General features: G+C 42.1%; 19 protein-coding genes across 27 annotated transcripts; 9 read left to right on the forward strand and 10 right to left on the reverse strand.

Moving 5' to 3' along the window:
• Window positions 1-3,821: 3,821 nt before the first annotated feature.
• pdzk1 (PDZ domain containing 1) lies at window positions 3,822-10,598 on the forward strand. Its single transcript, XM_041950340.1, has 7 exons — window positions 3,822-4,049; window positions 4,547-4,760; window positions 8,097-8,429; window positions 8,538-8,734; window positions 8,839-9,063; window positions 9,140-9,463; window positions 10,554-10,598. Exons 1-7 carry the CDS (start codon window positions 3,843-3,845, stop codon window positions 10,596-10,598), a joined length of 1,545 nt encoding a protein of 514 aa, XP_041806274.1. The 5' UTR covers window positions 3,822-3,842.
• Window positions 10,536-17,894, reverse strand: si:ch73-390b10.2 (Golgi pH regulator). The gene is made up of 14 exons (XM_041950339.1): window positions 17,665-17,894; window positions 16,248-16,307; window positions 15,959-16,062; window positions 15,773-15,879; window positions 15,546-15,647; window positions 15,280-15,400; window positions 15,065-15,145; window positions 14,868-14,977; window positions 14,654-14,742; window positions 12,783-12,875; window positions 12,524-12,619; window positions 12,125-12,214; window positions 11,954-12,019; window positions 10,536-11,868 (listed from the first exon to the last, which is right to left on the reverse strand). Exons 1-14 carry the CDS (start codon window positions 17,704-17,706, stop codon window positions 11,662-11,664), a joined length of 1,368 nt encoding a protein of 455 aa, XP_041806273.1. The 5' UTR covers window positions 17,707-17,894; the 3' UTR covers window positions 10,536-11,661.
• Window positions 17,895-19,088: 1,194 nt separating this feature from the next.
• Window positions 19,089-29,031, forward strand: zgc:113337 (uncharacterized protein LOC503741 homolog). The gene is made up of 7 exons (XM_041951311.1): window positions 19,089-19,153; window positions 19,748-19,813; window positions 19,951-20,271; window positions 21,495-21,824; window positions 24,876-25,160; window positions 26,040-26,141; window positions 27,432-29,031. The coding sequence occupies exons 2-7, from the start codon at window positions 19,756-19,758 to the stop codon at window positions 27,437-27,439; spliced, it is 1,104 nt and encodes a 367-aa protein (XP_041807245.1). The 5' UTR covers window positions 19,089-19,153; window positions 19,748-19,755; the 3' UTR covers window positions 27,440-29,031.
• A 3,069-nt stretch (window positions 29,032-32,100) lies between these two features.
• Window positions 32,101-37,249, reverse strand: si:ch211-214p13.8 (B- and T-lymphocyte attenuator). The gene is made up of 6 exons (XM_041951152.1): window positions 37,154-37,249; window positions 35,580-35,915; window positions 35,452-35,490; window positions 35,238-35,366; window positions 35,120-35,151; window positions 32,101-32,764 (listed from the first exon to the last, which is right to left on the reverse strand). The coding sequence occupies exons 1-6, from the start codon at window positions 37,239-37,241 to the stop codon at window positions 32,480-32,482; spliced, it is 909 nt and encodes a 302-aa protein (XP_041807086.1). The 5' UTR covers window positions 37,242-37,249; the 3' UTR covers window positions 32,101-32,479.
• A 1,612-nt stretch (window positions 37,250-38,861) lies between these two features.
• On the forward strand, window positions 38,862-42,261 carry si:ch211-214p13.7. The gene is made up of 4 exons (XM_041951522.1): window positions 38,862-39,001; window positions 39,663-39,682; window positions 39,794-39,834; window positions 40,209-42,261. Exons 1-4 carry the CDS (start codon window positions 38,982-38,984, stop codon window positions 40,389-40,391), a joined length of 264 nt encoding a protein of 87 aa, XP_041807456.1. The 5' UTR covers window positions 38,862-38,981; the 3' UTR covers window positions 40,392-42,261.
• A 129-nt stretch (window positions 42,262-42,390) lies between these two features.
• Window positions 42,391-48,174, reverse strand: si:ch211-214p13.9 (cell surface glycoprotein CD200 receptor 1). Of its 2 annotated transcripts, XM_041951520.1 has the most exons (7): window positions 47,789-48,172; window positions 46,431-46,490; window positions 45,312-45,617; window positions 44,251-44,520; window positions 44,005-44,101; window positions 43,863-43,905; window positions 42,391-43,764 (listed from the first exon to the last, which is right to left on the reverse strand). In XM_041951520.1, exons 1-7 carry the CDS (start codon window positions 47,856-47,858, stop codon window positions 43,675-43,677), a joined length of 936 nt encoding a protein of 311 aa, XP_041807454.1. In that variant the 5' UTR covers window positions 47,859-48,172; the 3' UTR covers window positions 42,391-43,674. The 2 variants fall into 2 exon arrangements, with proteins under 2 accessions (XP_041807454.1, XP_041807455.1); XM_041951521.1 differs by lacking the exon at window positions 46,431-46,490 and having other exon boundaries at window positions 47,789-48,174.
• Window positions 48,175-50,358: 2,184 nt separating this feature from the next.
• Window positions 50,359-57,727, forward strand: cfap91 (cilia and flagella associated protein 91). The gene is made up of 17 exons (XM_041950181.1): window positions 50,359-50,974; window positions 51,061-51,137; window positions 51,765-51,922; window positions 52,152-52,232; window positions 52,422-52,478; window positions 52,578-52,756; window positions 52,940-53,117; window positions 53,700-53,857; window positions 54,492-54,668; window positions 54,787-54,920; window positions 55,001-55,114; window positions 55,197-55,268; window positions 55,406-55,552; window positions 55,633-55,854; window positions 55,951-56,099; window positions 56,196-56,287; window positions 56,551-57,727. Exons 1-17 carry the CDS (start codon window positions 50,887-50,889, stop codon window positions 56,718-56,720), a joined length of 2,253 nt encoding a protein of 750 aa, XP_041806115.1. The 5' UTR covers window positions 50,359-50,886; the 3' UTR covers window positions 56,721-57,727.
• Window positions 57,728-57,789: 62 nt separating this feature from the next.
• nr1i2 (nuclear receptor subfamily 1, group I, member 2) lies at window positions 57,790-65,347 on the forward strand. Of its 3 annotated transcripts, none has more exons than XM_041950184.1 (9): window positions 57,790-58,075; window positions 58,788-58,978; window positions 60,648-60,778; window positions 60,997-61,169; window positions 61,262-61,518; window positions 61,612-61,757; window positions 63,719-63,832; window positions 64,003-64,108; window positions 64,622-65,347. In XM_041950184.1, exons 2-9 carry the CDS (start codon window positions 58,794-58,796, stop codon window positions 64,836-64,838), a joined length of 1,329 nt encoding a protein of 442 aa, XP_041806118.1. In that variant the 5' UTR covers window positions 57,790-58,075; window positions 58,788-58,793; the 3' UTR covers window positions 64,839-65,347. The 3 variants fall into 3 exon arrangements, with proteins under 3 accessions (XP_041806118.1, XP_041806117.1, XP_041806116.1); XM_041950183.1 differs by having other exon boundaries at window positions 57,790-58,064; window positions 63,716-63,832; window positions 64,622-65,346; XM_041950182.1 differs by having other exon boundaries at window positions 57,791-58,075; window positions 63,716-63,832; window positions 64,622-65,344.
• A 2,000-nt stretch (window positions 65,348-67,347) lies between these two features.
• On the reverse strand, window positions 67,348-96,912 carry gsk3ba (glycogen synthase kinase 3 beta, genome duplicate a). 2 transcript variants are annotated; one of them, XM_041950316.1, is made up of 11 exons: window positions 95,961-96,912; window positions 86,953-87,146; window positions 80,223-80,306; window positions 74,142-74,252; window positions 72,581-72,711; window positions 71,708-71,814; window positions 71,372-71,469; window positions 71,135-71,242; window positions 69,781-69,967; window positions 69,401-69,499; window positions 67,348-69,265 (listed from the first exon to the last, which is right to left on the reverse strand). In XM_041950316.1, the coding sequence occupies exons 1-11, from the start codon at window positions 96,046-96,048 to the stop codon at window positions 69,195-69,197; spliced, it is 1,278 nt and encodes a 425-aa protein (XP_041806250.1). In that variant the 5' UTR covers window positions 96,049-96,912; the 3' UTR covers window positions 67,348-69,194. The 2 variants fall into 2 exon arrangements, with proteins under 2 accessions (XP_041806250.1, XP_041806251.1); XM_041950317.1 differs by having other exon boundaries at window positions 71,147-71,242; window positions 95,961-96,911.
• Window positions 96,913-98,112: 1,200 nt separating this feature from the next.
• Window positions 98,113-112,253, reverse strand: gpr156 (G protein-coupled receptor 156). The gene is made up of 10 exons (XM_041950378.1): window positions 112,086-112,253; window positions 109,464-109,616; window positions 105,583-105,710; window positions 105,337-105,472; window positions 105,142-105,252; window positions 104,452-104,577; window positions 104,131-104,226; window positions 103,165-103,401; window positions 102,293-102,451; window positions 98,113-101,487 (listed from the first exon to the last, which is right to left on the reverse strand). The coding sequence occupies exons 2-10, from the start codon at window positions 109,578-109,580 to the stop codon at window positions 100,111-100,113; spliced, it is 2,487 nt and encodes an 828-aa protein (XP_041806312.1). The 5' UTR covers window positions 109,581-109,616; window positions 112,086-112,253; the 3' UTR covers window positions 98,113-100,110.
• Window positions 105,971-107,644, reverse strand: LOC121615809 (nuclear factor 7, brain-like). Its single transcript, XM_041950252.1, has one exon. The coding sequence runs from the start codon at window positions 107,642-107,644 to the stop codon at window positions 105,971-105,973; it is 1,674 nt and encodes a 557-aa protein (XP_041806186.1).
• A 6,195-nt stretch (window positions 112,254-118,448) lies between the features above and the next one.
• On the reverse strand, window positions 118,449-127,468 carry LOC121616231 (leucine-rich repeat-containing protein 58-like). The gene is made up of 4 exons (XM_041950937.1): window positions 126,772-127,468; window positions 121,229-121,357; window positions 120,793-121,070; window positions 118,449-120,243 (listed from the first exon to the last, which is right to left on the reverse strand). Exons 1-4 carry the CDS (start codon window positions 127,227-127,229, stop codon window positions 120,050-120,052), a joined length of 1,059 nt encoding a protein of 352 aa, XP_041806871.1. The 5' UTR covers window positions 127,230-127,468; the 3' UTR covers window positions 118,449-120,049.
• A 2,361-nt stretch (window positions 127,469-129,829) lies between these two features.
• On the reverse strand, window positions 129,830-152,013 carry LOC121616444 (follistatin-related protein 1-like). The gene is made up of 11 exons (XM_041951210.1): window positions 151,145-152,013; window positions 150,953-151,009; window positions 137,027-137,128; window positions 136,770-136,899; window positions 135,258-135,290; window positions 134,746-134,876; window positions 133,721-133,839; window positions 133,211-133,323; window positions 132,154-132,264; window positions 131,941-132,035; window positions 129,830-130,083 (listed from the first exon to the last, which is right to left on the reverse strand). The coding sequence occupies exons 1-11, from the start codon at window positions 151,145-151,147 to the stop codon at window positions 130,042-130,044; spliced, it is 936 nt and encodes a 311-aa protein (XP_041807144.1). The 5' UTR covers window positions 151,148-152,013; the 3' UTR covers window positions 129,830-130,041.
• Window positions 152,014-157,792: 5,779 nt separating this feature from the next.
• On the forward strand, window positions 157,793-162,573 carry LOC121616394. 3 transcript variants are annotated; one of them, XM_041951138.1, is made up of 6 exons: window positions 157,794-157,932; window positions 159,775-159,885; window positions 159,980-160,312; window positions 160,413-160,503; window positions 161,944-162,021; window positions 162,119-162,573. In XM_041951138.1, exons 2-6 carry the CDS (start codon window positions 159,810-159,812, stop codon window positions 162,243-162,245), a joined length of 705 nt encoding a protein of 234 aa, XP_041807072.1. In that variant the 5' UTR covers window positions 157,794-157,932; window positions 159,775-159,809; the 3' UTR covers window positions 162,246-162,573. The 3 variants fall into 3 exon arrangements, with proteins under 3 accessions (XP_041807074.1, XP_041807072.1, XP_041807073.1); XM_041951139.1 differs by having other exon boundaries at window positions 157,799-157,932; window positions 161,958-162,021; XM_041951140.1 differs by lacking the exons at window positions 161,944-162,021; window positions 162,119-162,573 and adding an exon at window positions 161,566-161,898 and having other exon boundaries at window positions 157,793-157,932.
• Window positions 162,574-163,352: 779 nt separating this feature from the next.
• Window positions 163,353-182,683, forward strand: LOC121616630. Of its 2 annotated transcripts, XR_006007313.1 has the most exons (6): window positions 163,353-163,463; window positions 163,558-163,890; window positions 163,991-164,081; window positions 166,260-166,347; window positions 166,471-166,856; window positions 181,866-182,683. XR_006007313.1 is itself a non-coding variant. In XM_041951481.1 (5 exons), the coding sequence occupies exons 1-5, from the start codon at window positions 163,388-163,390 to the stop codon at window positions 166,555-166,557; spliced, it is 675 nt and encodes a 224-aa protein (XP_041807415.1). In that variant the 5' UTR covers window positions 163,353-163,387; the 3' UTR covers window positions 166,558-167,709. The 2 variants fall into 2 exon arrangements, 1 of the variants encoding a protein (XP_041807415.1); XM_041951481.1 differs by lacking the exon at window positions 181,866-182,683 and having other exon boundaries at window positions 166,471-167,709.
• Window positions 175,457-181,867, forward strand: LOC121616629 (nectin-1-like). Its single transcript, XM_041951480.1, has 7 exons — window positions 175,457-175,557; window positions 176,095-176,436; window positions 176,584-176,886; window positions 178,693-179,025; window positions 179,126-179,216; window positions 181,296-181,369; window positions 181,500-181,867. The coding sequence occupies exons 1-6, from the start codon at window positions 175,485-175,487 to the stop codon at window positions 181,336-181,338; spliced, it is 1,185 nt and encodes a 394-aa protein (XP_041807414.1). The 5' UTR covers window positions 175,457-175,484; the 3' UTR covers window positions 181,339-181,369; window positions 181,500-181,867.
• Window positions 182,684-190,427: 7,744 nt separating the features above from the next.
• si:ch211-214p13.3 (nectin-1) lies at window positions 190,428-220,806 on the forward strand. 2 transcript variants are annotated; one of them, XR_006007294.1, is made up of 11 exons: window positions 190,428-190,528; window positions 191,398-191,739; window positions 191,877-192,179; window positions 194,064-194,157; window positions 203,680-203,831; window positions 204,954-205,056; window positions 205,189-205,276; window positions 205,612-205,704; window positions 217,023-217,135; window positions 217,348-217,471; window positions 219,481-220,806. XR_006007294.1 is itself a non-coding variant. In XM_041950844.1 (8 exons), exons 1-8 carry the CDS (start codon window positions 190,456-190,458, stop codon window positions 205,621-205,623), a joined length of 1,167 nt encoding a protein of 388 aa, XP_041806778.1. In that variant the 5' UTR covers window positions 190,428-190,455; the 3' UTR covers window positions 205,624-209,334. The 2 variants fall into 2 exon arrangements, 1 of the variants encoding a protein (XP_041806778.1); XM_041950844.1 differs by lacking the exons at window positions 217,023-217,135; window positions 217,348-217,471; window positions 219,481-220,806 and having other exon boundaries at window positions 205,612-209,334.
• On the reverse strand, window positions 211,272-214,011 carry LOC121616170. Its single transcript, XM_041950845.1, has 6 exons — window positions 213,817-214,011; window positions 213,490-213,576; window positions 212,670-212,975; window positions 212,141-212,261; window positions 211,995-212,025; window positions 211,272-211,764 (listed from the first exon to the last, which is right to left on the reverse strand). The coding sequence occupies exons 2-6, from the start codon at window positions 213,569-213,571 to the stop codon at window positions 211,654-211,656; spliced, it is 651 nt and encodes a 216-aa protein (XP_041806779.1). The 5' UTR covers window positions 213,572-213,576; window positions 213,817-214,011; the 3' UTR covers window positions 211,272-211,653.
• LOC121616168 (gap junction alpha-8 protein-like) lies at window positions 219,483-220,766 on the reverse strand. The gene has a single exon (XM_041950843.1). It carries the CDS (start codon window positions 220,764-220,766, stop codon window positions 219,483-219,485), a length of 1,284 nt encoding a protein of 427 aa, XP_041806777.1.
• Window positions 220,807-245,817: the final 25,011 nt, after the last annotated feature.

Genomic DNA, 245,817 nt, shown 5'->3' on the forward strand with positions numbered 1-245,817 from the left:
TCCAGGATGCTCTGTTGGAGAACGTACAGAACTGACAACAGTAGATGGCAGCAACGTGTTTGGCAAAGCACTCCGACTCTCACCGCAACAGACTGGCGTCTTCCAGTCTTCAAATGGTCTTGCTTGGTTATGTCCCCACAGTCCACAGCAGTTACATAATTAGAAAGCAAGGACAGTATCTGATTCCTTTTAATTGCATTCAGAGTACAATCATGATACAGAGCCACTCCACAAACAAGTCTTGCTGTAGACATCAGCCGAGTAATTAATTAACTTTTACAGTTTGCAGATTTGTTTTGCTTGGCTTTGGTGGAGTTTTTGTCACCTTTGTCCCGTCCCGTGATAGCGGTATCAGAACAATCTTTTTATAACCGCATGACTCGCCCATAGTTACCAGTCACAGCAACCATAAACCAAAAAAACTAAACCACAGCTCAGCTTACCCCAAACCTTATCAACCGTGTTGATATTTCGTCCAAGGGTGTAACTTTGGTCTCAGCATTGTCCAGAGTGAAGAAGGGACTGAGGGGGCTGTTAAAAGTTGAAAGGGGGTCACTTTCTTTCTTAAAACATAATTTATTGATTTAACCATGCAGCAGCCAGAGAAGAGGTAAATAACAACAACCCTGTTGCTTTCAGAATCAATTTCAAGATATTATTGATTGCTCACAAAGCACTGAGAGGCCTCACCCCAAATTATTCATTAGATCTCTGATTGCCCTGTGTCCCAAGACCCTTGGATGTGTCGTTCCTTGTAGTTCCGAGGTCGAGATTGATACGTAAAAGTGGTAGAGCCTTTGGAGTCAGGGCTCCTAGACTGTGGAATGACCTAGCTGAGCAGGTCACAGCTGCAAACGGTTTTAAAAACCCACTTTTTATATTGTGTTTAGTTACTGCAAGAAGGCAGTGGGGTGAAACTTTAACCTGCGATGACATGAAGGTGCAAAGAAAATTTAAGAATCACCGACTCAGTGAACTCTTATAATGTTTATCATATGGTGGCATTTGCACAAAATGTACCAATCACATGCCTTCTACTTCAGTCAGGAGGAACAGGTTGTTAGCTATGAAGAATATAAAGAATTATTACTGCAAAAAGCAACAATGTGTTTGCAAATAAGGAGAGAGAAGAATGCTGGCACTCATCAATTTATTTTCTAAACACAGCTTAATTTGTAACATACGCAGTACAGTACAATGGGAAAAGATGAGATATCGTTTGCATAAGTGCACAAGAGGTCACAGTGATAATTGTTTGCTTTAAAAGAAAGCAATCAAATGCTAAAACCAATAATTAAAATCCACAATTAAACTGAACATTTTTTGAAAATTCATTATGTAAGTCTTTTTCATGTTCTGATGTAAATATATTATTTCCTTTTCGATGTTAACACTGACAAATGAGAAGCCTCTACTGTTGAAATAAAATAAATAAAATACAAAATTAATTTAGGAAATGAAATCTAGATTAAATTAAATTTTTAATTACAATTAAAGATTGAATACGATAAAAAAAAGGATAATATATTCAGTAAAATATCACTCTTTATATCTTTAACTATCATTACAGAAACAATCATTTTATCATCTTAAAAATCACTATAATTTTGTATACCAAACCCATCCAGGATCATGATAGCGATGATGATCTGTCAAAATAATTGCAGTATGATTGCTATTTTATTGTGACATTAATTGTTTTTGTTTATGTGCTGTAAATACTGCACATTGTCCCCAAGGGATAATAAAGATCTAATGAAGTGAATAGAAAGATTAAGTATAACCCAGTACAATTGAGTAGAACCATAACCTACGGCCTCCTAAGTGGCCATAAAACACTGAACACTAAATCAGCTAAACTCTAAACCTCAACACCTTCATGAACGTTCTCTTTTTTGATATATAACATTTCCAATCTTACAAAAGTTGCGTTTGATTGTTTGTAAGTTGTCTGCTTGTACACGAGTACGTTTAATTCCATGTTAAGACAGTTGTATGCAGCATGCTAATTGGTACAACAGAAACATCCAGCAGTTCCTGTTTTCAGGTAGCTTAAAGCAATGTGATATCGGCAAGAAATTTAACTGTACATAGTCTGTTTTGTTCCAGAAATATCAGATACAGCAGTAAGATGAATGTAAATTAGCATGTATGTAGCATATTTCCCTCGATGTAGTGCTGACTCTGATGTACACACAGTAATATAATAATTCCTGACACTGCTGATTTCCTCCTGCATCATGTACCTTTGACCACCAAACAGATGACTACGTCTTGGCTTCATCTTCCTTGACGCTGTTAAATAACTCAGCCTTTAGGCTCACCTTTGGCCTGTCATGCATCCTTCAGGGAGAAGGGGAGGAGGAGGAGGAGGAAGGAGGGAGGAGGACAGGTTGAAGATAGAATAGATAATAGTGAAGCAGTGACAGGTGAGCTCCTCCTTTGGACTGGGACACTGAGCAGAGACGAGCTGGTGAGTTTAATTTAACTGTAGTTTTAACTGAGATGTATGATCACATAGCATATATTTTTGGCAATCTGTTTTGCTTTCAGATTGCTTAAATTATCTCCAGTGTCAGTGGTTCCTAACCGAGGGGTCGAGAACTCTCGCAAGGGGCTGTGAGTTAAATCTGAAGGATTGTGACATGATGAACCAGGAACCAGGAATTTTTCTTTTTTTAATTACCTCTAATCTTTGCAGATTTTCTTGTTAGCTTGTGGTGTGTTCTTGTCATTCAGAGTCTTGTAATTCTGATACTGGATGTAATCTCTGAATCTCTGTGCGGCAAAGCGCTGCAACGATGCACCCAACCAAGTTTCCAAAGATACAAAGATGCTCAGTATGGCTGAATTTGGGGGAAATATGGAAAAAATTGTGGAAAGGGTATGCACTCTCATTACTTTTTTTTTTTTTTTTTTCACTGTATTCACTGTACTTGATCACCGAGTAAAGATGGTGTACTCTACCATCCTCGCTTGTGAACGACTGAGCCTTTCCAGGATGCTCCTTTCATACCCAATCATGATACTATCACCTGTTACCAATCAACCTGTTTACCTGTGGAATGATCCAAACAGGTGTTTTTGGAGCATTCCACAACATTCTTTTGTTGCTGGCATCAAATTCAGAATAAGCAGATACTTACAGAAATCAAAGAAGTTGATTAGGTTATCATGCACAGGGACAACACTGGAAGAGCTGTAGGACACAACAAGACATTCAGAATCCAACATATAATGTCAGTCAGACGGCACGCACCTGCCAACACGCACACATCCTTCATGACCTTCCCGTGTGGACGTAACAGTCTAATGAGAGGGTTACAGTGGCATTCAAAGTCCAGGCTGTCGTCACCACAGTCAGCTGTACCTGCTTTTAACCATTAACTGCCCCTAGAGCACCAGCATGGAAGATTAACTTTTAATGTGAAGATACGAGCACTGCTATGGCTCCTTCAAGTCCAGGGTTATCTGTTATTAAATAACTATGTTTAAAGGGAGGTTTAAAGGTTAAAAATAAATCCAATAACTGCAGCAACTCCTTTACATTAACAAATTGAATATAACACTTGGTCTGTGTCTCTTTTTTATCTTTGGATATCAGAGCCTTGTGATAGGCGTCTCTAGTCTGCATCACATATGTTAGGAGAATTTTCTGCATCATTACATTACTTTAGCAATGGATATGGACTATTTTAGTTATACTTGGAGAAAAATGCATTGACTATAGACATGAAATTGTGTTCACTTCTATTACAAACGCCCTAGGACCACATTTCATTAAGGTCATTTTGAGATAGAATTTGTGTTAATGTTATCAAGCCTCTTGTCCACTGCAGGACATGGCCGGGCACAACACGAGGGTGATTTCACTGACCAAGAAGCCGGGTCAGACCTTTGGCTTCTACTTGAGAATGGAGCATGGTGAGGAGGGTCACCTGATCCGCTGCCTGGAAATGGGAGGTCCAGCTGAACTGGCTGGCATGAAAGATGGAGATCGCATCTTGCGGGTCAATGGAACATTTGTTGATGAGCTGCCCCATTCTGAGGTGATGTGGAAACACTGCAGTGCTTTAATCAAATCAATAGCAACTCCTGGACTGATATGGAGCCCCGGGAATGACTAAATGTACTGTAGTAAAAGGTTATCAAACAAGTTGATAATATAACTCAATACATTAATAAATAACTCTGTTGGTTAAATAAAGAATTAAATTGAGTTCAACAGGAAATATAAAGCAGTTCCTGGCACACATTTAATCATTTATATATTCAATATTATCCCCATGCAACCTTTCCCCATTTTAAATTTCTGACTGTAAATATATAAAACATTTATTTATCATCTAATTGTAGTGAAAGAATAAGTATAACGCTCTTTCTTTCTTGTTACACTTGTTAAATATCCAACTAGCAGTATTATGTAATGGTGCATCATGCGTTGTGTTATATTTTTGACTTGTCTGATAACTTCTTACCACAGTTTGTCAGTTTTGGTAGTCTGGTGGCAACCCTCTGCTTTGTGCTGTGTGCTCCCCCGGCACAGGTGGTGGACATCGTGAGAAACAGCGGCGCTTCCGTCACGTTCCACATCATGGATGAAGCTTCCTACAAACAAGACAAAGCACAGGGAGCAAACCTGTCCGGCCCTCAGAGCAAACCAGTAGCCAACGGCGTGACCAAAGAAGTTCCAAAACCCAAACTCTGCTACCTGGTTAAGTCCGGCGCAAGCTATGGGTTTTCCCTCTGCTCAGTCAAAGGTGAGCCGAGCATGCAGGAATCGCAATTTAGGAAAACTCATAAAAAACACAAATAAGCACAAATAACAACATACAAATAAACCTGTTTAATGCATCTACCTGGTGAAGCTAAAAATAAAAGAACATTGAATGCTGAGATTTATAAACTTAAATTTACTGAACTTGAAGCATAAAAATATTTTCCATCACTTTCTAATACGGCATCCTTTATAAAGGATTTATAGATAACTACTGGGTTGATTAATGGCTAAACATTTTCCATTTTTTTTATAGATCAGCAACAAGTCGTTAGTAACATTAACTTTAGGTTTGCCAGATTGTGAAAATCTCTCATTAGTTAGTTTATATCCTCCTCCAGAATTAAACTTTCTTTGTCTTAATACATTTATGCCTTTAACTCATCAGGAAGAGTTTTGCTGACCTCCGACAGTTCAAATCCTGCTGCAGTGATGTACAATGATTCTGTGGTCATGTAGGTTTTAACTGATGAATTTGGTATATTCAACATTAATGTTTCCTTGATTTTGTGGTAATTATTTAAGTAAAATTCAAATAAAAATGTCTTGAACAAAACCAACGTATTTTGGATTAATCAAATATAGGCTTTCTGTTTATGCAATTCTAAACTGAGAGAAAATTGAATGAATCCAACTTAATTGAATCTGTCAACTTTTAATTGAAAAGCACTTCCTGTTAACCGCGCTTTTTGAATTCGGCAGGCAAAACATGCAGATGGGGAGTTACCCTCCTCCACTTTACTCATCTATGTTATCTGGTTAACTGTGGTAAGTAAACTTATTTTGTCTGTACTGGGATGGTGAAGTCAATACATATCTATGGTGCATGCTGAATTATAATACAACATGAGCAGAGCATAGAAACCCCGAGAGAGAGAAACTCAGCAGCAGAAAGCTGGCTTCTGTTAGCTAGCTATGTTAACTATGTTAATATAGGTTAGTATTGTGATAGTGTTTCGCTTCCAAAATGGAAACGTTCGTATTGCTGATAAAAGCACAAGCTTTTACTTTGAAAGATGTCGGTTAGTATTTCCGATATGGTGTTGCCCATGTTGCGTTTGTGTCATTCATATGCATGTACTTATTAAATCCTGCCGATAATCATGTTGGGGTTTGTGTTGCGATCAGACACTTATCGCGCTAAGTATAGTGAGCTTTTATTTCCAAACGCTACTTGCTGCACTTCCGTTTGTGTTGGACCGTTTACCACGCAGGTAACGTTATCACTTATCTCTGTTCTTTCGCTGTTTTGTCATAAACGTTAAGTTACCTCGAAAACCCATTAAGTCAGTGTTACGTTTTAGATCTTCAATTTTATTAAGGTTTACTGTTACTTTTAATTCTTAATCTCCCGCCAGCCGCGAGAATCGAATCAGGTCGGCGAGCTAACATGACGGTTGCGTCAAATTCTTCTGACAATATGTGAGGAGCAATGTGGTACCATTCGTTTTCTGTCCAGCATATGCAGGGTTGATAGTTTAAAAGTTTAGCGAACTTCGTGTGGTGGGTGTGTGTGTGTGTGTGTGTGGTGGGGGTGGGGTAGGGGGCGCGTCAGGACATGCTGCAAGCATTAAACCTGATGTGATCTGTTTGTTTGTTCTACCTTTGCATAAAACTCAGTAAACATTTAGTCAATCACTTATTATATTATAGTAATTATGTGTTCAAGTGTACATCAATTAGGTTTTGCAATTCATTTAAAATATGAAATATTTAAAAAGCTTTAAATAAAGTTAAATTAACAAGGTTTGTTTTTGGAGAAACTCTCACATCTAGAATTTAGGCCATAATTGTTTAAAATTTAATTTCTTGCTAGACTGGATGTCATCAGTGTACATATATGTTGACAATAAAGGGATGCAAATACTGATATACCAACCAGCCCTACAATACACCATATGCATGTGATTGATACATGAATGGTTTTTATTTTATCTGCAATTAAACAGAAAGGCACATTTTGTAATTAACATGACTGCGTTTCTCTTATGTGCCCCCAGATGAGATGGCAGTGTAAAACCTGTGGATACAGAGCAATGACAAGAGGTGATCTTCTGACCCATTAGGGGCTACAGCACAGGACATTGTCGGTATGTCGGCATCGGTACCTTGTCTTGTCCATGATGGGACAGTGTAGCCATGCCCTAACGTTTCTTAGTTCTTCTCGACAGGTACTCTGGCAACTGTACTCATTTTTGTTTTCACAAGATAGTGTTCAAGGTCAGCATTTGTAAAAGTTTGCAATGAAATGCTATAACTTTTATAATAAAAAATGTTAATTTTGGCAAGCATTTAATGTGTGTTCTGTTAATTTCTGAGTTTTATTTCCTCTGTATGGTACCCACTGTAATCTCACCCTAAAATGTAGATCATGAGATAAACACAATATATCTAAGTAAGAATAATATTTCGATTTAATTAAATCCACTGAGTAAATTCAAATAAATTAACTGATTAAGATATATCATTATTACTCAATTACATGGTACTTGTATGTAGAATTAAATTATGTTTTATTAGTACTTTTTGCTAATTTAGACATTTCTCTTTTTGATATATACTCAATATACTCAAATTAAATGGTTAACTCCAAAGGGTCTCATTTAATTAAAATTTACTCAATTACAAATCTGATTATGTTTAATTAATAATATTGCGTGCAATCTGTTGCCTCAATTTTATTGAGTAAATATGGTATATCTTTCTTAACAGTGTACAGGTGTACTCCAGGACCTTGTGACATCAGTAGTGGGTGTGGTTACAGGTGCAGAGGCAGTGAAGCACAGCTTTACATCGTTAAGTTAATCAACTACTCCGCCGATTTAGCATTGTGCTCAAAACAGCGGACTCATCTCGTTCTTTTTTAATTACACACATTCTCACTTGTCAAACCCTGGTGCTTACATTACATTACATTACATACCACAATGCAATTCGACTGCCAACACATCACTGGGAGATTCTAATGTGTTGCACTAGTAGCGGCTAATGTAGCCCCGAGCTGTTAGCATCAAGAAGAGATGAGGAGTAGGCTACAGTGGTTTGGTAAGATCACTTCTTTCCTGCTCCACAACCCAGATTTTTAACCAGACCCCGACGACGCCGACTTAATTGACACAGCCAAAGGCATTTACACAACCTGGCAACCAAAAGATGTTCTTATTACTGACTGATGATGCTTTATAAAGGATGCATTATTATAAAGTAGTACTATATATATATTTAGCACACTGAAGAGAACAGTCTCTGCATTCTCAGCCAAATTATGTCTATCTTTGAAGATTTCTGCTTATTTTCTTCCTTTTATAACATCCTCTAGGTCAGAAGGGCTTGTTCATGAAACAGGTGATCCCAGGAGGCGTGGCAGACAGGGGCGGGGTCAGAGTCAATGACCGCGTGCTGGAGATCAACGGGGAGAACATAGAGGGCTCCACTCATGATGAAGTAGTGGCCAAGACCTCGCAGGCTGGCAGCAGCATAATGTTCCTGTTGGTTGATAAGGAAACCGACGAGTACTACCAGAACAAGGGTACTGGGATCGGCGCATGGTTAGCTACAACCAAGTACCTCCCACTCAAGCCTCGCATCATCGACATGACCAAAGGACCTGATGGCTATGGCTTCCTGCTCAAGGAGAAGGTCAAGCAAACAGGCAAGGCAATAATGAACATGTTATTCTTATTACAAATAACTGGTGTTTAAAGCAGATTAAACCCCGGAGAAGGAGTCTGTGTTTTGACGGTGTGCTCATTAACTGCAGGCCACTTCATCAGGGATGTAGACAGAGGCAGCCCAGCAGAAAGAGCAGGTGTGAAGGAAATGGACAGAGTGGTGGCTGTCGACGGCAAGGAGGTGGACAGTTGCAGCCATGAGCAGGTGGTGGACAGGATCAGGCAGAGTGGCAACAAATGCTGCCTCCTAGTGGTGGACAAAGAAACGGACCAAATGTATAAGCAGGTGAGCCAATGTGCCGCTGTCCAGTAGTGTAGAGTGGATGAAGAAATGGCTATACTCTTAATTTACGACTGTAATGTATAATGCGACTGTTGTGTCCTTCACAGGGGAAACTGTCTCCTATCATTTTCTATGACGATAAGAAAGATTCCAACTCACCACCCAGTTACACAGAGGCCATCAATTTACCTGCTCCTGTCCGACCATCCACACCTGTTCAGGAGAGAGAGGAGGAGCTCATGCCTAAACTGTGTAAGATGGAGAAGACCTCAGCGGGCTTTGGCTTTCACCTGAACGGCATCCAGGGGGTGTTTGGACAGTGCATCAAGCAGGTAAGGATGACTAGCAATGCCTGCCATCTAATCACTACTGTTTCAAATCAAGGGGGTAAGACACACTTTGTTTCAGGTGGTGAAGGGTGGAGCAGCTGACAGGGCGGGTCTGGAGGACAACGACGTTTTGGTGGAGGTGAATGGAGTAAATGTGGAGAAGAGAAGCCACGAGGATGTGGTGGAAATGATCAGCAGCAGCGGCAGCTTTCTGGAGTTGCTTGTGGCTAAAAAGAGCGTCTATGACAAGCTCACAGCTCAAGGAGTGACCATCACACGCAAGCTCCTCAAGGAGATGTCTTATGTTGAGGTCCACTCTGCGGACACTCCGGAGACCAAGATGGAGGAGAAACATCAGGAGGAGGCCAGACCCGAAACCCCCACTGAGCCAGCGAGAGAGAGGGTGAGTGCTCCTTTTGAACGTTCGCCAGTAACATTTAAAGGATAACTTTCGTTTTTTACAACCTGGACCTTATTTGTAGCATTAAATACGCCTATTTACTCACCCAGACAACTTTGGTGGCATTTGGAGTCATTTTGAAGAAATTAGCCCAAGAGGAGCGGCGCTTATATCTGTATAATGCGAGTACTCGAGGCATCGCTTTGGTTCACACTGAAATATCTCAACAGCAGTCGGATGGATTGTGATGACATTTTGTACAAAGATTCATGGTCCCCAAACAATGAATCTGAATGATGTTGGTGATCCCTTGAATTTTCCTCTAGCGCCACCATGAGGCTGGCATTTGGTGGCTTTGAGTGAAATATCAACACCTGTTGGATGGATTGCTGTAGCGACATTTATGTCCTTCTCAGGATGCATTGGAACAACTTTGTTGATCCCAAGTTGTTCAGCGCCATCAACAGGCCATGATTTTAATTTGTTAACCCCAGCTGTACCAGAGGCGGTTCAGAAAGGAGACGATGCACGCAAAGAGCCATTTCCTGTATCTGCGGGCGTCGCCACTGACCCGCCCCTTTCTGAGCCACTCCCAACGGGAGGCGTGAATTTGAGCACAGATTAAGATTAAGCTATCAGATAAAAACACAGGAAAATCTCGTGTTTTTGTTTTTCACAACCCCATCTGCTTTCGTCCACCAACACAACGCTCACACTTCCAACATTTCTGACCACGCCCACCATGTCATCCCATTGGCACACCTTGTATCAGGTCATAATCTGATATAGAAAACAAACACTTAACAAACACAATAAGCTAAGATGGTGAACATCGACATTATATCTGAAAAACATCAGTATCTTAGCACTGTCAAATTAGCATTTAGCTTTAAGTGCTGCTGTGCTGTCTCACAGAACCACTAGCATGGCTGTAGACTTGTTCATTGATGGCCATGTACTTGCTGCAGCTTTTCTAAGGGCCAGAATCAGTGCATGTGTCACGTCATTCACCGTTTATCTTTTCATCTAAAAGGTGACATACAAAAATCGTTCAATGTCTTAAATAACAGTGATTTTATTTTCTGTCTTCTAGACCTCATCATCTTCATCTGAAGACAGTATCGATGAGAGGCTCTAAGAAGCCACCTGAAGAGCCGCTTCTACTTCTAATCTACTGTTGATCCATTTTTTTTTTTAACAATCAGATCTAAGGGATTCACACATCCAACTAATATTACAGGAGACAAAGAGATGGAGGGGAAAAAAACAAAACAAAACAAGGACAGTAAAGACTGTTGAAATTCACTGTCAATGTCACAATCATAGGAGAATATTTTCATGTATAAAAGGGCTGAGAATAAAACATGCTCCTAAATATGTTTGTCTTCTTTTGGTGCAAAGAGTAGATCTACTCGTAAGTGAGCCTGTGCAATGATCAGAGTAATGTCTTTCCCAAACCTGAGATGACCAATGTTACCAAGATAACTACAGCCAACAGAAGTTAAGCTAACACTATTAATGTTGCCAATAAATACACAGTTCATGTTTTTTCTCTATGAAAAGTCTGCTGCCTTTATTTAATGTTCTAATAATTAAAATGTGTTGTTTCCACTTATGAAATATGTGAATGATATTTTCCATTAACAAATAAATGAACACATACTATGTGAATTAAGCTTACTTTATGGGTATTTGTTTTTGTTCCCAATTCAATGACAGATTTTGTTGAAAATAACAGGTGCTCCAGGACGGACATCATCAGCGATGGCGTGATCTTTCCTTTATATAGTCCATTTTACACTTCGGTGAAAGCGAAGCAGGGATGTGTTGTGAATCGTACAGCTCCAGTGTGTTGAGACAAAAGCAAGTAAGGATGGTGTTGGCCAAAAAATAGAAAATTTAAGAGCACAGAGAAGAGAGTGTTTGCATTTGTGAGTAAACCTAAATCCTAATAGTACTGTTTGTTACGTAAATACTTTAATTCAAGAGAGTCCACTTTCAAAGTTGTTTTCTCATGTGCCCCAATAGTTCCCCATCACTTGCATCCAACAATTAGTCATTCCTGATTCAGGAACAGGCAGTCCATATAATTATGTCTCATATAAAAAAAAAAAAATTGACTTCTGGATATCCGTAAGTTCCAGATTCAAATTCACCCCAGGGCTCAAGAGTCACATCCAGGTGGGAAGAGATGTAGGAAATCACAGCGCCATGTGTTTCTCTGGTGCCTGCTTGTGGGCGAGATACAGGAACAGGATGCTGGAAAGGGCGCTGACCAGGAAGATGACGTCAAACCAGCGGTGGTAGAAGTTGAACTGCAGCTCTCCCAGAACTTCTGTCACAATGGAGCGATACTCCAGCGGCATGCTCATACGCATCAGCAGCACAGATGATACAAAATACATCCCCTGACACACACAGAGAGAGAAAGTTTTTGCTTTATCTGTCGTTTGTAGGCTGTTTTATAAGACAACTATAAAGCAGCACACTCACCATGATCTGAGCGAGGACAAGCACGATGACATTGGAGGACTTGCTGCTTGATATTGCATAGAAAAACTAAAAATGAAGAAGCATTCAATCTTTGGTTAAACCGACAAACCATTCAAAAAAACACATCTCTGATCTATGACCATTTCAACATGTGTCATGTGGCAGTTTTACCTTAGTGAGGGTGATGAGTAAGCCACGAATGGATGTAACGATGATTATTCCCACCAAGATGAAAGAGATGTGTTGGGACCAAAACTTTACCTGAGAAAGAGAGCAAAAGCATATGAAACGCAATGAAAAGAGTACGGACTGAGGATCCCAACTCTCAATCTGCAGTCATTATTTATTCATTTACATTAAAACGTAATGTCGTCTCCTGTGAGTGTGAGCTATGAGAACTCAATCAAATAATTGTCCACGTGGGAAAAGATCAAAAGCAATCACGAGCAGGTTCACTGCTGAGAAAGCAGGCAGAGAGATGATAATGGGCCGGGAATAATCTTTACAGGAGACGACATGACATGTGGCTATTTCTGCAGGTGTGTGCATGGGCATGCGTGTGTGTCTTACATCAAACTGGATGCCGAGGTAGTTCACTGTAATTTCAATGCCCCTTGTCACTGGATCCGTCTTTCCAACTCGATCAAACACAATGTTTATAGTGGCCTGTGATAGAAAGAAGAGGTATTTTTAAAATAAAGCAAAGAACTTTTTTTAAAGTATATCACACAACAATATGTGATTATGTAACTGGGCCATAGCACTAACAGTATCTATGGGTCAGTGTTAGGGAAAGACACAATGCCAGAAGAGGACTGTGACTTCTCACCATGAAGATTTTCCAAACACAATAGATGGAAAAGAAGTAGCCCAGGAAGTTGAAGTATTTCCCCTGGAATGTCTTTGAGTACTCAATTCGCTCCTAAGATAAGGAAAGGTGGTGGTAAATAATTAGCAAAACATTTACTGCATGTAGGCAAAAGAGGTAACTTGACTGTAGTGTGTGTCTGTTAGGCAGTGTTTGAGTCTGGTGATCCAGGTGTCAGAAACTCCTGATTTCACTTACATACTGTCATCGGGCACAGATTTGGGTGAAAACATAGATCTAAATGATCCAGGTAGCTGAGAAAGGACATTTTTATGTGATCTGCATGAAGCATGCGATTAGCCAAGAGCTACAGCATGAGGCAAGACAGCATGTTATCAAAAATTTATAAACACTATAGAGACTGTTTTATTTTATTTTATGAGGTTATGTGAGGTAATACTGCATATGCTGGTATATACTGTCAATAAACCTTATCTAAATTATAGTTGGGAAAATTCATGTACATGTACATATAAACAGAATTTGATAAGTCTCATGTTGCAGTTGTTTGAATGTAGACATATGCATGGAAGATTCTGTGTTTAGGTATTAGATTAGTATTAGAACCACAGAGTGCTAGCTCAGTTTAGGCGGGTTTGGTGTGGTGGCAACTTAACCATAACAACTTCATAAACAGGTCTAAATCTAAAGGCAGCTGTAAGGTCGGAATCTGGAGAAATTGCTCAACATCACTCACCTCTGTCAGAAAGTGAGGAATTAAGTGGACACATGTCAGTTACGTGCCCTTCACGTCCCCTCCATGATGTATACTTTTACTCTTTGACTAGCTCAGGCATCCTTCAGCAGCAATGACCAAACAGCCTGCTGTAATAATCAACTTTTGCGGTGGGGGCAAACACACACTGACATGATGGGAAACACAAACAGGCATCCAGGTGATGAAGCTCCAAACTGATAACATTCGGCAAGTGAGCATTTATTTGGCAGATGTGCCTTTGCTGAAAGATAATCAGGAGGGACAGACAGTCCTTGATAGTTAAAGAGACCTCAGCTTAGCCTTCAAGGAGTCATAAATTGCTATCACCTAATCAAATGAAGATATAAACAAATGTTAATATACACTTAAACCTACAATAAACAGTTGTGAGCACAGCACTGTCTTCGTCTTTCAAGCTGATGTAGTGAGATCGTTGGCAGTTAGTTTCCTATTTACACACACAGCAGTTACGGAGCAACATCAGCATTCATTCGGAGTTATATTTGTGTCCACTTGACAAAGTCAACCATTCACACTCTTTTAGCTCTGCTTTGGTCTCTACCGACTCTTGAGGGACACATGTGGCTCCTCAGCTGCTAAATGCTCCACTACGGTCACCAGCTAGTTGCTAACTGTGCCTGTCTGCGCAGGTAGTGTACAGTGGGTTTTTAGAACTTCTCTGGAGACAGCTGCCTGATGGGTCCTAAAACGACCTATGAGAGCAGTGAGAGTGAATCGAAACAGTGAAGTAGCAACCAGGCCATGACCTGAAACTCACTACAGCCGGGGAGAGCTGCATATTCAGGTGATAATCACTATGAGCTTTCTGTTTGGTTTTGGAAGGTAAAGCTAAATGGAGTAGTTAGAACAGGCTACACTTAACTAGCCAGAAGATTAGTGTTGCGAACTTGCCGATTACTGATTTCTCATAAATAAACTAAGCTGTCAACATCATAAGCTAAGAATGTTTACTTCTCCCCACTTCATTCAAGATTATAGCCTGCATGCTCCTCAAAGTTTTTGTTTTTAATTCACTCAGTCTTTTCAAGTCTCTCCATAGTTAAGTAGAACATGTGGGCGTGTGTGTGTGCTTATGTGCATGCACGTGTGTTACCTTGGTGGCTTGCAGGTCCACAGTCTCAAGAAAGAGCTGTCGACTCAGCTCCTCTAGAGCGTCGACTTCCTGCTGGATCAGAGAGAGGTCTGGAGGACAGAAGTCAAGGCTGACATCTACCACAAATACTGCAGATGATTAGTACACATTTGTCCGGAAACAGCTAAAAATGACGCCCTTTCAAAGTCGTACTCAATATAAGTATGAAGGATACTTTCGCTGCCTGTTTGTGTGGACGTCACACTCTTGATCATTCCCCAGAATCCTGTCTGCTTGTTCTGGTCTTCCCCGCGCTGATACATCTGCCTCCGTGTCATGGCAATTCTACACACACAGAACAAATTATAGTGGCCCAATAATTTGTTTAATTCCTTTTGTTAAAAACAAAATAAATCCTTTTTTGTTTCTCACCGTTTCTTCTTGCTGACAATCATGTCCATAGTCTGGAGCAGCCGTCTCTCCAGAGCAAGAATGTCACTGTCTGTTACATTTCTGTCAGAAATAGCAAAGCAGGAAGCGTCACAGCAATGGTAGCACATGTCACGCAAACAAGGACGCGATTCAAGAACATACTTTCTGATGCAGGCGCAGATTACCAGGCTGCGTGACACGACTGCTGAGCTTACCTGAGGAAATAGGACATGTACGTGTAGGGACAGTTGACCGCACCAAACCCGGACAACAGAGCCATGAGCGTGACTCCGATCACTCCAACACGACTGATTAGCTGCTCAATGGACAGGATGCCTGAACAAAAGACGACAACAGACTGAAAACGGCCACATCATTGTTTCTGTGGCCTTTCAATACCTCTTTGCAGATAAAGAACCCTCACAGAAAAAAGGCCTCCACAGTCATAAACTAGGCATGAAGCATAACGATGCAAAAATACCATGTTTTGGACTCAGGATGGGGAATGGGTCTCCCAACTTCCAGAAGAAATACATGAAGGTAAACCACACCATGCAAGCGAAGAGAAGCCTCTGTCTCTGCACTACACACAAACACAAACAACACAACAGCTTTCTGTGACACGATGTGTGAAATAACATCTGTCAAGCAGCATCATCAATTTGAAGTTACAGTGTTTTATTTTCAGGACTCGGCTAATGCACTCACACAGGCGTATGTTGCTGACAACAAAGTAACCGATGTAGAAAGGCACCACAAAGATTAGAACCAGTAATATCACGTACAGATTCAGCTTCCAGTGGAAATACCTGGAACTGTGGCAAAGACAGGAGGGTTAAAATTCTTCATCTGCAGTAAGTAACAGCAGTTATAGTCCACAGAAAATGTACTTACCTACTACTTAAGGCACCCAGAATCTCAAAGATGATGAGCTCAAACATGGTACATGAAAAAGCAAATGTGACAGAGAAAACCACCTGGACAATATACTGTCGCACCTGTCGACAAACACAAAAACAGTGAAGACTGTTAGCACAGGTGACTTCCAGGGATTGATGTAGGGTTACAGCATTATTTGCGATGACTTGTTTTTCTGATTGAATCATTATTTCGTCTGGGCCAGTAGTCACCACATCCATCTGAGTGGTCATTCATAATTAAATGCTTCGCAATAACACCGTACCTCATAATCTTTGAACAGCTGCCGCATAAAGAACAGCCAGCCAAATCCAAAGAACAGCACCTGTGTTGGATTAAATGGGCATTATTTGGAGGAAGAAGAGAAGCCTCAAGGGTATGAATGAAGATTTGCAGTTTTTACCACAAACATTTTCATAGGAGACATTTTGACAGGTTACAGTCAGAAAACCACAGGTGTATATAATAAAATGAATGAATATATAGCAGCATCAGTGTTTAAGTCCTGGTGTTATTCATGCTAGCTCACTGTCACGGCTCACTGGCACACTTGAATACAAGAAAAGCATCACTTATGTTATTAATAAGCACCAGTGTTTTTCCTACTGTGCCAACTTCAAATGTTTGGTGTGAAAAAGGCCTGTTGGTTACACACATTTCTCAGTGCTGACATGTTTTTAAAAAACCCTTCACACACACTTCTCTTTACCAACTTGCAGCTCAGCACAACAGTTAATCCCACATCTAAAATACACCAATGAGTACTCTGAACATATCCCAGCATTATTCCATTCTGCCATTAGGAAAAAGAGCGTTACAACAGTTATCACCATTTTTGCATGATTCAACATTACCTCTGCACTGTATGGAATATGCTACCATATGGACATGTATCAGAAATGCTGCAATTAATAGGTAGGTGTTTTTTTGTTTTGTTTGTTTGTTTGTTTGTTGGTAGTTTTGCTTTTTGTGTCTGTAAACCTGTTTAAATACATTGCATTCATGTACATGATAGCTACAAAGCTACCAAATGAACAGTGATGCTAGTAGACCCCTATATTCAATTTAGCCGCACATTCTCATCCACAGCACACCTACAGTATGTCCATTCTTGAAATCCACTAGAAATCAGTCTGGTTGGCTCTTTTTGACGTGTGTTTATTCACGTGTAGAGCTAAATATAATAGAAAACTGCTGTTTCGTGCATAAACGAAATCATTACTAAATTGTATGTAAACATGTGCTGAATGAACTGCAAACACAGAGTTGCTGGTGGTTGAGTTTGAGTAAAAAAACAACAACATGGATTTTGGAAGGTGCGGTCAATTATTACATTTTGTGTCAAGGCAATACGAAGTAATTCACAGTTTAATTCACATATACACGGCTTTTGTGCCGACTGTGTGAAGAGTTTTTGAAAAAAATGGCCTCATTATTGAGGAATGGGTGTAATCAACTGTCAGAATGGTAACGTGTTTCAATACGTCTTCTGCCCTTTCAGCTTCGATAGAAGACGTATTAAAACTTCGACAGGACGCACAAGAACAGGAAAGCTGTAGGTCTCTGAACTGCGTAGGTAACATTTAGTATACCGTTAGCTTACAATATGCTCTGGAAATCCTCTTTCAGTGAAAAAATACACGTTACAATTTGTACAACTTTACCAACTCATCATTAGCTACCTGCGAGGTGAACATGATGACTGAGTCCACCAGAAACGACATGATGGTGTCTGTAAAACAGCCTTTAGTCCGCAAAAAACCGACTGCACAGATGTAGCAGGGCGGCGGACAGTTTCAATTCATGCTGATATGGAAAAACAATCAGGCTTTAAATGTTTGTTATGTTCCTAATGAGCTCATTTTAGGCGCAGTTGTTGTTCAGCTGTCAAGTTTCAACGGTTTCCCATGTAGGTGCGTCACCAAGATGAGTCCGACAAACACACTTCCGTCGCAAAAGAGTGATGTCACGTCTCACAAAAATACAAAAGTAAATCACAATATTCATAGGTTTCAAAATATTGTGGAACATCAATCAATTTTTTTTTAATTCATAGTAAATCGTGAACTTGGTTACTTTATTTAACGCTATGACGATCTTTATGGCGTCGTGGTAGTTATCATGTTTACCAGCAGAGGGCGACATGCAACTGCTGTCGTTGCTGCTGCTACTTGTCACCACCACCAAGAACAGCACTGCTACCACTGTCACTACTTGTACTGCTACAGCTACTACTTTTTGACTTTTACTTTCATGTCATAAAATGTAAAGTAGCTGTATTTATGGAAAAAGTACTCTTCAGACAAGTGTAATGCCATTTTACTGAGAAACACTCTGATGCTTTGATATACAGTTGCACTGCAGTGGGGATACAGGGAGACATGTCACCCAACAATTCCATTTAGCTCTTGGAGAGGACCCTACATGTTTTATAGTTTGGAGGTTTTGAGTCATTCTGTGTGTCCTCTGTGTTAATGCTTTATCACTAATTTCACTGAAATGTTACTACAAAAACATTTGTCTAGTATTCTGATATGCATTTTTTGTTTCACACATTTCTTGATTTTATTAGAGAGTGATATATGTTTTTCCTCTAGACAATCAAAGCAAAGCTAAAAATGAGAGCTGTGAGGCTCAGTGCTTTGAATTAACAATTTTAACCAACTTAAAACTTAAACTTAAAACTGAAACTTAATTTCCTCCTGTGGTGTATATTTCACTTCATACTGCAGCATGAGTATTACGTATTACTAACCTTTGCAAATGATGTGCAGGGGAAGGACGAGAAGGCTGCATCCACAGAAGAACAGCAGCTTTTAAGAGAGCAGAAACAGAAATCGTGGAATCAAAGTGCTGGCTGAAATCTGCCAGATAGTAATACACACCAATTGACACTAGATGGCGCTATATGTGCAGCCCTGTGCTGCGGCTGTGCCTGCGCTCCAGACCTCATCCACATGCTGTCAAGTGCGGTTTGGCGCTGCCGGCGGCTGGTGTTCATTGTGCTGGTGCTGCGCAGAACAGAAAACACTCGGATGAGTGAAAATAGTTTCTCGCTCGTTCTGGAGTGATGTTTCAAAGGACTGCTGGGGCATAAGGACGGGCGAGATGCTGCAGAGGTAGAACACCCTCAGCTGTTGGCTTTTAACTTGTGCATTAGGACAAGTATAGGTGAGTGTCTCAGTCTCGTGGATGTGTAATTTATATTATAGAAAAGAGGGAATACAAAATATATGACAAAAAATTTAAGACCTCTTGATTAACCACAGGCCTTGAGTAACATTTTCTGCTTTAATCCCAAGCTGTTACATGTATCATTGCTGTAAATCTTTGGCGTGTAGTTGGCTTGAATAACTTTATTATTATATTTTTTTTTTCTGAAGTTCACTGAAAGTATTAGTATTTGACTTGAATTCAATCTAGACACTGTTTAGTCAGTGATGTGGGAGAAAACATCGGTTCAGATGTTTTGATGCTCTCTGATAACTTAGAGACCTACTGATATTTGATCTGTAGATCTTTGCACAGTAGCACTGGAGGAAATTATGCATTGCATTCCCCTGTATAGTTGAAATGTGTTGGACAGCATCTAACGGGAGCTGAACTGGCTCCGGGAGTCAAGATGAATTACCTTTACGTCTGTGTCACAGTTGGATCTGAGGTTGAATTATAGGAGAGCTGGAGTTTGTGTTGGGCTGACTATGATAACTTGACAATTTTTCCACATCTCAGTACCGCTCTTCCTCCTCCCTGTTAAATGAGCAGTGAAGAAGATGATGAGGAAAAGTCTGCAGGTGTGTTTACTCCTACTGATGGTGGCGAGACTGCAGGGTGAGTGTGCTGTGTAGACAGATGGAAAATCTCAAATCAAGAACTCACACCAAATTATAATGTGTGTTTTTGTTTGTTTGTTTGTTTGTTTGTTTGTTTGTTTGTTTGTTTGTTTTAACATTGGCTGGATGTTTCAGGAAGGGTAACAGCACCAGAGCGTTTGGAAGCTCCGGTGCAGAAGCCCTTCACGCTGACTTGCAGTGTTTCGAGGGAGCGAGGTGAGTCTCTGAGGCAGGTGCGTTGGCTAGATGTCCAGAACCAGACCCTGCTGACCTACCAGCCCGGACAAAAAGACAGCGTGAGCGGACAGCAGCACGTGGAGCTCGCCCCCTCCCCAAAGGACACCTCGGCCATCACCATCCGCAGGGTGGGCTTCCGTGACGAAGGATGCTACACCTGCATCTTTGATATGCATCCGTCCGGTTCGAAGCAGGGACAGACCTGCCTCACCGTTACCGGTGAGTAAGGCCATTAAGAACAGCAGCTTTGATCCCATGAGACACGTTTTTAACAATTTAGACCCCGAGACTCCATAGCACCGCTCTGGTCAGCGTCATGCAGTGTGATGTACACATATATTCAGTTTTAATGGACAGTGACCCCTCATTTCCTGTCATCTTTCTACTGCTGACTCTCACAAAGGCATAAGATTTAAAGATATAGTAAATTCATATTTGCTCTACAGCCTTATAAACTGATTTTTGATGTAAACATTCACCTGTAAGAACACATCTATCTGGACAAAGGGATTGCCACGTCCTGTAATGACACGCTGGCCTGCGAGAGAGCTAGAAGGCAGCAGGAGAGCAAAAACAACAAAGATGTGGGTATCTGACATGATGTTGAACCCTGGCAGGAGAGATTTAGGCGAGAAATGAGTTTTTTATCCAGGAAGGGACCCCGCTGTTGTGACACAGCGGTGGGAGAAGCCTCCACTTCAGACCATGGCTTCATATTGCATTAGCACAAAGTTGGCAGAAGGGGAAGAACAGAGAAAAACAGCCATTATTCTGCTAACCTTAGAGCCACACCAGTTAAATGGCCTAAATGACCTGCTTTTGCTGGTTCATGCATTTGAAGCGGTTCCGTTAAACCAACTTTAAATGAGCTGAATCTGTTTTATTACTGTTAGTATTTGATTTTATTGTCATAATTGCCGCCGATTATGCATTTGCAGCCATTTTTCCAAAAGTTTGTTGACGCCTCTCTAGTTCTTTCTATCTTCTGCTCGTAATTACGGTTTCAACAAAATGTGGTGAATATAACTGATCTTGGATGCCTGCCCCTTGCCCCCGCCCGTTAGGACTAAACAAAACCATTTCTCCAGTAGACTCCAGGGACAGCTACTCCTCCCTGCAACCTGAATATTAATCTGCTGTGGGGATTTACTGAAAATATGCGAGCACAGACGTCCGTAACCTCTGAACACTAGTTGAAGAGCCTGTTGAGGCTCAGCCAGTCATGTTAATAAAGAGCTGTGGAGCAGTGGGAGAAGGAAGGGCTTACGTTTCTAACCAGAAACAGCTGTTGCAGATTCCAGTGACTGGTTTCTGTTTGGGTGCTTCATATTTCTGAATATTAGTATTGCCTTGTTTTTCACCCTCTCTCCCTTCCTTTTCTTTTTCTTATCTTTTCTACTTGTTGTTCTTTCACCGGACGGTGGGCCCCTTTTTCCTCCCAGCGCAAGTCACTGTCGACAGCAACAAGACGGCAGTGGGCGGCAAGAGGGCCTCCCTCTCGTGCTCGTACGGCTTGCCTGAGAAGGTGCAGCAGATCACATGGACACACACCTCTGTGCAAGGACACGCCACGGAGGTGGCCTCCTTTGCAAAGCGCAGTGACCCCATGATAGAGCCACCGTACCAGGGGAGAGTCTGGCTAAGCGCCTCCCTGTCCGACAGCCAGCTCACCATCCAGCCTGTCGCCATCCAGGACGAGGGCTGCTACACCTGCCTGTACGCCACACATCCTGAAGGGCAGAAGAGCTCCACGGTTTGCCTCTCCACCTATGGTAAACATCTTTTTTTTCCCAACCAGCCATTATTGCTGAGTATTTTATGCTACATTGTAGTATGGCCCACACAGAAACAAAACGGGTGAGGAAGATGTGAGCTCCACCTGGGAGGAGGAGGTTACTGGACAATATATATATACATTTGTGTTTACTTGAGCATCATGAGGCCATTAGGCTGGACTAAAGGATGAGTTAATATTTTTTCAAGACTACACACTTACAGCACAATACAATACAATACTCCTATGCCCAACGGTATGCTGTAAGCGTTACTCATCAGTGTAATCATTCCTCCTGTTCATACTTGCTGTAAAGGTTTTTCTGACGGTGTTTTCTGGTGTTTTGTGCATGTGAACTCCCAGGACATGTCCCCCTGCCATGGATCAGTAAGGAAACACTCTGTGGAAACAGAAAGAGAGAACGAAAAAGACTGCATCTTAGGAAGACCCACACCTGATTTGGCTAACTCAGACTACTAAAGAATAATTTTAGTGTTAGTTTTTGAGTTATCCTTTAATGAAGTGTTGTGTACCCTAGGTGAAATGTCCAGGAGGAGAGTCTTAGTCTGGAGACCATGAATGTCTGGACCAGATTACACACCAAATTTCATCCATCAAACTGACATATTTAACGCCAGACCAAAGCTTTGAACTAGCAGACTGACCCATGCTTCCATCCCAAGAGCCAGGCTGCAAAAATTGCAAAAAAGATCCGACAGTCAGGGCAGAGAAATGTGTAGTATCTGTTGCCAATTCTGTTGTTCTGTTGCTACGGTTTCGTATTTCCTTTTGAAAAATAAGTATGAGTTGATCAGATGCACGTTTCTACAGGTCTGTGTCTGTTAGTGAAAATGTGGTACAGTAGATGTGGGAGCTGGGAAGACTGGAATAATGAAGGTTATCCAGGTACCCCTGGGATTTAGACAGGAATGTTGAGCTTTTCTTCCTGATTGTAGCTGCTGCATGTTTTCATGATACAGCAAAGGCCGAGCTGCCGGCCGGTTTGTGAACACGCGAACACAGAGCAGTGTGTCCATGTAAAGAATGGAGCGTTCGAAAGAATGATGGAGGCAGGGAGTGAGGTCCTGATGCATGACTGTGTCAGTGTTTGCAGCAGACAGTGATTCTCTCTGTGCTTTGTCCCGCTCTCTTTTTGCTCATTTGCTTTGCCGCTTTTCTCCCGCTCCCTTTCTCTCACACTTATCTCAACCAACAGATGTGCTTTTGTTTGAAATCGAACTGTACAGTACAGTAGGTGTTTCGAGCAGTGAGGCACAATTAGCATTCATGTTTTTTTTCTTGCTGTTTTTTGCTGCCCCCCCATCCCGCTCTGGATGATGTGATGCCCCCTCCGTTACTCCCACTCTTACACTCAGTGATAGCTAAAGCACAAGAATGATGTCACAACATGATTAAAAAAAAAAAAAAAACGTCATAAAAAATTCTTAAAAATCAAATCACAAACAATAAAAAATAATAACAATGTATAAAATGACAAAGCAAAAGCAGCCGTTTATAGTGATGAACCTACACAATCTGCAGCTCCCCTCAGCTTTACACAGCATTATAGTGAGTGTCAGCTCATCGTTTAGCTGTCCGGCCCCACAGCTGGTTTGGTTCACTCTCATAGCATCGTTTTGGACCACAGCAGTCAGCGTCTGTCAGTGAAAAAACAATTAAAGCACACTGTGTGCTAGCCATGCAGCACCAACCAGTAGGCAGACACTGTTAGCAACTAGCTGGTGAACGTAGTGGCCCATGTAGCAGCTAGACAGCCTGATATTTCCCTCAGAAGTTGGTGGAGACCATAAATGGAGCAAACAGAAAGCAATCACTGGACTTGTGTTCATCAGGTGGACACAAACACGACTCCACATGAATGATAATGTTGCCCTCTGTCTGCTGGATGTGTAAATAAGCAGCTGTTTGCTAAGTTTGCCGTGTCAGCGTCGTGTTTCCACTGCACCAAGTCGTCCAAGAATCACTTGTTGCTGGTTAAAGTATAAATAGGTCATGCAACAGTGTGAAAGTACTCCTTTTCAACTAAAAGTCCTGCATTCAAACTGTAACTTGAGGTACATATAATCAAGAAGTATCAAAAGTGAAACTACTCATCATGCAGAAAAAATGTAGTGTCTTTCTGTGCTGTTCTGTTATAAAAATGCATTTTATTTTATGAGCTCATCATGTAAACTAACAACAACAGCAAGTGCAAATTAAATCATTTCTTTGGTGGGAGTTGCTTTGTTTAATGCCTTTGTTCATGTATTTTAAAAGCATTATCTATTTGAAGTTAACATTCACAGTAACATTTGTTTGACATTAACGTTAAATTGCGTTCCAGAGTAAAAATAAAAGTTGTTAATACCTTCACATTTATATGACCTTTATATTACATCACTGTAGAACGTGGTGTTAGAAATCTGGCATAAAGCTGTGAGCATGCTGCAGGGAAACTGTGGGCATTACAAAACAAGTTTTTCCTGTTGTGGTTTTGACGCAACCCAAAATCTGATCCAATCCAGACCGATAGTGGGTGAAGTTCACCACCTCGAACGCCGAGAAGACGCTCAAACTATGAGGGCCAAATATCTGTGGCTAAACGTGTTCTCGCCAACAAAAACGTTCTCGCTTCCAGTGTATTACATTCCTCACTCAGCCCCGAGAACAGACAATTGAAAACAGCCAGAGATTTACTTATGGATCTTAAGTGTGCAGGAATTCACATACCTTAGCTGATCCAAAGGCTTCAAGGTCATTCCCAGGTACCGTCGGCACAATTTACCCAAAGATGCTTTGAAAATACACAAACACAATCTGAATTTTGGACAGTTTTTGGATTAAAATGCTTCATGTGCCTGTCTTCCCACAGCGTACTGTTCATATGGGATAGTTTCCAGCGCTTGTGCATTTGACACACAGCACAAGAGGACAAGAGAAGAAGAAAGAATTAATTAATAACCTGTCCCAAATACAAGCCTGTATGTGTGTAAATATGTTCCAGTACTTTGTGAAGTTCCTTCTAGCTTTTTCTGTTTATGCCTCCCAGTGCTGCCCAAACCTCAGGTGAGCTACAAGACTACCTCTCCAGGTGTGATCGAAGCCAACTGCACCTCAGTGTCGCGCCCCCCAGCAGAGATCGTGTGGAACGTGGAGAGGGATAACCGCACCATGGGCCCCCCTGTGACGACACAGCTCCCGCAGGGCGACGGGACCACCCTGGTCATCAGCACGCTGACTGTCCAATCAGGGCTGCTGAAAGACGTGTCCGTCAAATGCTTGGTGCACCACAAAGGGCTCGAGTCACCAATTGCTGTATCCATGAACACGAAAAGTGAGTGGGTGTCAGTTAACTCCTCTTTTTTTTCACATTTTTCATATTTTTTAATGCCTGGCATGCACCGGAAGTATTTCATGTCGTCATTACTTAAGATGTTTTTGTAGCGAGCAAGGCTAACACGAAGAAAAGTAAGGAAAGCAGCAGAGATCAGTGGAGACTAAACTTTTAAGGATGCTGGATCAAAAATCAGCTCTCAGTAACTTAAATTTAACTGAGCAACATTTCAGTCTGAGATCTTCCGGCAATGTCAAACAAACATCACAAAGTGTAGAGCGTGATATATTACATTTTACTCAATCTGTGTCATGTATGAGATTCAATATGTTCTTGTGTGATATTTATATATATTATTTGCATAGAGGCATGTACTGCATAATCCATTTTTGCTCTGATTGGCCCAGTCTGAGAACCACATGGGTGATGTTTATATCTGTGTTGCACGTTCATTTAACAATGTCAGTTGAAGATGTCTGTTAGACCAGCATGTTGAAGCAGATTTCCTGGGAGCCATCAGGACAGTGGAGCATTTCCTGTTTAACACATTTTGTTTCAGTGAAACAAAAATTCTGTACTAGTTTGAATGCAGTTGCTGATGGTCAGTATGTGAATGTGCTTGTGTGTGTGTGTGATCATCATGGCTTCAGTTTGCTGATGATCTCTGGCTGACCTTCGTTTCATGGGTCAGGAGTGCACACATTGGAGAAATCAGACTGTAACACTATGAAGTAAAATCTAATCAGCGACGGTACATAAAAGAGAAGCAGTGTCCAGGCTAAAACCCAGACGCAAATATTTAATCCTGGCCTCTGCGAGGGCAGGACTTGCACACTGCAGTTTATTGTTTTTAAACGTGTCTGTCTTCCTCCGTCTCAGTTGGGACGGCTCTCACCATCCTGATCTCAGTCACTACCGTGGCAGCCCTGTTGGTCATGTCCCTCTGCTTCTGCCTCTGGAAGTGTTTCTTGCGCAAAGAAGGTGAGTGTGGCTCACCGTATATTTTCACGTTTGTCAGTGCCAAGGTTCATGTCAAGACTTGAGAATTAAGCGTCATACTCCTGCCCACCTGATGCCTGCACACCCTTCAGACCATTTAGACACAGATGTACAGACGCAGAGTGGGGAGAGAATTCTCCATTTCTGAAATGTGGTGAATCTATGTTGAAATCAGTGGAACAGCTCTTACAGAGTCCTTATTGTTGGCCCCCGCCCACACCTCCCTCACCTACATTCATAGACAAGGAGGAGGAGAACAAGGGAGAAATTTAATAAACTGTACCTCAACCGCTCCTTTTGCAAATGTGAAATGAGTGCCCGCCAACTGATATCCAAAGAACGTGAACATTTCCCACTTCGTTTTTTGCTGCCTGCACTCCGTCTGCACTTTATCCGCATGTTTGAAGCGTAGCGCTAGCGGTGCGTCGTGTATTGCACAGAATGAGGATGAGAGCTCAAGACGTGACACCTGAGACAGGATCTGGAGTGATGAGGTCTGGTGCACACAGCCATTATTATTAGTTTTTAGGATTTTTTTTATTATGTTTATTAGGTCGTTTTCAATCATGTTTCCTGTGATGACTTTATGTATATTTACATCTGCTGTAGCAGTATGATATTAGCTGGACACAAGCCATGCTCAGAACCTGCACATTCAATGAGAGCTATTAGCTATAAGACAATTTACAATAAATGTCTTCTTTCTTGCTTTAATGTTACAATGCAAATGTTAGTTACAAATAATAAGACTGAAGATAAAGTTATGTCTGCCCAGTATTACTTAAACATATTGCTTTCACAGTAGCTACAGTACTGCTACTCTCTCATTATTAAAGGAAGTGATGCTCCTCTCACCGAGACACTCTGCTCTCTTCCCATTCGCTCCTCACGTGTGAGGTCTGCAGCTGGACCCTTCTCTCACTGCCTCTTCTGACTCTGAAGAACTGCTCCTAATTAAACCCTATACACTATATAAGTGTGTGACCAGACCTGATGACTCCAGACCATGTATCTTACAAGCTCAGACAGTGTATCTGTCAAAGTCCAGAGACTTCTTTATAACCCTATAGGTGAAACACCATGTTTGCTTTCACCAGTAAGTATGTAGCTCCTCGATGTGCAGCTCGGCTTCAGGTTTGTCGTGCTGTCATAGCTGCATCAAGTCAGAATTTAAACTTTTTCATTACGAGAAAACGCTGACCCTTTTAAAAATGTTAGAATGCTTTCTTCCACTTTGTGTCATCCTCTCTCTCTTGTTGCATGTCTTTTCAGCTGATTAATCTTCCAGATGAGACCAGGAGCTGAAAAAAAGAGGCAGAATTGTTTCCCTGCATCATCATCATCCTGGTACAAAGGGAAGATGTTCTGACACACCTCAATAGGATGTCAAAAACAATCCTATGTATGAGCGCGGACTGTACGACGACATTCACCTCTGCTCTTCTGCCTCTGCACATAATCTCCAGACTGTCCTCACAGGGAGTGAACAAGAACTGTAATTGATTGAGACGATGGCCACACATTCCACAACACGCAGCAGAGTCACTGTACGGCAAATTAAAGTACAGTGACTTTTCTGTTACAGCACATTGCATGTCTTAAAAGTACTCTCCTCTGTTTATCCCTCTATTTTTCCTGGTCCTTCAAGGATACATCTAGAGATGTTCTATTTTTCTTAATCAACCAATCCCATGAAAAGCCTCAGCCACGATGAATAGATTTCAGCTATTTCAGCTTCGTGTGCGTAGCTGAGACCTGATACATCTTATTTCTCTGTGCCATGGAGCACCATTGTTGTCCTGTATTTTATTTGAAGCCAATCCCATATACACTGTCCCGCCTCCATAAATATTCACAAGCACACCAAAGGTGTATTAATCCGCTGCTGAAAATAGTCCCCAACAAACTTCTGTTTGGGCAACATTTGCTAAAACCTACAGTGCCCAGCTGGTTTAGGAAATTATTTAGCCTTTTGAATGATGATGAAATTATTTACATGGGATTTTTTGACAATGGGAAAAAATATAGAATATCATCAGCTTTATCCTTTAAATAAGGAAGTAAGGAGCTGGGTGGGGTCAAGGATATTCTTCATTAGTTCGACTACAAGGGCTGCATACTTATGCCTTGTTTGTGTAATATCTATTGCAAACTTTTCTACATGTTTCTGATTGAGTGTGTTGTGTGTGTGTGAAATAGAGAGTGTGTGTGTGTGCATGTGCATATAGGTTGATAGGTTCCATGCTCAGATAGCTTGAGTCAGTTCCCTTAGGAAGCAACGCTGAAACCTTTCTGGTGCCCCCGAGAGGAATGTGTGTGTTGCTGCCTGTCTGCGTGGCAGAGTCAGGTGAGTTCATGTGAGGATGAGTGATCAGGTTAGACTGTGGTTTGATTGTGGTTTAATGTCCAGAGGAGCCTTTGAGTGTTTTTGAAAACTCCGTGCCTGCTCAGTTCTACATTCCTCTGGATCAAAGTGCCTACAATATAAGGCTAGGAGGGTTTTGGCATATATCATGTTTACATGTGTCCAGGAGCATTTAAACACTCAAGATTCATGCTGAAATAATCAACAAAATGACATGCAGGTTGTCAGATGTCAAGCTTAGTGCTTCAATCTGGAAAATCTAGTTCCTCACCATTAAGGAGAGTTATAATAGGCAGCATTCCTCTGTCTGCAAAGTTTCACTACATGCATACGACACTTATTACGAGCTCAGAGCTTCAGTAGAATAACTCTGAAATGTGTTTTCAGAACAGTTTCTTAAATGAATGCAAATGTAGCATAGCATCCAGCCCAGAACAGAGCAACTGTAGTCCCGTGAAAGACGTAGAATATGAAACGATGCATTTTGACCAACTATGTAAGGTTGATTTATTAAACAACAACAAACAGAAAAATAAAAATGCTAAAAATATCTGAGTTTCTGAATCTTCATCAATTTGAAATCTTTCAGTGCCACATTTTCAGCTTTTGCAGCTCAGATTTTTACATCTCAGAAAAAAAAAACACATGAAATTCCTTTCTGGTGTGCCAAACCTGGCTTCCAGATGCTCATTTTTATGTCCTTTTTCATCTCAAGCCAGGCGGGATATGTTGGACCTCACAGAGCAGAAAAAGCACCAACATGTTGTGCGCACACACTCACACACAAGCCGGCAGTCCATGCAAATTCTGTTGTGCTGTATTCATAAGCTCTGGGATAACATACAGTATTTATTAGTTCTGTTAGATGTTTGTGTATTTAATTCAGCACATATACACACATATATGTGTGAGTGTGTGTACGGGATATATAACATCATATAATAACATCACATTACACTTGGAATTTATATCAGGCAGCTTGGTTGAAGGATGTGTAGCTACAACAGGCAATGACCTCCATCAGCTACCAATATAATTTCCTTGATTATTGAAAATAAAACATCCACTCAGTGGTATTTTAAAAAATATTTCTCAGATTTCTGGCATTTGAAAAACATCATCTTAAATTCTTACTGCTTTCAGACATCTGTATTTGTGCAGATTAGTACATTTTGGAGCAAGACCACATGCATTTAGCGCTGCTGCGCACCGTGTCAGAAGGGTTTTAAGCTGCAATGTGCTGTAGACTCAGGCCACACACTCATACCTGTCTCATATTGCGCATCTTTCAAAGTCTCTTTGTGTGTGTTGTGAGACAGTGTGTGTCTGCGTGTGCATGTGCGTTGCATGTTACATTCCACAGTGAGGCAGTTTGAGCTCTATTCCCTACAGACTGAAAGCTGAAACCATTTTCCTTCCCCACAAGGCTATGCATGTGTTATTGCATTTCACAGTCAGATGAGTTCATGTATGTGAGGAAGAGTGTAGGTCGGGCTGTGGTGAGGTATCGAGAGGGGATGCGTTAGTGGTTTTGTCTGTTTATATTATAAGACCTGCTCAAAAATGACCATGAAAGTTATTGTTACTTGTGCAGAGCCCCTCTGCTCCTACAAAGTGTCCTTGAACAAAACCCTAAAACGCTGCCTGCTCATCTGAATCAACGTGCCTTAAATATGTTAAAGCTATTTCATTTCATTGTTGTTGGTTAATTAGAATTAAAGCAGTTAAATATAAATTCCCTCTGTTTATTAAAAATACCTCTCAGGTTCTTGCATTTGAGTGTGTCCTCAATCCCACCTCACCCACTTCTGCTACTTTTTAACAATCCTCCTGACCGTGTCTGTAGTTTTAAGGGAGGTTTTGGATCAGGACCACAAGCATTCATCACTCCTCCCCACATTGTCAGATGATTTTTAAGTCGCAGTGCTGCAGAGTCCACACACTGATGTCAGGCTCGATCTAATCAGGCCTGTGTCAAACACTGCCCTCGCACAAGCCTCCACGCTCTCCAGCTCTCTACGGCATAAACCAGGCCTTTGTTCACCAGAGAAAAAACACAATTACTAGTGTGTGTGTATGTGTGTGTGTTGTAGGGACAGGGGCAAGAAGATCAGAATTTGTGTGTGAGCTATAACTACCAGACACCGTTTTTTGAGACCAGAAATTCCCACTCAGAGCCAGAAAAGAGGTTCATGATGTTCAGGACTCACGTAAAGCGTGAAGACCTGAACTCTCCGCCTTCCTCTCCTGCGCATGCATTCCAGTGAGAACACTGTAAGAAATGTGACAGCCAGGTCACATTATTCAGGAGCATTTCTTGACATTTCTCAGTGAACGGACCTTTTGTGAGCATCTGTGCTTTGGATCAGAGTGTCAGGATTCACAGGATTTGCTCCACTGGACATCAGAAAAAGAAAATTGAATTATCAGCATGTTTGCCAGGACAGCGTGCTGTGCGTATTCACCATGAGGAGCAGTGATGAATGATTTGTGTTCTTAGGGGTCAAATAACGTGAGCAGGGCCACATGGGAGCTTTTCTGATTCGATTTTTTCCGCAGATTTAAACCAAACAAATTCAGGAAAATCAGTCTGATGTATTACAAAAGTAGTTATTTGACTTGAGAGCTACACACTTGAAACTTCTACCTCTAAAAAACTCTTTAAAAAATCTTAAAAGTCATAATATTAAAAAACCAAAAACATTGTGCTATCTCAGGAATTGTACATTTACTGATGGTTTCACTGAGTACAAGTTCCTCCTTCACTTGATTAGATACAGTCATCTCTGTGGTTCCCAACATAAGGGTTGGGACCCTCTGAAGGGTCCCATGATAAATCTGAAGGGGTCACAAAATTATGAAATGAAATTAAAATAAGATTTCTTCACATGACTATTTTTACTTAAATGTTGCTTTTCCACCTTTCTACCTCTTAAAACCCTTCAAATTCAACAATCCGAGAGGGAAAATGAATGTCTGCAGTAAGGCCTTATCTTGTGGCGAGGGGACACAGGTAAATACTGATCTGTTTGAAGAGGTCGCAAGCCAAAAAGGTTGGGGACCACAAACCCATAGCCTACTGTCAATAAGATGGTTTTGACAAATTCTGTGTTTCTCTCATCCTCTCCAGGCTTTGTTCCTGTTAAGTGCTCCTCTTTGTTGTATGTTATTTAACTTGATGAATGTGTAACCACCATATGATAACACCACTGCCCGCACTGCAATATCTTAGTATGTAAACCGTAAACCAGAAGCGGGGCATCTGCTCTAACACATATGAGTCAGTGTTAGAAATCTTTCAATCCGCCTCCCCTAACTTCCTGCACCTTTACAATAAACCACACTGTTGTGGTTGAGGGGCCAGATACTGCGTTTCGGAAAACACTGAGGTCCGTATGTGGGACAGAAAATGCAAGAGATAAAATAGCACACTCATGAATATGTTTCCTCATAACGTCATGTCTCAGTTTTTCTTCTCTCACAAAGAACTAGAGGATGAGCTGTGCGCATGCATAACCTTTCAAAGAACGAAACGCTTTTGTTTGTTTTTTTTACAAGATATAGATCCTTCCCAGGCTTCACCCTTTAAACTACCAAATCAAACAAAAGAAGAAGTATTCAGTGAGTAAGTCTACATAGTTGTTGGCTTTTTTTAATACAAACCACTAAAGCTTTGGCCAGCAAAGTTAAATAAGTAAAAAAAAAAAATTCTTCCAAGTCATGTAAATGCACACTGGAGGAGAAAAACAGCTAGAAAAATAAACAAGAAATTAATAATAAAAAGCAGCATTGCCTGGAACAAACCCGAGAGTGAGAACATTAAAGGTGACTGCTGTGCATCTGTATTACCACAAGCCTCCTGTGTCCCCTCTTCAGCGGTGTGGTTGATCACTTAACCTTTGCTTCTGTTCCGTGACACAACCCCTTTTCCGCTTGCGTTTTCGCCTGCACCTGTTTAGGTAACGTTGATGGCAGCATATTCTGAATTCTGAAAAATATCTTCATTTTGCGTAGTCTCAGTGTGCCGCTCTCTGGCCGGTGTCCCAGCCTGCCGGTGGTTGATGACAGCATAAACTGCACGGTCTGACCCTTGACTCTCATCTACTGTGTTTGCCGCAGCGGCCTGGTTTCCACTGGTCATCGGGGAAGGTTGCGATGGTGGCGTGGGGAGGGTTTGAAGGAAAAAAGTCGAAGTAATATTCCTCATAGGGAGGTCAGGTATACTGTGAGTGGATATCTCCTATGAAGCCCAAAAAACAGAACAGGGTTAAGTAAGTCAATAATGATCATCTGCATTAAAGGAATACTTCAATGTTTTGGAGAATTTGCTGATTTGTTTTCTTGCCAAGAGTTAGATGAAGGTCGATGTCTATAAGATAAATATGAAGCTGCCAGCAGGCTGTTAGCATAGCTTGGCAACAAGACTGGAAACAGGGGCTAGCCTTGCTCTGTTCTGCAGTTGCGTATACCAGCACCTCTGATGTTCCATAACTAACCTCTCAATGATAAATAATAAGAAGAAATTCCTGCATGCCTCAGGGCTTTAGTGACTCAACACTGATACAACACAGATCAGGCCATATAGTAAAATCAAACTGCTTGCAAACTTTAAAGCTGCAGAAGGCATCAACTGAATATACACAATGCAAAAAGGTTCGAACAGCAGCAGAGGTTTCACAGGTTGCCCTGTAAAACCTCATGCCCAAGACCCCGGTTCCTCTCGCTGTGACTCGTCTTCTCAAAGAAAGACCTGGCAGAGGCTTCAGAAGCAGCTGCAACGCCGTCTAACAGCAGGATGAGAGGCTAATGCAACACACACAGCCAGCCATCAAAAGTTAATCCCCTCTGTTTGCCATCATGCCTCTTTGCCCCTCGTCGATACGAGCTCATGGCGTGTGGAGCCATGTTCACGCATGTTTTTTACTATATGTTGTTGGAGGGAAAGGAGGTATTGGAAATTTACCACAAGTTACAGGGTTGTGACCACAGGGCACTGCGTTGATGTTGTTTCACATCATAGTCGACTGTTTTCACTACTGTTATTTAATGTTAACATTTTCTCATATCCATTACATCTGTGCAATTAGAGTTACATATTTTTCTATTGTGTAATGGTACAAAACACTGTGTTTATTATGTGTGTCTGACTCATGTGCTATTCAATATGACAGTAGTATTTTTATGGCAATACTCTATACACGCATGTAGACAATAAAATAAAAACTCTTGTATATAATCTACATATATAGTTGACTTTTATTTTGTATCCTTTTTAATGCTTTTTTTATCATTCTGTCTTTTATTACTTGCTGTTTGTAACAATTTAATTTCCCTGGTGTGGGATTCATAAAGTTTTTTCTAATCTTATCTGTTTTTAGGCTTTCACTGTCTGACAGGACTTGAATGCGCCTCTGCATTTGTAGAACAGGTCCCGCTCTCTGAAATGACCTGCGATTGGTCAAAGTCTCCAGGCAAATGCTTGATCTTCTAAAGCCTATAAACAGAGCCAAGAGGAGGTGAAGGACTTTGCTTTCCTTTCAGATCATTTGAATTACAACATGCTGAAAGGTCATCCCCAGTGACACCAAAAAAAAAAAAAAACTGCCTTCGACAGCTTTAACTAACACACACACAAAACATATTCAGCCATTTATAGCATTTTTACAATAATTCATAGATGTCAGACATATATATATTTTTAAATCCATTGTTATATTTCATGTTTATACTGTGCTATCTTACACATGTACCTACTACAAGTACTGTGACCTCTCATAGACTGAAGTCAGGAATCACAGTCACTTGCTGGGGGTCATAGTAACATGGCTGTGCTCACTGCGTGCACTGTTCCACTGTTTGCAGTGGAGTGTGGGTAGATAACAGTTGAAGCGTTTCTGTTTCCCAAAAGACTTTTCCAGAGCATCTATTAGTTGTGACACATCATTCCTTTTCTCAAACCATGGCCACAACAACTAAGAAAGGAGAAGGAGAAAGTTTTCTGGAAATGACCTGTGTGTTTATAGCAGGAAGGCTGAGGTGCTTGAGATAAGAGGTTTCCTCATCGGCCCGAACATCTCTTACTGTTGTTCAGAGCTCATGTTGTCTGAGCTACCTTTGTCATTCAGTAAACTAATGTTTCGTTTGTTTTTTTTTTTCATACAGAGAAACAACAGGGCCGTCGTGATATCTCTTGCACCAAGAAAACCATGAATAAAAAATGTCTAACAACCTCATAAACTATTTTGAGAAAATCTCGCACAAAACATGAAAGGCGCGCTCGTGTATCAGTGTTTGGTTTGTCCACTCTGAGCTACGGTAGAAACATGGAGGAACACTCCTTCTCAACCTGGTCACAACAAGGTTTCAGAAAATATATCCATGTAATTTTTTTGTCTGGGTTAAACAAATGAGCTATAACTTGTTAATTATTGAGCTTTAGAGATGCTAAGCTAAGCTAATTGGCTGCTCATATTTATCGTACACACAAGAGTGATATCAGCCATCTCACCTCTCAACTCTCAGCGAGAAAGCGAGTAAGTTTAATTTGCAAAATGTTGGCGTATTCCTTCGAGGTAGCAACACTGCATCACATTACCTCTTCCTTCGTGCGGTGGAGGTTCAGGAGTCCTGTGAAGAAGACATAAAACAAACGCTCTAAATCTAGAAATGTCACCACAGTTATTCAGGCTGTGAATCAATGTTAATGTTCTTACGTCTCCAGCCCCAAGTGTTCAGGAGGGTTAACACTGTCAGCGTGGCAACCAGAAGAGCGATGCTGAGACAGATGGAGATGTAGGGCAGCCAGGGCACACCTTCATCACCAGCAACAGGTGGTAACTCATCTACAAAAACAGAAGCACCATATTAGTAGTCCCTGTCTGTATCCATTCAGATTAACTATATGACGGAACAAATACAGGTTCTTACCTGCACCATTGTCTGAGTTTTGCACCCCCTGGTTCAGGTCTGTATTGTTGGTAAGAATATAGGAAAAACATTTGAAGTAAGCCATCTTACATCCACATTTTGCCAGTGACAGAGAAAAAACCTCCTACCTGAAACTGAGATGTTGATGGTGTGACTGACCACCTCATATCCGTGTCCTTTTACAAAGCATCTGTACAGGCCGCCGTCATACACGGAAATCCGTTTGAAAGTCAAAAATGAGATCAGTTCATCTGTAGCATGCATGTCATTCTGGTTTATTTCTACATTCTCCATAAAATTAATCCGTTCACATTTGTTTGTGTCGAGCTCTTTACACCAGGTGACATTCAGTGATTCTCCGCAGTGTTTGACGGGACACCTGAGTGTCAGACGCTGTCGAGGGGCAGTTTTCCACATCGTGCCTCTTTGGACCATCAGCCCAACTTCACATGAAGGAGACAACTCTAAAACAAAACAAAACAAAAAAAACAAGTAATCACTCATCCTTAGTCTTGTCTTGAAACAATTCACATCAGATCAAACAGCTTTGTTGTGTAGAAGCTGTTCATGATTTCAGGAATTAATACAAGATGTGCAGTGCAGTGTCTCTCAATACTACAGTAAAACCTGACAACTACATCTGCAATGTTTTATTCTTTAATGCAAGAAATGTAGCTACATTTTCAAAATATGTTGAAACTATTTAAGAAAAACTGCACAATTTGTACAACTAAAAAATTGTTAATGATTTCATCACAATATCAACACTGGCATCCCATTTTAACATTTTTCCCTCTTTTGTTCCTGTCATGTAAGTCGATCTGAAACACAGAGTTGTTACCTCCTTATCCCCAAGCGTGCTGTTTCTTCCCTTGTAATTATGAAAGTACCCAAAACGTACAGTATTGATACACTATAAATTAACTGTAAATTAGGGGCTATAATCTTAAGTGTTGTTGTTTTCTCTTGTCCAATTAATGACTCCAATCTATTCCAAATGCTCCCTCATGCTCTTATTTTAGAGTTTAAATCATAGTTTTTGTGGTGTAAGTAGAATACAGCTCTGCCCAGTAAAATGTTTTCATGTCGTTATTTCTACCTTGAATTTTTCATGTTATTGTTTTCTTTGGAACACTTGCAGTCTACAAATTACAGTGCTAATAATAAATAAAATACTTACTGGCTTTAAATTAAGGGAAAAGAAGGGAGTAACAATCAGCATTTAGGAGGCACCTAGAACTAAAATACACTGTGATGCTTCTTCAATTATACAGCCATAATCATAATAATATAATTATATTATATAATATTTTATTATTATTATTATTATAAATAACGTATTAAATAATTACAGGGCACATACTAGGAGGCTTAGCCTGTTGGGGTGAACAACAGAACATTTTATTTTACATCTTTAATTGTATAGTTTCCATGTTACGTCCTGATCATCGTTTACCGTTACTACAAACCATTACCTTGGAAAATTGACTGGTCATGGGTTGAATTGATAGCTCATCACACTTGTCTTTATACTCTATGACATGCAATAAACCTTATAAAGCTTATTTGTATAATATAATACAAATACATATATATATATAACTTTGTTGGAAACCGGGTTGTAGTTAACGACTCTATTCAAAATCTCCCGTCATGCTGTATTGAAAGTCATGTCACAAGATAACAGAGTGTTCCGGCTTACCTTGACCTCTTCCATAGTCGCAGGCGATTGTAAAACAGTAAAATATGAGCAGGGAGGTGTACGGCAGTCTATCCATTAGGCTTGACATGTTTATCACCTGAGACCTTACAGATTATCTAAAACTGTAGCTACTGCATGGGCTCATTTAACTTGTGAGAAGCTCACCACTTCCTGACCTCCTACGTACATTTGAAGACCGGCCTGCATATGTGTGTATTTCATGCTGTCGTGACATAACACAGTTCACAATGTGCAACCGTGTGAAAATTACATATTGTGTCATTGTCTTTGTAGTTTGATTGTGTAATACACCTCTCATTTACACAGCGCATCCTCAATGCAAAATCTGAGACTAGTTGTAAAGGTTATGAAGTGGGCTTGTCACTGCAGGGGACTGGGGAAAAAAACTTTTGCAAGCAGCCCAGCAGGAAGTTATGACATCCTGGCTTCAAAGTCAGACTGAGGCCTCGGGTGTGTATCATTCCAGTGAAAAGCAGATTAAATCCACTGTAACATAAAAAGTAACAGACAGGCTTCATGCATGCTTGTGAACAGCTTAGTCAGCAGTGAACGCTAGAGGCCGCCTGAATGTTCTCATCATCTTTATGAAATAATAAGACCCTTGCTTGCTTCTCTTATCCAATCTGTGCAAATATCTGCAGCTGCTGCAGATGAAGAAATGGCCATAAAGTCTGCCAGAGTGCAATCACAAGCAGTTGCTGTGGCTTGGGTAAACAATTTTCAACACAAGACTGTTTCTAAAAGGACTAAGTACGTGACTTGTTTTCATCACAGTTGTGGATGACTGGTGGACGTGGCTGTACTTCATCATCGCGTGTATTTTCACCAGACATGTATTGACACTGACACTGTTCATAGCACAAGTGTTTTTTATTTCTAGTTTGTTTCAATGCAACCAGTAGATGGAGAAAGATGAAAGTCAGTGGTACATGGCTGCTCAAACAGCGCCCTCCAGTGTATAACACAGTACTGTGTACTGCACATGATGGTTAAATTCTAACCATGAATGAATATACAGTGTAAGTTTTGTAAAACCCATTCTCAGATATTGGTTTTTGGACGGCCAAATCTTTTCAACATGTTCAGTGGATCATGTTCATTTGGGCAGATTTTTCTGTATTGTGCATGTAAATATATGCCCATAAAGGTCAACCTCTACTCTTGACAACTTTTGAAAGTAAACTGGACTTTCTGCTGACCATTAAAAAAGCCTGGTGACCGCCTCATATTCCTCGTCTAGAAAGTTTCCGCAAGCAGGCAAATGAGACAACACAGCAACAAGAGCAAACATTACAGTTAATGCCAGCTTGCCTCACCTTGATGTGTGTGTGTGTGTGTGTGTGTGTGTGTGTGCATGTGTGCAGTGTTAGAAACCAGATCACGCACAGGAAATCAAAATAACACACAAACAGGTCATTGTGCTCTCTCTCACTCTCTCCCTCTGTCTGTCTCTTTCTCTCTCTCTCTCTCTCTCTCTCTCTCTCTCTCCCTCTCTCTCTCTCACTCACTCTCTCCCTCTGTCTGTCTGTCTGTCTCTCTCTCTCTGTGTCTGTCTCTCTCTCTCACACACACACACACACACACACTCTCTCCCTCTGTCTGTCTTTCTCTCTCAGTCTCTCTCACTCTCTCTGTCTCTCTCTCTCTCTGCTGTGGCCTGTGTGCACCCAGACACAGCCGGAAAGAGATCAGTGAGATCAGTATTTACCACAGAGTGAAGCTCGGGGTTGGTCTGAAGCAACCAGGCGCTGGCTCCTGCCACCTGCTCAGATACACAGTGTGAACATCCAGATTCTGTGGGAACATCATGGGAAACTGCACTGCAGGGTAAGTGATCATCTTTGGTTTGACATGGAGGGCACGCTCCCATGCAACAAAGCTGTTTTTTGGGCATGTGATAATTATACTTTGCAACTGCTGCATGTATAGAAAACCTCTTTGAAAAAAGATGGATTGAATTAGAAAAATAATGTGTGCAAAAAGACAATATGAGAAAGCTAGAAACAGTTGTTTAAATGAACTGTTACATTTTGGCCCTGTGGTAACAGCTTCTGCATTTACAAGAGAAAGGAAATACTGGAAGCTAAGAAAAGCCTCAGATTTCAGCCAGCATCAACAACAGGTCAAACATCGCTATGCAGTACAGTTTGTATTTGTTATATCATGAGAGATGTTGACCTGGGAGCATGCAAAGTTCCACGTCCTGTGCTCTTGGTCACTGACATAGACAGCTGGACGTGGACAGATGAGGGTTGTAGTCATATGCAAAGTGTTTCCTGTTACACCACAGATACGCTGTCATCTTTTGAGCTGTCAAGGAAACACTGCTGTGTGGTAAAACCTACACCTCTAAAAAGCTGTTGCAGATATTATTATCATACAATGTTTTTTGGCATTGTGTGATATGATGTTCCGTGTTTAGTGTGATGTATATCTGGATGATTGTGTCCTTTTCAAGGTCTCATCATTTCAATTTGTTCTGCTTTAGGATAACGAAGAAAAGGAAAGGTAAAACTACATTTCCAGTAGTACTTATAGTATTTATTATAGTATTCATATAGCATAAGAAAACTTTGTACAGTTTTGCTAGATTTTATATATTTACATATTGTCTTTCAGGGGATTCTGCACCAGATGATAAAAGCAACACAGATAATAAGGTACTCTGCCCACATCAACGTTGGGTCTGTTCTCTTTTTGTGGTGCATAAATCTTCATCGTTATCAGTTCCAGCTTTCCACAGGACATGGCTGTGTGTCTGTGCCTTTATGATAGCCCAGTTAGAGGTGCTGCCTCATTAGATTTGCATACATCTGAGCATTAGTGTGTGGCCTGTTGTAAAAGAAAGTGTGAGGCTATTTATTTCTTCCACAGGAAGGCATAACCACAAGCCCTATCGAGAAATTGGCGTAGTTGCCGTAGCACTGAATGAAAAGTAGAATATCTGTAGCATATGTTCAGGATGGAGGATTGCCATCTCACTCTGTGTGTTTCCCAGGCTGGGGATTAATACTCTTATCTTATCTCATGCCAGCCTAAGGAGGATGTAACGTATGCCTCCATTGACCACAGCACTGCCAAAAAGTCAAGAAGAACCAGAGCGACCACTGACGATGATTGTGACTATGCAACAGTTAATATCCCAGCAGCACTTCAACCTGAGTCTGAGACCTCATCTAAAGACGAACGTGAAGACGATTATGTACTCATGGGGTAAAACGCAACAAGAGAGGAAGTCCATTCAGGCTGTGGGAAGATCATCATCACAAAGGCCAGAAAGTCACATTTCATAATGGTTTGGAACAACTCGTTTGCAGGTGAACTGAAAGGTTTCCTGTCGAACCGTTAATCAAATCTTGTTCTTCAGTGAAGAAACTGTGACAAAATGAAGCAAAAAAATCATCCACAGTCAGCAGCTGGTTGTGGAAACGCCAAGCCCCACGCACACAACTGTGGTGTACCTCCCTCAGGAGGACAAACTTTTATCACATTTGAGCTTCTTACAAGGGAAACGCCACCTCAGGAGGAGAATCTGCAGCTCTGGAGTCCTGAAACTTTTAGCTCATTATCTGGAAACCATTAGTCTAACTGGAATTTTGGTCTATCTTTAGAGTCTTAGTAGAAGAATAATCGTAACTCCAAAACGGCAAATCCAGCAGCTCCTGCCATGCACCACTCTGGTTACAAAGTGACCTGAATGACAGAATTTTAAAGTGAAAGTGAACTTGTTCTGTGCCCCAAATTCATCCTCCAGGTTCAAAGCAGGGTTTTTAGCATGCAGCGTGTTCACGCTGGAAAAGTGACAAAATGACGTTTACGCAGAGCACAGTACACAGACGACACAGTCGATCTTTGAGTGTGCTGTTGATGGACACTATTCTCCCGCAATGCAATTCAAAAAGGAAACAGAGGATCAGCTCATAGCTACGCTAAAGAAATTTTCATCAGTTATGGATGGTGGTGAAACAGTTCCAAATACGTATTAAATTGTTGGAGCATTTTGCTTTCTCTTTGTGAGGTTTAACTGACTCTACAGCGTTCCAAAATCGCAGTTTGATTTACATTTGTGTCATCCTCTGCTTTCCCGATACTAATACAGCATACTTTGATGACTAGTCTGAGGTACATACAACACAGACTATGGATAAAGTGTGATATTTGCACCCATCTTTGGTGTTTGGGCTTGAAGAATGTTTGTAACTCATGCAAGAAGGCTTATATGTTTTGAACACCTCCAAAACAGCGAACCCCGTCGCTTCTGTTATTTACAGAATGGCCTGATAAGCTGAGGATCTTAAAGCCACGTTGTGTTGAATATCTTTATAATTCTGATGAAACGTTCTGTTTGTGGAGAAATTAGCCTTTAAAAATTGGTGCATTCAGTGTGTTGCTTTCACTGTCAGTGGGTGCGTGGGTTTGTTCCACCATGAAAGGAAAAGAACAGCTCTGTGACCCTGTAAACACAACGTGACTTGCCTTTGACTCGTGATATGGTTTTCTACCACAGATGAATGATCTTTATCTACAGTCAGTGGAAACAGAAGCAAATCTTTGCTCCACCTTAAACCAAAGTTACAGATGTCGAAACGTCACTCCAGGTTAAGCCTCAGCCAGCCTTTGCTCATGTTTATATGTCCAAACTTAAAACCTAACTCATTGTTCACATGATGAAATGGCAATATTGTGTATGTGCAATTTTTTTGCAATTGCCAAAATACGATGGAAGGATGTAATGTCTGCAACACGTACCTTAATCTGCAATTCAGAGGTTTTTTCTCATTTTGCAACTCTGTGATCCTGAGAATTGCTGCAACCACCCTCAAGTCTTAAATAGAAATTCAAGATATCTTAAATAGATATTTAAGACTTGAGAATTATCAATATTTAAGAGTTGAGAATTTATATTCTTTATATTTTGTACATGTAAGCAGGAAATGTGCACATTTTTGTCCATGCCTGTGTCTACAGAGTTATTTATATGTTTGACTGGATGCAAATGAAATTGTAGAGGAATGCAGTTTACTGTATGTTACCTTTGTTTCCCTGTGTGGTTTATTGGTCTTTTTTATTGATTAAAAGTTTACAAACTACCACTTCTTCATTAGTCTGTTGGATTAACCAGCTGCATCACTGAAAATGTTTCGAACCTTCGGTAAGGTTCTCTGTTGGAGAAGAAATCATGTTGCATGCGTTCACCAGAAACAGACTAAGGGGACTCCAAATGTGTCACATTCTGTGGACAGAAATAGCCTGTATTTGTGTGGTTTCCCCTTCTCTGTTTAACTAAGTAATCAGTGTGAGGGTTAGACAGTCATAGTCGCTGCAGTCTATGATTTAATAGCAGAACTGTAACAGAAAGTCTAGACTCTGGTTTTAATGGGCTGTTTTTGTCCCCAATCACTTACACTGTAATAGGAAGGTAATTTAGTTTAAACAGGAGGAGTTATAACAGCATGTGAGCACCTCAATGATGTTTTAAGACACTTGAAAAAACCTTTCAGCAGCTATACATGTAAGTGCATATAACTAGCATTACTGAGACATCTTAGCAGGGACTGGTCATACAGTGAATGATCACGATGGAGGCGCATGTTCTGATCTCCACCAGTAGATGGCAGAGCAGTCCCTCCGTCCAGTTTCCATTTCTTCTCCCTGTAGCGGGTTTCTTTAGCAATGGGTTTACACTCACTATGAGAGTACTGAACCAAATTCCAACACTCACCATTTATTCTGATGGTGCAGTGCTGATGATCGGTACCTTTCCGCTGCACATCTACATGTAAAAGTCATCTCGACACTTCATCTATTTGTATATTAAGAGAACGATGCGCAGTGAAAAAATCCTTTTCACCCTTGGTGTCAAACTACTGATTCATACTCAGCAGTGGAAAATTCAAATTCATTCTTGTTCTTGTGCACCGTTTTTACTGTTCCTTTTAATTTAGGTATAATGAGATCCATGTGTTCAGATGTATTTTTAATACACACAATCACACGCTTGCACAAAGAATTATTATCTTGAAGCAATTTTGTCCCTGATTTACACCTGTGTTATCTCTTTGAGGTGAGCACCTCTTACAGTTAATCTATAAATATGTATAGGAATAATAATAAAAACCACCATCATTATATAATTGCAGCCCATGTTTTTCACACCAACATCAAAGTCTTTAGTTCTGTAGTCTTGGTGTGCTGCACCCGGCTGAAGAAGGCATTCTTTCCATTTCAGCAGCTCATTGCACTTGTAGTTATTAATAATCTTCTGCATCAGACTCACACACACAAAGAGAGTAGTGGGTTGCATGTGTGGTGCATAGGAGCCAGTGCATGACATTAGGTACATCCCCTGTTCCATCAGTCAAAAGTTTAGAGCAGGATTCGACTGAGAGGCTTCCCTCTCTTATCGGAAGTCTTTCACTCTCATCTCTCTTTACTACTTCACCAGTTCTCAGTTTCATAGCTTTCACGTTCTCACAAAAAGTGTGTGATGCATGCACATTTTAAGTGAACAGATCTACAGATGAGTTATAGATGGAGTTCACACGTTGAACATAGCTGGCGTAGGGCTCCACTTCCTCCACATCCTCCCTCTGAAAAACAAAACAGAGAGGTGTCGCAAACAGAACTCAACAATGCACAATAAAACACACAGAAGCACGAGCTGCAGAGTTACAGATGGATTATTTACCGGTGCAGATTTAGATGGCGAGGTGGCAGAGTGCTGGTATCGCCTGACAAAAGGTGGATACACAAAGCCGCTCAGTGACTCAACACAAAAGATGGCAAGTTGTCATTTTGGAATAAATTTTTCATCAAATGAAAATTCTTACCTCAATGTCATTAGTTTCTTTTGTGCAAGAAATACAAATCCTGCCAAAAACACAACAATTACCATGACAACAGGGATGTACAACCACAGAAGAAAACCTGCAGTGAGAGAGACAAGATTGAGGGTTTGTTAGTAAAGTGCTGGACATCAATACATCTGCTTACAAAGTAAGAATTACAACAGTAAAATAAAACACCAAACACTGAAAATACATAAAAGGATGCTATCCATCCTGCAGAAGCCTGACCTTTTTCAGGTTTTGGCTCCAAAACCTTTTTCTCATCCCAGGACGGGTGGCTGACAGCGCAGCTCAGGTTTTGTGTATCCATCCCTTCAGGGAGCTCCAGACGACTTTCCACAGTAACAAATCCATGTGGTTGAAAATACATTTTCACAGACGGTTGGTTTCCCATATAACTCCAGCTGATGTTGGCGGCAGGTTTTCCTCTTTCAGCTTTGCACACTGCCTCCATCTTGTCGCCACGACGCTCTAACCAGGAAGATGTGCTGGGAGGAACTGAGCCAGGGAAGACAAAACAGGAGACTTGCTAAATACTTAATTCTTAAAAAGTAAAACCAAACCACAAAAAATCGTTTGCTCTTGCCTCATAGTACCGAACAATACAGATACAGTAGTTTTACTTTGTAATAATGTCACTATTTATTACATTGAGGGTAAAATAGCTCCAGATGAAAACTGCATTACCCAGAGTAAAAGAACATTGTGTCAGTGTTTCATCTGTATCTATTCTGTAGTAATCATTAAATATTAATTGGTTATCACTCAATCACAGATAGATAGATAGATAGATAGATAGATAGATAGATAGATAGATAGATAGATAGATAGATAGATAGATAGATAGATAGATAGATAGATAGATAGATAGATAGATAGATAGATAGATAGATAGATAGATAGATAGATAGATAGACCATGCATGTAGGCCAGGCCACAGAGGAATAGTTATGGGACTGTGGTTCGAGCGCCACATTAGGAGGAGTTGGAGTCAGTGTAAATGAGTGTGATTTTTCTTCCCAGAACCTACCAGATCACCTATACTATATACATACACCTATATGGTATTGACTGCTGGTAATTATTCATGTGTTTTTTAGTTGAAGTGAAAGAGGAACTGGACCTATCCAGCCCAGACAAGGATGTCTTTTTCCCACAGGGGAAACCAACGGTAAATAAAATCTGCAATAACAGATGTCACTAGAGGTAAGCAGAATTTAGAATCAAGTTAATCTTATGGACTACATGGTTTTTGAAATCATTTATGCCAGCGAGAAGGAAAGTCCTACCTGTGATATCCACGTTGATCTCATAATTTTCGATTCCTCCTTTGTAAACCGACTCACACTTGTATATCCCCACGTCACCATGTGAGAAGTTCGGGATGTGCAGGTACGACTGAGCCCTGGAATTGTTCAGGAGCGACTTGTCATCGTTGCAGAAGTCTACACTCTGACCATCGTTGCTAAACGATATCTTACAATCTTTGCTCTTCAATTTTATATTCCAGATAACAAATATCGTCTCATTCCACGTTTTATCGCTGCAGATCAGGTCAGCATCACTCCCCAAGTTGAAAGCTGAATGTCTGACAACTGGAAAAAAGAAAGGGAGAGCTGCATTATTTCTACATGGTGGTGCTATGATTTTGCTAATTAAAAGTTTTGGGTTTAGGTAAAAAACCATACAGACAGCACACATGTGCATCTGCATGGGACAGGGACAAAAAAAACATTGAAACACATGAACAACACGTAACACAGTCTTAAAGCATGAAGCATGACACAGCATAAAACTGTTCTAAGACAACTGATGCAGCTCTTTTATGTTCATTACTAACAACAACAATATCCCATATATATGTCAGATCTATGAGGAAACATCCTCTGCACTTATTCTAGATTAAACATTTGATCTGTCAGACATCCGTCTAAAGCAATAATGATTAAATTTTATTTGAAATAAACTGAAACCATATAAATTGTGATCTTTCAAAATAAAAGTTAACTAAGAACAAAGATGCAAGGCTAACAAAATCAAAAGATGTATCAGAGCTGCTGAATGAAAAAAGCTTTGCAGTGTTATTTTAAAATGGGAAAACATTCGGCATAGACCCTTAAAATTTCAATATTTATATATTTCATATAATATTTCATAACTGCATTTTAAAATAGACTAAAACTAATGACTAAACTCTTTCTTTTTTTCAGAAACAAGTTTCAAAACATTTATTTTATTCTTTCAATTCATTTCAAATAAAATATGCTTTGAATATGGATTTATAAGGAAAGGAGGGATAGAAATGTGCACAGCATTGTCATGTTCAACTTCCTGCGCCCTCACTTGTCTTACTTAATACTATTTTATCTCAATTTTTCCAAAAGAGAAGAAGAAGGAGATTTGTTTACCATAATCTCGCAGAGGCCGAGGAGAAGTGTTGGAGTTCACAGTGGTGCTTTGATTAGTTCCTGAGAGAGATGTGAGCAGTTAGTGGTTTAATCAGCAGAGCAACAATCAGTGTGGTTTATTCATCAGTTAGTTTAGTTAGTTAGTTAAAGTGAAGCAAGGATATGAGGACATGACCAGCTGCAGCAGGTCAATCATGGACAGATGTGACAGAATCACCACCAGTCGTTAAGCTAACTTCTTTCTTTTTGCACTACCATATACATTTGCACTACTACATTCTCTTAATGTGTCATTGTTTAGATTCTACAGTTTTTATTTATTTCTTCTTAGTATGTGTCTTGTCTCAGAGGTTGAGAGTAACGCAATTTTGATTCTCTGTTTGTCTTGTACATACGGCAGAATTGACAATAAAGCTGACTTTGACTTTGACTTTGACTTTGAAACTCCACTATCTGTTGTCAAATTAGCTGGAGGTAGCAAATCACTTACAGTATAATGTTAACGTATAAAACAGGCAAATGCTACTGTCAAAATCGCCCCCATTTACTTGTCCGCTACTTAGAAGAAACTTGTGACATAGCACTGCTGTTTCAAATTAATTCATTGGAAAATTCTCAGTTCACCGGGCCGATGTTTACTGCGGAGTGTTATCAGGGTTTGAGGCTTGTTTAGCTCAGACAGATGTAAGACCACACCACGCATGAGGTGGGGTGACAAAACCACAGTCGTGTCTGTCTTTCTCTCACCTTTCAAGACCCTACAGCACAGAAAACCTGCATCATAGCGCAACCCTGATCTGAAATCATGATTTCCACTGCAGAGGCAAGCGGCAGCGTTGTTCTCTCAGAAAATATAACCTTTTCATACATCAGCTATGGAACATTTTCCTCCCATGTCAGTTTCTGCATTACCCCACCTCCGTGTATGTTCTTCCGCTGACTGTCTACAATGAGTCACACCTCGACAATCTCAGACTGGCTAACCAGTTAGATTTACAGTTCACCAGCGTCCCACAGTCACAGGTTAGGCAGTGATGAAATATTACTGTGGCTGCAAGACATTTCAATTACATTGCACACCAAAGGCAATACATTCACTCAACTTATTTAGCATGAAGTACCACAAATGACATTTTTAGTATAAAAGTATACGTATAAAAACAACTATTAATTTATAGTTGTAGTAACACAGTGTTGCTTAGTATCTATGAGCATGTAACTCCTTACGAAGTCATTTTTGTGGAGGTTTTGTGCACCTCTTAAAAAAAACATGTTTTTATCTACAAGCTGTATCTTACCGTGGCAAAAATCATTCAGTACTAAAACCACATGTGAGTAAAATGTGTTAAAGTTCATACCTGGATCCTGGCTCCATGCTTCAGACAACAAGACCATAAACACGCCATAAATCCACATCATGTCTCTCATTTCCAGTTGTCGTCAGGTTCCTCTGTAAGCTGGCTACCACAGTGCCCTCACACCAGCAAGAAAAACATCAAGTCTACACTCAACTAAACCCTCAGTCCTGAACACTGCCTACAGCAACATCGAACTGACTGAGTGGTTTCACCTGAGCTATCATGGCATTTATAGTTCCCCAAGTTCACTTTCTCTATCTGTGCCCAATAAGCTCAGGGTTCGAGTAAAGCAGCTTCTCCGCCACATCCAGACAAACTGAAGATCCTTGACACCCCTCATGGTAAAGAAATAGAGGGCATGTGACTAACAAATCCCTCCCTTCTTCTTTCTCTTCCCCCTCTCCAAACCGCTTTCCAGCCAAACATCTGCCTTTTTCTGCCACACAGGATGACGTCTGATAAGTCAAAACAACCGTTTCCTTTCTTGCTAGTCACGTGATCGCTCTCTTTCAAGACAGTATGTATGAACACTCCAAGCTGGGCAGCATAAAGCACACACATTAGAAACATTCACAATATGTCTCTGTATAATATCATTCATAAAATCCAGCATGGCTTCGGCTGTCAGATGGCCTTTCTCTATATGAATGCCTTGCTACCTGGGGTATCCCTAGCTAAAACAAGTGCAGTGCAATACAACAGGCCTCAATAAATCTTACCACCTCTAAGGTTACAAAGTTCAGGTCTGTGGTGAAACTGGACAGATATTTAGTGTATCCTCATTGATATAAATGTTGTGTACAACATATCAAAAATACTGCCTACTATGTGACACCATCACCAACACAGCCTCCAAACTTACCTAACATTTGAATCACCACCTCTCTAAAATGTTTTTATCAAAAGACAAACATTATGGTGGCGGGATTTATTGCAAGTTGTTGTAATAGACTGCATTAGTTTGGGCTAGGTTCTAGATAATAGACGGGTCACTAAGGTATAGATTTCAGAAGACATCTTTCTTGCTGAGTGGGCATAATTTGGCCCACTAAGTGGCTGATTGTGATCTCATATACGCCGGTATCAGAACATCTCAAGTAATACAATGCAGCGCTGCTACATGCACCGTTTATGAAGTGGTAGCGTGGGCGCAGACGTTATTACTGACTCAAGCCCCAGTTTGCAGGTCTGAGATTAATTGATGACAAAACATTTTGGTGGTGTGGTTATGACCTGCAAGCTCTATGCAGAGTTTGTGGTTGACAAGCACATCTTGCAATGAGACATCTCATTATTTACTGTCCCATATAAGATCAGAGAGGGCGGGTGAAAAAAAAAAAGTCAGCCTTTTCTTTTCTTGAGTGCATTCTCAGTCTGCTTATGTACGTCACAGAAAAACTGTGAAAACGAACACTCAGTGCAGATGTACAACTTGTGATAGGTACATAAGATCTGTACCGCTGAACACTGTCCTCGTTTTAGGATTTCAAAAACAGCACTGGCACTAATGTGAGGAAGTAATATTTGCAGTAATCTAGGTTGCAGGCACAAGGCCGTTCTTCTTTTTCTGAGCTCTAATATTAGACAAAGTTTATTCAACATATAGCAGCAGAAGTTCAGGTGACTATGAGTTGGCACACTTAGCAGAAAGGAACTAGCTTTTCCACTTGCAATTGCAAAACCTTCCAGCTGTGAAGTAATGTTGCTCAGCTGTGTTCCTCAAATCCAAAATAAGTCTAAAGAAAAAAAAATATAAAAGCTGATAGGTTGGGGATTTTAAGGAGGAGGGAAATAGTCTGTGACACATTGTGTGTGTGTGTGTGTGTGTGTGTGTGTGTGTGTGTGTGTGTGTGTGTGTGTGTGTGTGTGTGTGCACTGTTTCCTTTTGATAACAATAGCTTCCTGTTGATGTCAAAATCAGCCTTTTGGCTACCCAAAAATGTGTTCTGAGGGGTAAAGAAAAAAGTGTAACAATGCATGACATGGGTTCAAAAAGTGACATTTGTACACAGTGGTACCCATGTGATTATTTTGCAATTCAAACGAGCACCTGATTAGTCCTTCAGTAAAAGCATGATTTCTGTTTAGTTAAACGGAGAAACACATAAAACACATGCTAACCTACACATTTCAGAATTTGCATGTAGTTGTATGTAGTTCATGAAGGCTGGAGTACTGTACTAAAATAAAATGTTGAGACTTTTACATGGACATGCGTTTTATTGAGCTGGGGCTCTAAAAAGTAAGGCAAGGGGGAGGGGGAAAGGGGAAGGAACCATCCGTGGGAAGAACCGCTGGTTCCGGAAGTGTATTTACCCGACTGTAAAGTGTCATTTGTGTTTTTTCTTCTCCCAACCACCATAAAACACGGCAGTCTCGTGCGTATTATAACGCTGTTATATGTTTATAGTGATTAGCTTAAATATTTTCCTCTTTGTTTTTGAGAAACAGTGTTTTTTTTTTCCCCGCCAGTTTGATACGGGGAATGGCTTTTAATACTACAATACCCATGAGCCTCAGCAACAGTTGCTATGGGGAATAAGTCAGGAAGTCAGTTGGTGACACGAATGAATGCTGTCGCAAAAAAAGAAAAGACAAGAGTAAAAGAAGAAAGCGTCTTGTTGCTACGGAATGTTTACATTTGCGGAGCCGGAAGATGAGTGCTTTGTATCAGCTGATGAATGCGATGATGAAGTTTCTATGAAACAATTTTATCTTCTGCTTGTGTTTAGCGGTGCGCGCGACTGAATTGTAAACTCAGAGATTGGATGATTGTTACCGAAATGATCTTTGGGAGCAGTAACTGACTTCTCCACTTGCACTGCTCGATAGACAGGCGTGTCCTTTTGACTTTGTACCACATATTTTCTAACGCAGCTGCCCATTTTGTGTAGAATTTCATGTCCATACAGCCTAAGATGCTCCGACTGTCATTCGCCCGCTCTACAGGAAGTGACAGGAGTGGACGCCTGAAATAGTCCCTCCCACTTTCAAACGTTCCGTTTACCGTCTCCATGGTTACATTGTTAAATGCATCAGGTCATTGATACCGCTGTCTGCGAGATAATTCAATTTCAATTTCATTGAAAATAAGCAAAATGAGCATATCTGTCACTCGTACTATTCCTAAGAAAAACGGTGCTGATAAAGCTGTTAGGCGGGAACGGGTTTATGACTACTTGTATGGTAAGTAAACTAAATGAAACGCTAGCTGCCGCGAGCTAGCGTTACCATTTGAAAACTTGCTAGCTCACTTGGTTGTTTTGCTACAGATCCAGTTTACACTGTGTCATCGGAGGTAGACCATGCCAGGTCCAGCCTCAAGGCCTATGTGTCCAAGGACCGAGTAGTAAGTTGTGTCCATATTTGTCTGACAGCAAATTGTTGTTTGTGTTGCTAACATTAAAGAGGTTATATCATCAGATAACGTTAGCTAATCAATAATTAGGTCCCGCCCCAGCAAAGTGTTGTATCTCTTTAATTAAGAAATACACTACCTGTATAAACCATACCTAACTTAGTAAAAGTATTAACTTATGTCAAGGCAACAGTCATTTTGTCACTCTTAAACACAAGACGTTTTATGTTGGGTTAAACTGTAATGTTAAGACCACAGGTTTTAATTTGTTATGGTTTTGTTGCTTATGGCTCCCAAGAATGCACACACATGTTAAAAATGGCAAGGTCTTCTGGTGTTTGACCCATTTTTAAGGTGACAAATACATTTATTAGATGGTGGCATGTATAGCAAGCTCTAAGTCTGCATAACTTTAAGTTAAATTAACATATTTTCTTTGGCTCAAGTCATAATTTACCTGTTTATCTGTTTACCTCTCCTCCACTTGGCACAAGTTGCTCCCTGTAGTTGCCTATGGTGGAACTATGACCCATGACTGCTACTGTTTACACATAGAACAAAGAAACTAACTGAATGTGAAATGCACTCCCTGACGTCATTTCCCTCTGCCATCATCAGAGGAGAGTGCCAGTGTTTGGGTCCATGTTCAGTACCCTGTACCACTACCCACAGTATACTCTTCAACTGGACCCTGCAGACCCAGTACCAGCCTTTATTGATCATCGCTGGCGAGGACAAACGGAACAGCGCAAAGAAGCGCTACAGCAACTGGCTGGGTAACAGACACCATTTTAATGAGCAGCAGCAGTTACTGAGCTGTATTAATTAAAGCTTAACTCTGTTACTCATTGCAAGTATAAACTATGGTCCTTTATATATATATATATATATATATATATATATATATATATATATATATATATATATATATATATATATATATATATATATATATATATATATATATCAGTTTGTGGTTGTGATTCTTGGTTATATTCTTGGCAGGGTTATTCCAAATGCTCAGTCATGGTCGAAAAGGGACAAGTGCCATGTGACCGGAGCTGATCGTTGGAAATACTTTAAACGGTTTGATTAGCAAGCATACACTCTGAAGCTTTAAATATGGTGGTATACAATCCTACTAATATCACTGTGCAGCACTCACCTCCACCTGATACTTTGACAGTTTATGAAAGATAACTGCCTTACTACCCCAGCTTCTACACTAAATATTGACATAGTCTCTGACATGGTGTTTCATTCTGTTTCCTTTAGTCCTCTCATTCCCTTTGCACAGCAGGTTCCCCCGGTTGTGATTTTTGCCTTGCCAAAGTAAGTTCAACAGGTTCCTAACAGGTCTTTATTTGCCACCCATTTCTGTTGTGTATTTTTTGCTGGTTGAGGGTACATCCTATCTTTATGTCTCCTCAGAGAAGATTTTACATCCAGTGGTGGAAACAATGCTGAGCAACAGCCAACCCACGTCACTGTGGGGGTCCAGACAGACTACAGGGAAAGTGAAACACAGACAGACCCTTACAGCCCTGAGTATGTGGTACAACCTGGGACAACTCCCTCAGAGCTCCTGCAACTGGCAGCTTTGACTTGGGGTACATGATCACTGTTCAGACCTTCACCAGTTAAAGAGATCAAAGTTTAACTGTCCTGTTAAAACCATACATCTCTAGCCTTTCTACTGGTGTTCTCAGCTGAATATTCTTTGTCTTTCATAACCTCACTAATGTGTCTCACCACCTTACATTTAAGCCCTCTTTGATAACAATTCCCCTCAGGTCGTGGCCTGCCAGCAGGCCTGGCAGAAGTGGAAATGATACAGCGGGAACGTGCCAAACGAGCTTGGGAGGCCACCCTTCCTCCACTGGATGACCTTAGTCAGCTGGACAAGAGGAGACGAATGATGGAAGAGATGGAGGCCAAAGAGTGGGCTTTCAGAGAGGGAGAAATCCAAAAGTAAGTAGTGCTGCACCTCTGCTGCTTTTAATTAACCAAGTGGATTGCTGTCTTTTTTCATACTACTGCTGGGGGACACCAAAATTGTCAATCTTCGAATTGTACACAAACTAGCTTTAAAGTAACTTTAATAAATATTGTTTATTTTTTACAATGGATCAAAGTACTATCTGTAAATGTGAGAGAGAATTATCATCTGACACTGCAGTTCCCCTCAGCTCTACAAAGCTATTGAGCATCTTTCAGTTCACTGTTTGGTTTTCCGGGTGCAACATTACTGTTTTAGTTCACTCTCACTGCTCCCATCAGTTTAGTTAAATGCGCACTCACTGTTATTGTGGTCATAGCATGTTTCCACTGCCCCCCGGTGGAAATGAGATTAAGCACATTAAGCAGTGAATACATGCTGACACATGGGTTCAAATAAAAATTGTCTATTGTAAAGTTTCTGTTCTGTCAAAATGCAACAACCATATACTACTTAGGGCTAATATATGTCAAACGAAGATTATATATATATAAATATATATATTTATTTACCATAAAAAAACCTACCCTACTGTTTCTGTGGGTGGTGGCCAGGTTGCAAGAGGCTCGTCTTGCTGTGCTGAAGGACCTCTTGAGGCGGAGAGATGAAGCCCAGAAAGAAGTCACGAGTGAGAGACTGAACCAGATATATTCCAAGCACCAAAACGACAAGGACACCAAGCTACACAAGATTCACAGTGACTACATCAGGTGTAAGACAACTGCTGCCTCTGCATAATTCAAGATTCAAGATTTATTTATTGTCATTGAGCATGACATGTCAATGAAATTTGCATTGCAACCCCCATGTTAGAAACAAGATAATAAGAAAGAAAGATTCTAAAATAAAATTAAGATACTAGAATAAAATAAACCAACATGCAATTAAAAATATACCAGAAATGAAAATATACTAAGACAATAGAAATATACTAAACAATAAACATAAAATATACCAGTGACATGTACCAACAGAATAAAATATACCAGTGAAATGAACCGACAGCAGCTGAAATATACTAAAATGTATATAAACAGTAAACAATAAAATATACCAATGAAATGTACCAATATACTTAAATGTATATAATTTACACTTAAATGTGTATACTTAAATGTTAAGTACACAGAAGGTGCAGGTGGAGGTGGAGGTGAAGGTGTAAAAGTGCAGTGTGCAGTGGCTCATAGTTCTCACAGTCCAAAAACGTAAACACGGGAGCTACGAGCCGCTGCGTCTGCACGAGCCACCATCTTGAGTGGACATAATATTTGGATCATAAATGTATTAAGGCTTTGTTTCACTCCTTCCATTCTTTCTCTTCTTCTTCATTGTTTTTTTGTCTAAAGCGCTGAGAAAACTGGAAGCTAAGAGGAGAAATTTGGATGGGATGCTAGAGCGACCTACCGTTGTCAGAGACTATACAGGTTCTAAGACATGTCCCCCTGGGACCCGCAGGAGCACATTCACCAACAGGAACACCCATAACAATGAGTTAAAAAGCCACTACTTAGACACATATGAAGGTATGAATCTAAATGCTTTTGGATCAACATAATGTAGCGTGTATTTCAATAATAACACCTCAGAGACAAGAACATCCCTTTATTGTTGAGGTAACATTTAACTTTTTGTCTGTTGTAGGCTTGATAAAGCTAGAGGCAGGAATCTCTGCCTCAGTCCTCAAGCCACAAGTGGAAGGGCCCAAAGTCAGCATTATCAAGGATGTGATCAAACCCCCTGTGAGCAGTGCGGTAAAACTGATGGAGAAATACAAGGTAAGGCAGAGAGAAATATGTTCATTAAGCATATCACTTAAGTTCTACATACACATGGATTACCAATTGTGGCTCGACAGGCCCTGAGGAAGGAGGAGAATGAGCAAGTGACAGAGAAGCCTTTGCGTTTTCTTGTCAAGAAGGAGAAGGCTGTTCCTCGTCCTGTCACTCCCAGAGTGGAGGAGCCACCAGAGGTCAGTTAATGTCTCTGACTCTAATAGACACCGACCTTGTTCATCTTAGATGCTGTTTTTTAATGTATATGTCACTTAATAGGGGGATGAGGAGACAGAGCTTGCAGTCATCTACTTGCAGAAACTACTGCGAGGAAGAAGTGTCCAATATGAGGTCTGAACATTTCTACATGCGTGTGTGTGTTTGCATGTGTGTGTTCACCTGCATGTCTGTGACTTTTTTATGTCTGAGTTTGCACAGAAATGGTGCATGTGGTTCAAGTTTTAAGGGCACTTCTATTTCATGCACAGATGTTTAAGGGCAAGGAGAATCGTCTGGAGCTCATCCAGGAACTGAGGACTGTACACGCCCTGCAGAGGGAGGAGCAGGAGCTACAGAACGCTGAGAAAGAGCTTATAATGTCCCTGAAAAAACAGAGAGACAACCATAGACACGAGGTCAAACCCAAAGACATCTTTATTTACAAAATTGTACCAACTCGAAACAGTCTCATTACACCTTGTTTCTCTCCACCCAGACCTCTCAAGAGGAAGCGTCTCAGGCCAAAGTGGTAGGCGTAGAACTTGAACAGCTGTTTGATACCTTGTCCAAAGAGCTGATTCATCTTCAGGAAGAGCGCAGGATCCATGCCTTTACACTACTGGCGGAGAGAGACCGTCGCCTACGAGAGGCTGAGGAGAGTGGAAGGAGACAGGTGGAGGAGCGCAGACGCAGAGAGGAAGATGAGATCTTCAGAAAAGTACGTACATGTGTACATTTTCAGCTATAAATGTGCAAAGGAGTTATGTGTAAGAATAAGAGTGTGTCTGTTTGTGTCCTTAACACTGTGTCACAGGTAGTGCAGGTTCACCAGGAAACTGTAGATTTGTATTTGGAGGACATTATCCTTGGGACCTGGGAGCAAACAGCTGACCAGCAGGCCAGAGAGGAGGTCCGCAGGAGGGCAAAGGAGGTCAACGACATTGCTTATGCCATGGAGGAAAGGTAATGGATACCTCAGCATATCTGCGGACGCTTTATATACAGAGATTCAAACCCAAGCATAATAAACAAAAGTCATTTCTATGTTTGTGTGAGTAGCCGGAACAATCTTCAGTCGGAGGAGATTGTGTCAGAGTTGGTGTACAGTTTCCTCATACCAGAGGTCGAGAAGATCAGGGTCAGACAAAGAGGTTTGGGATATTTTTCTGTTTACACTAATATTCACGCATTATTACCATAGAATGTAATGTCAGAATTACTAAAAATGATCAGTTGACAGCATTCTTGTTAATCATAGCAACAATTAAAAACATATGAAAGGCACCACACATTTTAAAAGTAGAGATAAATGCCCTTTCTAAACAAAACCAAATAAAATATAACAATTGAATGATGATGTTAAAGGCAGATGCTTTGCTCACCCGTCTAACCTTGAGCTTTCTCTCTCTCCCAGTGCACCAGAGGCAGCAGAGACACTTGCAGGCAGCTCAGAGTATAATTCAGGGGACTGCAGAGCATTCTGGGGTCCTTCCTAGTACCCTAAAGCCTCCAACTGAGACTCAAGGAGATGAGTCAAGTGGAGCAGGAACAGAAGGAAGCAGAGCAGCCCCCCATTCAAATTGAGCAGAGGACTAAAACTATGAAAAATGTACTGAGATGCAGTATAAGTTTCATAATCATCATTGTGGGGTTATGGGTTCATTAAAGAGTACATACCAGCTGGGCTGCTAAGTGGGGGTATGGAGGATTCAGTTTTAGGGTTATTCATTGTGAGAGAGAAGTCTCTCTTATTTTAAGTGGTGCAGTTCACATTTTTTAAAACGTTAAACCCAGTATCACTTTTGTCAAGTGTAATGATGTTTTGCAGGTCTAAAACAATTGAACTCCATTGAATTGTGAAGAATATTTAACTTCATAAAACCTCTGTATGTTTTCATGAGAGTTCAAGCATGAGGAAATGTGTCCCAGGTATTTTTTTGACTTTGGAAGCGAGTTTCTCTTTAATTAACTTCAATACTGTACAGTGGAATGACTTCAGATTTGACATGGTCATAGAGTCATTCTGAACAAGATTCATTGGGATTTTCTGCAGACTTCTTAAGAAAAAGTCTTGGAAGTCAGATATTTAGGGATGTTATATGCATTATGCCACATTTTGACAAAAACCTACAGTGAAATTAGTGCAAATTTCAGATGGTCACAGTCAGAGTCTTTCTGAACAAGATTTCACTGAAAATTTCAGCAAACCTCGCAAACAGTGTTTACATGTTTGTGTGAATTACAATGTGAAGGCTATGTACAGTAGAGATTCCCTCATATTTGTGTGTTTTTAGTTAATATTTGAATTTACATTTGAAGAAGACGTACTTGATGTGTAAAATATCGTTTCATCATGTGTTTGAAATGTGAGAGCTCATTGCAGCTTCAGTCTACTACTCGCTCTACATCCTTTTTGGCCACTTCCAGCACCTGTACCTCAGGTATGAACAGACGCGCTGGTTGTTACAGACGACGCTTCGCTTGACCGCAGCGAACTTCCTACTGATCAGATCAACTGGCACACAAATGCACCAAATTACTACAGGACACCAGAGATTTTACAGGAAGCTATGTGCACCCAGCGGCGGTGGATGCAGCAGCTGTTTATCAGTCTCACTTTTTTTTTTTTTTTTTTTTTTTTTTACTTTTACTCGACACACCTGTTGGCGACGAGCCCGTCCCGCGGGCCACAGCCATGCAGGTCTACCTGCGGCAAGGAGCCCGGTGTCAAACATCGAACAGCACGACCTGCAGGAGGAGCGACTGCAGTACTGGTTCTCACCTGTCGAGTGTTCAGTGAATCTAAAATCCACCGAGGACACCGCTGCGAGGCCGAGCCTTGCGCGCTGCAGACAGCTGTGCGGACATCTGGAATCTGGAGAGCGAGCTGGATGATCTCTGATTGATTTCAACTCGACCTTTAACCAGGTGAACAAGAGGTTGGTAAAGTAGGTTTTTTCAGATTATCTTAATGTTGGCAGAGAGTCTCATACATGTTTTGAACTTTGAATTATGTCAACCTGGTGTGTCACAAAGTGACTGCTGCCTGCCGAGTCCAAGGCGAGAGGAGAGGAGGTGCGAAACATTGCTTTTTTCAAGCGATTTATTGTCAGTCGACCTGTTTCTCCAGTCGTCACATGGCTGTCCAAGCGAAAGCAAGGTGCTACTGGTGGTACTTGTGCTTGGTTTAAATATACTCAACGCCACACTGGGTTAATACAGCACATGAAACACATGATGACTGTGGTTTAACAATGTCGTGCAGTGTAGAAGATTCATGATTTGAGGTCTGTTGAGATGCATTCAACAAGCTTTACTAGCTTGAAAATTTGAAACAATATTATAATAATGCTAAATGATGAAAGGAAACCTGTATAAACCCATTTATGTCATGTATCTACACCTGGTTTCAGTGTTGGATAAAAGCCTGGCAATAACAAGGACAACAGAGTGATAGCATCAGGCAAAAAAAATAAGTGAGCCCCTGGAAGGGTGCACCCCTCCCTGTACTAAGCAAGAGCCCCACAGCTCAGTATTGTAGATCACATGTCTGCTGTGAATCAGTTGTGATGTGGTCAAAAAAACAAAAACAAAACTTGAATTAAATCAGTACGACGTTGGTGATGTCGGGATCATCGAATCATCCCTCAGGTGAGAATGAGCGACAAGGCCGCTGGAGCGCAGACCATCAGGGAGGCGCTCACACAGCCACACGAAGAGGATGAGGACGAGGAAGGAAAGGTGACAGAAGACGAGCCCAGAGCCTGCGGTGTGTGCGGAGATCTGGCCAAAGGTTACCACTTCAATGCTTTGACCTGCGAAGGCTGCAAGAGCTTCTTCAGGTGAGGCTGTTTCAGTCTGCAGCATTTCCCTCGTCCGGTTGTTGATGCCCCAGTCTGTGCTCCTGCTTCCTGGTGGTGACATTAACTCTAACAACCAAAGTGAACATCTGTCCATAAGAGAGAGGCAACAAACTACTTCTCTCTCTTCTCTATAAACTCACCTGCGCTCATTATCAAGGCTGAGTTGCAGTTTTCTCAGTGGCTGAAGCACATTAAGAGTAATTGAATTAATCAGTTAAACTGAGTTCATGCAGCTCAAAAAGAAGAAATAAATTATTTTGATTATGAAGCTCAAAGCAATCAGATGCTGTTAGCTTTGAAGCTGCATGTGGACAATGCACAGAGTACTGACGCCATGCAAAATCAGAAAAAAAGAGCTGGAAGGTGGAGGAGTGATTATTCACATGCTAACGTGTTCGGTTTAGGTTCAACATGACTCTGCCTGTTGCTGTGTCTGTCCCTCACTGATAGGCTGTGGAACCAGCAATGAAATTGGACCAATCAAAGCTGAAGTGAAAGAAAAAAGGTTCTGGGGAAGGTGAACTCATGTGTGATGCTTTCTGTGGTCTTATTTCAGTCATGAGTGAATGCATCTTTGCCCACATAGACTTTCACACAGTGACCTAGTAGAAGATATTACTAATTTGTACCCTGTTAGTAACAGTCAAATGCTTAAAATGTAAGTTGTGATGCTTTTGTACAGTAAAGACAATCAACAGAAAATTAATCAACAGATTTCAATAATTGACTTGATGATTAATTTTTAAAGTAAGCTGTCCTCTTTCCCTGCTGGGATGTCCTCACATGTCCTCCGTCTCTTCCTGTGTGATCAGTCACGAACCAAACCGCCACGATTACACATCAACCCTGCATGAGCGGACTGTTGTCCTTCTCTGATGTCTGGTTCAGGAGCAAAAGTTGTTCCCCCTATAATCTGCACACATTTCAATTCTGTGAGAAAGCAACAAGAAATGCATATTCTCAGAGACAGATATGACAACATTTGAAGATGTTAGAATGGAGGACTGGAGGACTGATCCAAACACAAGCTGAGAGATGTTCAGCCACCACTGTGTGGCCAGATGATAGCCGTTACAGCATAGCTAATGTGTTAGCAAACAATTGCCAACTTCTATATGCAGCAGACGCACTGGAGTGGTGCTTCTGCCAAATATTCAGTTTGCCTTTAGCTTGTTTAGGTCTCCTCCAACTCCTCAGAAGAAGTACATCAGCATCAGTGTTATACTGTACTTATTTGAATCAGTGATTTATTATTGCAGCTTTAAATATCTATTTATTGAGTAATTGCCTTAATTAATGACTAATTCAATACTTAATACCTCATTGTAAATTTAGCAGTATTTTGCTCTATTTAATGTTATTAAATTAGCAAGAAGAACAGAGAAATGGTCCTCTGCATCCTGGAGGTTGCACCATCCCATGTCTGCTCAGTTTGCTTTACATAGGATTACTATGGGCCATGCATGCACCTGCCAAACTATTAAATACTTATACTCATTAGTGTTGCCACCAAATTTGTCATCGACTTGCACTGTAGGTACCTATGACGTCAGACTCTGATGCAATATGTGTTGTCATGCATGTGGTTTCTAACTTCAGACTGATGTTTGTTTGCTGTCACTAAGTGGATTTTTAAAATTGAATTTAGACGTGCCATAAAGAGGTCAGCGCAGCTCCGCTGTCTGTTCCTGAATGAGTGCAGTATAACCAAAAACAACCGACGGTCATGTCAAGCGTGCCGCTTCCGTAAATGCCAGGCCATAGGCATGCGCAGAGAAAGTGAGTTGCATCCAGACACAACGAATGGTCCCTCATTATTCTAACATAGACCTTTATTTGGGATTTTATAATGTATATTTTTTCATAAAAGTGAGAAGTTTGTGATGTGAGGAGCTCATCATGCAATTGCTGGAGTTCCGGTCATATAATATTAATTCAGTGGTGTTTTTAAATCAGTGTTTTTCTGGTTACCTGCAGGTATTTTTGTGTCTTTGTAGTGGTCATGTCTGAGAAGGAGGTACTGGAGAGGAGGTTCCACATCAAGAAGAAGAGGAAGGTGCACAACGCACCGCTGCAGCTCTCATCCCAACAAGAGGAAGCCATTCAGGAGCTTCTCTGGGGCCACCGCAGCACATTTGACTCAGCATTTTACTGCTTCAGTGGTTTTAGGGTGTGTGAATGAGTACAAGCATGTTGTCATCATCATTGTTTTAACTTATCTGACTGGTTTTTTTTTTTTTTTTTTTTTTTTTTTTTTAACAGCCTATGGACAGAAACGTTCTTCCTGTGGGTGAACACAACCAGTCTGCGAGCGAGTCCTCGTGCACCTGCTCCCTCTCCTCTTCCTCCTCCTCGTCCTCCCCCTGCAGTCACTGCGGCTCCTTTGAAAAACAGGAGAGCCAAGAGGGCGGGCAGGTCAGACAAAGCAGCGTTTACTCCGCTCTCCCACACATGACTGACCTCATAACTTTCATGATCCAGGACATCATTAGTTTCTCCAAAAGTCTTCAGGGCTTCCGGTAAATATGTGCCCCAACGCATATTCAAATATGTCTCAGTGGGTGTTTTTTACTCGTTCACCGTTAACAATGTGTCACACCGGTCCCTTACAGGTCTTTCACTATGGGAGACCAAATCGCTCTGTTGAAGGGAGCCACATTTGAAGTTATGCAGATCCGCTTCAACATGGTGTTCAACACAAGAAAATGCATGTGGGAATGCGGCCATATTACATACTGCATAGATGACGCTGTACGAGGTGAGACTACTTATGCAAACAAAGGCCAAAGCGTGCTAGTATATTTTCACAGGGGTAGGCTTGACCTGTTTCAGTGTGAAAATGTAGAGATGAGTACTTACACATCACAAATTTAACATTTGCACAGATACAGATTTGCATTACATAATACTCTTTTAAAAATATCTACTAAACTTTCAGGGAAGATCACGTATATTGTGTTTGCGTGAATGACTTACAAGTCATATAGACACCTGCATGGATTGTTTGTTCACATGGTGAACGTACTAGCAAACAGTTACCCGTTAACACACGTAGCACACACTGAGCAACATTCACTTGAAGTTGTGTTTTTGGCCACCTAATAAGTTTAAGTTAAATATTGACCCTCCTTTTAGCTCTGTTTTTGGGCTCCACCAACTCTTAAGGCAAATATATGACTCCTTTGCTGCCAAATGCTCCATTAGCTAGTTGCAAACAGTGTCTGTCTATTTTGATGGTGTGTAGTGGGTTTATCAGAGCTTTTTTGCTAGGAACTACAAAAATGAGAGCCGAAGGACTGAACCATAACGGTGCAGTTGGACAGTTGTTAGATGCTAAAATGCTCCATAAGTGTGCAGGAAGCTGCAGAGTCTGGTGATAATTCTCTGAGTTTTTCACTACAAGAAACTAATTTGACATACAAGTAGTAGAGAGGTATGTACTGTATGTGAGAAATCTAGGTTGCGGTTGAAAGCAAAGGCAGTCAGGTACATGTACGGCACATCAGGTACCTCTGATTGACAAGTTTTTTAACCCGATGAAGGTGCAAATGTGGAGTAGTTAGTTTCTTATCTCACTCACGTTGGTTTCCAGTAGCCTTGCACCTTTAACGTTTGTACAAAGTTTCAAAGTACTACCATGAACATACATATCATGTTCAGGATGTGTTTATAGACAACTGCTCTTATTTGCGAGCAATGTTAGAAAATGTGTGTGCGCTTCTTATCTCATGTTCTCAGAGGTGTCACGTGGCTTCTGGAGGAACGTTCACCAGAATGTTGTCAAACTGGTGTCGTCTGCTGCTTTTGTAAAGATCAAGGGACATGCAGCTGGCATTCCAGCTTTGAGCTTTGTACTCACTGCCTCTGACTGCCTGTGACCTAATTCAGGCCACGCAGAGTATTATCTGATTGGCCGGCTGGTGTCTGTTAAAAATTCATATTAGGACACTTCACTCAGCAAGGAATATTAAACTAGGTGTAACCACGGCGACAATGTTTATTCGTCATGCTGCATTAGCACTGAACTCAATGGTCAAAATAAGCTAACCATGGGATAACCTGACAACAAACTAAAAAAATAATGTATATGAAAGTTTGAAAAGGATTAAACATAATTCCTATTCAAAGAAAAGCCTGCTGAGGCTGCAGACTGTTAAAACATATACAGGGTTTTGGCACAAAAAGCTGGAAAAAGAAAACCTTACTGTTAAAAATGACGTTTTATGGCTGTCATGGTAAAAATGTAGCATGATGTGTATTTTCAACAACAACAAAGTCATCCCAGGAAGGCTTTTTTTCACTCACCAGCTAATTCAAATTGATTATGCTTTGGTGTTTTTTAAGTTGATGAAACTCAATGAAACATTTCCACAATTTCACAATAAAAGCCTTGCAGGGTAGCCCCCTGCCCCCAAGGGATTTGTACACATCAAAGTATGTTTTCAGCTCTTGGGGAGCACTACTACTGCATACATATGTGAAAAAAAGTTGTAGAAATTCTTTTATACTTGTCTGCTGCGAGCATAACACACCTGAATCTCTGACCAACTGTTTGAGTCGCATTGTGGGTAATATAGGCGCCGTGTTTTGACAAGGAAGAAGAATACGTGGAATGAAAAGGATGATATCTGTGGTCCTGCTGCATCAATCATTGTTTTCCTGGTCTTACCAGCTCCAGTATATCATCATCATCTTCTGTCCACCTGTGTTTCGTAGCAGGTTTCCAGCCGCTCCTCCTGGAGCCTCTGCTCAAATTTCACCACACACTGCGCAGACTGGGCCTGCAGGAGGAAGAGTATGTTCTCATGCAAGCCTTGTCCCTGTTCTCTCCAGGTAGCAGCAGGTCTTCATCAGTTCCTCGCTAATCAAACATTTATCAACCCTGTAAATATTTAAACCCTACAAACAGTGTGTATTTGTATCCAGCCAACTAGTAAAATGTATTTTCAGAAGTTCCCAGTTTGCTTTGGATCAGTAGGTATTCGTTTTGTTTGATCGATCAGATCGTCCGGGTGTGCAGCAGCATGCAGCTGTTGACAAGCTTCATGAAAACGTGGCGCTGATGCTAAAAACCTGGATTGACTGCAAGAGAACAGGACCAGAAAAACAGTGAGTGAAATGCACCATTATTATGTCACAGGATCATCACTGCAACTGACCAATCACGTTGTTTTGATGTCATAGCTTTGCCACCTGGACCAGAAAAATACACACATGGGAGAAGTTAATGTGGTGGTTAACATTATGAGAGGGTCTATTTGAACCAAAACCATGATCTTTTCCTGAACCTAACAAGTAGTTTTGTTGCATGAATGTAACCAAACTGTGACAGAAAACTGAAAATTAAAAAAGAGAAACTAAAGGAACAGAAAAAAACAATTGAACTAAATCTAAAAATAATATGTCAACAATAAGTTCCACACAGGACATGACCCCCAGTCTCCATGGTGAAAGAACTGAAGTTGGCCCGCTCATCCACCAGGACCCGCTCCTGCTATGGACTTTGCCACTTTTTGCTCAGTTGCAATGGTGGTCCAGGAACATGTTAATTAGATAAACCATCAAGTGTCCCCTCTCACAGATTGAAAGATCGAACCTCCTTTGTTTCCTCTGTGCCTGCAGCTTGCTGTACCCCAAAGTGATGGCCTGTCTCACTGAGATGAGAACAATGACCGAGGAGTACAGCAAGCAGGTTCTGCAGATCCAGGACATCCAGCCTAATGTCATCTCTTCTCTCATAATGGAGATGGTCAGCAAAAAAACCCTTCAAATACTGACACCGACTGGACGTGAGCAGCTCACGCTGTCTGGGTCCACCTCTGTCAGGACCCCAAACTGAACACCAGCTGAAAATGATCAGTGATTTAAAGCAAAGTTTCATCTGTTTGTTGCACAAATGTGTCAGTACTGAAGAATGCATTTCTGTCATGCAACAGTCTTAAGCATAGATTGCACAAGCACGGCTGAAATGTAAATCATCTGCTCTGTGCACACTACCTGCAAGCCAAAGAAGCCCATAAGGCAGCGTTTGTTTTGTTAACTGGTTGCAGGGTGAGTGGATTATGGGTTTTTAACCCTTTATGCACACTTTCATTAAGTCTGCACTTCTGCAGACGGTGTGTTTTAATAAACAAACAGTAAACACAAATTTTCCCATAGAACTGGTTACATTTGTGTATGTTTACTCCTGGTTTTTATTTTTACGTTTACCTGTTTACCTGAATTTTTGTATATTATCCTTTTGTTTATTAAAATAACGGTAAACAAACATGGAAGGGCCGACTCGTACTCACACATGCGCTGTCATTTCCTGTTTGTATGAAATGAGAAAGTATCCTGATAGCAGTGGCAGTGCCAGTCTGTCAGCCCGCCAGACAGACATATCTCCTCAACTATTGGACGAATTGTCGTGACATTTTGTACAAACATTTCTGATCCTCAGACAATGAATCCTACTGACTTGCTCTAGCGCCACCATGAGGATGGCATTTGTTGTTTTGATCAAAATGTCTCAACAATTGTTGGATAGATCCCTTAACTACTGACATACTCATCAGCCTCACATGTACTTTGTGTTTAGTGCTAATTAGCAAATGATAGCATGCTAACATGTGCTAATTAGCAAATGTTAGCACGCTAACATGTGCTAATTAGCAAATGTTAGCACGCTAACATGCTAAACGATGCTGGTGAACATGGTAAACAGACACCTGCTAAACATCGGCATGCTAACATAAGCATTTCACTTAAACCGGCAGTCTTGACTGTAGACTCTTGTTACATATAAATATATTTAATGTAAACATTTGGAAGAATCACACTCAAACACAATCAAGTGTGAACATTGGGTGGTGTTTATGCTGGAGCCATCATCTTTTTCACGTTGCACAGGCAGCAGGACTTTTCTTTATTCAACTTATCTCACTTTTTCCAAAAATCTGATGCCGTCCGCTTTGCTTTCCAAAGTCGAAAACGTTTTTGCAGAGGCGATGTGAGGGGACAGCAGCACACTGACGGAAAGAAGACGGAGCAGACACCGTGCTTGATCATTTCCAGGCTATCCTACTCTTTATTTAATGCAAATTACAGTACCAGGGAACTATTCCTCAGAGCACGCAGAGGGAATATTTACAGAGGTGCACATTTAGCATACCTTCACAGAACAAAACAAACAAACAAAAACAAATGAAATAAAAATTTCAGTCACAAACAGAGGCATTCAAGTAGTAGTACTGTTATACAGGATGTTTTTTGTAGTATTTTCTATGATTTTTCTTTTCTTTAACCCCAGTTAAACCCAGTTAGCACACCAAACTAGTACATACACTAGTGTAATATGTCACACTAGTGTATACACTTGCTTGCCTTCTTTTTTGGTAACCTTTGTGGTGTTTTTATTGAACTGGAGTTAGGGGTAGGGTGAGGTGGTCAGACTGTCTGGTGGTAGCAACACGTTCATGAATGCTAAATTACAGCAAGCAGGAGACAGGAGAGAGGCTACATGACTCGACCCCTTAGGTGCTACTGAATTCCCCCCCGAGTATGCAGACAGGGAGGAGAACAAGCAGGAGGACAGCGAAACAACAAAATATCCAGAGAGAGAAGAAGAGAGACAGAACACACCGACTGCCTCTGAGGATGGCTCATCACAACTACATCTTAGTTTGGCTTTGGTAACAGAACCAACACTGTGAGTAATACAGAAACCGTACTGTATTGTATATATACAGCATATGAGGCCTTTTTAACCCCTGCTGCCGTCCCACCACCACCACCAACACCCACTTCATGCCCCGGAGTCCGTGCCAGGACTGTGGTATACATGTTTGTGCGTGTGCATGTGTGTGTGTGTGTGTGTGTCCGAGATAAAACATCTAAAATAAACACTTGTCTACTGTATCTTCAGTTAAGGAAAATATCCTTACAATTAACAATGTCTGTATATTACATTAAGTGTGCAATGAGAAAGGGAAAGAGGTGCGAGAGGGGGGGGGGGGGGGCTGAAGATCAAGTGGAAGAGTGTGAACGTGTGTGTGTGTGTGTGTGTGTGTGTGTGAGCGTGTTGCAGGATAGCAGGACATTCAACAGCACCAAAGGGAGAGTCACAATATCAGGAGGGGGAGGTGGGGGGTGATGGCGGGGGGGCTGGGTGAGGAGGGCTGGGGGGGGGGGCAAGGCGAAGGTGTATGAAAGCAAAGGCACTCCAAACTATAGTTACACTATACATGACTAGTTCTTGTTACAATAATACAGCTGTCATCTACTGTACTGTACAGGTAAGATTGAACATATGGCTGGATAAAGCTGATCATCATCATCATCATCTACAATATCCATAAACAACATCAGTTCTGCCCTGATTCTGTTTTTTTTTTTTTTTATCTTTTTCATTTCTTTCCCTACCCTTTGTCATCTTTGTTTTTGCTCATAAACAGTACATGGGTCTGCATATATACATACCTTGAACACAACATGGAAAAAATAATCAACGTAACAACATAAAAAACAACATACAAGTCATACGAGTCAGAATTTTGGTGAGGAGCATTTATACTGTATATACACATTCTGCTTTTTCTTCTCTTTTTCTTTTTTTTTAAACTTTAAAATGTAGTGAGTATTCTCTGTAAATAAGACGCTTCGACAGACTGTACCGAGTGGCTCTATGTGCTGCAGGCGGAGGAGGAACGAACGCTAGTCAGTGGTCACAACGCATGAGGCGGTCCGCGGTGAGCCAGACACCACCGGCCGGGACTTCTCGAGGAGTCGAGGGCAGAGAAGGGTTGAGAAACATGTTGAATTCTCCACGGGGACAGAGAGAGAAAGGGCTCGACAGGGGGGGGGGTTGTTTGTCTGGACACTGCACTGCCACGGGAACGCTGTTACAGACAGGGTCGGTACAAAGACAGGGAATAGAGCAATGCCCTAAAATCCATCTACAGCCTTAATACAGACGACACAGGAGAACAGGGAAGTGACTGCTGGAATCTAACCACACTCCAGCAAAACAAAACCAAAAAAAAGACACCACCTTACCTAAATCTATTGTCTTTAGGCAGCAGCAAATATTGCCACTGCTCTGCCAGATATGAGCTCACCATAAATGATTTCTGAACCATTGTAGTTAATATACATAATATCTATATATACTTTTTATACATAAGGAAAAGTAATATATAAACTGTGTATGTATGCATGTTTGTTTTGTATTGTATGTATATATTATACAAGCACACAGGACCGGATACATGTCACATCCATCGCACATGGCAATCCAAAAACATCTGCCCAGGAGTACAAAACAAACCAAAAATTAAAAACAAGGTCGAGTAAAACAGCTTGCTAACCATTTAAAAACAACCCCAGGCAAAGAAACAAAACACAACCTGTCCAAACGTTAGCCCCGCAGGTGGACCGCTCCGTTCCACATACATCATGATCATCATGCATCCATGTGTGTGAGGATGTGCGTGTGTGTGTGTGTGTTTATGAGTGTGTGTGTGTGTGTGTGTGTGTGTATACCCGTGCGTGAGCCTCATGCCTTGTCTGCAGAAGTGGAGGTGAGAAGTGAGAGGGTGGGGTGAACCCCGGGTGATCCTAACCATACTCAGGCCATGCACTACAGGAGGAACCGAAGGGGAGGGGCGGGGGAGGGGGTGTCGGCCAGGGGACGCAGGGGTCGGAGGTCGAAGGATGAGGTTGCGGATAAATGGGACAATGTGGAGGTGGACAGAGGAAGGAGGCCAGGTAGGGAGAGGAGGGCCAAAGGGAACAGCTTAGGACTTTTTCTACAGATTGTCCTCTTACAAACATTAGCAGGCTAGCATTGTGTATACATGTACAGTGTACTTTTATCAATAGTACAGTCGACAACACCTCTGGCCCTGCGCCTCGCTTCCCCCGCTGAAAGGGCACGGAGAGATGTCTTTGACGGAGGATGGAGGAGAGTTCAAACAGCTGAATGAGGGGCCAGTCAGGGATAAAAGAGGCAGATTGGGGATGCTTGGTTTGTGGTCGTGGCATGGGGCTGTTGGCTAGCTGTTGAACCCGGACTGCGTCAGCATCGCTCCACTGCTGTCAGGGTGGAGAGCAGGGCACAGCAGAGCAGAGCTGAGCGGAGCTCACCCCCTGGCCGGGGCAATGGAGGGGCCGTGGGCTGGGGCTGAGGCCGGGGCAGGGCGGGTGGTCTGTGGGCTCAGGAGGTGGAGTTGGAGGCCGAGGCAGAGGCGGTGGTGGTGCTGGGACCTCGCTCTGTGCTGCTGCCATCTATGGATGTGAAGAGGAGATGGTCATTTACTGTAAAAGGCAGTTAAAATCTACAGAACTTATAATATATTGACAACCAGCACTAGCTTTGAGCTACACAAATGAAGTGTCTGTCGGAGGAAGCGTGGCTCTAACCTGTGGTGGCAGAGGCGTTGGTTGGGGTAGAGGCGGCGGCCTGACTGCGGGCGTGTGCAGGGATGAGTATGGAGGCCAAAGAGGGATTACTGGATAACTCTGAAAGAAAAAGAGCAAGTTCTCAGGTCGTGTTTTTACAGTTTCCTCCGACTCCTGGATGGGCAGCAGGCAGAGATTACAATACACGTCAGCCACAAACGGAAACTTCCCACAGGTGACATGCACCATTAACCGAGGCAAGAATTCCAAAAAATCTAAATCTAGCATGAGAACACGTTCATAGAAAAAAGGCTGAATCTTTTTTCGCGATTATATTTGCAATCCAAACTCTGAGCACACGCTAACGCTTTCTGCTTAGAGTGACGCTCATGCCTGCTTACCCTGGGTGGTGAAATTGAAGAGCGAGGGCTTCTCTCTCCCGTTGGGCAGTTTGACGTTGGGGTCGCGCAGCTCGTCAAAGAAGGAGTGCGCGCAGGCCTCTAGAGGGGTGAGGCGGGCCGTGGGCGTGTACTCCAGCAGGCGAGAGCACAGGGCGATGGCCTCCGGAGGCGTGCGCGGCCGGAACACCTGAACAGCAATTAGACACAAAGAACGGACGTCAGCAGTCATCACATGATGTCAACTCTCCAGTGTTGTCAAATGATAGAAGACATTCCAGTCGTTAAAACACACACACATAATGAACTTCTGTCCTCCAAACTGATTTTATGAAACCTACTGTACTCTGTCAAATGGAAGTGTTTGTATGTAGAGGTATGAGTCAATGAAAGTGAATGTATTTGATTGCTACAACACAGCTGTAGTAGTGGTGATTGGATGCAGTTGCAGAGACCGACCACAGCAGGGCGCCAGAGAGGCCAGCAGAGGACATGCTGCTGCCTGCTGATTGGATGACTCTGTCCAATGCAAGAGCTACAGGTGGGACTCCAGAGGGGAGGCCAGGAAGAATGTCCCTTTACTATTTCCCACCTGTTTCATTTTCACTACGACTTCAAACATGTACATAAATAGTTCAAGTCAGGTTGAGCATACTGACAGACGAGGCAGAGAAGAGGACTGACTGAGCAGGGTGGACTCCTCAGTCAGTTTGACGCTGTGCTGTAATTGACATGGCACAGGTTCAACATAGTCAACCAACCCTAAAAACATGTTCAGCCAGCCAAAAGCATTGGCGAAAATAAATGCAATGTATTTATTCTTAGCTGCATTTAAACTCTGATATGTAAAAAAAAAAAAAAAAAAAAAAAAAGAATCGGAGCACATGTAACGTTAGGTTGACACACATTTTTAGTTTAAGAAGTGGGATTTGACAAGACTTCATGTATCCACAGGCAGCCAACTCAGCACCAACAGCCTGAATGTGACAGTTGCTACCTTCGCTTTATCAAGGCTGTTGAAGAAGGAGCAAAATCACATTTGACAAGAAAACAAAGCAGCCATGTTGCATGGATAAACACTGCTCAGATTAATTGATGGCACATTCAGAATGCTTCATGTGCAACCGGACAAAGAAAACTCAACTCAAGAGGGGAGCTTTATGACAAATGTGTAAGCCTGTAGCCTTTCATTGAATTGGTAATGCTTCATGGGCTGTAAAAAAGGCTCAGAGCAGGTGAGGGGCTGTTAAGGCCTCATGCAGCTCTGATGGGCAGGTGTGATGAGGTTGGATGGCTGTGGCAAGAGACAAGAGATAATGTAGGGGTGGATCTTAGAGAAGTAAAAAAGCTCTTGTACCTGTTGACTCACCTTAGTCCAAGGGTGTGCCTTAATCTGGGGAAATTTGAACTCGGTGTAGTTGGGGTTCATCTCACGGATCTGCTCTCGGGTTGGGGTGCCGAGAACCTGGGAAGAACAGGGGCGAAAGAACAGGACACGACGTTACGTCTTAAACTTGAATTCCTGTTCATTTTTAAGGCCCCTCAGTATCGAATATGAAGACTTTCACACCTTGTGGGTCACCCAGGGCATTACCTTGATAATTTCAACCAGCTGATCCACTCCGCTGTCGCCGGGGAAGATTGGTTGTCCTAGCAACAGCTCTGCCAGCACGCAGCCGGCTGACCACACATCTAAAGTAAAAGGCAGGTCAGAAAAAAGTCAGACACAAGTAAAAGGGGGGCAGAGATGACCATAATCCACTGGACTCATGCTACAAATGCACAGCCTGGATGAGCAGCAGTACGTGTTAATCTTTCCAATCCAATAAATCATCAGTAACACGTAATAAAACCATTTAGGTGCTGAGGTTAAGCTTTGAAGTGCATATTAAGGGTTAACTGATGACATTAACAGCTGCAGCCAGCCTACCTATGCTGGAGGTGTAGTCAGTCGCACCAAAGATGAGCTCGGGGGCTCGATAGTAGCGAGAGCAGATGTAGGACACATTAGGCTCTCCGCGGACCAGCTGCTTAGCACTGCACACAAAATAAAAGCACATCATTGTTATCTTCGCCACACTCTGCGGCATTTTGGCCAAAAAGAAGCAAAATGTGAACCTGAAAGGAAGCATTTCCACAAGTGAGTACTGGGTAAAATAAAAATAAATTACTGCCCACTACCACTTCACGGAAATCTAAAGGAACATTTAAACTCTTCAGACGAACACATTAGAGCATCCACAAATCTCAAGGCTTAAGGGCTAAACTCTTTGAAGATAGTTCAGCATTTCGGGAAACATGCATCTTCGCCTCCTTGCCGAGTGTTAGAAGAGAAGATCGATACCACCCTCATGTGTGCTCTGGACTTGAAGCTACAGGCAAGAGATGATTAGCTTAGCTTAACATGCTGGAAACTGAGGGAAACAGCTAACCTGGCTCTATCCAAAGCTAAACAAAGTCACCTCTCAGCACCTCCAAAGCTCACTAATTAACATGTTGTTGGGGGGGTCTGGGTGCAGTGAGTCTCTGCAGACTCAAGGAAGACAAAAGATACTTAATCCTAAATTAATTAGTGGGCTTTAAGTGCTGGTAGGCAGATTTTGTTACCTTCAGACAAAGCCCAGTTAGCCTTTTCCCCTGTTTCCAGATCTTATGCTAAGCTAAGCTAACCAGCTGTTGGCTGTAGCTTCATATTCTCTGCAGGAAGAGTGAATAAGTGTTATTTCCCAAAAAGTCCAAACTATTCCCAAGTGCAGGGGACAAAATGGACCACCGTCGTCAAAACTTCATAAAACTGTCTCACCTGCCAAAGTCGCAGAGCTTGAGCACGGCGGTCTCCGGATCCAGCAGCAGATTCTGGGGCTTGATGTCCCGATGACAGATCCCAAACGAGTGGATGTAGGCCAGGCTCCTGAACAGCTGGTACATGTACAACTACATGCAGAAACACACACACACAGATTAAGACTATACAAACAGCAAGCTCAGCATCCACTACAGGGGCTAAGTCTGGAAACAGCCACTTCAGAATCAATTTCAACCCAACCAAGTATCAACAGACTCCTGAACTTTGTTAACAAGACCTCTTACAGATAAAGTGAAAGATGTTTCTGAAACTGTTTCGCCCCTCAGATTCAATCAGAAACTGTTGATTTTAGTGGATGGTGAATAGGGATTTAAATATATAAAGATTGATTCTTTTGTTGTTAATGCACCGTGCGTTTAGCTATCATTTGTCTCTTCTAGAACACACAGAATTTATAAAACATCTTTACATAATTCAGTTACTCCTCTATGCATCTCAACCAAGGTACGGATTTTCTTGTGAGGTGACAAAAATTGCGTCTTTGTCTTCTTACATTGAGGCAACGTGCGCAACGTCTTCTCATCCCACATTTCCTGTGTTAATGAATATTCATATCTGTGCTGTAGTTAAAAAGGTGACTGTGAGTGCTTCTGCTCCGTGGGAATAATTAACTGTAGGTGTTTTTTTCAATTATATCACTGAGATAGGAAAATCATTTCGACTGAGGAGACGGGCCATGTCCAATGAGTTTTTTGCCGTCGCAAATTATTCTCACACTTGTCTCACAAATGTGTCACAGCCAAGAAATAACTTGAAAAGTAACAACTGATCTGATGCAGAGAAACAAAACGGACAAGTTTCACACAGTGTGGAGCAGAGAAATCACATCAGAGGCAGAGATGGGTAATATACAGTGCTGTGAAAATATCTGGTCACACCTTCGCTCAAATGATGATACGGTGGCATTCTTTATCTGAGATCTGTACAATATCTTTTCTTACAGTAAAGCAACAAGAATCTGCTTATTTTTACAAAGTTGGTGAAACTCAGACCGTTTGAGCAGAAATCGGTACATCCTCATGTACCCACAAGCAGTGCTGCTAATGAGTGGATGAGCCTGGGGACATAATGTCAATTTAATTGAAGTTGAACCATGTGAACAGAGGTCAATGCACTGAGAAGAGTTTTCCACTTTTGCTTTTTTTAGGAAATAAAAGCAGATAGCAGGTCTCACCGGGTCCAGGATGAGAATAAATAATAACCGGTCGAGTACTCGCAGCATTTTATCTCAAACACCATTTTTAAAAATCTGTTTTTTGGTCATTGTGCTTTGACACATCAACACGGATTTACAGATGAAAGCATGCAACAAATGCGCTGCAGTTGCATGCAAAAGTGATGTGCAAAAACAGCCAATGCTCATGTTTTCTGAATCTGAATACACATTATGTGGGAGTTTGATCAAAAAACGGTCTTTCTTGGGTCTCTTGTGTTAATGAAGTGGAGCTTCTTGCCACAGTGGTTACAAACACAGACGCACACATACACACTTTCATACCTTGACGTAAACCATGGGCAGAGTCTGTTTGGCTCGGCTGTAGTGTCTGGCCACTCTGTAGACGGTCTCAGGAACGTAATCCAGAACCAAATTCAGATACACTTCATCTTTCTGTTGGAGAGAAGCAAAAACAAGAAATTCAAAGTCACACATGCACAAACATAAATCAGGAGAGCAGTTAAAATATAAATATTATAAATTGCAGAGTGTGACCAGAAAATCGCTGCAATCCCTAACAATAAAAACAGGCACACATCCATGCACATGCCAGCTTCCCAATATGTCAATATGTACGTGGTATGTCTTCCACTCAGAGGCTGTTTGTGAGCTGATGAAACTAATGTGTCCTCACAGTCTAACTGGGGATCCATTGTACAGGATCCCCTGAGGGCAGGAAATACACAACCGTGCGTCATAGCGGCCTGTGCTCCAACAGCGGCCGCAGACAATGATATCATTTCCTCATTTCCTGGTTGGACGAGGCCTGTGCTGGAGGGCGGGCTTGTGCGCGTTCTGCTCTGGAGCCCGCACCGTCCCTGAAAGGATGCTGTATCTGAGGCTTCTCCACCCAATTATTCTAGGACTTCCTTTGATTCTTACCAGAGTTAGCAAGCACTGAGTCATCGGGTGTTTCTTGTGAATCCATTGTTTGAGGCCTAAAAGTCAAGACTGCGAATCACACTCATAGCTTGTAACTCATAACTCACACGCCCGTCTGTCCCTGGTGGTTTGTTAGGGGGAACGGTCGAGCCATCAGAAGACGCACTTTGGCCTGCTTAAGAGGCTGGGTGATGGGACAGCAGCAGGTTGGATCTATAGACAATAGTTTTTTGGGCTAATCTAATCACTATTTGATCACCGGAATAAGTGCTTTTATACATTTACCTCATCAGCATTCAAAGGATAAGTACGGCATTGTTATAGGTTTGATCTTCTGCCCCTAGATCCCATCAAGTGACCAAAACCAACAATGGCTTAAACCAACTCTCAGTATTGTCTGACCTCCCTGCTCAGTGTGTAGTACTTTTTACATAGTTTCATAAAAAAGGCTAAAACAGCTGAGCACTGTAGATTTGCATTTGTTGGGCACTATTTTGAGCGGTGGATGAATACATGTTTGGTGTGCTGATGATGCTGTTCATATTGAAGAAACATGTCGCCCACTGAACAACAATGGAGGCCTATGGCACATAGTATCAAGATTTTGATACACAAGCAGAACTTGTAAATCTGTTACCAATAAGAAAATATAAAATATTGACAGCTTTATCCATGAAGGAGTTAAATGTTACCTACACAACTGTCCTAAAACAGCTCACCTGCACTACTTCATTGGGGCTTTTCACACAAATTTTCCCATAATTGTTCTGTTGAAGCGATTTTTAATCCAGTCATTAACGGTTTACTGTAGACCCAACATGACGAATCTGTCTGCCATCCCTGGTTCAAGCTGATGGCAACCCATCCCTTTTGTATAACCGCACTATTACCAGATAATTGGCTTTGAGTCATACTGGCACATAAAAAACATATCTGGACCGCAATGTGCTTCGTGCTCACTAAATGTTTGAGAGGATAGCACTAGAGAGTTGGACAGCACCAGCGGCTCATGTAATAGCTTCAGTGACCAGTGCTGTTGGCCACTGTCCAACCATCAAACGCACGCCTGTGAGACATGCTGCCTGCGGGTGATACAGCAGGGCTTCCAACTTAAATCAGCTAAATTATTCTCTCCCTCCTGTCTCGTCTGGGAGCGAGCATCCATGTCCTCTTGTCTCCTCTCCCCCGTCTGTTAGCGGTGCTAACGGTCTGCCCAGCAGTGGACAGAGCTGCGGGTCTGCAAAGTGAGCTGGTGCTGTGTGAAGAGCTCCCAGACAGACTGCGTGGTACACTTCTGTCAGCTCAATGCCCTGCTTCGTACTGACGGCTCTCTCTGACTCAATTAGACACATATATGGCGATTGAGTGAAATACAGGGCCGAGAGGACCGGGAGACGGGCTAGCACAAACGGGTGCAGATATCAGTGACGATGAGCAGCTCTCAGACATCATTTACACACTAGTCTGTCACGGGTATCGCCCTCCCCTCCTAACTCCCATTGATAACATTTGTGACGACTAGAAGGCCCACTCCGCCTCCTGGTAGCGCCACCAAAGCTATATTTAGCCTAGCAACAGCGATGACTCACTTCCTGCCTCACAAAGCCACTTCCTTGGCTTGTTCCCAGATGGTTAGCTGGGGGAGGGAGAGGGAGGGGGATCTGATTGGCTCCTTGCTCACTCCCGGCTAAATAATTCAGCCTCTAATTTGCTAAGAAAATGGCTTGTACCTGAACAACTGGCTCAGCAATCTATCAATCACCAGGCTACAGTGTCCAGTGGGAGGGGAGTGATGGGACCTGAACAGTATGTAATAGGCAGTGTGCATGTCAGTTTCCATAACTGTAGCTTATATTAGCATGTGGATTTGTGCTTCCTGGTCACATGTGAGTACACTCAATCCTACTTGACACAATACATGAGTCAGCACTTGACATTAATGCATACATAAATCCATATGATTAGAGAAACATGCACAACAGTCAGCATTGATGAACCTGTGAAATCCAGGAACACAGACGCATGTGCGTGTGGGTTGGAAAAATGGTCACTAGAAAGCTACACCGGGATAGCGAGGGGCAGGTTAACCTGCTAATGGGCCCTGGGACAAAAATAAGCTGTGATGCCACCCAACCACTTTTGTCCCTACCCAGTCGTCTTCAAGTGACCATCATGTGAAGTGCAACAAGCAGACTATACATGGAAGCTTCAGTATGTTTGCCTAGAGCTACAGAAACCGACCAGTGCAACTAATCTGGAATACTATTCTGCCCCAGGCAGGATATGGTGGAGGATCTTTGAGTAAATCCTGATTCCAAAAAAGATGAGAAACTGTGTAAACCGTAAATAAACACAGAATGCAATCATTTGCAGTTTCCCATAGTAATAGTAATATCCTTTAACAAAATGGGGAACCTTGCCCCATGAACACGCTGGTGATGAACCTTTAGGGTTTGGGGTCCTGGGGCAGCTGTCCACTATCCAGTCTAAATACGAGGGTTCAGTGGAGCAATCACGAAAATACAGAAAATTGTCAGTTTTGCTCAAAGGCTGACCAAAAACAGCTGAGCCACCTCCTTCCTCAACTCAAAGTTGGACTACCAACTGTGCAAAGTGTGTAACTGCCTCAGGGCACCCAAGTGTGTCAGTAAGTTGCACAGATTGTTTTTATAGAAATCTGCAACAGTAAGGTGCAATGCCTGCATTATTACCTGATTCTCTGGCCCTGTGTCAAAGTCTAGTCTTAAAAGCTTTTATTTTGTGTTGTTGCATTTCTAAATAAAGGTATATTTAATCAAATTGCCATGCTATTCAGTCAGCAAATAATTAAGCGTCCAATTGTAGTCTGTTGTGTGCACAGGACTTGATGAGAGTCCCCAACAACACTTTTTTGTTGCAGGATAATGCTGCCATGCCTCCCACTGGTTTATGTCAATGTAAGAAATGTGTCACACCTTGAGAATAAACTACATTTTTGTGTCTGTGAAGTCACAACTGGGGAAAGAGAAGCCTGTAGCTCCACATCGTGCTGGCAGGAATGTTGATGTTTTGTATGTTTGCATGTCAAAGACTCAGGTGAAGTTCCTGAAAGCAATTGTGTGCCTTTGTGTATACACACAGCTGAGGGCAACTGCGTGTCAGCTGAACGTCTTACACGCATTATCTGCGCGTCTGCATATTTTGAAGAGGTAAAAGTCAAACCGCTATTTGCCTACCTGCCTACGCTGTTTGGACCAGAGGCCGTCTGTTTGAACAGTATTATACAAGTGGTTAAAGGGTAAAAGCAAAAGCACACTGTGTGTGTCAAGCACGCCACATGCCAGCAGTTGCATAAGATGACCTGTGCGCATGCAGATGGTTACAGCTGCAGCAGCAGTCTTAGCCTGGCTCACAGCGGCGGCCAGCACGAACCCTCACACCAGGACACCAGCAGCCCCTCCACACACCTGACCTGACCTAATCTCATCTCTGACTCACCCTCTCGCTTTTCTTTTCTCTCATCAATCTATCAACTTGTCTGCAACTCTCCATCCATCCACTAACCGACCTATCCAGGTGACATTTGCCTACTTCACTAGCCCCTCTCACTCCAGCTCCATGGGTGGTCAATCCCCATACCAACAACATGGTGCCAGTCACCATAATTAGCCTGGAGTGAGACAGTGAGGCAGAAGAGGAAGAGGGGGGTAGAAATGGATACATGAAAGGGAACGCGGGTGGGGGTGGGGGTGGGAGGGGTTAAAAAGGTGTAAATGTGAAAGCAATGAAAGATACAAACAAAAAGGTGGGGGCTATCAAAATAACGAAACCCTGTGATTAAAAATCAAGCTGGCGGAGTGTGGAGTCGGTGGTGCTGTGACAAGTGTGTCAGTATACCAAGAATTAGCTGTGATTCCCGGAGGTCAGCGAGCACATGGCGTGAGGCGAGAGGTGGCAACCAGGTGGAGCTTACAGCAGGGAGGGGGTCTATAATTAACCGATACCCCTACCCAGCTTCTCAGTGGTCCTTCCTCCCACCCGCTCTCACCATCACCTCTCCCCTATAATCCCCCACAGCTTTGCTTGGCCTCGGTGAGTGTGCAGCATGGAAGCATTCCTCGCTGCAGTGTCATGGGTGCCCAGCAGCACGTGTGCCAGATTCATGTGCATCTATATTTGACACACGCAGCTCTGCCTGTTTGTCAGCTAGTTAAATGACATAGTCCAGCCTCGTAGTCTCCAGCACCCCCCCCCCCAACAGTCGACAGAGACAGACAGCGAGGCCGGGCACATTCGGAGACAGGGACTTCCCTGCCACAGTGTACTGTACCTTCTGTACTAAAGAATATACTGAAGGCCCAGCAGGCCAGGAGGAAGACATATGATGGGAGACAGCACGGCTGACAGGTTCAGAAGGCAACACAATCAACATAAAAACTGACACTATATCTATGGTGATTATTAATAGTCATTACACTAGGTCTTGAACTTGGGAGAAAGCTAAATTATTTTACCCCTCTGACTGAAGCCAAGTGCTCAATCACATTTAAACACACTGCAAGCCCAGGGAACCTTTAATGTGCTCTTGAAGATGAACAAGCCGGTGCTCAGAAGAAATATTCTTCAAGCACTCGCAGGCAGAGCAAAGAGAGGTAGGCCTGCCTCTTTTGAATTTAACGGCTATTTAAACAGGCGAAACGTGTGCCAAAAGAATGGATTCATTGGTTAGACGTGACAATACACAGAGGAGAGGACAATGGCCTCCACCCCACTTTTTACTCTGAGCCAACTCAACCCAGGTATTTGATTGGATGGTATGAGCTATATCACTATGTCACTCTAAAAAGTCTCCTCCTGTCCATGTGTGGAAGTGTAATCGAAGTGTGTGTGGATGAGCGAATGAGAGGCGAACTGCGAGGCGCTTTGGATAAAACTGTCATAGACATATATGATTGATTATGTGAATATACAGTGAGAACAATTTGTGATTTGGAAATATATTTTGATTTCATCTCAAAAACACAAGAATTTCTAGATCTCTGCAGTCTGTAAGCAAATCAAGCCCACACAGCGCAGCTACTTAAAGGCTCGGCCTGAACAAATGAATAACATTAGGAAGTGATCACATGCGTACAATAGTTTTTTTTCTTGGCTGAACCTTCCATAATGTCTTGCTTTGTGCTTCTATCAAGGACAAGTTGGTCAACAGTTACCTTGCATACCTTGCAGCAGAGAAAAGAAACGTATTATAATAGAAACACATGATTTCTGTATGTATTCTCTGGCCCGTCCTTGAATATGGTTAAGGAACTGTGGAATAATATGTTAAATACAGTATTTTGAGGGCAAAAGGAATAGTATGTGTTGTTGTGTCTTTGCGTTCTCATATGGACAAGGACTCTTTTTACAGTGCTTGTGTGGACTGAATAGTTTTTCAAGAACAAAGGAGAAAAAAATGCACATGTGGACCGGCCCAAAAAGCAGCACATTCAGCCAACTGACCTTGTCTCCGCTGGAGTAGAAGAAGTAGCGCAGGCGGACTATGTTGCAGTGGTCCAGCTTCCTCATGATCTGCAGCTCACGGTTCTAAACAAAACAAAGACACGGACGACACATTTAAGTTTCACATTGCGTTTATGTATCATGCTCATGGTTCAAGCATTGGGTCTATGGACCTATGGGAGGCCTTGAAAGCACAAAACAGTTTACACAAGTGCTGGGTGAATGTCGATGAAGTTGTAAGTCACTAGCATGATTCACCAGTCATACTTGCTCTATAGCCATACAGAACAGTGCCTAAAACAACTTAAAACCTCTGTGTCTTATGACAGAAAACACGTTTGCCACCAATCACCTCGACAGACAATCATCTTGTTGTCGGCCACATCACTGTCACAAGCTCGATGTGCCAGCTTGTCGGGAATCAACATTTGAGGAAATTGGATGTGGTAGCAGCAAAAGAATGCTAATAAATGGAAAAAACTGACATTCATTCCTTCACAGAAGGACAAATCCCACGGGCTAAAACGTGACGACACAGTTAAGTATACTGTGTTGCATGTTGCCTGTTCATCAGAGGCAACAACAAATACAGAAAAAAGGCCCACAGAAAGCAAAATGAGACGGCAACTCAGACATACAGCAGAAAATGCGAGGATCATCTTGGGCCTGCAGGGTGACGAGCTGCAGGCTTTCATAAGGTCGCAAGAACAAAATGAGCCTGAGTAGAGCACTCAGTCTACTGTATATTCACATGCAGTGTGTCAGTGCACGAAATGGTTTGTGCATATGGATGTTCTCAGGGGTGGGCAGGAGCTCAAGCATTACATAAAGCTTTAACGGCTCCATTATAGTTTAGATTTTCTCCCCTACTCCATTCCTCCCTCCCTCCCTCCCTCCCTCCTCCTCTTTATCAGAATGCTTTGTGTTGACCGGATCTAAAGTGCTTGTGTAACTTTCCAAGAGTGCGGCCTCCACTCTAGAAAGTGGACGAAGAATCCAGAAAACCGTCTCGCCTCTTCTGCGCCAACAGCTCGACCTGGGACAGCGTGCGGGTTTCTGGGTGGAAAAGGTTTGATGGGGCTCTTGCGGGACATGCGATTAACTGGCAGCAGAGCAGGCAGCGGTCTGGTGCCCCGTCTGACCCACATTTTAAGTAAACACAGGCTTCAGGTTTGGTGTAAAAGAATAGCACGGAGTCAGCCCTGTACTGGTTAAAGTGGGTTCAACAAGGGATCTTGGTGCAAAGGGAGACTAGCTCATGAACTGCTTTGACTGGCGAAGTGAGAAGCCAATGAGAAGCCGGCTGAACGATCAGCTAACCCAGCCCGAGAGTGACAGGGAAGTGTGGAATGTGGACGGAAAACTCAGAGACAAACTCCTGCTGCTTTTGTTCTTGTGTACAGAAATGAATAATTAGATCCAGCACAAATCCTCCAGTGTCTGAACAAATAAAAGCAACTGGAAGCCGAAAATGGAAATCATAATTTGATATCGGCTGTTGATCTGGAGCACAGATCCAGCTTTGAGTCCAGGAGGAAAACAGTTTGAGAATCAGTGTTATATGACGGGTTACGTGGTGTCGCAACTAACAGTTATTCCATTACTGATTAATCTTACGCTTTTATTGCTGAGCTAATTTAGAACTAAAATGATTTAGCAAACAGACTGTCTTTGAGTTTTAGATTGTTCTTCAAAAAAGAAACTAAAAGACATTTGAGGACATCACCCTGGATTTTAGGAACATTTCTACCATTATCTGGCATTTCGAAGACGAAACGCTTAAATGGACGAAATAGTCACTAGATTAACAGATAATGAAATGACTCTTGCAGCACTGAAACAAATAAATGTCAGTAAATAAAGAAAAGAGTTCCCAGAGTCCAGGTGATTTCCTCATTTTGCTTGTTCAGTTCACTATCACGGCAGATTAAGAAAGCAAGCCAACTAACCAGCTCGCCGATCGTCTGAATGTGATTGACGAGACGGTGAAGAACGGCGCTGGCGGGCTGACTGATTGGGTGACTAATGAGAGCTGCTGTTATGTGGGTCAGGACCACGCTGGCTGGCGCAGGGAGATACGCTGCTGTCCTTCCACAATTTTCTGCCACTTTATGCGGATTTAATCACCCTCTCATTCATTTTTGAACAGAGCAGAGTGAGCTGTCTGTCCGCTAAACAAGACCTCGTCATGCAGCAGCAGCAGCGTGGTGGAGCTCAACAGCCTGGTATAGACAATTCCCCCAGTCTAATTCACTTACAGGCAAACACAAACGGTTCCCATAGTCCTCCCCCTGTTTTTCCAACCTTTACACAAGTACTACCAACACACACACACACCCCACATCATACAGTGACATCATAGCGTGTGGGTCACAGACCAGCCATCGAACCATCGTGCACTGCAGGCAACGCCCTCGTCTTCTTGCAGTGGCTTAGTGGGAGTGTTGTGTGTGTGTGTGTGTGTGTTGTTATGTGTGAGAAAGATGGTACCATATGGAGGAGGAGCAGACAGGCTGTTCAGTAAAGCCCTGCCCAGCTCCAGTTATACTGCAGTGCTTCCTGCTGACCTGTCATCCTCCAGTGTGTCAGCAGCCCGGCCAGCAGAGACAGAGAGAGACAGATGGAGGGGAAGAGACAGACAGACAGACAGACAGAGAGAATACCTCAGCTGAAGGCTGCTAGAAGCGCTACACCTTCGCCGCGCTGATGCATACTGTCAGACAAAACCACATCCAGTTTCTAAAAAGATTAAGAGCATCGACAATCGCATACCACCCACACAAAGACACACACACACACTGCTTTGCTTTTCTGCTTAGGTAACCGCTTATGGATTATATTGAATGTGGGCTCAAACGTAAAACGATAAGGCCAGCGTTATTCTATATTCTTTTATTTTCACCGCCACTAAATCCAAGAAAAACACGGAGCCAACAACGTGTTAAACCCTGGCCACACCAGAAAAAAACACCACATGTGTGATTCTAGAGGCTTGGTAATGTAGCAGCTTCCCACCCCAGCAAACAGCTGACAGGCTAGCCTGCCATGCTAGCGCTAGTCGGTCAGCTTCGTTTGATTTTCTCTGTACTGGATGTGACTCCCCTCTGGCATTTTGCTCTCAGGATTGTACGCTATTTCATTCAATTATGAGTTAATGATGAGGGGGAAAAGCTCCCCGAGCTCTCCAGCATACGTTATCAGTGCATTTCTTGGGAACTATGTTCAGCGGCGGCTTAATACACATTTGGGTCTCCAGTATTTGGAGCAACAGGACAGTGTATGGAAATGTCCATCTTCATCATGATGAGACAACAAGGCAATGTACCTCACTGACGTGTTTTTAATTGTTTTTGGACAACAGCATGACAAAGAGGACGACGCTTCTTCAGGCTTCGACTCCACTGACAATACTCGTTAACTTAGATTAACTTAAATTAACTGGTGCTTTCAATCGTTTCATTGGATTTGCAGACAATAAGGAAAATATAGAAAATCACCAGACTTGGCCCTTAACAACGTTGAGTAAGCGCCAGTACCACCAGACATGCTCTCACTCTGTGTGTGTGTGAGCATTGGTTTTAATGCAAGCATCCAATTTCCAATAGGCTGATACGTGATCCCTCTGATGGGAGTGGAGGAGGGCCTATCCCATAATGCACCAGGAGCCGATTGTGAGCCCACCAAGACTGTCTCACACATTCATCAGCTGCACACTCGCACAGAGCCTATTCACGTGATCACCCTGTTTGACTTGTGTACGCGTGAGAGATAGCGAGGAAACGCTCGCACATGTCGGACTAGCGTGGTTCTGCTCATCCAGGCTCACGTCACAGACGAACACCAAATCAGACAGAAACAAAAAAAAAAAAAGCAGAAGCGTAGAGAAAAGGCTTTTGAAGAGGAGAGGGAGGAAGAAGAAAATAGAACGCAGGTGTTTGGGGATGTTTGCATGTGTGGGGGTTCACACACACACACACACACAGACATACACACACACACTTTACGGCACGTGCTTGGCAGTCATGTGAGGAGTCTTAGCGCTCATTTGCTTCATTTTTCGTAACAAGCTGTTCGCAAGGAAGGACAGGCCGGGCAAGGAGAGGCGGTGGGACAGAAAGGAGAGACAGACGGCTGAGGTAGAGGGTCTGCTATAAAGAGGAACACAAAGGAAGAAAACAGCAAGTGTGATCTTCAGCTGGCCACTGTTTAAACACGCAACCTGCTGTCATGCTAACCGCAACAACTACTAACAACGGGCTAACAGGAAGCGCAGGATATGACTTCATCGCGGCCAGCACAGTCACAAAGCACGTCCCGAACACACACTGTGTGTTTTGCGACAGATGGTCGACCCCCACACACACGTGAGGTGACATCATTCATCTTGTCTGCTTTCAGATAGCGAAGGACTAGCACCTGCTGGGAAACTGTGCTGAACCTCCGAAAGGTTAAACCTAGGACGCTGAGCTGCTGAAGTATTCAGCTGAACCGGTCAGCTCAGCGCAACAGTCCCGGGGCGGAATCGCTACCGGCAAACACATCTGACTGAACTTTGACTAAACTTCAGCGACTCTCACAGGAGACGGAGCCGGGGGTTGGCACTCCAGGAGACAAAAGGAGACACCTAGGCTTGTCCTGCCACCACTCTTCTCGTCCTCTCGGGCTAACACGCCCTGACTCTCCTGAAAGGGACAAAGCAGACGCCGAGCCGCGTAATACCAACGCCGCATACCACAGCGTTGATGTCCTGAGCTAGCTTGCCTGTCCCTAAACAGCACTGATGAGGCGTTACTGTCAGCATAATACAGGCTTGATACGTACAAGACACAGAACGTGCCCCGAAGCTCTTTTGAAGGAATAGTTCGACATTTTCGAAGACACACCTGTTCACTTTCTTGCTGAGAGTTACACGAGAAGTCTCTCTCATGTGTAGGGTAAATATTAGGCTACCGCCTGCACCCAGTTAGCTTAGTTTAGCTTAGCTTATCTTAGCTTAGCGCATAGACTGGAAAAGCGGCGGTTTTAAGGGGAGATTTGTCCCACAGTAGCACTGCAACATGTCGTTTCTACGCTTCATGTCAGGGTCAAACAAACAAGATATGAGATGTTATAAATGACTGAGCTGCAGAGGTGCTGCTGGGTGGATTTTTTCTCGCTTGGACAGACTTTGTGCTAAATGAAGCTGTAATAGCTTCATGCTTACCACACAGATATGAGCAGTGGTATCAGTCCCCTCATCTATCTCTCAGCAAGGAAGCAAAAAGCCTATGTCTCAAACTGTCTTTTAAGGGGCCTCTTACCGATGTCCAGGCTCCTCTATTAAATTACAAGATGTTTAAATGAGCCGAGATCTCGTGTAGAATAGAGTTGGGGTGTGTGTGTGTGCGTGTTTTCCAGCGCACATGTGGAAAACATTAAAGTCACACACTGGATTGCATCATCTTAGCTGTGCACATGTGCCAGGGCATGTGTGATTTGGACACGACAAATTAAAGTGAAAATCTTTGCTTTTGTCTACACCAGGTGTCTCCCTGAAAGCCTCACGGGACAAACTCTGACTGACACACTGTCGCTTCAAGTAGAAACTGGTGTGTCGGTATCAGAAAGGGAAAATCCGTTAGGAACTGGCTAGTGTATGTTATATTTAGACAGGAATATCTCAAAAGAGAAGAGAAAAAAATCAGTCAGTGACCGAGGCAATACTAAATATAATACAAAAAACCCTGCGGTAAATCTTACCTTTATCAACGCTGTAATGTTCAATGTTGAACTGCTCTAGTGAGGTGTTGATTCAACTTTATGGCCATTTTGGAGGCTTCAGTTTGTGGTGGTGCTGAATTATATTGTATTCTACTTCGAGGTGTTGCTAATAATTTCTCTATCCCATTTATATCAATGGCATTAGGCCTACCTGCTTCATATATCCCTAATTAAGGTAGGACTTATTGATGGCTGTTGTATTAGACTAGTTTAAGGCAGGTGTACCTAATAAATGTAATGTATATGTCCATAAGGTATATGGTATTACCCAAGACCAATAATATGACACACAGTGCGCCCACAACCCTCAACTCTGACAACTATGAACTTAATGAGAATCTTAACAGCTGTCCTGCAGGCTTAGCAGTCTCAGCTCTTTGATCTGTGAGCCGTGAGCTAGCAGCAAGGACGCTGCTTGCCCCCCCCCCAACAAGCCTTCACTCAAATCTATTCAAAGCACAGGAGGAGGATTCCAGCAGAGCTTTGCTTGGAAGGAAATATGACATTTCCACGGTGGCAACTGAACTAAACTTGACAGACGGCTGAGTATCAATAGGTTCGAGTTTGTTTGTGGAATAAAAAGACCTCCCCACCGCTAAACCCAACACTCACACACACACACACACTTCCTGTAAGAAAATACACACATGAAAGCAAGGATGTGTCAACTGCTGAACACTAAGATGTCTTGCCTTTGCTTTCACTTGTTTCGCAGCTTCGCTGATCTCACTGTTCTTGTGAAAGATCGCTCCATTCATGTCCCTTTCACGGTTACTCAGTCACATTCATTAATGCAACAAATTTCTACTTTGGTTACATTGTTAGGACAAAAGGATGACTAGGAGAAAAGAGAATGAGGGCACGTTCGTGTGCATCTTCATCTTTAACACATGCTGCTTTACTCTATCTTTTAGTTGACATGTGAGACAGCTAAATAAGACGGAATATATGTCATGTGTGAGCGTCTTACCTTAAATCTCTTGTCTTGCAGGACCTTCTTGATGGCCACCAGCTCTCCGGAGTCGCAGAGCTTGGCCTGGTAGACGACACCGAAAGAGCCGTTGCCGATGACCTTCGTGTCCGTGTAGCTCACCTCCTGTGGCCGGTCGGGGCCTTGGCCTGGGGTGGCCACGACTGTTGTCACCTTGCTGCCATCTTTGTCCCCTAAAGAGAGTCGCAGAGAGAGGAGAGAAATGCAAACTTTCAGGACACATTCAGCACGGGACAGCAAAGAGTATGGGGGAGAGAACAATCTGACTTGGCAGTCAAAGTAATGTGAAGCATTACGACTGTCAAACCATAGTGAAAAATGTCCACCATAATTTCAACAATGGCATTTTCAAATTGCTTGTAGCGTCCAAACCAAGAGGCCAAAATCCAAAGATAACTAATTTATAATTATATATAAAAGAGAAAAGTGTTGAGAGGTGGGAACAAGTAAATGTTTTGCCTTATAATTGACTGAATCAGTTATCTACTGCACTAATACGCCTGTACCATGGCAGACTTGTCATACAGGACAGGAGCAACTAAAGACTGGGAAAGTTGTGGAACACCCCAAAAACACCTGTTTGGATCATTCCACAGGTAAGCAGGTTGATTGGTAACAGGTGATAGTATCATGATTGGGTATGAAAGGAGCATCCTGGAAAGGCTCAGTCGTTCACAAGTGAGGATGGAGTGAGGTTCACCACTTTGTGAACACATGATTATGTAAAGGATGTTACTGCATGGGCTCAGGAACGCTTTGTAAAACTGTCAGTGCTCTGAAAACTGCTGTTTTCAAGTGTCCCTGTAAGCCATGACAGTGTGACAGTGAGCCAGCATGCACAGTACCGGGACCCTGAAACTGAAGCAGCTAAATGGAATCCAACCATCATTAATTTTATCACTTACACCTATGCTCATCTCTCCAGCTAGTCACCGTCTCATATTCAGACTGGGGCATCTCAGGGCATGGCAGCCTCCTTGCTAGAGAAATATTTTTGTGATTGACAAGTTGCAGGTTTGAATGTCTGCTGATTTCTTGGCTGAGAGAAACAGAACAATGTGGCCTCCTCCTTTAGCTACAGCCAGTCTAACCACCCATTTGTTCCAGCAGCAAATCCTCGTGGCTGTGGCCGCGCTGATCAGCTTGTTGTGCTTATGTCTACTTTGAGCGGTAGGACATTAGTATGAAATACTACTTACTCAGCTGTTATCTTGATAGGCATAGACAGAACTTGACCTCTGCACTCCCTGTTAAAATGCTAGAGATCTTTATTTTCATATCAGGACGCACCTGGCTTTTTAACTATACAATGTAGCTTTGTTCTTTTTATCTGATTAATAACTGATTGATCAAAGTAATCATCACACATTAATCAATTATCAAAACAGTCATTAGCAGCAGCCTGGTGCTTCTATCTGAATCAATGGCCTACCTTTCTGAGACTATCCCCAATGGATAGACTCATCACCTTGCACACACTCACCATCCACAGTGTGCAGACAGACCTGTACAACACCTAAGAATATAATTAATGAAAAATCAGAAGCCAGTAAGACCCTGTATCAGATGCTAATGCTTTTTTGATCGGAATTTGCTTTTGCACGCCCCTCCTCCCCTTTATCCCTTCCTCCCCTCTGGTCAGTAACTGGGTTCTCTCCCTCTGTCTCAAACTGCCTCCCCCTCCTCGACAGAAGCGTCAAAGGGTCAAAATTCACATTAGCTGGCAGTTAAAGGACAACCAGGCGAGAGTGTGCGTCGCATGCCGCAAATGTGAGCCCCTCCTCCTCACTTCCAATCTCTGACAGACTCTCCAATTAACTTCCACCCAGCCTGTGGGACTAAATCCTACCAACTACCACTCTCGCCTCAAAATCTGCTCACTACTCTCATTTGAATATTCCTCTTGAACACAAACTGCAGCAGAAGACGGCTGCACATGAGCCAAAAGTCCCACACGACTAAAAGAATCAAAACATCTTCGTTGAATCTACATCTGATTTTAGGTGAGTTGCTGAGACAGTTTTAACACATTTGTCACCAGCTCACAGCGGGTACAAAATCATGTTGATGGGCGGATTAGCGCTGCCTAATGAGCGTGACGGTTCCACATCTAGTGTCATTTAATAGAAACTTCACTGCCGCTGTGTCCACATGAGGAGGAAGTGAAGATCTGACGCTGAGCTCTGGCAAACCCCCAGCGTGTGACCAACCTGTGTGTGAGTTTGAAATGTGCAGAGGTTTACTGGTCTAATGCATTTTCATACACATCGGCTCGCTGGGCTCATTTTCAAGCAGGGCTATTGATTTTGACACACTCGCGTGTGTGTGTATATGTGTGTACTCCTGTTTGTGTGTTTTCTTTCGCCACTGTGTGACCAGTGAGTGGTCCAATTACTGAAGATGTGATTAAAAGGGGGCGAGGGCGAGCCAAGGGCCGAGTCTAGAAAGAGAAACTGAGGACAGATTCTATAACAACAGAAATAGACTTTCCAAGAGAGAGTGAGCGAGAGAGAAAGAGAGGAATATGAGTCTGCCTACATATTCCAGCAGGGCCACTTCCATGACGCCTCTGCACTTCCTCAAACCGTGAGAAAAAGTCTGTGCACACACACACGTAGACAAAAAACACACACACATATAATCTTACATGACCAAGGAATGACCAAGTGATCAGAATGCACTCGAAACAGCATTTCTTTGCATTTTAAGTGACTGACTGGAAGCCGGTGTGAAGCAATGCCCATTCACACACTAATGTGGTACGTTGCTGAAGAACTTGTCACAACCAATGACGTGTGAAGGACTATTTTTATTTGTCCCCAAGTGAACCATCAGAAAACGACGTGTTAAAGATCTAATGAAACAATTAAAGTCACCGCCCAGAGCACAAACACCTTGCAACATGCGTTTGCAGAAGCGCACAGCTACTCTGTCGATGACTCTCCCACAAGAATATAATTGTTGTGACAAATCACGGAGCACGATTTCACGTACACACGATGTGCCACTCGGCTACAAAGTGCCACACACGAGGCAGCTGCTGCAACTTTTAGCCAGAGGCGTCGATAGTCAATTCAGGTCACCAGACTAGTTCAGGCCACAGTTGAATATGGCTAACGCGTTCACCATGGGGCCAAAACAGCAGCAGTGGTGAGCGGTTTCAGGACACATGCCGGGCTGGGTGTCGTTCCAAGTGAGCACTTTGTCAGGGATAACAACATGTGTAAGCATGTCATTAGCATGTTGTTCTACAAAAGATGCTAAATAAACAATTAAATTAATTAGTGTTTGGCCAAATACAGACGACAAAACTTTGCATTAATAAAGCAATATGATCCAATTGTAAATAACGAAGAGCATCACAATTATTGGCAGACACAATGTTGGTATTATGGGCTTAAATGAGGGTAAATAAAATGCAAAACTGCGTTGTTTGGAAATAATAATCTTGCTCTTCTTTTTTTAAATGTATGCATACAGTATGTGCATGCGTCGTCAATGTGCAACAGCAGCGTGGGAACTTTGAGTACTGAGTTTCACTCTCAGTTTTCAGCTCTGAACCTGCACAAGCACAACTTTTTTTAGTCTTTGTGTCACCTGAGAGTTAATATAATTTTACATACAATGTTTTCTCACAGGTTTACAAACAGTGATGTGCAATCTCAGGCTCAAAATTATACTGAGCCTTATTTGAGCCTGTAAAAACTTAAGTTACGAAAAGTAGACAAAAACACCGCCATGCTGGCACACTTGCAGCATGCCCACTGTTCACGACGCAGGCTCAAATAATCTAACAGTATTGGTAAATTTGATTGGGCTTTCAAGCAAATTACAACATATTAAAAAGTGCTTTCTGATTGTCAGACACTCTGCACTCTGTCGCACTAGAATTAGACAATTCTGAACAAGAGAACACATTTATTCATACGCAGAGGACCATTAATTGGTTGGGTGCAATTTGACACTTTGCAGCTTATGCACATGCATTTTGTCTGACATAGGAGTCTAAACAAAGAAATGAATTTGATCTTAACACTCGATTCCCCTGATGTCAGCCATTCATTCACTTCCAAGATATTCTAAGGGCACAAATTTGCAGTATTCGTCTATGAGACACTGCCAGGTTGTAACATTATTCACGCATTTTCTGCAAGGATCGTTTTCATCCCATTCACGTCGATCACTAAGATTGAATGTCCCACAATGTGCACCTGCAGCACTGCCGATGTGTTCATTGCTCTCTGAAATCTGGCGAACACATACAATCACATGCATACACACAGCTCGTATTAACTGCCAGGCTATCGCAATAAGATATCACACACCGGGACTTCAAACGCTGAGGCTCATCACCATAATACTTTCAGTCATTTCAAACTGTCAAAAGCACTTAGTCACATGGGTTAAGGCAGTGTCAGTATGAGCATATTAATAGCTCTGAAAAGGTAAAATGCACGGAATGTAAGTGAAATGGTTTCACCACATGCCAGCTGTGGACTGCAGGGCAAAGTGACATTTGTGAGGAATGCATGAAGAGATTTGCCAAATTCCTGGACGACAAAACAGACTGTGCCACGAGCAGAGGCGTGCGCGTGCTGTGTAATGTGTGCAGGTGTACAAACACACGCAAACAAAGTGCAAGGTGTTCCACCACTATTGCAAGGCTGATGAGATAATTCACTACATTACTGGAACATCCAGTCACAGGAATGCCATCATTCCATCAGACATCAGTGAGGTTTCTGACCAGACACGATGCGGGTGCGTAGGTTTTAGATATCAGAGTGGATTGCAGGCTGCAGAGCCATGACTTCCCAGTCCTGCGACCACACTGCATACACCCAATGGACTGCCCAGAGAATGATGGTCTTCTCGGCTCTCTTTTCAACCCTGTGACTGATTCTGATGGTCCCTGTCTTGTCTGCAAGTCCTTCTGTTTCATTTGGAATCAAAGAGTCTAATTAGTTCATTTTGTTCTCATCATCACTAGCAAAATGTGAGACAGGGACATAAAGGAAAGGGGGAGAAAAGATGGGAAATGGGGGGAGGAAGAGAGAGAGAGAGAGAGCTTTGAAATGCTAAACAGGCCGCTCGTTGTTCTTGGCCAGCTGCCTCACCCCAAAAAACAAAACCAAAGAGTGCTCGTGTGGGTGTGTAAATGTGTGTGTGTGCGTGTGTGTGTGAGTTCCTGTCTGCCTGTGTAGGAAGGGTAAGAGCATACTCTCCAGGATCATGCACACTAGCTACAGCTGCTTGAGATAATCAGTCAAGTTATTCACACACAAACATGTGTGCTAGAGAGAGAGAGAGAGTGTGTGTGTGTGTGTGTGTGTGTGTGTGTGTTTCTGGCATAGGCTACTCTTTTAGGGACAAATTTCAGACTAAAGACCAGTTAACTGGGGACGGCTTGTCCAAATTTGGACAAAAGCCTTGTCCCCACTTGGAAGACAGCTGATTTTTGGATCACTGGTTAAGGTTAGGGTTAGCTTAACTTTAGGGTAAGTGTTAGGGTTAGGCAAGTAGTGGTTATGGTTAAGATAGTGTAAGTCTCCAGGAAATGAATGTAAGTCTGTGTAATGCGTATTGGGCTGGTTGAGCTCAGGCTAATGGCACACTGGAGATGAGGGTGACATGCTGGAGAGGAAGTGAAAACAAGTCTAAGGTGACATGGTGTTATATAAATTCAGTCCAAAGTACAATCATGATGCAGCTGACATTGCAAATTGTTACCTCTGAATGACTCTGACTTAGGCATTGCTATAGTCACTTGGTGATAGGAAAACCATTATTATTATTATTATTTTTTTTTTAATCCATCTTAACACTTCATTTGGGTTGAGCTGGAACAGTCAGATCAGTTAATTGATTAACTGGCAGAAAATACTTTTATATTATACTGAATTTTTAAAATATGTTTTTATCCAAAAGTGCCAAACAAATTCTGGTTTCCATTGTCTTGAATGACACTCTGTATCCGAGTTTGTGACAGGCAGTCTTCACGTTTTATTCTTACTTTTACAGGCCAAACAATTATTGACTGATCGCCAGAAATATGCCTGGCAATTAGCTGATAATGAAAATGTTACTGGCAGGCCAACTTTCGCAGTGAGCAACACCCCTAACACAAAATCAGCTCTCACAATGTCTTAAAATGGGTAATTCAAGAGTGATAATAAGACGATATTTATGTGGGTGTGACGACTGGTGCTTTCATTTAGATCAAACTAAGGGTGGTGGTGATAGCATCTGAAAAGAAATCCTTAGTCCCATGGATGTGATTGCAGAAGAAAATGGCAGTCACTGTTGTTCCACTCAGAACTGTGCTCCAAAAGCTGCATATTAAAAAAAATGACTAAATTTAATGTACAGTACACCACAATGTTAGGATAGCCTAGGCTGTTACATCATATTTCATAATTCATACTCTATCAAGGGGCAGCCTCACCCAGCTCCACCTTACAGGTTTGGTTTCAGACAGCAAGTATAATGTTTCTGTTCTGCCAGTCTGTCTCTCCTCAGACCCAGAGGATCACGCCAGCCAGCATCATGTACGAGTTCCTGAAACCTGTCCCTGTCAGCTGGATGCAAGACAGAGGCAGGGTTCATGCAGCTATTTAGAGGAAAATTCAAGCACTTTCAAGGTACCCAAACCAAAAATGTCCAGACTCTCGAAGCCTTTATCATCACATCTAAATTGTTACTATAAATACAATTGAGAAAAAGGACGTTTCCAGGATTCCTTTATAGCCACAGCAATCAATGTATGCTGTCACTTTGTTTTACCAGCTGCTCATATTAACTATGATTGCATGTTTTGACCACGGTTATTTGAGTACACTCGAATTCAACAGCTGAAATAAAACATTTTCAAGACTTTGCATGAACCCTGTAGACGGAGAAGTCTTTTAATTTCAACTGGTGCCTTTTTAACCCAGTTCTTACTGAACAATAAAAGCTGATCACCTGGCAAAGCTTTTCCTGGTTTCCTTGATTTTGAGCTTTTCTGGCTTAACCAGCAGATTTCTTGCAAACTCCGCAGACGTGCAAAAACAGTTAACTAGTGCAGCTCTTTGAGACTTGCTTTAAATCTTTATTCACTCTACTGGCTCAAGTTGTGAAGACCAGATGAAGACACATGGTACAGCAGGGAACCCACCAATTTCCATGATGCCAAAGAGTAAAAATAGCAGACTAGAATTTCCAATTTTCTTCAGTTTAAACAACTTCTCACCAATGCCTCCTATGTAAAACACAGTGCATGAGATCATTGCATTGCAGTGCATTGACTGATTATCACAGGGGACATCTGCACAAGCAAGTACTTTCCTCTACGGAGCAGAACACCACCTGCTTGTAGAAATCGAATTATTGAACACACAATGAATTGGGCGACTCCTGCTCCAGCCATTAATGACTGATAATGATGTACTGACTTACCAGATGAGTCTCTTGGAGAGAAATATTTTCAGGCTGAGAAACCACAGCGAAAACACAGGTGTAAAACACAAGTAACTCTAAGCCTGCACGGTCACCTCGCATTTCCTGCTAATTCAGTGGCTTAACGTGTGAACAATAAGCAGGCCAATGACTCAAGAGTCCTCTAGTTCTCACACTTAGCCGAATTACTGACTGACACAAGATTTCTTAAAAATGCACGGCATTTCCCCTTTGACAGCGACATAACCGTGAATGTTGATGATGGGAACACACCCATATCTGGGCCAAGGTGAGTATTAGATTTAGGAATGGGAGTGAATCTCCCTGTGTGTGTGTGTGTGTGTTTGTTCATGTGTGTCCCAGTCTACTGAGTGGTTTCCAGTGCCACGGCCCAGAGGAGAGCCTCAGCCTCAGGCCTCACCCCACTAACACACATCATGATCACATCACAGCCCTGAAGCACCACCAACATTCCTTAACAGCCTCAATTTTTCCCCTCACACATACTCGCACACACACCAATGTGTGAGCATGCAAGATAAGAAAGGGGTGTAGCTAGATGTCTCCAGTCAGGACAGTCATTAGCCATTAATGATGCAGATATTAGCATTAAATATTTCTCAAACTAACAGTATCTGTAATCTGTGACACACATACACAGTGATTACGTGATTTCAGATGCATTTGTAAAGAGGGAATTTAACATAAAACAGGTAGTGGAAAGGTGAGTGAGTGTGACACGCCTTCAAATAGGAGCAGAGGTCATGTTGAGCTCAAATTGAAAAATACAAAGAGAGGTAGTGAGATGTGAATGGGCCAACACTGCCAGGCTCCCCGGTTCTGCAGGCAACTGAAGGCCTAGGCAGCCGCATGTGCTTCGCCTCTGCAGCCGGTCTATAAGCAGCCTCCGGCACGGTGCCACTTCATCCACGGGATACTCTGTCACACTCCCTCCAGTCGTCGCGACGTCTGATTTCGACACGGCCTACAGGCTACAGTATCAGTAAACCGGCCCTCTCCGGGATCACGTCAGTTTCAACTATGGGCGCACCTTCCGCTCTGACAGTTGCGTAATAGACCGGCCCTATCGCTTTAACTCTGTTACGCATACGGTTGGTGCTATGTAGTAATGCCGCTATGAGATCTAATCTGCATTCAGATGGACCATAATCATACCGGATTTGCGGTAAAAGGAGAAGGCTTGGTTTTTGACCTGGGCCGGTGCCAACGCTATCTTCCCCTGGCCCGGCCCTGCCCCGGCGCGGCCTGCTAACCCTGGTCTGGCTGACCGGTCCCGGGGCGGCGCGTCAGGGCAGCGGTGTGCGTTCACACCGAGGCGAGCAGCGTGCGTGCCGCGCGGCACCGGCCAATCTCAGCCAGTGACACAGATACATGACAGGGCTAAGCTATCCGGAGCTAGCGTCACGCTCGCTTGACACATTTTCAGCCTGGTTAGCGAGGAGACATTTTGCGAGGACGTGAAGCCCACACTGGGCCTGGTGCATGCAGAAAAAGGTAGGCTACTGGAGAATGGACAGGGGTGTACTTACTGCTGACTTTCATGCTGCCGAAAGCCGAGGGCTGCGGCACTGGCTTGCAGCTCTCCGCGAAGGATGTGGTCCTGGGCCGACCCGACATGTTCCAATCCCTTTGATTCTCTCTCGACTCGGGAGACTGTGACTTGCTAAACGGCAGGGCTGATCGATTCGCCGAACCTTCTCATCCAAAAAGGATGACAGTAAATGAATAACACTATAATTCACAGGGAAGACGGGCAGAAAGCGACCCCTTTATCCCGCGATCCTTCACTCTAGTTCCTATCACCGAATAAAACTACCCTTTCTTTCCCACCAACGGCCAATCACAGCATCATTTATTCCTTATGTTCCAGGTTTTCTTTCAGCGGGCCTTTGAAGACACGTCTCCGACTGAAATAGTCATGAATCTGGCCTCTCCCTGTGGCCCCCCGATTAAAACCAATTGCGATTTCTTTCTGGTTGCGGAATCAGTTTCACACAGATGAAGTGGGGTGAAGGGTGAGATCAGATGGTAAGCGTGCCGATCCGGTGCGGATCAAATGTAAATGCGGCGTTTTCTGGACAATTCGGGACACATGCAGTTCCTCTTCATATCCCGATGTGGAGGCTCAATGATCCGACTGCCATGGCGGCTCCCTCGCTATACCCTAGCCTACAGACTGTCCAACGGAAAATCTGCCAGTTGCCACAGTCTTCTTCGGCGTATTCAATGACTCTGCGCTGACTCCAAATCCGCCCTCGTCGCCGTCAAATTTCGGTGTCTTTACCGAGGCCCCGGGGCACCGACCTCTCCAGAAAATGATGGTCTTTAAGTACAGAGTGCGACGATACTGAATTTCTTTTTTTATTCCTTCCCCATAGGTTTCGGGCTCGCTGTCTTTGTCGCTGCGCACGTTAGCTACGCCGTTTCCGTAAAGGGTTACGGGGATTGCTCCGCCGTCTCGGGAGGAGGTTCACGCTGTTGTCGTAACCTGCGAGGCAGAATAGGAAAACTGTGAACGCGCAAACGGCGAATCTGGGGTGGACGATTTAGCCAATCAGAGAGGGTATCCTTCAGAAATGGGCGTTGATCGGGTTTCCGCTGTCCAATGAGAACGCCGTTCTTGAGCACCACATGGCATAATTTTCTTGGCACCGCCCTCACGACTTCAAAGGCTTTTTCCCATGCCGCGACAGGGACAATGGGCGGCTCCTCTCCCAGGATTGATGATTCTGTCGGCCAATGGAGCTCCAATACCCGGCTGTCAGTTCAAATGGACCCAGCTGTCACAGAGCACCGGTGGTCATGCAGCACTGTTGCTATGTCAGTCACAAAAGCCCATCCTCTCTCTCGCTCGTCCACACATTTTATACACGAAACCCTCTGGCACATCCATTTAATTACCGTCATAATGCTTAGTAATTGTGATTGTGTGTGTGCGTGTGTGTGCGCGCTCGCGCAAGGCTGCCTTGTCACAACAACTCTTTACTCAGGTTCATTTCACCTTTACATTAGGGTTTATATGATAGCCTCAATTCTCATTCTCACAACTACAGTCTTACGTTGCATAATGCAGCGATGCCGTCCACACTGTACATACTGTATACATATGTATACATATACATAACTGTATGTTTTCCTGTGTATCTGAAGTACACCAGATTCTTGTTTTGGGGCCACTATGACTGTAGTGTGTTTTTTTTAATTTACTGCATTGTTATATTTTATTACCTATTTTGTTTATTCATTTTTATTTAATCTCTATCATCCAGCATGGAAGACGGTACAATGGCATCTCACTGTCTGTGCCTGTTTTGTGTGTCAATAAAGCTTTGAACCTTTACTCATGAATTACAGATCAGGTCTGAGCTGTGAATAAGAACACATTTTGAGTTGCCAGGTTGTAAAAAAAAAAAAAGAAAAGAACCGCAACTCCTCTTGGCAGGTGTAGTTAAGAGCAGACTTGTTACTAAATTAACTTTGGTTAATATCTGCTGCCCTTTTTGCATACTGCTCAATTACATCATACAATCCAAGGGGATTTTTCCACAATCTGGCAACCCAACTGAACAACAAAGTATTAGTAAATGATTTATTGACCATTAATAAAGGCATTAGTTACAACTTTTAAACCATTTTGAAAGATGATTTATTAGAAAGTGGTACCACTTATGCTTCTCCAGTTAAGGCACTTGAGGTGGGGCATATCAGAACTAATCTCCCACTATTATTCATTTTGTAATAAATGTTCAAGGATGTACATGGACTAGTGTGTAATTTTGAATTAGAAATGCATGTGTGATTGATTGACAGCTATTTTTATTCCAAAATTCCTCAATATGTCAGTATTCCTCATTTTGAGCAGAATGCAGGTCACTCGTCTGAGCTTGGCAGGAGAGTCTTTCCTCCAGCACAGGGATGCTGGTATTCTGTCTTTTGTGTGGTTTATTTATACTCTGTTGTGGTCTATATCAAAGGGAATTTCTCCCAGGCTGCCCTTCAGTGGTCCATATGTGGAATAGAGAGCAGTACCGTCTCAAAAACAGGCAGCAGAGCATAAGCAATGTGAGACACTGTTTTTCCCTTCATATAGCAACACCTCCCCCGGCAAACACACATTTTCCCATTAGTGGAAGAAAGAAATATAGAGAGACAGAGTGGAGATAGTGGGAGGGAAGGAGAGGGAGAGACCAAGAGAGATATAAAAATGAGAGGGAGAGTGCACACTGTTTTTGTCTGTGTTGCAGCAATGTCATGAAAACTCCTGAATCTACTCAACTCTCTCATCTATTCTTGGTCATGAATAAGGTCACATGATGCAGAGGCTTGCAAATATTCTAATCCTGAGAAGATGTCGCTTTTATCACGGAAAAGCAAACGAAGGTCAGGTTTATTACTGTATTTAACATCAAGTCAAGGCTGGATTACCAGCTGGGCAGGAGCGGGCAGCTGCGCCGTCCAAAGGTTATATGCTGTCTGTGTAGAAAATACTTTGTGGTACTTTGATGAATTATAGTGCATTAAGCACCACTGATGTACATTTAAAAACTGAAAGAACTGAAGGTGACTTCATTACCTAAACTTGAGGATTTGTCTTGCAAAGGAGTTTTGTGTCAAAATCTACTTTTAATATTTCAGTTAGCATTATGCTTACATGCTGAACAAACTGCAAACTGCCATACAGATAAAACCTGGGGCAGGGTGGTGTGCAAGCATAGACATATTGGTTAGTTTGTGGGACTCTGGGCAAAATGAGCTGCAGGATGTGAGTGCAGGGGCTTAATAGGGGCTCACATGTTCCCCGTGGCTCCGTAGCAGGTTAATCCAGACCTACATCAAACTTATGCACTCTCTGTTAGGCTGTTTATGCTCCGGATCCACTTTCCTCTGCAATTTACGACAAGAGAAGATGCAGAACGAACATGAAATGGTGTGGAGTTTGGTGTTGTGAGGGCTAGAAAATCAAAGGGCAGCAGGGCACTCTGTTTCTCACACACATGAGCGATACACCCAGATAAATGTGACCTTTGCACATTAAATGCTTTTAACAAACCAGGATAATAATGCTGTAGAAAAAAAATGTGTAAAAAACAAAACCTCATCATAAAAGTGACAACAGTGACCTGCTTTCATAAATTGCTTGACAGTGTGGGCGTGGAGTCTCGTAAACCAGCTACAGACTGGAAGCATCTGACAACAATGTTCAGACAATGCAGGAGATTTAAAAATTAAAGCAAAAGTGGAACAACAAAATGCAGACATACAATTACATGTAAGAGTAACATTTTGAGGAATGTGTTCGACAGTGTAAAACAGTCAAAATGAGACAGAATGTAATTTTGTACACCAAAACATCGACTAATAAATATCAAAATAAATACAGCATTTGCACAATACAGTGCACATTTTAACTGTTCTGTAAAAGCCTTTCATTTTGCTCTCTGATTTTTCTATTTGTTACTCTAAATGTCAGACTTAGACATTTTTGGAGTGTTTCCATTTGAGAGCAGAAATATACAAATGATGTCGTAAGTCATATCAAAAAGGGGACAGCATTTTATATTTGATCTGACGTCTAATAGTGTCATGAGTATCCTTAAAGCTAATTTTCTGCAACGTTTCTTGGGACATGAGTGCATGTGGTGGAAATGGATGAACATGTAAAGTGCAGTAAACGTGTGCTCATACAAAGGTGGGTTTGATGTCTTCTTTGAATACCACAGGATGTGGGGAGCGGTAGAGGCTCGTGTAGCCTTCGTACTCGCTGTCTGAGGAGTCTGAGGAGCTGTCTGAGGACAGGAGAGTGCCTCGCTGCAGGCACGAGTCACAGTAGGGACGGTGGTAGTAACAGTAGTCCGTTGAGCTGCTGGAGTCAGAGTCCCAGGACCCACAGGAGTCTCTAATGTGTCTATGGTGCTGCTCATTGTCACCACCCGCTTCCACATCAGGTGGAGCTATGTGATTTCGTTCAGCACAGGGCAAGACTGAACATCTGTGGGTCCTTGAAACACACCTCCGACATTTTCTTATAACTTCATTCCCTTCCACATCCTCCTCCTCCTCCAGCTCGAGGTCAGGGTTATGAGCCTGAAGGATGGTGCCATCCACAGTGGCCCCATCAGGGTGCTTGCCAGGATTTTGGTGCACACAGTTGTCCCTTCTCCTCCCACAGCCAGCAACCTCTGAACCTGTGTAGAAGCAGGCCAAACCTCTTCTGGGGGAGTGAAAGGGTGGCCGACGCTTCCTCATCGCGTAAGGGGAGATGCTGGGGTAGCGGAAGAGAAGGGGTGGATTAGGGGAGAGTGGTGTTCGCAGGGACAGAGGGGAAAGCGCGGAGGCTTCTGGAAATTTTAGCTGAGACAGCGGTCTGGACGTCAGACTGGGAGATCGCGTGGTTTCCATGACTGCATCCACACTCAGCTCTTGGAGGATCTCCTGCAACTGCTCGCTACTAACAAAACCCTTTGGTCTGACACTTGGTCCCAGATGGGATGTTAGGCCTCTCTGACTGGTGAAAGTTTCAACCTGAGACGGGTTTAACCCTCTGCAGGACTGTAGGGAGGTGACAAAGTGAACTGTCTCTTCTGCTGTTCTGAGTAAGCCAGGGGACTGGAGGGACAAGGACTGTTTGAGATCCTCCTCTGTTCTGAAATCAGCCGTGTCTCTGCCTGTAGGGCCAGTGGTACAGACAGCGCTCTGGCTTTCACCTGCATAGCTATCACTGGGGAGAGGAGAGGAAGCAGCAACAGGGTTTGGAGAGGTTGGAGCAGCAGAAGGCTCAGAGAATGGTGTAACAGCAGATGATGAAACTGCAGCAGCACCATGGTGAGGGGAGACATGTTGCGGCGAGAGTCGGGATTCAGTGTCTCTCTGAGGTAGAGAAGAAGAAGACGGGCCATCAGACTGTAGCTCTGTGGTCTGAGTGGAGGACGAGTTGAGGTTGGTGTTGGAGGAGTCCATGTCCTGGTCCTCTGGTGGCTGGCTGGCTGACATGAGCCGCAGGAGTTTATCCTTGGCGTTGCTCACCTGCTCCTGCAGACTGTCGATCACAGCGTTCTTCTGAAAATGGTCATGACAAGCAGAGGCTTTAACATTTAGACATGTGCAGAGACAATAAACGTCTCAAAAAAGGTTTGCACACGTCAGTCACATTCTGCCTTTTAGTGGTTTCAATCAACATACAGAGAGCAGTCAAGCTCTGGGAGAAGGCTGCCAACATATTGTTAAACAGCTGGTGACATTTAAACTTAATGAGAAACTATCTGTCTTGTCTCATCTAAAACTCTTGTAATGTGTGTACTGACTCATATATTACAGAATATAGTTCTGTATATTGTGTATTTCTATTTCACCTAATTTTGACATCACATTATTAAGTCACGTACCTCCAGATTAATGTGTGTTTCAGCATGTCTACCTTTGCGAATGTTGTAAATTTGTTTTGTCTGAAATATATGAGATACAGTGACCAAGTAATTCCTGTAAATGATGAACAAAGGGAGTCCAAGAATGGACCCTTGTGGGACACCACAAACAAATTGCACCCTACCAGCAGTCCATCCTTTTACATTCTCAAATTGTTTCCAGTTAGTAAGAGGAAACCATTTGTAGTTCCGTCCACTGAAGCCATAATATTATAACTTGATAGGCAAAATGATCCATGGTGTCAAAAACTTCAAAACTCCAAAAACACACTCAAATGTATTCATTATTGTTCAATCTTGTTCAATCTCACAGACATGCATGTTATGTACTAAGTTTCAAGGCATAAAAAAAACTATGAGCAGAAGGCTAAAAGTGTGAAAACACTATGAAAAAACTATGCTTTCTACTTTGAATATTTTGAGAAAAAACAATACAGTACCTCATTAAGGAGTTTTTTCATGGAGTTGTTCTCCCCCAGCAGGTAGTAGATCTCATCCTGGCTGTACACCGAGGGCTGGCTCTTACTGGGGCTGCTGAAATACTTGGCCATCTGACTGGGATTGTTCTGATCTTCTTCAAACTGCTGCCACTGGGTCAGCTGCATGGTGGTGAGTGTGATATTTCAGAGGAGTAAAGACATGCACATTTCACTAAGTTTCACCGAGAAATGCCTTACACACACTAGATGTGAATGTTAGCAGGACCATTTGATGCGGGACGTTCTGACCAGGTGTGTTTGAGCGTTTTGCTCACTGTTCAAATATTTCCTTCCTTTCCACTGAAGATGCATTCCTTTATTGTAACATAAACCCACCGCCAGACACTTTCAGAGTCATAAACCTGTTCGCAACAGCCTACGTAATTTTGACTCATGAACACCTTCTGTGTGAGTCACACTCCATTGACAGACATGGCAAACTGACAAGCATATGGAAAATGGAGGTGTGGGCACCACAGTCACTCACTGAATTTACTACTTTTGTCAAAACAGAAAGTCAAACAAGCAACTGTCATTCATCTGTCTGCCTGTCATATGTCTGTGTATCTACAGTTTCTGCCGGTCGACTGACTGACTGTCTGCTTTTAATGCTGGTTTCCAGACACACTACCGTATGATGAGCTGACAGTTCTGACTCAACAATACAATACCCTCCATAGTGGTTTCTGCTTTAGAGATACTGCAAAAGTGTCAGTGTCATCACAAGGAGATGTCAGAGGTATTTTTCCAAGGTTAAAGAAGAAATCCTGCACTTTCTCCAGAGATGTTTTTTATGCATCTTGTGCGTGTATCGGGAGGGGTTTTATTCTTACCTGAGGCACAAACAGCATGCAGTTGGTAGCCAGTGTGCAGATGAAAATGGCTCCAGCCACAGTGCTGTAGACCAGGTTGGGCCAGGCCTGCAGAAAGATGGACACAGGAATGGCCACAGCGGAGGAGAGGGTGACCAAAGTGACGACTGTTATAATGGTGGGAGACTGGTTAACTGGAGGGTGGCTGACATTGCTGGTTAGCCCAGCTAGGTAAGTCCCATAGAGGAGAAGACAACCCTGCAGAGAAATTCAGAGACAAAGTAAAGACAAAAGTTAAAGAAAATCTACCTTCTGTTAAAATATTGAGTTTAAATGGTTGAACAAGGATAAAAACATTCAAGGACCAAGACCTGGCAAATAAAATCAGACAATTAAAATACTACAAAAACAAAATGGAATAAAGTACCCAACAATAATATAAGATACAAAACAGATAAGTCATGTTGGAAATAAAAGTGTCCTAGCATTAATAAGAAGCTTTTTGAGAAGCCACAATAAAGATGTTACTGATTCTGCAGCCTCAGATCCTCAGACAGACCTTTAGTCTTGAACCAGGACTTAGACAAAGCCATAGGAGAGCAACAATTCAGCGATATAACTAGGCCTGATAGGATCTTGTCTTCTAGTATTTGTTAAATGCACAGCAGCTGCATTATGTACCAGCTGAAGGCATGAGATAGATTGGTGGCTTAACGCTGAATAAGATCAATTACAATATTCTAACTGAGATAAATAAAATTCCAAAGAAGTCGGTTCTTTTGGGTCGTGGGTCGTTTTACACAGGTCTTCGTCTGTGTAAAACGTAAAAAAAAAAGAATGCAATCATCAATCCTCCTACCATTCCTAAAGGTCTATTAAATCCATAGTAAGAGAGTAAATCAAGAAGTCATATCACCACGACAATGAAGGAACTCGAAGCAGTCATTTATTTTATCATTGCATTTCAATAAAACAGAGATGACTGACCTTCTGAACAGCAATGATGATCACCCACAGATCTGAGTACAGAGAGGAACAGGTGTCCAGCTGAGTCAAAGAGTAGGAAATGTCTCTCTCCACCACCTCGATGAAGGAAAGCATATCAGTGAGTTGAAACCAGCATAGATTTGCCACAAACATCTTCACATAATTACATTAAGGCAGGAGGATGGAGTATAGGAGTACACAGAATCAAACTCTTTTGCATTTTCACACAGTGCTATGTGTCGTAATCCTTGGGATGTTCTGTAATCAAATGAAACAAACTTGATTTACAGCGTGCTTTAAATCAGCCCTGTTAAATTCTACCTTGACAGCGGCAGCGACAGACCGTGAACACCTGATGGGGTCTGTGAGGTTCCAGACGGTGAGAAGCAGCATGTCCACCAGGATCAGCAGAGCCACTATGCCCATCAGCTGGATGTCTCGGATTATCTGAGACAGAAAGTCACCAATCACGTCATTGCCATAGAGTTAGAAAACTAATTTAGTCCTTACACATTACTTTCAAGCATAACTCTTCTGTGTTACACGAGCCAGATACCACATACAGAACACTGTAATTCTGCTTTGGAAGTGATGCACAAAAAGAAAGTTGTAGAATAAAGTATCTTGCTAATTATTTAAGCAACAGACGCACAAATGACTGAGACCATTAATATTACATCCTATGTGGATGCATTTACGCACAACGTCCAGACTTTTTCAAATCTGGCTTGTACATTGACTAAGGAGGCTATGACCATCAGCAGATCTGATCCCTCGGCCTGGAAACGTCTGCCAGGTGTCATCTTCTGCTGTTTTTATTCAAATTAGGTCTTTGCACAAAAAAAAAAAGAAGACTGTCCCTCATACAAACGGATAAAAATAGCCTCTGAAAACCCTTTTAAATGTAATTAATGCATCCTAGGGCAACTGGATAACAAACATAAACAAACATAAAGGCCGTGGATGTTTGTAATGCACACGGACGCCATGAGGCTGGTGGAGCATGCCTACCACTCTCTTGTCGGGCACTCGCTGGGTGAACACTCTGTACAGCCTCCACGTCTTCCCCAGAATTGGGCCAAACACCAGGGTACTGCCAACGCAGAGAGTCCACATCCGGGCCTTTCGGAGAGAGCACGGCAGAGTTACCCAACAGTGATTAATCCAAGAATATGCTGGAGGACTGAGGCAGACTGAGGGTCTTACTTGTAGCACAGCTGTAGACGCTCCACCTTGCGAGTGGGCTCGTTCATCAACGGCAAATAGGAAGCCACTGCTGTAGGTGAGGACGCTTCCAAAGAGAGTCAGGACATTCAGGTTGGGACTGGACATCTTCACTATCCTGATAATAGAAGAGGCGCAAACAAACACACGCACACACGCGCGACTGATCAGTTCACTTCCTTAGCTTGCTCTTACATGTTTGTATATGTGTTTCACTTTGTAGTCTACCTGTTGTTTTTGAAGCGCAGGGTGAAGAGGAGGAAGCAGAAAGCCAGCAGGATGCCACAGGAGAGCAGCGTCCACACCACAGCACTCAACACTGGGGACAGAGTCCGCCTTGGGAGCTCCACTGCCACCTGCACACACACACATGCACGTGCAAACCTCTTTAAATCAGACCTAAAATAGTGCCGATGTAGCTCATAGAAATGTGCATAATTTGATTGTTGTTTTTGTGTTCTAAAGTCTCAGTTTTGGAAATGATATAAGTAAAAGCAACAAAAAGGAGAACACAGGATTCGGATGAGTGAACAAACTTTATTAAGGCAAACAACGAACATCACACTATTGCTAACTTTTATATGAAAATGAGAACTGATAAAAGAGTTGGAAGCGTTCAGGAAGCAGGAAGATTTTGGCCATTGACGGGGAAGATGATCAGAGGAGCAGAGTTGACCCCACCATGATTACGCCGGGGGTTAAAGTAGGGGAAAAGTCTTTCATTGAATGAGTATCCCGTGAATGAGTAGATATGAGAAGCGGTGTCCACGTTGTAAAAGGAGACCTGCCCCCACTCCACGTCCACATACACCCCGACTCTCTGGGGCTTCTCGACCAGCGGCACACAGACGGGAGTGCTGCTGAGGGCCCAGTAGCTCTTCTCCTTTCTCATCCCCAGGGCCCAGTAGCCTCTTTCAGGGTTTAGTATATTTCCTCCTTTTCTGTTGACGGATTCAAGCCCAACTCCAATATCCCACTCCGTTTTCCCTTTCACCTGCACCTCGTAGTAGAACCTGCCAGAGGAGAAACCCTCCTTTCCCAAAACGCTGACGCCGGGGTAGAATCTCTCTGGGTTGTCCGGGAGGCTCAGGGCTACGTCGCCATGATAGACCTGTTTTTTGTTTTCAGACAGCATCAGTTTGGGATGAGCTGTGTCAGGGTCCAGAGTCACGTCCACAGCAAACTGCTGAGCCCTGTGAAACTCGATCTCACACAGCCTCTTCACCTCAGCCTTTACTGTCTCCTCCAGCTGAAATGCTGCTCTCCTGACTGCTCTCCTCACCGTGCCCACATACACAGCACTCTCCACGCAGGCGTCACACCCGTCGCCGCTGGCTGGCAGCACGGAGAAAGCCGGAAAGCTCCGGAGGAGGTAAAGGTGGTCTTTTGTGCGTGAGAGCTGCTCCAGCCCCATGTTTCTCTGCCTCAGCTCTTCGATCTCCTGCTCCAGCTTCACGACGAGTCTGCCGGCCCTGCTTTCAACCTGCCTCTGCTTTGCACCAATCACCTCCACCACCTCAGCGTGGCCTCTCTGGACTACGTGGAGCAGTTTGTTGAAGACTCGCGAACTTTCCTCAATCTCCCTTTCGGTGTTTACTCTGCTGAGTTGAAGGGTTTGATTGATTTTGCTGATTGTCTGCAGTCGGCTGTTGATCATCTCTTCCACCTCTGCGTTTATCTTTCCAATCTGAGCTCTCTTGTCTCTGCTCTTATCCTCCAGAGGCACAGTGTGATGAGCTTTGTGCTCTTTCTCAAGGCAGATCTGACACACGTACGTCTGGTCGGTGTTGCAGAACAGCTCCAGCAGTCCCTCGTGCTTCACACACACTCTGTCTTGCATTTTCATCGTGGGGTTGATCAGGTGGTGGGACCTGAGGGTGCCTAGAACATGATGGGGCTCCAGGTGAGTCTCACAGAAGGAGGCCAAACACTCCAGGCAGGATTTCAGAGCCTTGACTCTTTTTCCAACGCACACGTCACATGAAACCTCCACTTTTTGGCCGGAATACTGGTCAACAGTCCTGGCCTCCTGTTCGTCTTTGTTTTCCAATGACTTCTTGAACAGAGAAACCAACTCGCATATGAAGGTGTTAACTTTGAGCTCAGGCCTCCTGTAGAACTTCTGCATGCACATGGGGCACTGCGACAGATCAGCGCTCTGCCAATATTCCTGTATGCAGCCCCTGCAGAAGTTGTGCCCACAGGGAGTAGAGACCGGTTGGTTGAACAAATCCAGACAGATGGGGCAAAGAAGCTGTTCCTCAGACAGCACACTGCCAGCGGTAGCCATATCTGGGAACACATCCAGAAAGAAAAGCAGGTGGGATTTTATGGAACGAGTTGGCTGCAGTCCCTGCACCAGACCCCCTTTTTTTCCCTTCCCACTGTACTATTAGGTTTAGAAACAGTTGTGCCTGGTGAGCTGTCTGTGTCCACAAATAGTAACAAATGCATGGTGTTACATTTCATTACAAGCTATGTTTCACTTTAGCTGAACAGTTTTTTATGTCCAAGTTCAACAGACAATAATGAAGAGGTATTTCTTGGGGCATTAAAATAGAATAAAACAGTACACTAAAATACAATCCTGTCACATGTCAGTTACCATAAGATAGCAAACATAATGCCGCTCACTGTTTCTTCCCCCTCAGGCAGTGATGACATCTGCACAATTAGACCGATGCATGCATAGATCAACATCATGGAGCGTGAAAGAAATCAAACAGATAGCTCACCTCGCGTCTGTGTGGTGTAACATGGAGAGCAAAGGAGCCTGTAGGAGAGTGTTTGTGCTCCCTGACACGGTGACTCTGCTGCTTCAGCTTCTCGTTGGAAAGTCACGTTAGCGCCCGCCTCGTGTCGCCGGGCTCCGCTCACTCTTCTCTTAAAGGCACCAGTGACCGAGGCGATACTAAACATAGCTTCACTAGTCCATCAGTGTTATCTTTCCAGATCTCCAGTACAGAACTGACTTCTCCAGTGGTAAATAAAACACCTGTTTTATTTGTGTGACTGTTTTTGGCTGCGTATTAGTGATTCACCGAATTTTACCACAGGCACAAGTTTAGAAACGACAGGAAATGGGTTGACGAAAACCGCAACAAATAACATTAATAGTCATTTAAAAATGTAAATTACACTGCATGTAAATCCGTCTTGTGTCATTAATCAGTCTTGCGTTATTAATGTGGTTGGTTTGTCACATGTACGTTCAAAATAACAAATACAGCACTAGATGTGGACTACATGAGATATAGTTTTACCCTTTAACCTTTTGAAGGGCTAAAAATAACAACAAGTGTGCATGTAAGCCTGGATATATGTCAGCCATGTGTGGAACTGCTATTATCCATACATACATATATAGATTGACAGATAGAGTGATAGAGTCCTCTTTACAAAAATATGTTATTTTGTGTTAAGGGTTTGCAAAAAATGCAGAAAACAAAATGCTGTACAATGGTTGAACCAAGACAACTGACAGGGCAAGAAGAGACAAACATACCTCTGAGCAACACTTAAATAAGGATACAAGAAATCAGCAGTCGTAGGAGAAAGAAATTAAAAGCTTTGCATCAAAATCTGGGCAGACTGAAATTTGAACAGGCTCCTGTTTCAGTACCAAGCGCACAATAATGCCTACATGTACAATAGCTGGAATCAACAGGCTTTACCAAAGCTATTCCTTAAGCGTCCAGATATAATAGGAAGGTTTGAGTTGGGTTAAAACTATAAGACTGGATCACAAAACATCCTGACAGCTAAACATACTATGGACTGACAGTTTAAACTTACTTAGTCTAATCACAGAGCTGGCTCGGAGGGCCCAAAGAAAAATGGGCTCCCAATATATTTAGAGCCTTGTTGCAAGCACCATTGTGGTTCAGTACTAATTTAGGTTCATTTATGCTTCTCTGGACAGGAAACAAATTAAAATTAAAAGATATTTGGATGTAAATTTTTAAAACAACAGACAGCCCGCCTGTTGTTTTAATAATTTAGATCGTCTTTACGTCCATTTACATATTTAAGATGTGTGTATATATTAATGCTGGCTTTGCCTATTTTGAGTATTTTGAGGATATGAGTGTGTGTTTGTATGTGATTACCGTGCTGAGACCACATAGTCTGAGCAGAACGTCGAGGCCCTCCTGTCTGTTGACTCCTGAGTGGATGAAGCAGAGTGGGGAATCGCACTGGGAGCTGCAGTTCAGCTCAGGCTCCATGACTGACCCCAGTCCGTCCGATTTCACACACACATTCTGTGGAACAAGCACATGATGTGACGGATGCAATGAGAGACGAAAATGAACACACTACGCTTTGTAAAATCGACCTACAGCCCTACAGAAGGCAAACCCATTAGTAGTTTCTCGCTGTTTGTGTCACTGCTCCTTTATATACCTCAGAGATGCTTCAAAGCAGAGGGCACTGGGGACCAGGGAAACCCATTTTATTCTCCTTCTATTTCCAGGTGTATAATTCACTTAACAGTTGTAAGACTTGTAGCCACCACAGTGTGGTGCTCTGACAGAGACCTCTGAGAGGAGGGGTGATGGGAGTGTGGATGTGATTTTGCACTAAACTGATGTATTAAACCGAGGATAAACCTTTAGATCATAAACACAAATATAACAGACACTGAGGTTAGGATGAAACTAAGCTCGACAAAATAATAAAGCATCACCGGCACAAAAACAAGTCCAGAGAGGAAGCCTGTGTGTTTCTGCTTATCCTCAGTTTCCACTAACACTACGTCATCACTGAGGTCAACCACTCAGCACAGGATCACACTCTGCTGCGGCACACATCTGTGCACAAAGCGAAAAACGGCGCGAAACAAAAGAACACCCAACAGTTGCATCAAAAGCACCAAAGCTATTATTTGCACTTTCACCAAGGGCCATATCATCTGCAATTAGCATCTACGTAAACTGTGGAGAATATCACCAAACAACTGTTTGTCACTGTTGCCACAGGCATTTTTATGAGTCTGCCCGCGCTGCACTGACATGTTGCAGGTTTAATTGTGTGGCACGGCATCACCTGATACTCTGAGCTATAACTATGAGAGTCTGATGGCTGTAAATGCCGCAGTGACTCAGCTTCATGTTGCTGAGAGGATGTAAGACCACTCGTATCGATAGAAACCGGCAGACAGGTGAGTGTTTATCTGAGTGGCGTGTAATGAGACAACACACGTCTTGTCATTGTCTGTAGAATGACTAAGATACCCGTGAGGCTCTGAGACTGTTGGATCAGTCAAAACAGAACAGAACAGTGTGGGAATTCTGTGAAAAAAGTAAACCAGGTTTGAATATTAGAGGGAAATACAAGGTAATCCGCCCAACATGAGATATTTAAAAGATCTCCTAAATGTGAGCTATTAAGTGAAGCCCACAGCGACCCATTTTCAGAAATTACTGGTGTCAACAGAACAATGAAGCCCACCGGGCAGCATATCTGGGAAATGTCTGGAGTTCCTGTTCATATCCCTTCGTCACTTTCCAAGTTTAGATCACAGTTCTGCTGCTTCCTGCAGGAAAAGCCGAGAGAGAGAGGCATTTCCGCCAGCTTTTCAAAAATCCCTCCTCCATAGGTTTCAGATTGGGACAAAAACCCGCCACCCCGCAGGGGTCAACAAAGGGCGGTCAACATCCAGCCCTGGGGGTCCCTGTGTAAGCGGCGAGAACAGGGCCCTTCCCCGGGCTGAGCTGGGTTTTATGGACATGTTTTGACAGTTCAGAATAGTCATGAGGAGTGTCTTTTGAAGTCCTGAAGGCTAAACCGCAAGTAATACCTGAGCTACCTGTGGCCTTGGATGTCTTCGCCTACTTAAACGCGGGGCGGGCCTCACCTGTGTGCATCTTAGCTTTCACTTGCTCCTTTGCTCTATAGCTCCTCTTTAAATCCTATTTTTTTAAAGTGTTTATCATGACTAAGTGGAATATTTCAACCATTTCTGACAAGTCTCTGTGCTCAGACTGAGTTTCACATGGTGTTAACCATAAAACTTAAAAAAAAAAAAAAAAAAAAAAAAGTGGAGTAGGTTAAAAAATCTTATTCATTGTGCTGTCAATCTCTCTGTTTCTCTTTTAAGATGGTGTAACCACAGGCTGCCAGGTGTAAGGCCCGGTTCAGGGGCCAATATTGAAACATTCCGACTCGGTCAGTAATCCGTTTATAACTTTATTCTTTAAGCTGTGTCAGAATGCAATTACTGGCGATGAAATCCCGCCGCGCGCCAGGCGCGCGTCATTTTTGGGCACATGGTGCATTTTACAGACCGGTTCTGCAGTCAGCAATTAGTCACCCCAATTTGTCGATGTGAGGATAAAACCATGTGACCGTTTCAAGCAAAACACCTGAGAACACCTGACGGTGGGGATGGTGTTTCGGAAATTAAAGTAATTGCTCACTAATGAGAAAAGACGCGTTAGAGGGAATATTTCTAGCACTATCGTAAGAGAAGACCTCAATCTTATAGTCTCATTTTAGTAATGTTCTGAGCATCAAATTGTACCTTATGTAGCATTTATATAAATGTGGGGTCCCCGTCAGCAGCGGATTAATCCACTCGTGATTTAAGCGACCCTGTTTGATGAAACAGATGCGGCTGCACGGTAAAGAGCAGCCGTGCCAGTCAGACCGCCTCAGAAGAATCAAGACCCGGACCAGAGAGGGAGGAACGACAAGAAACCGTAAATGAAAAATGTGGAAAAAGAGCAAACCTCGGTCTCCAAAACGCGTGGAGGATCCCATCGGCTCGTCCCGCTCCAGGCTCCATGGCGCAAGACTCGGTGCAGTAAAACTTGAACAGAAACGGCTGGATGGTGTGTTATCTAACATAGCTACAAAGGTGCCATAGCTGCAGAGTTGTAGGGAGTCCCGCGATTTAATCTGTCCGTCAAACTGTCAGCCCGCAGCCCGAGAGAGCCAGGGCTTCCTTTACGCACTGGAGGAGGGAGGCGCGTGTGTGAGGGGAGTAGGTGTGTTAAAGTGCCTCTCTCTCTCTCTCTCTCTCTCTCTCTCTCTCTCTTTCTCGCTCTCTCTCCCACTCTCTCTCTCTCTCTCTCTCTCTCTCTCTCTCTGTAAGCTTTCCACCCCCAACTGCCCACTAAATGGGTTTCCACATGGGTCTGATGTGACCCATGTGGTGCAGGAGAGTTGTGACAGTGCTGGTTGCAGGGGGCCCAGGGGACTGGGTGGCATATGGGACAGGGCGGCAAACTCTGTGCCCACAGTGCAAATAAATACAGTGAATAACAGCACTTGTTTTAATGGAAAGAGAAACACGCATCCTCTCTATTTTGTCTTTCAAAAGCGGGGCCTCCACCAGGGATGGCACATCAAAAGGCAACAAAAAAGAGCTTCTGTCTGACTGCAGTGAGCCAGCAGAAATATTTCTGCATTTGTTCCGCCAGCCATCAGAGGCATAAAGGTGTTATTAAGACGTCACAGAGATTTATAGCGTGAGCTCACACACAGGGTCATTCCTGATGAGGGAGTGTCACCACCACTGACAGCTGTAAGTGAGGAGCAGAGGCACAAGGAGAGATTATTAAAGATGAGGAGCATATGCAGATATTCACTCATCCATCATCAACCCGCCCCCTCCCCGATTCCGTTACACACACACACACAAACACACACAGCAGTGTTTCCATCACTTTTGGGGACATTACATAGACTTGCATACATTTCCTGGAGACTATAACCATAACAAGTCCCACAACATGAGTAATACACGTCTTGTACCTGTGAGGACATGTATCGACATAATGCAGCCCCTTACCCAAACCTTAACCATCACAACTAAATGACTAACCCTAACCGAAACCTAATTCTAATCTAACTATTAAAACCTAGTCTTAACCCCCAAACAGCCAAAATGACCTTATTACCAAAGAGTAAAACTCAATTGGTTCTCACTAACATGGCTGTAAAAGTGCACACATACACACACACACACACACACACACACACACACACACACACACACCAAGAGAGAGTTTTCTTTCTCCTGGATGCCCTTCACACCAGACTGTGATAAAATTGTTTCCTCTCTTCATTCTGCAGAAAAGTGAGTTTCTCTGCAGAATGAAATGAAAACCTCTTCAGGCACTGAAACTCTATGATAAAGCTTTTCACCTAGACTCACCAATCATGCTATCAGGATGGATTTTGCACAACTTCCAGTTTTGGCCAGTAAAAGAAAGCATGGTGGCATCTTTTCATTACTGGAGGACAAATATGTCTGACAATCCTGTGAGCTCCCTGCTCTGTAAAAGACTGAAAGTCTAAAGTTTAGACTTGTTATGGCTTAGACTCCAAACCATAACCCCACTTAATTACCCATTTAAGCCCAGTGAGAAGTTCCAGCAGAATGCAAAAAGGTTTTTCAAAAGTAAAGCTATCAACGTGGTTTTATGCAGGATTTTACTGCATAAAATGATCAAAGACCTTTTAGTTTGAAGCTGGAAACATGTCAGCATTAGGCTGATGATGTCAAGCATCATAATCAATGAAGTGCACTCCTATACTCAGTGAGAGTGCAGACACACTGTACTCCATGTATATACGGAGACTTTTGCATGTTGGCAGACCCCACACTGCTCTTGAAGCTGAAAACAAACAGTAGTGCTGCTAAATAGCCCAGAGAGTGTGAGTTGTTGAGAAGTTACTGACAGCAGCCTGACAGCAGGATCCCTGTTGACTAATGCTGCTGCTGTAATTGGTGGGATCCTCTGTTAATGTGGCTTCTACAATGTCATGTTATGAGATCAAAAAACGGCAATGACAAATACTGAACTAATCTGCTTTCACTGGTCAACAATGAAAGATAAAAGACTCTGGGGCACAGACAGAGCGAACTCTAAAAGAAAATGAGACAATAGCCTTTAAACGCAACATTTTCACTCATCTGTTCAGATCATATGACACCACGTCAGCAGCCCATTGAAGGGCTGAAACACTGCTGCCAGCTCTGTTACACCCAAAGCGTGGCAAACCCTCTCAGGTTTCCCTCAAGATCAGGTTCAAGATAGACTGGACCAGCGGCAGGTGGACTGCGCCGACACTCAGATTACTGCAATCTTGAATATTTCATCTGGGGGGACGGGGCTGTTACTCAAGAAGCAGGAGTCAAAAAGGAGCAGTTGGCAGGGAGGTGGATGAAACAGCACACATGTTGTTCGACTGAGGTTACCAGGAATCAAACTTCAGGATGTTATAATTACCAAATACAGGTGTCACTTGCAGCCGTCATCTTTTTCTGGGCTAACATATTGTGCACATTTATCAGCTGGAAGCCCACCAACCAAAATAAATAACAAGCACAGCGTTTAAACCATGTGAGGCACTGTTTCCTGTTGAACCACTCCTGACAGGCAGCACCACCGTTTCCTGTCCTGGAAGCATCTGCAGCTGTGATTCAACATCTGACCACAGTGCCAGTGAGTCCCAGCATTTTGTAAGACTGCGTGGGTGGAAGTGCATTGTTCTGTATGTGGAGCATCAGCAACCCCTGTCCTTGCCAGAGCCTGGACGCTCCCCTGACATGCCCAGGTTTGCCCACTAACATACCCAGAGACAAATCCCTCTCTGGAGCATTGGAGCTCCTCCTGTGGTGTTGCTATGGACCTGGATTAGCAGGATCAAAGCTCCCCAGCAGGCTCCAGTCATGGTGTTTCCACTGAAAGGCAGTGATCATGATGAATGTGGGGGAAGACCACATCAGTCAACTATTTCCAAAAAATATTTTTTCGTTGTTGAAAAAAGCACAGCAACTGCAATAACTGCTGGATTATGTGCTCGGTGACCCAGTGAATGAGTTTAAACTGGTTTAAAGGGTGTTTGTGTAGAAATAAGATCACATGCAGTTTAGCATATGATACCAGAATTTCTAACATAAACAAACTGAGCATTAGCATTTATTTACAGCTGTGTGTGTGTGTCAAGATGACACACACTCTCATTTTAGCTCTGTTTTGAGGAAATATCTGGCTCTTTAGTTGCTACATGTGTAGTGTCAGATCTGAGGGTTACATGACAAGATTGTGCCACTCCACTCTGTCCTCTCTGTGCTCACTCTGTGCTCACTCTGTGCTCAGGGGCATGGGGGAGACAGGCACATGAAGAGGATTTCTGTACATGTTATCTTTACTCTTAACTCTGTATACTTAAGAAATCACATCTATGTTTATTTAGTGAAATCTCTGTTTACTTAGTGAGTCATATGTCTGTTTAGTTAGTACTATCTCTTTTTTTGTTTGGCCTATGTTCTGTTATATAAATCTTTTAAAAAAATGTCCTAAGAGTTGGCTAGACACCAATAAAAACACTAGAATAGAGATAACTTGCTAAACTTAGTACAAAGCAGTAATCTGGAAAGTTCCTAAGATCCCAATAGATACTGAGGCCAGAGGGATGTCAGTGGAAAATCCCTAAAGGCTACAGTGGAAAATTACCAGTAGAAATTAGGTAAGAGATTATTAATTATGCATTAAAGGGGAAGACCCCCCCTCTATGTAAACACCAATAAAATTAGTGTAAAGATGTAACTTGATAAAAAGGATGTGGCCAAACTGTATGGCCAAGCCCCCTGACAGATGTATAAAAGGTGATTTTTGGCAGGACTTGCCTGGGCTTTTTGATCTGTGAAGAGAATAATGCTCCCTGGACTCAACTCTTCTGGACTCCGACTCTTTTTCCAGACTCTGTGCATTTTTTGAAGAAAAGCTGATCTCTCCTAAGACTTAGAATTTTTAAGATTATAAGTGATAATATTAAGAGTTAAGAATTAGGCAAAGAATTATTTTTGACCCTGATCCAGTCAGTATCTGGTCCTTGGCGAGGCAGTAGGAGATCCCCATCACATGCTCCACTATGTTCATTAGCTGCCCCACCCCAAACAAATCTTAAATCTAGGTCCACTTACTACCTTCATAAGGACTTTCAAATAGTTTGTCAAAAAAGCTCTAACTCACTGTCCACTTTCTAGCTTTTTCCACAGCTTCTGACTGCAAGTTTTTTCATCTCCATGACAACTGAGCAAAGAGACATGATTAAAGTTCCAGGAAAAGTTCTTTTGAAAGCTCTGGAAAAACTAGAAAACGCAGCAAAAACCTTCTTTTGTCTGTCAAACTGTGAGTACGACGCCATCAGTTAAATATGTTACATGCTGTGCGACAAAGGGGACCTGCTGTGTAGATCTAGTGGCTGAGACAATGTAGTATTAAATGCAACATCTCAGGTTCAGTTCCAGCTGTTCCAGACTCTTTCTATCCCTGCATTTCTTGTCTGCCTCTCTGCTATCTCCATAGATTAACTGTAAAAATGTATCATAAAATATTACACCATTCATGAAATCACAATCACAGGTTCATGTGATAATTTGATCTTATTACACAATTCTGCTATGGCTTCTTTGCATATTCTGCAAAGAAGGAGAAAAATTAATTGATGTTGTGATGTTACTGCAGTGTCAGCTACTAAAAGAGTCTGGCAAGACGAATGAATGAGGGCATGACGTGGAATCAAGAGGTTATTAATCACAGCAATCAACATTGTTAACCAGCAGTGGATGACTATTTGCCCAACACTTCTTTTCTCTGCCCTGCGACCACCCCGACCACCTCCTCCTCCTCCTCACTGTGGGTTTCAACCAGGCGTTCTCCCTGCAGGATTAGCAGCGTTAACTCTGCAGACAACGTCTGATTGTTGCGAGGGTGTCTGCAGTGTGTGGCTGTTGTGTGTAAAGGCTCAGCTGAGTGTAAATGTGAAACTCGGTCATGTGTGAGGTCTGGCATGCATGTTAATGCACGGGCTATACTGTGAGCTGATATGAGCCGGCATGCCTCTGACTGAGGCCGATAAGAGGCTTAAAGTATCAAACATCCCGTCTGTCAAAGCATTTTGCTCTTTTGATCTGCCGATTACCTGCAATACTGCTTGTATTGTTCACACTCACTGAAGGCCAAGAAACTGGTGCCCCCACGAAATTCAGCAACAGAAAAGTAATTCAGATGGATTTAAACCAGAATGCAACAGCGATGGCAACGAGACACATGAAAAATATGACCATGCAGAGACACATTTACCTTGCAGAGTTTCAGGCAGCTACAACAGAGCCAGCATCTTCCTTCTGTGAGACCAAACCTATTGGAAATCCTAGTTTTTAAGGTCCAAATACAAGACTTACATGTAACTTTTAGTGTAACTTCAACTGAAGCAGCTTTGACTCCTCAGAGTTGGTGACAGCTACTCTCCTCATCTGCCAGTCACAGCTCATTGCTCCCAGATGATCGCGGTTGCATCTCAGGTTGCATTTGTGACAGCATCCTCCTGTGTCACATACAAAGCATGGAGCGTGTCAGCGCATGTGCACACAGGCCTTAGGTGTAACAGAACTCCACACAATTAGCTGCAGAGTTTCCTAGGTGCCTGCTGTTGGTGGAGGGGTCCTGTGTGCACGTGTTTGAACGACAGTGAAAAAAGAAACACTGCAAAAACACTGGAACCCAGCTGTGACCTGGTCAAATACCATTCAAAACAAACAAAATACGTGCAACCCAAAGCATCATTCTTGCCAGCCAGGCTGAAAGAAACAAGGAGGTGAAAAGAAATTGAATGAGACGTCGAGAAAGGAACAGAGAGTGTGAAAAGAGACAAGAGGAGAGGAAACAAAGTAGCTGGTGGCTCTTGGCAGGTGACGTTAAGGGATTAGCAGATTGTGCGAGGCCGAATGCACTCTTCCTGGCATCTCTTGGTTCTGGGTTACTGAAAAGGTCTCTCAGTATTCAGCCTCCAGAAGGAACTCACCTTCATATGCAAATGAAACCTGGACACATTCAAACCACAAAATGGTTGGATTGGTTCACGTAAACATGCGCACAAAACAGCACATTTCAAACTCTCCAATAGTAGTTCTTCATCTTTTGTGCACAAAAAACTCTGTTTAGAAATATCTTGCCTTTTAGCAACTGCCATAAAAACTTCTAATGTGATAAAGCTTGAAAAGGAAAATACAATGAAAATGTTTTCTATATTCCACAAATCACTGCTTTGATCGAATCACAAACACATTTTAAAGATATTACAATCAGTCTTTATTATGTTATTATATACTGTACAGTCTACTTACATTATCTGAATGGGGTACAAGCACATACAATTAATATATCTCAATATGTTTTCTGCTTAAGTGCCATCTATTCTGCAGGTCATTTAAATAGGGTTTAACATTTGAAAAAAGGATTTCTATAAAAGCAGTTCATTTTGTTATAAAAAGGTTACATTTTCTCTTTGTTTACTGTAAGCTTATAAGTACAAATCACTCAGAAAGGACTGTATAATTCATGTTTATCTTGTCACATTTCAGGAAGCATATATCACATTTTTTTATACTCACTTTAGCTGTGTTAGAAGTCACCATTAGTAAGGCACTTAAAACATTCTAGTATAGGTGTTATTGTAACAGAGGAGCATTCTTCTGTTTTCTAAACACTACGGACTAATGTGAAGCCAGCGGGAAGTTTTCTCCCTCGCTAATGGACACAAACCGTCTGGGAGCCTGTAAGATCTCCTAGCTTTACCAAACAAGCAGGGATGCAGCCAGGAACAGAAACGAAATGAAGGCGTTTCTGTCTCTGAAAGAATTATTACAAAGAAAAAAAAAAACAAAAACAAAAAAAAACACCCCTCTGGCTGTGGGCTCCATTTACACACACCTATATTCTCACGACAGCCCTCAACATAAACATGCAGGCTGCCGCTGTGTTTTGCTGAATAGCTATTGTTTCAGTGCTAACACAGTGAATGGTTTCCCCTGGTCCACCCCACATCCACTTCCCGTGAGTACGCCTGGACGAGCTTTCTTCCACATACTCACACAAACCATATTTTCGGTTCATTTAAAACTACTATGCCATCGTGGCGAACGTTTACAGGGCTGGTGTGTGATGACCAAAAACAGACAACCCTTGATCTTTCAATATTGTGTGGGACAGCTTTAGTGCACAAGACCTTTACCCAGCAGGACCACACAGAGTGTAAATAAGGCCATCCCACATACTGTACTGAATCAATTTCGAATGCTGTAGTGTAAAACTAATGTCATAGCTTCTGCTGAAATACCTCAAAAATCGCACTTTTTTCCCTACTTGGCAAAAACCACATTGTCCATTTCAAAACTTTCAGAATATGCAGAATGATGTGCTGTCGCTACTAAAACGCACCAAGTGTTATATGAAAGATAAAGCATGTTGCCCTGAAAAGGAAAAGAATCCTGTGGCTCCTTCAGTCTTCACTGAGTTTTACTGCCCTCTTATGCTCGACCATGAGACCAGCACTTTGATGGAGTCATGACTGGCAGACTGGGTTTGCATTGCTACATGGGAAATATCAGGTTTCCTTCACTCATGTTGTGCACAGTGATGTGTGGCGAGCGGGAACGGATTCCATTCAAAAAAACATGTTTTCAGGGCCACAGCAGGAAGGACCGCAGTCTCACATTTTGTGCATTACATGCACCCTCTGTCTGGAAAACAGCTAGTGTTTGTGTGTGTGTGTGTGTGTGTGTGTGTGTGTGCATGTGTGTTTATGTGTGTTTATGTGGAGTGGTCTGTAAGTGTATGACAGCCAAGTTCATCTCTGAATAAATGTTGAACAGAGTGATAGACCCCTTTGTGTCGTACTATCCCAGAAGCACCCTCTGCAGGCGGTAAGCGGGCACGCTGCTCTCGTCCTCCGAGTCCGCGTCGCTCTGCGGGTTGGAGCTGCAGGGCGAGGTGCACTCAGGGGAGCACAGGTAGTGCATGAGGGGCAGCCGGTACTTTCCACAGAAGTCCACAAATTTGATCTGGCGCACACATGAATCAAAGTAGACGCCTGGAGAAGGATAAAACGAGGCCAGGTTCAGGTGACAGGTCAGCGACTTGTGCTGTTCAATGCAGTATGTGTACATCAACACAGTGTAAATATATTTGCACATTAAATCACCGCTATGAACTCAGATGTAAGCAAGACTGTACAAGCTGGCAGGAAACAGTACAAACATGAACTCTACTGAACAAACATTTGATATGTTTTAAAACAAGGTTGAGAACCTGTGGATTGGGACCCCTATAAAGGGTCACGAGACAAAATTAAAGGGTTGTCAGATAATCAAGTTATGCTTATATATTCCCAACTGTCAGACCTATGCAATTGGTACCAAGGGATACCAGAATGCAGTCAGTGGACAATGCCTCATTTTAAGGGTCCAGTGTGTAGGATTTAGGAGGATCTACTGGCAGAAATAGAATATAATTATCATAGTTATGTTTTCATTAGTGCATAATCAATTCAGTATATCAGCATGATTAGTTTTTGTTACCTTAGAACCTTAGAATGACCTAACTTCCTTCAAATACTGTATTAAAAAAAAAAGTGTCTTACCTGCACACTTGGGGTTGGGGCACTTGCTGGCCAGGTCCAGGTAACGCAGCAGGTTTGAGGGCAGGTCACAGGGGTAGTAGGGAATATTTCGGCTCTTGATGGTGCGTCCCGCTAACTCAAGTAGTGAAGGGGGGTCGTAGGTCATCTCCTTGACAAAGCGCACCACCAGTGGGTTGCCACGGAGACTGAGCTCTTGCAGGTGCACCAGGCTGAGAATCTCCCTCGGCAGGTAAGTGAGTAAGTTGTTGTGGAGACTCAGAGATCTCAGTGAGTGGAGCCTGAGTGAGACAGAGAGGTACTTTGAAATGTTGACACCTACAAAATGTGACTGTAGGAATGTGATTATCAGATCGATGGAGGGCACTCACACATCTAGCTTCAGGATACTGTTTGCTGGAGGTTACACTGGTAAGATACTGGTGGTGTATGTGGTTACCTGGTGAGCTGCGGGGGGACACTTTGGATGCGGTTGTCACACAGGACCAGGTAACTGAGGTAGGGCAGGTTAGCCACTTCTGGAGGAATGGCTGAGATAAGGTTCCCACCCAGATACAACAGCTCCAGACTAACAGAAAAAAAGGAGAGGAAAAGAGTCCAGTTTGAATTTTCTGTTTACGTGCAGTATAACATCACACAAAAGATCTGTTGAGTTTTCCATCTTGGCCAGCACTGAGCGATGGCATATTTTGGAGACTGTCTTCATCTGTGTGTCATCGCTTTTGAGATATCCAACCATTTCCATATGACTGACACCATGTTACCTTCTTTGTAAACGTGTTCCTCAGCTTTGGAGGATAACACGAGTTTGCTTTCAGCACTTCAGCATAAAGTATGGCTGATAAAACAAATTATTTGAGAATTAAGAGCAAGTTTGTTAAATTGATCATACTGCCTCCCTTTTGTTACACTTACTGTATGGGTCATGAGCACTGTCATTGTTGACTTGAGTAACATATGCTCAAGCCTGTTTTATGGGTTCTGCTCTTAAGATAAGCTGCTGTCCACTGCCTGCGTGTGTGAGAGGCGGTAACACAGACAGCAGAGGCAGCGGAGTGATTGGCTGTTGCCACGTTTGTTTCTGCTGTGTGATAGGCTGCTCTGATCTTTCCATATCAAGTAAAAACTTGCAAAGTTTAAAGTTTTATCATGATCCCACATCAAAATCATTTTATCACCCTGCCTGAGTGTACAGTATAAAAACTTATAGTGTTCAGTATAAAAAGTTGTGGTCGTAGTTTACAAATATGTTTTTAGAGGTCCGGCTTCAACACTTGCAGCTTGTACTTAAATTTAATGCAGTGGCGCAGTCAAGGTAGCCATGTTTATACATGAAAGGTAAAGCTATGATAAGAGCAAAGCTGAGTGACTAAAACTAATACATACCACAAGGGGGAGCTACAGATGCATGGCTTCAAGCTGAAGAGTTTGTGTGATTGTGCTCATTTGTGTGTTGAAATTTGTTTGTGGGTCCATGCTTACAAATCATCCAAAAGAGAAAAGACAGAGGTGAACAGATACAACAAGAAGTCCAAACTGATCACAATTCATCAGGACATCTTTTGTATAGTGCACACATTTATGCATTACCCACTCACAAGAAAGGTATAAGTATGTAAGATTATATAATTACCCTCCACTTTACTTTCTTAACAAAGATAACCTTGACTGCATATGTAAAGCCAGAAAACTACTGCTTCCAAGTTTAATAGATAACAAAATGATATGTACATGTTTTTTGTATTAAGACAACAAAGGACCCTGGTAGGTTAATGGTGGTGTGGAGTACACAGGGGGGTAATTGGGAGTGAAACAGAGAGACAGGGAGAGAGCAATGGATGGCTGGTCAGCGAAAGTAAGCTGTCAGGCCATCTGCCTGCTGGAACTGATGACACAGCGACTGCGAGACAGGAAGCCATTATACTGTCCTTGGTGGCTGAGCACTGAGCAAGCCCCCTCTGTGACGGGAACTGAGACATTCAGGGTCTGCTGACTGCCCTCACCGTCAAAGTGACACAAATCAGCCACCAGATATTGGAAATGGTTTTTAGGTCGTGTATCTGGGACAAAATGCAAAGCAATTTTCACAATTAAGACAAATAAGGTCTTTTTCGATACATAGCATGGTCTTAATGAATGCAAGAGTCCTCTGTGTCTCCCTAAATGTCCTCCTGCTTCAGCTTCCTGCATAGTAGATTATAAAGATGCACCTCACAGTCCCCAGCTGAGCCTCTGATTAGCCGTCTCTATGCACAGGCTGGCTTCAGATTTAACAACTCTTTGAAAGGTGTGTGCATCAGGGGCCGAGAGATGAGTATGTGACAGACAAGACTGTGGACTTTTAGTATGTTGAGTTGTGACAATCCCCTCTCACATGCTGCACTGCTTAAGGGCTTGTATATATTTTTTTGGTCCAAGTCATACACCGAGGACACTGCCTAGAGTTTTCCTGCATGCTTTCAGTGCATCCATTCTATCACAGTGGAGTCTCTGTCAACTTGCAAGGTGGCCTCATATTTCTGAAGAACGGTGCTTAGAAGTGTGTTGCCAAAACAGTGGAAGTCTTGCATTTCCTGAGGCCAAGTAAAGGATCAAAAACTAAAAGTTCATTACATGACTTAAGGGAGTCCGACACAAAAGGAGCTGCAATGCAATCACTCCGGCGTTTGCACACCGTCAACGTACATACACTCATTTGTGCCACTGACAGGCTCAGATTGTTATCCTAAATGATTGACAAAGGGTCCCTACAGTGACAGACCTTTTTGTTTAAGAGTAAGATTCTTGTTGTTTAACCAGAAACAGTCAGTATAATTGCTCTCTCGAGCCACCGGACTCCATTTACAGAAACAGCAATTTTATCATCATAAAACACACTTAATTCAAACTTGACAGAAACAAAATATAACTTCCTAAAACTCGGTTCTTCTTTCCACTGTTTCAACAATCACCACCAGTTCTGGTTTGTTTGAAATAAAACCTTTAATTCACTGAATCAGAGAGGAGCGATAGAGATGGTGGGCATCAGAGAAACAGCATGTAGTAAGTAACAATTATTCACCTAGAAAGAGCCAATATTTCTCTGTATAATATGACCTCCTCTTTCTGTCAGCTGCTGTGTGTCTGCACTGTATCTAGTGACGAGAAGAAAATAGTGGTCTCCCCTTGAGCAGTTTCTCATCAGTGTGCTGTTGCTGTTTAATGTGTGTGGGTGTTAAAACTTGTTCAGATTAATCTTGATCACCCTTAGCACATTTATAGATTTAAATAGTCATTAAAATATAATGATAACAATTAATAGAATGAGTTGTTCAGGAAATTGATTACTTTTTTCAGACACTAGTTTGTGGAAAAGTCAAACTTTCAGGTTACAGTTTTACAGTACTGTTCTGTTTTTCAATACACTGACTCCCAATTGCTGATTGGATACTGTTTTGTCTTTAAAAATCTGTATGCACAGTTGGTTTTGGTTTTGCTGTCCTATATTTTGGCGGCAATGCCTAAATAAATGTGTATTTGTCAGGCCTGGTTTCAACTCATTTCACACAGGCCCAGGAGTATCTGCAATGCAATAGCTTTGGTAACGGTGACCAAATCTGTTGTCCAGTGATCCAAGTGGGCATCATGGAAGAGTTTCACCAGTCCATCCATCATGGCCTGCACTGTTTGGTCAGTACCCAGTTCAATCAATCTAAGGAAGGTAAACTCTCAGAAAGGCGCTTTTGAAACAACTGAAATTTGACATTTCTGATTTTTGTCGTACATGCTATGTGCACCCCTGGTTATAATACAGATGTTACAAGTAGCAATACCAATGGCTCTGTTCTGTTCAAGTGTCCTAGTAAGCAATGGCAGTATGACAGAGAGACAGCATGCACAATACCAGGACCTTGAAACTGATAATTTATTTAATTATCTACACCCGGGACTTTCCTCCTGTGACATGTCAAAGTGTCCTCCGTCTCAAAGGTCAATTTGACACTGGCTGCACTTACAAACTAGAGTTTGGTGATTATTATTACACATTGCAGCGTGGGCAGTATTTATCAACATACTTTATGACCGCAAATTGTAGTGAATACAATTGAATATCTAATGAGCATTGATTGGTCAAGCTTTTTGTGTCAAAAACTGGACAGTTCCAGGCAGCAAAAATGTATGTTAATAATGGTGATTGCAAATTTAGTGGCACTTTTCATCCTCTGCCTCTTACTCTCTTCATTACAGCGTGAGCCACACTGGTGTGTTTGTATTTGTGATAAAAGTGAAGAGGCTTTTATGTTTGATCTTCGGCCTTGTAGTTGGTCACTCACTGTCATACATCTTCCAAAAGTTTTAAACTGACTGACACAAGACCTGTTGTTGTTTTCAAATCAGTGCCCTTCTCGCGTCAGATTTGTCATGTTCATTCTCCATACTTTCTCTTCATTATAGAGCTGTTAGATAAACTGAAAGACTGTCCTTCTTTCCTCTGTGGCCACATGCAATTATAGCAGCGTCTCTGCTTTTATGTGCTGTAATTTGCTTTTTGTTTTATCACTTTGGATATATTTTACTACTATAATGGATGTGTCTATATTCCATGACACTACTACTTTCCTACAAGCCATTTAGTTTGTATATCTCCAAAACTAGGCAGAGATAGTTACTGGAACACCGTAAGTACATAATTATCCTGCACACTCTGAATCATGCTGTTTACAGGATAAACTGACTGGAAATGAGAATGACACATACAGACGTAAAAGCAACAGTACCATGATAAATACCATCACATCCATGACAATGGAATATGTGTGTGTAATGTGTAATGGTTTTACGAAATTGTTGCAAGGTGAAAGAGGTAGGTCGATTACTCTGGCACCTGTCAAACAGCAGGTGAAGTGTGACTAAACTGGGTTTATGGGCCGTTCTACGTCACCACTGATAAAAGCTTTTCATATGGAGCACATGCAGCACGGAGATAACAACTGCAACAGATAAAAGCTGACGTTGGCATATGCAAACCATGAAAGCACCAAACATTTTAAATACCAGGATGAACTTTTGCAATGTACAGAATACAAGGACTAATGTTTGGCTACAGGCTGACATGGTTGAAGAGATAACACTGAATGAACATGCTAAAAATAGGTATTTTGTCTGTCATTAAATCTGTGACTTATCAATTACTGATGATTATTTTCAGTCTGTCGAATATTTTCCTTCATTATTTTATCAATCACCAAATTGGCAATCATAATGGGGACGTGTTTGAGTTAGGGCTGAACAATTAATCAAAATATTATCAAAATCGCTCGATGGCCAAATGCAATATCCAAATTGCAGGATCTGCAAATTTTTCATAAAGGTAAAATGTGTCACAGCGTAGCGTTATAAATGAAGCAAATCATACACTGTATTCTCCAGACGTAGGTGAACATGCTTTTTTTGTAGCGATCCCAACAAAATTGATTAATCATTTCACCTGTTTAGTTAGCTGTCATATAAGCGAGGCAAAGCAGGGATTCCTTTTACTTGCAACATGACGCCAACAAATTAATTATCCATCAAAACAGCACATGCATTCAGCGTCACATGCTTGATCGATTAATCGACTAATCATTTCGACTCTAATTCGACAGTACTTTTTGATTGACTGGTTAGCCGGTTGCCTCTCAGCAGTGCATAAATCATATAAAACAGCAGGTAACCATAGCAACGGCACATTATTTCCAGTTATATTGCAAATTTAATTCGTTAAGAAGCTTGGCAGGCTTCTTCATCTTCACATTTTATTAGTATATCTATTTCAGATAGTTATGGAATATTGTGTATTTGGTTAAAAGGCAAATTAGCGTTAGCTACAATGAGGCTAATATGTACCCTCACGTTAGCTAGGTTAATGGACAGTGGCCCCTCGCGGAATACTAGTTACTTATTTTGGCAATGGTTCTAAGATAGCTAGTCAAGAATAATGAGGTGTCAACCTCCATGACTTACCTGGATAAATTTTCTATCTCTGCAGGTATACTTTTCAGTCTGTTTCCGCCGAGTGAAAGCGACTGCAGACGCAGCAGTTTCATACACTGAAGCGGAATTTCCTCAAATCGGTTCCCACTAAAGTTCAACACCTCCAGCTGCAGAGAGCCGAACTCTTTGGGCAACGAGAACTCGTCCAGCCGGTTGTTCTTGGCCACCAGCGTCCTCAGCCTGGTCAGTCGTGTAATGCCCTCACAGATGGCCGACAGTCCGTTGTTGCTGATGTCCAAAAACTCGAGGTTGCAGAAAAGGCTGACTGACGAGGGCAGCGAGGTTAGCCGGTTGTAGTTCAGGTAGAGTTGTCTGGTGTCCCTTTTCCTCTCGTCGCTGATACTGTCAACGCTAAAAGCGCCGAGGCTCAAACGAGAAAAGTCAAGCACGCAGTCGCCCGCGGCCGCTGCGCCTTCTTGAATCTCCATTTTGGCAATTTAAGCGTCAATTTAAACTCTGACCAAAATTCTTGCAGAACTTTTGCTGTAGGCTGAACGCCCCGTAAACTGCGAGTTAGCTCCAGGACTCGTCTGTTTTCGACACGGAGTGGGGGAAGAGTTCTACACACCCGCCCGAAACATTTAACCACATCTCTACTACAAATCTAGGTCACTCATTTAGGACTGAGGATAAGCGACGGCAGCTACATGTCACTGCGTTGAATGCGGGGTTGTTATCCCACAATGCAGCCGTTCTCTGAGCGGAATGTTTCCGTCCGTGTTTAGAGATTGGCTAATTCTCGAATTAAACCCCGCCCCCGCAAGCATTTATTGGTTGCTTTCCCAGTCTGTCATATTACAAAGGCATTAATTAAGGGATTTGCAACAGGTTTATTGCACTTTATTACACATTTTACAGCTCTAAACAACTGTACCATGTGTTATTACCCTGTTTAAGTTTTTAAGTCTTGCAACAATAGGAGAGTGCTGTCCGACGATTTGCCAAATGCACAGCTCGTTCTGTCATTATGCAACAGCCCTCTTCTGTTACATTATGCAATACTCTGCTGACTTAGACGTGCACGGAATGAGAAAAAGCTTGGATATAATTGGGTTCCTCCCACTGTATTCAGATCCATCCATATGACTGTCACAGCGCTGTTTAGTTCATGTTATTTTATGAGGAGAACTTGGCTAAATCCGAGAAGTGGGAAGTCAGATTTACTGAAGTAAAATTCATGAAGAGTTTTGAGGAACTGGTTCTGACTGCTGAAGTTATTAGTTCATGTGCTGGCTAAGATTTTAGTATCAAAACATGACATGTACTCATAACATAACGTGCATTGTGACTGTTTTACCGCTATGAAAATAGACTTGTACTACATTCTTACATTGTAGGCTTGAAAATGCCCAACTATTTTAATAGACTATGTATGTAAGGGTATACAACTTTTCCATACAAACTTTCAAGTGCTTCACAATGAAGACCAGTCAAAGCAATATCAAACAGGAAGGATAGTCATGCACAGAAAACAGCAAAATAGAATGAAGAAATGTCTGTTAATAAAGTTAAGGGAATGGAAGAGGAATGTACTCTGTGTACTCCATTATAATGTGTAGTGCCTAATGGGTAGTAACAAAAGTTTAATATTGGATGTTCTACTACATTGGCTACCAAAGGAGAGAGTCCAACAGTGATGTAACAGTGATGTGTCGCTCTTCTATTTGTTTAAGACGGTGTAGCTTTATGTAATATTCTCTATTTACGTCAGACAGTTATTCATTTTTCTCTAGTAAAAACTCACAATATTTTAAATTGAAATGTGGCAGATAAAAGCACACACACACATAAAAGATGACAAAGCCGTGTTGTGGTGTATGGGCTTTATTGGCATACATACGTACTCCTTACAGTCTCTGCACTTTTAGTGGAATATAAAGATTTAGCTTGAATCTAGTAATGCAACTTTCACACAGACATTTATCAGGGATAGAGTCACAAAGCACTAGTTTACTGCTAAACGTCAGCAAAGCACACTCATTCTTGCTATGCCTCATGGCACAACAGCAGGCAAAGGTTGAGACCTATGCTGTTTGCAGGTCTAAGGCACTGATTGATTTTGTCAAACCTCCCAATTTAGATACAGAATTTCAACAAATAAACACATTTAACAAACCAAACCACTCTCAGCATCACACTTTCATAACACACACACAATCACACACACACACAATTGATATGCACCCGGTTATTGATGCATCTAAGCTACTTTAGCGGACAGTGAGGCTAGTCCTTCTGTTAGAGTGATTTTGAAAGCACAGGTATAGTGTTGTTGCTGGGTCCAGAGTAATGTTTTACCTGGAGAATTTTGTACATCATTCAAACATCAAGACTTTGGTTTTACTATTCGCCATGCTGCACTCAGATCAGGTCTCGCCTGGGTGCAATTGTGCTTCTCCACACTGAAAGATGGACCACAATGTCTTTGTCTCAGAAATGTAAGACACGCAGAGAGAGACATGTTTAACTGAAAAGCACCAGAGAGACTTGCCTGAGCATAACATGGGAACGCGATTGAGTTCCAACTCAAGCCAATAACATACTGTACATAGAAGCAAATGGTTTTGCAGCAAAATTATTACTTTAGCACTACGATATAAACAAATTTCAGGCTTGTGATAAACTAAAGCCACGAAAGCTAGAAGGAAAGAAAGAGAAGTGCATTGGTCCAGTAGTGGCCTACTGTGGCAGTTCAAAATGGCAACATAATTCACTTGAAGCCTTACCCTCATATCTCAGCCTCTTTAAACAACATCCTGACTGTAAAAACATGCGAGGGTGTGGAGAAGCATGCTGTGCCAGGTGTCAAGTGGTCAGCTTTCTCTGGACTCCCACAGCTCGCTCATTTCAACAGCTGGATTCTCCAAGCTCCTAACCTCGCTACCTTCTCAAAGAAGGACTTCCACATTCCAGAACAGTGACAACTTCATTGTTTTTCCCATAATAACTGTAAAAATATAAGGATTGTAGTAAAAATAGCCCCAGGGCTAGTGTAGAGGCGCAGTAATACAATCAAATATGACAGTACTGAACAATAGGGAATCCTTTAATACTCTTCGATTGCCCCTGAATCTAACAAACATCAACACAAACACTTAAACAATGTAAAAAAAAAAGTATAATAATTAACATAGCAGAGAAACATGAAAAAGTCAGTTTAATAACAACGCATGGCCGCAAGGTAAATCAAGTATGGAGGAAGGGTGATGACGTGCATCCTCTCCTTTATTGTGTCCTTATTTAGGCCTCCTTTGTGCTGCTCTTCATCTTCTCAACTGTTTCCTGTGTTGAAACAAAGAGCAAGAGTTGACAGAGAAGTGACATCAAACCATACCATTGAACATAATGAGCAAATAATGATGTGAGGACATATTTGTATCAGCATCTGTAGGCTTTTTTGTTATTTTTTTTTTTACTTTATTTTTACATGAACGCTTTATCCACTAAAAGCCACGTTGCATTTTGAGGCAAGGTCGTCCTGACTGAATTCAGCGTACAGCTGGTCACACCATACTTTGTTGACAGTGGCATTACAAGCTGCCCTTCTGGAGTACAGAGTACATGACCTTGCTGACTCAGCCGTGGCCTCAAGCCAGAGCCCTCGTTCTACCTTGTAAGCGTCATGCTCTCATACGCACATATAAGCAAGCATTCAGTTATGTTCTAAGTGAACCGACGGTAATACCAAGCCTTTTTTTATGCCCGTTTTGTAGCCAAGTGTTTCTATTGTTCTACCTCTTAATAGGCTGTGTATTTAGAAGAGTACCTCACTCAGTTCATAAAAAATCTGAATTGATGCAGCAGAAACAGAGATGTTCTTCCTCCTGAAAAAGTTGGTACCTTCATTACCCATTGAACGTCCCCTCTTGCAAGAAGTGAAAAAAATTCTGAAAGCTCTGAGTTCATGAGTTGTGACGTGTTTTCAGCAATGGTGGAAGCCATGGAAGTTCATTTTTTGGTGTATGGTAAGTTAATATATTGTAATTTTAGCCGAATAGTGTTTTTCTTCGTATCGTTATATTTGTGAAAAATGCCGATATTCCCAATGGCCTCATCTTTTGCCTCTGTCATTATGCCTGTGCATTTCCTGCATGATTTCACCCGCTTGCTAGCGTGCTAAATTGCTAGGCTTGGTCGCTTCTACATACCGACAGTCACATCCATGTTACCGTTAACTAGAAGCCGCGTTCTCACAACTTTACCATGTGAACACTAACCAAACGTGTAACGACAAGTTCCATTCGAAAGCAGACTGAGATGCGAGTGTGTTATGCTAGTATGCTAGTAGCGGCTAATGAAAGCCTCGAGCCGCTAGCTTCAAGTAGTGACAGCTTGTTTTCGCATATGGAATAGTACTCCCAAAGATTTGTATGTGTAAAACTGGAGGATTTCCACTTTAAGACTGCTAACCCTAACCCTAACCCTAGATAATGCTGTTTTTCTTGATTCCAGCGGTGTATAGTAAGCTACTTGACATTCACTAGGAATAACTAACTATAAAACTTGATGATTCTGAATAATCCACACAAACTCTTGAGGACACCCCCATCCGTCTACAATCCATAATAAAAAAGAAAAGGTTAATGATTATTTGGCTGTTTTTTCTGTCATCTGCCCTCTACTTTATATCCATGCCCATTGCACAGTTTTATCGAACTAATTTAGAAAACATGTCTTTATTTCGCAGCTTTTGATTTATTGTTTCACTTTTCAAGCCAAGAGTCATAAAACTGCTGATACACTGGCTCACTGAGCTGTGTTGGGTTGGTACACAGTCACATAAAAATTTACACCTACCAATTCCTCTGTGAATTGTTTTGTGCTGGCTGAGCAGTTTGATTTCAAATGCTCTTTGTCCAGAGACACACTGGAAGTAATCAGGGTTATATCCTGAAGGAAACTAAAAGCAGACACTTGGGTTATGGCTCATGTCAGCGATATTTCATGGACCTTATAACCAAGTGGAATCCTATGAGCCATGGGCAATGATGGAGCTTTGAAATACTCTAAAAGTTGTGACTGTGACCGGGTAGAGAAATTCTGAGATGCACTTTTGGTTCTGATTTATGATGACATCGATATGATGGATTACATTTCATTTTTATTGTTCACAGGGGTTTTCAGATTGCAAAGACAGACCTGGTGCTTGTTGAGCTCAGCCACACGGAGGTTCCACTCCTCCTCAGTCATCTCTGCCCCAGCGTCCGTTGACTCATCCACAGCTGCCGTTTTATCTGGACAGATAACAAAATTGTTAATAATGTTCATGGGGCATTTGCCTTAATGTGTGGGTTGATTAAAATAATCAGTAGAATTAATAGCATGAAGATCTCCTCCGGTATTTTAACTTACCAGTGCAGGTCATAGCGGTGCAGACCCAGTTGCCGCATGCACAAACGCAGCGGTTGCACTCTACCTGGGTCTCTGCTCCGTCCTCGTATGTCTCATCCTCCAAGGCACACTCTGCAGAAAGACACATGACAAACTATTCAGCCAAGACCGCAGATAATAGGCTGTAGCAGCATGATAACAAAAATAGCATTGCACTGTAATCTATTCCCACGACCAAGATTTGTCAGCATTTAAAAATGCAACGTAATTCATCCAGTATCATCTTTATTTTAAAGCCACTTGCCTTTGGCTAGTTTCATCTTACTAATTATGAGTCAGCAAATTTGCCAACACCCAAGCTAAGTGGAAATTGTGAAGCATGCATGTGAAAAAAAATTCAAGTCATTTACAAAACCTTTAAGTTGTGTATCATTCTCTTGTAATGTCAACATTTGAAAGCCACAATTTTCATGACCCAAAGAGCCCTGTATATGTGGTAAATCTGGAATTTTTAAATACAAAACCACACAAACCCAGCCAAATGCATGTGTGGGTAAGACATTTCAGACTCAAGACCGGTTAATTGAGGACAGCTGGTGCAATCGGGGACAAACACATGCAAGCCACAATCCATGACTGGAAAACAGCAGATTTTTGGGTCAATAGTTGGACGTAGTGGTTAGGGTTGGGTAAGTCTCCAGGAAATGAATGTAATTCTAGCTCTCCCAAAGTGTCTTAAATAAGTGTGTGTGTGTGTGTGTGTGTGTTTGCATTAGTGTGTGTGTGTCCGTCCTTGAGTCTGGTGAAGCTCCAGCGTTCAGTGCTCTGTAGTCAATTTGTTTTCTCTCCGCTTCCTGTGAACTTTATCCCAGGTATATCGACTTCAGATGACTGTGCAAATTGAAGTGATTCCACAAAACTCTGAATAGAGAAGCAACCTGAGGCTCATTTCCACAGTTTGCTGGGTGTCAGGACTGTCTGACGTAGCTCATTTCAATGCATCCATATACTGTATCTACTGGTGTGCAACTTGATGTTACAGTATGTCAGAGTACACAAACGGTCACTTTAAGCTCACTCTTCTCTGGTGGGTTAAAGCCAGGCTTCAGGCAGTTGAGGAACTCATCAAAGCTCAGCTTCCAGTCGGCATTCTCATCAGAAAGCTCGATGAGGGCATCAACACACAGGCTCCTGGGAAGCACAAGCATACGATGGAACACAGAATAAATACTAGCTCTTCTATACAGTGACAACAGAACGTTACAGACAAAAATAAGCACACAGAAGAAATGGTAATTGGTTAGAGTGTCACATCCCACAGAGCACAGCTGTTTGTGTCAGCACGGGCTCCCACAGGAGGCCTTCAGTAAAGTTTGCACTGGCTGCATAGTTTCGATAACTTGCCACTCATACATTAATATGGCACCGCAGCACACAGATATGCATCTGTATGTGCAAGCATACACCACAGGAGCAAATGTAAGACTACAGAGTTTGCAGGGAAGTGAAACTGCAACAAAACAAGGAAAAATGCAAACACTACTAATGCTAAAATAATGTAGGGATTCAAATCCACAAACACACTGACCTGAGCAGCTTGTTGCTCTCCTGGTCTGCGTAAGACTGCAACTCCACGACCGACTCATTTTGCTGGATGAATTTGAGCAGCTCTGAGGAGTCCAGCTGAGAATCGCCGTTGTCATACGACTGCAGAAGCATGGACAGACACAATTTTACATCTTCAGGGGTCACAATGCATTTTGATGAGTTTGTGTGTGCGTGTGTCTACTGAAGATATTGGCCTGAACAAAATCATGTGTGTTTCTGATAGACAGGTCAGACTGGGCTGTCAGTAAATTTGCAGTTACAGCTACAGTCAACACCAAGAGAGCACCTGTTGCCATGACACCTTCCACAGCTCTGTTGTTGAGTCATTTTCAATTCGACATGAGCACCTCTAGTACCCGCTCTGCTTACAATGTGTACTTATTTTTATTACAAAGGGGCTGGAGTAGAAGCATGAGCATTTCTATTCATACAGTAATTTTAGGCATACACCTTAATATGAATACTCACATTGAGTTAATCACAGCTGCTTGCTAACCTTTCAGTAATAATGTCTCTTTCAAAAGCTTTTGAAATAGTTTGGCAGTTAAGGTGGTGCACCTTTCATTACATGACCACATGGCGTGTTTGTGGAGGACAGGTGAGCTGCAAACATGAGATGGGATAAAAAGCAAAAATGTGCAGCATATTTTTAAGACTGAAAAAAGGACAGACAACCGAACACTGCTGTTCAAACAAATTGTTCAAAGAACCATCTGCTCGTCTGCTTTAATGTCAGTCAAGTCAGCCCGTAGAGTGGCAGGGGTCCTCCTCTGCAGGACACAGATCCTCATTAAACTGAGTTATGTCCATCAGACACGCTTGAAAGATCTGTCACATGAATAATTAGACGCAGTCTGTGGCGGCTTTAAGGATCAGGTTGGTTGGAGGAGGCCTACGCGGATAACGAAACTGGAGTATTCTAGAAAAAGACTGGTGTGGGAGAGATTGTGGGCATTAACTGAAACCAAGGTCCATTCTTTCTTCCTGCAGAGGAAGGAAGCTCACCTTGAAGTATTTGAGCAGGACGTCAGAGAAGTTGGATCCCTTGACAAACCAGCCGTCTGGGACGACCTCAGTCTGCAGCCACTGGATCACACGACTCCTCAGCTCATTGCGGTCAGCAGCATAGCACACCACTGCAGGGGTGGGAAAAGATAAAATATATCACTCTGTCTTGCAAGCTTTTGTACAGTTGACTCTGGTCATTTTGTGCATACATCAACCATGTTCATCGTGTCCTTTCAATTATACCATAAAATACAGTTATTGCACAGACTTGCAGTGCTGTCATAACCAAATCTCACGACAAGACCGATCTTAACTCATCTGTGAACTATGGCCTAAATCCACACCCTGAATTTACGTGGCTTAAGGGTACAGCAATTAAAACAATTCAATCAGATTTTTTTTTCTTCTTTCTTCTTTCTTTCTTTTTCTCACTAAGACTGTAGAGACTTTAAGTCCTGAGAGCATAAATTCACAATGCAAAACAACCACAAACACACACACACACTCACCTGGGCTGGCAGCTGCCTGCTCTGTTTTCTTCTCTAGAGGGGATTTAAAAAAAGAGAAAGAATATAACATCTGAGATAAATAAATAAATAAATAAATAAATAAACTGAACAGCATTGACTTGAGTCAGATAAATGAAAATAAACGTGGCTGTCACTGAGCATTTGGTCAAAGGTCTGTACAGCGGATGGTGTGCCATAATTATTTACTCTGTCTGCCTTTTCTGCCACAGCTCTGATCAATGTTCAGCCCAGCAGGGACACAAAGAGGATGACATCACCATGTGGGAGCACTGAAAGTTCACTCAAGACACTAATATTAGATGCACTGATCCATATGTTAAGGCCAGGAGTGCGGGTAGCCTTATATGGTTAACCATAAACCTGGTCATATCAGTTGCACGGGCTGGATCAGAGATCACACACTAATCAGTTCAATTAGCATGAGACAGTATTATCAGCACTTGAACCAGTTTGTCAGGTGAGCTAAATGTCTGGCTTTTTGACTCTCACACCTATTATAAATCAAAATTTATTGAGAGCTTGAGATTGCTAATCTAACACGTAATTAAATATGGTCTGATGACAAAAGGATGTTATGATTTAGGGTCAGTAGAAAGTCATGCAGGAATAATAATTTGAGCTTTCACCCTGCACTTGACACCCAACTGCCCACAACAGAACAATCAGGAATAGGGATGCACCAATCTGACAATCAGTGTCAATCCTGACTTTATTAAATTTATTAATCTACAGAAAATACAGTTTCTTGGTCAGTGGCATTAAAAAAAGCCATTGTTCCCACTGCTAGCTGCATTCTTTCAGCCATGGCAGGTCTCTAAATATTGGTACTACCTGGTCTCATATCACTTAACATAAAAACGATTCTACTGAGTTCTATGCAGTGAAGTACTGTATTTTCAATAAAACATAAAGAAGAGAGCATTGGTTCTGGATCAAATGGCACATTAACAGCAAGGAATCAGAACCAGACAGCAGGAGCATAAACAGGGTGAAGCTCATCCTGCCACATAAACTGCTGCAACACAGCAAAGTAAAAAAAAAATCAAATAATAATAATAATAATAATAATAATATCCATACAAAATTGTAGGAACATGATTTCTAAAGGAGGCCGTCTGGTCTTCCACCCTTTTCAGATATTGCACCTCCTCTCCACAGACAACTTTATCACCCTTGATAAGAGAATCTTTTTTTGCTATTAATGATAACATTATTATTATTATTATAGTCTTAAGCACACATAGAGGTGTAATTTACTGGGATTGTAAAAGTGACGCTGGAAACAGCAGTTGACCATACTATTACCAAGGTGAAGAGGGAACTTTAAGTCTCTAATTTAAAGCCACCATGGGTTCAGAAAAAGGGAATCTACGATTCAGTGACAACTGGGCAAAGTCCATCTGCAGAGGAAGATTGTGCGATACGAGTGGAAGCTCTGAAACAGCTGCTAATAGAACATGTGGCAATATCTGGTGTTCCTCCTGCTCGTACCCTGGCAGTGTCCATCGTGGGACACCTGGATCTTCAAGCCGGTCAGACAAGCATCCCTGTGGAGCTCACAGTGGTTCCTGTAGGTCTTGCCGTTGCTGCCACATACTGACCTCTTGTGGGGCTTGCAGCTCTGGAAAGAGAGAGGGAGAATTAGTGGAAAATTTAATCTCAGAGATGATTTTTTTTTTTTTTAATTCCTTACATTCCTACTTTGTGTGGACGTCGTGCCACTTGATCTCTGCAGAGCCAACACTCACCTCTATACACAGACAGCTGGGCTCCCCCTTCTCATTAACAGCACACTCTCTGCCGGCCCCGCAGAACACATTGGCACACACTTTGCTTTTGCTCTGCAGCTCCTGAAAGAATGGAAACATGTTGCTGGTGCTTTAGAAATACTGATTTCTACAGGTTTCACGCACAGGGCGGCGCTGTTCCCCTTTTAACAGGCCCATTTGGAAAGCGCTGTGAAGGCGTTGACCACATTTTGCAAATTCTCTATGGGATTCAAACCATGTGGATTGTACTTCCACATTAAACCATATTTAATCAAACTTGAGCCTCTGTCACAGGCCTCCAGAGACTGTTTCCTCTTCACTGCATTGGCCTTATCTCTCCCCTGATAACATCCAAAATAAAGAAGCACTGATTTAACACTTTTCCTCATTAGTCAGTGAGATATATCATAAACTACCTCGCAGATCTGGTGGAAAGTTAGGCCAAGGGCAGAGGATGAATGCTTAGCCTCATTTTTGGTGTCATTTAACACAGTTTTCTCTTCAAGCTCCTGAACTGTAAAATATAAAACACATTTAATCTAATCCTCACCAAATTGGGTACGCAACATACTTGGACAACCACAAATCCAGCTGCAATTGTGGCCTGTTGAAGATAAACTGCTTCTTAAACACATCGTTTAATTCCGGGCCAAATTTAAAAGACATGCACACATCATCCTCTCAGTGGCCAACGTGATAAACAACTTCGAGGTCATGATTCTGACTCACTTGACATTTTGTGCATTTTATCCTTGTACAAAGTCCTGATTATTGATTATGACTGACAGCACCGATGTGTATTTTGATTCAGATCTGGATCAAGATGCATGTTAACATTGTGTTTTTGTTAACATTCCAAACAACAAAATCAGATTATTATGCTTCCTTGCTGCACACAACACACACCTACTTTATGTTCTAGTGTCTGTATGTTTATTGAGGTCTCTGGAGACCCACTTATGTTTGCCAGTAGTTGCCATGTCAGCGATGGCCAGGTCCAGCTCAGATAGTGGCAGCTGACCACACTCCATTTAGAAAAGAATATAAATAGTGAAGTGGATGTCTTTAGGGTTGATAAAAAAGACAGTGCTGCTGATTAAAACAGCTGGGATGTTTGCAACAGCATTATCTTTTTGTATGTGAGTGTTATGGGAACAAAGAATGAGGACAGAATGAGAAGCATACAGGCAAGCAGGATAAAGCCTTACTAGACTATAACCAAACTGTCAGCTCTAAAATCCAATGTTCCTAATGTTTCTGTAAGTTAAACTTTCTTTTCTAGTACTAGGTCTAGTCGTTCTCATGTTCTCTTGTTTTTTCTTTCATGCCTTAGTTTCTTTATCTTCTCCTTGTTTGTTGTAGAAGATTACCAGTGTGTTTGCCAAAAAATGAGTTCACTGGAGCTACGAACCAACCAATCAGGAGACGCCAAGAGGAGCTCCATGAGCTGTTTTACGACCCTCATTACCCCCTCCTTTCCCTATCTGTGTGTCTTTGTATATATGTGTGTGTGTGTACAGGGTGTTTCCACATCTGGAGTCTGAGCTGTGTTTTCCTTTGGGCTCATTCCCATGCTCTGTGAAATCTTTTCTCCTCCCTGTTTCTCCAGACTCCCCCCCTCCTCCTTAAGCCGCTGTTTCCTGTAAAAGCGAGACAGAGTTGGCCCTCTGCGTACGAATGCACGTGAGCTGGCTTCCAAGCTGCTGTGCCTGTGTTTGTGAGTCCAGGTTTTGGTATGTAGGTTAATACGAAGCTGGATTCTTGTGACCCAACTCTCATAAGCTCACTAATGATAGAATCTAACAAGATGGACGCAGGGAGTGGGGGGTTGCGGGGGGGCAGTCACATGCAAACATGGCAGTGGAGCAGATTTAACCCCAAAGTGTTGAGAGGAGAGGGATTGTAGGGTTTCAGTTCATTTCCATGCACGATTCAAACGCACACACGCACACACACACTTGCACTCCAAAGTTGAGGTCATGGAAAATCTTCAAAGCAATCCCTGTGGCTTTGAGCATGTTGGACAATTCAGTTTGTTAGACACAGATGGGCTAGAAGCCTGTTGAAACCTGTAGAAACCTCCAATGAGAACATGAATAATGGATGGGCTCCTTAACTGAATCTGGTACAAACGCAGAGCTCTGTCTGTCCACCTCTCCTCTACTAGAACCAGCAGAGGATTCCTGACATTTAGCTAATGAACACAGAGGCACAAGGCTCTTTTTTTCAGCTGATTCAAGTGGATTGTTGCTATGGTGAGAGCATGTACAGGCTCCTGTTGTGGCTAGATCACAGAAGTGTCAATCAAAAGAGGCAAATAGAACCAAGCCCCATAATGAGATCACAGCAGAGCCTGTTGATCAAATTTTATGATTGGCACAGACAGCAGAAAAGAATGGGCCTTCAACAACCCATGGAAGTGTGGCTGCCTTATGTGTCATAAATCATGCCTGCGTGTAGCCGTCATTGTTGTCATGAACAGGACTGGGCAGACACGCCCTATTACGTGCACAATTATTGAAGACATTTACATGTACACTAGTGTCTGGTTTAGATCATAATTCAGGGTATGATGTTTGGATGGAACCTAGAGAACACTGGTTATTCATCTCCCTGTATACAATTGATTCTAACTACATCAAAATTTGTGGTCATCTAACCGCCATATCCTAAAACTTGCTACTGGTATCATGTATGTGTTGGCTAGTTAGAAATTACCTTTCTTTGCTGAGACATTAATACCACAGTCAGGTGTTTATGCTAAATATGAAGCTAAAGCAGACCTGGGAAAAGGGAGAAACAGCTAGCCTCGAAGGTAAAACTCATTTGTTTAGTCTTTGAAAAATAGTGCCCCCCCCCCCCCCCAAAAAAAGTCTCTGCTTGTTGCCTGGTGACCTCACAGTGATGTCATAACTATGAGATGTGTTAATTAGTGTGTTTTAGCAGCGCAGCTTTCAAAAGAGCCAGACTAGCTGTTTCCACTCTTTATGCTAAGCTAACCAGCCATTGGTGGAAGCTTCCTATTTACTGTACACAGTCATGAGTGGTATCAATCTTCTCGTCTACCTCTTGGCAAGACAGTGAATATGTGTATTTAGCAAAATAGTGAACCAGTTTTAAAACATCATTTCATTTTAGTGTCTAGATCATCATATTTGCATCTTTTGGTTTTAACTACGCAATTCCAGTTGAGAACATTCATGCACACATAACGATGATAAGAAAACTGGTTGTGTTTAAAGACCACAATATCCCAGTTTCTATCATAGAAATAGCTAGCATAATCAGGTTTCTCAAAACCAACAGGGTTATTTCAGAAGATATGATGATGTTTACATGCAAAAACACAAGATTCTCCACAAACCCCAAAACAACTGGCACACTGGAGTGCATGTCAACACACACATTAACCTAATCACCACCAATGCAGACATTAGAAAAAATGTACAAATGGAAACACAAACAAAGACAAACACACCCGCTGTGGGTGTCCTACTTAAATTACATAAATTTTTCACCGCAGCTAACAAATGCAGCCTTATTTTCCATCTCTCCCATTTAAAAACAATCACACGAGCTGAGCTCTGATAAGTGACTGGTGAATCATAACAGACTAAGCAGAGCCTTTCATACCGCACGCTGCCTCAAGCATTAAACTGATTGTATATATGCACATTTCACAGTTCATTTTTCCTCAACTCCTGCCCCTCCTCTTCCATTTTTTCCCATTTTAATGTTTTTGTCAGGAGGTTAATATTATTTAAAGGTTTTAAGAAGATTAAAAGATTTAAGTGATATCTCTCAAAACTCTCAGTGCTTCATTTTCATCTTGTCTGCTGTACTTTCATTTCTCTCTGTCTTGTCTTATTCCCAGTGCCATGCCCTTTTACGGCTGCAAGAGACACGCCAGTGAGTCGAGACCAGCTCTGCAGAGTTAGATGGAAGTCAGAGGAGGAACATAAGCGAGCACAGAGAGGAAGAATAAGAGGAGGAAGCTGTGCAGGGAGTCTGACTATTAAGAAACAGGTAGATGGTGAAGACACAAGAGGAGAGGCGGGGTTGTGAATTTCTCCCCTGCCATGTGCTGAATGGCTCCATGCTGAGGCAGACCGGAGTTAAAGGGCAATGTATTCTCGCTTCAGTGGAAAAAAAATGTAAAAAGTCTCTTTCACTTTCCACTGCCGATAACGATGTAGGCAGCACAACAGCAATTTGGCAAAATCTGCACCCGCTAGCACATAAAAAACGCATTAGAACATCCTTCTCCATGTCTTTCTGCATCTGTCGATACGCATAACAGAATGAGTAATGGAGCCTATCCGCCTTCAACCGCATGTTTTGCGCATACATGTGTTTGTGTGTGTGTGCGTATCTCGGTGATGCTCCGCTGATCTAGCAGGCCAATCAATGCTCTTCTCCTGTGGGTGCCACTTTACAGCCAACGTGAATCCTATTCCCACAGTGCACCCTGCCTCTCATTAGCATAGAAAACATTGATTTACGGACCGTAAACACCCTGTCCTGAATATGCCTACGGTGACAAACAGCATAATGGAGGTTACTTGACAAAATAAATGTGTTAAATATTGTTTTTAACCTTTCTGTTAATGATCTATACCAGTTTAATCAGCTTGATCAGTTCATTGGGCACACAGAGCTTTATTTATTGCAGTCCAATACCACAACTCGACATTAAATCCTTTTCTTATTGAGCTTGTCTTGAGACTGTGCTAGAGAGATGTTGATTCAGCGCTATAATCATTGTGGGGGTTGTGCTTAACGGAGCTGTTGAATTGTTCTGAATTAAAAAAAGGTAAAAGGTGATTTGGCTTGCTTTACGTCAACACTTTCACCAATATTGAACATAGGTTTCATAAAAGTAGGATTTGTTGCAGGGCTGCTGTATGGGATTTATTGGCTGTAGCTAGATGTATGGAGTAAGCGGCTATCTCATTTGACAAAACATCTTCCCCTTTCCCCTGAGGTACAGTAAGTCTGTCGAGCTTTTTTATGAATTAAATATTATACTATTTGACAGCTTGAAATATCAAAACAAAATCATCCCGGATGGATGCATGACCATGAAAGGATGTTACTGCTTATTTTGGTCACTTGTATCGTGGTTTTAGGTGCGGTTTTGTCCTTCGACCTCCTTTCCCCTCAAAAACAGCAAAAATCAAAAACATCAAGAACAATAATTGAAGAAAAAGAAAAAGGGTAAATGATTACAAGAAGTAAAAACTGCTCAGATGTTTTATTTGGCCACTTAACCCCAAAACTCACAGTTATTCATCAAAGAAATTATATTTCAGAACTCATTAGGGAGCTATAACAATGATACAGACACGAACAGACGAGGCGGTCAATTCAAGGCAGGCATTAAAGACCCCAACTGTGTCCTGAAGGCAATAATTTGTCTCCATTTAGAGACTTCTTAGCTGGTGTATATAATCAGCAAAACCTAAACTTTGTGCTTTAAACAGAAGTGTAATACTGAACCTTTTATTGCATAGGGTTGTCTCTACAACTGTTGGGGCACAATGTGCATATAAATGCACAAAAGAAATAGTTTGTTATTTTTGGAGATATACTGATTCACTTCTTTGCTGAGAGCAAGCAGAAGATCAATACCACTCTCATGAACCGTATATGTGGTAAATATGAAGCCACAGGCAGAAGCAGGTTGGCCTAGCTTAGTTTAAAGATTGGAAACAGGGGAAAACAGTTGGCCTTGCTACATACAAAGGCTCTGTACAAAAACTTAAGAGTAAAAATTTCCATCCATAAAATTGTCATTTTAGGACTTTAAAGGTGCTTATTTTGTGACTTTTGTTAGCTTTGGACAGAGCCAGGCTAGGTGTTTTTTTTTTTCTGTTTCCAGTCTTTCATGCTAAGCTAAGCTAACCGGCTGCTGATTCAGGGTTCCTATTTAGCACACAGACAAGACTGTGGTGTCGATGTTCTCATCTAACGCCCTGCAAGAAAGCAAAAGAACATGCTTTCCTTTGAGTTGATTGTACATTGAGGACGTCATCTTGGGCTTTGGGAAACGCTGATCGACATTTTTCACCATTTGCTGACCATTTATAGACCGAATAACTAATCAACTAATCAAGACATTAATCAACAGATTAACTGACAATGAAAATCAAGGTTAGTTGCAGCCCTAGTTGTGTGCAGCTTGTGCAGAGTATAAACACACTGTATTTTCATTTTGAAAGCGCTGTGTGTGTGAAACACTAGTGTTGTTTGTTCCTCACCAACAGTGACTCCTTTCCCTACATCATGCACTTCACTGCCGCCAACAGTGAGCATCAGACTGACAGATGGACGGACAAATGCGCGCACAGCAAGGCAACTCTACCCTCACAACCTCAAAATGCAGCCCAGCGTTTCACAGGCATGTTTCTAATTACACTGAGGTGAAATAGTGGGGGTGTTGGGGGCGGGTGAGTTGAAGGGGAGGGATGTAGACAAGAGATCAGGAGACAGGGGTTACATTCCTGAGTTATGTTGTGCCTCAGCTGGGGTCTGACAGAGTTCGTCTTGAGCCAAAATCTCCTCAGTATTTAGGTCAGAGAGGTGCTCCTGCTCTCCCCCTCCCAGCACTTCCCGCTCTCCCCCTGCGTTGTCTCTCCAGCTCCGGATTGTCCAACGCTCGTCAGCTTTCATGAGATGTGGGCTCACCGCCAGGAGCGAGAGAGACAGGGAGGACTCTGAACAGCTCGTCTCTTTCTATCCACGGAGACCTCCCTCTCACGTCTCTTTCCCTCTAACCGGGCCTTACCAGAAGAGAAGTGGAGCACAGCCAAAGAGGAGCGAGGAGCGCTCTTACTCCACACGCTGTACGCTAATCATCAACCAGTTTCCTCCTTTAAGGAATTTATTTCGCAGGGGAGAAACACAACAGACCATCAGTTTGAATCATTACAGTAAGCTCTAGCACTTGCCCTCAATAATTAAAGTGCATCCATTCTTTTCTTGCCTCTGAATCTATTCAGCTGTATCTTTGTACATATCGAAACAGGTTCAGTTGCATTTCTCCTGCAGCTGACAGCCTCTTGAGATCAGACATGCAGTAAAGCCTCTGCCGAGAAACACACTTTAAATCACTAAAATGACACAATCAACTAGCGCGCTCCCTTTGAGCTGAGATGCCTGGTTTATGTTTCTTGGATTTACATGAGAATCAGTTGATAGTGGGACTGGTAGGACGTGTCCTTGGAATAATGAGGCCAAAGTAAGACTAATCTGAGTGTTGTAAAGATATGAGCTCTTTGTTTGGGCTCTGTGGGTGGTCTCGAACGCTCTCTGAGGGGCAGAGTCTGAGTTTAAACCTGCAGGATCAAAAAGGACCCATGGTAACGACCAGTTTACACCGATCTGCCTGTTATTCTTCGCTCTACTCTTCTGTTTCTTATTCAGTGTGAAAGGAATGCACCAACGGACACGATGATGTCACCCCAGTCTGCTGCCTCTTATTTTACACCCACCAGGCCCGTCGAGAGCTGAAACCCAACAACTACACCCTGAAAGAAACAAGGAGAAGAAATGAAAGGAGTACAGAGAGAGAGAGGCAGAAACACAGAGAGAAAGAAACAAAGAAAGGAAGGAAAGAGAAAGAACGAGAGAGAAAACTGCAGAGAAAGTTACAGAGAGAAAGCGAGAGACTACAGAAAGGCAGGAAATAAGTCACGGTCTGGGCAGAGCCACATCTGCTAGCAGTTAAAAACGTCACCAGAGAGCATAAAATGCCATGGACACAGCACCACCCCTCCCCTCCCCTGTGCACCCTGTTGACACGCTGCTGGGACAAAAGTGTCCCCACCACCTGACCCACTCCAGTCCCATACAGAACCATCCCACCTTTATCCATCCAGTCCTCTACACTACATGCCTGTCCTGCCATCCTTTTCTTCATAAAGGCCCAATTTTCTCATCTCTTTCAGCATCAGTGTCTGTCTTTCTCTTATTCTTGATCCAACAATTCTCCCCAAAGCTTTTACTCCCTTTTTCTCTACATCCACTTTGCCACCTTCCTCTCCCCTCTCTCCCACCCCCTGCTCTGTTCTGGGCATGTTTCTACTACCAGGACAGGAGGGAGGAAGGGAGGGAGGGTTCATGCAGGCCAGGAGAATGAGTAGATTCCCTGCCCTCTACTCTGCTCCCTCTGTGAGGCCAGTATTGGGGCTGAGGGCTGGAATATGTTTGTAGACGGAAAAAGGTCCATTTACAGACTGCAGGATGTGTTCAGTGTATGCAGCCATTAAGAATCTGTTCTGAGACCATAACCGGTCAGGCGGTCAGTGGCACCGAGGCGATACATCCATACAGCCTAATGTGGGACACAGACCGCGTCTCATAAGCTCTAAATAGGCATGTTTGCATCTTATTTTCCCTCATTGTTCATAGAATTGTATTTCAAGAACAAAGGCCAGACATTTGCCAAAAAAATTAGTAACATTTTCCAGTTTCTCAGGCGAGTTTGTTGCTTTTCTTTGTATGACAGTAAACTGAACATATTTGGGTTTTGGACAGTTGGTCAGATGAAACAAGCTATTTGAAGGTGCCATCTCGGGCTGGTGGAAATAATGGTCATTTTTATTTTTTTGACATCTATAAACACAAAGACTGATCGATTAATCAGGGAAATAAACAGCAGATTCATTGATGATGAAAACGCTTGTTTGTTGCAACCCTAAATTCAGTGTTTTTACAGGCTTCTATATTTGAGCCTAGGATGTTCCGCTTTATGTCTTTTCTTTTTTGCTTTCTCACTTCAATACAGGCTAAAGCAACAACATAAAAAATAACAAAATAACTTCAGCTCCAAGAACGACCATGATATGTGGTTGAAATGCTAGTAAGTAGACCTTTGAACTACTGTGTTATCAAATATATTGTTGTCAAAGGTCAGGAATGAACTGAAATGAGTAGAGTGGCTTGAGGGGGACAGCCGGTTAATTCAATGTTGTGAACAGATGCTCCCCAGAGGACCTGTGTTGAACAGGTTTTTCCCAACAACAGTCTGACCCCTGTTGGAACACCAAACCTGCTGACATGCAATGTCCCCATTTCAAGACATTTACACAAGACAGAGGCATGGGACACAGATCAGCCAGTGCTTCACATAAATCAGTGCACTGTACACCGGTGACACATTTGTCTATTTTATTCAGGGAATACATTTAGAACCTGATACTGGACTTAAAAATTATAAAGTAAGGATTATCAATCAATTTGTGGATCATTTTCTTATAATATGTCAGAAAATAGCAAAAAAAAGTCCATCAGAACTAACTCTCCAAAACCTGAATTTAATCAGTTTACTGTGAACAGTAGTGAAAAGTACTTACATCAAGGACTGTACTTAAGTTGAAATTCCCAGTACTTGTGCTACTTCAGACTTTTACACCACTGCATTCATTTGCCAGCTGGACTTATTGGTTACTTTACAGACAGACCTTCTGCTTTTTTAGCTTCAGCATAGAGTAGCTTTTAAAATAAGATGCACTGTGATGGATTCAACTACACAACAGTACACAGAGTAGTTAAAGCTAGCTGCACCTCGACAATGGTAAAACTACTTACTCTTTAATGCATCAATAATAATAATCCAACATTATGATAGCAGTGACAGGGGGCATTTTCTGAATTATGAGTACATTTACTTGAATACTTTTAGCGCATCTTGCTAATAATATTTGTGTACTTGAGAAACAATGCAATTCAATGCAAGAATCTTGCCTATAATGGAGCTTTTTTACACTGTGATATTGCGACTTTTGCGACTTGAACCTGCAGTGCAGAGCTTTTATTTCCCCCTTTTGGTAGTGAGAGTCGTTACACAAACACTGATGACGTGGTGTGACACCATAGCCTTTGCCATACCATATGGCCAACTCCTTCACTCTGGTCGCTCCCCCCTTCAGCTCTGGCAAAGCAATCTTTGCTGGTTGAATTAAAACGCATCGCTATTGGTGCACCAGTGAGGGATGTTTCCACAAACACCAGATTTAAAAACTCATAAAGAGATATACCTGCCACTGCTTAATCAGCACTGTGTGAGCTTGTTTGAAATGGGCTTGAAAGGATGTTCATTTACACCTGCACTGCAGGTTTAGGTAAATAATATGAGCACTTCTTCCACCATTATCGAACAGGACAAATGAAAGCAGTAAATCCTCACAATTTGGAGGCAGAAACAAAGAAATGTTCTAGCTTGAAAAATCACTTTAACAATGAATCATTATCATAATAGTCGTTTGTTTTCCTGCCAATCGGCTAATTTTTTTCAGCCCTAACAAAGAGACGCTACCAGCATTATCAAATCACTCACGACTGAAGCAGTATACCAAGTAGCTGTTTTGCGACTGTAAAAGTGTGTTCTGTGGATTGGTGCTCGCTGGTGGATGGCTATCACGCCACACAGAACGACACTCTATTAAAACACACCTCAGATCGCACACGTCACCAGAAAATTGCATTCCTTACATAAACCGTTCACGGTTTAAAACGGTGTAAATGAGCCGCGTTTAAGCTGTAGCAGTTGTCAAGGCTTTCTGGTTAATGGTGGAAGAACTGAACAATTACAACTGGAGAGAACAATGGCAGCCAGTTAATCACTCATCCCACGGCGCCTCCGTTCTCACCAAGCACGCTGTACTTCAGACGCGGGGCCTGATCTCAAGGTAAACCTGCACAGGCCGCCGGAGGCAGGACAATCTCTGTATTAGGCTGGCTTTATGTGACACTTTTATCTCCCTTGAAATTGTCCTTGAAATTCAAACAATTTTTCAACATGTCACACTAATGATGCCGACGTATCGGCTTTGACTGTGAGCTAAAAAGCGGAAAACAAAGGGAAATTGTCGCCGCTTTATAACCTGCATTCAGGATGCATCGCTGACTCCTCTTCTCCCGAGTGACCTGATTCGAGCCTTGCCACCTATACGTGCGCTTAACTTTTAGCATGCATGAGTAAGTTAGTGTGTTACATATTCATTATCTCTTACTCGCAAACCCTTTGAGTAGACTTTAGTGCTGCTCCTTGTCATTTCTGTGCCTGTGTGTGTGTGTGTGTGTGTGTGTTAAATCATGTGTGTAGTGCCTTTGAGTGCAGCGTGCCGGTAATGATAAGACACCAGTACAGCTGCTAAGCTAAATGAGGACTCCTTTTATGCCAAGCCAAGAGTGAAAAGAACACACTGCGGGGACATGAAACACAGCACACCCCCCTCGCTCTTCCTCTCTACCCCCTCGCTGCACAGCCAAGTCTTACCTCACCCCCCCAATCTTCCCTGCTATAATTGCATGACTGTGGCTCCATCTCCTCTCTGTTTTACATCACTCTATCTCGCCGTCCTTCACCATCCCCGCGCAGGATCCATGGCTGCATGTTGGGCTACAGTTAATTAGAGCAGGCTGATACAGGCAGAGGACACAGCGTCCCCTCATGCTCGTGTTCCCTACACCTGGGCAGATATTTTTAGCCCACCTTGGATGAGAGAGAACAGGCATCAACATGGCAACATGGCAGGGTGCCTGAGAGGCTGTGGCTCAATCAGTCTGCTCCAGATCCAGGGCATCAGCAAGGGAACCAGCTTCTTCTTGACTTCTTCTTCTTCAACCTGTCTTCTTTGCCCACTCAACTCTTGCTCACTCCCTTCATGTCTGTATTTTTCAAGAGCCAGAGCCGGTTTAGATAACTAAATTAACCACTGTGTCATTCCACCCTGTCACCGCGGCTGATGCTGGATAACACAATAACACCGCATGCCTTAAAAACAGAAATATAAACACTCCTCCCTCTCTGTTTATATGCAAGAGTGTGTGCACATGTCCCCCGAGGCTGCAAACTCTTATGGCTTTCACTATGCTTGCATCTCGACCTCCTTAGCATACCAAGCTCCCGGTGCGTTTGAGTAAGACTCCAACATTTTATTCACGAGATGCATATCTCGTTTCTAGCCCGCACACACACAGTCATCCACGCAGAGTCCCGACCCTGGCCACCCTGCCACACTACATCCCTGAGCTGCTTGTCTTCAAACGCTGCAATTTCTCACCTCAGGAAGCACACAGGCATCGTCCTTCATAATAAATCAGGAGTTAGTGTCCGGATTTTAATACCCTACTCTCAAGCCAGAGAATAAACACATCAATTCACACGCAAAGTGTTTTCATCACTCTTTACAGTTCTTTTATGTTGTGTGTACAGAAAATCTAACGCACATTCCCTCAAACTAAACATAACCTCTACAGGCGCCCTGCAGGCTCATCAGATCCTCTCCTGCTGTAGCGTCGCTCCAACTTGTTGACCTCCTTCAGCACACTGGAATGCCGGTTCAGGCCCTTCCCACGGCCAGTCAACAGGCCGTATATTATCAGCGTAATTACCTTTGGAGAATAGATGTCTTTCTAATGCCTCCCCATTAACTTGGTGGGTACACTCAACAGGCCGCTGTGCACTCTGCCTTCACCATTCCATACCTCACAGATCACGGCCATGAATCCAATAAAGGAGCACACAATGGCACATTTTCCAGCCGGCGGGCAAAGGTAGGGACGGCCGGGGAAGGTCAGGGGGGATGGGGCCTACACGTCGGGCCATGAGTAATGTCGTGGCAGTTGAGGCTCTAATGGCCATCTGCGTGAAGCTATAAAGATAGACCAGGCAGCAGACAATTGGTTTATCTTGGGTTTCGTAGCTGTAAGTGTTTGAAAAATCTATCCTCTAATTAGGCTGCAGCTATTCCCTCAGCGTGCAACTGTTGTGCAGGTCAACAGAGGAGTCAACACAAAGCCAGGTGTTCAACAGCTGTGAGGGTATAAGGCCATCAACCACCACCTGGTGTGTGTGTGTGTGTCTGTGTGTGTTTCTCTCTGTGTGTATTCCTGTTTCTAAAATGAACAGTTTGACATTTTGGGAGATTTGCTTTCTCACTAAGAGTTAGATGAGAACACTGGAGGTGGTCATCCCTGTGTGCCATCAGGCCAGCCAATCTTTAACAGCCCATTATCTTTGTGTTTACTCAGAGGTTGGACTACTTAGCGTTGCCGTGCGAGAGCCATAAGGTGAGCATTCTCACAACCCTTGAGCACACACTGCCTTGACTGACCACCCAAACACGGTGTTTGTCTGCCATTAGAGCAGCTGCCGGCTGGCGGAGCGCTTCGCACCCGGAGCATCCTACAGTATTGATGACGAGGGGCTGTCAAACCCCAAAGTGAGGGGGCTTTGTGAGATAAACACGAACACTGGCCCACCCTTCTTTTCTTTTCACAGCTGTCTGTCACTATTGTGTCACTCTGGCCCTCTGTTAACTTCACAACTCCACCAAAAAAAAAAAAAAAAAGACAGGCAGGAGTATTTTTCTGTGTGATCCAGCAATATGCAAAATGTGTTTCAGCTTACAGGGAAAAAAAAATACATGCCTATCAAAGCACATTACGTGTGCAATCATTTTTAGGATTAAGAATGATGTCTCTATTGAAGAAGTGGCAATTTAGTTCAACTGTGAGCCTCTTTGTCTCCACAATGAAGCTCATAATTGCTCTGGGTGTCAAAAATGAAGGCATAATTGGTTCTCCTTAAGAAGATAAACACTATAACAAGCTATAAGCTGGGCTCAGGTTAGAAAACACAGCTTTAAATGTAGTTTTCACCACAGCACCGCGGTTTGTTGGATATCAGACCGACTGCGACCCCTTCCAGATGTTTTCTAGCTCATCTGTGAACAAAGCTGCTGTGTTCATGCGCGTCCAGGCGGACAGCTTGGTGCGCGAAGGTTACACAGCGTTTAGGAACTTAGCCTACAGATGGAAAGCAGCATTTTGTAAACATCTGAAACCCACCAAAGAAAGGGATTTTAGTTCTTCTAGAGCCGCCTGAGCCAAACTTACCTCGGCGTTACACACAGCCGCGGCCAGCAGAAGGAGCGCAGCGAGCCTTCGCGTCATCTGGACAGAAAAAGAGAAAAAGTGAGGTTCAGCGCAGGGAGACAGATGGTAAGAGTTCAACGTTCCCATCCGTTCTCACACCACTTCCTCAGAGAAAACTTGAAGGAAAAGGCTACTTTTAATGTTCTACGTTACCATTTTGTGAAGAGGGGAAAAAAGAAAGCTGCTGGTAGGAGGGGGAGCTGCTCTGGATGTTTGTCGGGACGGAGGCGAGCAGGAGGTCCGTGATTTGAAGAAATCTGAGGAGCGCTGAGGAATTCGTGCCAGCCCGTCAGTCTCTCCTCCTCCTCTCTCTCCGCCGCGGCCAATGAAAACGTCTGGACTCCTCCGAGGACGCACACAGAAGAGTAGAGGAGGGGGAGGAACCGTGTGTGTGTGTGTGTGCCTAATGTGGATGCAACCATAGTCTCTTAAACATTATATTATACTTCTAAATGGTTGCTCCATGCGCATTTTTGCAAGAAATGTAAATGCAGCTGCGTGGATTACTATGTGTGTGTGGGTCCATCCACCTTGATTTATAGATGATTTCACATCATTTCCCACTGCAGGCCACCCAGAATACAGCAGCAGGCTGATCAAATGCAAAAGACCCTGACTTATTGAGTGTGCGATGAAGTCACGCTGCTTGTCCAGCGTTGGAGTGTCTCCATCGGTCGCTGCTCTCTCAAAATGAGTAGGCACCGATGGCCCTCATGTCCCGAGGCTTTTACACAGGCCCACGCAGTCTTCAGTTCGTACTCCATCTAACAACGTGGCCGCAGTTTGTCACACTGATCAACACACGATCCAGTCATTTAGGTTTCAGCATATTCAGCATATAGTTCAAGTCCAATGTTTAGGTTGGTTTCAGCAGGTAAAGCTGCTTTTGTTGGTTTTTGGCCACTAGGGGGCAGAAGAAAAAAACAAGCCGACAGATGCACACCTTTGAATAGATTCATCCTAAAAAATAATACATATCTGATTTTAAAATGTGTCTTCTCCTTTTGCTGAATTATGTCAAAAGCTTCAATAAGCTTGTAAATATCTGCTCTCAACTGGAAAACCATGATGACACCATTTTTGATCCATGTTTAATTAAACTCAGTGACTTGTTTTTTGTCATTAACAGTAAAAGAGCTTTTGTCAACTGAGAAGCTCAGTTTAAGAAGGAAACGGCACCAGCTGAAAATGTATAAATACATTATTCAACCAGCTACAATCTAGGATGACAATTTATTAATATTACACACTGTAATAACATTTCACTTTTCTTTACTATGAATTCCACACAGTTATTATGCTAAAACTGAAAAAATACAACAGATGTCCTGAGGTTGATTATGAATGATTTTGTTACTGGAGGGAATTCTTCAAGCACCTCGATGTCTTATTAAATATTATTTTTGTTTATTATATACAATTAAGTTTAATCAGCAAACGACTTTATTTGAGTTCTTATGTACATACTGAAATTCCAGTAAATTCCCAATAAAATAAAAGTATTATAAAGTGATGCAAAATGGGTTTTTGTGTAAGTTGCCCAGGACACATTTAAAAGGCAAAAGTAAATAATATAAGCAAAAAGGTCAGGAGGATCAGGTCTGTGAATCCATTTGTATGATCTTATTATTTCTATGTGGTCTCAGCTGTAGCCAGGCTGTTACATCATCGCTCTATACATCCACAGAAGCCCTTTGTAGAAAGACTCATATACAGAAAGATTAGCATTCAGTGATTCTGAGGATTTAGGTAATTCAGGATTACACACCACCATTGGTGTGCATGCTCCAGCGGAGAGTAATTAAAGAGTGATTAAGAAGGACGGTCTGAGGGACTGAACACGGCGGCATGCTGAATTTTGAATAGAAAGGGGAGGATGAATGAATTTTTCCCACTGCAAGCTATCAATTATATATAACTTCATCCCTTCTGAGGAAATCTACCTGTTTAAATAGATGCTGTGATTATTTGACACCCCAGGGCTTTTTGTATGAGTGTGTGTGTGTGTCTGTGAGAGTGTGTGTGCACGCGTGTGTGCATGTTTGTTTGTGTTCTGGTGTTTCTCATCCCACTTGCACTGATGTAGAATAACAAGCAGTGGAAAACATTCTGAATTTAGTTTTATGCTCTGCATGTAATTGTTGTCAGTTATTTAGACTATTTTTTTAAATATTGTTTCCCTTATTAAATGACCTTTGTTTGCCTGCCTGTTTTGCTGGCATGCAGGAAGCTGTGTGAAAGGAGTCTGGAGCTGCAAAACAAACCTTCAACTGTGAAACAATGCAGCAGTGACAAACTTAATTTAGCATGCTTGTGACATGACTAAACTGCTGCTAGTTATTTTCCTGGCTAAATGTTAGAACCCAGTTTAAATTCTGCTTAGTTACCAAGAAATATTTTTAAAGAAAAGGATTTTCCAAGTTGCAAAGTATCAATATTTCTAGATTTTTTTCAGAATTTGGATTTTACACACCAAAGCCTGTTTACAGGTCTTTGGCACTGTGTAAAGCCTTTTGCGGCTCCGGAAAAAGGAGCCGCAAAAGGCGGCTCCTTGTCTGAGATCTGATACAGATAAAGATGTCAAGATGTCGAGGCCCAAAGACGACAAGTTTGAAAATGAGAAAACTCTGTGAGCTTACCAGAGCTGCGTAGCCCGCTCCTCATCTCTGCCTGAGGCTTGCGGCTCAAGGCTACATTAGCCGCTTCAAGCATAACACAGCAGAATCCAAACAGCGGCCAGACCGCCCACAGTCGAGTTGCATCTCGTGTATGTGCACCTCTGCTTCTGCTGCATCGACTTTGACCCTTTAAAAAAATGTGAGCTTGGCAAATATTAAAACAGTGCAATGCTAAGTCTGTGGAATACTTTTTAACATCTCTGCAAAGTATACACGTATTTTGTTTTCCCTCCAACCCAAGCTTGTGCAACACAACACGCCCTAGCAACGAAAGCAGGATTATTGTTTGTTACGGTCTGGTTCAGATACTCCCATCACATTGTTAAGGTAAGGGACTGATTGCTACCTTGGTTAAAATTCTGAGAGTCAAAAGTGACTCGAACCTGAGAAGCTGTGGTTTTGTTTAACAATAATCTGAAACTACAGTCTTGCCTAAACGTAACCACACGCATGACTGATGCAAACCCCGGTGACAAAATGCTGCACTTTGAACGTCTCCATCAAAGTGTCATGTCGGAAGAAATTAGCATCATATGAACATCATTTCCTGCAAATGAGTTGCAAAAACAGCACCACAATGAGCTTTTTCTCATATGAAGATTAAGGAAATAAAAGATGAATTGAAATCAGCAGCAGCTTTACCTGTTGCTAACCCCAACACACCATTTAATCCTCTTTTTTTCCTATCTATGCAACCTCCTATCAACAGAAAATAATGCAAAGAGAATGTTCCAAGAGCAGCTTGACTGATATGCAATGCAAAAGCTGATTGATGGTATGTCCTGTTATCTGCTTTCTCTTTCCACCTGTCTAGCTTTCGTCTCACCCTTTTTCCTGTGCACATCTGCACACACACACACACACACACACACACAAACGATACGTGTGAAATATACTGTAAACACAGACCCAGAAAAGGACACGCAGTCACCGCGGATCTGCTTTCACTGTGTTCTGCAAGGGGCCGGGACAAGGTGTATACATAATCAGACAAACTGTTTAATCTCTCTTCTTGCTGCAACGTCCAACAAACAATTCACATTCCCTCTCCAAGCCACCAGTGTAAGAACTGCTCTCTGCTCGCGCTGCTTTAAATTCATGCACTGTGCATGCACATACGAGCGAATCATACAGTATTCAGGATGGAGAACAGAGGTATTAGCTCGCCTGATTTCTGTCTGTGTTCTGCCAGGGGCTTTCCGAGAGGCATCTCAAATATTCACAAACATCCATCAATGCCTGAAAGGGTCAGACGCTAGCCGCGGTCACACAGAATCACACTCACGCACACACACACACACACACATACATACACATTCAATTAGGTTCTTTTTTGCTCCTGGAGTTTCTTTAATCACCTTTTTTCGACCATCTCTTTCTCTGAGGCCTGCAGAAGGAGTGTGAGTGTGAGCGTGTGCATGTGTGTGTTTGTACATCTCATGGGCTTCTAGTGTCTTGCAAAGAAATCTATTCTTGATTCTGTGTGTATGTGGGACAACATACATACATGTTTGAAAGCGGATAAGATTTGAGGGTTGAGGCTTCCCGTAGTCGGTGTGTTTGCGTGTGTGGGGGCCCTGCAGAATCTGATAACACGATCATGCTTAAGGACTCCTGTTTCGCTCTAATGCTCTCAATATTACTCTGCCCTCATAATTTCCCAGTTGCAAATATCAAAGAGAAGCAAGGGGGGATAGCGAATGCAATCAAAACAGCTAATCAGCGGTAATCATGGTTAGGACAGGCGGTTTGGAGAGGTTTTTCTTATATTAATGGAAACAAACGAGACGATGCTGACAAGATTCAAGTGTTGTTGGTGAAAAGCTGTGTTCTCTTCTCTTGCTTGTTAGCCTCCTCTCACTCTCTGGTCTCTGGTGAACATAGCCAAGGGCGCCTGTTGGCTGTTATTTCTGAAGACCTCATTCATTAACCTGGCATTCGGACAAAGAAAACCCTTCAATGTATGTACACGCACACGTTTGCAAGTATGTACTGTAGCAGCAAACCAATACCCACAACAGGACATGCAGGGTGGGAGGGGGTGCGGAACAAGAGCACAAGCATAGCTATTGCATCAGACGTGTGACATCTGTGAGCAACGATACGCTGATCACACAAGTACACACACACACACACACACACACAAGAGACACACATTCGAGAGACCTTTTTCCCAGCCGTCAAATAAATTGATTGAGCTTGCTGCTTTTTTTTCTTCTGGCAGTTGCAGCCCTCTGCAGACCTTTTGTCAACCTGTACCTTTTAAATAGATCTTCAGCCAATAATCAAATTCTGCTCCATCAGCCCTGCATTAAGAGAGAGAGAGAGAGAGAGAGCGAGTGAGAGGAAGACCTATAACAGTGAAGAAGCTTGTATGGTAGCACTTCATAATACATACGAGATTTAATGTTTCTTAGTGGTACTTAAATGTAGATACAGTGGAAGGAAATTATAGGGAACAAGGGAGTAACAATTTGGCATTTTAGAGGAAATAAGAAATAAATTATACTCTGTATAAGACTTTTTGTAAATACCAAGGAGCTATGGGGTACAATACTGGGGGGAGAAAAATTGAGAAAGCAGTGTAAGCAATAATTCTGCAGAGCCTATAAAGTAATTAATGGTATAACATAATTCACAGTCACAATATGTTACCAAGACGAAAGGGACTTCTCTCACAGATGGAGGATTATTGAAGAACATATAAAATATATGGAGTACTCACCAATGCTGGGGTACGGTGGCTGGAAGCCTGAAGAAAAGAGCAAAGTATTTAAATAGGAATGGAAAGACTTTGAGATGCTGTGCCAATCACCTGATGCCTTAAACCCTTTAATAAAGTTTTATGAATTTAAGTCCAGTCTTCTGTCCTGATGCCCCGAATTGGTGACAAACTCTGATGTACTTGTTGTAGAGGACAACTCTGACCAGCTTTTATGTCCCGTCACCATATTGATACAATAAGTAACAAAAAATATATGTTGAACTGCGTGGGCTGTATTACAAAGTGTTACGGCTCATACCAGCGGGCCGCAGGGCACCTATCAGCCATTGTGGAAGCACAGGGAAGACGAAAGCTTCATTATCTGGTTTTATTGCCTGCTTGACAGAACTCAACGCTTCTTTAGCAATGCAAATGTCATTATGCCTCCAGCTGTCAAAACGCAGTCACACACACACACACACACACAAGGCTCTCTTTGCATATGCCTTCTTGCTGTTGCGAGGAGTAACAGCGAGGAGGAAAAAGGCGATTACAGCAGCCCCTGCTGGTGCCCGGTACAATTAAAGCGCTTCCTCACTGCTTTAAAGCCTTCTCAGCTTTTGCTCTTTATCCACCTCCACCACTGCTTCCCTCTCCTCATACATAATCAACTCTGCTTTGAAAAGCCTGGAAAATGCACAGCCTGGTCTTTTTTATGCTATATATAGCACTTCCTGGCAGAACATAATGACAGACACTGTGATTATTAATCAAACTGAACAGCAGGCCAGAGAGCAGAGCAACATGTTTGTGACATATCTCCCCAGAGGCTGTGCAGATCCCATAAGCAATGTTATCTATAAGTGTGATGTTATTCATGTGTCACCTTTGAAATCTGTGAATTTCCTGTTCTTTTCTGACAGTTGAGCCTGTGGTCCCCCAGTGTGTTTGTGTGGGGGGCAAAAATAAAGGAAATGAGAGTCATCTCATATAGTGGTTGAGCCTTTGTGTGTGTGTGTGTGTGTGTGTGTGTGTGTGTGTGTGTGTGTGTGTGTGTGTGCGTAGGTGGTGAATATATACATGGACGTGGGTCTGCTAAGCTACAGTCTGCTGTAACTCATTTACATATGTTCCCATTTAGCAGATCAAGACATTTTGCGCTCATTAAAATGTTTTCCTCAACCTTTGCTTCAGCCTTTCTCATCATCACCTACGAGCTGAAGCGGAACAGAGAACACCTGCAAGGTCTCATGCTCCAGCGAGGCTGCAACACGGACTGAAATAAATAATACTCACATGACGCTGGTCATCATCTTCTCCTTCCTCTTTATCTCATTGGCCTATTGGGTACCGTCTCTTAGCTTGTTCCAGCACCTGGTGCATTGGCAGAAACATTACACACAGCATTCTCCACGCTCATATCTAGATGACAATGCTTAGTTCATAATATTATTAGGAATAGCCCATTAATAAGAGGTTGTGACTGATACATGATAATGACTAATTCACTTCAAGAGGTCATAAGATCACCTACGTCACCTGCGTGTCGCCAAGTGCAGGTAAGCAGCACCAAGTCTGGAAGGGAGGAAGAAGAAGCGAACTGTGAAAAATTATGGTTCAGTTTTATTTTCATTCATTCCAGTGGAGGACACCTGGCAGAGCACATTTCTTAGGATTTATAACATAATTATGTCGGCACACAAAGCTTAAACAATGACAGTATAAAACGAGACAGTTGTGATGTCACTGGATGTCATCTGAGGATACACGTTGTCTCTGCAGAGAGAAGCTGTTTTAAAAATTAATTTGATTCTTGTGATAGTGTTAAAGTGTCTTGTGACCAGAACAGTGAATTATTCCAAAGTGGGACCATAGTCGACTCTTCTGGAGAAATTTAGTTGTATTTCAGGGGGAAAACTGTCAAACAAACTGTTAATTACTGCAACCCTGTCTCCTAGAAATTATATTTAATTACAACAAATTTGCCTTCACGATTACATTGTGCTGACAGACATAATTGCTGCTTGGATCATGTTCAGAGTCAACGTTTGTGCGAGTGTGTGAAACACTGTGTGCTGTGCCAGAGTCACAGGGAAATGGTCAGGGTGCATGATGAGGGTATAGATTGTACTATGGTAAAATTAAGGGCTTGCATTCACACTGTGGTCAGGCTTTGCAGAAGCACTTTGCACAGCATTAGGCAAAGATCCTGCTTGTTGGTGACTTTTTCTGCACTAACATAGACCCTGGTATTTCCCGAATGTTATCCAAGTGCCGTCAGTGCCTAAACATAAAAAACAAATGACATACATTGTCAGCAAAAATACGTTCAGTATCAACATTTTTGTGACTTGTCAGGGACGTTAATTACCAGCATTTACTCATAATGTCAACGCATTCTCAATTCGGTCGGCATCATGTCTCATTCAAACCATATTTGATGTTGCAAATGAGTTGTAAATAATTAATTTCTAGAAGGCAGGGCTATTACAGATCAGTGTTTAGACCACATGGGTTAGTAGTGGTATTAACGATGGCTCTGCTCTCTTCAAGTGTCATAATAATGTCATGATAGTGTGACAGTGAGCCAGCAAGCACAATATGCTGAGCCTGAAACTGAAGCAGCTAAATTGAATCCTGCTTCATTCATTTTGTTATCTACACGTGTGATTTTCCTGCTGCAACATGTCGAAATGTGTTCAGTGAAAAAGCTCTATTGATGCTTCAGATTTGTGGTTTTCACAGTCTTGGTGCAGAACAAATACAATGCTTGTTGATTTTAATCGCACGCTAAGCAATATTACATTTGTCGAGACCTGCAGCCATGCTTACTTTAAGCGGTACAACTCAACTTGCTGTGCAAGTGTAAAACCTCACTCAACATTATGAATCTAGCATCGCACCATGCGGGCTAAGTGTGTTGAGCTCTATGTAAGAGTGGCTTTGCTGCAGGTGAACATCTATATGTGCTTTTTCTATTTCAGTTTCATAGATAAGACAAGATAAGATAAGACTTAAGTGAGCACATGCTGGGGAATTTTTCTTGTTTCAAGAGTAAAATACAACGGAGAGGTAGAACACAGAACAAGTAGAACACATAGACAATAGATACTAAATAAAATCAACTATGGCACTTATGTACATTATATACAAAGACTATATCAATTCTAACACACACACACATACAAACACATATATATACAGATGTAATTAGCTGACTAAAATGAAATGGGAAAATTATCACTAATGCTATACTGTGTTACAGGAGTTCAAGGTAAATTGAATAATTGTATGATTATGACATGTCTTTGTTCTATGAAAGGTGACACATTCGTATTGCAGCCAAACAGCAACTAACCACTTCCTTTTCTCTGCGCCTCCTCCACAAATACATTTAAAAGCTGATGGTGAAGTTCCATCTTGTGTTCTCTGTCTGATGGTCATCATGTTCAGACGAAACCAAACAGCTCTGCTCTCTGTTCAGCTGTTAGCTTTGTGCCAAGTCTTCGCAGGTACAGTGGAGATTTGTGTTTACGATGCATGCCTTTTTCTAGATGTGACAACAGATTTCATTTTGTATTGATTGATTGTTTCCTTCGCTGTCAGGGATCGTTCGAGACGAGCTAAAGAATATGCAGGTGTTCAGAGGAGATTCTGTCCAGTTCACTTGCAACACATCAGGTGCAAATATAAGACAAATCGACTGGACCAAAGTCAGCAGGACCAAAGGCAGACTGGTTTTTTCTCATTCAATCTCAACGAATCAGACTTTTTCAAATTGGACCTCTCACAGACTGATAATAGACCGAAACTTACCTCCAAAGCTGAATATCTTGAATGCAGAGCATGACGATGCAGGACTCTACACATGTACTGTAACTGCTGCAGCTGGTCCAGAGACTTTTCAGTGGAATTTAACGGTGTCTGAGAAACCTGAAGGTAGGTAGAGCATAGAGCAGTCATCTCTACACCAGGCTCAGTGCATTTCAAAGCTCACACTGCATGCTACATAAACTCAGTCACTTGTGATTTTGTGCAGAAATCAGTCCTTCGTGGATTCTACAATACATACTCGCACCTGTCATTGGATTGCTTCTGTGTGCCATCGCTCCAGCTGTCTGCCTCTGCAGGTGAGCAACACCTTTTAAATTTCATACTTAGAAGTTTGTACAATGAATTTCACTCCTCCCTGCCACTGTTGCCACAAACGACAAGATAATGGTAAAAGCTGAAATGCAGTGTAACAGTAAGCAGAGTCATAAAGGCAGTGAACTGACTCGGGAATGTCTCTAAAAACAGAAATATTTTTCCAGAGTTTGCTGACAGAATACAGCCAGTGTGAGCTACTGGTCATACCAGACCAAGTGATTCTGTAGGTGCTAAACTGAGGGCCCTGAGGTGAGAAAGGGTTTGTTCTGTTGCTTCTGAATTTAACTTCTTATTTCTAAGAAGAAAAAAGTGCTACTTCATCTTTCCCAGTTACTCTTTCTTGCTTTAAGCTTTCGACTGAAAGCTTGAGAACAGCTATTGAGCAGACCTCGTGGGAAACCAACAGATCTAGGTTCATTTATCTGCATTTTATCAAGGCGATGCAGAAATCTTAAAATGTGTAACTTGGGTGAACTGACTCTCTTTGGCTTTATTTTTATGGCACCACAAAAACGAGTGCGAGCAGCTGCAGGTATTTTATTAACCCTGAAATAACTTTTGTCGGGGTCGTTGGTCGAGGTCTTGTGCACGGCAGACAGTCTGACAGAAAATGCACAAAGTGATGCGAGTGGAAATGAGGTCAGGGCCGTAGCTGTGAATGAGGACACTGAGCTCCTGTCCTTTGTATTACTTCTTGGTATTTTGGGGTGAATATGGGAGGAGTTCATGTCCTATCATTAAAAACTTAGATATCATGGTTATTTTACAGGCTGATCCAAGTGAGAATAAGCATCAGACTACTTTTTGATCAAAAAATTATAAAGTCTCCATATAAGTACCGATACGACACCTTACTTTAGGGAATGTAAACATGTTTTGATCTTTTTCTTTTTTTATTTTTTATAACTGAATGTTTTTACTTTAAAGAAGGACATACAAAGCATTATGCATATAGCAGTTTAGGTATGGCCCCAAATCCCATGCGCAGCTAAAATAAAATACAAAATCCATCCATTATCTATACACCGCTTAATCTTCTGCAGGGTCAAGGGGGACTGGAGCCTATCCCAGCCTATCCAAGCCGTCTCTCCGGCGAAGGCAGGGGACACCCTATAGAGACAGACAACCATGTACACCACTCATTCACAGCTACGGACAATTTAGAGTCATGAGTTGGACTGTGGGAGGAACCCGGTGAATTTTTAACATTGTGTTATTGGTGCTTGTGTTTAAGCTAAAGATATGAGTACTCGTCCCAGAGCTGTTTGTGAATACATCATGACCTCTCATACAGAGCATCTTTCATGTGTTTAACGTTTGAGTTGTTTATTTTGGTGTATTCTCCACTGTGCCACATGTGAACTCAATCTCTTACAATAAAGCACCTGAAACACCTGGAACTTGCTATGAAGTGGTCACAGCTTTTTCTCTGCAGGAGGGCCTGGACGTCGAACCCGAACCCAGTCCAGGACCAGCGCCATCTCGAGTTGGAAGCAGAGGTCAGTGGAAGTTGGTCGTCTTTGACGCTGTGACATTTCCCTGCTTTTCTTCCTCTGAGAAAGCGCTGAACTTTATTTTCACTTTCTGTCTCTACAGGTGGTCCTCTCTCAACCGCAGGCTGGCACAGACCGAAAGACAAAAAACAAGCATGGGAGACAGTACATGGAGAGGCTCAATTCCATCTATGGTCTATGAGCTGACAAGACATTCAGATGAAAGTTAAACAAGAGACATGGACAGAGCCTACGAGAGAGATCAACATTGACGAGCATTGCATTTTTCAATTTCAAACCGAGTGCTTCAAGGGAAGGCAATCAGACGGCGGACAACTGGGTCACTGGTGCCCAAACACATTAAAACCAGTTCCTTCACTCTAAGGGATTCTGTTTTTCCATTGTCTTTTGTATTTGTGTTACTCTATGTATTTTAATATGTTTAATATGTGTGATGGTTTTTATTATGAATGTGACCCAGCTGTCCTGCACTATGACCTCACCGAGGGAAGTTCCCGACAATGTTTGTTGTAATGGCAATAAAGTTAACTGAAGTCAGCAGGCTGCGATTGGGGTCCTCTGCCCTCTGGGGTTGTGTGAGGGAATGACATGAGGCCATTTCAATTCAAGTAAATGGCATCACAGAGACCACAGACGAGTGCAGGTTTATTTTCAATTATTGCAGTGGAGAACAAATGTGACTGCTCTGCTGTTTCCCTCAGTGGACACGAGACACGGACAAGATTTATTGTCGAATCATGCTGCCACACGAAACAGGATAAAATGATGTTTTATGATAAAAGTAGTGTAGAGAGAGAGAGAGAGAGAGAGAGAGAGAGAGAGAGAGAGAACATTTTATAAATGTAGTGTAACCGCTTTGGTACTGGTAACAGTGTCAAAATGTCCCTGTGATCAAAACAGTGAACTGTTCCAAAGTGGAAGCCGTTGACTCCTCGAGGGAAATGCACACGTAACTGAGCAACAAGACCTGCTTCTTCTTCTTCTTCTTCTAACCATTGAAAAATACTCGACATGCTCTGAAACCACAGTCAGCACTGAGGCCCCAGAAGTCTGCTCAGCTGAGCAGGTGGTGGTTTTCCTGCAGCTGAACATGTACATCATGTTTCAGTTCATCCTGATTATTAATGAAATCATCTAACAGGTTATTTTCAGGACAGAGCAAGTTTGAATTCTCAAGATTATCATTTAAATGAAATTATTTTCTACTGGACTCTCGCTCGACTTCACTTTATGTTCTACGAAAGGTGACACATTCAGCCAAACAGCGACTAACCACTTCCTTTTCTCTGCGCCTCCTCCACAAATACATTTAAAAACTGATGGTGAAGTTCCATCTTGTGTTCTCTGTCTGATGGTCATCATGTTCAGACGAAACCAAGCAGCTCTGCTCTCTGTTCAGCTGTTAGCTTTGTGCCAAGTCTTCGCAGGTACAGTGGAGATTTGTGTTTACGATGCATGCCTTTTTCTAGATGTGACAACAGATTTCATTTTGTATTGATTGATTGTTTCCTTCGCTGTCAGGGATCGTTCGAGACGAGCTAAAGAATATGCAGGTGTTCAGAGGAGATTCTGTCCAGTTCACTTGCAACACATCAGGTGCAAATATAAGACAAATCGACTGGACCAAAGTCAGCAGGACCAAAGGCAGACTGGTTTTTTCTCATTCAATCTCAACGAATCAGACTTTTTCAAATTGGACCTCTCACAGACTGATAATAGACCTAAACTTACCTCCAAAGCTGAATATCTTTAATGCACAGCATGACGACGCAGGACTCTACACATGTACTGTAATTGCTGCAGCTGGTACAGAGACTTTTCAGTGGAATTTAACGTTGTCTGAGAAACCTGAAGGTAGGTAGAGCATAGAGCAGTCATCTCTACACCAGGCTCAGTGCATTTCAAAGCTCACACTGCACACTACATAAACTCAGTCACTTGTGATTTTGTGCAGAAATCAGTCCTTCGTGGATTCTACAATACATACTCGCACCTGTCATTGGATTGCTTCTGTGTGCCGTCGCTCCAGCTGTCTGCCTCTGCAGGTGAGTTGTTTTCATTTAGTTCTGTGTGTATACTCGTGGCTTAATGTCATTATACAAGTCACATTGTGTATGTGCTTTATATTTGAACAGTTCAAACTAATTCATGTGCTTGACAATGATTTCCTCCACCCCCTCCGATTTGTCGCTGAAGTGAAAGTGTGAGCTAGTTGATCTAGACACTCCTGTATTTTCTACATTTACTATAATAATTTTCTATATAATATATTCCACACAGTATGATATTGGTAGTACTCTTTACAGTAATTGTAAACGCTTTATATTCAGGGGAACTTTATATCACCGTTACTGCAGCATCGAGACCCTTTTCACAGCAGACATCTTGACTCGTGAAAGCAGGAAAAGCACAAGCATAAATAAGGTTAACAATGGCTACATTTCACTACGTATGCCAGTGAGGCATGTCAGTGAGTGAGCGTGCACAACACCAGAGCCCTGGAACCGGCTCACCTGAATGGAACGCAGCCATAATTAATGGGATGATTTCCACCCTTGTTATTACCCTGCTTCGACGAGTCAGAATGTCTGCTGTGCAAAGGCAAGTATTTGCTCAGTTTCTAGTTTCCAGTTCTCTAATTTTTCATTTTTTATGACATCTGTTCTCACTATCACTACATGCTAGTTGTTATGACAACATGCCACTTTACTTTCCTGTGAAAGTCAGCATGTCTTCTTTAAAGTTTCTTCTATTCAAACAAACAGATGCGTCTCATTGAAACAAGATTTTTTCTCATTAAAACATGATAAATTATTATAAATGTTATATAAAGAAACTTATTTATGTTGTAAAAACAAGAAAAAGATTGTTAATGCATTAATATCAAAGAGCTGCAGGTATGCAGAGTATTGAACAAACAGGGTGACTTTGTGTTTGAATCAGTAATGTTCCGGGACTATTAAATTTGAGTTAATTATTTAGCAAATACATTTATTTAAGAGTGGCCTTCCTCCATCTGTTAATCGGAGCACGAGTCTGCACAACAAACAAGCTGCATCCTGAACTTCCTGTTTATTGATTTGTGTCATGAAGAGCCTGGGAGGACAGACAGAGGGCGACAAACTCACAGAGATCAGGAAGCGAGCGACAGGAAACAGTGAGATGGAAAAGAGCTGAATGTGATGAAGGGAGAACAGAGTGAGGGAGATGAGACAGAATAGTGGGAGAAACTGATGGAGGAAGCTTGAATTTAGTGCTACTTGATATTTCTACTCCATTTCAGTGAAAAATACTGTACTTTTTACTCAACTACATTTACCTGACAGCTTTACTTGCTTCTTAAATTTCATATTTCCCATGAAACATGTGGTTGACTTTGTAAAATACCAGCCCACTTTCACGCCGAAGTTTGATAGACCCACGACCCACAGGGGGAAAACATGTCAGTATGTTGCCAAGACGTGAAAAGAGCGAATTCTGAGCACATTCGCTGGATGGATACCAACTTGGAGAAGCTGTCAACTTGGCTTCGCTGAATCTGGCCACTAATTCGGACATATTGGAGCAAGCCACCGGGAGACCCAGAGAGACTCAAGGGCAGACAGAAAAATTCCAGTGTTCCAGTGTTTGGCCCGTCCCAAAACAATTGTTATCTCCATTGGCTCCCAGACATAAACGGCCTTCTCAAGGACGCTTATCTCTCCACTCTCCTGGATGTTTCTGCAGACAAGATGCTCCGACCCCCACCTCCTTCTGGGACATTCACCCTTACCCTCAATTCAACGCCTTCTTTGGCCCCTCACCCCCCTCCTTCCCCCATGCGGAAGTAGTAGTAGTAGTAAGTAAGTAGTAGGCCAAGGGTTGAGGACGGCGCCCTGCTGCAGCCCTCCCCGTGACTGCGCTGTGACCCTCCCAACTTCCTTCCCCCACCCACATGTGCAGGTGTTACAGTCTTGTTATGATGTCTTAAATGTTGCTTGTACCAAGTCCACACTGTGCTTCCCCCCCCCCCCCCCCCCCCCCCCCCCCCCCTACTCAATCACCAGGAATCGATAACTGATTGATCGTTTAGGTAATTTTTCAGTTGTTTGTTAGTTCCAAATTCTCAAATGTGAAGATCTGCTGTTCTGTCTTAGTGATAGTGACCTGTACCCGTGTTTAAGATCAGTCTCTTTTAATGTGACTGTTGGGTCTCATTACTGGTCACAATTTTATCTCTACAGAAAAAGTCAGACCAAGACGCCAAACCAGGACCGGGTCAGGAGAGGGACTCTGAGTTATGTCCACTTTCGTCTTTGGTTGGGAGAAGAGGTCAGGACAACTTTTTTATTACTCAAAGTTCAATTGTCTCAAAAAAGCATTTTCAGCAATGTCTCCTATTTCCTGTCCATGTGTTTCTAATATTGACTTTATTTCCACTTTCTGTCCCTAAAGGTGGCTCCTCTTCAGCCCTGGAGTTGTGTTGAATACAGAGTGGATCACAAGCAGAGGGAGGCAGTACCTCGAGAGGCTTTGGCCTGAGAATCAATGCATTCAGTTTAAAATTGAATGAGAAACAAGAGATATGTTGGACGGATGTATGAAAACGGATTGAATCCAGCCCTGTAAAAGCCAAATGGAGCGTAAGACCCCTGTCTGCTGCAGGATTTTTTTTAAAGGAAAGTTCCAGTGTGTAAGATTTAGGGTCTATTGGCAAAAATGGAATCTAAATTTCATTGTTACGTTGATTTCATTAGTGTGTATATCGCCTGAAAATGTTGTTAACTTAGAATGAACTCTTGATATCTGCAAAGGGAGCAGCCACACTGAGGGATGGTGAGGTGAGGGGTATTCAGTTAGTTGCAGTCTGCAAAATCACCACTTGATGCCACTAAATCCTACACAGCAATCCTTCATTTGGAACCATATAATCCAGTTCTTGCGCTGCGCTGCAGCTGTGCTATAATTTTTTATTCCTCTGTTTACTGTTATCTTTATTCTATTTTACTTTACTTTTAGCATTTATTCTGTTACTTGTGTTTCTTTTATATCTTAATGTTTTTATGTTTTACTGCATGTAAAGCACATTGAATTGTGTTGTTGTTGAAAGGTACTACGTACACAAATAAACCTTGCTTCACCTATAATTCTCTGATATGGAGGGTAAAAGATAAATAGATATTCTTGTTATACTGCAGGTGGAAAGCTTTTATCATTAGATTACCCTGTATTCTGTGACTCGTCAAAATTTGTGACCGGATTAGGAATTTCACCCTATGTCTTCATCACACTTCATCGTGTGGTTTATTTTGATAGCTGTTACCAAAGTGCCACCACAGTGTTCAGGGACAGGGTCACACATTTTAGTAGCTTGGATTTTGATGTACAATCAAAGAGGATTGAGAAAGTGTCACTACATATTGCTTGGTGAGGTGTGACTGTTCTCCTGACCTATACTCTAAAGTTTGTACTATCGCAGCTATCACAATTTCCATAGATAATGCTTCAATATGCAGGATCATTATCTTTGCAAATAAGCTATCAAGCTAATCCCTGCCGTTTTGCATTTCCCCATGTTCTGTCTATAAAATACTGGGTCTGGGGTCAGGGAGAGGTAGTGTGTCAGACTTTGTGAACTGACTCAACTCTGTTGTGGATCAGGGAAAGGTTAAGTCGAGATCCAGAGCTCTGTAACCTTGCACATTCTACTGATGTGAAAATAAAACTGATTTTTTGGGACTCAACAGCTTCTCCTATTGCTTCATTAAAAGAGATTTCAAAGAGATTTTTGAGATGGTCCTCGACAGGAGCCAGCTTCCCTCAGGATGAGTGTGAGGGCTGCAGCCCCATTTTAATGTTTAAATATTATTATTATTATTAATAATAATAATAAACATTATGCATTTGTATACATAGAATTACCAAAGTGCACTGGTGGAGAGTAACAGCATTTATTCAAGCTGCACTGAAGTGAATATTTCAGTTTTATACTACTTCATGCTTACACTTCAGAAGCAGGGCATTTTTGAGGGGTGGCAACATATGACAGATGTGTATATATACTGAATTTAATAGTATATATAGTAGATGAAATAGTATGCACACACTACATACGGGCACAGGCTGCCATTTACAAACTCAGACAGACAAACTTAATCTCATTTGAAGTTTAATGTGAAACACTTCATACAGTACAGTACTTATTAGGAGACAGAAGTCTGGTAACACTACTGTAGGTGGGGCATTATCACAGGAAAGGCATTAAAGGAAGCAAACAGTTTTTGACTGTGTCAGAGTGCCAGCGTTGCAGCAGCATTTGTACAAGGAGAAATGATTCAGTGAAAAACTTACCCAAGAAGAGCTATGGACTGAGCTGTACTAAGGTGACCATAAGGCACTATGTGGAAATAAATAGGTCCCGTCACTCAAACAAGGCACTGGACATCACTTTTATTCTTTACTGAGAACACACACTCTCCATTTCTCCCTCTGTAGCTTGAACATTGTTTTGATAGATGAGGTGTTTACTGATTATATTGATGTTGTATTTACTTCACTGAGAACATTATTTTATGAGTTGGTTCATACAGGGCCTTTCTGGACAGTTTTATAATATATATAGAAAAGAAGAGACATTAAAAACAACAATAACAACACTGCTTCCTGTTCAGCAGGATTTACAACATTTACACCAGTGTCATATTGTAAACTTTTTTCTCACACTAGGTTTTATTAAAGGTGATATCAGATTTTCTCAGTTGCCAAAACAAAGATATAAATACAGAAAAAAAAAGAAAAAAGAAAAATTCTGTTGAGGTCGCCTCACCAGTGAGCATAACATGAAGTTGGCATGCCTATAACAGCTGAATGCGGCGATTTCCATGCTGCTCAGCAAAACTCTTCACAAATTTATCTAGATCTGATGCTTTTGTGCGTTTTGATTCAATGCTGAGTGCAGCCAAACTCAGTAGTCTCTTTTCTGTCTGGAAAAATGCCGACATGCTAAACAGTAAGCTGTATCTATTGATTGTGAGTTTTCTAACCAGGGATGAAGTTTGTAGCAGTCGCTGCAGAAGCTTCTTCTGGTGCCTCCCTGGAGGGTCTGAGGGAACCTGTCTCGCATTGGCTGTGCTGGTACCTCAAACCTGGACTTGGATACGTCTAGAAGATGGAGGGGGGGAAAGATTCAAAGCGCATTACATCTGAACTAATTAGAAAATATAACAACAAGTAAAAACATAATCAATTATAACCAATAGACTGTGTTAACACACACTACCATTGCACACAAAATATTATAAACTGTCCCCATCTCATTACGCGTTAACAATTTTCTCACAAGAGAAAAAAATGCAAATGCTAACTTTCCTCTTCATGTCTACAAGATTAAAAGTAATTTCACAGTGTTTTACAGACGCTGAATCAATAGTGGCTTTTGTAGCCTACTTTACACCGAAAGCGTCAGAACTAGCTAACATTACATGTATAGATCAAGATCGAGAATTCTTGATTATCACTGAGCATGTCAACAAAATTTGCATTGCAACCCAGTGTAGGTAATAAGACAGATAATAAAATAAAGTAAGGATAGGGGAATAAAATAAACTAAACATGCAGTAAAAAATATGCATAAATGCAATAAAAACAAAAGTATACCAGAAATAAAATATACTAGACAATAAAAATATACTAAAATGGAAATGGATGTCTTCTTCTGTACCGGAATGATGGTGGAGGACTTGAGGCACTCAGGAACCGTAGACAGCTGCAGGGACAGGTTGAAGATGTCCAGGAACACTCCTGCCAGCTGGTCAGCGCATGTCCTCAAAGTCTTGCCTGACACCTCATCCGGTCCTGTAGCTCTGCGGGTGTTGATCCTCCTCAGGGTGGATGCCACCTGATGCTGCTGCAGGACGAGGGGCTGGTGCTGCTCCTCCAGCTGGGGTAGGTGTATGGCTTCTCTGCTGCCTGATGTGTCGAAGCGGGCAAAGAAGCTGTTTAAGGTGTCAGGCAGGGTGGGGTCGTGGCTGGCGAGCTGAGTGTTAGGCTTGTAGTCCGTTACGGTTGTGATGCCTCTCCACATGTTCTGGGGGTTGGTGTTATTGAAGTGATCTTCAATTTTGTCTTTGTACTGGAGCTTGGCCTGCTTAATTCCCTTCTTCAGCTCTGCTCGAGCCCTGCTATAAGCCAGCCTGTCACCAGCTCTGTAGGCAGTATCCCGGGCTTTCAGCAGGTACCGCACTGTGCCGTTCAGCCATGGTTTCTGGTTGGGAAACACTGTGATGGTCTTAACAGGGAGGACAGCATCAGTGCAGAACTGAACATAGGACAATACAGATGATGTATATTCCTCTAGGTCTGCCTCTTCTCTGAACACAGTCCAGTCTGTAAGCTCAAAGCAGTCCTGAAGTGCAGAGGAGGCCTCCTCAGTCCATATCTGTACTGTCTTGGTGGTCGGCTTTGTTCTGCAGGCCAGAGGCTTGTAGGCAGGAATGAGTTTCACTGAGATGTGGTCTGACATGCCCAGGTGAGGAGCTGCTAAAGCCTTGTAAGCAGCAGGGATGTTGCAGTAAACCTGATCCCAAATGTGACCGTCTCTGGTAGGAAAGTTTATGCATTTGTGAAATTTGGGAAACACCGCCTTCAGTTCGACGTGATTAAAGTCCCCCGCCACAATCACGGCCGCCTCCGGGTTGTCGTTCATCTGCCCGCTGATTAGGCAGTACAGCTCCTCTAATGCTAAGTTAGCATTAGCCCGCGGTGGGATGTAGGCGGCCACAATAACAACAGACGAGAGTTCTCTAACCAGCTTGAACGGTCGGCATTTCACCGCCAGGTATTCCAAATCAGGAGAGCAGAACGTGCTGACGATGCGTGTGGCTGTACACCAGGCATTGTGTACATACAGCGCCAAGCCTCCGCCTCTGCTCTTACCTGAAGCTGCCGTCCTGTCCGCCCGAAACAGAGAGCGCCCCGCTATCTCCACCGCTGCGTCCGGGATGTTGTCGTCCAGCCATGTCTCTGTGACAACGGTGACACAGCTGTCCATCCGGCGAGAGACTGTCCGTAGACGGACCTCGTCGATTTTGTTGGCGAGAGACCTGGCGTTAGTGAGGAAGAGACTGGGGAGAGCCGGTCTGTGGGGGTTAGCATTTAGCCTAGCACGCAAGCCGGCTCTCTTGCCACGCTTTTGTTTACGGTGCCTCCTTGCCAGCAGCGGGGAGGTGGTGGTGGGCTCTGGGGTCCGTAGCAGCTCCGGTGGAATAAAGTCCAATTTAGGGGGTGTGTGGAGTCCGAACTGTACTCCAATGTTCAACAGTTCGGACCTGCTGTACCGTGTTAGAGCTCCCAAAACGTAAACACTGGAGCTATGACTCGCTGCGTCTGCACGCGCCTCCATCTTAGCCAATGCAACGTAGCAAAACAGCGTTCTTCAACCTTATTATTATTATGTCAAAATCGGCATTGCAACTATACTGGCACTGTGCTTTAACTATAACTACATTCCTTAATAGATAGACATATCGACAGTTGCTCAGTTTTCACCTCTTTCCTCCGGTGTCTGCTTTCCTCGCGACTTCTGGCTCCCACGCTTTTTCAAAACAAATCAGGCTCTTACTGCGCCTGCGCTGCAGCCGCTCGACCCGGCCTCATCTCGTGCTGCATTCATAGCAGTCAGACATTGGAATTCCTCAATCGTAAATGTCAAATTCGTCGCTGCAAATTATGGTGGCAGCAGGGGTGGCAATGCTTTCTTTTAGGGTGGCATTTGCCACCCTATGCCACCTCGGTAGATCCGCCCAAGCATACAGTAACATACAGTAATATGATTCATGCTTTCTCTCTGCTCTCATTGACTGCTGGTGTGAAACTTAGGTGATCATTTTCAGGCCTAAGTGATAATTATATTGTATACCGCTATAGGGAGTTTTTTGGCACCATGAACTGGTCAGTATATAATAAATTAAGACATTGGTTCCTCTCATCAAAATGGTGGAAAATGTATTCACAAGGCTTGTCTTTATTCACCAGCTGCAAAACTTGTTTTTGGAGTCACATCATTTTCTTACTCAAACCACTCAGCGGAAGTAGAGGCTCAAAATCAAAAGTGCAGAAGGTTTCAGGAATGATTCAGCCAAAGTGAGCAGGTTTAAAAGGGTACAGGCAGTTTTTCCACCGAGAAGCCATTTGTAAGTATAAAGTGAATGAGTTCAGATCGCCAGAAGGAGTTGATGCTGCAAAGAGAGAAGAAAAGCCCCGGACCCGAGCTGAGAAGAGAAGCTTGTTGTGTCAAAGTGTCAAACTAACACTGGAACGCAGCCTCCCTCAGGATGAGTGTGAGAGCTGCAGCCCCACAGTAAGTCAAAGTCAGCTTTATTGTCAATTCTGCAGTATGTACAGGACAAACAGAGAATCGAAATTGCGTTACTCTTCAACCTTTTGTGACAGGACATATATTAAAAAGAGATAAATAAAAACTGTACAATCTAAATAAAAACTGTACAATCTAAGTAAAAACTATACAATCTAAGTAAAAAAAAGCTGTGCAGTCTAAACAATGAAACATTAAGAGAATGTAATAGTGCAAATGTAAATGGTAGTGCAAAAAGAATTAGCTTAACGACTGGTGGTGAATAAAGTGACTGTGTGTTGTTTTCCTGAGGGGAGAAGTTCACATCAGTGAGAGTATCCTTTCACCACAGCACCACACCACACCGTCATTCATTTTTCCTGCCTTAGCAAAATATCACAGTCAGTATTCAAATTTGAACCATAACAACACAGGTTGGTTTCGATGACACTCTTCATTTGCAGAGTTTCATGTATTCTCAGGTCTACGTTGTGTGTTTTCCTTGCATTTTTCTGAAGTCTCTTTGTTTCTCTCTCTTACCCACCCTGTATTATCCTAAATAGCACCTGGAGCAGGGATGGGCAAATTGGAAGCATCCATTCCTCCGGGCACCAGAGGGGTGTATATGTTGTTTGATTAGTTTAATAATTGGTTGATTTAGCAAATATTAAGTTTTCTGTTATTCATTTCTTCTGACATAGTTTTAGTTGGCAGACATTGCTGAATATTATTACCAAGTTGGAAGTGAATTTGTTTGGTTTGTTAAACTTGTCCTCACTTCCCTCTTTTTTATATTTGTCCCCCTGTGCCTCATGTAGAGAAGTTTTTTTTTTTTTTTTTTTTTTGTTCCGTGTGGTTTTGTTGAGCTGTAAACATTGCTATTTCCTGTCTGCAGATGAAAGGCAAAACAGAGAGAAAAACAATTGTAGGTCTGTCCTCTCTCCCTGCTCCTACACACAGTCCTCTGACCTGGGTCAGGGACACACCATTAAGAGACCCTGACCTCCACTCCACCTCATTCCTGCCTCTCCCTTTTAGTACTCTGTCATTCAAATGTAACTTGGATTTTTTTTTTTTTACTGCACTGCATTTGTTTAAAAGGTATACTTACTGTTCAATTTTCATTTAAATGTTTACTTATAATTATTATTAAATATGATGCATTTGTATACATAGAATTACCAAACTGCACTGGTGGAAAGTAACTAACAGCATTTATTTAAGCTGCACTGAAGTGAGTATTTCAGTTTTATGCTACTTCATGCTTACACTTCAGAGGCAAATGTACTTTTAGCTTATTTACTGATTATTGGACAGCTACACTATAGTTACCAGTTGCTTATACCTACAAAACATAAACTATGTGGAAACTAATTCCATTTTACTACATTTTAGAAATACTGTGGTCATGAGTTTAAGTCCCTCATTTCATCCCAACCTTCCTTTTCATTAGAGACATTTCATTAACCTGGCCATAATGTTGTGTAATGTTTAACCATGAAGAATGAAGGAAAAGTGAGGACAGGGTTTCTAATGCCTAACTGCAACAAATGATTAAACCGTTTGAAAAAGTGAAGGTGCAGCTCCTTTGCACGCTTTTGACTGTGACTTCAGCTTTGCAGGCATCATTCGTCATTCTCTTGTGGATCTGTAAGATGCTTTTACAAGATCCCACTCAGCAACGATTGGATTTGTTTGTTGGGCGAACACATCACTATCCCAGAGCAGAATGGGTTCAATAACTGAACTGTTATAAGCAATTTGAGCCAAATTTGGATTGAAATCTTCCACTTTCGATTAGAGTGCATACAGTTAAATGCTTTATGCTTTCTCACTGCTCTCATTAACCAATGATATGAAGTTTTTTGGAACAACGAACTGGTCAGTATATAATAAATTTAGACATTGGTTCCTCTCATCAAAATGGTGGAAAAGATATTCTCTATTTCACAAGGCTTGTCTTTATTCACCAGCTGCACAAGTTGTTTTAGGACTCGCATCAGTTTCATACTCAAACCACTCAGTGCCCTCTACATGAAGCAACTGATTTTTTTATGTTTCTTAGGAGGTTTTCCATCAATTTGTCACCCATATGTAAACACAGAATTACACTGAAAGGACTGAAGATGTGTTGGTTTTTTTTTTTTAAGGATAAGATGTGCATTCTGGCCCCACATTTGTTGGAATATTAATTCAAAGTTCCACTGAAAACTTGCAAGATACATCCTATTCCACACATTTGCAAAACAAATCTTGAAAATGATAATCCAGCTATTTAAATTATAATTATAAGATAAAAAATTGCAGTTTGCAGTTTTCCTGAATGCACCATGGGTGACGTATGCAGGGACTTCGGTTTTTTTTTTGACATTTTCAGCGCTCCTGAAAGAGGTTTTAATGCTTTGTAGTGAATACAACAATAAAAATGTAGTAAATGTAAAATGTAAATGTTTATATCACTTTTAGAAAAAGACAGGTTTGGTATTAATATTAGCATTTTGGCCTTGATATTTGAATTTGTGTAGCTGGTACTTCTGATTAGCCTGTAACAATCTGATTTTGTGTTATTGTAATATATGAAACCAAAACCCATATATTCTCGAATTTGAAAACAAAGTTCGGCAGCGAAGAAATTGTTATTTTTACATAAATCTCTCCAGAATTTATGACTAAATTCACAGTGACAAAACAGAGTGAAACGTGTTCTTAGTGGTTATTCCAGAAAGTAGTATTCGAATCAGTTTTTGCATTTCCTATGCAATAACATATAAATCATATTTCATGTTGGCTGCTTGTATGCATTTCCAAACCGGATTGTTGCAATAGGAGCAGTGGCCTAGCAGTTATGTTGTCATGATAAATAAACTTCGGAATTCAAAAAAAAAGCAAAAAACCTGTCATAACGAATGCACCAGAATGAAGATGATATCATGATGATATCATGAGGACCCTCCATGATCTACTGCACATATGAACACATTTTAACTGGTCGAAATCATGAAGTAGAGCCGCAAATTCCCAGGTTTTGTGAAGCTTTCACGTGGCGTCATGATTTTGCTCATGAGAACGCCCCCACTTCCCGCGAGGACAGGTTCTTTGTGGGAAGTCAACTCTAACGATGGGCATCGTTTTATTTAAAGAGCACTATTTTGGGTTTTTGGCGTCGCTGATTTTGAGCACAGTCGCAGAAGGTATGTAGGCTGAATGTTTTTTTATGTTTTCTTTTTTTTTTTTTAGAACAACTTTATTTAGCCTACAAGGACAGCACATTCGCTGTCTCATCCTATAACAAGCGTGGATGCTGGAGGTATTGCACAAGGAAAAGCTATTAACAGGAATCATACAGTACAAGAGATGAATAGAAATCAGAGACATGACGACAGAAAAGGTGGATTTCTCTGTAGGGATGTAAAATTAGATCGATGACGTGTCTTCCTGGCGAACACAACAAAAGGTTTGACTGAAGGTACAGTAGAACAAAGATGGCCAACTTTCAACCTCATATTTGAGCATCACTGAATTACTACACGACTCAGGGAAACATTAAGGAGAGTCAGGATGTAAACGGGACAGGAAGATGGAGATGAGCAACCGTGGCATGCCAGCGCCACCTGTCCGTTGTTTACTCTTCCTCCAGGCACATATTAAGTACATGTTGTTGCTGAGAAACAGGCCATGAAAGATTTGTCTCTGCATGTGAGCCTGATGAGATTTTTCACCCCTCACAGCTCTCCAGGTGACTGGGGGAAACGTGACCGTGGCTTTAGGAGAGACCTGCGTCTTGCCCTGCAAACTCACTGGCACCACAGAGACTCTCAGCCAGATTTCATGGCAGAGGGTGACCAGAGGAGAACCTCAGAGAGAGAATTTCTTGACGATCGCACCCAAAACTGGACTGACACCTGTCAATGGATACGATAGACGATTTACATTTATTGGGAACATGAGAGATGGCGATGGATCTCTCCAGCTATCCGGTGTCAACCTGATGGATGAAGGCGTCTACATATGCATCTTCACTTTGTTCCCCAGTGGAAACCACAAGACGGAGATACCTCTAAACTTGTTTGGTATAATGCATTGTATAACAAATACTCAGGGTATATGTGTGTGTGTGTGTGTGTGTGTGTGTGAAAGAGAGAGAGAGAGAGAGAGATGATCTTCTGTTTACCTTTTTGCTTGCTTGTTCACTTTCTTGTGCACTCTAACTCTCCTAGTGCCTCCGGTCTTAAGCCTAGAGGATCATCGTCCTGCTTTGGGTAGTGAGGAGGTTGCCCTCGTTACCTGCACGGCTGCTGGCTCCAAGCCTCCTGCGGAGGTGAAGTGGCTTACTGGTACTTTGACAGGAAAAGTGAGGACAACAAACAGCTCCACTGAGCATCCCAACGGCACGACAACCACGGTCAGCTCACTGTTCGGAGTGCCGACCAGTGAAATCAACCAGCATTTGGTCCACTGTGTCATCACCAGCGCAGCCCTGATGAAAAAAGAGAGCCTGCCCTTCACGATACAGGTCTACTGTGAGTATACACTACATAATTATAGATGGGTTACTTCTGCAGTGATAGAGTCAGAGAGACAGAGAGGTGAATTAGACATTTGATGAGGATGACAAGAGGAAAGAGGTTTAGGATGAGAATTGGAAAATATTCTTGCCTGAAGTCCAGTGTTTTCATCTCAGTCAAATCTTCATAAAGTAAGAGATTTGTGGTTTAATGTCAGTGCAGCTGTAACTCACTGCCTTTTCCCAATAGCCTTGTATGTGATGTTTATAAAATATCCTTAAATTGCAAAATCATCTTTTTTTTCCCCAAAAAAGGGAAAAGGGAAGGGAACTGCTTTGCACAATATATTTCTGTTTCTCTTGCCTGCTGTTAAGGCTATGTAACAGCTGTCTTTGCTTTGTCAATGGGATTCTGACATATTCCCTGCTTTTGTACCCTCTCCTCTCCTGGTTTTGTCACTCTCTGTCACTGTTTCTTCACTAAACAAACTGTGAAAGGGCAAGAAAGACGAGGCCAGAGACCAAGATGAGGACAGAAACTAGAATAGAGACAAAGGGCATGGTCACGCCAGAAAGTCACCAAATGCTTTCTCAGCTCATCGCCATGGGCAGTATTAGAAGCTCGCTAGCAAGACAGCTAGCGAGCTTGTGAGCCAACCAACAGCAAAGCACATTTAGCACAGGCATACAGTAGCAGACATTCCTACAGGCCCTTGAACTGTGGGGCTTTTGTGTGGCTGTTGGTATTTGGCCAGTCTGAGTCTGGAGCCAAGTACTGCCCTTCAGTCCAGACACAGTTTCTTAACTCTCAAAATGTCATTTCATTTTTCACAAAGGACGATCTTGGGTGTGGATCAGCTCTATAACATGCATTCATGCTTGCACACCACGCCAGCTACAACACATCTGTGAATGCGCAGGTTTTGCCAAAACCTGGAAATTTATTAGCTTCTTTGAGAAATTTCTCATTTAAAACATTCAGCGCAGTGGCTCGGCGGTTAGCACTGTTGCCTCACAGCCAGACAGTTCTATGCTCAATTCCCTTCGTAGAGTTTGCAGGTTCTCTTAATTTAACCTCATTTTACTCTTTCAGGTAATCAGTGTCACATTTAGCTGTGAAAGCTAATAAGAGGACCTTTTGAGTTAAATTGATTTGTTAGAAAAGAGCAAGAATACGGATACAGACAAGTAAAAAAGGCAGTTACAAAGGAGGTATTAAGACTGATAAAGAAAAAGAGAATAACAAGATAACAAGTATGTCCCAAAAACTGTCCGCCAACAACAGTTTTTACAGGAAGTTGCCTGCAGGGACAGCTGCTCCTGTTGCCGGTTGGAACTCCCCTATTCTAACTTTGATGAATTGTTCCAACCAAATAAATGATAACACTGATGTCATCGTCTGCAGGCCATGTATTGAACCATGGCTGTGTTATCATATAGCCTCGACCTTTATTTAGTTACTCAGTCATGGTGCCGAGAAACCACAGCCATTATTTGAAAACATGTGGACTCTTGCCACCTGTAATGTTTAAGATCCTCGCGGTCTTGATATTTGTTACTTTGAGAAACACAACTTCAAAAGGCCATGAGTAGCAAATAATACCACATTATTGCATCAGATACCAGAGAGCATAGAAAAGCTTTAAGTTGGAAATCTTATGTCATGAGCATGTATTTGCAAGTGATTTCTTTCCCATTTCCCACATGAGTTTGCCTTTGTGTTTCATTTCTGGTGTGTCATGTTCAATGTCACAAACTCACCGGAAAACAGGGAACAACAGATTTCATTTTATATTGTTTGATTTTTTTCCTTCTCTGTCAGGGACCGTTCGAGATGACCTATGGAATATACTGGTGTTCAAGGGAGAATCTGTCCAGTTCACTTGCAACACTTCAGATGCAAATATAAGAAAAATCAGCTGGACCAAAGTCGGCAGGACCAAAGGCAGATTGTTTTTTTTTCATTCAATCTCAGAGAATCTGACTTTTTCAAACTGGACCTCTCACAGACTGATAATAGACCGAAACTTACCTCCAAAGCTGAATATCTTTAATGCAGAGCATGACGACGCAGGACTCTACACATGTACTGTAACTGGTGCAGCTGGTGAAGTTACTTTTCAGTGGAATTTAACGGTGTCTGAGAAACCTGAAGGTAGGTAGAGCATAGAGCAGTCATGGCTACAGCAGGCTCAGTGCATTTCAAAGCTCACACTGCACACTACATAAACTCAGTCACTTGTGATTTTGTGCAGAAATCAGTCCTTCGTGGATTCTACAATACATACTCGCACCTGTCATTGGATTGCTTCTGTGTGCCGTCGCTCCAGCTGTCTGCCTCTGCAGGTGAGTTGTTTTCATTTAGTTCTGTGTGTATACTCGTGGCTTAATGTCATTATACAAGTCACATTGTGTATGTGCTTTATATTTGAACAGTTCAAACTAATTCATGTGCCTGACAATGATTTCCTCCACCCCCTCCCATTTGTCGCTGAAGTGAAAGTGTGAGCTAGTTGCAGTTTTAGACATTCCTGTATGTTCTACATTTACTATAATAATTTTCTATATAATATATTCCACACAGTATGATATTGGAATTATCTTTATAGTAATTGGAAACGGTTTATATTGCATCATGGGAACTTTATATCACCGTTACTGCAGCATCGAGACCCTTTTCACAGCAGACATCTTGACTCGTGAAAGCAGGAAAAGCACAAGCATAAATAAGGTTAACAATGGCTACATTTCACTACGTATGCCAGTGAGGCATGTCAGTGAGTGAGCGTGCACAACACCAGAGCCCTGGAACCGGCTCACCTGAATGGAACGCAGCCATAATTAATGTGATGAATTCCACCCGTGTTATTACCCTGCTTCGACGAGTCAGAACGTCTGCTGTGCAAAGGCAAGTATTTGCAAAGTTTCTAGTTCTTTTATTTTTCATGTTTTATGACATCTGTTCTCGCTATCACTACATGCTAGTTGTTATGACAACATGCCACTTTACTGTGAAAATCAGCATGTCTTCTTTAAAAGCGAGAAGTTTCTTCCTATTCAAACAAACAGATGCGTCTCATTAAAACAAGATTTTTTTCTCATTAAAACATGATAAATTATTATAAATGTTATATAAAGAAACTTATTCATGTTGTAAAAACAAGAAAAAGATTGTTAATGCATTAATATCAAAGAGCTGCAGGTATGCAGAGTGTTGAACAAACAGGGTGACTTTGTGTTTGAATCAGTAATGTTCCGGGACTATTAAATTTGAGTTAATTATTTAGCAAATACATTTATTTAAGAGTGGCCTTCCTCCATCTGTTAATCAGAGCAGGAGTCTGCACAACAAACAAGCTGCATCCTGAACTTCCTGTTTATTGATTTGTGTCATGAAGAGCCTGGGAGGACAGACAGAGGGCGACAAACTCCCAGAGATCAGGAAGCGAGCGACAGAAAAGAGTGAGATGGAAAAGAGCTGAATGTGATGAAGGGAGAACAGAGTGAGGGAGATGAGACAGAATAGTGGGAGAAACTGATGGAGGAAGCTTGAATTTAGTGCTACTTGATATTTCTACTCCATTTCAGTGAAAAATATTGTACTTTTTACTCAACTACATTTACCTGACAGCTTTACTTGCTTCTTAAATTTCATATTTCCCATGAAACATGTGGTTGACTTTGTAAAATACCAGCCCACTTTCACGCCGAAGTTTGATAGACCCACGACCCACTGGGGGAAAACATGTCAGTATGTTGCCAAGACGTGAAAAGAGCGAATTCTGAGCACATTCGCTGGATGGATACCAACTTGGAGAAGCTGTCAACTTGGCTTCGCTGAATCTGGCCACTAATTCGGACATATTGGAGCAAGCCACCGGGAGACCCAGAGAGACTCGAGGGCAGACAGAAAAATTCCAGTGTTCCAGTGTTTGGCCCGTCCCAAAACAATTGTTATCTCCATTGGCTCCCAGACATAAACGGCCTTCTCAAGGACGCTTATCTCTCCACTCTCCTGGATGTTTCTGCAGACAAGATGCTCCGACCCCCACCTCCTTCTGGGACATTCACCCTTACCCTCAATTCAACGCCTTCTTTGGCCCCTCACCCCCCTCCTTCCCCCATGCGGAAGTAGTAGTAGTAGTAAGTAAGTAGTAGGCCAAGGGTTGAGGACGGCGCCCTGCTGCAGCCCTCCCCACGACTGCGCTGCGACCCTCCCAACTTCCTTCCCTCACCCACATGTGCAGGTGTTACAGTCTTGTTATGATGTCTTAAATGTTGCTTGTGCTGATGTTTTTTACCAAGTCCACAATATGTGATAGTGACCTGTACCCGTGTTTAAGATCAGTCTCTTTTAATGATGTGACTGAATCAACTGAAAAGGGCTGTTGGGTCTCATTACTGGTCACAATTTTACCTCTGCAGAAAAAGACGCCAAACCAGGACCGAGTCAGGAGAGGGACTCTGAGTTATGTCCACTTTCGTCTTCGGTTGGGGAGGTCAGGACAACTTTTTCATTACTCAAACTTTAAAGTTCAAGTGTCTCAAAAAAGCATTTTCAGCAATGTCTCCTATTTCCTGTCCATGTGTTTCTAATATTGACTTTATTTCCACTTTCTGTCCCTAAAGGTGGCTCCTCTTCAGGCCTAGAGTCAAAAAGAGTGGATCAGAAGCAGAGGGAGGCAGTACCTCGAGAGGCTTTGGCTGAGAATCAATGCATTCAGTTTAAAATTGAATGAGAAACAAGAGGCATGTTGGACAGAAAGTGCAAGAGAGAGGACACATCTGATGATGTATGAAAACTGATGGAATCCAGCCCTGTTAAACCAAATGGAGTGTAAGACCCCTGTTTGCTGCAGGCTTTTTTTTAAAGGAAAGGTCCAGTGTGTAAGATTTAGAGGCATCTATTGGCAAAAATGGAATCTAAATTTCATTGTTATGTTGATTTCATTAGTGTGTATATCGCCTGAAAATGCCACACTGAGGGATGGTGAGGTGAGGGGTATTCAGTTAGTTGCAGTCTGCAAAATCACCACTTGATGCCACTAAATCCTACACAGCAATCCTTCATTTGGAACCATATAATCCAGTTCTTGCGCTGCGCTGCAGCTGTGCTATAATTTTTTATTCCTCTGTTTACTGTTATCTTTATTCTATTTTACTTTACTTTTAGCATTTATTCTGTTACTTGTGTTTCTTTTATATCTTAATGTTTTTATGTTTTACTGCATGTAAAGCACATTGAATTGTGTTGTTGTTGAAAGGTACTACGTACACAAATAAACCTTGCTTCACCTATAATTCTCTGATATGGAGGGTAAAAGATAAATAGATATTCTTGTTATACTGCAGGTGGAAAGCTTTTATCATTAGATTACCCTGTATTCTGTGACTCGTCAAAATTTGTGACCGGATTAGGAATTTCACCCTATGTCTTCATCACACTTCATCGTGTGGTTTATTTTGATAGCTGTTACCAAAGTGCCACCACAGTGTTCAGGGACAGGGTCACACATTTTAGTAGCTTGGATTTTGATGTACAATCAAAGAGGATTGAGAAAGTGTCACTACATATTGCTTGGTGAGGTGTGACTGTTCTCCAGACCTATACTCTAAAGTTTGTACTATCGCAGCTATCACAATTTCCATAGATAATGCTTCAATATGCAGGCGGTCTTTGCAAATAAGCTATCAAGCAAATCCCTGCCGTTTTGCATTTCCTCATGTTCTGTCTATAAAATACTGGGTCTGGGGTCAGGGAGAGGTAGTGTGTCAGACTTTGTGAACTGACTCAACTCTGTTGTGGATCAGGGAAAGGTTAAGTCGAGATCCAGAGCTCTGTAACCTTGCACATTCTACTGATGTTAAAATAAAACAGATTTTTTGGGACTCAACAGCTTCTCCTATTGCTTCATTAAAAGAGATTTCAAAGAGATTTTTGAGATGGTCCTCGACAGGAGCCAGCTTCCCTCAGGATGAGTGTGAGGGCTGCAGCCCCATTTTAATGTTTAAATATTATTATTATTAATAATAATAATAAACATTATGCATTTGTATACATAGAATTACCAAACTGCACTGGTGGAGAGTAACAGCATTTATTCAAGCTGCACTGAAGTGAGTATTTCAGTTTTATACTACTTCATGCTTACACTTTAGAGGCAGGGCATTTTTGAGGGGTGGCAACATATAACAGATGTGTATATATACTGAATTTAATAGTATATATAGTAGATGAAATAGTATGCACACACTACATACGGGCACAGGCTGCCATTTACAAACTCAGACAGACAAACTTAATCTCATTTGAAGTTTAATGTGAAACACTTCATACAGTACAGTACTTATTAGGAGACAGAAGTCTGGTAACACTACTGTAGGTGGGGCATTATCACAGGAAAGGCATTAAAGGAAGCAAACAGTTTTTGACTGTGTCAGAGTGCCAGCGTTGCAGCAGCATTTGTACAAGGAGAAAAGATTCAGTGAAAAACTTACCCAAGAAGAGCTATGGACTGAGCTGTACTAAGGTGAGCATAAGGCACTATGTGGAAATAAATAGGTCCTGTCACTCAAACAAGGCACTGGACATCACTTTTATTCTTTACTGAGAACACACTCTCTCCATTTCTCCCTCTGTAGCTTGAACATTGTTTTGATAGATGAGGTGTTTACTGATTATATTGATGTTGTATTTACTTCACTGAGAACATTATTTTATGAGTTGGTTCATGCAGGGCCTTTCTGGACAGTTTTATAATATATATAGAAAAGAAGAGACATTAAAAACAACAATAACAACACTGCTTCCTGTTCAGCAGGATTTACAACATTTACACCAGTGTCATATTGTAAACTTTTTTCTCACACTAGGTTTTATTAAAGGTGATATCAGATTTTCTCAGTTGCCAAAACAAAGATATAAATACAGAAAAAAAAAGAAAAAAGAAAAATTCTGTTGAGGTCGCCTCACCAGTGAGCATAACATGAAGTTGGCATGCCTATAACAGCTGAATGCGGCGATTTCCACGCTGCTCAGCAAAACTCTTCACAAATTTATCTAGATCTGATGCTTTTGTGCGTTTTGATTCAATGCTGAGTGCAGCCAAACTCAGTAGTCTCTTTTCTGTCTGGAAAAATGCCGACATGCTAAACAGTAAGCTGTATCTATTGATTGTGAGTTTTCTAACCAGGGATGAAGTTTGTAGCAGTCGCTGCAGAAGCTTCTTCTGGCTCCTCCCTGGAGGGTCTGAGGGAACCTGTCTCGCATTGGCTGTGCTGGTACCTCAAACCTGGACTTGGATACGTCTAGAAGATGGAGGGGGGGAAAGATTCAAAGCGCATTACATCTGAACTAATTATAAAATATAACAACAAGTAAAAACATAATCAATTATAACCAATAGACTGTGTTAACACACACTACCATTGCACACAAAATATTATAAACTGTCCCCATCTCATTACGCGTTAACAATTTTCTCACAAGAGAAAAAAATGCAAATGCTAACTTTCCTCTTCATGTCCATAAGATTCAAAGTAATTTCACAGTGTTTTACAGACGCTGAATCAATAGTGGCATTTGTAGCCTACTTTACACCGAAAGCGTCAGAACTAGCTAACATTACATGTATAGATCAAGATCGAGAATTCTTGATTATCACTGAGCATGTCAACAAAATTTGCATCGCAACCCAGTGTAGGTAATAAGAAAGATAATAAAATAAAGTAAGGATAAGGGAATAAAATAAACTAAACATGCAGTAAAAAATATGCATAAATGCAATAAAAACAAAAGTATACCAGAAATAAAATATACTAGACAATAAAAATATACTAAAATGGAAATGGATGTCTTCTTCTGTACCGGAATGATGGTGGAGGACTTGAGGCACTCAGAAACCGTAGACAGCTGCAGGGACAGGTTGAAGATGTCCAGGAACACTCCTGCCAGCTGGTCAGCGCATGTCCTCAAAGTCTTGCCTGACACCTCATCCGGTCCTGCAGCTCTGCGGGTGTTGATCCTCCTCAGGGTGGATGCCACCTGATGCTGCTGCAGGACGAGGGGCTGGTGCTGCTCCTCCAGCTGGGGTAGGTGTATGGCTTCTCTGCTGCCTGATGTGTCGAAGCGGGCAAAGAAGCTGTTTAAGGTGTCAGGCAGGGTGGGGTCGTGGCTGGCGAGCTGAGTGTTAGGCTTGTAGTCCGTTACGGTTGTGATGCCTCTCCACATGTTCTAGGGGTTGGTGTTATTGAAGTGATCTTCAATTTTGTCTTTGTACTGGAGCTTGGCCTGCTTAATTCCCTTCTTCAGCTCTGCTCGAGCCCTGCTATAAGCCAGCCTGTCACCAGCTCTGTAGGCAGTATCCCGGGCTTTCAGCAGGGACCGTACTGTGCCGTTCAGCCATGGTTTCTGGTTGGGAAACACTGTGATGGTCTTAACAGGGAGGACAGCATCAGTGCAGAACTGAACATAGGACAATACAGATGATGTATATTCCTCTAGGTCTGCCTCTTCTCTGAACACAGTCCAGTCTGTAAGCTCAAAGCAGTCCTGAAGTGCAGAGGAGGCCTCCTCAGTCCATATCTGTACTGTCTTGGTGGTCGGCTTTGTTCTGCAGGCCAGAGGCTTGTAGGCAGGAATGAGTTTCACTGAGATGTGGTCTGACATGCCCAGGTGAGGAGCTGCTAAAGCCTTGTAAGCAGCAGGGATGTTGCAGTAAACCTGATCCCAAATGTGACCGTCTCTGGTAGGAAAGTTTATGCATTTGTGAAATTTGGGAAACACCGCCTTCAGTTCGACGTGATTAAAGTCCCCCGCCACAATCACGGCCGCCTCCGGGTTGTCGTTCATCTGCCCGCTGATTAGGCAGTACAGCTCCTCTAATGCTAAGTTAGCATTAGCCCGCGGTGGAATGTAAGCGGCCACAATAACAACAGACGAGAGTTCTCTAACCAGCTTGAACGGTCGGCATTTCACCGCCAGGTATTCCAAATCAGGAGAGCAGAACGTGCTGACGATGCGCGTGGCTGTACACCAGGCATTGTGTACATACAGCGCCAAGCCTCCGCCTCTGCTCTTACCTGAAGCTGCCGTCCTGTCCGCCCGGAACAGAGAGCGCCCCGCTATCTCCACCGCTGCGTCCGGGATGTTGTCGTCCAGCCATGTCTCTGTGACAACGGTGACACAGCTGTCCATCCGGCGAGAGACTGTCCTTAGACGGACCTCGTCGATTTTGTTGGCGAGAGACCTGGCGTTAGTGAGGAAGAGACTGGGGAGAGCCGGTCTGTGGGGGTTAGCATTTAGCCTAGCACGCAAGCCGGCTCTCTTGCCACGCTTTTGTTTACGGTGCCTCCTTGCCAGCAGCGGGGAGGTGGTGGTGGGGTGGGCTCTGGGGTCCGTAGCAGCTCCGGTGGAATAAAGTCCAATTTAGGGGGTGTGTGGAGTCCGAACTGTACTCCAATGTTCAACAGTTCGGACCTGCTGTACCGTGTTAGAGCTCCCAAAACGTAAACACTGGAGCTATGACTCGCTGCGTCTGCACGCGCCTCCATCTTAGTCAATGCAACGTAGCAAAACAGCGTTCTTCAACCTTATTATTATTATGTCAAAATCGGCATTGCAACTATACTGGCACTGTGCTTTAACTATAACTACATTCCTTAATAGATAGACATATCGACAGTTGCTCAGTTTTCACCTCTTTCCTCCGGTGTCTGCTTTCCTCGCGACTTCTGGCTCCCACGCTTTTTCAAAACAAATCAGGCTCTTACTGCGCCTGCGCTGCAGCCGCTCGACCCGGCCTCATCTCGTGCTGCATTCATAGCAGTCAGACATTGGAATTCCTCAATCGTAAATGTCAAATTCGTCGCTGCAAATTATGGTGGCAGCAGGGGTGGCAATGCTTTCTTTTAGGGTGGCATTTGCCACCCTATGCCACCTCGGTAGATCCGCCCAAGCATACAGTAACATACAGTAATATGATTCATGCTTTCTCTCTGCTCTCATTGACTGCTGGTGTGAAACTTAGGTGATCATTTTCAGGCCTAAGTGATAATTATATTGTATACCGCTATAGGGAGTTTTTTGGCACCATGAACTGGTCAGTATATAATAAATTAAGACATTGGTTCCTCTCATCAAAATGGTGGAAAATGTATTCACAAGGCTTGTCTTTATTCACCAGCTGCAAAACTTGTTTTTGGAGTCACATCATTTTCTTACTCAAACCACTCAGCGGAAGTAGAGGCTCAAAATCAAAAGTGCAGAAGGTTTCAGGAATGATTCAGCCAAAGTGAGCAGGTTTAAAAGGGTACAGGCAGTTTTTCCACCGAGAAGCCATTTGTAAGTATAAAGTGAATGTGTTCAGATCGCCAGAAGGAGTTGATGCTGCAAAGAGAGAAGAAAAGCCCCGGACCCGAGCTGAGAAGAGAAGCTTGTTGTGTCAAAGTGTCAAACTAACACTGGAACGCAGCCTCCCTCAGGATGAGTGTGAGAGCTGCAGCCCCACAGTAAGTCAAAGTCAGCTTTATTGTCAATTCTGCAGTATGTACAGGACAAACAGAGAATCGAAATTGCGTTACTCTTCAACCTTTTGTGACAGGACATATATTAAAAAGAGATAAATAAAAACTGTACAATCTAAATAAAAACTGTACAATCTAAGTAAAAACTATACAATCTAAGTAAAAAAAAGCTGTGCAGTCTAAACAATGAAACATTAAGAGAATGTAATAGTGCAAATGTAAATGGTAGTGCAAAAAGAATTAGCTTAACGACTGGTGGTGAATAAAGTGACTGTGTGTTGTTTTCCTGAGGGGAGAAGTTCACATCAGTGAGAGTATCCTTTCACCACAGCACCACACCACACCGTCATTCATTTTTCCTGCCTTAGCAAAATATCACAGTCAGTATTCAAATTTGAACCATAACAACACAGGTTGGTTTCGATGACACTCTTCATTTGCAGAGTTTCATGTATTCTCAGGTCTACGTTGTGTGTTTTCCTTGCATTTTTCTGAAGTCTCTTTGTTTCTCTCTCTTACCCACCCTGTATTATCCTAAATAGCACCTGGAGCAGGAATGGGCAAATTGGAAGCATCCATTCCTCCGGGCACCAGAGGGGTGTATATGTTGTTTGATTAGTTTAATAATTGGTTGATTTAGCAAATATTAAGTTTTCTGTTATTCATTTCTTCTGACATAGTTTTAGTTGGCAGACATTGCTGAATATTATTACCAAGTTGGAAGTGAATTTGTTTGGTTTGTTAAACTTGTCCTCACTTCCCTCTTTTTTATATTTGTCCCCCTGTGCCTCATGTAGAGAAGTTTTTTTTTTTTTTTTTTTTTTTTTTTGTTCCGTGTGGTTTTGTTGAGCTGTAAACATTGCTATTTCCTGTCTGCAGATGAAAGGCAAAACAGAGAGAAAAACAATTGTAGGTCTGTCCTCTCTCCCTGCTCCTACACACAGTCCTCTGACCTGGGTCAGGGACACACCATTAAGAGACCCTGACCTCCACTCCACCTCATTCCTGCCTCTCCCTTTTAGTACTCTGTCATTCAAATGTAACTTGGATTTTTTTTTTTTTACTGCACTGCATTTGTTTAAAAGGTATACTTACTGTTCAATTTTCATTTAAATGTTTACTTGTAATTATTATTAAATATGATGCATTTGTATACATAGAATTACCAAACTGCACTGGTGGAAAGTAACTAACAGCATTTATTTAAGCTGCACTGAAGTGAGTATTTCAGTTTTATGCTACTTCATGCTTACACTTCAGAGGCAAATGTACTTTTAGCTTATTTACTGATTATTGGACAGCTACACTATAGTTACCAGTTGCTTATACCTACAAAACATAAACTATGTGGAAAGTAATTCCATTTTACTACATTTTAGAAATACTGTGGTCATGAGTTTAAGTCCCTCATTTCATCCCAACCTTCCTTTTCATTAGAGACATTTCATTAACCTGGCCATAATGTTGTGTAATGTTTAACCATGAAGAATGAAGGAAAAGTGAGGATAGGGTTTCTAATGCCTAACTGCAACAAATGATTAAAAAAGTGAAGGTGCAGCATCATTCGTCATTCTCTTGTGGATCTGTAAGATGCTTTTACAAGATCCCACTCAGCAACAATTGGATTTGTTTGTTGGGCGAACACATCACTATCCCAGAGCAGAATGGGTTCAATAACTGAACTGTTATAAGCAATTTGAGCCAAATTTGGATTGAAATCTTCCACTTTCGATTAGAGTGCATACAGTTAAATGCTTTATGCTTCCTCACTGCTCTCATTGACCAATGATATGAAGTTTTTTGGCACAACGAACTGGTCAGTATATAATAAATTTAGACATTGGTTCCTCTCATCAAAATGGTGGAAAAGATATTCTCTATTTCACAAGGCTTGTCTTTATTCACCAGCTGCACAAGTTGTTTTAGGACTCACATCAGTTTCATACTCAAACCACTCAGTGCCCTCTACATGAAGCAACTGAATTTTTTATGTTTCTTAGGAGGTTTTCCATCAATTTGTCACCCAAATGTAAACACAGAATTACACTGAAAGGACTGAAGATGTGTTGGGGTTTTTTTTAAGGATATTTACACAGTAAGATGTGCATTCTGGCCCCACATTTGTTGGAATATTAATTCAAAGTTCCACTGAAAACTTGCAAGATACATCCTATTCCACACATTTGCAAAACAAATCTTGAAAATGATAATCCAGCTATTTAAATTATAATTATAAGATAAAAAATTGCAGTTTGCAGTTTTCCTGAATGCACCATGGGTGACGTATGAAGGGACTTCGTTTTTTTTTTTTTTGACATTTTCAGCGCTCCTTTTTTTAATGGTGTGTAGTGAATACAACAATAAAAATGTAGTAAATGTAAAATGTAAATGTTTATATCACTTTTAGAAAAAGACAGGTTTGGTATTAATATTAGCATTTTGGCCTTGATATTTGAATTTGTGTAGCTGGTACTTCTGATTAGCCTGTAACAATCTGATTTTGTGTTATTGTAATATATGAAACCAAAACCCATATATTCTCGAATTTGAAAACAAAGTTCGGCAGCGAAGAAATTGTTATTTTTACATAAATCTCTCCAGAATTTATGACTAAATTCACAGTGACAAAACAGAGTGAAACGTGTTCTTAGTGGTTATTCCAGAAAGTAGTATTCGAATCAGTTTTTGCATTTCCTATGCAATAACATATAAATCATATTTCATGTTGGCTGCTTGTATGCATTTCCAAACCGGATTGTTGCAATAGGAGCAGTGGCCTAGCAGTTATGTTGTCATGATAAATAAACTTCGGAATTCAAAAAAAAAAAGCAAAAAACCTGTCATAACGAATGCACCAGAATGAAGATGATATCATGATGATATCATGAGGACCCTCCATGATCTACTGCACATATGAACACATTTTAACTGGTCGAAATCATGAAGTAGAGCCGCAAATTCCCAGGTTTTGTGAAGCTTTCACGTGGCGTCATGATTTTGCTCATGAGAACGCCCCCACTTCCCGCGAGGACAGGTTCTTTGTGGGAAGTCAACTCTAACGATGGGCATCGTTTTATTTAAAGAGCACTATTTTGGGTTTTTGGCGTCGCTGATTTTGAGCACAGTCGCAGAAGGTATGTAGGCTGAATGTTTTTTTATGTTTTCTTTTTTTTTTTAGAACAACTTTATTTAGCCTACAAGGACAGCACATTCGCTGTCTCATCCTATAACAAGCGTGGATGCTGGAGGTATTGCACAAGGAAAAGCTATTAACAGGAATCATACAGTACAAGAGATGAATAGAAATCAGAGACATGACGACAGAAAAGGTGGGTTTCTCTGTAGGGATGTAAAATTAGATCAATGACGTGTCTTCCTGGCGAACACAACAAAAGGTTTGACTGAAGGTACAGTAGAACAAAGATGGCCAACTTTCAACCTCATATTTGAGCATCACTGAATTACTACAGCTGCACGGTGGCTCGGTGGTTAGCAGCGTCGCCTCACAGCTAGAAGATCCCCGGTTCGATCCTGCCTGGGGTCTTTCTGTGTGGAGTTTGCATGTTCTCCCTGTGCAGCGTGGGTTCTCACCGGGTTCTCCGGCCAAAAACATGCTTAAATAACTCTAAATTGATAACTCTAAATCCATAGGTGTGAATGAGCGTGTGGTTTTTTGTCTGTATATGCAGCCCTGTGGTAGGCTGGCGACCTGCCCAGGGTGTCCCCTGCCTTCGCCCGAGAGACGGCTGGGATAGGCTCCAGCCCCCCCGTGACCCTGCAAAGGATTCAGCGGTGTATAGATGGATGGATAATATATATTACTACACGACTCAGGGAAACATTAAGGAGAGTCAGGATGTAAACGGGACAGGAAGATGGAGATGAGCAACCGTGGCATGCCAGCGCCACCAGGCACATATTAAGTACATGTTGTTGCTGAGAAACAGGCCATGAAAGATTTGTCTCTGCATGTGAGCCTGATGAGATTTTTCACCCCTCACAGCTCTCCAGGTGACTGGGGGAAACGTGACCGTGGCTTTAGGAGAGACCTGCGTCTTGCCCTGCAAACTCACTGGCACCACAGAGACCCTCAGCCAGATTTCATGGCAGAGGGTGACCCGGGGAGCACCTCAGAAAGAAAATTTCTTGACGATCGCACGCGAAACTGGACTGACGCCTGTCAATGGAGACGATAGACGATTTACATTTATTGGAAACATGAGTGATGGCGATGGATCTCTCCAGCTATCCGGTGTCAACCTGATGGATGAAGGCATCTACATATGCATCTTCACTTTGTTCCCCAGTGGAAACCAGAAGACGGAGATACTTCTAAACTTGTTTGGTATAATGCATTGTATAACAAATACTCAGGATATATGTGTGTGTGTGTGTGAAAGAGAGAGAGAGAGAGAGAGAGATGATCTTCTGTTTACCTTTTTGCTTGCTTGTTCACTTTCTTGTGCACTCTAACTCTCCTAGTGCCTCCGGTCTTAAGCCTAGAGGATCATCGTCCTGCTTTGGGTAGTGAGGAGGTTGCCCTCGTTACCTGCACGGCTGCTGGCTCCAAGCCTCCTGCGGAGGTGAAGTGGCTTACTGGTACTTTGACAGGAAAAGTGAGGACAACAAACAGCTCCACTGAGCATCCCAACGGCACGACAACCACGATCAGCTCACTGTTCGGAGTGCCGAGCAGAGAAATCAACCAGCATTTGGTCCACTGTGTCATCACCAGCGCAGCCCTGATGAAAAAAGAGAGCCTGCCCTTCACGATACAGGTCTACTGTGAGTATACACTACATAATTATAGATGGGTTACTTCTGCAGTGATAGAGTCAGAGAGACAGAGAGGTGAATTAGACATTTGATGAGGATGACGACGCTTTCTTCTTCCAGAGGCAACATGATGGATTTTAAAACTCTTCTCATAGTGAGTCCACTGATACGTTTTTGCATCAGATACTGGAGAGCATAGAAAAGCTTTAAGTTGGGACTTCTTTTATGACAACTTTGTCCAGTTGAGAGTCTGGTGAATCTGACTTGGAACACAAAGAGGAAAGAGGTTTAGGATGAGAATTGGAAAATATTCTTGCCTGAAGTCCAGTGTTTTCATCTCAGTCAAATCTTCATAAAGTAAGAGATTTGTGGTTTAATGTCAGTGCAGCTGTAACTCACTGCCTTTTCCCAATAGCCTTGTATGTGATGTTTATAAAATATCCTTAAATTGCAAAATCATCTTTTTTTTCCCCAAAAAAGGGAAAAGGGAAGGGAACTGCTTTGCACAATATATTTCTGTTTCTCTTGCCTGCTGTTAAGGCTATGTAACAGCTGTCTTTGCTTTGTCAATGGGATTCTGACATATTCCCTGCTTTTGTACCCTCTCCTCTCCTGGTTTTGTCACTCTCTGTCACTGTTTCTTCACTAAACAAACTGTGAAAGGGCAAGAACGACGAGGCCAGAGACCAAGATGAGGACAGAAACTAGAATAGAGACAAAGGGCATGGTCACGCCAGAAAGTCACCAAATGCTTTCTCAGCTCATCGCCATGGGCAGTATTAGAAGCTCGCTAGCAAGACAGCTAGCGAGCTTGTGAGCCAACCAACAGCAAAGCACATTTAGCACAGGCATACAGTAGCAGACATTCCTACAGGCCCTTGAACTGTGGGCCTTTTGTGTGGCTGTTGGTATTTGGCCAGTCTGAGTCTGGAGCCAAGTACTGCCCTTCAGTCCAGACACAGTTTCTTAACTCTCAAAATGTCTTGCACACCACGCCAGCTACAACACATCTGTGAATGCGCAGGTTTTGCCAAAACCTGGAAATTTATTAGCTTCTTTGAGAAATTTCTCATTTAAAACATTCAGCGCAGTGGCTCGGCGGTTAGCACTGTTGCCTCACAGCCAGACAGTTCTATGCTCAATTCCCTTAGTAGAGTTTGCAGGTTCTCTTAATTTAACCTCATTTTACTCTTTCAGGTAATCAGTGTCACATTTAGCTGTGAAAGCTAATAAGAGGACCTTTTGAGTTAAATTGATTTGTTAGAAAAGAGCAAGAATACGGATACAGACAAGTAAGAAAGACAGTTACAAAGGAGGTATTAAGACTGATAAAGAAAAAGAGAATAACAAGATAACAAGTATGTCCCAAAAACTGTCCGCCAACAACAGTTTTTACAGGAAGTTGCCTGCAGGGACAGCTGCTCCTGTTGCCGGTTGGAACTCCCCTATACTAACTTTGATGAATTGTTCCAACCAAATAAATGATAACACTGATGTCATTGTCTGCAGGCCATGTATTGAACCATGGCTGTGTTATCATATAGCCTCGACCTTTATTTAGTTACTCAGCCATGGTGCCGAGAAACCACAGCCATTATTTGAAAACGTGGACAACCTCAAAAGGCCATGAGTAGAAAGTAATACCACATTATTGTCCAGTGCCAAGAGCGATGCAGCTTTCAAACCGGTTGTTCAAGTTCTCTAATCCAAATCAACCTTGAAACTTTTGAAAAGTCTTTAAATCAGGTGTCTTACAAAGCAAGATAACACTGTATCGCTGCAGATGGCATGGACTCTAACGATGGGTGTTCAATATGATTCTGATATACTGTAATTAATATTTTCTCAGTTACACCAATAACACAGCTCATTTTCTCTCCCTGTGTCTTGCAGTCTCACCCCAGGAGGTGAACATTCGTCAACAAGGTCAAAGCTCTTTTGAATGTGTGGCTGAAGCTAATCCAAGGGCAGACTTCACATGGAACAGGTATGGTAAATAGAATGAACCGGTTCCAGTGGAAACATTCTTAATCAAACAACATAATCTGTACCTTTTACCTTTAGCTTTGTCTGGTGTGCAGTCCTCACAAGCTCTGTACTGTGGTGACAGAATTGTGCCATTAGCCAAATTAATAGGAATGATTTCGGTCTTTTACTTCTTTTGACTTCGGAACATAATATTAATGTAAAGCTGACACATTAGCAGCATTCTGAACAGGAGATCAGCAACAGGGAGTCAGAAAATAAACCTGGCAGGTGTTCGCAGAACATTCGTGCCTTAGGAACTTTCACACTAACGTTTTCAATTTGCCTTTCTAAGTATCTCAGTCGAGGCTGAAATGCACTGAACAGTAGCAAAATTGCCAAGTCTTTTCCTGGGGGAGTGGGATTGGGGGATTTTCAGTGGACGATATGTCAGAGAGCGGGGTGGCCAATGGCCGATACATAATGCCGATATCATGTTGTTGTTCTTTTGCATCTGATAAAATACAACCAGTTGACAATAATAACAAATGAGACACAGTTAATGAACTAAAATAAACATTTATTAAACTTGAATGTTAATGTTTGAATTGTCTGTGTTTGGTTAAGTAGATATGCACTCTGTCTGCAGTGCACTTTTAAAATAAGATTTAAAAATGTATCAACTAAATAAGTGTGCACAGGTAATTGAAAATCCAAAAACTTAAGCTTAAAACGTAATTAATTAGATGCAAGGTTCCTGCTTTTTGACTCAGACTGTATTAAAATATTTCCAGTATTTTATAAATAATGCCAGTCATTGCTTCTTCAGTATTTTTAGCCTGTGGTCTTAAACCCACTACAAAGAAACAGCAGTACAGACCTTAAAAATCCAGAATAATGATTGTTTCCATAAAAATGGAAGCTCACAGCCAGTATAAAAAGCTTATCTAGACCTTTGTGAGGTTTTCTTGACTTGACAGCTGGATGTTGGTGATAAAGTTTTGTTGACTCAAAAGCAGATAAGGTAAGATAAACTTTATTTATCCCCAGCGAGGGAAATTTTGACTGTTGGATGTTGGCGGTATGGCCTGCCAATGGCCTACCAATAAAAAAAAAAGCTCATCTAGACTAGAGGTTTTTTTGACTTGACAGTTGGATGTGGGTGATTTAATGTCAGAAAACCAAAATAGGAAGTATGGACTGCAGCTGTGTTTTTATTTTTGGAATAGTCAGACATGTTTGACTCAAAAAAGTGAATTTATGCTGGTTTTTGAAGACATAAACAACTGCTCAAAAAGCCCAGTGGGCTGTGGAAAAGCCCAGTGAGAGGCTGCGGCATGTCATGTTTTTCTGAATATTGTCAAAGGAAAACGTAGCTCAGTGGTATGATTTGAATACAAGAATTATTAGAGAACACTTCACTCAAAATAACTATTCTTACAGGAGTTTGTAAAATAGTCAGGGCGAAGTCCTTTCAGTAGCAAGCTGTACAGTAGTATACAATATTCATAATAGATATAACCCTAAATGAATGTCATTATTTATTTTATACACATTAATTCATATGTAAAACTCCAACATAAAACAGAACAACAAAGACTAAAGACAACACATAGACAGGCTAAACTGTAAGTCACTTACACGTGAAAAAGAGAGGTAGGTATTCAACAGTGAGAAATCCTAAATGACCGGGATATCCATTTACTCTCACTGTAGTTAGTCCCTGAGAAACCAAGATGCATAAATGTTGAATTAGCCATTAGAAGAAAGTCATCTGGGCGTGAAAACAGTGCCTTCAGAGTGACATTGTGTTGTTGTCTGTGAACTCAGATGGATTGTGTGTGCCAACTGGAGCTTGGCAGGCTGCAAGAGAAAAGACTGATGCTAGAGGATTTCACTTAAAATTCAGCTCAAATCTGAGGTGTGTAGGACTGGGCAGTATATCAGTTTATCACCGGTGTCACGTTATTCATATTAAAAATAATGTGCTTAACTGTGGCTGTGATAACAAGCAGGTCGAGGGCTACACACGTACTCATAGAACTGGAGTTACATTCAGTAACTACTGTTTTCCCTGCCATAACGTCAACTCCGCTAACACAAAGATGTGGGTAGTAACATTAAGTCTCCATCTGCTTCCACCATCTGTGGAAGTCCCAGTGGATTAACTTGATGCAAATGTCCCCACAACAACAATTCGGAAGCTCTTAGGCTTACTGTTGTAACGTTATAAGATAAGATAAGACTTTATTAATCCCCAGCCGGGGAAATTCAGGTGTTATAGGCAGCAAGCAATAGCAGTAGGAAAAAAAAATAGCAACAGAATAGAGAAATACAAAATACAAAATGATTACTCTATTTCACCTGTCACCTGGCAAGCACCGAGTTGGACCCCCTACAGTTCACATATCAACGAGGCATTGGTGTGGAAGACCATCTATCATCTACCTGCTCCATCGCTCTCTTTCCCACCTGGAGAGCACTGGGAGCACAGTGAGAGTCATGTTTTTTGACTTCTCCGGTGCGGTCTTCTCAGCAGATGGAGACGAGTTTGGCCCTTCCTATACAGGGCATCTGTGTTGGTGGACCAGTCCAGTTTATTGTTGAGGTGGACACCTAGGTATTTGTCCTCCTCCACGATCTCAATGTCCAAGCCCTGGATGCTCACCGGTGTAGTCTGTATGGCTTTCTCTGCTCCTACACTATCCATATGTCTGCCATAATCATTTTAATTCAGACTACTTTGAGGGCCAATACAAAGCAGGATTCACTTCAAAACTGAGGTTCAAACTTAGAATCTGCAGGTTTTGCCATATTTATGTTGCCTTGCTGTTTATTTTGCTGGTTAGCCTGTTGAATTTGGCATTAGCACGTTCCACGGCTAATGTGGCTGGTAACATCAATGGTAGGCCCACATGCTGGAGCAATGTTGGCATATTTAACCTTGAGGGGCAGTCGAGAGAATCTGTGTGAACATTAAGCCTTGTTTGGGGCCAATTAAATGACCAGAATAGTAGGTTGAATGTCTGTTTCTTCATGTTGCTTTTTGTGTTATCTCACATAGACAGAGCTAACATCTCCACACTCCATACTGCAACACAAGCCCAGCTGGTTTGGTGTTACAGCAGTATGTGTATTGACAAAGCTTCTTAAAACCTGAATGTTTGACTTTTCCACAAAATGCTGTCTAATTGATTTTTTAAGAAGTGAACAACTCATTACATTAATTGTTATTGTTGTATTTTAATGATAAAATGAAGTCCATAAGTGACCTAAGGGCATGCATTTATATTTCTATGCATTGCTCTATGTTTTACTTCCCGTCATTGTTCAGTTTCAATCATCCAGTTTCCCACTTACAGTCACTAGCACTTACAGTCCTATTGATCCACTGCCTGTTTGCCAGTCCATCTTTGTCTTGCTGCAGAGTTCCAGCCTTATCTCCATGCTGCTTATTAGCGTTTTTTCTCTGCCTGATGTTTTAGTTCTGATTATTACCTTCTGCTCTGATCGTTACCACGTGTGTTCATGTGATCCTTGTACCTGAGTACTCTTGTAACAGTATTAGCATTTGAGTCTGAGATCATACGAGCAGCCACAAAAATGACTGAGAACACTTTTTTTTTTTACATGTTAAGCATCAGACACACAGATGAGAAACATCTCAAGGTGAGACTTCTAGCTTGTTCTTGTCAAGAGATACACTGCAGACACAGCAGCTGACAGAAAGAGGAGGTTATGTTATACAGAGAATTATTAGCTCTTTCTGGGTTAATATTACTCCTGAAGGGGAAGCTAAACAAAGGGCAACAAGATTGCTGACCGTTCAGATTTCATCAGGAGTCATTAACAACACCATCATGCACATCATGTTTCGGAAAGTAGTTTAAAAATGCTTGCACAGAGAATAACCATTTACTACATACTGCCATTAGAAGCTGAGTACAATTAGCTGATAATTAGCAAGGTCAGCCTCTGTCAATAATCAATACCATCATGCATTATTAGACTATAAATCATTAATCAAACCCATTAGTAACCGCAGTCAATGAATGTCCAACAGCCTTATTCTACTTTAGCAGTTATCTAGTGATTCTGTGGTGGTGAGAAAATAATAAAAACTGAAAACTCATTATTACTGAATGCCGTGTACAGATAAGTAGCCACTCAGATCTCACAGCAACTTATAAACCCCATGTACGTTTGTTGTTAGCTAACACAATGTATGGAATCACATTTGTGTCAATAATATTAAACAAAACTTTTAGATGTCAAACAAAAATTAAGAATTTGAGAGAAGTCACTGAAGCAAAAAAAGTCAACTCAAAAGTAAAACTTCTAACTTGCAAACAAACTACTGGTCTTTCATGTTTTTAATAATATGTCCTTTTGTTTCCAGTTCCCTCTGCGTCTTTCTCGCTGATCAGATCTTTGCTCTCACTGATCAGACTTTTGCTCTCACTGATCAGACTTTTGCTCTCGCTGATCAGACCTTTGCTCTCGCTGCCTGACATTTTGTTTGCGATTCTGACACACATCTCTCGCGGGAATGGATTTTTCAACGGTGCGTCCTCATTGGCTCGAGTTCAGTGCCCCAGATGTTGTTCAGTGCAGCAAGCTCGAGTTTTGCTGGCCACGGACGCACGAAAGTTTGCCTGTTTCCTACAATGTAAGTATTGATTAGATATGTTGTTTGTGCCGCACTACACGTTTTGATGTTTTTTTGCGTTTAATAAGAAGTAAAGCTAAGATTTACCATCTAAGTTAGCTTTTATCTAACTAAGTAACATTAGCTAAATTGCTATCTGTAATGATTGCTAGCTATGTAGCTATTATATGTAACACTAAGTGCATGCAACAATAGCCTTTGTTAAAAATCATGCTAATTTGCCATCAAATCAGTGGAGGCTAAGTGAAGCGTTAGCGTTGCCCAATGGACGTTTGGCACTGCCATGGTAACTGTCATCATTTCTCTCTTCAGAACTATGTAACAAATTAGGTAAGATAGAGATGATAGCTGCAGTGTTAGCACTGCTAAACTGGTTCATCTTCACTGTCAAGCAAGATTCTCCCCTGGTACTAAGGCTGCCACAGCAGCTGTACAGACCATACTTTTATTATTGAGCCAGCCATTGAGCATGGACAGCACAGATAACAGAGCTCCGGGCAACGCCTGAGCATGGATCATAAAATGGCCAGGTCTAACATTTGAAATCATGATTAATAAACACTCCATGGCACACCAATGGCTTCAGAGTATAACATTTTATTATTGTAATAGTTCTCTGAAAAAACTGGATAATACTGTACAGTACTGTTTATTTACTGTAAAACATTTTTTCGCAGGTCTTTCCCTGGATGTTTTTTGGTAGGTGTCAAAGGGAAGTTGTCAAAGGTAGCAAGCAGTGGAACCCATTTAATTTTAGTCTTTCTTCTTCACAAAAAATGTGACACAAGAAATGGTGACACATCCCCCCTATAGTTTGAACCAGCAGTGAAATTATTTCCAGTAAGTTTTGTATTTTTTCAAGAGGTGGAAATGTACAGTCTGTTATCTATGTGATACAGGGGAAGTACAATCACAAGTTCCTCTGGTGATTTACCTTTAACTTTACTAATTGCACAGGCACCCAGTACAATATGGTTATTCTTATAGCATCTATGAACATAACTATTACAACGTAATGAATTATTGTCGCAGTTGGAGCAGCCCATTGTTAAATGAAGTTCCTTCCCACCCATGTGTGCAAATAGCTTTTTATTGTTGTCTACATAGTTACATTACACCTGCTAATAGTGTTACTGCACCATTAAACCAACATAAACCCTTTTTTACATTACACACAGTCATTTGATCCATTGTAAATATAAAAATATTGATTATAGCCGCTTTAAGTTTCCTCTGCAGGTGAAGTTTTCTCACGCTGTGAAACTTATTGGAGAATAACTGGGCCAACTCCATCTACGGGTGAACATGATGTGATATGATTGAAAGAACACTGTGGGAAACATTTAACCTATGTCCAAACTGGATCTATTCATGTATAATCAATAAATACTGACAGATCATATTTACTACACATTTTCTATCATCATACTTACATACTTTTATATATTCTTGTTACTATGCGATTTATTCTTTGTAACCTGAAGTGAACTGTAGAGTATAATGGTGTCTTGTACCTTGGAGTGCAGGAGTATGTCTGACATCAACTTACATGAAGGTATCACTTGTTGGGGAGGACAGACACCAGTAAATTTCAGAGGGTAGAGGAAAGCACCGAAAGTGAAGCTAAAGAAATAATGTCTTCTCAGACCAAAAGTGCTTATTGATGGGAATGACCTTTGATTGAAGCTCCACATTAGGAGGAGTGAGTATGTATAAATGAGTGTGATTTCTGTGTCTGATTCAGTTGCTCACTGGGACCAGCTCAGTTTTTTGGACCTGCTTTGAGGCAATAAAACCTATTTTACGTTGAACTCTGAAGACTGTTGGTGCTTATTCCATTTTTAAATCGCGTGGCTAGGAATCTGAACCCATCTGCTGAAGATTTCTATTCCGAAAACAGAACTGGGCCATGTGGTGTGATTGGTTTCCTGACTACTGTTTTCTATCTCAAATTAGAAATGTGTTTTCCTGTTTGGATTTCGGTTTCTGATGCAGAAGCGTATTAAGTTAAGTGTTAGTCTGCTCTTCACACTGAGACCTCCCACTAATGCTGCCTGTGATGTTCAGTATTTTGGGAAATACATTTGTGTTCTGACTGCAAGTTAGATGAGAAGATTGGTACTGCTCTGAGATCTGTCTGTTAAATATGAAGCTACAGTGAGACAACAGGTTAGCGTAGCTTAGCACAGCCAAGTGTTTGTGCTGCAGTTATGGTGCAGCTGTGTTAACGTGTTAACTGATGAGCTTTAAATGTGCTGGCAGGCGGATTATGTTTAAGGAAAGTAGTACTGTCAAAACTGGGCGAAAATGATTATTCCTTTTAAAAAAAACACCATTTGAATATGTATTTTTACGCAATATGTCCATACGAGGAAAAACCAGTACAACAAAAGACATACCACTTATGTATTATTTCAACATAGACATGTCTTTAAAAGATCTACATGTGATGGAATTTTCTGTCACTGACTACAGCTAGTGGGGACCTCAGAGTCATGGTCAGGCAAAGGGGTCGCCTTCAGGCCAGCTTATGTTCCAGGCAAAGGGAGCAGTCTGTTTTGCTCTGCTGGAGTACAATGCAGCTGTTGAGTTGTTTAGGGAAACTGGCGCCCTTCGGATCGGGTGAGAAGCTCCGTTGCTGAGGCGACCAAGGGCATAGTTGATTAGCTGTGCTGTCCTCCAGGGGTAGACTGTCTCCTGTTAGAGGAATGTGTTGATGGCGGCCTGAAGACGCTTGCCACATGGGGAATGTTGACAACAATATTTCCTTGTTTTAGGTACGGAGAGCCAATCAATTGATCACACATATTCTTATTGCCTGAAGAATGGCCATAATTGGGCATGAACCAGATCTAGTGCTCCCAGCTAGGGCAACGGACTGATCACGGGAAGCATCCCTCAGAATGAGGTGGCATCAGGCAGAGTTCACACTGTGTTGATAATCTCTCTGTTCTTCTCGGCCGAGCATCAATAAACCTTCCTGCATTAAGACATCGAAGTCTCCAGACAGCTTTCCTTGGGGGGGAGCAGATGAAATACAACATTTTTCTTCACGCTACATGCCTACACATTACAAAATAAATAATAAAATGACGTCCTATACTGTGTTGTTGAGTAACTCAAACATGTCAGCGTGACCTACATTTTATTTTCGATCAATGAAAGTGGCGTGGTGCCGGTCCAGGTAACTTGGAAGATCCTGCATATTCCATCCGGGCCACAGACTGTTTGTACCACTTCCATCAGGAAAGCGGTACAGGAACATCCAAACCACCACCAACAGACTGAGGGACAGCTTCTTCCCCAGAGCTGTCAGAGCTATCACCCCCAGCAGCCCCTCACTGGAGTGAGAGACTGAGGACTATGAGCCACTGAACACTGCACTTTCACACCTTCACCTCCACCTGCACCCTCTGTGTACTTAACATTTAAGTACACACACACACTTAACTAAATTATACACATTTTAGTATATTGGGACATTTCATTGGTATATTTTATTGTTTACTGTTTATATACATTTTAGTATATTTCAGCTGTTGTTGGTTCATTTCACTGGTATATTTTATTCTGTTGGCACATTTCACTGTATATTTTATTGTTTATTGTTTAGTATATTTTTATTGTCTTAGTATATTTTCATTTCAGCTTTATTTTATTCTAGTATCTTAACTTTATTTTAGAATCTTATCTTTCTTGTTATCATGTTTCTAACATGGGGGTTGCAATGCAAATTTCATTGACATGTCATGCTCAATGACAATAAAGAAATCTTGGATCTTGATTATGGACCCTATTTTCCCATGTTTTTGTGTCTAACTGAGAAAACAGTTGTTGAAATCGATAGAGTTTTTAGAAAGCATTACAACCGGCACATGAAAAACAGTCTGCAGTGTAATCCCTGTGGGCATTTGTGTGTGTTTGTTTTTGCCACTGACAGGCCCAGATTGTTATTCTAAGTGTCTGACCACATTGTGGAAAGGATCCTACTGAGATACTACTACTACTGAGACCTCATAAACATACTTCATTCAAACATGACAGAACCAAAGTAAAACTCACCAAAATCTTTTTTTTTTAATATTCACTGTTTCACCAATCGCAACCAACTGGTTTGGTTGAAATGAACTCTTAACTCACTGACAGAAGGAGCTGAGGAAACAGCATGTAGAGCGGGAATGTTTTCACATCTAACTCAGGAATTGTTTTCACCAGACATTTTAACCACATACATTCATTCAGTCATTACTGAACAACAGAAACTTTGGTTTTGTGACTCCTGCCCATCATGCAGTGCAATCAGTGCAGCCACCACAGTGGTGCTGCTTGTTCTCCACGATCAAATATTATCTTTCACAATTGAATGTCTTTTTTAAATTTATTTAAGATTTCCAATATCTATTAAAGTTTTGAGTATTTGTGGACAGCCGTAAAGTGAGGTTGGTAGGCCTGAGGCCACACATTGGATTTTTAAAACAAGGGTTTTTTTTTAAATCCCACAAATGAGGAAAACAGTTTACAAAATATGTAATAAGCTTCTGGGCTCATGAAAGGGTTTAACTGAACAGAACTCAAGTCAGGCTAAGAGAGGCTAACAAAAATATTCATTCTGAGGCTCAGTACAACAAAACGCCAAGTTTAGTGCTTCTCCGACATCTCCAGAGTTGTCTCCTGTAGTCCGGCCAGTCCACTACTCAGTGGGCTAGATGTGGCCTGTGGGCCACCACCTGACAATCACTGCTTTAAGGACTAGCAATTGAAATTCATCCGACTTTTGGGACAACACTCTACAGTTTGCATATTTTTTCTGCCCAATTGCCATAAGTCTTTATTTAGCTGTACATTACACCGCTGAGCCCTGTTCCTCTGTTTCAGAGCTGACAACTCGTGGCCTCAGTCTGCTACAGTAGAGGCTGCAACGCTACAGTTAATGAGCATGAGCTCTCACCTGAATGGCCTCTATCAGTGCGAAGCATCTAACAGTTACGGAAGAAAACGCGGCCACCTCTATGTGCATGTGACTTCAGGTGAGGTCAGGTTTGATTTGTCTGTTGGTTTTTGTCAAATGTGTCGGTGTTTGTTGCATTTGTTCCCGTGCTGTGTTTTTAGATTTCAGTCTCATGTACATGTTGTTTGATTCTTTGATTTGAGGCCTGCTGTGAAATCACAGTATGTGATCAAGATTCCTCTCAGAAACCTCCCAATGGATGCATTCCAGCCATGTCCAACTGAAATGACAACCCAGGAAAGACTCAGGACACACTGGACAATTATTATCCCATTTGGCAGAGGAACATGTTTGTATCTGCCTAGGAGCTGAAAGGCATGGCTGCCAAGCCTTTTGCCATGACAACACGAATGAATGTTAGTCAACATGAATGGGTGACTAACTGGCCATGAAATGTTCTGGAGTAAATGACATGAAGAGACATTTTTCACTGCAGACATGGCATGTTGTAGCAGGAAAACCACAGGTGTTATTTATAATATGCAAGCTGAGTGCATTCCATTTAGGTGAGCTACATGTAGCGTGAGGGTCCTGGTATTGCATGCTATCTGGGACACCTGATGGGACTGATATTTGTTTCCCCTTTAAAGGGAAATAAAATACAAATACAAATACAAATTCCTAGTTTTTAAGTGAATAAAATACTTGTTAAATGTTAATAGTGCCACATCAACTTGTTTATGGATAGTAAAATGTTTAGAAACATTTAAAAACTACATTGGCTGAAAATACGAGAGCCTTTTAGAGTCTGGTTCCAACATCAAAGGATGAGTTATTACCAGGTTTCACGCTGAAACTCTACAAAATTGGACGTGCACTCACAGTACATCACTGACAGCAGAGCCCGACACAACACACTGTTGCTTTCTTCATTTAACCAGCCAGAAACACATGGTGGCACATCAAGCTGTCGTAACTTAAGCAGAGTATTTTATCCTCTCCAGCATCCACCACTTTATTAAAACCCAGTCCTCCCAGTCTGACCTGATCTTATTTAAATGCCAAACTTCAAGGATGTGCTTTAAGGTGGGATTCATTGCAGGGCTGCAGTAGATTTAGCTAGATGTGTCTAATAAGATGACAGTGTATATCAGTATTTGCTCTGACTGTCTTCTTCTTCTTGTGTCCTCTCTCCCTACAGGAGACTGCGTTGTTTGTTGGACATTATTCAGCCTTTTGCTTCTTGCTGTGATTGCTGGTCTTACTACAATGTTTTACTTTTATAAATCTGGGAAATTTCCAAGGTACTAAGTACAGTAGTACTACATACACTTAAATGGAAAAAAACAATACTATTGCTAAGTATATATATAAGCATATATTGTTCATACTATGGTAGTCTTTTGTTGTTTATTAATGCATGGTTCATTTTCCAGGACAGGAGAGGGCACAAGCAGGAATAGGAAGTCAGACGCAGCAATACCTGCAGAAGAAGAAGACGAAGATGGGAGACTTCAGGCAGAGGTAGAGGAAACATATATAATATTTAACTTGTCACAGCGCATTCTGGTGCCTTCATATTTCATATATGATTTAATGTAAAGTACAGCACCTCTGATACAGGTATTACATGTACACGGTATTTTTATTTACATAGTAGTACGACGTATTTGATCATATCTAATTCCTGGAAACAGCTGGACAGTTAAACGGCTGAATTCATTATCTCTTTATTTCTTACAGTGTTGGTTTACGTAGTTTTTTGTTTTTGTTTCAGTTTAGTTTCTGTTTGAACTGTTCTTTCAGAAATTTGCAGACTCATTTGAAATTAATTCAATGTTTTTGATTGTCTACCATAGCGATCTGTTTGACATCCATGGAAACTGACTGACTGACAGTTGGACTGCAGGTGTTTTCCACCCACACGTGTCATTCCTGACTCAGCAGTGCAGGTGCTGTCTAACCGTTCGTATCAGATGACCTACTTTCAAACACCTTTTTTCCTGTAGTCACATGTCATTGTTGATTTGTCAACAAATCTATCAAGTGCCACACAACAGAAGCAACAATGAAGATAACAAACTCTAAGTCGAGCTTTACAGCAAAAATGGAAGAGTTTGGACTGAAATGGGAGGTCAGGTTAACTGACTTTCACCCAGTGGCAGTTATGTGTAGGATGTGGCTTACAACTGTCTGCCTGCTTTATCACCAACGAACTCCCAGCTCCAACTGTCACAGTTAAGAGTTCTGTTTACAACCAACAGCATTAACTTCTGATAATAATAGAGCATTACGAAGCATGTGTACGTGCACACATTAGCCAGGTTACTCTGAGAAATCAGGTACCACAAATATTAGACAATACATTTGCATTGCACTGTAGTAATGTGTACTATAAATCAGCAAAAACGTACTGCAGGTCAGTAATCAGATTTCTCCCCTTCCCTGTGCTACATCTGCAGTGTATTATTGGTAGAAGATGGTGCTTCTTGATTTTGTTGTTGCTATTTTGTTTGTGTGTTTGCATCAGAGCATTTCGACTGGCTGTGCATTTAGTTTTTCCTTACAGTGCAGCTGTCTCATAGCTGCTACTTAATGTCAGTTTCTGTTCTTTAATCAGACTTAAGTTGACCTGTTTTGAATTTGAGGATGTATTGGTACTGTGTGTTTAATGATCTTCGATTTATCCTGCTCTGCTGTTGTCACAGCAATACTCTTCCCTGCACGTATTTGTCATGAAACCTGGTTTTATGTATGCATGAAGAAATAAGAAAAAAGCTAGGGAAAGAGGTTTCCTGACTGACATGACCTCATCGGATTACTGAAGAAAGCTGACTTTAACTTGATTTACATTACTAAAGTGCATGTAAACACACACGCTACAACAACCAAAAAAATTTACACTAGCATTGTTTCTCTGATATACACACACACACACACACACACACACACACACACACACACACACACTACCAGTCAAAAGTTTGGACACACCTTCTCACTCAATGGTTTTAGTACTTATGTCAAATGCCCCTAATCCCCACACACTGGTCTATTTTAACATTTTAATTTATCTATTCACGTAGATGACACTGTGTGTAATGCTCTGAAGGCTGGAGGTAGCAGGCAGGTAGTGGTCTAGCAAGAGAGCAGGCAGGCAGGTAGTCGGGCAAATGAGTGATGATCCTGGTGCACAAAGAAAAGAGGTAAATATTGGAATAACAACGCAAGAAAACTATAGATTAGAAACACTAGAGATACCAGGCCTCATCTACCCCAGTGGCTGAAACAATGGGAAAAGCCAGTGGAAACAACTGGGGGGACATGTAGTTCTTTGTTTTGGTCCCCTGCTTCAGTTGTTATTATATGCAATAACAGTCATGCGTGGAGCTGGCTTTTATCTTCATCGTCGTCTGTGCTGTATTTTGAGTTCTTCAGTTATGGGTAAACTCACTGAGGACAGACTGAACTCAGAGTCAGCAAAAAAAGGAATTTATGACATGTTCAAGTTTATTGAAGGTCAAGATGATGTTCTGTGTTACAAACGCTGCTGAGATTATATTATTATTATTATTATTATTATTATTATTGGTTTTATGAATATAAAGTCCTGTTCCTGTATGTTCCTGAAATACTCTGTATATAAATCAATAGTTATTGTTAAAACAATTCATTCTGAACCAAAAATATCAACCTGCTAATAGCACTTAAGAAAATGTTAGATGACCACTAAAGTTAGTAGGAACACCTTAAGACCATAAATGTTTTCAGCAAAACTTGTGTTTCTGGGAGCAGATTCAGTGATATTTTACTGCATTATTGAAACTTGAGATCTCCTGGTTGCCCATTATTAAAACTTATTAGGATTCATCCTCTTGGGACCTTGAATATCTGTGCCAATTGTTTTTATTCGAATACATCCAATAGTTTTCAAGACATTTCACAGAAAACCAAAGATGCCAACCTAATGCAGGTGCTAGAGGGAAATCAGAGGATCACCAGAAACACTTGGGTTCATCCTCTGGGGACCATGAATGTGTGCACAAAATAAGACTGAATAGATTCAGTCTTAGTCCATACGAGTTAAAAACAAAAACCTTGAACCAACACACTCAGGGTTCACATCAGACTCCTCTGTTTCACTTGCTATTGTTACACTCAATACCCTGTCTATAAAAGTAAAGCAGGTGGTAACTACAGTATAATTACCTCCAATTTTTAAAATAAAACTCATCAAAGCATTTCACAGCACAAATAAGCAAGATAAACTTCAGAAACTGAGCGAAAGTGCAAGGTCAAGGTAAAAAAATGGTAAAAGGCAGAACAAGTCAAATATGGCCCTTATCCCTTCTCACTGTTTCTCACATACTTATTTACTCTCTCCCTTACACACACACACACACACACACACACACAAACACATCCAGAAGAACCAGAGCCACAACAACACATCAAAGTGGCATCAGGCTTTGGCAAGGAAGAATTTGGGGATAAAACAGACTCTTAATATTTAATACTATTTTATTTCTTTTACTTCTCTTTTAATCTCATAAAAAGAAGATAATCACTGAATCACTCAGTTATAGTTTTTATATACCAGAATTATAGATTATATCTATTCTGTGTATATTTGAAGAAATGCAACTGACCAAAGTCAACTAAAATGAAAACACTACTGTAATCAATGTTCAATCGTCTTTGAAAGTTTGTCTAGCTGGCCAGGGGCATATGATTGCAGAGGGACTAAGTATACAGGGCATTCATGTCAGGAGGGCCCACAAAGATACTGTGTATCCTCAATTAAAAAGTGGTCAAAGAAAAAACTGGGTCTCAAATAATGGCCGGGGGCGTAGTCGACGTGAGCTGGTCTCTGATGGGGGTGAGAACTCCCAATGGTTGCATGTGTGTTACGTGTCAACCAGACTGTTGGGAGTAGCTATATTTGAAGTGCCTGTGGGAACTTTAGAAGTGAGTGGAGGCCTGCAGTTGTGGCCCAGTGGCTATTTGAGGAAATACAGTACTAGAATGAATAGCTGTGGTTGCAGGGAGGGTCCTATAGAGAATGCCAATATGCTCGGTCCACAATTTTGTGCTCCGTCCCTGCACCTGTCAGAAACAGAAGTAGTCAAGGGGTTTAGTTTCTGTTTTGACATCTTAAAGCCTTAAATAATTTAGTTGAGTGTTGTGTGTTTTGTAGTGTGCACTAATAGGTTTTAGGTTGCAGTTCCTGTTTATGTCTCATATCTATTCTTTTTAATATTTTTATGTTTGCGTGGCAGCTCTGTAATTTTAGGTATTTTGTTTAGTTTTCTTTTTTTTTATTTGACAGTAGTAGTAGCAGTAGTAGTAGTTCTCACACTGATATCAGTGAAACTATTGCACTGCTTTTTGTTGATGTTAAACTTTTTCATTGTGTGCTTTTTGATTATGTCTTTTGGTTGATGCATTGTTCAACTTATCACTTGCAGTTCCAGTACTGAATAAACATTACAAAAACAAAGTATTTCTGTATTAACAGTGTGTACTCTTCTCATGCCATCCCTGATACCAAGGATTCAGGATTGTGTCTTTGTATGTGTTTTATGGACATACAGCCACAGTATATACAAAGTAGCAGACCAAAACTTCATGACTCAATTATGACCATGTGGATGAAGGAAGCAGGTCAGTCCACTGTGTTGTGGAGGTTGTCAAAGCAACTACTTCCTACACACTAAACATCCACCACTTTCAGCCTTGATGTCAAGACAGACAAACATTGTGGTCTTTCCATTCACCCACTTGCTTCTTTGTCCAACCAGTCAGCAGGTCACTTATGCTATCAGCGACCGCATCACTTCTGTCTCCCTGAGAGGAGCTCTCAGCTTCAACTTGACCTGGTTCTGGCCAGTTACTGGGTATGAGAGAAGTTCCCAGCTTGCCTGAGTATCTGTTAGTAGCTACAGAGGCACCAGCGGTAGCTCCATGGTTCTCCGCTACGTTTTTGTTGTTTTTCTGATTCAGAATGAAAAGGTGAATCCAACTTAGCAAGTAATTAACTTTGCTTTCTCTTTGACATATTTTCGCGAACTGAGTCCGTATCTTTTTTATATGATATCGAAGCAGAACAAAAATTCACTGCTTCTCTGGTTGTACTGCATGTCAATAAATGTTTTGCAATTTGAACAATGAGGTCCACTTCTCAGCCTGTCAGAACAGTGGCGTATTGTCTTGTGTGGCTATTCTGTGGACCTTTTTCTTAAGTTCAAAAAAATTATTGCTCTCAGGATTATCTCTGTTCCTCATAAACAAACAAAAGTTCTGTTAACATCCAGTATTAGCAAGATTGTGTGCATTCTTGAGCCCTTGCAAATGTGTAGAATGCATTTTGTTCCACATAAAAAAAACATTTGGAAAACTGTTCCAAATTCCTCTTTTTAAATCCTGCATTGCTTACATCCATGCTTACTTGCTAGCAGTCTTCTTGAATCCACATTACCACCATCGACTGTCATTCAGTGGAAATACTGGAAACCAATGGCAGGATTTAAATACTCCGCCCACATGCTGCAGCCTGTGGATATGTGTCCTCGTAGGCATGCGCAATTTAGACAAAACAGGGAGCCACTGGAAATACCATTGCACAGGAATCTGTCTGTTGGTTTTTAATCTGTCTCTTGAGTCCCTCAACTTTATAGAAGTGCAATGAAATGATGCTTATGAACACAAATGAAGCATAACTACCATATTTACAAAACCTTGAGCTTAACTGGATACACTCCTGAATCGAAGTTGGTCCTCACGTCTTTTTTTTGTAGCCTCCTTACTGTTAATTTTGTTACAGTTTGTATTCACTTTTCCTAATGATGAAATGAATGACTTACTTGCAGCAGCAGTGCATTGCCATTTCACGCATGAATATATCCTAAACCAGTCGCCCTATCATCAAAACATCAGCTTAAAGTGTTATGATTGCAAACATATTGCTACCCCCGTCACTGCAATTTATTCAGAGGGTGTTGAACACTGAGTGAAAAAAACTGTAGTTTTCCTGTGTTGGATATGATTATTTTTGGTTCAGTTATTGTTAATCTACAGCATCTACGACAGTTCACATGCATTACCATAAATGAGTTATACTGCTGTTCCATTGACCATTACATGCATTATATTTTTAAAAGTTGCTACCAGTGTTTGGTTTTCCCACTTTAACTCCGGCTACACAATCCTGCTCAATCAACGCATTCCTTTGCAAAAGTTTAAAGTGGCACTCATCAATATTCTTATTTTTAGAATGCATCAGATCAGTGTGTAATGTGACAGTTGTTGCTCATAGTGACACAGAATTATCACCCCATTGTACAGATCTCCTCAGCTTTTTAGCGTCTTTTACCCATTGTTTTCATTTTCTGGGCCGCAGTTCTGCTCTGATCCTCATTCGGAGCTACAGTGGGTCTGTTTTCAGAAAAAAAAAAAAAACTCAGAAAGCCCACTGTACACTATCTGCTCACTACTCAACACCATGACAGACGAAGTTAGCCACTAGCCAGAGAACATATTGGAGCATTTAGCACATTAAGAGGCAGATATTTCTCAGGTGTTGGTGGAAACCCCCTCAGAAAATATATAGATGTGAAAATAGGCAACTATCTGAGAACAGATTTACAATAACAACTTTATAAAGTGGTAACATGTCAGGTGTTTTCAGCTTACTCTGCCGCCTCTGGTGACCAGAAAACATTTATATACAGCTTTAAGCAAAGACTTTGCTCTTCATTACATACAGCATATTTAAAAAGTGTAAATAATATATATATATGACATTAGTGAAAGTAACAAAGTCAGAGGATATGAAAAATATGTTCAGTTCCACTACTGTGTTTCTTTTTGCTGTCCTCTTCCCTTTCACTTTCCCTTGGACTTCACTTCATATTGTGAGTCCTGGCTTTGTAAGGGTAAGGCTGATTATAGCGTCGTCGCTCTCTATTAGCAGCTTCCAGGCAATTTTCATAAATATCTTCTGTTTGTTCCTGCTGTCGGAAAGACAAAGGAAGAAAAAAATGTCAAAATGAACATTTTGGCTTAGTAACTGCCACCCTGTTTGATTCCAGTTTCTTTGCAAAGCATTGCATTAGGAATTATCTTTATTTCACTTTCTTATGAAATGGATCCACTGAGAACATCCCGCCTTTATAAATCCTACATACATCCTGTATGTAAGTTGCTACTTCTCAAATGACAAGGTTACAATTATTATATTTACCATTTCTGCCGTTGGAGAATGAATGTCAGTTCTGTAACAGAGAGTGACATTTTGATTACATTCTAGCAGTATAATGGCATTAGCTATTCATCTTTATGAGCATAGAATCATCTCTTAGAGAATGAATGAAGGCAACTGCAACTTACTCTGTACGCCGTTTGCAGGCCCTTAGCAGAATGGCCAAAGCAATTATAAGGATCAGGCAACACACACAAGGCACAGCCACAGCAATCACAAGCTTTTTCCATTTTTTAACGTCCACATTCTCTGGGGGGGAAAGATAATTCACTGTGGGTCTAAAATGCAGTTAAATACAGCTTGTCGTGTCATACAGGAAGCTGACATAGTCTTTCAAAAAAGCCCCAGCACAAACACTGTGTGCCAAGTTTCAGTTACAACAACATCCAAGTTCTAAATTTGAGAAGCCATGTTTGTTGTTACAATAACACAAAGTTAAAACCGCTCCTGTGAGGCTTCAGTGAGGAGAGTAATCGCAGTATGCAGTTATGGAGTCAGAACTGTGTAGCTCTTTCATTCAGTTTCACCTGTGTTTACTCTGTGGATAATGAATAATGCATTCACTCTGTTCCCTTTTACATCCTCGTTCCTTTGTTGTTCCCACAGGGATTACTCCTGTTTCGTCTCATCTTATAATTTTAGGACTGGGTAGCGCACCTGTAATTATCAGCTCCCACGTCTGTTCCTCAGGTCCTGCAGCCGTGTTGGTCTCACAGGTGTAGTTTCCAGTGTGAGACTTCTGGGCTCTCTCTATGATCAGTGTGTGCAGTTGGCTCTCTGACTCTGACATGCGTATGTTGAGGCTGAGCGCTTCTGGGCTGACGTGTAAGGGTTTCAGCGGGGTGAAGCTGAACAGGGTAACGTCGTTCATTTTCCATGTCAGCTGAATGAGCTTGTTGATTGACTTGTTCCGACAGTGCAGGATCACTCTGCTGCCCATCACCTCTGAGATGGTTTTTCCTTCTGTGAGGAGATTTTCAGATGATAGACTGAATTTTCACCATAACCCTGTTATCACCATTGCCCTTTACTACAGTTAAATCAATAGCGTGTGCACATCTTGTTAGAGAGCTAAAGGAATAGCTGGACATTTTGGTAAATATGGTTATTCGCTTTCTTGCCGAGAGTTAGGCGAGAAGATCGATGCCACTCTCATGTCATATCTGTTAAATGTGAGCCCATTAGCTTAGCATAGCAGAAGACAGGAAAAAGACTGCTAGCCTGTGCCTGTCCATCTGCTGTACAAGCACTCTTTAAGACCACAAACTAACACCTACTAACTAGCATGTGAAAAAAAAAAAAAAAAAAAAGTGTCTCAGTTCATTTTCAGCTTCACGTTTCCTCTACAGACATGAGAGTGGCATCGATCTTTTCATCTGGCTGTCAGCAAGAAAGCAAATAAACATATTTACCAAAATGTCCAACTACTCCTGTAGCTCATACTCATTGTCAGGGAAATGGTGTGAATGAATTTTACCTGCCGGTGAGAAAATCCAGAACATGCAGCATATCAGAGAAAAGGTCCTGTTGATGCCCAAGCATTTAGAAAAAAACTTCATCCCACCTTGAAACAAAGATAATTCTGTTTTAATTGCATTTGTATTTACACTGTAAACAGGAAAGGCTCACTCAGATTACAGTTTTCCTTTTCACAAGTACCCCAGCCAGTATACAGTTAAATACAGCCATAACAATGAGTCTTAGACTAACAAACTATAAAAAAGAGTGCTAATAAGGATCAATTACAGGATCACATCCTTGTGTGAACAAGATGTGGTATCATAACTACCATAAACTTACTTACCGGTAGTGAGTGTCTGCTGTTTTGTCTCTTTCTCTGGTTCTAAGCTCCTTAGCTCTAAACTGCAGCTTTAATTTAGGCACAAAAGGGGGGAAATTATGTATAAATGATAACAATCACAATTACAACTCACATTTCTGTATAAATGTGAAGTGCTACGATTAAACCTAGCCCGACCCCACACACCTACAGCAGAAATGCTTTCCATACAGGAAATGAATATAGAGACGACTTGCTGGTCTGTGGCCTGGCTATGAGTGTGTGTGTGTGTGTTTGTGTGTGTGTGTGTGTGTGTGTGTCTTTTATGGTGTGAGCCTTTACTCAGACATTTGCTGAAGACAATGTATTGCAGAGTCTTTGCCCTCCTTGTATCTGCACTGTTCTACCCATGACCTCCTGAGTGTGAGAGGCTCAAAACCATGTTTTCTTTTTGTTTTTCACGTTTGAAAATGCACCAAATCAAATGACAAATAATTTTTCCCTGTCTCCCATCAAGTATAAGCCTGAAAGTGAAGCGAAAAGGGACCTTGCATCTTCATTTTGTACACCTTGAAAATGAAAATACACACTGAGCCGTGCGCATTTGCATTTGAGATGTCATGCCAGCTCATATCAAATGAAAATGAAATGGGAGTTTGCATTTTCATTTAGACAATTGCAGCACTCTCACAAGCTTGCTTCGTGAAGCCACCCAATATAAGTGCAGGGCAGGATGCAACAGCTGAAATGAGTAATCCAAGTTTGTGGTGTCTGGAATTTTCGGTCAACCAGTCAGAGTCTAAACATAGTTGTGCTGTTTTGAAGAGCCACATCCCACATGTGCAACAGACCCACCCAGTTCCGTGATGACAGTCATTGCTTTTGGGTGCTGGTTCCTGCTGGTATTCCTTGTATCACACTCCTTTGACAGTTTGGCTTGTGCAAACACACTGTAGTGCAAACACGACAGTCTCTTTGACATCATGATATTCCTGCCCTGGCGAAGCTTTCCAGGGCCCTCTCAGTCAGAACAGGTCTCAGGCTTTTTTGCGGCTAATCTCTGCTTCCCCTAGAGGTGTGACCAACAAATTACTAAAAGATTGGATAATATGGCAATTTAATCTGATCTGAGTCTAGCAATTAAAGGTTACTTGTGTACAACAGCAAAACTAAAATATGTTTTTCCTCCAGAGGGGTAGCTCAGCCAGAGAGTGCAAGTGGGCTGTGGCTCAAGTGAAGCCCGGCCTTGTGCACGTCCTCGGTGCTCAACCAGCTGCAGTCATACTCACATACTCAAACCTTGTCTGCATGTTTTTTTGTTTTTGTTTTTTCATGTAAAAAAAAAAAAAAAAAAACTCTTTCCAGCTGAGGTAATATTCTCCTTAAAACAAGCTGGAATTAAACATCAAAAATAAGACAGTACAGCTCAGAGCTCTCTCTAGGAAACAGCATCATATTATAAAGAATCAGGTATCTATCAAGGTAACTAAACATGCTTTTTGTACACTAACAATACTGAGTTTTACATAGCATGTTTTAATGATGAAAAGCAACTCTTAGTAGTTTTTGCTATTACTTTTCTAGCACAGATTTAGGATACACATTCCTCTGTGTTGCACTGATGCCAAAGGTCTAAAAGTCTTAAGAGGCCTCTCACATAACTGCCCATAGCTGGTGCTCCGGCTGTGCATTGAGCTGTGAGTTTTGCAGTTTAACTTACGAGTATGTGATTGGTCTTCTAGGAAGTTCCATTAACTTAAGAGATTAGATGTCATATTACAGCAGTGAGTTAGGTTCTCTGCATGATACATTTTGATTTTGACAAAACAAAACTGTGGCTATTTACATTTTTATATGGCTGAGACAAAACTCCAATGGGATGGAAGGCAATATAGTGATATAAATGTTAGGGCTGTCTGTGTGTCAGCTTGTTTGGGAGTTTTTCTTCCTGTTTCATGGCCAAAAATCAGTCAATCAATCAATCAACCAATGCAGCTTTTAAAAAAAACAGTAAAGGAAAGGGTTCACTTCTGCAAATGAAACTGGTTGAAATAATCTCTAAACTCAGATCTAACTTAGCCCTTATTTTAACCTTGCTACACCCGATACCTTGTTAGAAGAAGGACAGGCTGGGTGCAGCAATAAAAATACCTTTTACAATACTGCCCCTTAGTGGTGATTGTATCACAAACCCCTCTACCCTTCATTCCCCAACAGGTCAGAATGCTATTTCAATGAACCCTATTTTCTTTAATGTGACCTCTAGTAACCAAACATGTTTCATTCAAGTCAAACAAATGAAGCCTTATATACTGAATGTTTTCAACACTTTCAGTCCTGGTGGAGCATGACTGTAAGAGTTCTAAAGTGGAGTTTACAGGGTCTCTCTGTGCTGATATTAGTTTCCTCCCACAGTCCAAAGACATTCAGATTAGGTCAAATGTAAATTTATTGCCTTTAGATGTGCATATGATTGTACTATATGTACTCTGAGGTTTGTCCAGTGTGTGTGTGGACAGGCTTCAGCCCCAGTGTTTATGTTTATTCTGTCATCTATTCAGTTTTGTCGAAGAATAACCAGTGTGGTAAAACCAAACATATGATTAGTAGCATGTTATTATTATTATTATTATTAGTAGTAGTAGTAGTAGTAGTATTGTTATTATTATTATTAGAAGTAGTAGTAGTAGTAGTAGTAGTAGTATCAATAATATTAGTAACATGCTGCTATTCATATGTTTGGTTTTAGGAACTAAATAGTAATAATGTTAATAACACTAATTAAATGATTATTAATGCAATGATATTGTATTAATATTCAGTTAAGATAAGACTTCATTGAACCTCGGGGGGAGCGGTTAATAACTCAATGAAGAAAAGTAGACAGTATGTAAAAGTATATAATGTGTAGATTCTGATTTTGTACATTAGCTTAAGTACTGTATAATTCTGAATGCACACTTCCTTGTGATGGAGTATTTCTGCACTGTGGTATTGCTAATTTTCTCAGATCTGAGTATTGTGTCACCACTGGTACACAGAGTAAATGCCCAGGTTTCTTTGTAATACTCTGTATCACAGGTTTTGTCACTGTTCAAGACTACTTTAAATTTCTCATTAGTTTAATGTGTTAATGCAAAACAATTCTGTCAGTTATCTAAACAAAAATATTGTGTGTGTGTGTGTGTGTGTGTGTGTGTGTGTGTGTGTGCGCGTGCATGCGTGTGCAGTTTGCAGAGAAACACTGACACAACACTTCTTGACCACGTGTGACTTTTTATTGCGTTGGTTCACATTCCAAAAGAAGATACTGCCACACATCTATCAGCAAAGAAGACTACAAGTTAGTAAAAAGGATTTTTTTTTCTTTCCAAAGATTAATCACGTCTTCTTACAAACATACAGGCGATGCAATAGTCTTAAAATACAAAAATCATACATTACCAGTCATATCGATGTACACAAGGACCAGCATCATGCTTTGATTGTAACATTGTTGAATGCTTGAATGTGTTCCACAGTTTGATGATTTATTGAAGGCCCTCTTTGATTCAGATTCCACAGCATTGGATTATGGGAGGAGAAGGGTGGCTGGGGGTCACAAAGGGGTCAAAGCTGCCTTCTCTCTCTGAGATTCTCTCGAACCATTTGATCATACCCCCAAAACCAACACTGTGAGGTGAGTGTGTGTGTGTGTGCATGCACAAAGGCACATGAGCATAAGCCTGCACCATGTGAGTATGTTCATGTCCGTAAACATGCAGCTTTAAGCTCTCATATCTTCTTAAAATCATTAAATTATCATGTTCGTACTTCAAATACCGGCTGTTTAACCATCTGAGCCGCATAATAGAGACATGTTTCCGTGTGTGGGTTGGTGTGTCTGCTAAGGGGTCGCATGCAGAAATGAAACTCAGAATAAAAAATAAAATAAAATAAAAATAAAACAGCAAATAAAGCATCAAGTTCACGTAGGTCCCAGAGCAATATAAGCACTTGCTACAATCTTACAACATCTGAGAATTTACATTTACAGATAAGGCACAGGAAATCATACAGTGGGAGCTGTTTGAATAAACAAAGCCAGAGAATGTGAGAGGAAGATTTGTGATAAACCTAAGGCATACTTTCAGGCTTAACGCACTTTGTATTTAAATACTTGCTATTGATTCACAATTAAATTCATCTTTATCCAGATTGATGCACAATACTGCAGTGTGGGCATTTTCTCTTTACTCTGTTGGTTGTGTGCTGAAATCGATATTGTAGTCGCAATCATAACTTATGTGATTCCTCTCGACAGTGAAATAACCAAAAAAAGCTGTTCTGCACATTATGTACATTATCAGACATGAGATAGGGCATTATGTACAGCGGGAGTTGCCCCTGGTTGTTTGTTTCTCTCTGAATTTCAAAAGCATGTCATGAGTATTGTGTTTTCTTGCGGAGTGAGTAACCAGCTACGGTCGCATAAAATCAAGTAGAAAGATTTTTTTCACAGCCAGGTCAAGGATGCTTGTTTTCATTGATGAGCGCGGTTTCTTTTATTGTCTCGCTTCCAACAATACTTTGTGCTGATGGTGCATGATCTTTATCGCCCGGACGCCTGTTTGTACAGCACGAAAAGAGAGGATTTGGCCTGAGGTCGCTACTATAGTTCATTCTCTGATAGGGCAAAATGAGCCCTGCTCTCTTCCGTGGACAACTGATATCACAGTACACAGTCCTACTGAAAAGGCTACAATAACAATAAGTAAATCTAAAATGCAGAGAATCACATTGAAAAAAGACATTCAACATGTGGTCTTTTTTTGTTCGTTTTTCCGCACTAACTCAGCTCTGGCTGTGCTACATGGTATATAAACATGAAAAGGAGAGAAATGCTCTGAAATTGATGCACATCTCTCTTCACTTGAAAGAATCCTGTGTAAATGGATGCATAGATGAGGTGTTATGAGGGTTAAAGGCCTTGCACAGAGTCTAAACCTCTGAATGTGCAAAAGAATAAAAAGGTATGCTCTTCTAAACCTGAAAATGGACTTTTCTTCTTCCTCTCAAAGAGCTGTATACCTGTAAATGTAGTGGCACTTAATCGTGTGATTCGTTTATATGCGAGAGCCCTCTCACCCGCGCCTGTGCAGCCACATGCTGCATCTGCAGTACGTCGCTGTCCGAATGGGAATGAAAGTCAGTGCCTAACTACAGCGAAATAACTGATGTGCAGACACACAAGTATATTATAACTCTCTTCCCCCTATCTACTCAAACCCCATGTAAAAATGCCTAATCCTCCATTGTATATGATTAAAACTCTTTCAATAGAAAAAGATGTTTCTAAAAATTGAACATGGATTTTCATCAAGTAAAAACATTTCCCCCCTGCATGTGTCCTTTCCACATTTTTTTTAAATATAAGAACACGCTTAATAAAAAACCTACTCCTCCCCTCTTTAACCTCTACTTTTGTATTTAATTTTTATCACAAACACGCAGATTTTTTGTCTCTTTGTAGAACCGTTTTAAAGGCTTTAATCTATCCCTGTTAATTTGGTTTTTCATCCTTTGTTTTTTTTTTTTTGACCTGTCTGTTCAAGAGTGTGCGTTGTCTTGAGTTAGGTGTGTGTGTGTGTGCTCTCTCTTGTGTTGAACATTTGGTGTGTGCAGGTGTACATGTGCTCTCTCTCACAGGTTCATACGGTGAGATCGTCTGACCTGGCCCTGCTGCTGGCTTTGCTCAGTCGGCTCAGCGGTCTGGTGTCTTCTATCGTATCCGTGGCCTCCATCCCTGCCTCCGCTGGAGTTACCCCCTCCCCGTTCACCGCCTCCTCTACCTCCACATCCTCATCCACAACCGCCTCCACCGCCACCTTCTCTGGTTCCGCCTCTGCTGGCTGCACCTTCTCGGCCTCCTCCTCCTCCTCCTCGTGTAATGTCACCCCCCCTGTCTCAGTGGTCTGGGCGTAGGAGGGCAGAGTCTCGTCATACACCTTAGAGATGTCCTCCATGGGTAGCACCTCCTCCGCCTTCTCCTCCAGCCCCTGGAAGGGTGGAGCCCCCCTGCCAGCCTCCATGCCCACCTCAGCCAGCGGGTAGAGGTGAGTTATGGGGGGAGCTTTCTCCTCCTCCAGCAGCCTGTAGCCTTTCGCTCTCTGCAGGGAGGGCACAGCCAGGGAGGGCAGGCTCTTCCCCTGTGGCGGCAGAGGGGCCGAGCCCTCGCCTTGGGCCGGGGCTGGGGCTGGCTTGCGAAAGACAAAGCGAATCTTCTTCAGGCCCAGGTGACTGATCTCCACAAAGTTGAGGAAGAGCGAGACACAGGCCACAGCCAACATGAAGATGATGAAGACGGTCTTCTCGGTGGGGCGAGACACAAAGCAGTCCACCGTGTTGGGGCAAGGCCAGCGGCTGCATTTGTACAGCGGCAGGATGCGGAAGCCGTACAGGAAGTACTGGCCCACCACGAAGCCCACCTCAAACAGTGTCTTGAAGATGATGTGGCAGATGTAGGTCCTCAGCAGGGTGCCCTCCAGCCGGAACTTCTTGCTTCCCTTTGTGCTGGTCTCCTTAGTGGTGCGGACACTTCCCTGGTCGGGTGCCAGAGGGAGACGCTCCTCGCTCAGCTCCTGCTGCCGGCTAAGTTCTGCCTCCTCACGCTCCTTGCGTTTCTCCTCCATGTGGACATGGTGCACGGCGTGGCCTACGTACACCAGAGACGGCGTGGACACAAAGATGATCTGCAGCACCCACAGGCGGATGTGGGAGATGGGGAAGGCCTCGTCGTAGCACACGTTCTCACATCCGGGCTGCTGTGTGTTGCAGACATAGTCAGACTGCTCGTCGCCCCACACGAACTCTGCCGCCGTGCCCAGGATGAGGATGCGGAAGATGAAGAGCACCGTGAGCCACACCCGGCCGATCACCGTAGAGTGCTCGTTAACTTCCTCTAAAATATTACCCAGAAAGCTCCAGTCACCCATGATCGGTCCGTAGCACTGCGAAATGAAGGGTGGGGTAGGAAAGGACACAGAGGGTGCAGACAGACAGGGAGGGTGGGGTAGGCAGGACAGACAGGGGGAGGGGAATAGAGTGCCAAAAGTAAGAAATGTAAAAGAAGAAAACTTGAACTTGTCAAAAAACAAACCTAAGCCAAAATTTCATGCTACCACACGTGATTCTGTTGGAAAACCTGAAGAACTTAAAACTGAAAAGTGGCGTTCGAGTTCATTACAATTCAGTAAAAAACAATCAACATAAGGCATCAAACATGAATTTAACTTTTTAGCAAGGTATTGATTTTTCCTTTCGGAAGGCCGCTTGCTGTCAAGGTAAACACCACGAACTATGTGGAACATTAACAGTGGTGCAAACCAAAAAATCTCCTGCTCTAGCTCTTTCAAAAATTCCTCTCAAAACTCCCGATTAAAAACACATAAAGAGAGATCAATAAGTAACAGATAGTCCCCCCCATTCTGTAAGGTATGATATAGGTTAAATGTAATCAAATGGGCAACTTGCCACAGCTGCGGCTCCGGCGAAGTTGAGTCCTGTCCCGTTCTCTTGGCACCCGGCAGGGAAAAGTGAACTTTTTTCTGCCCTCTATCCCACCTAAAGCCCCGTCCTTGTCGCCCCACTGAGCAGATGTGAATGAATCGGCTCTGATGGTTGGTTTTTAGTTTGCTGCAATATTTAAGCTTGGAGCCAGACGGCCTTTATTTGCCGGGCGACGTGTGGTGACGCAGGAGACAATAGGATCAACAGAGCCAGAGCGGGGATGTATGGGAGCAGGCCTCAGGCTCCCACACCAACATGGACACTGTACGGCCGGGGCACCGAGTCCACAGCAGAGGCATTCAGCTCTGTGCGTGCAACTTCCTCACACATATGTACTGTATGTAGAAGCGCACATACAGTAGATGAAACAACAACAGCAGCTTCTGTGCCTCCAGCTGTGCCCAACATTAGAGCAGAGAGGCAGGTCAGTGACAAACTATCAGGCAGGGATGAGGGAGAGTCCTCGTGCATTAACTCTGGACGTTGTTATTTATACAACTGCTCAGTGCAGGCAGCGCTAGGTGCAGCACCACCGTGGCTTTAAATAAGATTAATGCTCTGGTGTTGAGCCTTGGAAGTTGTTTTCTCATTGTTTTTAGTAGAGGTGGTGGCCAATTCTTTCTCATTTTATTTTACTGTCAGATCTCATACAGCTTTGTCCACCCTGCATGAGCTTTACAAGACCACAAATTAATGTAGGACACATCCAGGATGCAATGAATGCGTTTTCATATAATACTACAAGATAAAGAAAAATGAATGGAATATTTTTTATTCATAATTTACTAATTTAAATCTGCATCAAAATTCATACACCAGTAACAAAAATATTTCCTTATACTGGTTATACTTATACTTCTGTTTCGCCTCTTTTTAGTAGGCTTTTCAGACAAAGTTAGCACATCATTTTTAAACAGCGATGGCAATATTTCTATATGTGTGTGTGTGTGTGTGTGTAGTTTTTAAAATCATATTTACATCCTTAAATCTTAAGTCAGGATTTTGTTGATTTACATTCCTGATCATATGTGCAAAACAAACAGCTCATATACAACCCAGATTCTAAAAAAGTTCCACTGCTGTGACAGAAGGTGACAGTTTGCTAATTCTGACTCAACTGAAAACAGAACAAAGACAACATATTTAATGTTTGATCTCATCAGTTTCATTGATTTTTGTAAATATCTGCTTATTCTGAATCTGATGCAGCAACACATATACTGGGAAAGTTGTGGAACACTCCAAAAACACCTGTTTGGATCATTCCACAGGTTGATTGGTAACAGGTGATAGTATCATGATTGGGTATGAAAGAAGCATCCTGGAAAGACTCAGTGGTTCACAGCAAGGATGGAGCGAGGTTCACCACTTTGTGAAATACATGTTTGTATAAAGGATGTTACTAGATGGACTGAGGAAGTTTTTTTTCAAATAACTGCATTCTGTTCTTATTTATGTTTCCCTCAGAGTCCCAACTTGTTGCATCCTGTTTTCCACATGAATATGAAAACCTCTGTATAGGCAGTTTGATTCAGGGCAAAGCTTTTGTTTCATTTTTTTGTTGTTTTTTTCTGGTATGAAAATCACATGAATCAAATGTGATTTTAAACATGGCAGATGCCAGAGTCCAGCTCTGTGTGCGCTGGTGTGCGTGTATCATCATATCTGTGTCACTTAGCTGGAATGTGAAGAATGTGAACCACTGAGTGAAAGGACACACTGAAATGTCTCTATTAGGGACGTTAGTCAAACTTTCACGGCTGAGGGAAGAAAAACATTCAGCAGCGATCTTTGATCTCTGAATCATTCCACAGATGTTTGAACAGAGGAAAAGCTACCGCGGAGCCCGTAGAGGCTTGTTTCCACTGCCTGAATATCTTGAATGTCTCATTATTAAATAAGCTCCAGGCTTGCACAGATACAATCAGTGACTTTACGACTAGCCCCTTGACAGCTGAAAATATTGGGAAAAAAAGTGGCTTCTTTAATTCTGACTCTATAGCTCAGATTCATGAGCTTAGAAGTGCACAGCCATCTTTATGAGGGGTTACACCTGCATGTTGGGCCTGAAATATATATATATACATATTTAAATATGTAGTTTAAATACATAGTTTTAATATGAATGCACACAAGCACAGCAATATCATTCCTATGCACTTTGCTGACTTTTTTGTATGGTGATATAATTTTTAAGGAGTTACAATTCATTTGGAATTATAATTATCCTAATAAAATCAAAAACACTAAGGGTTGTTTTAAATTACACATTATCATATATTAGAGAGATAAGATAATAAGATTGATCTTTCAATAAGGTGTTTTAATAAGATTTTAAATGCCCCGATAAAGTTGCATTAAGCACTGATTGCTTTTAAACAGTTTAGGTTATATAAGTTTATATATTGAACCCATGACTGAGTTTTTTTTTCACATTTGTATGTAGTTAGCAGTAAGTTGAATTTGTTCCCATGTCTGTTTAAAAAAATGTACATGAAAGCTATAAATTGTACCAAATTGAAAGGATTATATGTAAATATCTATTATCTAATATGTATAACACAGTTTGCTGTTTGAAATACTCCTCTGGTAAAGGTATTTCCTGCAGCTTAAACAGAATAATAATATTAAACTCATTGCTCTTGTAGTGTGTAACAAGTGCATGCAGCCATCATTGAAAGCAAACCACTGCTAATCACATCTGAGAATAGTTCAGACAGGTGTGTTGGAGGTTTACAGGTGCTGCCTTAAAATATTGCTGGCTTGTTTGTTAAACTTGGGGAATGAGACTGACGCTTTTCTTAACATGAAACATTTGGATTTATTAATGTCCGACAGAGCTTTTCTTTTGTCCACGTGTTTTTATACAAGCCTATCAGCATAATGGGGAACAGGATGTTGTTGTTACATACGTTAGAAAACGGCACATTGTGCTGAAATGCAGGACCCTGCGATTGTGACAGACTCAGACCTGCTGCAGATCGGCGATGTGATTTCTTTGTGCCAACATTTAATGCCCTCATTATAAACCGCAGCTGGACTTCGGAGGAGTTTATTTGAAGAAAACTTTTGTTTGTCCGTTATCTAAACAGTTGAAAACTTGTTCTCCCGGTAAACCACTGATGCACCATATTAAAGGAAGGAACAAAACAATTACAGTAACAGACAGTTTGTTTACAGTTACACAACTCATTTCCCTTTGCGCCGCCTAATTTCCAGCTTCCACAGCTGCTTCATATTCTCAGGACCTGATAAAGTTTGACCACTGCTGTTTGCTTTGAAGTCTGATTTGCCTTCATTACTTCTAATTTTCTTGGTCAGAACTATCAAAAACTCACACTGAGCATATTTATGTGATTTATTTTATTTATTTTTAATTATTTTTGTTCAGTCTGAATGGAAATCTTGTGAAACAGCATTTACTTTTTAACAGTTTGCTTTTCAAGGCAGTTTCACCCATTTTCTCTATTCAGTTTTAGGGAATCTTTATAGGAATAATAAATTCACAGAGCATAGTGACATTTTTCAATTAATGTATTTTTATCAATATCTTAGATGGACTATGGAGGTGACCTCACACTACAGGACACATGTTACATAGATCAGTGGCCAAAATCAATAATCATCGACCATCAGAAGTCCTCGCTCTTTTTGTGAATGTATCTCCACTTTGCCCATCTTATCACAGCCAACCCTCGCTGTCTTTCAACCAATAGCGTTCTCTGTCCTGGTCGACATCACTGGGCTGGTGAACTAGAGAGTCCACCTCTTGATGTCTGCTCTCTGATCTGTTGGTTATTGGCAGATTTGGCCTCCACACTGAGCTTCACTGATCCCTCGGCTTTTCACACATGGATGATGTAATCTAAGAGCAAACACCAGTGTGAGGCTCTATCACGCCGTGTTAAATGTCCCCAAATCATTTGCTACAGTTTCTCTCTGAATGACATGGTGCCCAGGAACACCAGTGTGTGTGCTGGCTGATGGGATAGCTAGAACTATTCTCCACATATCCAGGAGCAGTGATATCTTCTCATATAAAAACGTCCCCAGACAAAAAGCTCAAACGCTCGCTGTGCTCTGGATGGCACATGGGCTCAGCCCGTTGTGTAGGAGGATAGCAGCCATGTTCAGAGCTCTGTGGAGGCATCAGGGTGTATCCACTGAGCTGGGGGACCAGGGGACTCCCTTTAAAGAGCTGCGTGTTGGTATAGTGGACGCTTGCATGCTAAGCCCTACGGTGGGCCCGTGAATGGCACCGGGATTTCACACAAAGACATGATGTCATGATGCAGGGTGCGGACTCTATTGAGCACGTGCAGTGAGGCGTAAGGCCAGATTAGACCTCCGAAGCAGGGCACCAACTGGCCGTTAATCAGAATGCTAACACGCTAACAAACATATCGTACGGCGATCTGCCTACGGCGCGATGGTGCCACGCGCTTCCTGCTCACAGGGCCTTTCAAAGACAGGAAGTGGCTGAAATCTTACTTTTGTAATGACCTTATCAACTTGATGCAATTTAAGACATGTATTTCATCTAACAATATGCATTCTGTGATTCTGACACGTGCTGGCAGGGGGTTGGTTTGATTTGGCCTCCTGGTCACCTCTCACACAATGAACATCTCCCACCACTCCCTGAGGAAAAACACTTTCCAGGATGAGTATGTTTTCGTGCTGAAAATAATAATAATTTTTTACTGACGTGCCATATAACATGAAATGAGTCCTCTTCTGCACAGATGCATAACTTTTGATCTATAACGAAGGTAAGAGGTAGTTTCTGATAGCTCAGTGCTTCTGGTTTGGCCGTATTAAGGGATCACGTCCTTGTTGCAGCACATGGTCGATCTGTCTCCCTCCATCTGATCTCTACTCCGCACAACAGTGAGAGCTATCAGCAGCAAGGATTGCAGCACAGGCAGTCGTCCAGGCAGCCAAAACTGCAAGCAAGCAAACTTTATCTCTGCAGCACCTTTTTATAACATGCTTTAGAATAATAAGAGGGAATACAGTGAGATTAAGCAGACAATAGATAAAAACAAGCAGACTTAGTGTGCAACCCACAAAATACAAGGTATAAAATCAAGAGAAAGCTAAAGAAAACATGCAGGTATAAAGACACTTTGGCTTCGAAAGAGTAACAAATGCAAAAGTACGATCACTTTTAGTTTTCAGGTAAGCAAAAGGAAAGAAAGCAAAAAAATAAAAATGTAAATGTAGGGCACTGATTTTCTCAATATTGCCTGATGTCGATTGATGAAGCTGATTTTTTAATAGTAGCTAAAGAGCCGCATATCTCCCTCAGGGGTTGGTGGAGACCGTAACAGAGCTAGAAGGTGAGTAAATATTCAACTTACATTCATCTGGAGATAGCTGGAAACAGGATGGATGCTAATGTTGCTCTGAATCTGCTGGAAAAACTACAGTTTCCAGCTGGTGACTGCTTCACATTTTTAAAAATAAAACCAGACATTGGTTGCAGTTTAATTACGATTTGCATTCTCAGTCAGAACTAATGGGCTTGGGGCTGAGTGCCCCTGCATGCAGAAAAGTATTAAGAGAGGATGTTTCGGTCTTTTCATGGCATTTGTTGGCAATAGGAAAAATGAAGAGTAATGCCGGGCTTCTTCTTTTAAGTGCTTTAAAGTGCTCCTCCGGCTGCTGGACTTTCGTTGCGGGTGTGCTTTGAAAGGCCGAGAGGTTTTACTGCCAGCAAAAAATGCTGAGGTCACAAGACACAGCAGTCTTCATGCATTACACACTTTAAACTTGAACCATTTATTGGAGCTGATAGGGGGCATCCTTTGCTCAATAGAGGACTTAAAACCAGCAGATTTGAGCCTGTCCGGTCATGCAAAGGAGGTTCACACACTTCAAGCTATTTTGAGCCCTTTCGAAATGAGAGTGAATATTAGTTAGTGGGGCTGGGAGGACTGAAGTCAGAGTGATTAAAGTTTGTGTTCACTCTTTTTCTCTGAGCAGAGGGCCGAGCTGAAAGAAGGAGCCCACGGGACTCGCTGTCAGCTGCACAGCAGTAGAAATATACTACCTGATAATGATGTAATAATGTGAAACATCGTCTTCAGCTTTTACCTTTTCATTTATCTTTCATTTGATGTGTTAAGAACATAAGAATACTACCTATTTTTTTTCTCCCTGGTATTTTAAACTTTTTAGTGAGCTTCCCTCCATAGAAATTTAAATTTAATGAGTAATTAGTTATAATGTCAAATATTTTTATATTATCATTGGTGGAAAGTATTGAAGTACTGTACTCAAATACAATTTTAAGGTGCGTGTATTTGAGTATTTCTTTTTTTTTTTGTTAATGCTACTTTGTTTAAATTCAGAAGGAAATATTATACTTTTACTCCTGTTAAGATTTTACTAACTAAACATGTGATCAGTTTGTAAAATATGATGCATTTTTTTATACATAAGAAATAGCCAGTATAATTATTAGTTAAAATTAGCTTTAGCAACATTTATTTAGTAACATTTTGCAGCCTTTTTAAAATTAGATGAGAAGATTTATACCACTCTCTGTCTGTCCACTAAATTTGAAGCTAGCAACCAGCATCCCGTTAGCTTAGCATAAAGACTGGAAAAAGTAAAGCAGTAGTTGCCACTACTCCGAGCAACCCCAGTAAAACCACAACTTGTTGTTTTTACATTTTGACTTTTGCATGTATGAAGATAATGTGTTAATGAATGAGCTTTGGAGACATTGCAGAATTAAGTAAAATCAGCCTGCAGCTATTACCTTAAATTTAAAGTTAAAGTCACAGTCAGGCAGTTTGTAAATCTAAATTAATGCCCTGGCCTGTGTTTGCTAGCAGAGTTAACTGATCTTCAGAAATCAGCAGCTTCCTTTTGACAGTTTTTGCTGCTAACGTTTCTGTACTTCTGCTTCATTAACATTTTGAATGCAGGACATTTAATTGTAATGCAGTGCCTTTACATAAGGTATTACTACATTCACCTGAGTGAGTTCTATATTATATTATAATAAAACCATGGATTTGTTATTAAAGTGTTCAAACCTGAGATGACCACACAGCATTTTGAGGAGAAATTGTATGTGTTTCCAAGCTCATGATGTTCCTGTCTTTTCTTAACTCACCGTTTTAAGCACATGAACTTTACATGAATCATCTGTGTCATACATAGTCTCACATACACAGAAAGGAGTCATTCACGGCGGGTTTAAAGAGATGGTATCAGCGATGCCCTTCACAGATACAACATGACCTGGGGGCAGCGCTGAGTCCCATGACATTGCACAACACTAAGACCTCAATGGCATAAGGCTTACGCTTAAAGACAGAGATACGTTTGTTTCTAAACACTTGTTTGTTCAGTGTGCAAACATAAGTCCGTACATATTTGTGCACATATGTGTCAGTCCCATCATTTCTCTTTGTGTTTTACTGACCCACTGCCTCGGGGACAAAGCCTTCATTTTTCCTCTTTGCAAGTTTTTTTTTTTCTTTTCTCGTGAGTCATCTGTTTAGAGCCACTTCTTTTGTTTTGAATGGAGCTATTAGACGTCAACATACCAACAATTTACCAGCAGCTTTCTTTGTTATCCGTCGTTTACGCAGACCTTCCTCTCTCACTTTCAGGTGTGAAGTCTCCCATTTCCTCTGAGAACCAAGAGGCCGTTTCTTTCCTGCGATGGTGAGAAAGTTTCAAATCATTCACAAAGGAATCCAAAAGTCACTGAATAAACAACGGTGACGCTGCGGCCGCAGCCGCTCGCTTAAGTATCAGCCAACAGAAGCTGGTGACAAGATTGATAAAAGCTGCAGTTTAGCAGCTTGACCCTACACGTACATGTATGCCAGACAATCAGAATGATTTTAAATTCATGCACACACACACGAGAGCGACGTGAACGCACAGACAGGCTCTACAACATGTGTCACATCTGGTCCGGGCCACCGCATTGTGTTTATCAGGGCAGAGTTCTTGTCGCCCAGCTGGACCTGGGTTTGACCATTGTGTTCAGGAGGTCAGATTTGTTGAATTTGGACCAGCTTACTGTCCCTCCCGTGCTCAACCGCTCACACAGCCTCGTGGGAGGGGGTCATTTACAGCTTGGACGTGCAGAACCTGGCCTGCTGAACAAACTTTACTACAGGAACTGACACATAAAAACACTCAAATGCATAAAATTTCAAGCACAGACAAAGTAAATGCGTCATTACGAAGGAAAAGTGGCGCTTGAAAATTTAAGTTCGTTTGTAAATATTTTTCTCCGGCTATTGTATGACAGTTTGTTGGAGAGTTAAATATTGATTGTTGGTGAGATTACAGAAGAGAGCAGTGTGTTTAAATGGTGAGAAGATTGGACTGTTTGGACTCACTACCTGCATTTGTGCTTAATGTCTCCACCATGTCCTGTTTCTGTGAGCGGTCTGGATTGTGAAAGGGGGCACCACTGTCTTGCGCCTATGTTTGGGTGCATGAGTCTGGTGCTCAGAGATTTGACACCCCATCACCACCAAACACTAACTTCAAGTTATTACCAAAAATAAAATATTAACACCTGTTTGGTACAGCCTCATTATTATGGGATAAATGTTGTTCACCAGTAGGTATTGTCTGCCAAAAAAGTTGGTATATTTCAAGCATGTTGTTTATTCATTTGTGCTTTCATTGTAAATTTCTTTTCAATCCAATTTCCTCATCCTGTTGTTGCTGATTGCACCAGATGTCTGGTGCTGAAAAACGGTTGTGTATTGCTGCCACCTGTGTGTGGTCTGATGTCTGACACCAGGTTTGCTGGAGAAGAGCTCGGCCACACTTTTGAACTGCCTCAGTCAGTTTCAAGGCTCCGGCAAAAGTGAATACACCCGTTAAAGAGCAAGAAAAGAGCTGTGCTTGTTCCTCACACATGCTGTTTGCTAAGATGCCAGAATTTATGACGATCTGAAAGTGTTTTAAGAGTAAGAGAATACTATAGAAACTCAAAGAGAGCTCACATTTTAGATTGTTTGCAGGTCCCCTTCAGTGAACAGGGGCCCTTATGGCAACCTGTTCTCATTACACCAGTTTCAGATGCTATGCATGTGCTGCTTTTCAAGTTGATTTAATTTCTTTACATCTTCCTGCATGATTTGGTAGCTACGTAGAGACCCCATAAAGCTAGAATAGAGACTATAGACCAGGAGTGACTCAACCCAAGACTGTGAAACCATCTGCTTGAGGAGATTCACTTGTGACAGTTCCTTCTTTTAAATCAGAAACAACCCTTTTATTGTATAAGTTACCCTTAGTTTAATTAATTCTCCTATTTTACACATTTTGCACATTTCTAACTTATTTTGAAGCTTGTTTTAATTCTGTATTTTATCATACTATTGTCTTTTTTAATGAAGCCAAGCAGCTCAATTCCCTTTTTGGCTTGTGTTTAGAAAAGAGCTCTATAAATACATTTTATTTACTTATTTGTTTATTTATTAGCTTGTGTATGCTATACTTATGTATCGCAATTGCTCTCACACATTATGATTCTACATTAAACTGTGCATTATTTCCAGTGAAGCTGCTGTAGTTCTCAATTTGTTAACACTTTCCCAGAACTATATTCTCTCTCAGTCACAGTGGAAGTATATGTCACAGACTGTCTGAGGCCTGTAATTAAATTCCTCCACAGTTTTATAGGTCCAGACCCTGAGTCAGGAAACTGAGAAACCTGGCAGCTTCATGTAGTCTTAGAGTTTAAGAGCGAGAGAGACAGAGAGAGAGGTGAGAGAGCAGGCATGGATTGTTCTCACCAGTGAAGAAGGAAGTGGAAGGGCAGCTTCCTCTCTGTGCAACGCCGGGCACCATGGGAGGGAGAGGAGAATCGACGTGCACACAATGGAGAAGGGGTGGGTGGAGGGCAGACGGGAGGCGTTAATGGGGGGGAGGATGTAAGTGCGGTGTGTGCCTGGATGTGAGAGGCTGGATGAGAGAGACCGAAGCGTAGGATGACTGCTGAGGAGCCGAGATGCTGGTTGGAGACAGGCAGGAAGCTGAAGAACCACCTCTCTTGGACTCGTGTATATCAGCATTGTGTTGCGTTTCTCTGTGTCGCTTGCTGTTGCCACTTTCCCACAGCTTGCCTGATCAGCTCATAATGACCCATGCCGTAATGATAACCTTTCCTCAAGTGCATCACCACTTCTGGCTGCATTCATTTTAAATCTAGGCTAAAGTTTATGACATAGTCGTCTCGGTCTCTTGTATTTCTAATTTGACAGTCACAACAGAGGAATTAGATTCAGTGCTGAAGACCCTGAAACGTATTTTGTCAGTTGTCTCTTTACAGTGAATGATGGGATCCCACATGAAGATACTATTTTTCCAAAATTGTTCCAGTGTTGATTACTTCACATGAGAAAGCTCTGTACTCGTGTTTTCTTTGTGTGTGGAGGGCTCTGATGAAAAAAAGTTGATGTACGTGATTTCCATGGACCAGTTTTTGAGTGTTGAATTCAAACTGAATGATAACTTGGAGTGATTACTGTTGCGACGAGCAGCACTGAAAGGGTTAACACGTGGAGGAGGCGGGACCTGTGAAAACCTTTTTTCTAAGGTAGGCGAAGATGATGGCGAAGTTCCATTCAGTGTCCTGGTAATCCGCGCCAGAGCCAGCGTGCACAATGGGCTCTGGAAGTAGCTCATTTAAATGGAATGCAGTCATTTTTAATGTTATCAGTAATACATGCTTTTCCTGCTACGACATGCCAAAATATCTGCAGTGGAAAAGGTCAAATGCTTGATCAATGAATGGACACCTAATGGAAGGCAAAGTAGCTTTACTTATATGGCACTTTTCAAGCACAGAGGCAGGTTAAAGTGTTTTATGCAAAGAACAGCATTAGAGTGACAAAAACAATCAGCAATGCACCCTAAATAAAATCAATTAAAATCAAATAAATTGAGGTTTAAAGGTAGAGAAAAAAATGAATAATGTGAAATAGAGCACAAATGGACAAAAATAATAGCAGACCAGAAATACTGTTAGGGTGCTGGTCAGTGACGATCAGGTGTGCATCCCTGTCCTGAACAGCAGCAGCGCCTGCTTTGTTGGTCACCGTTGACTTTATGGAAGTGTTTTTTCATGTGTTCTTTATTCAATATGATAAACAGATTTTTGGTCACTGGGGGCAACAAAAACAAGATGTAAACAAAACCCTGACTTATTTTCTGCTTTTTAAGTTGGTGTGGTGATCTTGTTAGCAAACTTTTGCTTATTTACACATCCAGCAGAGACAGAGCAACACTGTCGTTCAGTTGGAGCTCTGGTTTGGTCTCCACCAACTGGTGAGGGAAATATCTGGCTCTGGAGCAGCTAAATCCTCCTCCAGCTAGCTGCTAGCTTTGTCTTGGCTGGTGTTTGGTGATCGGCAGGTAGAGAACAGTGGGGTCTTAGAGATTTTTTGCTGTGAATGACTGAAAATGAGGCAGGGTGAAAGAATCAGAACAGTAGAGCTGCAGCCTGCAAAAAAAAGAGCTGAAAGACGATAAAATGCTCAGAACTGAGGGATGAAGAACAGCTTTAGATGCTTTCATTTGATCAACATTATTACTCATTGGTGTTCAGTACACTGGTGCTGGGAATCAGTAGGTGTTGATGGACTCATAAACTTGCAGGGAAACAAAACAAAAGGAGGATGAAAGGAATTGGGAGGTTTTTGATAAAAATGTTTGAAGGGTGACTGAGGTCCCTGAGAAATGCAGTGTAAGAGGGCGTTCATAGTGCTCAGGGCAGGAAGAGCTGCCTGACGGACTGGAGGTAGATTTCAGAGGAGGGTAACACCCTCTCTGTCTCTATCAGGGGAACACAGGATGATTTCATGCCTCCAGGTCCCCTCAGTGGGCCAGCTGCCCAACACAATGTTATCTACGGATAGGAGTGCCTGCACACACGGTCAACCACCCACCAGCAAACACCCACAAGAGTTTCTCACACACTTTCAGTGGGTACAAGCATGATTTATAATTTAGTGTTGCTTCCTCAAATGAAGCCGAGTCACCTTAACAATGACCAGGACAAACAGGAAGCCATAAAACACCGCCATAGTAAAGTGCAAAAGACGGCGAACACACTGGGCCTCCCAAAGACATATAAAACATGCATTCATGATTTTATTCAATTTGCCAAATCAGCTGGAAAGTGACCGCTGATTTTTATTTGTTTGATTTAGGATAATCCCAGTCAAAGGTTGAGCAGGGAGGAGGAGGCTGGACTGAAAGCCTGAACGGACTTGTTGTTTCCTGCGGCTGGTGACTGCAGGCCGCATGTCTGCTGGACCTGATGAATAATACTTTCCTTTCAATCACTGCTTGTTTTCAAGGACGTATGGTGGGCACATAAACACACATACAGCCCCTTTCTGTCTTCAGTCACCATACACACATAAATTATATATGTTACAAAGTCGATCTGTTCACACACACACACACACACACACACACACACACACACACACACACACAGCACCCGTCTGTCCTCATGTCTGACTTAGTTGGTTGTCTTGGGTGAGGGGTCTTCCTGTGTTTGTTAGGTTGCTCCTTCTCCACGGCTACACACCGGGATGCTGTGACTCCATAGTGATGACGGGCGTTGGGGGTACAGCATTAAGAATCCACGTTTCCTCCGCCTTTCTCTACATCTTGATAACCCTGTTCTTAGTAGGGCGGAAGAGGAACTGACAGGGTCTCCTGCTTTCATTCTGTTAAACTGTCAGTCATTGACTCAGCACAAAGAAACACACAGTAATCTTATAAAAACCTTCATAATGAAAACACTGATTGAAGGTTTGAACTACAGCCTGGCTGATACTGGATATCTGAGGGCAACAGGCTCTTTGCACAGCAGGCATTTTATTCAGTCAGCCATGAGAGTCTGCATGCACAATACCCTGGACCTGAAGCAGCTAAATGGAATTCAGCCATCACTGAAGACGTATATCCCCAGAACAGACAGGACAGAAGAAGCTCAACGCCATGCATGAAGAAAGCCAGTGATAATCAGAGCTAATTGTTGAAACTACATGAAGAATGGGTGGTGTGGTGGTCAGGACTGGCCGGCTGAGGCCAGCGCATTTAACCCACGGGGTGCTTTGGCTTCAAAGACATGCGGGTTAATTGCCTATAGGTGCAAATGTGAGCGTTGTTGTGGCGGCCTACCTATGTACACTCAAATAAGACACATTTTCATTCACAGGTTTAAACTGTAGGGAAAAAAAACTGTACAAGAGTTTGCCTAATCACAGTCTTTGGCTAAACCCAAGTGAAGCTCGTGTCATGTCCCGTGGCGTTCAGTTGTGCTGCAGAAACAGCCAACTGAAACATAAGGACTGCAGTGTTACCCTTGAATTCCCAGCCTCCCACTGCCAAGATGCATCCTGATTGGCCACTTCAACTCAATGATGTGAGACATTAGCAGAGCTCATCACTGTAGTGAGGTTAAGGTCATACCCATATTGAGGCTACTACATTCAAAAAATGTGATAATATCACGTTGTCTAGATTACAAATTACTTCACATTTTAATCAAATACATTTATTAGTTACATCATCTTGTTCCCAGATTTAAATTGTGCTAAAATGTCTTCCATGGAAATGGCCTGCATTGATATTAGAGTTCCTAAAAACGATTTCACATAAACATAAAGCCATCATAATCCTGTTTTTGGTAAAACTCACTTCAATTTGGTAGGACATTTTAAGGATTCAAAAGAATTTAACATTTACATTTAAAATAACTTGTCTTCTTCCCTTTGAAAATGCAAAGTTGACTTCATGAGCAGTAAAACACACCCTTGATTAATTCGATGAACAGACCTTAACTTGCTCTGGTTTGACCAGGAGCTAATGGTGGAAACTTTAGACAGATATTGATGATTTATGACTTTTTTTCTATTTGAGCTACATTTATTAGCATGTCACAGATAATAATAGTGTATTTAAAGCAACTCTCAAGAAAATCCTTCATGTTTTACCATAAGTTCAAGTACAAAAGAATGAAGATAAACAAGGAACAAACATGGAAACACATCCTTGACACACATAGTAATGCAAGTGTGACCCACATATGTATCCATAACCTATTCATCACCAGTGCCTCCGGACAACATTTCAGTCCTCAGCACCGTCAGAAATCAGCTGGTAAGAATAGCATCGGTCTAAATCTGTAGACTCACCCAGCGTTTGGAAACAGATGGAGTCTTAAATCCAAAATACACGACGAATGACCGGCCGGCCGCCATGTCGGCTTCTCGCAATCCCTCACCTGTTGGCTCAAAGCTTCGTCACCCCATAATGAGCAAACATTCAACGGGTAATCATTCACTGCCCGTGACCATGTGCTCTCCTCTCAGCTCGTCAACAGAGCAGTGCCGGTTTAATAATAACCTGCTTTCAACGGTAAAGACGTAGATGAGGCGAGCGTGTTGACTGATGGAGTTGTTGTGTGTTCTTTTACACTGAGATCAAATAAATCCAGTTTGTCACTGAGCCGAGAGGCAGCAGAACACTCCCAGTTCAATCCCACATTTTAATACTTCATAAAGGATTTAAAGATGGTAACACATTGATTTATTCATTGTTAATAAATCATTAATTAATTAATTATGGATAAATATATAAAACCTATTTGAAAGACCAGCAGTGAATTTAAAGTTGGGATGAATCGATCCTACAAACAAGCCCACAGACGTTTTTTAGGAAGACCCCTGCGATGGACAGTTAACCCACTTCGTTCTTTCCTCACATTCTAATTCAGGCCGCAGCTTTATATGTTGATCAGTTGTAAATACAATTTATTAGTAGATAAGAGACAAAGTCCACCAACAAAACAGTTACTGATTTACAAAGCATTAATTAATTATTTTATTAACCATTCATAAAGCCATTAGATACAATTTGTCGTATTAGACAGCGGTACAGATCTTTCAAGTGCTTTTATTGACTTTGTTTAAACTTAAGTGCAAAAATAATCTAATAAGAACATTTTTAAAAACTGCAAAAAACAGGCTGTTTTTTCATTTTATATTTTATTTTTATTTTTTTTCCTGTGTTTTGTTCAATGTTTTTGTTCTTTTCCCACTGGTGTGTCAGCATTATTAATGCAACAAAATAATATATATTAAAAGGAAAAGAGTAAAGTGTTAAAAAAGCACAAACGTGCAAAGGAAAAAAGAAAAGGACAAAATAAATGAATAAAATTTAAACGAAGGTATGAGGCAAGACTGACAAATGCTGCAGCAGAATGACTCATGACCACCCGCCACCAGTAAATGCAAAGTAAAGTAAATGAGTCTGACTGACGGGAAGTCTGCCACAACAACATGCCAGCGCTGTGGATCACACCTGTCAGTGGCTTGCAGCTTGCACTGACATACAGTCAGTGACAACTCAACTAAAACAACCTTGAGTTCCTCTTCTCAGCCTTTCCCTCTCTGGAGCTTGATGCCACATGTTATTGCTATATCCTCCGACCGCCTCCCAGGCAGCCAGTGGCTCACAGAGACGGGTTGGAGGGTGTATATGAGGTTGTGATGGCCGCTCAGGAGCACGTGTCCGTCAAGCCTGGCTCCCCTCGGACGCGGGTGAGGCAGGGCTGAAACCGGTTTGTTTCACGAGCAGAATGGCAGGCTGGGGTCAGGCTGGTGGGCGGGTGAGGTGGGTCACACTAATGCATCCTGGCAGTGTGGGCTTTTTCCATCAAACACTGAAGTGCACATACAGTGTTCACACACAGGGGCGCATGTAAACGTGCCGCCTCCCTTCTCCTGCTCTTGATCTCCCTGCAGCACGCTCACATTCAGACCTCGTCCTGCCAAGAAGCTGTAAGCGATGAGATTAAGTGAAGTCGTGGAACATCACTTCTTTGTTACAAATCACTTCACGCTGTTATTCTGTGTAAATGCTGCTCCACCGCTAAATCCACCCTGATGAGCGGCACAATGGAAACGTCAAGAGTAGAGTTTAAACTGAGGAAGGCTACGTTATTAGGAATTAGCAACATCTTTTCCATCCCTTCAAACACTCCACTGAACAGTAGAGTTTAACTGACTGAGGCCTGAAGCGATGGTCGGTGCTCCATGGGCTTTTGTTCAAGGAAGCTCGGAAATCACAGCCGATTCTCGCTGAAATTTAAGATGCTTAAGAAAAAAAAGGTGTTTTCGTCTTAGTGTTAGTCCAAGTTTAGGTTAGCAGCCTGTCTGTCTTTTCTTGTAAGAGCAAGAAGGAACAGAATCAATCAAGAGAAGTACAACAGATCCAAATATTTTGGGGGGATACAGCAGATATCAGGTTGCAGATTTATAGCTCCTGGCCAAGTCTGACAGGGTTTGTCATGAGATCCTAATCACTTGGTTTCTCCTGCTATTTATACATGCAAAAACATTTTGTCTGCTCCGTGGTGAAAGGCGCAGTTGTTTGGAGAGGAGAATTTAGCCATTCAGATCGCTGAATGGACCGTGACATTGGCAGGGAGGTGAAAACTGAATAAATGAAGAGGAGCCAGAATGATTGGGAACGAATCCACTGCTCAGTGAACGACAGACGGAAACGACTCTTTCACACAGTAGTTGGACATTTTGGATAACGCTGTCTTGCTGAGAGTTACTGTGAATGAGAACCGTTGGCACTGTCATGTGTGTTCATTAAACATGAAGCAACCATCGTATGAAGCTAGCTTAGCTTAGCTGAGCTGAGCTGGATCAGGGTGTAACAGCTCTCCTCGTTCTGTGCAAAGGCAACAAAATCCTAACGAGCCTTCAAATTAAAGAAGAAAACACATTTTTGGTCCATGCCCTGCAGACAGTGCAGCATGTGCACAAACTATCGACAACACAACATGGCCAAACAATGTGTTTTGGGTTACAATTCCTACTTTGTTGAGGTTCAGGGACCTCAGTCATCAGTAATGGAAAGATCGCGGCCATGGTTAAAATAAAAGCATTGACTGTTGACATGTTAACATGTTATGTCTCGTTTGGTTAATTCCTAGAACGGAAGGAATATTTCTTGGTTGGTTAGCTGCAGCTCAGCTAACCTGCTTCTGCCGGTGGCCTCACATCCACCAGACAAACATAAGAGTGGTGACGTTTTTCTGACTCTCTGCAAGAAAGCCAGTAGGTTTATTTCCCAAAGGAAGAAAAGAGGAATAGAGTGGATTTTTACAAACACCAAGGAGGGGACATATGTAACATAACAAGTGAAATAATGACGTGAATGTAGGATTACAGTCACATCTGCTGGTGAAAGGACATTCGAACTGTCTGTCAGTGCGCGAGCGCTCATATACACTGCGTGCCCTCACCACATAATTACAGCCGTTTGAATGCCTTTGAATGCACGTTGGCCCCTCAGCAAGGAGAAATCAAACCTAAAAGATTCCCATTATATAATGCAGCATGTATCTGCAGGCGGGCTGCAGAGCGGGGAGATTGTGGGAAACTGAAACTCTGACCACGAACAGCGAGAAAAGGAGCAGGAAGGAAGGAAAGAGGAGGAGGATGAACTCTTTGGGTTTTGTCTGTGACTCTTTGCTCCCGTACCAAAGTTCAGCAAGTGGTTTCAGACCAGCACGAGCTTTGAGAGGAGGAGTGAGGCCGGAGAGACACACAGATGAACAAAGTGGATACAGTTTTTCCACCAAAGCCTTTAAGGTAAGACCTGACTTTATGACTGTTTCTTCTGTGTCCACGGCTCTGTTTTTAGCTCCCGCTGTGCGCTACCAGATGAAAGCTAGAATCAAATAGTAATAGATTTATTCCATTCATTCATCAGTTTGTCTTGGTTTGAACTCATTTCACGAGGAAACGTGGAAAGGTTGAATTACTGTTAGCATATTATAAAACCATTTTTACATCTTGCATCATAGGAAATTCACAAGGCAGACGACAGAGCTGTAAGCCTGGAGGACCACACAGCAAACAAGAGCACTCTGGAAGTTGACTCTGAGCGGAATTTCCATTGATCCCAGAAAACAATCCCACTTCCCCTCCCGTTGCCGGAGAATGCTTCCCATCAAAAATAGAGCACCAGGGATGTAAGAAGAAAGGGGGAGTGGGGTGAGGGGAGGAAGAAGAGGAGGAGGAGATGGAGGAGGAGAGACAGAAGGGAGGGCCATGGGGGAAAACACTCTCTTGTGATGCCCCTGCTTTTCTTCTCGTGGCCCCTGTGTGGACTAACAGTTTGGTTTCGGGACGACACCGAGCTCAGACGGCGACCTCGAGGGCCAGCACCTGTTGACCTCCACAAATAGCCGAAGGAGAAGACAGCGGCGCCGTCGCAGTGAGCCTGCCCATCTCTGCATCCTCACCTGCCGTTTGTCCACTGAGTTAAAGGAGGACTTGTCTCACCACGGGACAGAAGGATCAGACTACTATCCCACAGCAGAAAAAGCAGGTAAGCCATGAAGTCATCATAAAACTCTTACTCAGGTAAAAGACTAGAAGGATGCAGACATTTAAACACTGTGAGCAGCCCACTGCAAAAACTATCTTTGAGGTCTCTGAGAAACTGATATCCTATAGACCAGGAGCGATGGGGTGGAGGACCAGGAGTCTGAGTCAGGTTCAGTCGTCACCCTGCTCGCTCTCGCTCCTTCCATCTCGCTCTGCCTTGCCCTCTCTCCCTTCCCTCTGCTCATAACTCTCAGAAGAGACAAATATATTCAAACAAAGTGCAGCACTGGCGACCTTAAAAAACAGAGCCACCAGCAGTGTGTGCATACTGCATGAAGACTTTGAGGAATTATTATCTCTGTGGTGTCTCAGGGGCACGAGGGAGAAATTCTGGTTTCATGCTATGACAAATATCCCCCACAGGTTCTTGTCGCTACACAGAAATGACAAAAAAAACTACATGAGATGTGTAAATTTTCCTGATTCTACTGTCTCTTGATGAAGTGCACTAAACTTGCATTTTTTCAGGCTCTGACAAAGGCAGGAATTCATACAGCTAGTGCTAACAAAAATGTATTAACCAATTAACTAAAAAGTAAATGAAGGCTATTAAAAGAAGAGGAAAATGAGCACTTGTGCTGGCTGGTTAGGTGCAGATAGACAGAGAACACATAGATCTGATAAATCTGATGTTATTGTTTTAAATTCAATAATCCGAAAGCAAAATAAGCATTCAAATTCTTTACTTAAGGAAAGAGTGTAAATACACTCCATCATAAGTACATGTTAGTTAAATAAAAGCACAGAAGCACTTATTATGTACTTCAAGTATAAAAGTAAAACTAGTTAGCAGGTAATATAGCCTTGGACACTGGATTGTTATTACCTATGCATTAACATGTAAGAAGCATTTTAATTAACTATAACTATCAAATTAATGCAGTATAATCAAAAGCACATTATTATCCTCTGAAAATCAGTGAAGTATGAGTGAAAAGTAGCAAAAAAAAAAATCAAATACGCATGTAAAGTAGTAAAGCAGATATGAATCTAGACTAGATTAAAAAAGTCAAGACAGAGCCATCACTGACATCATTATCCACAACAAATCTGGTATGCACACCCTCAGACAAAGCAACGCCGAGTCACTCCAGCTGAATCTGTGTCAGTGTTTCTCTGTTTGAATCGGATGATACATCGGCTGAAAGATAACAGGCACTGGGATATTAGTGTGAACTCCAATTCCCAGCAGCATCATAAAAATGACTTTATATTTCAGTGGAACATAACAGCTAAGCAAGAGGTGTGATTTGTGTCATCTAAGCTGCCCCCCCATCCAATTGGGAGGATGTTAGTCCGAATTTTCTTCCATGAAACACCTTGCAGCTGTCTGGCCCGAGGGTTCCAGTGTAATGCCATAAGCAGCTAAACAATACATCATAACAGGGCTGTGGGTCTGTGTACAGTAGTGGCCAGATGAAGAGCCAGACAGCCATGTAAGGTAGCATCGGCCCGCTGGCTTCTGCTGGTGTGACTGATATATGGCAGCCTTGAGCCACGCTTTCTTGCAAGTGGTGGCAACAGGTGACTCACATGAGTGAGAAGTATTCTCCCCCTCATGCTGCATCAGAGCCACATTGTAGGTCAAACTATCCCTAACTCACCCCTTCCACCGCGCCGGTACCGCTAAACTTAAACATCCTCATCCTTGATCGTAATCCCTGCGCTCATGGGAGTGATACGCACGCCACCCCGGCAGTCCCGCAGCGAAACAGCTGCTGCAGATCGTACTGGGATTGACCCTCCACACGTGTTAAAATCCAAATTTAAAACGCCATGATTTATATATATAACGCCTGTCTTCTGAGCTTGAACTTTGACACATATGTGCAAGCAGTCATTCTAACAACTAACCCTCATTTATTTCCTTTATTATACCTTAATAACCTCATGAACAGCCTCAGTAACAATCACTGAGCCGAATATCTGCAGCCTGGGTATGTTTGGCATCTTGTACACAGGTCTGCTGATGTCAGTGAGACTGATGAAACTTGTGTATAAATGTGTTGGCACAGAGCAGTTGTGTGGTTGGGCCGACATTTTCCTCATGCTGCGCTCTGCTGAGCAGCTACCGGCAAAGATATTTGGTTATACAGCTCCCGGCAGAGGCTTTTTGTATGGGCTCATTTAATACGAGCTGCGCTGTAGAGCTTTGCTCTCTGAGTAACTTGACTCAATTAGAAGTCGTCTTTTCAAGAGAGAGCTGGGAACAAAAAACACACTCATAGCCAAACAACCACACAGCCAGCAACACAGGAAAAAACAAGTCGGATCACCAACCAACAGAATTTGCAAAAAGTTCAGATAATGAAGCTTTTATTTCTCCTAATCAAGCTTGATGGAAGTTTGCAGTTCATTCCATTAAAGCAGCATAATTCATTAAATGATTTCTTACAAGATCAATGTGTACATGTGGAATATCGGGGGGGTTCACTTTAATTTAAAAAAAAAATGCTACCAGAACATTAGCAGCGATCAAACTCTGGGCATGTGGGCTCATATTGTGACATTGGCAGCGGTTAACATCAACACGCCTCAACACGGATGAGTTAGAACCAGGTAATATATTTGACAAGATTATACATTCATCACTGTTGTAATCCTCCCACCGCAATGGAAGAATCTCTCCGAGGAGATAATGCAGCCATAATGTCTAAATATTTGATGTTTTTCTGATCTGGAACAAATAGTGTGGCCACGTAGTTATAAAGATGTCCTCCAACGCCCGGCCATTTTTGGCTCGCCACAATATTTTTAGAATCTAACGTCGGGCCCCTCCAGTGTGAGCCTGTGTGGCCTAATTTGTCCCTCTACAATATGTCAAATAGCGTCAACATTTTTCCAGTACAAAAAAAGACGTTTCTGACTGTGTTTTACTTTCGAATGAAAACGATAAATGGCTTTGTCGGGTAATGCGGCTGTTAAGCCTGCGTGTTGAGAGACTTGCTGAAAAATTGACTTCATCTCAAGCAAATCCTCTCAGACACACATAATAACACTAATTGTACTTAATGCACAACACTGTGTAAAGCCTTTTTCCTTCAATGATGTTAGTCTAAACATGCCCCGTTAAAGGGAGGCAGGCCAAGTAAATGTATACCCCACCATCTAATTGCCTGTGTGTTTATGAGGCGTGGAGCAGGCAGTGTATCCTGGTCCTCTATGAGGATCCGGAGTCTGTCAAACACGGCTTAGTGCTGAAGGGTGCAGATCATGGAAGGAATGTTTAAATCAACCCTGCCCCCTGTTGTTCCCGGCCTGTGGATACACTGCGGCCTGAGGGGAACCAGCCAGTGCTGGGAGATAATGGGAAAAGATTGGCAGAGAGGTGGGAACGAGTTTTGAATCCCATCAGGTCAACTAGAAAAAGAAAAACTGAATCATCTGCAGCTTTTTATTGTACAAACATTTTACTCAATGATTCTGTGAGAGACATAAATCTGAAGCCGCTGCTCCATGTGCCACCGTACAGCAATAAAAAACGTGGCTTGATGGTCCAATAAAACTTCCATCCAGGGCTTTCTCCGGCCTGAGGTGATGCCAATGGCCCGACCAGAGCTACTGCCCTCTAAGGCAACACCGAGGCTGGTCCGACAGCCCGCAGGATTTATTGTTTATTGTTGCAGGGTAGAGAAAACACAGCATTAATTCCTGTTGCTCTGCAGCGAGTCACAGCGGCAGCCGTCACTTCGCAGCGATGCAGTTTGGTCGCTGCTATTTCTCTCTCAGCTGCCTGGCTGCTGCCCGGACCGGCTCAGCGTGAGTGCATGCACAGCCGACTGGAAATTTAAATATAGTCGCTATGCTCCAGTTTAAGTTTGAGCGGACGCTGAAGAGGCAAAATGAAATGAGAGGGCACACTCTGGCTTCGTTAATCATAACATCTCTCTGTCTTTTCCATTGAACTCACTCCTTTACGCTTTGATCGACGTCAAGGAGAAATACCTCAGAGGTGCATAACACCCCGTTTGCGCAGTTCACCGTTCTGAATGCCTTACAACCAGATTGTCCATTACCTCTCCACTACTCTGCCACAGAGATTATAAACAAATATGACAGCCATGATGATCTACAGGCAAACCAGACCGCTCAGCAAAGGGCACGATGTATGACAGTAAATCCACGGTTATTGCCAGGCTTCCAAAGAGCCGACAGAGGCACAGGTATGACAGACAAGCACGAGCAAAGAGTGCTTTTACAGCAGAGAAGTTCCCTGGACCGCTCTAACCTCTCTGCCCCCCTGCCTCCCACTCCTTTTAATACCTTGTTCCTTTTGTCCTTCGGAAATCATATTGTTTGAGATTGCTTCCTCTGAGAACAGGAAGGGGTAGTCGAGGGAAGGACAAAGAGACTGAGATCCCTGCCTCTCCCCAGCTGATCTGAACGCCACGTTGTCTACTTTTCTCAGGAAAGGAAAGCTTGGCATCACTGTGTGATGTCTAAATGCATTAAACAATGAAGTTTCCAGTTTCATTGCAGATAAACATTTTACATACAAGGCATCAGCTTCTAAAATACGTTGATTTTTAGCCACGCTCTCAGTCCACCACTTTGGTCCGGACTAAAGCATCTTTTGCAACTATAAAGTTTGTGCAGACATTCATGGTGCCCAGAGGATGAGTCCTACCCACTTTGCTGATCCAACATGTCATCTAGCACACCCATGAGGTTGAGATATGATATTGAAAGAAATGTTTATCCATCTGTTGGATGAACTGCCATGAAGTGTGGTGCAGTTATTCCTGTTCCCTTCAGGATGAACTGTAATAACTTTGAACTTGTAGCCAAAATGTTTATTTTGTTAAAACTTTAGTTTATGACCAAATACCAGCAAAACTAAACACATTCCCATCAGACTCAACTGTATTCTTCAATTAGCGAATGTTAGCGTACTCACACGCACACAGTAAACTTTATACCTGTTTAACATTAGCATGTTAGCATTGCAAGCATGCTATCTTAGGCACAGCGGTGCTTTGAGCTAAAGGCTGGAGTACATCGTCACAGGGCTGCTAGCATGGCTTTAGAGTCGGTCTTGTTGATGGAGCTAACCAACATTAAAATGCTGCTTGCATGCTAATGCATCAGTCAGAATACTGTAATTCAATAATACAATAGCATGACACTTTGACAGGAACCAGTCTGCAAAGTGAGTACTTTTACTTTTGATATTTCTATGCATTTACTTTAGTAAATGTTGTTTTTACGAAATGATTTTTGTTGTCTCCCCTCTGGATCTCTTTCAGTTTAGAATCATGATACTGATTCAAAATGATAAGAGTCACAATTGTTGACCCTGAGTTAGTGGAGGGGGAGATGTATTGGTACCAGGGTCTGCACAGGTGAGGAAAGCCTGTTGTCAGTATCAGCTGATAAGAACATGACTGTTCTGTAAAGTGTATTATGCTGGCTGGACTCTCGCTCGCTTCCTCCTCCAACTCTCTTCCTGTTTGTGATTTACTTCCAGTAAAGATCATCAGCTTTATGCGGGGAGGGCTTTGAGCCAGTTCACTACCCGCTTCACTAACTGATGATCCAACTGGTCTCCCACTATGACCAGTGTGACGTTAGCGGGCATTAGCTGCATGCTGCAAAACAAGTGTCAGACCTCAGACTTTCCCGTGGTATGCGTTGGTGTCAGCCTTGTGCGTGGACAGAGGTTGAACATTTCCTCTCCCACATGTTTTTTTATGGGGCTGTTTTGTTTCCCGCCTCTCTCTGCCTTACAGATAAACGCACACTGATTTTCCATCTTATTGCCATATATATACTTCATAGAGGCGATGAGGGAGGGGGAGAGACAGACAGATGGCCATGGTCATTTAGACCATCTCTCTCTCACACATAACTAGTGTCAGCCAGGCGATTCAAAGCCCTGCACAGTGGACTACACAATGGGAATAACTTACTATGGAAGGAGCTGCTCGTGGATTACATTTGGAGGCAGATGAGGGGTGGTAAGAGAGAATATTAAGTCCCTGTTTGGCTTTTTTCA

The sequence above is a fragment of the Chelmon rostratus genome, chromosome 13, assembly GCF_017976325.1.
Source record: "Chelmon rostratus isolate fCheRos1 chromosome 13, fCheRos1.pri, whole genome shotgun sequence".
In the NCBI taxonomy this organism is placed as follows: Eukaryota; Metazoa; Chordata; class Actinopteri; order Chaetodontiformes; family Chaetodontidae; genus Chelmon; species Chelmon rostratus.

Bases quoted from the DNA above. Each gene is read 5' to 3' on its own strand.
- pdzk1 (XM_041950340.1), top strand. From the start codon at position 3,843: ATGGCCGGGCACAACACGAGGGTGATTTCACTGACCAAGAAGCCGGGT. The intron at 4,050-4,546 runs GTGATGTGGAAA...CCCCCGGCACAG, and splicing joins ATGAGCTGCCCCATTCTGAG to GTGGTGGACATCGTGAGAAA. The intron at 4,761-8,096 runs GTGAGCCGAGCA...AACATCCTCTAG, and splicing joins TTCCCTCTGCTCAGTCAAAG to GTCAGAAGGGCTTGTTCATG.
- si:ch73-390b10.2 (XM_041950339.1), bottom strand. From the start codon at position 17,706: ATGTCGTTTCTGGTGGACTCAGTCATCATGTTCACCTCGCAG. The intron at 16,063-16,247 runs GTACGGTGTTAT...GTTTGTCGACAG, and splicing joins AGCTGTTCAAAGATTATGAG to GTGCGACAGTATATTGTCCA. The intron at 15,401-15,545 runs GTATTTTTGCAT...TCTTTTGTTCAG, and splicing joins CATCCTGAGTCCAAAACATG to GCATCCTGTCCATTGAGCAG.
- zgc:113337 (XM_041951311.1), top strand. From the start codon at position 19,756: ATGATGAGGAAAAGTCTGCAGGTGTGTTTACTCCTACTGATGGTGGCG. The intron at 21,825-24,875 runs GTAAACATCTTT...TATGCCTCCCAG, and splicing joins GGTTTGCCTCTCCACCTATG to TGCTGCCCAAACCTCAGGTG. The intron at 25,161-26,039 runs GTGAGTGGGTGT...CCTCCGTCTCAG, and splicing joins TGTATCCATGAACACGAAAA to TTGGGACGGCTCTCACCATC.
- si:ch211-214p13.8 (XM_041951152.1), bottom strand. From the start codon at position 37,241: ATGTCAAGCCTAATGGATAGACTGCCGTACACCTCCCTGCTCATATTT. The intron at 35,916-37,153 runs GTAAGCCGGAAC...GTTTTGTTTTAG, and splicing joins CGACTATGGAAGAGGTCAAG to AGTTGTCTCCTTCATGTGAA. The intron at 35,152-35,237 runs GTAAGAACATTA...TCTTCTTCACAG, and splicing joins GAACACTTGGGGCTGGAGAC to GACTCCTGAACCTCCACCGC.
- si:ch211-214p13.7 (XM_041951522.1), top strand. From the start codon at position 38,982: ATGGGAAACTGCACTGCAGG. The intron at 39,683-39,793 runs GTAAAACTACAT...ATTGTCTTTCAG, and splicing joins GATAACGAAGAAAAGGAAAG to GGGATTCTGCACCAGATGAT. The intron at 39,835-40,208 runs GTACTCTGCCCA...ATCTCATGCCAG, and splicing joins AAAGCAACACAGATAATAAG to CCTAAGGAGGATGTAACGTA.
- si:ch211-214p13.9 (XM_041951520.1), bottom strand. From the start codon at position 47,858: ATGAGAGACATGATGTGGATTTATGGCGTGTTTATGGTCTTGTTGTCT. The intron at 45,618-46,430 runs GTAAACAAATCT...TCTTTTTTCCAG, and splicing joins TCGGCCTCTGCGAGATTATG to TTGTCAGACATTCAGCTTTC. The intron at 43,765-43,862 runs GTAAATAATCCA...TTTGTTTTTCAG, and splicing joins CGCCATCTAAATCTGCACCG to AGGGAGGATGTGGAGGAAGT.
- cfap91 (XM_041950181.1), top strand. From the start codon at position 50,887: ATGAGCATATCTGTCACTCGTACTATTCCTAAGAAAAACGGTGCTGAT. The intron at 52,479-52,577 runs GTAAGTTCAACA...ATGTCTCCTCAG, and splicing joins GTGATTTTTGCCTTGCCAAA to AGAAGATTTTACATCCAGTG. The intron at 55,553-55,632 runs GTCAAACCCAAA...CTCTCCACCCAG, and splicing joins GAGACAACCATAGACACGAG to ACCTCTCAAGAGGAAGCGTC.
- nr1i2 (XM_041950183.1), top strand. From the start codon at position 58,794: ATGAGCGACAAGGCCGCTGGAGCGCAGACCATCAGGGAGGCGCTCACA. The intron at 60,779-60,996 runs GTGAGTTGCATC...GTGTCTTTGTAG, and splicing joins CATAGGCATGCGCAGAGAAA to TGGTCATGTCTGAGAAGGAG. The intron at 61,758-63,715 runs GTGAGACTACTT...TGTGTTTCGTAG, and splicing joins CATAGATGACGCTGTACGAG to CAGGTTTCCAGCCGCTCCTC.
- gsk3ba (XM_041950316.1), bottom strand. From the start codon at position 96,048: ATGTCGGGTCGGCCCAGGACCACATCCTTCGCGGAGAGCTGCAAGCCA. The intron at 74,253-80,222 runs GTCAGTTGGCTG...TCTCTCCAACAG, and splicing joins TCTACTCCAGCGGAGACAAG to AAAGATGAAGTGTATCTGAA. The intron at 72,712-74,141 runs GTATGAAAGTGT...TTCTGCATGTAG, and splicing joins TGCCCATGGTTTACGTCAAG to TTGTACATGTACCAGCTGTT.
- LOC121615809 (XM_041950252.1), bottom strand. From the start codon at position 107,644: ATGGCTACCGCTGGCAGTGTGCTGTCTGAGGAACAGCTTCTTTGCCCC.
- gpr156 (XM_041950378.1), bottom strand. From the start codon at position 109,580: ATGGAGCCTGAGCTGAACTGCAGCTCCCAGTGCGATTCCCCACTCTGC. The intron at 105,253-105,336 runs GTAAGACCCTCA...TCTCTCCGAAAG, and splicing joins CGTCTACAGCTGTGCTACAA to GCCCGGATGTGGACTCTCTG. The intron at 104,578-105,141 runs GTAGGCATGCTC...TTTCTGTCTCAG, and splicing joins GAGTGCCCGACAAGAGAGTG to ATAATCCGAGACATCCAGCT.
- LOC121616231 (XM_041950937.1), bottom strand. From the start codon at position 127,229: ATGGAGATTCAAGAAGGCGCAGCGGCCGCGGGCGACTGCGTGCTTGAC. The intron at 121,358-126,771 runs GTAAGTCATGGA...TTTTTCTGTTAG, and splicing joins GAGATAGAAAATTTATCCAG to TCTGGAGCTGTTGTATCTGG. The intron at 121,071-121,228 runs GTAACCACATAC...TGTCTCACTCAG, and splicing joins GTCCCCCCGCAGCTCACCAG to GCTCCACTCACTGAGATCTC.
- LOC121616444 (XM_041951210.1), bottom strand. The intron at 137,129-150,952 runs GTAAGTTTGGCT...CCATTCTTTCAG, and splicing joins CGGCTGTGTGTAACGCCGAG to GAGCTGCAGAGCAAAAGCAA. The intron at 130,084-131,940 runs GTCTGTCTTTGC...GTTTCAACACAG, and splicing joins CTGAGCTCAACAAGCACCAG to GAAACAGTTGAGAAGATGAA.
- LOC121616394 (XM_041951138.1), top strand. From the start codon at position 159,810: ATGGTCATCATGTTCAGACGAAACCAAACAGCTCTGCTCTCTGTTCAG. The intron at 160,504-161,943 runs GTGAGCAACACC...AAGTGGTCACAG, and splicing joins CCAGCTGTCTGCCTCTGCAG to CTTTTTCTCTGCAGGAGGGC. The intron at 162,022-162,118 runs GTCAGTGGAAGT...CTGTCTCTACAG, and splicing joins ATCTCGAGTTGGAAGCAGAG to GTGGTCCTCTCTCAACCGCA.
- LOC121616630 (XM_041951481.1), top strand. From the start codon at position 163,388: ATGGTCATCATGTTCAGACGAAACCAAGCAGCTCTGCTCTCTGTTCAG. The intron at 163,891-163,990 runs GTAGGTAGAGCA...GATTTTGTGCAG, and splicing joins GTTGTCTGAGAAACCTGAAG to AAATCAGTCCTTCGTGGATT. The intron at 164,082-166,259 runs GTGAGTTGTTTT...TTATCTCTACAG, and splicing joins CCAGCTGTCTGCCTCTGCAG to AAAAAGTCAGACCAAGACGC.
- LOC121616629 (XM_041951480.1), top strand. From the start codon at position 175,485: ATGGGCATCGTTTTATTTAAAGAGCACTATTTTGGGTTTTTGGCGTCG. The intron at 175,558-176,094 runs GTATGTAGGCTG...CACCCCTCACAG, and splicing joins TTTGAGCACAGTCGCAGAAG to CTCTCCAGGTGACTGGGGGA. The intron at 176,887-178,692 runs GTGAGTATACAC...CTTCTCTGTCAG, and splicing joins CTTCACGATACAGGTCTACT to GGACCGTTCGAGATGACCTA.
- si:ch211-214p13.3 (XM_041950844.1), top strand. From the start codon at position 190,456: ATGGGCATCGTTTTATTTAAAGAGCACTATTTTGGGTTTTTGGCGTCG. The intron at 194,158-203,679 runs GTATGGTAAATA...CCTCTGTTTCAG, and splicing joins GCAGACTTCACATGGAACAG to AGCTGACAACTCGTGGCCTC. The intron at 205,057-205,188 runs GTACTAAGTACA...TTCATTTTCCAG, and splicing joins AAATCTGGGAAATTTCCAAG to GACAGGAGAGGGCACAAGCA.
- LOC121616170 (XM_041950845.1), bottom strand. From the start codon at position 213,571: ATGAAGTTTTTTTCTAAATGCTTGGGCATCAACAGGACCTTTTCTCTG. The intron at 212,976-213,489 runs GTAAAATTCATT...ATCTCCTCACAG, and splicing joins CTGGATTTTCTCACCGGCAG to AAGGAAAAACCATCTCAGAG. The intron at 212,026-212,140 runs GTAAGTTGCAGT...TCTCTGTTACAG, and splicing joins GCCTGCAAACGGCGTACAGA to AACTGACATTCATTCTCCAA.
- LOC121616168 (XM_041950843.1), bottom strand. From the start codon at position 220,766: ATGGGTGACTGGAGCTTTCTGGGTAATATTTTAGAGGAAGTTAACGAG.